This window comes from Gopherus evgoodei, chromosome 3 (assembly GCF_007399415.2).
Source record: "Gopherus evgoodei ecotype Sinaloan lineage chromosome 3, rGopEvg1_v1.p, whole genome shotgun sequence".
NCBI lineage: Eukaryota > Metazoa > Chordata > Testudines > Testudinidae > Gopherus > Gopherus evgoodei.
Window position 1 is genome coordinate 205,974,947 of NC_044324.1, and position 262,531 is coordinate 206,237,477.

Sequence of the window (262,531 nt, forward strand, 5' to 3'; positions counted from 1 at the left end):
GTCCTATACTTTCCCCCAGAAATGTATGTCTTGTAGTGCCGAGCTCTCTCCTGGAGTATACAAGCTCATATAAAGTCTGTCATTTTATTAATAGAAAATGACATGAACAAATCCTGTTATCCCAAATGGAGTTTCCCAAATACTTCAATCCAAAAACACTGGTTTAGATAAAACAGTAAAACAAGCTTATTAATTACAAAAGATAGATTTTAAGTGACTACAAGTAACGAGGCATGAAAGTCAGAACTGATTACAAGAAAATAAAAGATACAACTAATGCCTAACTTAACAAGTTAATTGAATTCAAAGAAAAAGTCTCTTTCACTACATGTTTTAGAAGTTTTACTGGCTGAATGTCTCTCAGTCAGGATCCCTCCCCCAGTCCAATGTTGCTTCCTTTGTTCGTCAAGTGTTGTTGATGCCATGGGTAGAGAGAAAATGAGCAATCAGTTGGGGCATCTGCTCTTCTTTCTTATAGGTCTTTCTTTTCTTTGAGAATCATCTCCAGCTGAGGTTCAAGAGACTGAAAGTATGTGTGGGTGGGAACCCCCAGCTCTTTCTTTGTTAAGATGTAGATTTTCGCCTCATATCTTTTCTTGCCAAAGAATGGTTACTGTCCATTTGATTTTGCTGACACCTGGCTGAGCATTGCTAGGCTTTTGTCTCTAGAGAACTGGTTTGTGACTGCTCTCCAGACATGGAATATGCCTTAGTAATATCATACAGTAGAATCTTATGACTTTACATACAATGTTGTAATGCATAGTTCACCAGGACAATAATGATCAGCAAATTATGAGTTTTCAAATGATACCTTACAAGGCATACTTTGTACAAAATTGATCATAGTCCTGTAAAAAGGATGAACATAGGGGTACAGACTGTCACACAAATAATTTGGGCAAGCCTAAACTAAGGACAAATCAAAAAGGGATATGGAAAACATGTAGGAGAGAAGGCTTTGGATTCTTTGACCATGGGATGGTGTTCCAAGAAGAAGGAGTGCTAGGTAGAAACGGGTGCCACTTAATGAAGAGAGGGAAGAGCATCTTCACAAGCAGGCTGGCTAACCTGGTGAGGAGGGCTTTAAACTAGGTTCACCGGGGGAAGGAGACCAAAGCCCTGAGGTAAATAGGGAAGTGGGATGCCAGGAGGAAGCACGAGCAGGATAGCGCAAGAGGGGAGGACTCCTGCCTCATATGGAGAAAGCAGGATGATCAGCGAGTTATCTTAAGTGCCTATACACAAATGCAAGAAGCCTGAGAAACAAGCAGGGAGAACTGGAAGTCCTGGCACAGTCAAGGAATTATGATGTGATTGGAATAACAGAGACTTGGTAGGATAACTCACATGACTGGATTACTGTCATGGATGGATATAAGCTGTTCAGGAAGGACAGGCAGGGCAGAAAAGGTGGGGGAGTTGCATTGTATGTAAGAGAGCAGTATGACTGCTCAGAGCTCTAGTATGAAACTGCAGAAAAACCTGAGAGTCTCTGGATTAAGTTTAGAAGTGTGAGCACCAAGGGTGATGTCGTAGTGGGAGTCTGCTATAGACCATCAGACCAGGGGGATGAGGTGGACGAGGCTTTCTTCCAGCAACTAGCAGAAGTTACTAGATCTCAGGCCCTGGTTCTCATGGGAGACTTTAATCACCCTGATATCAGCTGGGAGAGCAATACAGCAGTGCACAGACAATACAGAAGGTTTTTGGAAAGTGCAGGAGACAATTTCCTGGCACAAGTGCTGGAGGAACCAACTAGGAGCAGAGCTCTTCCTGACCTACTGCTCACAAACAGTGAAGAATTAGTAGGGGAAGCAAAAGTGGATGGGAACCTGGGAGGCAGTGACCGTGAGATGGTCGAGTTCAGGATCCTGACACAAGGAAGAAAGGAGAGCAGCAAAATACAGACCCTGGACTTCAGAAAAGAAGACTTTGACTCCCTCAGAGAACTGATGGGCAGGATCCCCTGATAGAATAATATGAGGTGGAAAGGAGTCCAGGAGAGCTGGCTGTATTTTAAAGAATCCTTATTGGGACTGCAGGAATAAACCATCCCGATGTGTAGAAAGAATAGTAAATATGGCAGGCGGCCAGCTTGGCTTAACAGTGAAATCCTTGCTGATCTTAAACCCAAAAAAGAAGCTTACAAGAAGTGGAAGATTGGACAAATGACCAGGGAGGAGTATAAAAATATTGCTCAGGCATGCAGGAGTGAAATCGGGAAGGCCAAATCACACTTGGAGTTGCAGATAGCAAGAGATGTTAAGAGTAACAAGAAGGGTTTCTTCAGGTATATTAGCAACAAGAAGAAAGTCAAGGAAAGTCTGGGCCCCTTACTGAATGGGAGTTGCAACCTAGTGACAGAGGATGTGGAAAAAGCTAATGTACTCAATGATTTTTTTGCCTCTGTCTTCATGAACAAGGTCAGCTTCCAGACTATTGCACTGGGCAGCACAGCATGGGGAGGAGGTGACCAGCCCTCTGTGGAGAAAGAAGTGATTCAGGACCATTTAGAAAAGCTGGACAAGCACAAGTCCATGGGGCCGGATGCACTGCATCCGATGCTGCTAAAGGAGTTAGCGGATGTGATTGCAGAGCCATTGGCCATTATCTCTGAAAACTCATGGCGATCGGGGGAGGTCCCAGATGACTGGGAAAAGGCTAATGTAGTGCCCATCTTTTAAAAAGGGAAGAAGGAGGATCCGGGGAACTACAGGCCAGTCAGCCTCACCTCAGTCCCTGGAAAAATCATGGAGCAGGTCCTCAAAGAATCAAGTCTGATGCACTTAGAAGAGAGGAAAGTGATCAGGAACAATCAGCATGGATTCACCAAGGCCAAGTCATGCTTGACTAATCTAATTGTCTTCTGTGATGAGATAACTTGCTCTGTGGATGAGGAGAAAGCAGTGGACGTGTTATTCCTTGACTTTAGCAAAGTTTTGACACGGTCTCCCACAGTATTCCTGCCGGCAAAATAAAAAAGTATGGCCTGGATGAATGGACTATAAGGTGGATAGAAAGCTGGCTAGATCATCGGGCTCAACGGGTAGTGATCAATGGCTCCATGAATAGTTGGCAGCCGGTATCAAGCGGAGTGCCCCAAGGGTTGGTCCTGAGGCTGGTTTTGTTCAATATCTTCATTAATGATCTGGAGGATGGCATGGACTGCACCTTCAGCAAGTTTGCAGATGACATTAAACTGGGAGGAGTGGTAGATACGCTGGAGGGTAGGGATAGGTTACAGAGGGACCTAGATAAATTAGAGGATTGGGCCAAAAGAAATCTGATGACAACAAGGACAAGTGCAGAGTCCTGCACTTAGGACGGAAGAATCTCATGCACTGCTACAGACTAAGGACTGAGTGGCCAGGCAGCAGTTCTGCAGAAAAGGACCTAGGGGTTACAGTGGACAAGAAGCTGGATATGAATCAACAGTGTGCCCTTGTTGCCAAGAAGGCTAATGGCATTTTGGGCTGTATAATTAGGGGCATTGCCAGCAGATCGAGGGATGTCATCATTCCCCTCTATTCAGCATTGGTGAGGCCTCATCTGGAGTACTGTGTCCAGTTTTGGGCTCCACACTACAAGAAGGATGTGGAAAAATTAGAAAGAATCCAGCGGAGGGCAACAAAAATGATTAGGGGGCTGGAGCACATGACTTATGAGGAGAGGCTGAGGGAACTGGGAATGTTTAGTCTGCAGAAGAGAAGAATGAAGGGGGATTGATAGCTGTTTTCAACTACCTGAAAGGGGGTTCCAAAGAGGATGGATCTAGACTGTTCTCAGTGGTAGCAGATGACAGAACAAGGAGTAATGGTCTCAAGTTCCAAAGAGGGCGAGGGGGTTAGACTGGATATTAGGAAAAACTTTTTCACTAGGAGGATGGTGAAGCACTGGAATGGGTTCCCTAGGGAGGTGGTGGAATCTCCTTCCTTAGAGGTTTTTAAGGCCTGACTTGACGAAGCCCTAGCTGGGATGATTTAGTTGGGGATTGGTCCTGCTTTGAGCAGAGGGTTGGACTAGATGACCTCCTGAGGTCCCTTCCAACCCTGATATTCTATTATTCTATTCTATGAAAAAAAACTTTCTTCCAATGAAGTTCTGTTAGGTAATTTATAGTTGTAAGACAACTTCTTAGTAATATACAGTCTGAATGCTGAGCTATATTGGACTACTAATCTGTACCTCTACCCTTAGGCAAGACCTCATGTGTTCCATGGGTCTGCAGCAATGAAATTTAACACAGAATCTGCCCGCTCAATGCCACAAAACTGTGCCCCAAAATCAAAGTTTTCATTTTTTTTTAAATCTTTAGTCCTTTGGGTTGTGAAAAACACCTAAAAATCACCAATTCAGTGTCTTCCTGAGTTTTCAGAGGGCCTCAACCCACCGCATTGAGACCTACTAACTGCCCTATTCATCTCAATGGCTTAACCATGAAACTTACATTTTAGTTGCCAATATCCCTGTCAGCATTTAAAAAAGAAGTCTCCAGCTAACATGCCCCACATAATCTTTAACTTCCATGTGGCAAAAGCCTCAGCTGTCCCCTCCCCATGCTACTAAAACCTCCATCTTAACCCCACTCCACCCCAAACTATTTATATGGTGTAATTCTGTCAGTACCAAAAAATCTACAGTGTACTGAAAATTTGAAGTGTGAGAGCAGCACAAAATAAATGTAAGACGCTGTTGTACTGGCAGAATTAAAATGCATGCAATAAACCCCACAAATTTAAATAGCTGATATGGAATTCACAGCCTACCACCCTTAGTGGCAGAGAATCCAGGGACTGGTCAGAAACTTTAGCTCCAGTTTGCCGTGGAGTAGATTGCCCTTAGATAACTGGAAGTGCTCCCAGGCCAGAATCCTGGGTGCATGGCAGCAAAGTAGCCCTTTACCATAATATATTCTGGCTCAACACAGCGCTGACCACTCCTGGGCATACTCAGCTACCGTATAGTGCACTAAGGGGTGAGGGAAAGGGCTCCACTCACACTCGGCCAATGGGTGATATCAGCTGCATTAAGGAGTGGAGAGCTCATGCAAATAAATCTCCTGGTCCCTTCAACAGCCCTCTGTGGTACTCATGTTCTCCCCATCTGCTTCTGGGGCACTGAAGGCACTGAGGCCCTTGGACTGCAGTACCTCCCACAGGCCTTCTCTGGACAGGCAGAGGTGAATGGGTTGGCTCTGACTGGGAAGGTGCAGATAAGATTCACTGTACTCTGTCTCCCTCTCTGCTGCTTGCCATTTAACTGTGGGGAAATTTGGCCCGATGGCCTTGCCCTATCCCTGTCTAACAGCAGACTAGTTTATGAATGTAGAAATGAAGAGCCTGCCACCTCTTCATGTCAACACGGAATAGGTGCAGAGCCTCAGCTGGTGTAAATCAACACAGCTGCACTGACTTTGGCTTTACAGAATGACTCAAAACCTAACAAGGGGAAAAATTGCTCCTGGTGAAGTAGATGCACAAATTCTGCAGCTTCCTCTCTGAGGTTATCAATTCAGTGTATCCAAGACAACTCTGATAAATGATTTTTTAAATCTTCCCCCCATAGGTCATGCTTTTTAGACCTTTAATCATTTTTATTGCTTCTCTCTGGACTTTCTCCAATTTGTCCACATATTTCCTGAAATGCGGCCCCCAGAACTGCACACAATACTCCAGCTGAGGCCTAGTCAGCATGGAGTAGAGTGGAATAAATACTTCTTGAGTCTTGCTTACAACACCCCTGTTAATACATCCCAGAATATTTGCTTTTTTTGCAAATGTTACACTGTTCACTCATATTTAGCTTGTGATCCACTATGACCCCTGCCCCCCGACTGCTGTACTCCTTCCTAGGCAATCATTTCCCATTCTGTATGTATGCAACTGATTGTTCCTTCCTAAATGGAGTACTTAGTGTTTGTCCTTATTGAATTTCATCTGATTTACTTCAGACCATTTCTCTGGTTTGTCCAGAACATTTATCCTATTCTCTAAAGCACTTGCAACCACTCCCAGCTTTATATCATCAGCAAACCTTATAAGTGAACTCTCTATGCCATCATCTAAATAATTGATGAAGATATTGAACAGAATCAAATCTAGACCTGATCCCTGTGGGATTTCACTCGATATGTCCTTCCAGCTTGACTGTGAACCACTAATACCTACTCTCTAGGAACAGTGTTCCAACCAGTTATGCACCCACCTTATAGTAGGTTCATCTGGGTTGTATTTCCCTAGTTTGTTTATGAGAAGGTCAGGTGAGACAGTATCAAAAGCCTTACTAAAGTCAAGATAGACCACATCTACTGCTTTCCCTGGCCCCTATCCATGAGGCTTCTTTCCCTGTCAAAGACAGCTATTAGGTTGGTTTGACATGATTTGTTCTTGACAAATCCAAGCTGACTGTTACTTATGCTGACTGTTACTTATGTGACATAACCCACAGCCATCTTGTGCACTTAGTCACCATAGACGGGAAGCAAGGACACCACAGAATCAGGAAAAATCTGCCTTGGCTTAGGCAGACAGAAAAAAACAGCTGAAGCGTGTTACTAACAAGCACAGATTCATGAGAAGGGTGGGGAGTGGAAAACTGACCCTGGTCTGAGTACCTGTGTTTTGTAATTTTCTTGCTGGAAGCTGCTTTGCTGATAAGTAGAAATTATGAGTTCTTTACTGTTGCTAGGGAAATCCCAGCCTCTTAGCAGTTATTTTCAGTTATGCTTTGTTTTAAGTTACCTAAGAAAAGATTAGTTAGAGAGTGTACTTTGAAGAAGTTTGGATTTTCTGCAAGCTAGGAGACTGGCATAAAACTCCCCAGCAGCTAGGAGAAAGACTGGCCACCAGAATCCTGCTGCTGAATCACTCAATACCTCCTCAAACTTTGGGTAACTATTTTTGGGATGCTCTAAGACTATTGCTATTTTAGGTGTATGCTTTGTACTCAATTAAAACAAGGACTTTTGGGTGGAAGCATTCTTGTGTATACCAATCATTTATCAGATGGAGGTGCTGTGTCTCCACACTGAATTATTTCCTGACACCACCTGGAAAACAGTTACCATAGCTTTGGGTTCAGATAACCCCAGGTAACACACTGATTTATCACTAGTCCTGATCATACTACCAATCACTTTGACATTAGTGGGTGGAACATACTACAGAAACGCAAAGTTCTGTTCATTAGTAATGTGGTCCTGATCTTTCATGGGTGCAGGTTTTTGACTCTTGGGAAGACATGCTGTGGTGTTGGTTTTGCAAGGCTCATGCATGGTTCTGTGTGTAAAAGGAGCTTTAGGAGATAGGGAGCTACATACACAATGGGAGCGTTTGTTCTTTGCCATGGGATCTGATTAGAGTCAATTCTAGAGGCAGAGTTGCTCCAGTGGGGCCAAGGTTTAGTGTTGGGCTGAAAGTCTCAGAGGAAGGGATTTACCAGCATACTGCTTGACCATCACAATTCAGGACTGGAGCATATGTGTAAACATGTCAGTGATTTTTCTTTCAGTGGGAAGCCAACATGCAGGGCCCTGGACTTCTCTTACCACTCGACAAAGGAGCGACACAGATATCAGAAGAAGAGGCAACAGTTGTAAAGTCTCCACCCCCCCAGCTAGTATAAATTATTCTGATTTCTTTGATTTAGCTGAAAGCAGCTAATCTTATTTACACCAGCTGAGGTACGTATAGTCATACATCTTTAAAACGACAGGATGCAAAGGGAAGCTGAGTGATTCCAGAACCCCACAGAATGGCAGAAAGACATCTTTCTAACAAAGACTGCTTCCCTGAAAGACAATATCATGAATATAAATGAGGCATCACTATATCCTTATTGTAACTAAAATGTTATCTGTGCACAAGTGTCTCAAAATTTTACATGCATGAAGAGGCTTGTTGCATTTTGTTAACGGCATTTGAATGACTTGTTGAGTACGTTGAAATGCCGCTACGGTATGCAATTCAAAGCTAAGTGATTTTGATCTTCTAGAATCTCTGTAAAACTGTAATTAGGGAAGAATGTTAGTGCTGTAAATGCTCATGTCTCCCACTGAGGATTTTAATGAGCATGACAGTTTTTAGAGTCATATCTAGGCCCTGATCTTGTGGACACTTATGCACATAGAATCATAGAAATGTAGGGCTAAAAGGGACCTCAAGAGATCATCTATTCCATCCTCCCACATTGAGACTGGGCCTACACCTTCCTTTACAGGTGTTTGTTTAATCTGTTCTTAAAAGTCTCCAATGATGGGGATTCCACAATCTCCCTTGGTAACCTATTTCAGTATAACTATCTTTACCGTAACGTGGGTGGACAATGGAAGCGTTATAAGGACTTGCTGAAGGACAACCTAAAAATGAAGTAATATTGACATTGATACTTGGGAGACACTTGCCCAGGATCGCTTAAAATCGAGTAAAGTCCTGCGTGCTGGTCCCCAGCATTTTGAACTTGCTTGCTGACAAGCTGAAGTGGACAAGAGGTGCAGGAGGAAGGAGAGATGGTCTCCAGTCATGGTCAACAGCCTCCTGCTGAGCCTGAAAACATCTGCCCTCATTAGAATAGAACTTTTGGTTCAAGGATTGGCCTTATTAGCCAGCTGAGGACCCATAACTCCCATGGAAGATAATCATACTCGGTAATGAGTGATTGCCCATCATCATCATCCTCCTTATAGTTAGGTTTTCTTAATATTTAACCTAAATCTCCTTTGCTGCAGATTAAGCTGATTACTTCTTTTCCTATCTTCAGTGGACATGAAGAACAACTGATCACCCTCCTCTTTGTAACAGCCCTTAAAATATTTGAAAACTTATCAGGTTCCCCCTCAGTCTTCTTTTCTCAAGATTAAAATCTGCCCAGTTGTTTTAACCTTTCCTCTAAGTCAGGTTTTCTAACCCTTCTATCATTTCATCCAGACTACATTTCCCTGGTTGCTTTATGGGGGACTATGTCAATAGCTTACTAAAATCAAGATATATCATGTCTACAGCTTCCTCGCAAACTCTAGGCCAGTAACCCTGTCAAAGAAGGAAATTAGGTCGGTTTGAAATGACTTGCTGAACTTGAAGTCAATGGGGCTCCTCACAGGGATAGATCCTTAGCTAGTATAAATTGTCATAGCTCCATAGACTTCAAAGTTTTAACTTGAAGTCAATGGTGCTATGACCATTTATACCTGCTTATATGGAGGATGTATGTTCTGTTCCATTAATAGGCTAAGTGGATAATTCCATTAATTGAGTGAATTCAGTCCAGACTCTGCACCTTGGTAGATAGAGGACTTTGAAAACACTAAGGGCCAAATTTTCAGAGTGCTCAGTACCTACCATTGAGGCTGATAAACAATAATAGAATACCATTTATTTAAATATTATTGGATGTTTTCTACATTTTCAAATATATTGATTTCAATTACAACACAGAATATGTGTACAGTGCTCACTTTCTATTATTTTTATTACAAATGTGCTCTCTGTAAAAAAGATAAACAAAAGAAATAGCATTTGCTTCAATCACCATTCTAGAGACTTCCTTGAGGATGATAGGTTCTGCTCAATAATGATCCAAAGCAGTGCAGACTGACGCATGTTTTTATCATCTGAGTCATGCCAACAACAGAAGATTGATTTTCTTTTTTGGTGGTTCGGGTTCTATAGTTTCTGCATCAGAGTGTTCCTCTTTTAAAACTTCTGACAGCATGTTCCACACTTTGTCCCTCTCAACTTTTGGAAGGCACTTCAAATTCTTAAACCTTGCGTTGAGTGCTGTGGCTAACTTTAGAAATTTCACATTGGTACTTTCTTATCATATCTGCAGTGACAGTGTTCTTAAATTGAACAATATCTGCTGGGTCATCATCCAAGACTGCCGAAACATGAAATGTATGGCAGAATGCGGGTAAAACTACAGAACAGGAGACATTCAATTCTCCCAAGGAGTTCAGTCACAAATTTAATTACACTTTTTTTTTTAACGAGCATCATCGACATGGAAGCATGTCCTCTGGAATGGTGGCTGAAGCATGAAGGGGCATACGAATGTTTAGCATATCTGGCACATAAATAGCTGGCAACACAGACCACAAAGATGTCACATTTTCAGTTTTTGGGGGCTATGTTGCAAATAAGCCAGCAGCATTATTTCCCATACATGTAAACAAACTTGTTTCTCTTAGGTATTAGCTGAACAAAAGTAGGAATGAGTGGACTTGTAGATTCTAAAGTTTTACACTGTTTTGTTTTTGAGTGCAGTTATGTAACAAAAAACCCTATGTTTGTAAGTCGCACTGTCACAATAAAGAGATTGCACTACAATTCTTATATGAGATGAATTGAAAAATACGATTTCTTTTGTTTATCTTTTTTACAGTGCAAATATTTGTAATGAAAAATAATAATAATGTAAAGTGAGCACTGTACACTTTGTATTCTGTGTTGCAATTGAAATCAGTACATTTGAAAATGTAGAAAAACATCCAAAATATTTATAACAACTTGCAACTGATATTCTACAATTAAAGTTCAATGAAAACTGCAATTAATCATGATTCATTTTGTTAATCAAGTTAATTTGTTTTGAGTTAATCACCTGAGTTAACTGCAATGAATTGACAACCCTAATTTTAAAATATATAAGCAATACCCCCATTCAAACAGATCCCACAAGCCTCTCCTAAAACTCGCCCTCTGGCAAAAACTTATGTAACAATATTATATTTATAGGTGGAGCTGGGAGCATCACCTGTATGATGTTATCCCATTACAGGAGCCTGTTTTCAGTTGTTTATAGCTTGCCAAATTTTAACTATTTGGGTTGAAATTTCCCATAGTGGCTGTCTGCCTCAGTCTGAGTTTGTTTAGGCTTTTATGAAAACGTCAGTCAAACCAGTTGAGTCATTTCCAATAATATGGATAGGAGGAAATATATTGTTTTAGCCATGTTAAAAAATTCTAGTAACCTTTTCTTTGACGTAATCCACTGCCCCCATGCTTTGGAGCAGAGTCATGAAATCTGGGAGGAGGCGGCCTCTGTGTCACAGATGTGTGTTTTGCTGTCCCTATAAGAATCCAACAAAATTTGGCCAAATTCTAAGGAGGCTCAGTAGAATTCAATTTTTATATATATTCAACAGATCATATTGTTGTTTATTTTGAAGCATTTTTTATATTTATCAGTTTACATTTTCACAGTTGTGGGAAATTGAGAGAGATCAGACAATAATTAACGATAATTATGAATAACGATTAATAATAATCATATCAAACCAATCTAATATCCTTCTCTGACAGGGTAACAAGGCTTGTGGATAGGGGAAAGCAGTAGATGTGATATATCTTGACTTTATAAATGCTTTTGATACTGTCTCACATGAGCTTCTCGTAAACAAGCTAGGGAAATATAGCCTAGGCGAATCTACTGCTAGGTGGATGCACAACTGGTTGGAAAACTATAGGCAGAGTAGTTATCAATGGTTCACGGCCAAGCTGGAAGGGCATACCAAGTGGGGTCCTACAAGGATCTGTCCTGGGTCCAGTTCTATTCAATAGCTTCATAAATTATTTGTATAATGACAGAGAGTAACTTATAAAGTTTGTGGACAATAGCAAGCTGGGAGGGGTTGCAAGTGCTTTAGAGGACAGGATTCGAATCCAAGATTATCTTAAACTGGAGAAATGGGTCTGAAATAAATAAGATGAAATTCAATACGGACAAATGCCAAGTGCTACACTTAAGAAGAAATAATCAGCTGCACAACTACAAAATGGGAAATGACTACCTAGGAAGTACTGTAGAAAAGGAACTGGGGGTTATAGTGGATCACAAACTAACTATGAGGAAGAAATGTAACACTGTTGCAAAAAAAGCAAACATCATTCTGAGATATATTATGAGTGTTGTAAGGAACACATGAGAAGTAATTCTTCCACTCTACTCTGCACAGATAAGGCATCAAATGGAGTATTGTATCTAACTCCAGTTACCATACTTTGGGAAAGATGTGGACAAACTGGAGAAAATCCACAGAAGAGCAACAAAAATAATTAAAAGTCTAGAAAATATGTCTAAGCAGAATCTGAATAAGCTCTTCCCTGACATCTAGTGGTGAGCTGTGGAAAAGGACTGCAGGAGCTGATCTCATGTGCATGGACACAGCCAACCTGCTTAGGTGTTCAGCATGATATGATTGCTTGCCCAAATGATCACTCGTGGCTGGTGTTGGATCCCCAGTCTCCTTGTTATTGAGGCAGGAGTAATAAAGGGTTGTTATCCTTGTTGTGTGAACCTGAGGGCAGCAGAACTGTACCTGGCATACCCCGATGGAGGGGCAAGGGACATGGGTTCCAAAGCCCAATGAGTAGAGAGAGGGTGGGGACAGGTATTTGTGTGAGCTGGGCCTGTCACTGTTTAAGGGTTCTAGACACCATTTGACCCTTCCTCTCTCCACGGTATTATAAAAGAGCTAGTTTAGACTCAATTTAGAGTTTTCTTACACACTACAGAACTGAAATCACTGATACCTATATCTAAGTATTAGATCTACTTTCGGACAGTGTCTCTGTTGCAAGAGACTGCCCAGCATGCACCAGCAAGAACAGCTTGTCAAAGATCTGTGTTCCTTCCATGCAGCTTCCACTTAAAAGCCAAAATGCCACCCAAACAGGGCAGCAACTAAATCTCCCAACACTCCCTACGCTGGCAGCCAGACAGCACCATCCCTTCCCTCTTCATCTGCAAGGACTTATTCACTCCTCTTTAAAGTGTGGAACTTAAATAAGTTCAGTTCCCAGATGGGAGTACCAGCAGGAGATACCTCTGAAGCCTGACTGTGAATTAACCTCAGAAGTCCCAGGTCACTCATCAGGGTCTGGTCCTAGGGACACCAGTAGGGTGGGGTGCAGCAGGCTTAGGGGGCCTGAAAGAGCAGAGCACTCCAACTCAAGGGCAGAGTGTTTTGGAGGTTTCTGTCCAGTTTCTAGAATCCTGTATGGATATGTCTACATTATAATTAGACACCCCCAGCTGGACCATGCCAGCAGACTCAGGCTAAGGGTCTGTTTAAAACTGGAAACCCCATTTTTGGGACCCCTCTACCTGTAGCCCAAGCCTGAATGTCTACACCACAATTAAACAGCCCCTTAGCTCATCCCCTCACCTCTGAGCCTGAGTCAGCTGGTATGGGTTTTTAATTGTAGTGTAGACATATCCCTAGCCTTCATCACAAAAACCACCAATTCATTTTGCAAAGGATAAATAGCCACCAGGCAGCAATACATTTCAGCTTACACACACACATACACACACACACACACACTCTCTCTCTCTCTCTCTCTCTCTGTATGCCTGCCTCTATTTCTGATCTGGAAAGAAGAAAATTAATGTAGTCTCTATAGAGAAAACTGCTGCTTATGGTAGAGAATTAACCCTTAGGCCAGAAAAGATCAGCATTCTGCACTGAGATCACACCTGTTAAATGTCTTTTCATTTTGAGAGATACCCTTCTTTTTTAGACACAAGGTCTTCTACAGCTCACTCAAACTTGGGGCCCCTTCTAATGTTGAAAATCATTTACCTCAGATATGAAGAATCGTGAAACGGGGGTTATAGAAAGAGTTACTGATGCTAGAGAGATGAATCCCACAGCATGCATGAATAATTTATTCTGCATGAATAATATCCCTCCTGCAAGAATATTATTGTGTGTGCCCCTCATTCTGAGTCTTTGTCACGCACGCCATCCCACATTCAGGCCTTGGCAGTTTGAGATACCCAAGAATATGCCTCCCGATCCCCTCCCTCGGACACACACTCCAACCACAAGGCTCACTCCCGCCTTGCTTCAGTAACCTTCATCTCCCTGCCATCACTAGAAGTAGAGTCCACCTGCACCTCCCTGAGCCCATAATAACCCAACTGCAAGCTGCAGTAGAGAAACCTACCTCCCAGTCAGCAGAGCACCTCATGCTTCATGGCTCAGCAAAGAGCGGCTATAGGGGAAAGCAGGGTGACAGAGTTTGCAGACAATAAGTTACTCAAGATAGTTAAGCCCAAAGCTTACTGTGAAGAGTTATAAAGGGAACTCATAAAACTGGGTGACTGGGTAACAAAATGGCAGATGAAATTCAATGTTGATAAGTGCAAAATAATGCACATTGCGAAAAAATCTCATTTATACCTATAAAATGATGGGGTTAAAATTAAATGTTACCACTTAAGAAAAATCTTGGTGTCATCCTGGATAGTTATCTGAAAACCTCTGCTCAATGTGCAGCATCAGTCAATAAAGCTAACTTAATGTTACGAACCACTAGGAAAGTGATAGATAATAAAACAAGAAAATATCATAAAAATGCCACTATATAAATCCATGGTACGCACACATCTTGCATATTGCATGGAGTTCTGGTCACCACATCTCAAAAAAGATAGGTTAGAAATGGAGGGAATGCTGAGAAGGGCAATGAAAATGATTAGGAGTATGGACCAGCTTCCATACGAGGAATGTAGGAATTTGTGGTCATCCCTCCCTATCAATCTTGGAGGGAGGCCATGCTCTCTCGCTCTCGGGTCCCTTTCTAGGCAAGGATTATCAGGAGATTAGCTGTTTCTAAGGCCCTGGCCTTCTAGGCAGGGCCAAGCAGCAGGTAGTCCGGGGCCTGGCTATAGGCAGGGCAGAACATCATGGGTCTAGGGGCTCAGGCCTTTGGGCAGGGTGGAGCACCAAATGGTCTGTCATTGTAGCTCTGGTGAATGACAGACAAATGCAAGCCTCTTGGTTAAGGTGGGGAGGCTGCCATCCCATGGGTGGTGTTGGCAGCAGGTGGTAGGGAGACCCAGGCCCACCCTACTCCACCAGGTCCCAGCTCAGGGACTTCACAGTGTTGGATGGTTTCACCACTGAGTCAGCAAGGCTCAAGCCAAAACACACTGATCTGGATTCAGGTAACCACACAACCGAACTATAGTCTGGTGTCCCTAGGCTACTTCCTACGCTCCCCTCATGGGGTACCTATGTCTCATGGTTGTTCTCCGTTTCCCCGAGGGGCATGGCGAGCAAGAATCCCAGCAACTCCTTGGCATCCCTGACAGCAGGCAACTCTAGCAGCTCCTTCGGGTCCTCTGCACTATAGAGGTCTCCATCAGGTTCAATCCCCAGCAGCAGGCATCTGTCTCCTCCAGCAGTTCCAGCCCAACTGAGCTGCAGGGCCTGCCTTTTATACTTCCTGTCCCACCCCTCTGCTTCCGGCAGGGTGGGTATGGGTGTCCTGGATCCGCCAACCAAGGGCTGGGCAGGAGTTCCTCCCCATCAGTCTTGGAGGGAGACCACACCCCCTCGCTAAACAAGACATTAAAAAGACTAGTATCGGTCACCTTGGGAAAAAACATGATTAAGGGGTAATGTGATAGAGGTCTATAAAGCCATGAATGGTGTGGAGAAAGTAAATAGGGAAGTTGTGTTATTTACCCGGTCACATAAACATAAGAACTAGGGATCATCCCATGAAATTAATAGGCAGCAGGTTTAAAATAAATGAAAGGAAGTATTTCTTCACACAATGCACAGCCTTTGGAATTCATTGCCAGGAGGTGTGGTGAAGGCCAAAAGTATAATTTGATTCAAAAAAGAATTAGATAAATTCATGGAAGATTAGTCCATCAATGGCTATTAGCCCAGATGATCAGGGATCTAACCCCATGCTCCAGGTGTCCCTAAGATTCCAGCTGCCAGAAGCTGGGACTGGCCAACAGGGAACAGATCACTCCAAATTGCATGGTTCTGTTCACTCCCTTTGAAGCATGTGGTACTGGCCACTCTCAGATAGTTGCAGATGTGCCCAGATGCTTCAGCAATTGATGTGTCTTTTTAAAATAGAAATATATATAAAATAAATCAATACAGGGACTTTTTTATTATGGGTTCACCAGCAAGAGCACAGAGTCAGCCAAAGCACAGGAGATCCCTATGACTTTCTACATAGTAGCAATTTATGAGACCACTGCTAGCATCTAGCATGAAAGTTTTAATATATGTTGATTTGTTCTAGGTCTAATTTACATACCATCCACTTTGCTTCCTCCTCCTCTGACTAAGCAGCAGAAAAAGGAAAAAGGAAAAAAGTAGTAAAACAAAAGGTTTCAAAAGCAACAGATGTGTCAACTCCTAGGGAATGAAGTGACTGGAGATCCCCCAGCCCAAAAGAGCCCTGGGGTGACAATCCAGTTTCTTTAGGGGTTAATTGAACAAGTAACAGGTTCTGAATGCATAACTGGATCTCTCCATAGGGAGAACATGGGATGAAATTTAAGGTCTCCTGAGAAGTCACAGTTGCTCCCTTGTATTGCAGGTGAAAGTGCATTAATCTCGTCAACCAAAAGATGTTGAAGGGAATTCACCTAATGGGCAATTTCAATAATTTGGGGACTCTCCAATCAACACTTTGTAGTGTTACAAACAATAACTAGGGCTGGTGTGGTGATCCTGGAAATTCTACTTCTCAGAAAACGGATGGAGGTGGAGGGATCCTGGATACTCCCTATAAAAAGGCCAGGTGTAAGTGGGGATAAACCACTTGTTCTTGTTCCTACTGAAAAAGGAAAATGGCATCTAGGAAAATCTGTTCTTTTAGAAGAAAGGAAACTCATTAATGTAGGGGCCATGCAATGAAAGGGGAAGTGTAGTGGGGAAGTGTAGTGACTTGCAGTGGTTCCTCTCTGTCAGCCTCAGAGGGAAGCCACTATGCCTAACTACGCCACCTAGTGACTGATAGCCAATTGACAGGGGATTAGCATGGTACGTCTAGGGCCTTGGCCCATTGGGGTGGGGCAGGTCAACTGGCAGTCTTTAGCTCAGCTCCCTGGCTGGGGAAGACAGCAAACACAGTCAGGCTCCAGTCTTCTGGGCAGGGCAGAGCAGTAGCAGTCTATACCCCAGCTTCTCTGGCTGGGGCAGACAGCAAACACAGACAGGCCATCTGGCCTAAGGCTGCCCCCAAAAGTGAGGTCAGTAGCAGGGGGATCCGGGCCACCCTACTCCATTGGGTCCATGTCCAGGGCCCTACCAGTGGCGAGTGGTCCTACCACTGGGTCAGCGGGGATAATCCCCAAATCCAGTGACTCTGGTTTCAGCAACACAACCTGATTTATGTCTGGTTCCCCTGGGCTACTTCCTACCCCTACTTGTTTGTGGGGCTCTGTTGCTCGTGGGTCCTTTGTCTCCTCGGGGTACTCAGCAGCCCCAGCAGCTCCTCGGGGTATTCGTCTAGCAGCTGTCCTGACAGTTTTTTGGGGTATTCAGCCAATGACAACCTCAGCAGCTCTCCACTTCTGAGATCCTCCTCCAGGGGAAGGGATTGGCACACTGGGTCCCTGGTCCAGGGCCCAGCAGCAAGGCCGAGGCACCTGACTCATTCTCTGGCTCCAGCCCAAATGAGCTGGAGGCTCTGCCTCTTACACTTCCTGTTCCACTCCTCTGATTCCGGCAGGAGCCCTATCTGGCTCCGCCCACCAGAAGGCGGGTTCCAGAGTCCAAACGAGTGTGGAGGACAACTAATGAAAAACAGGGACAGGAGTGAGGTCATAGGGTCAAAAGCAGGGAGCCACAGGGGGACACTGAGCAGAGAACCCTGGAGAGCATCCATTGCTCCTTGAAGGCATCTAGAGAACCAGTGGACACAACCTAGAGGAACTCTGCCCGGATATGTGACCTAAGGGAAGCGCGGAAATAGGCCCCACAGTCGCAGAGTACCTCCTATCCAGCATCATCCTCCTGGTATGATGGACGGCCCCCTGGGCCAGCACCAGGAGGAGGTTGACAAGGAGGTCTCAGAACTTTATGGGGACACAGATGGGGTGAGTGTAGATCAGGAGCAGCGCAGAAAAGTGAAGCCAGAATCTAAGGAGAAGGTTCTGGAGGAGCTGGAAAAGGGGCTGCGGCCTGGTGCACTCAGTGTAAATGTGCTCCAGGGTCTCTCTCACGCCGCAAAAGGGGCATGTGTCAGGGAGGGTGGTGAAGTACACACCCGTGCTCATGGCTCCTTGAAGGAGCCACCAACTAATATCCTCAGCAGGCCACAGGACCAGGCTGGAATATAGACTGGCCCACCGAAGCTCCTCACCCTCCAGAGGTCCTGCCACTTGGTGTCGGGGTGGGTCATGAGGATGAGGAAGTGAAGGGTATGGAGCATGAGCGTGTACAGCTGTTTCCTAGGTGTGGCTCATAAACAAACTGGTTGCAGGTCACACATCCAGCTTGAGTGAGGCGGAGGGGGTAGCTGTGGGGGCTTGCAGGGCAGGGTCCTGATGGGAAGGTCCAGAGGGCCAGGGGTATGGGTGGGCAGGGAGCACACTCCCTCAGGGCCCACTAAAGAATGGCCTAAGATGTAGGCTGTAATTCTACTCCTGGAGTACGCCCCAGGGACACCAGGAGTGTAGAGCCCTATGCACTAGCTGAGTACCAGGAGAGCCACCCAGTCCTCCCAGTTGTAGTCCAGGAGGTCTCCGATCCTGTCGCTACAGGAAGGCAGCTGCAGAAGCAGTTGATGAGAAAAGAGAAAGTCAGAGTTCAAATCAATATACTAAGGCAAAGTGTGTCAGAGTGGAAATTTTCTGTAATATTTTATATTAATACTGTGTGTGCCTCAGTTTCCTCTATATGCTGCATGTTTAACTAGGGGGTGGGCAAAGCCTCTTTACTCTAAGGCAGGCTATGAGAAAGGTGTGAATGGCACCTAGCTGGCTTGGGTTTGGGGGCCCAGGTCAATGGAGGGTCTGTGAGGACAAAGGCAAATCCAGTGACATTTACTACCTAGCAACTCATGACCGTGGAGGGCCCATCCCCTCCACAGGAAGCCAGACGTGTTTGACCAGCTGGACAATAAAGGACAGAGGAGAGGTGAGGTGGAACTGCCTGGGGAACTTGAACAAAAGGGACAGAGGGACAGAGCAGGAGCCAAGGGGGGAATACAGGTTGGCTGGGACTCTAGGCAACCAGAATGGACCATACTGTAACATTTTTTTCCCCTCCAGGCTACCCAAGAACTTTCTATGCTGTGTTCCAGACATCTAATTTATTTATTTAGCATTTGTTTATTCACTGAGGCAAGCTCTTGGACAATTAGACTAGGAGGCACTCCTCAACAATATGTATCATTGTTTGATCTGCGCTGCAGCTTGGATTGTCTCAAAGACCTCAGTGGTGCTGGCTGGCTGCAAAGAGGCCTCGCTCACTCTGAAATCGATTAAGCAGGATCCACTGATGCTGCCAGGCAGGTGAGCAGATATCTAATAAACGCCGCTGTTTTCACAATGCTGGCTGAGTCACTGCAGCTGCTGAAGGTGGGAGTGGATTGCTCCATTTGGCTGTATAAGTCTCTCTCAGGTGTCCAGCTCAGAACAACTCACTGAAGGGAGCTCACAGTCTTATGCAGGGGTGCTGAAGGCTCCAAGGTTCAGTCCAAGGAGGCAGTGAAGCCAAGTGACTGACGCTAGTGAAAGAATTAGACCCTAAGAGGAGGGTCTGGCACACTGAAGGGGTCCCCCCAGGGACTGTTCCAGAGCTGTTCCAGGGTACTGGACCTGTGGATCTGTGGTATAAGATAGAGAAAACACACCAGCCACTACAAGTAAGATTCAGGGCATCTCTGTTCTATACTACCCACTCTACTCTTCATTCAAATCCACTCTTGACATTCATTTCTTCCACGAAGCTATTAACAAACACCTAAGTAAGAAATGCTGCCAACCACCAACCAGACAAAAGAATTGGAAGAATTCTAAGGTAGAGCAGATTTTTGATCTGGTTTGTGTCCCTTAGCATGTAAGCTCTTTGGGGCAGGAACGTCCTGTGTTTTGTACAAGGCTGACCTCACTAGTGGTGCTTAGTACATTAATACAATTGCTACTACCTCTACTCCCTCTAAGAACTAACTTCCTTGAAGAATTTCTGAGACAAGAAACAGCCTAAAAGTCCTGGGTGAAAGGAGGATTGTGCTAACGTCTGTCTGATCAAGGGTGAGATCCATGAAGGGACTCCTGAGCATCACAGCACCTAACTTTTAGGCACCTTAGAAAATCACAGGCACAACACTATGATCCACAAAGCCTGATTTAGATGCTTGGACTCCTGTACAATGAATGAGAAGCGATAGGTACCTTAGACTGCAATCCACAAGGCCAACCTAAACTAGCCAAAGGGAGTCGCCGACCACATGGATGTGCGCTAAGCCCTCCCTCTCTCTTGGAGATAGGCACGTAAGTCCAGGCTGCACGGAGGCACTGCTAGTGATCCACAAACTGAGGGAAGATAAGCATTGGGCCACCCAAGTCACAGGTAGTTTGTAGCCATACCCCTCTCTTTTTCTTACTTTTTCTTGCTTAGTATCACTGAAATCTCTGTTCTTTGTGAATAAACTTAGTTTTACAAAACGCTCTCTGTTCTGTATATTAAAGTTAGAGAGAGGCTTCAGATGACAAAATAAACTATGGGGGCAGCAAACTTAATAATTTCTGTGAGTGTCCAGTGAGAGGGACTGAACACTGTGGATGTCTCTGTCAATGATTCTTATCTGCAAGGCAAAGTTAAGACCGGCAGCATTTGCTGCTGTGGTGAACAGGCTGGTATGCCAGGCAGCTGACACACATTTTAAGCCCCAGCAAATCTCATTCTTGCTGATGCAGAGCAGTAATAGTGGCTTATCATTCTGGATGTCCTGAGAAGAGTGTAATGCTGCTTTATATAAAATAATTCTTGTAAAAGTGTCTGAGCACTTCTTTGTGGAGGACCTTGCATCGTACATTTATCATCTGTAGACTGTAACAATTCCCAAACAACTAGCTTTCCTACAAAACTTTAGGAGAAGGTCAATAATTAGCAACCAATCTCTGAGATGAAATATTAATTTCCACCTCCAATGACCATTTTTTCCCTTTATTTTCACTCTTTCAGTTCTCACTAGCTCCAGTTTAAAACTATTTTTTCTAGCAGCAAAACTGCCTACACAAACTCTAGAAGCAGTGCTCTTCTACACCCCCCACCAACATTTCCTAACCCCTGCTGCTCTCTGTACTCCAAAAACAAAGTGAAAGCTCTGAACATGCTTTTGCTTATATCCAGTTTTCATCGGAAGTGTGCTAAGGAACAATTCAAAACAATGAAACAAAAATCAGAATTTATTCTGGGCCACCACTAGGTGGCGATTATAGAAGGAGAGAAATCTCAAGCCAATAGGAACCCTGTACATTATTCCAGGGTTATTCAAACTTATTCATAGTGTGGATGTAACCATGTAATAATAGAGAGAACAGAACACTGATCTGATTTAGGATTGTGGGGCTACTTCTCCTCCCACACACAATCACATAAAATCCCTGTGGCAACTACAGTAATATTACTTTTCCATGAAAGCAATTAAGAAAGTATTTGATGTCCTTGTAAGTTTCTTTTAATTCAATTCAACAGCCAGAAAGGAGAAGCCAGTACAATGTGACCAGCCAGCTCTCCCCAGACCATCAGTGAGTGCTCCATGGCCCACAAGCAGCCTGCAGGACATTTTGAGGACCAATTAATTATTGAAAGAGCTCCCTATGCAAAACTCACACATCAACAAACTTGTTAACAGAATGCTTTCTCCAGGGCTACCAACTCTCATGATTTTAGTTCCTGCTGTAGTGCTTCCAGCTATCACATGATTTCAGAAAAGAAGAGGGAGAGGGGTATCTCTTGTGGAAGGAAATATGTTAAACTTCAATGACTTCTATTGACTGCTATTAATATTTCTGTTCCCTTCACAAACCTTATTATTAAACAAGACTTCATCCCGCTATTTTAGGTGAGGTTACTATCGTTCACCCATTTCATGGATAAGTGAGAGCTTGCTAACACAGTGTGGCTCTTTCACCTTCTAGCAGTGAGAGCACATAGAAATTTCCGATTCTGCTTTGATACTGAGATCTTATTTCTTTGCTCAAGTGGCAGCAGTTCATGTTTATGCATCCAGACGTGCCTGATGACCCAAGCGGCGGTGTTGTTATATGTGACTATACCTAGACCACTGTTTGCTCCCAGAGCTAGAAAGAGAAACCAAGAATTCTGATGCCCAGCATTACATTGCTATCTGACAAATTCTTGTGTAATGCTGTTTAAAACAGATAGTTAAGGGTTAATGTCTCTTTTACCTGTAAAGGGTTAACAAACAGTGAACCTGAAACACCTGACCAGAGGACCAATCAGGAGACAAGATACTTTCAAATCTCGGTGGAGGGAAGCCTTTGTTTGTGTTTTTTGGGTTTTGCTTTGTTCTCTCTGGGTCCTGAAAGGGACCAGATATGCAACCAGGTTTCTTGCCAATCTCCCTGCTACAGTCTCTTATATATTCAGAATAGTGAGTATTAAGTAGAAAAGGTGGTTATAGTCTTTTGATTGTTTTCTGTATTTGCAAATGTGATTTTGCTGGATGGATTTGAATTGGTATTTGTGCTCGGGGGAGACTTCTTTCTAGTATTTATAAGATGAAAGACCCTGTAATATTCCATCTTGATTTTACAGAGATTTCTTACTTTTTTCCTTTCTTTTATTAAAAGCTTTTCTTTTTAAAAGACCTGATTTTTTTCCCCTTTGTTAAAGCTCAAAGGAACTTAGTCTGTACTGTAACGAGGCGGTGTGGCTCCCCTCCTCATCCGGGAGGGTCGAGCCCCATCAATCATCCAGAGGGGTGGGGCCTCTAAGAGGAAGTCCTTCCCCCCAGAGGGTCAAGCGGCGACCCGGAAGAATAAAAGCCGGCCCTCAGCCCTCAGTTGGAGCCCAGCCACCGTCAGGAACAGATCTGTCTGCGGGAGCTCCTGACTGGGAAGTCGCTGAGGCTGCAGGCCGGTGTCCGGACTGGCCAGAACCTCCCCGCGCCTGCTACGACGAGGAACTGCCGGAGCCGCCCCACGCCTGCTACGACGAGGAGCTGCGGAGCCGCCCCGCGCCTGCTACGACGAGGAGCTGCCGGAGCCGCCCCGCGCCTGCTACGACGAGGAGCTGCCGGAGCCGCCCCGCGCCTGCTATGACGAGGAGCTGCCGGAGCCGCCCCGGCCCTGTTGCGGCCCCGAGGACCCCCAGGAACAGACCTGGCTGAACTTCCCAGAAGAGCTGCCGGACCTGCCGCCCAGCCCTGGCCGGGAGGAGCCGATGTGGTGTGACGTCCCTGAAGGTGATCCCACAATCCAGGTAGGCTCTGAGGGGGATACAGAAAGTAGCCCGGGGAAGCCTGACACCAGTCAGGCTGTAGAGCGAACCTTGCCGATGTCAGTGTGTTTCGGTCAGGACTCCCTTCCCCACTGACCACTACTAGCGGCATCAGCCGCTATTAGGGCCCCGGGCTGGAACGTAGAGGAGAGAGTGGGCCTGCATTCCCCCTGCACACATGGCAGGCTCCCCCTCTTCCCGCCGATTGCCACTGCTCTGCCCTGCTCCAAAGGATCAGAGCTGTTAGAACTGTGTTTGGTGCCCTGCCCAAACCAAGGGCTGGGCCCTTTTGACTTTGCCACTGCTCTGCCCTGCTCCAAAGGGCCAGAGCTGTTAGAACTGTGTTGGGTGCCCCGCCCGAACCAAGGGCTGGGCCCCCTTTGACTTTGCCACTGCCCGGTCCTATCCACAGGGACCGACTACCCGCGCGGTGGGCGACAGTCCCGAGAACCGAGACCCGCAGAGGACAAGTCGAGGCCGGTGTGGCTCCCCTCCTCATCCAGGAGGGTCGAGCCCCGGCGAGTCTCGCTTACAGTACTCACCACAGAATTGGTGGGAGAAGGGAAGGAGGAGTGGGGGAGGAAAGGTGAATTTCCTCTGTGTTTTAGATTCACGAAGCTTGAATCTGTCTATCTCTCCAGGATAACCCAGGGAGGGAAAGCCTGGGAGGGTGAGAGAAGGGGGAGAAAAAAACTGATTTCTCTGTGTTGTGATTCAAGGAGTGATCTCCTAGTGTACCCAGAGCGGGAAAGATCTGGGAGGAAGAAAGGAGGGTGAGGGTGTCATAAACAGATAGCTAAGGGTTAATGTTCTTTTACCTGAAACACCTGACCAGAGGACCAATTAGGAAACAAGACTTTTTCATCTGGGTGTGAGTTCTTTGTTCTTTGTCTGGGGTCTGACCTGCTCGGCTCTGAGAGTGATTTTTCTATCTCCTGGCTTTCTAATCATCTGTTTCCAAGTTGTAAGTACAAGGATAGTAAGACAATAGGTTTATATTGTTTTCTTTTGTATTTACATGTGTGTAGTTGCTGGAGTGTTTTGAATTGTATTCTTTTTGGATAAGGCTGTTTATTCATTTTTTCCCTTTAAGCAATTGACCCTGTATATGGTCACCTTAATACAGAGATCCTGTTATGACCTTTTTTCACTCTTTTTATATAAAGCTTTCTTTTTAAGACCTGTTGGAGTTTTTCTTTAGTGGGGACTCCAGGGAATTGAGTCTGCAGCTCACCAGGGAATTGGTGGGAGGAAGAAGTCAGAGGAAAATCTCTGTGTTAGATTTACTAAGCCTGACTTTGCATACCCTCTGGGTGAGGGGGGAGAGAGGTTAGCTCTCTCAGTGCTTGTGTTTCAAGGACTTGAAACAGGGAGGGTGGAATCCCTCTGTTTAGATTCACGGAGCTTGCTTCTGTATATCTCTCCAGGAACCCAGTGAGGGAACATCTGGAGGGGAGGAGGGGGAAGGGAAATGGTTTATTCCCCTTTGTTGTGAGACTCAAGGAATCTGAGTCTTGGGGTCCCCCAGGGAAGGTTTTGGGGAGACCACAGAGAGCTAGGCACTGTATAATTCTTAGCTGGTGGCAGCGATACCAGGTCCAAGCTGGTACCTAAGCTTGGAGGTTTTCATGCTAACACCCATATTTTGGACGCTAAGGTCCAGATCTGGGAAGAAATGTTATGACAGAGGAGAAGTGGTTTATTCCCCTTTGTTGTGAGACTCAAAGGATTTGGGTCTTGGGGTCCCCAGGGAAGGTTTTTGGGGGGACCAGAGTGCCCCAAAACACTATTTTTGGGTGGTGGCAGCCTATCAGATCTAAGCTGGTAATTAAGTTTAGAGGAATTCATGCTGGTACCCCATCTTTTGGACTCTAAGATTCAGATTGGGGAATTATACCATGACAAATGCATACATCTAAAACAGGTGTATGTAACATGTCACTTGTGTAAAATAACTGGCACTGTGTGTGTTGTGTCTCCTTGTTTGAGTTGGTCCACAGAGATAAAAAACACTATGCTTTCCCCTTCCCTCCTAGTTATTCCTATAGCTGAGCTGGAAGAGGTCTAGGCTCTGGATCTGCTAGTATGAGTTCAAACCCTGCTAAGAATCAGGGGGGAAACACGCATGGATGAAAGCTAGTGGAAGGACTCTGGCGTAGTTGTTGGAAAATACTACATTGCAAAACATCATATTTAGAAGTGTAACTTTAGCGCCCTCGTAGCCAAGATGGAGTTTGCTCTGCAGGCAGCTCTGGCCAAGAGACGGTGCACAGGAATGCAGCAGGAGAAATCTCTTTTACACCAGGGGCACCTGTTCCAAACCCCCCAGAGTGAACACACACACACACACAGGAAAAGTACAATGGATATAAGAAAGGGAAATATTTACAGAGGGATGAGAGGAGAAATACAACAAGGGGAAATATAGGGGGAGCAGTAGAACAGGGCTGCAACCAAACCAAGACCCCACGGGCCCAGTGGTAGCACAGTCTGGAGATTTTGCCCTTTCTCCAGAGGAGAAAACTTAAGTTCCAGAAAGATCAAACTTGATTTAATAAACTTATCTTTCCAGAAAACAAGACTCGTTCTTATTATTTATGGGACTAAATGCCTCAGGATATTGCTAAGGAGCTATAGAGACTTTCATCTACAGGTCATCAATGTCTAGGGTGACCAGATGAGAGACATGAAATATCAGGATGCGGGCGGAGGGGCGGGGTGCTGGCGGAGCGGAAAAAAAACAAAAAACCCAAGAGCTGGCGGAGCATAGCAGCCACCGGCTGAGCACCCACCGGCAGCTCCACACCCCACCCCCTGCACCGGCTCACCTCCGCTGTGCCTCCACCTCCCCTGAGCTGGCTGCCAGGTCCTACTTCTCCCCCCTCCCTCCAGCACTTGCACCACTGATTAGTGCAAGCCTGGGAGGGAGGAGGGAGGAGGAGAAGGAATGCAGCGTGCTTGGGGAAGAGGCGGGGCCAGGGCAGGGATTTGGGGAGGGATCCCATGGGGCAGTGAGGAGGCAGGGCTGGGGGGGGGCAAGGGCAGGATTTGGTGAGGGATCCAATGGGGAAGGGAAAGGGTGGTGTCAGGGCGGGGCCGGGGCATGGGGGCACAAGGGCAAAATATCGGGACAATTCGCATCCCGACCGATGTTCAGTCGGGACGTGGGACAAACAAGTAAATATCGGGACAGTCCTGATAAAATCGGGACGTCTGGTCACCCTATCAATGGCAGTGACTGAGACATGTGCAGTCATGTCTAGTGACTGGATCAAGTGTCAATGCCCAGGGTCATAATCAGAGCCAAGGGTCCAAACCAGGTTACCTGGCACAAGGCAGCAGCAAATGCTTTGAACAGCTACTGACCTGCTGCTGGGCTTTAGAGCCAGTCTGGTGCCTCTTCCAGCCAATCAGGCAGTGTGGTCAATTCAGCCTACTACAGGCCAGCTGCACTGGTTTGGTTTCCTGAAGACTGGTTCTGTTGCAGGCTCTGATTCCTGACAATCGGTGTTTATCCTGTTCAGTTTAGCAGGGATGACAAATTGTTCCTATCAAATATGGAAGCTATCAAACATCCATGAGATGAGGTTAGTGAGTTCCAGTACTAGCTCCCACATCACAAATTCACCACTGTGCTTTGCTCTAGATTAGAAGCTCTTCAGGACCGGGACTGTCTCTTATTATGTTTTGTACAGTGACTAGCACAATGGAGTCTTGATCTCAGCAGGGTCCTCTTACAAGAACTTCTGCAGTTGGGGGCCAAAATCACCTTGTTATAGATTTGCAAAAGTTAACCAGACTGTAATTGTCACATACTTACACACGTTGACTGGGGGAATTTAAAAATTCAATGACAACTTAAACTCTCCTCTAAAAATCATAATTTTGGGACCAATCTTAAGGCATTTGGGGTCTGATTTATGACTTTTTAAACTTTTGGGTTTGGCAATACTGTTTCCCTACATCTCAATTAAATAAAAGCAGATGACTTTGAATCTACACAAGATATGATCTTGTCAATAAAGTACAGGGTTAGGAGTCAAGAGACTTGGGTTCTATTCTCTGCTCTGACACAGACTTTTTCTATGGCCTGGGCAAGTCATATAACCTATATTGCCTGAACTTCCCCATCTGTAAAATTAGGAATGGTACAACCAAACCTGAAGGGATATAGTGAAGCTTAATTCATTAATGCTTTAAAAGCATTTTAAGATCTCGGAGGGGAGGCACTACAGAAGACCAAAGTTTGTAGAAACTTTAAAAAAATATTTTGCTTAAACAACTCATAAAGATCTGATATTTTATATGTGAGCTTTTCAGGTTGGATAGGGCCTGTCTGTGGAATAAGCCACCTTCATTATTTAAAAAAAAAAAAAAAAGACTATAAATGTATCCACAGGATAAACATTTAAACACTGTGTTCTGCTTACGCACTTTGCCAAATAGGCTCTAGTGCCATATTAGTACCATATCACATTTTTTAAGAAAGGTTTCACTGCTGAAATCTGTGTGCTGTATTTGGAAAATTTCAACAGAGAATGTGTTTCTACTTTGAATTTTGAGATGCACAAAATGATTATTTTCTAGCTGCTTTAAAGTCACAGAAGTTATGTCTATACCAGTTAGACCTCCATGGCTGGCCCATGCCAGCTGACTCAGGCTTGTGGGGCTCAGATTAAGGGGCTGTTTAACTGCAGTGTAGATGTTTGGGCTCCAGCTGGAGCCCAAGCTCTTGGACCTTCCGATCTCCCAGGGTCCTAGAGCCCAAAATCAAGCCCGAGCCTAAATGTCTACACTGCAATTAAACGGCCCTTTAGCCAGAGCCCTGTGAGCCTGAGTCAGCTGGCATGAGCTAGCCGTGGGTTTTTAATTGTAGTATAAACGTCATCAGAGTTGGACTTACACTGCCTCAACTCATTGCAGAGGTTGTGTCTTCCACAGGAGGGAGCTTTTCTATTGCAAAAATGGCTGAAATTTTGAGAAAGTCTAAAAATTTTAGACTTTGTGATGGTCTTCTTTTAGAAATGGTCTCTGAGTTGGGAATGGCTCAGAGGTCTCTATTAGTGACAGCCTGGGTCATACAGGAGAGGCCTCAGGTTTGGAAAGCATGAAACTAAAGAACCCCAGCTCAAGGAATTTACAAGATACACTGCTGACTGTTTCTCTTTCTTTTAAAATAAAACAAAAAACCAAAGGCCCTGATCCAGTAAGGCACTTAAGCACATACTTAATATTTTGCTGGATCTAGGCCAAAATGTGGAAAATCCATGCAAAACCCCCTCCACGAATGAGTTTGTTAATAGAATGCTTTCTCCAATGTATCTGTCTAATGGGTGTTTGGTACCTGTATAACCTTTATAGAGAGGTTAAGTACTCAAAACTCAAGAAATATGAAAGTTGAGATTGAACATGCAACCTTAACTCTGTCTTCTTGCATGCACGTGTTATGCTACCCCTTTAATATTGTGATCATATACTATTGTAACACAATTGTTATGCAGGGGAAAAGCCTTTGGAATTTCAGCTCTGACACCTGATCCAGTCCAGATCCAGACAAATCTAGCACTTTCAGCTTAGTCACTTAAATCAAATTAATCTACCCAGAATCCAGATAGCTAGCTGATTTTTTTTTCTTAAAATGCTAAATCTGAATGGTAGAGCATGTCCTGAGGAGAAATTCAATTTCAAATAATGAATCAAAGAATTAATGTCTGAACTGAAAATATATTTGAAATGGAATAAAAAGAGAGGCTTTAACTAGGATCAAACATAGCTTGAAATACTTTGACAGTACAGTAATCAGCCATTTGTATTAGTTTTCATAGTAGCTACTTCCACTGCTGTCCCTTGGTGAATCTCTCTTTACAGCTCAAAAATCAGTGATGCCAAGTCAAGAGGGAATAAGACTTAAGCTGTACTGTTCTCAGCATCTATCAGCTAAGAGGGTTTACATTCCCTTTGGTCTAGGTTCAATTCTATTGGGTATATTCTCCTCTTGATGCATGTGGCTCATTCTCATGATCACTAATGGGAATAACACATGCACACAGAGGGAAGAATATACCCCTGAGGTTTGCTGTAGTGATAATTTCAAAATATCAGAGTAAACATATTTTGTTTGTGAAGTAAAGTATGCCAGGGAACTAGCTTCCCATGTTGTTTATGAATTCATCATGAGTTTAAATATTTATAACCCATTTTGGATTCAAGCTGCCAGAGCCTGCAGTTTTCAGCTTTGTAAGAATTTAAAGCATGGCTCTACTCTGAATAGAAACCATGTTGTTGTTGTTCATAATTTATATATCCCCATTCAGGGATCAAGGCCCAATTGTGCTGAGCACTGTACAGACATGAAGTAAAAAGACAGTCCCTGTTACCTGCACAAAATTTGCTGTCACTTGCACACTCTGCGGCATCCCACCTCTACCTAGTTCCTAGGGCTCAAGGCAGCATGACCTGGTTAATTTAGGCACCCCCATCCTTTCCCAGTTCCTAGGGCTCTAGGCGAAAGGCACTAACTTTACCCCTCCATGGGCTATGGGCTCTGTTCCTCCAGACTCCGGGTAAACACCCATTCCCTGTGGATTCGGAGCAAACACCCATTCTCTGTGAACTCAGGGTTTAATCTTTTGTGGGTTTATGGGGTCTTTTACCAGTGAAAGACCAGTACCGTAACCTCTATTTATTAACAATTTCCCCCAAAAAATACATACACTAAACATACAGTGCTCACCACTCCCAGTCCCAATAAGGCAGATGAACATTTCTTGATGGCCAGTCAGGATCAGGTCATCTGGGGGACTCCAGTTTCCGCACAGTATTGAGCTCTGGCAGCTCTGATCATGGGGCTGTGTCCTGGAATTGGTTCACAAAAACTTTCTTTTGGCCCCCAGTTTATATAGTGAAACTTGAGTCCTGCTTAGCCCTACCGTAACTAATCATTATACTAAAATTTTACTAACCAAGCCTAACATTTTGTAACAAAATTCTCTAACCAATCACACCCCACCACCTTAATTAATTTACACCTAGCAAAATTAATTATGTAACAGACAGAAACAATCAAAGAACCAGACAGAGATCATACAGACAAACAATAGAGAAGTGGGAATCATAAAGATAAAAAAATAAAGAAATGAGGATTTCACAACCACAGCTATTGATAAGTGATTTCTTGCCGGACAGAATGCTATCAAATCAAGTTTCCTTTAACCATCTTAAGATCTGTTTATTTATCTGGTGATAGTGGGTGCTATTAGGACAGTATCTCCTTCTTAACAGCCTATTACATTGTTTTAATGTAATTTAGATGGAATGTGAGGATGTGACTTCCTGCTTCTTAGCTAATGGCTGCAGACAAAGGCCTTAGGCCTTACAATATGGCTACAGGAAAAGGCCTTATCCTTATATCCCTGCTCCAAAGATCTTACAATCTTGATTTATTACAAGTTGTATAAAAACAGCACTTTTTTACACAACAGAGCTGTTCCCCCTGTGACAGGTTGGAGCCCTTGGGAAGTCACCTGATGTGCCGAGATACCACTGAGTCTACGTGTTCTGCCAGCATGTGCCCCCTTTTACCTTTCTGGCTGAGCCAGGCTCTTAAAACCTCCTCTAAAACACACACAGGCAGGGCCACACCCAGCTGCAGATCTGCTCTGGGAAGACTCATCTTAAGGGACTTGCTCCAGCACTCGGACATCCACCTCCCTTGGAGTAGAGACCCTAAGATTTATTATATTCATCTCTTCCCTCAATGTGGAAGAAGGTATGCATAATTCCCACCGACCCCCCCAAGTTAGAAATCACATAAACTGGGTTATATTATAAACCAGAAATAAATTTATGAACTATAACAGGTGTATTTTAAGTAGTTAAGGAGGTAGCAGACAGAACAAGGCAGATTACTAAGAAAATGAAACAGAGCATGCAAACTAAGCTTAATACACTTAAGAAACAGTTACATGTGAGTTCTCACCCTAAATGTAGTTCTAATAATCTTCTTCACAGGCCAGATGCCCTTCCAGCCTTGGCCCAGTTCTTTCCCCCGTTCAGTCTTAGTTGTTTCCAGCAGTCATCTTTGGTGGGGTAGCAGGGGAGAACTCATGACCTTGGATTACCTCACTGCTCACCCTTGAATAGGATTTGCACAAGACGGGAGTCCTTTGTTTCCTAGTCTGACCCCTCTTCCCTTACAGTGGAAAGTTATAAGAAGTCCTAGGTAATGTTTTAGTATCAGGGGACAAGACGACCTGACTCTGTAGGGCCCCTGTAGCCAGTCTTTGCAGGCTGACCCACACGTTCATAGGAAGACTAAGCTCTTTTACAATTCACTGTCCTTGCTGATGGGCCATCCACCACGTCTGGCTTTTCCATTGTTGTACCTGAAATATTGGCAGTGGGCATCACCCAAAGTAGCATAGCTGAGATACAGATACATAGTCAATATTCCTAATTTCAGATACAGAAATGATTCAGGCATACAAATTGGATAATCACATTCAGTACATCATAACCTTTCCAATTATATCTCACATGAGCCATCTTGCATAAAGTATATCTTAGTTATGTCTCATAGACTCATAGACTCTAGGACTGGAAGGGACCTTGAGAGGTCATCGAGTCCAGTCCCCTGCCCTCATGGCAGGACCAAATACTGTCTAGACCATCCCTAATAGACATTTATCTAACCTACTCTTAAATATCTCCAGAGATGGAGATTCCACAACCTCCCTAGGCAATTTATTCCAGTGTTTAACTACCCTGACAGTTAGGAACTTTTTCCTAATGTCCAACCTAAATCTCCCTTGCTGCAGTTTAAGCCCATTGCTTCTTGTTCTATCATTGGAAGCTAAGGTGAACAAGTTTTCTCCCTCCTCCTGATGACACCCTTTTAGATACCTGAAAACTGCTATCATGTCCCCTCTCAGTCTTCTCTTTTCCAAACTAAACAAACCCAATTCCTTCAGCCTTCCTTCATAGGTCATGTTCTCAAGACCTTTAATCATTCTTATTGCTCTTCTCTGGACCCTCTCCAATTTCTCCACATCTTTCTTGAAATGCGGTGCCCAGAACTGGACACAATACTCCAGCTGAGGCCTAACCAGCGCAGAGTAAAGCAGAAGAATGACTTCTCATGTCTTGTTTACAACACACCTGTTAATGCATCCCAGAATCACGTTTGCTTTTTTTGCAACAGTATCACACTGTTGACTCATATTAAGCTTGTGGTCTACTATGACCCCTAGATCTCTTTCTGCCATACTCCTTCCTAGACAGTCTCTTCCCATTCTGTATGTGTGAAACTGATTGCTCCCTCCTAGGTGGAGCACTTTGCATTTATCTTTATTGAACTTCATCCTGTTTACCTCAGACCATTTCTCCAATTTGTCCAGATCATTTTGAATTTTGACCCTGTCCTCCAAAGCAGTTGCAATCCCTCCCAGTTTGGTATCGTCCGCAAATTTAATAAGCGTACTTTCTATGCCAACATCTAAATCGTTGATGAAGATATTGAACAGAACCGGTCCCAAAACAGACCCCTGTGGAACCCCACTTGTTATACCTTTCCAGCAGGATTGGGAGCCATTAATAACTACTCTCTGAGTACGGTTATCCAGCCACTTATGCACTCACCTTATAGTAGCCCCATCTAAATTGTACTTTCCTAGTTTATCTATAAGAATATCATGCGAGACCGTATCAAATGCCTTACTAAAGTCTAGGTATATCACATCCACCGCTTCTCCCTTATCCACAAGGCTCGTTATCCTATCAAAGAACGCTATCAGATTAGTTTGACACGATTTGTTCTTTACAAATCCATGCTGGCTATTCCCTATCACCTTATCACCTTCCAAGTGTTTGCAGATTATTTCTTTGATTACCTGCTCCATTATCTTCCCTGGCACAGAAGTTAAACTAACTGGTCTGTAGTTTCCTGGGTTGTTTTTATTTCCCTTTTTATAGATGGGCACTATATTTGCCCCCTTCCAGTCTTCTGGAATCTCCCCCGTCTCCCATGATTTCCCAAAGATAATAGCTAGAGGCTCAGATACCTCTTCTATTAACTCCTTGAGTATTCTAGGATGCATTTCATCAGGCCCTGGTGACTTGCAGGCATCTAACTTTTCTAAGTGATTTTTTACTTGCTCTTTCCTTATTTTCTTTTCTAAACCTACCCTCTTCCCGTAAGCATTCACTATACTAGACATTCCTTCAGACTTCTCAGTGAAGACTGAAACAAAGAAGTCATTAAGCATCTCTGCCATTTCCAAGTCTCCCATTACTGTTTCCCCCTCCTCATTGAGCAGTGGGCCTACCCTGTCCTTAGTCTTCCTCTTGCTTCTAATGTATTGATAAAAAGTCTTGTTGTTTTCCTTTATTCCCATAGCTAGTTTGAGTTCATTTTGTGCCTTTGCTTTTCTAATCTTGCCTCTGCATTCCTGTGTTATTTGCCTATATTCATCCTTCGTGATCTGACCTAGTTTCCATTTTTTATATGACGCCTTTTTATTTTGTAGGTCACGCAAGATCTCAAGGGTAAGCCAAGGTGGTCTTTTGCCACATTTTCTATCTTTCCTAACCATCGGAATAACTTGCTTTTGGGCCCTTAATAGCGTCCCTTTGAAAAACTGCCAACTTTCCTCAGTTGTTTTTCCCCTCAGTCTTAATTCCCATGGGACCTTACCTATCAGCTCTCTGAGCTTACCAAAATCCGCCTTCCTGAAATCCATTGTCTCTATTTTGCTGTACTCCCTTCTAACCTTCCTTAGAATTGCAAATTCTATGATTTCATGATCACTTTCACCCAAGCTTCCTTCTACTTTCAAATTCTCAACAAGTTCCTCCCTATTTGTTAAAATCAAGTCTAGAACAGCTTCCCCCCTAGTAGCTTTTTCAACTTTCTGAAACAAAAAGTTGTCTGCAATGCAGTCCAGGAACTTATTGGATAGTCTGTGCCCCGCGGTGTTATTTTCCCAACATATATCTGGATAGTTGAAGTCCCCCATCAGCACCAAATCTTGGGCTTTGGATGATTTTGTTAGTTGTTTGAAAAAAGCCTCATCCACCTCTTCCGCCTGATTAGGTGGCCTGTAGTAGACTCCCAGCACGACATCACCTGTGTTTTTTACCCCTTTTAGCCTAACCCAGAGACTCTCCACACTTCCGTCTCCTATGTCCATCTCCACCTCAGTCCAAGTGTGTACATTTTTAATATATATGGCAACACCTCCTCCCTTTTTCCCCTGTCTATCCTTCCTGAGCAAACTATACCCATCCACACCAACATTCCAGTCGTGTGTATTATCCCACCAAGTTTCAGTAATGCCAATAATGTCATAGCTGTATTTATTTATTAGCACTTCCAGTTCTTCCTGCTTATTACCCATACTTCTTGCATTTGTATATAGGCATCTAAGATACTGGTTTGATCTTGCCTCCCAGCTTCGCCCTGACCCTCCTTCCTCTCTGCCATTATAGCCAGTGCTCCCTCCTGTTTCCAACCCATCTCCCAGGTCTTGTTCCCCACTTACCTGTGGGCTTTGCTCACCTGTCCCCGTCGAACCTAGTTTAAAGCCCTCCTTACTAGGTTAGCCAGTCTGTGCGCAAATAAGGCCTTTCCCCTCTTCGAAAGGTGAACGCCATCTGTTCCTAGCAGTCCTTCCTCAAATAGCGTCATATTCATATCATAAACATATTTTCAGAAAGAATATGGAATGACCCATCACACCTTGTATGCACTCAAAGTAATAATTTCAAAAGTAAAAAAGAGTTTATACTACTTTTCCCTTTTGTTATTACTTCAGAGCTGAAGCTATGAGAAAGAGCTGGATTTTATTATGTGCTTCATCAACAGAATGAGGGCAGATCTACACTATGGGGAAAAGTCGATCTATGCTACACAATTTGAGTTATGTTAGTAGTGTAACTCAAGTCAACGTAGCTTAGATCTACTTACTGTGGGGTCCACACCACGCTGGGTCAATAGGAGAAACTCTCCCATCGACTCTTCTTTCCGGTGGAGCACCAGAGTTGATGGGAGAGTGATCGGCAGTTGATTTAGGCGGGTCTTTACTAGACCCGCTAAATCAATCCCTGGTGGATCGATCACTGCAGCGTCAATCCCACCGGGTAGTGGAGACAAGCTCTTAGTTTCAACTGCAGGCCAAATGATCTCTTTGTTTACACCTGTGTAACTGAAAGCTGAATTTGAAGTCAATACTATCGCAAAGATGCAACTAAGGAAAGAATTTAGTCTGCTGAAACTGAGTGTTTATATGTGCAAATAAGAGAACAGTTTGACTTTCAGATCTCAGGTTGGGTTTGCAAGGACTAGCAATTAAGGGGAAAAAGTGCTTGTAAACGGAATAAATTTTATATAAATATAATCGAGACATATAAAACATGGAATCTCATAACACCATATTCAGAATCATTTTTCAGAGTAGAACTGTTTGTTTAATGTTTCATGTAATTTAGAAAACATGGAACTCATGGGCATCTTTCCCTAATCTCTGATGATTAACATTGCAAAATCATCATTATGTAAAATGAATTTAAACTGTGGCATGCTAAAAGGATACAAAAAACCAAACAAAGACAGCAGAGTTCCAGACAAGACCATGTGAGCCCATCATATGATGCTAAGTCAAGCTAAGCACCAAAGCAAGACTGCCTTGTTTGTATAGCTCTTAATAGGTCCCAGTGGGAAAAGGACAGCTGTGTAAAGCTGGATTGGTTATCCAATTGTTTTCCTCCATAATTACATTGGTTACTGATATTTAATAAATTGAAATATCCAGAGGGGCAAAAGAAGTTCAATTTGATTACTGATAAAGCTTGAACATCATAGTAAGCATGTACAAATTCATCTTTATTGGTGGGATTTTGGTCTGCAGCTAAGCCCCTGTCTGAAGTTTGAAATGATGCCAAGTAGAATCCAACTCCAAAAGTCCATTTTGTGAATAACATTAATTTTTTTGTAAAAAATCTATTTGAATTGACCGAATACAAGGACTTCTAAAAGAAACCCAATCAACTCAACACAGAGCTATCCATTATGGCTTGTGATTTACAAAGAGCTTGTTTTGCCAATCTACTGAACCGTGTTATACTTGGTTCAGAAGACAGAAATTAGCCAAATTGATTTTGTTTCTCAATTGAAAAACAAAAACTAGGATTTTCAAAGCTACCTAGGGGAGTCAAAATCTCTTAGGTGGCTTTGAAAATCTCAGTCTAAACCTACAAATACTTGAGTAGATATTAACCACAAAACAGAAAAAATCATGACTGAGACATGATGTAACAATGAGAATTCTTTGATTTAATCCCATCTGTAACATTGACTGGACAAGCCAATTAGGACATAATGTTCAAAATTGTTTCCTAAAATTAGGTATCTAAATATATAGCCTGATTTTTTGAGGTGCTGAGTATCTGCAGCTTCCATTGATTTGAATAGGAACTGCAGGTACTTTAATGCCTGGGAAACTCGAGTTATATCCTTAGGAGCCTAACATGAGGCACCCAAACTAGAAAATTTCAGCTTTATATTCTGTACATCAATTTCCCCACCTACACAGTGGAGATTATTCTTTTTCTCTTTATATATATATAAGGTATTTCTAAGATAGCTATTAGAGCTGGTTGAAAAATTATTTTCAAAGGAAATTTAGGGGAAAAAATCCAGAATTTCCCATGAAAATGTTTCAGATTAAAAACTGAAATAAACACCACAAATAAATAAATACATATTTTTTAAAAAAATCAGTTTTTAAAAATTGTTTTCAGTAAATAATTTTGGTTTTCTAAGACCAAAGCACAACATTTTACTGAAAACCAAATTTAAAAAATGAAATTTTAAAAACAAAAACCAGAATTTTGTACTGGAAATTTTTGGTTTCTGATTTTTCAATTAAAAATTGGAAACATTTGACCATAATGCAAATTTCAAGCAAATATTTTATTTTGGTCAAAAAGTCACTTTTCATTTAAAAAAATGATTCAGAAAAAAATCTGACAAGCTCTAATGTCTATCAACTTGATATCTAAGGGCTTGTCTACACTGGCACTTTACAGCACTGCAACTGTCTCGCTCAGGGTGTGAACCCTTCCCCCTACCGAGCGTTGCAAATTTCAGAACTGTAAAGTGCCAGTGTAGACAGTCCACCAGCGCTGGGAGCCAGCGCTATTCCCCTTGTGAGGTGGGTTTTTATAGTGCTCTCTCCCAGCGCAAGTGCCGTGACTACACGTTGCTAGTGAAGATGTGTCCTAAGAGCATATCAGTTTCATAGGGATGCCATAGAGAAAGCTAATTAATGCTGTGAAGTGCTTTGAAGAAAAATGATGTATAATTTTTAAGTATTTTTATTTAACTATATACAATTTTAGAAACATAAACACTCAATTTGGCTCCTTTTAAAACCTCTCCCTGCTCTCTACCCTTATCCAAACCCCACATTTGTAAAAACTGGTGGCTGGCAGACAGGACCCTAAACAAACTATATGTCTGTTCCTCACAAAGGATCCAGAATACAAATTAATGTATTTAATTTTGGAGAACCAGCTCCTATGCTCCAATACAGGAGGCATAGGAGGCATAATGGAGTCCTGATTCAGGGAAGAGGGTATGGCAGAGCAGTACAGTAACCCTAAATGACATGATTTAACCAGTCCCTACCAGCCCTGGTGGTGGTGTAGGGAAGAAGAGGATAAAGGTGGCGTAAACCTACTTTTGCCTCTTTCCTGACCTTCAATTCCCCCACTCAAGTCCTGCACCAAATATGATTCATTGGGTCTGAAGATGACAGCTGGATGGGGGGAGGAATTGAAGGGGAGAAATAATCCCAAAAGGTCAGGTTAATGTTATTAAATTCAAGGTACACTTGAGGATATGGAGAAATAAAACTCTACATACCGACTTCAGAACATAGAGATCTGTTCACTTTCATACATAACAAACATTCACATTATGCTTTAACATTTTTACAACATAAATTATGCTTTGCAGAAGACAGCGCTTCTTATATTTTGAAACTTCCCAGCCGCTGAAATCTTCTAGTGGTTTTATAAACCAGTGCAACTTTATTTAGGATATTTGACCAGCATGGTGAAAGAAAGTTTATACTACACTCTGTTTGATCTTCTGCCATCCCTAGTTAATTTGCATCTGTGAAATATCAGTGTAGAAGCTAAATTATTCTGTAATTACTGTACTTTAAAGTGTAACATTCACATATAAACAGAGGACAAAAAAAGACTGCGTGGACCAGAGTGAAACTTAAAAGCAGGCAGCTCTACAAATAGAAGACACTATTAAAATACAGATAGAATTAAAAAGTACAATTAAAAAAAATTAATGGAATGTTTTTAAGCTCTTGGTATGCTGTTGAATAAACTTGAAAATTATGTTAACAATCTTAAAGCACAGAGGGCAGAAAATCGATTTTTTTCCACTGTTTTCTCCCTGAGAATCCCCCCCTACACACCCCTATGGTCTGACCCAAATTTCGTAGAAGCCAATGGGAGTCTTTCCAATAACTTCTATGGGCTTTGAATCAACTCTCTGAAGAACAATATTGAAACAAAATAACCACCACAAGGTCATTCGGTAATGAAAAATGGCCTTGTCCACTACTGATGAACAGCTTCAAATCCCATTGACCTCACTGAGTACTCACAGGAGCAGGTACTTACTCTTATTATCTCTTAAATTCAGATATGCTCAGTGTGCATTTATCCCCTCACTGTAATGGGACAGAAATCTGGCACACCTCAGGTTTTTTTTTCTTCTTTGAGGCATGAAGGATTGAAGATTGTCTTATTACTGTGCCAATGGTGGTTCTTTCCCTCTCCTTTTTAAGTGCATTAAGGCTCACAATGGGTGACTTTGTGATAAAATTTGAGACTGGAACTGTCTATCCACAGAACATGTAGAGTGACAGGGCAAGGTGCGTCCCTTCCTCCTAGTCCAATAGGACTATGTAGCGCGGTGGCTACCCGCTCCTGCCCTTCGGGGCTTAAAACAGCCCAGGAAAGGGCTGCAGCTGGGGCAAGAAGCCTGGGCTGATTGGGAGAAAGCAGGCCCAGCCTTGGCCAGGTCCCAATCAGGCCCAGCTGGCTCCTATAAGAGGCAATGAGCCAGGAGCCCAGACAGTCTCCCTCTGCCTGTAGAGGGAGAAGGGCCTGGCTGCAGGGAGCTAGACAAGATACCTAGAGGGGAGCAGGGCTGGGGAAAGGCAGAGGAGCTGGGGAGCTCCTGCCTGGAAAGCCCCAGGCTGTGGCCTAGCATAAAGCCAAGAAGTACAGGAGGCAGCCCAGGGGTAGGCAAAGGCAGCAGGTCCAAACCCCTTTGCTGATGATGAGTGGCTGATACTGCAATCTGTCCCAGTGAAGGAGGGCTAGATGGAGACTGGGCAGTAGCCAATACTGAGGCAAAGTGGAGACAGTGGGGTGGGGGTTCCCCTGGGAGGGAGAGAACCAGTTAAAGGGGCATCAGGGTCCTGGGAGGGACATGGGGGCCAGTAGCTGGAAGGCAGATCACCAGCCTGCAGAGGGCATTGGATTGAGCTAATTCCCAGGGTAACCAGCAGGAGGCACGTGGTTAGTGGTTAGAGTGTAGTGCAGCCTCTATTCCATTCAGTTGTTGTTGACCAATGAGATGGCCAACAACAGCATTATTCTTGTTTGTCAAGGGTGCCAATGATTTGTGATCAGTGGTGCAAGTAGAAATAGTTTCCTGCTGGTACTGCCCTCATGGGAGGGACACAAGGACGGTGCACGTGACCTCCCCACCTGACCCTCAATGTGACTTCTCCCTACCCCGCCCCCAGTCCTAGGCCCCCATGCTCTCTCCATCCTTTCTGACACTCTTCTTTGTATATACAAACATCAATATACTTAACTACTCACTTTCGCCCCAGATATGTAGTATTCAGTCTGTTTATATGGAAGATGGGAGTTGGGTGAGGAGTGATTTCAGCATACGTATGACTTATTAAAAGACAATTTTAAACAGAACTGTATCCTAAACTGCTTTATGATATTGTACCCAAACATTACATTTCAACGGGGGATTCTACTTCCTTCATAGAAACAGACTCCTGAAACTCTTACCAGTCCACAAAAGTGGTCCATAGTCATGCAAATAGTCCCATTGTCTTCAATGAGATTGATCAAATAATTAAGGGTTTACAGGATTAGGTTCCAAGATTGTAAATTGTTCTGGATTAAATTGACAATGCCTGAGCTGTCAGATCAGAAGGAGCTTCATTCGAATAAAGGTTGTCAAATGTGTGAGAAGTCTTATCTCCATTGCTAAGATGAGGAACATACTTTCAGCAAAGTTCTTGGCAGATTCCTGAGGCAGCTGGTTTAAGGCTGCCAGTGTCAGGCATTATAATCTTCACTTATAGTTTTCTGACCCATAAAACTGGAAAATGAGGCATTTGTTTTCTTTGTTTTGCTGCTCCAGTTAACAAAATGCACGTTAGACTAGTTTGGCTGCAAAGAAGAATTATAGGTACACTAGAGACAGCACCTGATTCCTATCAGGCTGCAGAACTGGGCTGACATCAGAATGCAAACATCCTTTGGTCAGTGCAAGCAGAGGCATTCCTCTAATGATTTGGACTTGATGTGATGCAGTATGAGTGTCATGGATAATTCAGACCAGTGGGGAGACACAGAATCAAAAACACTGTTAAAACACCTTTTGTCCCTCCACCCCTTCCCTCTTGAGGATTCCTGACCAATGTAGCAGCACAATACATATGCTAACAAACTTAAAGCCTTTGTTTAAGTTTGTTAGCATATCTATTGTGCTGTTAATGCCATATAAAGAATGAATGGCCCTCCATAGCCGCATTCTGCTCCTTTAAGGAGCAGAGTGCAGCTCCATCCGCACTCCAGATGGGGAGGGGGCACTAGCCTCAAGTCTTTCCGGTACCCCGTACCCGCTAAAAATCTCTTGCCAGTACTGCGTACTTGAGGGTACCACCCTACTTGCACCCCTGTTTATGATGTACAGACTTTGCCTACTGGAGCTGGACTGAGACAACCAACTTATTTCATATTGGCTACCACAAAAACTTACAGGCACTACTAGCTTCAAACTAATAACCTAGATGAAAAAAGATCTGTAGAGCCCCATTCTCAGTACCGGTCTCTAATAGAACAACATGAGAATGACATCTGTTTTAAAATCCACACTGTACATTGTGACTTGGGACTGCAGTTTGTGGGTATAGAATAATTGTAGAGGCAGTATTTCACCTGCAATGTTAGGCAGATGCTGTGTAGGTAATTTGCACTTGACTGTGCCCATAAATCAGGTACTGGAACAGGAAAATAGGCCCATAAAGAAATGGGACTACTCACAGTGCACATACTTAAGCACAGTTATGTCTTTGCAGGACCAGGGCGTTTAATGTTAAAATTACCTGAACTGTGCCTGAAACTAACACCGCATCATAATTTCACAGGAAATAAAATTAAGCTCTTCCTATTAACATTTGAGGATAAATATGTTTTATAAGATTAATCTGTAGAGTTTTGTTCAATAAAATGTAGTTATAACTCAGTTAAATAATGTACTATATTATAGTGTTATACTCAATTTTAATACAGTAATCCAGGGATGTCTAAGGGTATGGCTACACTTACATTTGTACAGTGCTGGGAGTTACAGCTGTCTTCGTACAGCTGTGTAGGGAAAGCGCTGCAGTGTGGCCACACTGACAGCTACCAGTGCTGCAGTGTGGCCACATTTGCAGTGCTGCTGGGAGTGGTGCATTGTGGGCAGCTATCCCACAGAGCACCTCGTCCCATTTTGGCGCTGTGGGTTGTGGGAAGGGGACGGTAGGATGCGGGTCATTCCGCTTCCTGTCCCAACGTCCCATGGTGCATCGCTACACATCCCAGCAGTTTGGTGCCATTGTGAGTCTCCAGCACGATTTCTGTTAGAAATGGAGCTGCTGAGGACTTTGCTGATGAATCTTGCCAGCATATCATGTTTGGCAGTTGAGCTATTCCTTCAGTTCCAAAGTGACAGTTGGAATAGTGTTGATCCAAGTTTGCAGGGCTATTAATCGCATCCTGCTAAGAAGAACCGTGACTCTGGGGAACATGCAGGACATTGTGGATGGCTTTGCACAAATGGGTTTCTCTAACTGTGGAGGGGCGATAGATGGGATGCATATTCCTATTCTGGCACCACCCCACCTGGCATCTGAGTACATTAATCGGAAGGGGTATTTCTCTGTGGTTCTCCAAGCGCTTGTGGATCACCGTGGGTGTTTCACTGACATTTCCACATGATGGCCTGGAAAGGTGCATGATGCACGCATCTTTCAGAACAGTGCCCTGTTCAGGAAGCTGCAGGCCGGGACTTTTTTCCCAGACTGCAAGATCACAGTAGGGGACGTCGAAATGCCCATTGTGATCCTTGGAGACCCTGCTTACCCGTTAATGCCATGGCTCATGAAACTGTACACAGGGAAGCTTGACAGGAGCAAGGACCAGTTCAACTACAGGCTGAGCCGGTGCAGAATGACTGTGGAGTGTGCTTTCGGCTGTTTAAAGGGACAATGGAGGTGTCTTTATGGGAAGCTAGACTTGGGGGAAAGCAGCATCCCCGTAGTTATATTCGCGTGCTGTACCCTCCATAATATTTGTGAAGAGAAGGGTGAAACATTCAGTGAGGAATGGACCTCTGAGGTTCAACGCCTGGAGGTTGAATTTGCACAGCCAGAGAGCAGGGCTACTAGAGAGGCCCAGCACAGGGCTTCAAGGATTAGGGATGCCTTAAGAGAGCAATTTGAGGCTGAAAGCCAACAGTAATGTTTGGTGCCTTGCACGGGAGTGAAGTGCAGTGGTTACAATGATTTGCAGTGCCTGTTTTTCCCTTGGGGTACAGTATTTTTCACTTTCTGCAATAATAAAAAATGTTTTAAAAGCCAAGAAATCATTTATTCAAAATACAGTACATAAAAGGGCAGGGGGGTAGGGTGCTGAACTGTACATTCAGAGGTTTGAATATGTCCTGCCTGGATTGCTGTGCAATGCCTGCTGCACTTCAGGATTAATATGCTGCATGGTGATGGGGGTTGAGTGCATAGGGTAAGGGTCGTAGGTCTCAGGGCTGGTAGGTGAACGTACAGGTGTTGGGGGCAGCTGGTGGTGGTAAGAACCAGGATGCTGGAGAAGGGGGTTTTGAGCAAACACTGGGGCACAAGGGAGAGAGCTTTGGGAGGGGGAGGGGTTAGCACAGTAGTGATCTGCCTGCATGGCTACGAGTGACTGCATACAGTCCGTTTGGCGCGCCAGGAGGCTTATCAGCTGCTTTGTGCTTTTCTTGGTAGCCAATTCCTTTCTCCTGCTTTGTGTTTCCCTCCACTGATGCATTTTCTCTCTCCAGTCCTGCAGCCTCTTATTCTCTCTGGCATACTGATTCATAACTGCTTTCACCAAATCTTCTTTGCTTTTTCTTGGTTTCCGCCTCAAGTTCTGTAGTCTTTCAGCAGTCTGTGATAGGGCGGGAGGATTCAAGGACACTTAAAAAAAACAGAAATAGAAACATTTAATACAGAGGCTGCATTGTTTATAATCACAGTGAAGGAGTTTGTAGACTATTTGTAGCATCATTTATACATAGCAAACATAGCACAGAGAGGCCACAGCAGTGAAGACATGGTAATGGGGTGAGTGTTTCTGCCACGACTCACCTGGGAAGGGGAGCTGCTTGAGTCAGGGCTCACTGGGGTTTCTGTGCATTGGGGAAAGCAGAGAGCAGCTGGAGGGGATCTGCACTGAACACTATCCCTACATTTTCAACAGGATTTTCTACTGCCAGATATATCGCTGCTGTGGGTTACCTGGGAAGAGCAGGAGGGTCTTCTACAGCAATGTCGATTCCGTCCTGGTCCCTACGCAGCTTGTCTGTGTGCAGCAATGGTCCCCCCACCCCTCATGGCACAGTGGCGCGGATGCGTTAGCCTGACTGGGACAAGGACCACGGTGGCTCTCCCTATAAACTTGCGCAAGCGCATTGCCCACACTCTGGCTGAAACTTTTGAAGAGATTACCGAGGCCGATTACCGAGACGTGATAGACCAAATCAATGGGCTATTCCACATCTAGGCATGCATGCAGGCAGCCGTAACCCCCACTCTCCTCTCCCAAAACATTTCCATCCTTAAAATAAAAGCTGCTTACCGGGAACCCACTCCTCTGCTTCTTCTTCACCAACAAGTTCCAGCTGCTGCGACTGGCTAGCTTCCTCCTGGCTTGAGAAGAGCTCCTGGCTGCATGCCTCCTGGGACTCCGGGATGTCTCCCTCCACCCCAGTAGCCTCACTCTCGGTTTCCTCTACACCCTCCCCCTCTTCTCCCTGCTCTGAACTCTCCATCGTGGTCCTCGGATTGGCAGTGGGTCACACCCAAGTATCGCATCCAGCTCCTTGTAAAAATGGCAGGTCGTGGGGGCAGCTCCTGAGCGGTGGTTTCCCTCACGGGCTTTGCAATAGGCACTCCGCAGCTCCTTTACTTTAACCCTGCACTGCAACGCGTCCCGTTCATGGCCCCTTTGCAGCATGGACTTTGATATCTGGCCATAGGTATCATAATTTCTACGGCTGGAGCGCAGCTGTGACTGCACAGCTTCCTCGCCCCAAACACTGATGAGGCCCTGCAGCTCAGAAGTGTTCCATGCTGGGGCTCGTTTGGGGCATGGAGGCATGGTCACTGATTGATTGATTGCACTCCACACCTGGCTGAGCAAACAGGAAGGGGATTTTTAAAATTCCTGGGGCATTTAAAGGGCGGGTCACCTGAGCCCAGGGCAGTGGAGTGCGAAACGATGAGCAGAGTGGCTGAAAAGGTATGCTGGGATACCTCCTAATACCCTGGAGGCCAATAACAGTGCTTTTGGTGGTCACACTTGATGAGCAGCGCTGCATCACCAGCGCTGGAATCGCTACACCCCAAGCAGACCAGGTGTACAGCCAGCGCTGCGGCCAGGGAGTTGCAGCGCTGGCTGTGCTTTGCAAGTGTGGACACAGAGTGAGTTGCCGCGCTGTAACCCCATCAACAGCGCTGCAACTCTCCAGTGTAGCCAAGCCCTTAATCTATTACTTGCTTACAAACATGCTACAGAAATAATTAAATATTGCAAGCACCTTGTTGTAAAGGAAAGCTACATTCAAGGTTTCTCTGAAAGCAAATATTTTGGTGTGAGTACAAAAACATAAAAACACAGACAGCGTTGCAATGACTAACTGACTGGAGCAAAGGAAAACAATCTTTTGAAAGTAATGTCCTAATTTAAATATTATGTGGCCATAGTCACTGTATATAGATATCAACAAAAGATAGATCAGAGTTTGAGAAGGGACATCAGTTGATTGTACTATTAAACAAAGTTTTCCTTCACAACATGACTTCAGACTAGCTACTGAAGTTACACTGCTCAGGAATATACTCTTTGGAGTCACAGAAATTAACAATATGAAATTAACCTGTTATGATCATCTTCTAATTCTGAAACTGACTAAATACTTATCTAATGCCCACTGAAGTCAGTAGAGATTTTTCCATAGACTTTGATGAGTATAGAATCAGGCCCTAAATGATCAGTTCAGAGAGGCATTCAGGCCTTGATTCACCAAAGCACATGTTTAAGTCAATCCCTGTTCAGCAAAGTATGCTGATTCAGTTACTTCAGTGAGAAGCATAGTATAAATGCCTAATTAGATTATCTCTTCAGGAAAAGAATTGTCCCTGTTTTGGGCAGATGTTATTCATATTTTTAACTTTGTAAATGTCAAAAACTTATTACCCCTTTTAAAAATATAAATGATCTTCACTCTATTAGCAAATTAATAAACATATTAAAACCTAAGGCCAAAATTGCCAAATGTGGGTGTGTCAAGTTTGGCACTTAAGATGAAAACTGAACCATTTATTTAGGTCTCTAAATATGAATTGAGATGCCTGGCTTTATGCATCCATTTTTAAAAATGTGGGCCTAAGAGAATGTGTGAAAGAGATTATTGCAACTATGTTGAAATTTATGCTGTTTATATTTTGTTTAACAAGGTTTCTACAAAGCTAAGATAAATTCTGATACAAACAAAATCATCACACTCTTTTGCTCATGATGTCTCTCAATTGTAAACGATCACTATTTGTCATACATAAGCCAAATATTTTGCAACTGTCAGCTCTCACCTACACTAAAGAGGAAATTCTCCAAAAACCCTAAGGGAGTTAGAGAGTCAATGGGACTTAATCCTTTAAACTCATTGGGAAAATCTCGCCAGAAGTCATTAAAGATCTGAGGCCAGATTCTCAGCTGATGTAAATTGATGTAGCTCCATTGATTTCAATCAAACTATGTCAATTTACACCAAATGAAGATCTGGCCCACAAACTCATATAGTGCAAGTGACTCGTCTGTTTGCTGGGTGAACTGCCTGCCAATAAGCTTGTATCTAGTCAGTATTTTCTTCTCTTTTGGTTCTTTTACCATGCCTTTCACCATGGTATTTGTGCATGGATTGGTTTGGCTGAATTTATTTATTTTCATAAAAAGTACAAGCAAATCCAATTTGAAAACAGGACAATCTGAACCCAGGCAACCATTCACCAGAACTATCTAGAAATGCTTTAGTTTAGGGAAATATTAAATTAAGATTAGACAGGGAAATGATTTCTAGGGCTGAATGTCTGCAGAGAGGAACTGCAGTTACAGAAGTCTTATATAATAACACTAAGATTATGTCTTTAAAGCAACAACAGAAGGAATATACCTTACAAAATAAAGCTCAAATATTGCCAGCTGATGAACTGTTTTATTTTATTCCATCATGACGCTGCCTGAGAATGCTTCTGTTGCAACTTTATTTTTTGCTAGAGCATATGTAGAATTTCACCTGGGGCCAGATTTAGCCCTGGTTTCTAAAATCTTTCATGTAATGTATTGTTTTACCCTATGAATTTATGTAAACAACTAATGGATTCACTGGTAAAGATTTAAGGTGAAATCTTGGCCCTATTGGCTTGGATTTCATCCTTAGTGTGAATTCCTCAAAGCAAAGACTGTATCTTCTGTGTCTTGTGTAGCACTGAATATGCTACCGGTATGCAACAGGTAATAATAACTAGTTGTACAACTGTACACCAAGAAGTGGAATGTAATTGTGAATTTCTGCAACAGTATGTCAAACTCTGTTAAGTGTCAGCATTTATACAGAGCCACATGCTGCCACCCTTATTCAAGCTGAGTAGTACTTTCAGTCAAGTAGTCCTAGTTTTTCAGTGGGATTACACAGGAGTAGAGTGTGAAAAAGAATGGCAGTATGAGGACAATCAGAATAACGTCCACACATTTTTTCATTTTGTTTGAGCCAAAGTAAAAAAATTTTTTCAGTTTGCCAAAAAATTGTGGTTTTTGAGTAAAACCAATTCCCCCCTCCCCCATTTTTTGGAATTGCCAGCAAACTGAAAAATCAGTTATTTGCCCAGTTTGAATTGTGACTTGACCATTTTAAACTCCCATTCTATCCTACAACATGGGGCAGAATCTGTGACATAAACAGTAATACATGGAAATTTATGTATTCATCAGTCAAAATACAGGCTCCTGTGTATTTGTCAGGCCTTCAGAGAATCAGAACAAAAAATAAGGGGGCAGATTGGGTGATGAATACCTGTGCTGGGATGGGTTATTGCCCTGATTTATGATTGGTACTGCAGTAGTACCCAAAGGCTCCAAATCAGCACCAACCAAGTGCTGTAAAGATTCATATGAAAGACTCCAAGAACTGCTGTTTTGCTGATGGAGGGTTTTATTTTAATACCTCACTTGGGTCGCTTTCAGCCCAGGCTCTTCTCCTGATTATTGCTCTCCAGCACTTTCAGGCAGCTTGATGTGCTAAGTAGCATTTCCTCTTCAAAGGGCTGTTCCCCTGGCCACTCAGATCTATTCAGGAACTGGAAGGCTTTGACAATGATGCAGCTCAGTGATCTGGGAGGATTTTTAAATGCTTATTATTCTCTGCAGAGGATCCATGTCAATTTAAAATGCTCTGGCTTCCAACATGAGTTATATACAAGAAGTTCTGGACTATATTCAAAGAGCTTTGAAAGTGTTAGAAGAGAGCAGTCCAAGCTGAGAGCAGCTTCAGTAAAAAATTCAGTTAAAACAGGCTCATTCCTCTACAGCCTACAGCCAGAATGGCAGTGGCTTAAGCCACAGCCCACCCAGGACTGTGTAGCTAGAGACAAATAAAAGGGGAGAGAGGACCCTGTGTTTCAAGCTTTGGATGAATTACAATGGAACCCATTTATAGTTAACTCAGGTAAAGAGGAACTCCTCCAACAAGGAAGTGGAATGAAAGTCCCAAGTTACTTGCTACTCAAGTCCCCTCCAGACAACAGCTAGAGCCATAAATAAGTGGTTGAAGTACAACCAGCTTAATCAGTTACAAGTTACACAGTTTTGTTTGTGCCCACACAAGCAGTGTTTCTATCATCACAACCCTGTACTTGTCCACAGTACAGTAGCACTCTGGTGCCATTAGGAGTACTTCCCAGAATGCAGTCTGGCTAACAAACACATATTTACATGAGGCCTCATAATCAGACAGATTTCATGCTCAACTGTGGTTTTTGACCTGAGTTTAAGGATCATCTTAATCCTAGTTTGGAGTCTGTCTTTCCAGGACACTTCCTTATTCACTTTCTCCACACCTGTCACAATTTTAACACTTCTATCATATCCCCTCTAAGTCATCTTTTTTCCAAGCTGAACAGTCCCAGTCATTTTAATGTCGCCTCTTAAGAAAGCTGTTCCATATCCTGAATCATTTTTGTTTGCCCCTTTCTGTACTTTTTCCAATGCTAATACATCTTTTTTCAGCTGGGTGACCAGAACTGCATTCAGTATTCAAAGTGTGAGCATACCATGGATTTATATAGTGGCATTATGATATTTTCTCTCTCATCTATCTGTTTCCTAATGGTTCCTAACATTCAGTTAGCTTTTATGACTGCCACTGCACATTTAGTGGATGTTTTCAGAGAACTATCCACTATGACTCCAAAATCTCTTTCTTGAGTGGTAACAGCTAAGTTAGACTTCATCATTTTGTATGCATAGTTGAGATTATGTTTTCCAATGTGTATTACTTTGCATTGATCAACACTGAATTTTATCTGACATTTTGTTGCCCATTCACCAGTTTTGTGAGATCCCTTTGTAACTCTTTGCAGTCTGCTTTGGACTTAACAAGCTGAGTAATTTATTATCTGCAAATTTTGCCACCTCACTGTTTACCCCTTTTTCCAGATCATTTATGAATATGTTGAACAGTATGGTCCCAGTACAGACTCCTGGGGGGATACCATTATTTACCTCGCTCCATTCTGAAAACTGAGCGCTTATTTCTACCCTTATTTTTTCTTTTAACCAGTTACTGATCCATGAGACATCCATCCCTCTTATCTCATGACTGCTTACTTTTCTCAACAGTCTTTAGTGAGGGACCTTGTCAAAGGCTTTCTGAAGTCCAAGTACACTATATGCACTGGATCACCCTTGTCCACATTTGTTGACCTCCCTCAATGAATTCCAATAGATTTGTGAGGCATGATTTCCCTTTAAAAAAGCTATGTTGACTCTTGCCCAACAAGTTCATCAATCTGTCTGATAATTGTGTTCTTTACAATAGTTTCAACCAATTTGCCTGGTATTGAAGTTAGGCTTACTGGCCTGTAATTGCCAAGATCGCTTCTGTAGCCTTTTAAAAAAAATTGGTGCCACATTAGCTATCCTCCACTTGCCTGGTACAGAGGCTGATTTAAATGATAGGTTACAAATCACAATTAGTAGTTCTGTAATTTTATATTTGAGTTCCTTCAGAACTCTTGGGTGAATAAACCTGATCCTCGTGACAATTTGTTCCAAAACCACCTTTACCAACACCTCAATATGGGACAGTTCCTCAGATTTGTTACCTAAGAATGGCTCAGGTGTGGGAATCTCCCTCACATCCTCTTCAGTGAAGACCAATGCAAAGAATTCATTTATCTTCTCTGCAATGGCCTTATCTTCCTTGAGTGCTCTTTTAGCATCTTGATCATTTAGTGGCCCCACTGACTGTTTGGCAGGGTTCCTGCTTCTGATGTACTTAAAAAGAATTGCTGTTAGTTTTTGATTCTTTGGCTAGTTGCTCTTCATATATGTTTTTGGCCTGCCTAATTACAGTTTTACACTTCACTTCCCAGACTTTATGCTCCTTTCCATTTTCCTCAGTGGGATTTAACTTCCAATTTTTAAAGGATGCCTTTCTGCATCTCGCTACTTTTTACTTTGTTTAGCTATGGTGGCACTTTTTTGGTCCCCTGTTTTTTTTAAGTTGAGGAATATATTTAATTTGACTGTTCTGGTTATGCTCGTGAACTCCACTGCCCATGGGGTTACACAGACTAGATACCATCACCCCCTTTCAAGCCCCTGCATATTTTTGAAATGCTTTTTACTGATTGCCCACCTTGGCAAACCACACCAAGCAGCTCTCTCCCTTGTTGTATGCAACTGCCCAACTGACCATACCAGCTATATGCTCTAGATACACTCCTGCCTGGAGTAGACAGGTGGCATTGGATCTCCTGAGCTGATGGGGAGAAAAGGCTGTGCAAGCACAGCTATGGATCAGTCATAGAACAGTGAGGAGGAGGAGGAGGAGGAGGGAAATGTGCTGGTGGAGGTCCAGCTGTGCCACAAGCCAGGATCTTGTGGAGACTCCACCACAGTCTAGACAATCCCGTCAGCTGAACACAGACAAGCCCAATCCAAGGGAAGGAGCCTCAGGTAAGTGTGTGCAGCATTCCCCCTTACAATGTGTAAATGTAAAGATGATGCATAGCCCAACTCCAAGTTAGCAGGACACAAGTATCTACTTTTCATGGTTTTAATCATGGAAGAAGAGGTAGTGCTCCAAGATACAGAGGTAGACTTTTGTGCTCTTCATTTCCGTGTAGGATTAGGCAGTTTATGTACAGAAGGACGTCCCTCGTATCCTCCTGAGAGAACTTGATGAAATCTTCGAGGTACCCTGTAATCCTCTCCCAAAGGCTTCTAGGGATGGCACCCTTATTTCTTCCTCTATAGTAGGACACTTTCACATGCCCCTCCACAATGACTTCAGCAGGCAACATGGCAGTAAACGGGCTAATGGTTTGGGCAGCTTTGAGATGCCAGCAGCAGCTGTGTTCTCTGTGCCTTTGTAACCCTCAGGAGAGAGATACCAGCTAAAACCACCACCACCTTGGGAAAACAGTGCCAGTCCTCAGTGCTATTGTTCTCAGACCCAGGGAGACCGGGGCCTAAATGTTATCATTCTATGGAACTGAACAATCCCCCCATTTCCCTGCTCCTCAGCAGCCATACACACCATGGCTGTCAGGGCTGGTGTAAGGATATTTCGCGGCCCAGGCAAAACTTCCACCTAACACCCCCACTCCAAACCTGGGGAGCCAAGGCCATCCCTAGCTATTTTGGTGCTGTATGCAACCCCCCCTGTGTGGGCCCCCAGGCCTCCATGGGAGGGGAGGGCTGGTCACAGACCTCCATGGGGGATGGAGGGCTGGCCACTTCCTGCAGAAAATGGAGTGACCCAGCCCCAGCCTGCTCTGCTCCCCTGGCTCCCAGCTGCACTGCCAGGAAGTGCAGGGGGGCAGTTCCTCCCTCCCCCGAAGCCTGGGAGCCAGGGGAGCAGAGCGGAGCAGGCTGGGGCCGGGTCACTCCACTTCCCGCAGGAAATAGCCATCGCCCCTCCACCTGTGCCCCACCCCAGAGGTCTGGGGCCAGCCCCCCCCACTCTCCCTCCAGAGGCCTGGGGTCCCGGCCTGCTCTGCTCCCCTGGCTCCCAGGCTTGAAGGTAGGGGGGAACTGCCCCCCAGCACTCGCCCGGTGGCATGGCTGGGAGACAGGGGAGCGGATCAGGCTGGGGCCAGGTCGCTCCACTGCCCATGCGGTGAGTGTAGGGTTGGGCCTGGCTGCAGTCTTCAGGGGAGTGGGGGTGGGGCAGAGTGGGGGTGGGAAGAGGTGGGGCTGGGGCGGAGCAGGGGTGGGGGCCCTGGGGAAGAGCCAGGGAGACGTCCCTGCGGTGCCCCCCTGCGGCAGCTCCCCACCCCAGCTCACCTCCGCTCCTGATGAGGAAAAGGAAGCTGACTAGGGGGGATATGCTCACAGAGATCCTGCAAGCCAGTGCTGCATCAAACTGAACAGAGGGCCCAGGAAGGGAATATAGCAGACAGCCTAGAGAAGGAAAGAGCACACACGAGAAAGGCACAAGAGTGTCAGCAAGAAAAGGAGACGGAGATGCAGCAGAATGTAATAGGGCTCCATTTCAGCAGCTCCCTATAACCTCCACCATTGCAGGTGGTGTCATGGGTTCCATCCTTACCAATCCATGCCAGAGGACAGTAAGGAATCCATACATCAGAGTTAAAAGGGACCGAAAAGGTCATCTAGTCCTGTGGCTTTGAACCTTTCCAGACTACTATACTCCTTTCAGGAGTCTGACTTGTCTTGGGTACCCTCAATTTTCACCTCACTTAAAAAATTGCTTGCTTACAAAATCAGATATAAAAATGCCAAAGTGTCACAGCACACTATTACTGAAAGATTGCTTACTTTCTCATGTTTACCCTATAATTATAAAATAAATTTGAATATAAATATTGTATGTACATTTCAGTGTATAGTTATAAAGAAAACCATAGTCTAACGCCATGCCAAGATGCAGGATTTGCTGTGTCTAAACCATCCAAGACAGATGGCTGTCCTGCCATCAGAAAACCACAGCTTTCCATATGCTGACATGTGAGAGTTGGTATGTTTTGCAGAAATGGACATCAATGTTTTTCTACAGTTCTGTTAGTTTACTTTTTACCTTTGCACTGTACTGTTTAATTGCACGTTATTTTCCACTGTTTTTAGTATCCAATATATTTTTATTTTTAGAAATAAATTCATCTTTATTACTTCATGTCATACTACCGAATGCTTAGCCCTACTCAAAGCACACATTAATTGTAATAGAACAGGACCACACAACTCATAGGTCCAGTGAAAAACCATAACAAGTATAAATGTACAGTGAACAGTGCATAATGCATAGGTTCATTAAAAGAGTGTGATATTCATAGAGATACACCAAGTACTACACAACTTCTAACAAAACTTCAGGGCCAGGTAGAGAACTGTTCAGCACAACGAATTGCTGCGGCTGACTGCTAACGTACCCTTCGGAGGCTGCTGTCATCTGCATAACTCCACGCTGAGCTCTTCTAATGGCCCTTGTGGCTGGCTGTTCTAAGGCAGCAGACAGCTGCTCCACCTCCCGATGGCCTCACAGATATTACACAGGACCCAAAAGGCAGCTGTAACCACTGGGATATTTTTCCTCACCAAGATCTATATTTAGTGAGTACATACTGCCAGAATCCCTTCAACCTACCAAAAGTACATCCAACAGCCTTTCTGCATCTGCTAAGCAAGTAGCTGAATCTTTCCTTGGAGCTCTCAAGGTGGCTAGTGCACAGCTTCATGAGTCAGGGGAGGAAGGAGTAAGGCTGAGTCCCCCAAGATCACCACTGATACTCAACATCAGCCCTCTCTGATGGTAATCCACTTGTTGCGAAAAAAGTGTCCTTGCCTGTAGCTACCTGAACAGTCCTGTGTTCTTAAGGCTGCAAGTGTCATACACTTTCCCTGACCAGCCCACAGTGACATCAATGAAGCATCCCTAGTGATCCACCAGTGCTTGCCTGATCATAGAAAAGTAGCCCTTTCTGTTGATGTACTCTGGGGCAAGGTGTGCATGCCATCTATCACCCCACTGCTACAAATCCATCCACACTGTCCTACATACTTCCAAGAGTCACTGTCCTATTTAGCAGTATACAATTAATGGTCCTACATACTTGTATGACAAAGGCTGTTACTGTGGATTTCCCAACTCCAAAATCATTTCCCGCTGACTGGTAGCAATGTGGCACTGCAAGCTTACACACTGATCGCCACTCGCTTCTTGAATGTCAATGCAGTTCTCATTCTGGTATTCATGCGCCAGAGGGCTGGAGCCAGTTCAGCACACAGATCCAGGAATGTGGTCTTTTACATCTGAAAGTTCTGCAGTCACTGGTCGTCACCCCAAACCTCCATTATGATGCAATCCCACCAGGCAATGCTCATTCCTCAGGCCCAGAAGCAGCATTCCACCTTCTGTGGCTACTCTGTGGCCACCAACGTTGAATTATTTTTTGCTGTATCTCCTAACAATTTGTCCTCAAAGAAATAGTCATGTCTCCTGTTGTTGATATACTTCATGTGGCTCTCATCCTGTGTTTGCAACATTCATGACAATAGTGCAGAGCTGTGCAGGCTCTGTGCTTCTGTCAGGTAGCAGACAACGAAAAGTACCACAGAGATTTGTGGGAATTTTTTTTTAAAAAGCAAAAAACGTGTGGGATATGGATGGCATTATGGGAACTTGACCTCTTGCTCTCAGCCCCCATTGCATGGCTCATGTGTGCCCCACAATGCATTGTGAAAATTCCCCAAAAGTCATGTGCCAGAGTGTGGCATACTAGGATACCTACCCATAGTGTGCTGCACTCTGCATCAACACAAGCATTCCTTGTGAGTGTGTGAAGCGCTGATGCAAACAGCCAGGTATGCATGCACGTGAACCATATATTAACTGCGGAGGCTATATTGTAACATAACTTGCATCAACCAAAGTTTGTAGTGTAGACATGACCTTGACCTCTTCAGCCAACTGGTCTAACTCAATAGTAAGTTTATCTTGGATGGTATCTGAGGAGTATGATTTCTTGCCCAAAAGACTGTCTTTTAGAGCACAGCTAGAAAGACCAATCTGCCTAGATATGTAATGAATTTGAGAGATTACCACAGAACTTATGATAGGATGTGGATAAATCTAATACCTTATTTAGAACTTGATAGATATGGTCATCTCTCTTGGAAGTGGGATGGACAGATTCAGTACCAGCCTTGCTCTGGCTCCAGAATGTATTTGTTGATGATAAGAGCCACCCTATGTCGTGGCTTGAACTGGAAACAAGGCACACTGACAATTCCAGGTCAAGTGCTCCTGTCAGCCTCCACAGATTTGTGCTTATCACAGCATCCAAAAGACACACTGCTTTGTGGCTCCTCTGCCTCTGAGCCCCAGGGAAGAACCATGGTCACAGGAAGATGAGTCTTTTGAGGACTCCTTAGGTCTCCCAGCTGAGCTTGGGGCCATGGGCAGCATGGTATTCAGTGACTGAGTCTACCCCTTCTGATCTTCAGAGCCATCTTGGGAGAACAAGACTTGGGTATCAAAGAGCACCTTGAGGACAGCTTGCCTTTGGTGCCTGAAGCTGCCTTATGAGGCCTGGATGCAGAGTTCCTCCATATTGGGCTCTTCTATGCTGAATCCTCGACTAGGTACTGACATTGACCAAACAAGATTGTAATCTCAACAGAATCCACCAGATGCTCAGCACCAAAGAATGACATCCAGATTGCTCCCACAGGGTGACAAAGTTTGAGATAACTCTTAGGTCCAACTCAGCTGGACCATCTCAAGAAAGGAAGGGGACTCTGGCAAAAAATATTAAAAGTAAACTAAACTATAAAAAATAAAGAATTTCCTGTGCTGCCACCATCACCAAAAAGGGAGACTTACGGGTAGTAATAGACACCTTCTTACTGGCTATTGCAGTGAGAAATAAGTAAGTGGCATTTGGAGCAGTATTCCCTTATAATTCCCTGAGCTGGAACTGCAACAACATAATGGGTGCACATGCAGCTCCAACATACAGTTCTATCTAGAAAATTGCCAACTTGCACAACAGGCCTAGAGTTGGGATCCATACGAACAAAGTTCAAAGAACAATGTATATTATTTTTTTACCACTCATTTTGGCATCAAAAGTGAGATGCAAATATTATCTTTTAATATTTGCATGATAATCACAGAAATAAGCAAGGTCATGTTGTCTTTTCATTGTTGTAACACTTTCAAAGAAGGTGAAATACTGCATTTTTAATGGAAAAAATAAGAATGCTGGCACTGTGAATGGAGACTTCTAAACTATATGAGCACTGAGGCCTTAGCGATCAAAATTATGGGGAAATGGAAGACTAGCATAGATTCACAAAACAGGCATGCAAATCCAGGATATTTACTATTTTATATAATGGATGGCATTCGTTAATGGGCATTCTAATATATTTCAATTTTTCTAAAGAGGATTGCTACTATATTACACCAAAATGCCATTTAACATTTCTCTATTTAAGTCAATGCAGTACTTACTTTTCATTGATTTCCAATTAAGTTACCTGTTGGTATATCTTTATTGAAGTCAATGGGCTTCCATCAACTCAAATTTATTTCTACTAATTTCCATTATTTTGAATCAGTACGAATCAACTGCTATTCTATGCATCATCTACAATGGCCTCTTCTCTATTTTATATTTAGAAGCATCTTTATGAGATTGTCTATTCACTGGGTTCAGCAACTGATCACTCTGCATTAGTCCACTTCAGATGGTTTCCAACCTCTCGTCCATTCCCTATAAAGCAAAAGGAAGGTTTTCAGTTTGTTTGCAGTCTTAATTTTCCCCTTTTGGAATAGCTTTAACTCAGCTTCCATTGTGTTTCACAATAGACCAAAACTAGATGGTTGGTATTTGTCTCACTATCGCCTCCAAACTTTGGACTGTCTGGAACTTAATCGGTCAGCTGATACAAGTAGCAGTGGCCAGATCCTAAGAAACAAGATGAAAAATGCCATTTTAAAACTAAATTTTTTGGTGGGGGGGAAGAAGGGAACAGGGACACAAGACTGTTGAGGAGCATTTTTTTTTAAATTATCTATTGAAAGTCCACTAGTGGTTTGGAGTGCAAGAGGCCTACCTCTGCTATGTGGCCTGTTGTTGAAGGCTAAGATTTAGAATCTTGTGGCTTTAAACCCAAGATAAATGGTTTATCACAACCAGAGTCCAAACACAACCACAAAATAAGAAAAATAAGATAAGCCTCTGCAGGTAACACATAAAAGCCTGGCTACATTAGCCAAGCACGCTGGTGAAAAGACAAAGAGTGAACTACAATATTTGTCCTATCAATTTTAGAAAAATGCTTGTTTCCTTCCTCTGTGATAGTACTAGGGTATTGAGAGACTCCCACTGTTCTTGGCACAGCTCTCCAGAACAGGTGCTTTTTGAAAATCAGCAAATTATAACTGGCTTGGCACCAAAGATGTGCAATCAATCACCTATTATTATAAGATGACAGGCAATTGAAGTGGTCACAATATTAAGCCACTATGCCACCAACAACCCAGTCTCAAGTTTCATTGAAAAACTCAATGGTTTCTCCAAAGGATTGTTTCTACTTGTTTGTTCTGTGGAACCAGCTATATATCTTGAGGTATCTATATATACCCGCACACAGCTGCGGGGACGGGAGTGGAGGATGAGAGGAGCACTTTTCTCACCCAGTCGATTTTAGGCAATTTTGAAGCTGTGTTTAGGTTAGATACCTGAAACAGAAGCTGGCTAAAGGTTCTAAATAAAGATTCTTAAGATTAGGACAGGAAAAGGAGGAAACGGGGGGGGGGGGGGCAGGTAGAGGTAGCAGGATGGATTTAGTGAAAACCCTGTGCAGCTAAGCCAAGTAATAGTTTTGTTAATATACCCCCATATAATTGGAACACCTATGCCTCCAGCATCCACTATGGTTAAATGAATCTGGAAGGGAAACAGAATTTTCCCATCTTTAAAAAAGCCATTTTAACAATGACCCTGACAACAAAACTGGGATATGTACCAATAGTTTATTAGCAGGCAACCTGTTGTAGATTAGGGTTGTCTCATCCTTCCTCTTCCCAAACTCTGGATAGAATTTACACAACCCAAAAACATTCACAGAGCAACCAGGAAAATATTAGGACAGACTAAAATTTTATTTCTTTCTGCCAAGAAGAACAGAAAAAAGCTGATATTTGAGATAAATTTGAGCAACCTTTTATTTTCAAGTCCATTTGTGAATGCATTCCAGTCAGCATTTATACTGTATTTTTAGATTTGTTTTATAATCTATTAATTTCACTTATCCAAATTGGATTTGTATAAAAATGGCTTGTTGGTTTTGATGGCTGAATGCATGGGAGCTGCTTTTTAAATACACTGAGCTGTGCCTAACAAGCCAGCACCAATGTATACAACAATGTAACACTGGTGACATTTCTCACTTCAATTAGTAAATGCTCTTTCCCTGGAAAAATGCTGCCTTATATTTTAGTTGGTAGATAAAGAACAATTTCCTTCAAAGCCGTTTGCAGTAAGATGACTAACTGTTTCTTATACAATGGTAAAGGTGAACAGTAATGCTTACTAAAAATAACTGTAACAAGCCTTAAAAGCCAGTTACTGAGAACATGTATATTCTTTAAAATGACAGATATTTTAGAACATAACTGCAATGCCTCAAGAGTTCACCTGCTTTGCTGAGGAAAACTGCTAATAGCCCTTTAAAGTTTGGAAGAGAAAATTATTTAATTAGATGGAGTCCCAGGCCCTGGGTTAACTGACAAGTGAATGCTCCAAGAGAGGCAGTTGGTGACAGTTGTGAATGAGTGCAAAGAGACAAGGTACAGGGTAAAATAGATGCCCTATTTTTATCCTGATTTTTGGTTTTTAACTGATAATCAATAAAACACCACAAATACCCAAAAAAACACCCCAAAACAATAAATCAGAAATTGGTGTTTAACCAATAAAGACAAAACACTGGAAATATTTGTGTCTAACTGCTTGTCTACACAGAACCATAATGCACATGATTTCTAAAGTGCACTAACATATTGTGCATTAATTAGTCTGTGTAAACTTGCCTGGTGTGCACTAAATGTTCCCCTACTTCACTTTAATGTGGTGCTGTTTGAAACAGTATTACGTTAATATGCACTAGGGAACATTACAAATATTGCTCCATTACAGCAGTGTATGCTATATTGAGTAATGTATAATATACTATACATTGCTCATTACACTACAAAGAGAAAGCCCCAAAAAAACTGATTTTGAAAAGACAAAATGTAAAAATTACTAAAAAATAACCTCTCAAAAATGAAATACACATCAAAAAAATAGAAGCCCAAGATAAAAAGGATCTGCTCAGAACACAGAGGGACCGGTGTAAACAATGGATTTTATTTAAAAAAGTTCAAAATCTATATACTGAAAAAATACCCCAAAGGAAGTTTATTGAGGAAAAATTTCAGTTAGGAAAAAATTACGCTAGATTCTAGTTAGATAAGCAGTCAGAAAGATTTATAGGGTAGTCTGAATTCAAAAGGATATCCATGTTTTTCTGTTGTATAATTTATTAAGTTAAAGTTTAGCAGGCAACCTTTCTGCAAACTGCATCTTTACTATTAATGTTGCTGAGGAACCTCAATGAGCACAGAGTTAACTTTATCTGTGTGGATAGACATTTTGGTTAGAGGATAAAATACATACTTATTCTAGTTTGAACTGAAGTAATTATGCTGCAGACAAAACTTCCTCAGAGCCAAACAGAAAGTGTTAAGCAATGGAATTTTCTGAAGCTTATTCTAAAAAAATATTTAAAATAAATACATTTGCAAAAATACTACCTCAGGCTGACATTCAGGCACAAAGGAACAATGAAGTGAAAAATATTAATGAGTACTATTCAGTGTTTAGAACAGAGTGTTACAAGTACCCGAACTACCAGTAAACACTGGTATTGTATTTTTAATACCTTATAAAAGAATGGTAAGTACACCAGAGAAAAGCAAACCACTAAAAGAACTGTAGGAAATAAGCAGGTAAAAATAGCCAGTGTGGTTCAATACACAATAGAATAATAGAAAGATGGTACTTCACAATTAGTTCATTTTACTGTGTCCTCTCATTTGTCTTTGTGCTGAAGAGCTTCAGAACTATTAGCTATTGTACTATAGCAGTGTTTCCCAAACTTAGGGCACCGTTTGTGTAGGGAAAGCCCCTGCCCAATGGAAGCTGCTGGAAGTGGCGCAGGCCGGGGGACTTACTGGCTGCCGCTTCCAGCAGCCCCCATTGGCCTTGAGCAGCGAACCGCAGCCAGTGAGAGCCACGATCGGCCGGACCTGCGGATGTGGCAGGTAAACAAACCGGCCCGGCCCACCTGGGGCTTTGCCGACACAAGCGGCGCCCCAAGTTTGGGAAACACTATACTACGGGATAAAAATGATGTATTTGAGGGAAAAAAAAGTTGAGCTGTTTTGTTAGCCTTACCTGAACATAAGAACATAAGAACGGCCGTACTGGGTCAGACCAAAGGTCCATCTAGCCCAGTATCCTGTCTACCGACAGTGGCCAATGCCAGGTGCCCCAGAAGAAGTGAACCTAACAGGTAATGTTCAAGTGATCTCTCTCCTGCCATCCATCTCCACCCTCTGACAAACAGAGGCTAGGGACACCATTCCTTACCCATCCTGGCTAATAGCCATTAATAGACTTAACCTCCATGAATTTATCCAGTTCTCTTTTAAATTTGTTATAGTCCTAACCTTCACAACCTCCTCAGGCAAGGAGTTCCACAGTTGATTGTGTGCTCTGTGAAGAACTTCCTTTTATTTGTTTTAAATCTGCTGCCCATTAATTTCATTTGGTGGCCCCTAGTTCTTATATCATGGAATAAGTGAATAGCTTTTCCTTATCTACTTTCTCCACATCACTCATGATTTTATATATCTTTATCATATCCCCCCCTTAGTCTCCTCTTTTCCAAGCTGAAAAGTCCTAATTAATAACTCCTCATATGAGACCCGTTCCAAACCCCTAATCATTTTAGCTGCCCTTCTCTGAACCTTTTCTAGTGCCAGTATATCTTTTTTGAGGTGAGGAGACCACATCTGTATGCAGTATTCGAGATGTGGGCGTACCATCAATTTATATAAGGGCAATAACATATTCTCTATCTTATTCTCTATCCCCTTTTTAATGATTCCTAACATCCTGTTTCCTTTTTTGACTGCCTTTGCACACTGGTGGACATCTTCAGAGAACTATCCACGATGACTCCAAGATCTTTTTCCTGATTTGCTGTAGCTAAATTAGCCGCTATCATATTGTATGTATAGTTGGGGTTATTTTTTCCAGTGTGCATTACTTTACATTTATCCACATTAAATTTCATTTGCCATTTTGTTGCCCAATCACTTAGTTTTGTGAGATCTTTTTGAAGTTCTTCACAGTCTGCTTTGGTCTTAACTATCTTGAGTTAGTATCATCTGCAAACTTTGCCACCTTACTTTTTACCCCTTTCTCCAGATCATTGTTGAATAAATTGAATAGGATTGGTCTTAGGACTGACCCCTGGGGAACACCATTAGTTACCCCTCTCCATTCTGAGAATTTACCATTTATTCCTACGCTTTGTTCCCTGTCTTTTACCCAGTTCTCAATCCATGAAAGGACTTTCCCTTTTATCCCATGACAACTTAATTTACGTAAGAGCCTTTGGTGAGGGACCTTGTCAAAGGCTTTCTGGAAATCTAAGTACACTATGTCCACTGGATCCCCCTTGGCCACGTTTGTTGACGCCTTCAAAGAAATCTAATAGATAGTAAGACATGATTTCCCTTTACAGAAACTATGCTGATTTTTGCCCAACAATTTTATGTTCTTCTATGTGTCTGACAATTTTATTCTTTACTATTGTTTCAGCTAATTTGCCTGGTACTGACATTAGACTTACCGGTCTGTAATTGCCGGGATCACCTCTAGAGTCCTGTTTAAATATTGGTGTTACATTAGCTCTCTTCCTGTCATTGGGTACAGAAGCCAATTTAAAGAACAGGTTATAAACCACAGTTAATAGTTCCGCAACTTCACATCTGAGTTTTTTCAGAACTCTTGAGTGCATGCCATCTGGTCCCGGTGACTTATTACTGTTAAGTTTATCAATTATTTCCAAAACCTCCTCTAGTGACACTTCAATCTGTGACAGTTCCTCAGATTTGTAACCTACAAAAGCCAGCTCCGGTTTGGGAATCTCCCTAACATCCTCAGCCGTGAAGACTGAAGGAAAGAATCCATTTCGTTTCTCTGCAATGACTTGATTGTCTTTAAGCGCTCCTTTTGTATCTTGATTATCCAAGGGCCCTGTTGGTTGTTTAGTGGGCTTCCTGCTTCTGATGTACTTAAAAAACATTTTATTACCTTTTGAGTTTTTGTCTAGCCGTTCTTCAAACTCCTCTTTGGCTTTTCTTATTACATTTTTACATTTAATTTGGCAGTGTTAATGCTCCTTTCTATTTGCCTCACTAGGATTTGACTTCCACTTTTTAAAAGATGCCTTTTTATCTCTCTTTTACATGGCTGTTAAGCCATGGTGGCTCTTTTTTAGTTCTTTTACTGTGTTTCTTAATTAGGGGTATACATTTAAGTTGGGCCTCTATTATGGTGTCTTGAAAAAGCATCCATGCAGCTTGCAGGGATTTCACTTTAGTCACTGTACCTTTTAATTTCTGTTTAACTAACCCCCTCATTTTTGCATAGCTCTCCTTTTTTAAATTAAATGCCACAGTGTTGGGCTGTTGAGATGTTCTTCCCATCACAGGGATGTTAAATGTTATTATATTATTATGGTCACTATTTCCAAGCGGTCCTGTTATAGTTACCTCTTGGACCAGCTCCTGCGCTCCACTCAGGACCAAATTGAGAGTTGCCTCTCCCTTTGTGGGTTCCTATACCAGCTGCTCCAAGAAGCTTTCATTTGAAGTATTGAAAAATTTTGTCTCTGCATTTCGTCCTGAGGTGACATGTTCCCAGTCAATATGAGGATAATTGAAATCCCCCACTATTATTGAGTTCTTAATTTTAACAGCCTCTCTAATTTTCCTTAGCATTTCATCATCACTATCACTGTCCTGGTCAGGTGGTCGATGATAAATCCCTAATGTTATATTCTGATTAGAGCATAAAATTACTATCCATAGAGATTCTGTGGAACATGTGGATTCACTTAAGATTTTTTACTTCATTTGATTCTACATTTTCTTTCACATATAGTGCCAATTCTCCCTCGCATGACCTGTTCCGTCCTTCTGATATATTTTGTACCCCAGAATGATTGTGTCCCATTGATTGTCCTCTGTCCACCAGGTTTCTGTGATGCCTATTATATCAATATCCTCCTTTACCTCAAGGCACTCTAGTTCACCCATCGTATTATTTAGACTTCTAGCATTTGTGTACAAGCACTTTAAAAAATTGTCACTATTTATTTGTCTGCCCTTTTCTGATGTGTCTGATTCTTTATGTGAATGTTTCTTGTCTGATCTGGCCTTTACATTATCCTCTTCCATTTTCTACTTCTGACTATAAACTAGAGAATCTCTACAAACAGACTCTCCTCTAAGAGAAGTTTCTGTCCGATCCACATGCTCCTCGGCAGCAGTCAGCTTTCCCCCATCTCCTAGTTTAAAAACTGCTCTGCAACTTTTTTTATGTTTAATGCCAGCAGTCTGGTTCCACTTTGGTTTAGGTGAATAAGGTTAAAAATTTTAACTTTAGTGCACTTTTCCTCATTAACGCCATTTGCTTCTCTCTCATTTCATTCAGGTTGGGCAACAAAATTAGACTAGTCAGATTCATTTTCAGTTACAATCAGCATCTAGTCAATTTCACTTCCTGGTTCTCATATACTATGTAGGGTTGCAGTATTAGGGATGCAAAAACAGAAGAAAAGCTAATTTTTTCCTTTGGAATTTTAGGAGAGTCATGGAAACATGTCTATTGATCGTAGGTTTTGTAAAACAAGTTTGAGGTCTAAATTTACATGGCAATGTTGCCCCTGAGAAAGCTGTATTTTGAGTAATAGCATCACTAGTAAAATTTAAGATTGTTTTATTATCTTCTGTGTTATAGAGTTTGGATTAGTTTACAATATCACTGTTACTCAAGCATACAGTATCTATTATCATGGCACAATGAATGTGTAACAAAATATGAAGACAGAAACTCCCATACCAGATCAGACCAGCGATCCACCTAGTCTAGTACTGATCTTTGACAGTGGCAGGGCCAAGATTCTTTAGTTATTAAAGTACTTCTTGATTGTTTGCTGTTAATTTAGCATTCAGAAATGTGTGACTTTTTAAAAATTGTTTCTTTCAATGTGCATTATCTTGCATTTATCAACAGTGAATAGTGTGTGTCACCACACTGCTCATTCACCATTGTCAGATCTTTGTCAATTTCCCCACAGTCAACTCAAGCTTAGACTAACCTCCAGAACTGAATCATAAACATTTTGTCACCTCACAGTTCACCATCTTTCTCAGATATTTCTAACAAATATTAAACATCATGCCTACTATGGAACCTACAGTACTCCACTGTTCATCTTTTGCCATGTTGAAAACTGTCCATTTATTCTTACCCTGTCTTTTAGCCAGAAGTTTCTAGTTTGTGATAAAACTTCTTGTTTCACCTAGTGATCTAGTTTCCTCAAAAATGTTAAGAGCCCCTTACAAGGGATAGCTGACCCTTAGTTCCTTTTACTGTCTTTGCTCACTAACACCTGATTTCGAGATTCTAGTTACTTCTTGGAGAGTTGACAAGTTGGCCCCAGGCACAAGCAGTAAGAGTAACCATGTGGGGCCCACTGTTCTTGCACTGAGTCATCAAGTCGTAAACCAGCTCAGTCTCTCACTCAGATAGCAAGACAAGAGTGGGGGACAATTTACTCTTTTGATAACAGGCTAGAAAGGGATGAAATTCACAGTCCAGTTTGGAGACTTTGCTCTCAATTATAATCCTGGAAATGATTAGCGTAGCCCTAAATTAAATGACCCCCCCTCTCCAAAAAAGCTGTCATCCTGAATTTGGTAGGATTGATTTGCATTATCCCTGCAGGACATATGCACTGATCTGAAAGTGAGATATCATAAAAAAAATCAAATACCTGCAAAATGACATCAGTGTAACTGTTTCTGCATGACTATTCTTAAGGGATATCACTATGGTAATAGTTTATATTTATTTTCATAACTCTACCTCATTTATCAGAACTGTGTCATCTTGTACTGACAGTCAACACAAAAAGTTCTGATCTACACAGCAAATGCCATAAGGTGGCAGCTGTAACCTACAGCAGCTAAAGGAATGCAAAGTAAAGCCACTTTACTTAATATTTCACTTTACCTTTCATAAAGTCTTTCCTAATAAAGCATCAGCTGGCCTACTTAGCACCTTACAGTATAAATAGGTCATTTTCTGAGGGCCAATCTTATTCATACCAGCAGTCACTGTCCTAAAAGCTGGCCCTTAAAGGGCATTAAGGCTCCATTCCCTGTATTATTTTGCAGTTATATAGCACCACTCATTACAACTAATTTGTAAGTGCTTCAGGGCAGGGAATGTCACTTTGTAAAATGCCATATAAATGATAAGTATCAGACATGCATGCATCCGACAAGTGGGTATTCACCCACAAAAACTCATGCTCCAAAATGTCTGTTAGTCTATAAGGTGCCACAGGACTCTTTGCTGCTATATAAATGATAGTGCTATATAAGCACTTTTAGGCAGAATGCCACTAGTTAGATGATCCCTCACTCTCACATATCTTGGGAGACAGACCTGTCCTTGCTTACAGACAGCCCCCCCCAGCCTGAAGCAAATACTCATCGTCAACCACACACCACAGAACAAAAACACTAACCCAGGAACCTACCCTTGCAACAAATATCTATTCTCTGCCCACACATCTATTCAAGTGACACCATCATAGGACCTAATCACATCAGCCATACCATCAGGGGCTCGTTCACCTGCACATCTAACAATGGGATATATGCCATCATGTGCCAGCAATGCCCCTCTGCCACGTACATTGGCCAAACCGGACAGTCTCTATGCAAAAGAATAAATGGACACAAATCTGACATCAGGAATCATAACATTCAAAAAGCAGTAGGAGAACACTTCAGCCTCTCTGGTCACTCAGTAACAGACTTAAAAGTGGCAATTTTGCAATAGAAAAGCTTCAAAAACAGACTCCAACGAGAAACTGCTGAACTTGAATTAATATGCAAACTAGATACAGTCAATTTAGGCTTAAATAGAGACTGGGAATGACTGAGCCATTACACACATTGACTATTTCCCCATGTTAAGTACCCTCACACCTTCTTGTCAAACCTTCTGAAATGGGCTATCTGGATTATCACTACAAAAGTTTTTTTTTCCTCCTGCTGATAACAGCTCATCTTAATTAATTAGCCTCCCAGGGTTGGTAGGGTAACTCCCACCTTTTCATGTTCTCTGTATATATCTCCTCACTATATGTTCCATTCTATGCATCCGATGAAGTGGGCTGTAGCCCATCAAAGCTATGCTCAAATAAATGTGTTAGTCTCTAAGGTGCCACAAGTACTCCTGTTCTTATTAGTTATCCACTAACTCAGTAACATTAGTTTTGCATAATTAATTGTATTAAACATCAAAGACACACTGAAAGCACTTGGCTAGAAACAATACAGATACAGATACAATATTATTTGCTGCTTTTCAGCATGAAGACTCCATTGAAGTGTTACCATAACTGGTGGTGTGGATGGCAGCCAATAACACAGGATCAGCTATCCCACCTTATTTCAGAGTAGCAACCGTGTTAGTCTGTATCTGCAAAAAGAACAGGAGTACTTGTGGCACCTTAGAAACGAACACATTTATTTCAGCATGAGCTTTCTTCGAAGAAGTGAGCTGTAGCTCACAAGAGCGCATGCTGAAATAAATTTATTAGTCTCTAAGGTGCCACAAGTACTCCTGTTCTTATGTCACCTTATGTGCAGCTAGCGTGTGGCGGGGTAACCACCTCTGCAGCCCTCTTTGTTCATTGGGTTTGCCCAGAAAGGCAGAGGAGGCAAGATAAACCATCAAGGGGGCAAGCGGCGATAGTTGTCGAGAACATGACTCTGTGTGGCACAGGGATTAGTCCTTCCCTCCCCAACGTTAACCAGGACATAAGACAGCTCAAAAGGCAACGGCTTGAGCCCCACTGTCTCCAAAGGGTCCCAGGCGAAGATTTGGGCAGGGACCAGGAAAGCCTCCCCTCAGGCCAAGAGGGAAAAGCAGGTAAAACAGTAGCACAGACTTCCCTGCCCGCAGGGGACTCCTGTCCTCAAGTCGAGGGAGCTGAATGTGGAAGTCGGTTGGGGTCAGGCTACGTGCCCCACCACGGGCCCTAGAGCGCTGCAGCACCACGCGGGCCCAGGAAAACCGGCCCCCAGCGGAAACTCCCGCCACTAGCTGCGGGAACCAGCGGCTGAGACGACCCACTTCCCCCTCCGCCCAAGGGCTAACCCAGATCCCGCCCTCAGCCTCCATTTTATACACCCCCACGTGACCCACCTCAAACCTCCTCCGGCTGAAAATAAATGACGTTCCGCGCAGTCCCCCCCCTCCCCGCACGTATGCAAATTAGCCCCTGGTGGAGGGGGTGCCCGGATGTTGGCTGCTCCGCCCTGTGCTGCCGCTCGTCGCTCGCTCTTCTTCCCTCCCTCTCGGTGAGGCTGCGGGTCAGCGCGAGCCACTGCAGCGAAACGGTCGGCGGCAGCGCGAGCGGCGAGACTGAGCGGGCGCGGCGCAGGCGGCCACTGAGACCGGCACTCGGCGGATCCAGCTGCGCGGAGACTCCCAACACCCACCCGCCACCATGGTGAGCAGCCCCCGCTTCCCCTCCCCCGCCCGAGCCCCCTGCACCGGGCCCGGCAGAAAATTCCAGACCCAGCCTCGTCCTGCGGCTCTGGGGCAGAGATCGAGAGGGAACGGGGACAGCAACGGCCCTTCGGAGCCCCCCCGTCCTGCTTCCCGCGGGACCGGGCCCTCCCCCGCCGCTTATCCCCCCCACCCCAGCTACCTCCGTGCCTGGGCCGCCTCCAGATCCCCCCCGGTCCTCTCCCCGCGTTCCCCGGGCAGCCTCCAGGTCCCGTGTTCGCCATACCGCCGTGCCCAGGCCAACCCCCGATACCCCCCCGTCCGCCTCCGGATTGTCCCTCCCTCCAGGCCCGCGCCGCCTCCAGCTACCCCCGTTGCTTCCCCCCCCCCCCCGCCCAGGCCGCCTGCAAATGCCTCCTCCCACATGACCCCCCCACTGTCTTTTCCTGCCACCCTGTCAGTAACAGCCCAACCCCCCCGTCCTAATACCCCTGTCACCCCCCTCCACTCTCCTTCCCTTCTCAGCCCCCGTCCCCTTGTTATCCTGCATCCGCACTCCGCTGCTCATCTGCCTTTGTGCCCTCCCCTCCACTACCCCCAACCTCAGTGTCCTCAGGCCCTCTCCCATCTCTGCAACAGGATTGAATCCTAGACCGCTCTTCATCTGTGTCCCAGATGTGGACCTGCGTTTCTCTGCCATTGCTCAGTGGTGCTGTTCCGTGGTGGTGATTTTGCAGCCTTGCAGGTTTTTTTTTTTTTTTTTTTTTTTTTTTTTTTTTTTTTGCTTTGGTGCAGCAGCGTTTGCTTTTCATGTGCAGGCTCGGAAGGCTACGATGTACGTCGCCCATGGCAGGAGGCTTTCTAGATTATACAGACTTGATTGCTCAGAGTTGGAAATCTTACAGTAACTGTAATCTACATGTATGTTTTCGGATGTTGTAAGACTGTTCACAATATATCACGGTGTGCATGAAGGGGTTTTCTTTTTAAAATCATAGCGATTTAAATTTCCCTTTTACTGCTGTAAAATTAATCCAGGCATATGGTATCCTGTGCTGTAGTATTTTACGTCGACACTAGGGGTGTCTCCTACTTACCACTGGTGCCAAGAAATCAACGCCCTTTTTAATAAACATTTATTTTATCTTAAAATATCCTATATCCCTGGCTGCAGGGTGACTTCTGTCAAAGTTTCAGGTTTGATATTGGGAAATGTATGCAATTAGAGCTATTCATTCCCAGTTCTTCTTCCCTTATGTGCAAAACCAGCTGGTTTTCACCATTGCATGTTAAATCTAGCAGTACACATGAACCAAAAATGGATTTCCTTTTGTTTTTATTTTTAAAAACACAATTGCCAACTTTCCTGGATACAGCAAAGCTATGGTAGAAAATTATGCTGCATATTTTGACTGATCTTTTAATTGCGCCTTTACCTTCTGTTAGAAATATTTTGTTAGGGAAACATTTTGAAATATTTAGAGGCTTGCTTTGTTTAGCAGTAGCTTTCCAGAACTACAATTCAAAACATTTGAAATATCAAATGGTTATCCCTTTTGTATTCTGAAAAAGTGGTAGTAAAATCAGTGCTTAAAAACGAAACAAACTTTTACTACTTGAAGCCATGTTCCCACTGCAGTGCTTCCAGTTGTACGTACATCTAATAACTGAACTATACATAGCTTTCGTTACATTATAATTACGTTGATACGTTAAAGCCAAGGTTATATGAGAAGAATTTCTTGAAGGTTTCTCTGATGCTTATTAATGTGCACAAATTGCAAGAAAGAGTTCATGAATGGTGAGATCCATTTTAGTGCGTCTGTGAAAGGTCTTTATACTCACCCAGAGGCCTCGTCCAGACTAGGGGAGGAAAATCGATCTTAGATACGCAACTTCAGCTACGTGAATAACGTAGCTGAAGTTGAATATCTAAGATCGAATTACTCACCCGTCCAGACGGCGCGGGATCGATGTCCGCGGCTCTCCGTGTCGATTCCGGAACTCCGTTCGGGTTGATGGAGTTCCGGAATCGATGTAAGCGCGCTCGGGGATCGATATATTGCGTCTAGTCTAGACGCGATATATCGATTCCCGAGCAATCGATTTTAACCCGCCGATATGGCGGGGTAGTCTGGACGTGGGCTAAGTGTCACTGCCTTGCTAGAAACTTGTGCCAGCATAGTCATATTGGGTGAGAGTGTCTTTTTTATGACACTTTTATAGCAGCAAAAACCTTAGTGTATATACAGCTATGCTGTTAAAAATACTTTTTGCTGGTATAGTTTATTTTGCTGGGGGAATTAATATAATACACTGTACTGGGCAAAAGCACTTTATAATTTTTATTTATTTATTTATTGCCAGGATAAGCTGCATCTACACTAGCAGTCCATGCAAACCTTTTGTGGTGTAGACTTGACTTTTAAGTTTGAAATTTGGATAAAATTTAAGAATAGATTAATTTGAGAAATCAAGATCAGCATAATTTAAACTGCCTTTCATTTTTAGTAGGAAAATGAATATACTTTGTGGTAATTTAGATGCGTTCACTCCAAGAGACCAAAGTCTTAATTTATATAAACTAAGATCATGTCTTATTTTTCAGTTCTAACTTTTTTTTTTTTTTTTTTTTGGTAATAGGATGATGGTTTTTGGAGTTTGAAGTAACATTTCTCTTGTGTTCCTGTAGGACCAAAGTACTGGCACTTATAGTAAACAAGCTGAGGTGAATGTATTGTTGTGTGTATGATAGGTAGATTTATTCTAAGATTTCATAGATAGTAAGGCCAGAAAGGACTGCTGTGATCATTTGGTCTGATATCCTGCATAACACAGGCCATCGGACTTCCTTTCAGGTTTGAACTAGACTCTATCTTTTAGGGGAAAAAAATCCAGTTGTGTTTTGAGATATATTCTGAATATAAACATTAATGAGAGTGAAAGTAGAACCACAATTCTGAGGTATATTGAACTTGTTAGTATAGCAGCTTATTTAAATATTTTTCTAATGGGCACCAAAATACTACGGTGATGGGTGTATTACAGATTGCTTGAAGCAGTGTACACACTTTATTTAACAGAGTTTGAGCTAGACAATATGGTCTAAGAGAAAAATTACTTTAATCGCAGGGAAACTTACTGGGGAATTCTATAAAAGTAAACTATCTTTGTTTTGGGCAAACATGTTGTTGGGACAAGTTATTTCTGATAGCTCCTTGCCCACAGGGACATGGTTTTTCTAGCTAGTTTTGAGCTTTATACCTGGAGAACGGGAAAATAAGAATCATCCAGAAGTCTTTTAACTGGATGTAACATAATATGTACATGCTTCTAGTGAGGGAAGAAAAATTCAGGACATTGCAGCAGATCGTTAATTTAACTCTTGCATTCTGTAAAATCTGGACCTCATGATTGTCTACTCAGAGATTATGCCTAACTTTCCTCTGGAGGTGATGTGTCTACCATAGACCATCACTTGAATATGCTGGCTAGCAGTAGAAGAGAATCAATCAATTAGGGGGTGGAGGGTCTAGAGTTCATGCAGTGAAAAATGGTAAGTTTAAGTTATTAAGTAAAATAACCTTAGACTTGTGTGAAGGCATTTGCACTTTTTATCAAAGGTTTCTTATTTTGAAGATTACTTTTAAAGGGCATATTTTCTGAGTTTTGTGACTAGAAAGTAAATTTTGCAAAGGAAAGAAAATGAGGATTATGCTCTTTACATCATGATGTCCAGAGAAGGAATGAAGACTTGATATTAAAATAAAAAAAAAGTCAACTTGTTTTTTATATTAGAAATACGGGTCCTTATCTAGGCCAGAACATTTTAATGACTGTAGAGCTAACTGAATGGTAACATCACAAAACTCCAGAGAGTAAAAGCTGAGCAATTGAGGGAGAGGGATTTTAAGTCAGTGTTTGAAACTCTTAACTTTTAACACTTATTTAACTTCCATGGCTGATAAACATTTGGATAAAGAAAGTCTTTGTGATTTAAAACCCTCCTTCAGTTAAGGTGTTAGCAGGCACAGTAAGCATCAGACTTCCCATAGATTTGGCACCAAAATCAGGAAAGGACAGACTTGACCAGGGGTTCTCAAACTGGGGGTCAGACCCCTCAGGGTTGCACAGTTATTACATGGGGGGTCACGAGCTATCCGCCTTCACCCTGAACCCTGCTTTGCCTCCAACATTTATAATGGTGTTAAATATATAAAAAAGTGTTTTTAATATAAAAGGGGTGGGGGCCGCACTCAGAGGCTTGCTATGTGAAAGGAGTCACCAGTACAAAAGTTTGAGAACTACTGGACTTGACACTCCAGATATTTCTAAGGCTCAGTGGGGAGCTATTGAAATCAGGGAGGCTTTAAAGGAGTATTTTAACAATGAACCACAGTAATATATGTTTCTGTAATCCATTGAGCCAGGCAGTGTTTTCTTGCACTGTAATATGAACTTTCTCATGATCGTTGTGTATGCACTAATGTAACAGTGCAAATGCACCTATTGGCACTGTCGACTTACATTACATCACTGCTCATCCACTATTGTAATTAAACTGCAGTTGCACGTCCACACAATGCTCTTTGTGACGGTGAAGCGTGTCCACAGTAGGTACTCTTGCATTGACAGAGAGAGCAGTGTGCCATGGGTAGCTATCCCACTGTGCAACTTGCAGCCATCTGATACTGCATGTTCTGGGAAGGTTTTGCAGTGTCTCACGGGGATGGGCTAAGCGTTCCATTATGCAGTTTTCTCTGTCCCATCAATCCATGGGCTTCCTAGTAGATTTCATGGCACTTGTCAACAGATCCTGTAAACACATGGCTGCCATCTATCAGAAAGCATGGATCCTGCAGTGCTCTCCAGTATTTTGGTGAGTGTTATGAACGCAATGCACCTGATCCTGCAGGATTTAATGAGCTGTGAATCTGATGATGACATCGTGGTGTCTGCCCTGCTGTGTGCACCATGGACAGAAACCATTCAAGATTGCCGTTGCCATTCATGGAGCAGCTGCACACAGTGGACCATCAGTTCTAGGCTCAAGAAACAAACATTGAGTGATAAGATCACACTGTTACACAGGTATGGGATGATGAGCAGTGGCTACAGAACTTTTGGATGCGCAAAGCCACCTTTCTGGAAGTGTGTGCAGAGCTCATCCCTACTCTCTGGCACAGTGACACCAAAATGAGAGCTGCCCTAGTGGTGGAGAAGCGAGTGGCAATTGCAGTGTGGAAGCTGGCAATGCCAGACTGCTACTGATCAGTTCCGAATCAGTTTGGAGTTGAGAAGTCCACCATGGGCTTTGTAGGGATGCAAGTTTGCTTGGCCATTAATCGTTTCCTGCTATGAAGGACTGACACTCTGGGCAGTGTGCATGAAGTAGTGGATGGGTCTGAGGCAATAGGATTCTCTAACTGCACGAGGCAGTAGATAACATGCATATCCCCATTTTGGCCCCAGACCATGTTATGATGGAGTACATCAACAGGAGGGGCTACTTTTTTATAGTACTGCAAGTGCTTTTGAGCATCAGATACTGGGGCTATTAGAGGGGCTCAATGGGGAGCTGGTCGAATCGGGGAGGCTCTGAAGGAGTATTTTGATAATGAGCAAAAGTTGCTTATGTTTCTGTAATGCATTGAGCCAGGCATTGTTTTCTTGCACTGTAGTATGAACCTTGTAATGATCGCTGTGCGTGCAGGAATGCAACAATGCAAATGCACCTTTTGACACTGTCTTTGAATTTTAGCAGCAATCTCCATATGTAAGAAACAAACAAAGATTCATTCACTTTCTATAAGTACATTTTTATTCAACAGTCATGCAAACATTTCTATCTTCTGGAAGGAACAGGAAAATTGAGCACATTTCCCAATGAGGCTTTCACAGCTGGGTGTATGTCCAGCTGTCATTGTGAAACATCTCCCTTGGGTGGAGTGCCTGGGGTACTGCAACGACCCTGGAATGTGTGGGGAGCACTTGGAAGGCAGGTCTGTATGGGCTGCAGGAGGAGGTGAGCATGGACGTGTTCCGCCTGAAGTTCAGTCAAGGACCTCAGTATGTCAGCTCCCTGAGCCACTTTATCATCTGCTTCTGCTCGTGTTTTCTGTCCTGACTATCCATCCGCAGTTTATCATTGATAGCATCTCTCCATGCTCTCTACTCGCAATACGAAGCACCAGAGGATTGCAGCACATCCCGGAACACATCTTCCTTACTTCTCTTGTTTCATCTCCTTATCAGCCTGAGCCACTCAGCTAGTGTGCAGGAGGAGACCCTCAAGGGCACATTGACAGATGGTAAAGAAACAACAGACAGAGGCACTATTGTGAGTGCAGTTACACTCTTGATCCAAACAAGTTAGAAATACAACTTTTTCACTTTCCCTTGGCAGGCATTCAGCATGGTGGGAGCCCCCGCCCTGTTGAGGTAGCCTGGAGGGTAGGGAGTTTCAGTGGGGTATCACTACAAGCACAAAGGGCTGCTATTCTGAATACTGGCACTGTTTTCCACAGGCGAGAGTGATAGCTGGTATCTCACTCCTGAGGGTAACCGAGGATGCAGGGGGGCAGCTTCTGCATGTATGTGGCAGTAGACTGGGTCTGTATGCTGCTCACATATGTGCTTATATGGTGCCTGCCAAAGTAGTTGCCGATTGGCACAGCAAAATTTCCTACAGTGACGGCAAAAACAAAACAGCCCTCCCAATAAACCTTCGGTAGAGGATTGCAGATTACTTCCAGGAAAGTTTCCTAGAGATCTGTGTGAAGGATTCCCAGAACATGCCGGTGTACATAAAGAAACTTTTCCGCAGGGCTCCTTCTGCCTAACTGCACAGGGAATGGGAAGCAGAAACAAACTTTACCTATGTTGGTTATTTCAGTCTCTCTCCTACCCTGATTGAAAAGCAGAGCATTACCTCATGTGTCCCTGTAGTATTGAAGCACAATGAGAACTTATCGGAGCTTCCCTATCCTGCATCAGGCGTGCCCAAGCCAAAGTGCTGGGACTAGGTATATCCCTCTGGAGTAAAAAAGAGGTCCTGGCTTGCCACGCCACTGGATATCCCTGTTACCTGTCCCCCATCCTCCTCCAGTTCCACATCCTCATCCACCATGTTCTGGGGTTCACTCCTCTGGCCACAATCTCCAGACTCCCCCCCAAACTATCCACAGGACTTGTGGAGGTGGGGGTCACTGCCGAGGATGGTGTGAAGCTTTGTATAGAAGCAGCATGTCTTTTGTACCACACAAGAGTGACTGTTGGCCTGCCTTGTCTTTTGGTATGCCTGCCTCAGCAACTTGATTTTTTTGCAAGCACTGCTGCATGTCCCTATCGTACCCCTTCTCCTCCGTGCCTCAAACAGTCTGCCTGTATATACCAAAGTTCCTGCAGCTGGAGCAGAGTTGTGACTGAACAGCCTCCTCTCCTCCACAGACCCAACAGATCTGCCACCTCTGGTGTATTCCAGGCAGGAGCACATTTGCTGTGGGGAGCTGGCATTGTCAGCTGGGCAGATGATATGTGAGCTCTCCATGCTGAGCAAACAGAGTAATTTCAAAAATTCCTACGGTTTTAAAAAGGGAGGAGTGCATACCTGTGTACCAGGCTGCAAGGCAGCAGAGTTCAAACCAATGACCAGAGCAGTTACGATTGGCATTTTGGGACACCACCTTGAGGCCACTTAAGGCAACATAATGCAGTGTCTACGCTGACACTGTATCGCTCTAACTACAGTGCCCTAAGCACTGTGCCTCTAGTTGAGGTGGTTTTATTACGTTGGTGTGGCAGGAGAGTTAAACTGGTGGGAGGAGCATTGCAGTGTGTACACTTCCATAGTTAGGTCAATGTAAGCTGGCTTATGTTGACTTAACTTTGTAGTGTAGACAAGCCCTTAGAGTAAAAAAATTAGCAGAAGAGTAACTACTTGTAATTCTTCCCCCTCACTCCTGCTTTTCTAGTCTTTATATATCATTAAAAAATCCTACAAAAAAGGTGTGCGGGGCAAGATGTCCAGTTTATTTAAAAATCCTTTGCAAGTCACCTTCAATTTATGTACTGCAAATTTTAAAAGGAACTAACTTGTAAAGATTGAAAGCTTTGTATCATCTAACTTCATACGTTAATTGGATGTCTGAGCAACACTTGTCTGGAAGGATTGTAGAAATGAGAGGGTTTTTTGGTTTGCTTTTTATTCAAGGGCTTATTTATATTATGGTGACTAGCATCCATGAAGCACAGAATTTTGTAACTCTCTTTTACTTCTAGTAAAAAATTTTCTGTAGTTTCCTCCTATGATTTTTTGAGTGTTACTAAAGAAAATAGCAAGAGAATAGTGAGTTAATGCAGATATTAAGTGTAGGTGATAAGCAAACTTTTGATCCATTAATCAAAGTGCTTACAGGTTTCCTTTCCAGTGAAATAAAGCAAAACTTTTATCCATAGTTAAATTTTAAAAAAATAATTAAAAGCACTGTCCACAATTCTGATTTCAGTTTGGGGAGTCCTGCATCTTGATTCTCCTGACCTCTTTCTCTCCTTGACCCTACTTCTTGTGATCTCTTTCTGTGAATTTCTCATGTAGGAGAGTTAGCCTAATTGCTCTCTATGATCACGCTGTTCTTTGTTGTTTAGCAACCAGTTCACTTAGTGGTATGTTCCCCCATTTTTCCACCCTTTCTCTTGTTGGTTTATATGCATTTTTTCCCCCATGCCTATTTATTTCTGTGCATTAGCTCTCCCCACAGAAAGACCCCAGAAGCAGAGGTGGTTGATTGTGCTTTGCTTCCTACACACTAGTCCTTCCTCAAAAGCATCAGCAGGAGCAGGGAAAGCACTACTTTGCGTGAAGCACAGCCATGATCAAACTCCTTTGCTTCTGGAGGCGTTCTGGGGGTGGGAGAAAAGATTGAAATGAAGGTTGAGGAATACACTGAGGTAGAGATCTATATGTTAACTAAAAGAGAGGGAAATAGAAGTGCTGCTGCTCATTGGATGTATAGTTGAAAAAGTTTAAGCAAACTTTCTTGATGAAACAAATGGACTGTATTAAATGCGGATTCTTGATGATTAAGGTGAAAGGATGGAGAATAAGTATTTTAGTAAATATCACAAAGATTTGTATGGAGTATAGTTTTAGCTGTGTTGGTCCCAGGAGATATTACTTCATCTACCTTGTCTCTCAAAAAGATTTGACATATCCAATGGAATTTGAGAGATCTAATGCACTAGATTTAACAGCTCTATTTCTCTTCCAACTACCGTACAAGCTAATCTCATAACACTCTTTTCATTTTGTAAAAATTGTCCTCATTTTATAAATGAGGAAACTGAGACAGAGAGGCTAAGTGACTTCTCCAAGTACATAGAAATTACTGTTGTTCTTTAGATGTTAACATTGTTATGTGATCCTGGTGCTGAGATGCATTCCTAGCTCTGGAGAAAAATAACAATGCTAAACCAAATGGCCCAGTAAGAATTTGAGGTCTCAGAATTTACAAATCATGAGGGCTGAAAATGCAACTTTTGTGCCATTGGAAACCTCTTGTTTTCTGCTTTCCAGTGGCATAAGACACGTGACAGGCTGTTAAACTTTAAAATAATACATTTCATACTACCATCTTTTTTCATTTTACATCCAACATGGCTAACCCGTAAAGTGACCACTTTCTTTGAAGACAAGATCTAGAAACTAGTGTTTTACATTGTGTGAAAACAATTTTGTATCCAAGTTGTCAGTAACCTAAAGAAATGATAACTCTGACAGTTTGAGGTCTGTTTTAAAAAACAACAACAAAAAAACAAAAATACCTTACTGAAGTGGGGAAGAAGCAGAGCTAGATGAAAGCCAAAGTATGTAAACTTAAGGTCTGATGTTTTGTGACCACTCATAGCTAGATAGACTTCAGTTGGACCTGGAACAATGACTAGAGAATTTAAGTTCTTTCTGTTCTAACAGGATTAGATTTCATGATGTCATGGCTTCCAGTCTTGTGCTTGGATCACTGGGTCACACCATATATCGTAGAGAATTTATGGATTATTTTGGTCACCAGAAGAAATAGATATGCATGATAGCAATAGAAATATTGTACCTTTTTGTTTTTACCAAAGTCTGTTAACATACATAATTTCCTAATGGGACTAAATTTACTTTATTCTGTGCGATGGAGTGAAAACAAGCATTTTTCTAGATTACAGCCAAAAGTGTCTTCATGAACAGATCAATATTACATTCTAGGCATGGGTTGTCTGTGAGTTCTTGATGAAGATATAGGGCTAAAATACGTTTCATAGGAATGAAAAAAGCTACCAAAAAAAAAAAGAGGAAAATATCTGTGCACCTCAATATTAGTGAATTAAAAATACTTTAAAAGTGTTAGCTGCCTAGTGTCTAAGATGACAAAAAATTTCAAAACAAGCAAATGTTATGCATAAGAGAAGACAATATTTGCAGATTTGAGATATTGCTGTTTTCCTCTTTCATTCACGCTAACTTTAAGACCATAGAAATTCTCCTATGCAGTTTCCCAGCTTTTTGTCCAGGTTAGCTCGACAGCAGTTTCTCATATCAATTTGCTTCACACAGTTCCTGTTCCTTCAGATAAGGAACATTTAAAATGGTCACCATGTTCTTAACTGATCTGGAAATGGTGATATGTATGGCATAAGTATTCTTTCGCTTCTTCTGAACCTCATTTTCAACCATGTGTTTTCTAAAACTTTCACGTATGGTTCATTTTTTCTGGTTCTTAGTGTTTTGTGTGCATGCAAAGTTTAATAAAAATGGTTAATCTGTTTCTGAGTAAGAATGGAAAAAATATTCCTCCTAGTTAAAATGATCATTTTTGTAACAACTGGACAGCCAAAATGGTTGGAGGGTAGAAAGCTAATTTTTGGTGTTTATGCATTTCGCAACAAAGATAATTTTTTTATTTTTCTTTCGACAGTTATAACCATTAAATTTTATACCATGGATGCACAGTAAAGATCGCACTGGACTTTTAATTGCACTTTTAGACTATGCAGCTAAGGAAGGCAGTGCTGTGGGTTAACATGGCTAATTTAACTGTGGGTTATTGAAAGTTGTTTGACTGTATGGTTAGTTAAGGCTCTGCATCATGAATAGAGAAGAATCTTCACAATTATAAATAATGCTTAGTAACCAATAAAGAAATCTTGGAAACCCTTTGAATGCCTTGGATAACAGGTCAGTATTGCTCCTTAACAGCCAGCAAAAATCTTAGCTCCCAGGCTGCAAACAGGTTGAGCTAATTAGTAAATCAAATTTGTGAAGGATTTTGTGTGGATGGTTGATTTTAAGCCAAAATATTAAATGTAGCTAAACAGCCAGAGACTAAAAACACAAGTTAAGTAGGCATCGTGAGCATTTTAAAAACTTTGGGCACGGCCAATTGGAAATTTTGACCTATGTAAGCATTACAGTATTTTGGCAGATAAGTAAATCAGGAATTGAAAAACTCCAATTCCTATAAGCCACTGCCATAGAATGATAAAGTTAGCTAAAAATACAGTGGTGAAAGGCCCACTAGCAAGATCCATGGGCAAATGTCCTGCTGAAGAGCCCAGCTACTGGAGAGGGGATTTTACTGGGATTGCTTCCAGAATATAGTCTTGGGACCCAGTGACCCAGATGAGGACGTTCATCTTATACTCATATTTAACCAAAGGCAGATGTAAATCTCATTTAAATTTAAAATTCCACTTCTTCCCCCTCACCCATGCTGGATAGGAGGAGACCCTTATCTCTTCTCCCTGCTTTCAGAACTTCCTGCCTGCTATGAGTGGGGCAGGCCTCTGTTACTGTATCCACTTTCCATTCTCTCCACTTCCCAATTAATAATACCACTGCGCACAACTGGTGTTTCTCCTGGCCTTTTCAGATAGTTGTGGCAGCAAAAGACTGACACAACTCTTGACTGTTTCAGTGGTGACTGAACAGCAGCATTGAAACTGTTTGAGTCTAGTCAGTTGTGTTTTTTCTGCTCAGCGAAGTTATGAGCAGCCTCAGCAATGCTGAAGTTGTCTTTCTAAGTCTTGCAGCATTCATTCTGATGGGATATATGGGCCCAAAGAGTCAAATATATTAACGTGACCCAGTCATTGTCCAACATTAAACAATGTTAAACAAGGTTTTGGGTTTGGTATACAGAGTGGTGGGGCTCGGGCTGTCAGGGGCTGTCAGCCAGAACAGTCAACACAGTGTCTACATTGACACTGCATTGACCTAACTACACCGACCTAAGCACTACACTTCTCACAGAGGTGGAGTTATTAAGTCTGTGTAATGGGTCACTTACATTGGCGAGAGCAACATTATAGGGTAGATGCTTACCAAGTTGGGTCAGCCTAATTCTGTTGTATAGACCAGGTCAAAGGGACAGATATAGAGAGGAAACCAAGATGGTTAATATAGCAGCATAGCTTAAGGGAGCCCTGGGTTGGTCAGTATTGGGCTATTCTTAACCTTTGCTTCTCTGTGCTAACCTAAGGACTTCCCAATGCTTACTTAAGTGGTACCGTTTGACTAGGGCCAGGTATGTACTTCAGTATTAGATTGACCTAGTGATGTTGTTCGAGACTTCAAAAAATTTTGTACATTGTCTGAAGTAGTTAGGTTGTCCTAACTCTCGTTATAGACAATGGTAGGTAGACATAGTAACTGCCTTTTGGAGATATGGATTAACTACATTGACAGCAAAACGTGTGCTGCTATAGTGTAATATAGACATACTCTAATAAACCCTACTCTGTTTTGAAAATGCTGTTTGCTGTCACTGCAAATACTTGCTGAAGTGCATTGATTCCTGAAGGGGACAAAAAGTCTCTGAACAGGTATCTATTTCAGTTGGACTCAGTGGGCAGAGGTCACAGTGAAACAGGATTGTTGGAGCCTAGAGGCTCAGTCTTGGAGATATTGAGGCCTCATGGCCCATCCTTGTCGAAGAGTGGGACCCCTTGAAGGTTTTTCACACTGAAAGGGTTCTTCCAAGCTACTGTTTTAGAGCTGGTGGGTAGCTTTTTAATAGCCCTGTTCTACAGAGCCACTGAATCAGTGTTGTATATAAAATGATACTCTTGAGCAGTTTAATTTAATATTTAGGAGCTATTTAAGGTGCTTATCACTTTGGTATCTCAGTGTTTGTGGGACAGGCTTCACTGATTAAAAAAAAAAATGAAGGGCCACCCATGTGGTTCCTCTGGGATTTCAGAGATGAAAACAAGCTTTTGCGGATCTGCTACTGAATCTAATGTCTTCCATGATCAGTTCAGTATCTAGTGGAAACTAGAAAAATTATTAGAGTTTGAGTCTGTGTGAATAAATTTGAGGATATTTCATCAAAAGGAAAATACACAGAGATGAATTACTAGTGTTTTCCGTAGAAAGACTTAAGTACAACCCGCAAAACTTTTGAAATGTATAATTTTGAATGCTGCTTTTCTTTTTGACTCAAGAAAGGAAAAGGCATCATCTTACTTTCTATGACAGCCTCTTATTTGAAGTGGGTCTGTTTAAAATGTCTTATCAGGACTTGTTTATAAATTTCCAATTGGATCTCAAACAAATGGCTGAAGGAATGTAAGAAGTTATTTTACCAATTTATTTTGAAACATAGATGTTCCAGATAATAGTTACAGAAGTTTGGACCTCTCAAATACTGAAGTGTATCTGAACACTTAATTCTTGGTACCATTTGGAGTAGTCTTAGAATGTGGACAGAGTATTGAAAATTAAATAGGATTAAGTATATGATTTCAGATGGAAGGAAAATAATCTTGTAGTAGTCTGGTACATTGAAGTTCTGCTGAAACCAGGCACTCATTAGGGTTTCAATAAAAGTTCTAGATAAAGCATTTACATTTGATTTTCAGTATTAAATATTTAGACCATTGCACCCATGGACAAAAAATAAGTTATAGTAAACTTAGGTTGTAAATTCTTTGGAGCAGGGACCATCTTCCTGTTTGAGGTCCTGATCCTTGTTTACAGAAACAAACACAAGCTGAATTTGTTTTAATGATACAGATTAACTGAGAAAAAATACTGTTTCAAGTCTCAAGGATGCATATCCTTCAGTAGGAAATTTTCATATGAAAGCAATCTATTTTTGTGTTATTTGTCTTTATTTAGTTCTTTGAATTTTAAGACTCTGGTAATTATAGTAACTGGAGCCTTTTAGAACTCTGCAACAAACTCTTTTTCAGTACATTTAAAAGTAAATTTAAAACATTGGCTTGCTTAGGTACAGTTACTGTTAAAAATTCAGTCCAAGAGTTTCTTCAAAACTGAAGATCCTGTTGCCTTGAAAAGGCTCTTGTAGCATTTTATTGGTTCCATAAAAGGTCGCAAAGCACTTGTTTGAAATTTTAGGCCATGTCTACATCTAAAATTTTGCAGCGCTGGTTGTTACAGCTGTATTAGTACAGCTGTATAGGGCCAGCGCTGCAGAGTGGCCACACTTACAGCAACCAGCGCTGCAAGTGGTGTTAGATGTGGCCACACTGCAGCGCTGTTGGGCGGCTTCAAGGGGGGTTCCGGGACGAGAGAGCAAACCGGGAAAGGAAACCAGCTTCGCCGCGGTTTGCTCTCTCGGTCCCGGAGCCAGCCAGCAAACCGCAGGGAAGGAGACCTGCTTGCTCGGGGTTCCGGGACCGAGAGAGCAAACCGGGAACGCCGCGGTTTGCTCTCTCGGTCCCGGAGCCAGCCAGCAAACCGCAGGGAAGGAGACCTGCTTGCTCGGGGTTCCGGGACCGAGAGAGCAAACCGGGAACGCCGCGGTTTGCTCTCTCGGTCCCGGAGCCAGCCAGCAAACCGCAGGGAAGGAGACCTGCTTGCTCGGGGTTCCGGGACCGAGAGAGCAAACCGCGGCGAAGCTGGTTTCCTTTCCCGGTTTGCTCTCTCGGTCCCGGAACCCCGAGCAAGCAGGTCTCCTTCCCTGCGGTTTGCTGGCTGGCTCCGGGACCGAGAGAGCAAACCGCGGCGTTCCCGGTTTGCTCTCTCGGTCCCGGAACCCCGAGCAAGCAGGTCTCCTTCCCTGCGGTTTGCTGGCTGGCTCCGGGACCGAGAGAGCAAACCGGGAAAGGAAACCAGCTTGATTACCAGAGGCTTCCTCCTTCCACGGAGGTCAAGAAAAGCGCTGGTAACTGTCTACATTGGATTACCAGCGCTGGATCACCAGCGCTGGATCCTCTACACCCGAGACAAAACGGGAGTACGGCCAGCGCTGCAAACAGGGAGTTGCAGCGCTGGTGGTGCCCTGCAGATGTGTACACCTTCAAAGTTGCAGCGCTGTAACTCCCTCACCAGCGCTGCAACTTTCTGATGTAGACAAGCCCTTAGATTTCTATAATCTTAATCCATTTAAACTATCTCACTTAATGTCAAGAACATATTTTCATATCTTGTGACTCATCTTTATCCTTTGCAGACTTGATTCTTCTTGCATCTTCAACCCGCATTAACTAATCTACAACTTGTTACAGTGACTCAGCCCATGAAAGCTTAAGTCCAAATAAATTTATTGGTCTCTAAGGTGCCACAAGGACTCCTCATTGTTTTTGCTGAAATGCCTAACATGGCTACCGTTCTGAAACTTGAAATGGCTAAAGCTTTAGTTCTGATGAATTTATTTTCTCTTTGCAGAAAGGAACTAAGCCCTGGTCAACACCCTAAAACTTGTAGCTAGATCAGCCTAACTCAGGGCTGTGAAAAATTTCATACCCTGTGCTATGACCTAACTCCCACTGTAGATGCAGCTAGGTAAGTGGTCTTCTGTCAACCTAGCTACTGCCTCTCAAGAGGGTGGATATACTACAGCAATGGAAAAACTGTTTCTGTCACTGTAGTACCCTGAAATGAGGCCTAGTCTACACTACGCGTTTAAACCGAATTTAGCAGTGTTAAACCGAATTAACCCTGCACCCGTCCACACAGCGAAGCCCTTTATATTGATATAAAGGGCTCTTTAAACCGATTTCTGTACTCCTCCCCGACGAGGGGAGTAGCATTGAAATCGGTATTGCCATGTCAGATTAGGGTTAGTGTGGCAGCAATTCAACGGTATTGGCCTCCGGGCAGTATCCCACAGTGCACCACTGTGACCGCTTTGGAAAGCAGTCTGAACTCAGATGCAGTGGTTAGGTTGACAGGAAAAGTTTCGCAAACTTTTGAATTTCATTTCCTGTTTGTCCAGCGTGGAGCTCTGATCAGCACGGGTGGCGATGCAGTCCCAAATCCAAAAAGAGCTCCAGCATGGACCATATGGGAGATACTGGATCTGATCGCTGTATGGGGAGACAAAGCTGTTCTATCGGAGCTCCGTTACAGAAGACGAAATGACAAAGCATTTGAAAAAATCTCCAGACTGTGGTAGACAGAGGCCACAGCACAGTGCTGTGTGACAAGCGTAACGGAAAGCCAAAGAATCAAATTGACGCTCATGGAGGGAGGGGGTACTGAGGACTCCAGCTATCCCACAGTCCCTGCAGTCTCCGAAAAGCATTTGCATTCTTGGCTGAGCTTCCAATGCCTGAAGGGTCAAAAACATTATCCCGGGTGTTTCAGGGTATATCTCGTCAATTCTCCCCCCCCCCCCCCCCGGTGAAAGAAAAGGGGGAAAAAATCATTTCTTGCCTTTTTTCAATGTCACTGTATGTCTACTGCATGCTGCTGGTAGACGCGGCGCTGAACAGCAGCATCCCCTCCCCTTCCTTTCCTGATGGCAGACGGTGCAAAATGGTGGAAAACCATCCTTAGCATCCTGTGAGTGCTCCTGGCTGGCCTCAGTAGAAATGGGAATGACTCCTGGTCATTCCCAGCAGATAGTACAAAAGGTTCGGTAACCGTCCTCATTATAGCAGCTGGAGGCTGAGCTCAATCAGCCCTCTCCTCCCCCCTTCATGTCTAAAGAAAAGATTCTGTACTCCCTGGACTATCATAGCAGCGGGAGGCTGTGCTCCTCTCCCCCCGCACCCTTTAATGTCCTGCCTGGACTATCATAGCAGTTGGAGGCTGCCTCCCCCTCATTTTATCTCGCTAAAAAGTCAGTGTTTCTTATTCCTGCATTCTTTATTACTTCATCACACAAATGGGGGGGACACTGCAACGGTAGCCCAGGGGGGTTGGGGGTGGAGGGAAGCAATGGGTGGGGTTGTTGCAGGAGCACCCCCTAGAATGGCATGCAGCTCATCATTTCTGTGGGATCTCTGGGGCTCTGACATGGAGCGGCTGTACTCTCTGGTTCTTTAGGACACTTGCCTCATATTCTAGGCAGGACTGACTCTATTTTTAGACAAAACATAAAGAAGGGAATGACCCGGGGAGTCATTCCCATTTTTGTCCATGCGCCCCTGGCTGACCTCAGCGAGGCCAACCAGGAGCACCCATGACAGCAGCAGACGGTGCAAAAGGATTGATAACCGTCATCGCCAATTTCCAATTGCAAACAGTGCAAAATGAGTGATAACCATCATCTCATTGCCAATTTACAGTGGCATGGCAGATGGTGCAATAGGGATGGTAACCATCTCTGCTACCTTGCAAAGGCAAATGAATGCTGCTGTGTAGCACTGCAGTACTGCCTCTGTCAGCAGCATCCAGTACACATACGGTGACAATGACAAAGGGCAAAACAGGCTCCATGGTTGCCATGCTATGGCGTCTGCCAGGGCAATCCAGGGGAAAAAGGGCGCGAAATGATTGTCTGCCATTGCTTTCGTGGAGGAAGGATTGAGTGACGACATTTACCCAGAATCACCCGCAACACTGTTTTTGCCCCATCATGCATTGGGATCTCAACCCAGAATTCCAATGGGTGGGAGAGACTGCAGGAACTATGGGATAGCTACAGGATAACTACCCACAGTGCAACGCTCCGGAAATCGACACTAACCTCGGAACATGGACGCGCACCGCCAAATTAACGTGCTTAGTGTGGCCGCGTGCACTTGACTTTATACAATCTGTTTTAAAAATCTGGTTTCTGTAAAATCGGAATAATCCCGTAGTGTAGACATACCCTGATGTAGCTGCAGCTCTGCCTCTAATGCTTGTAATCTAGACATACTCTGGGTATCAAGATCTATGTTAGCTATTATGGAGAGCTTTAGTTAAATAAATGTTAGAATACACTCTCAAGCTCTTCGTTGCGCCTTACATAGCTTCACCGTGCATATCAGCCATTCACCTTTAGGATAACCCACTTCTTTCTGATTTGCTAAGTCACATCATGCTCGTGTCTACTCATGTGACCTCCTAAAGTCTTCCTTGAACTTGTCTATACTGAAATCTTGCCTCTGTGCTGACAGACCTCTGCTGGCTTCCTGTCCACATAGTTACCCTTTGCAAAATTCTTTGACATTTTCGGTAGGGCCTTAGTGCCAATGTTTCTCAACTATCTCATTGATTTTCTCCCTATATAACCCTGTGTTGTTTTTTGTGATCTGCCTTTTTTGACTGATTTGTGTACCCATTTTGTACCTTCCAGGCATAAGACACTCTAGAACTTCCTTTTTCAAAAAGAGCTCAAAATCCACCTTTTCTCTGCCTAATATTAGTAAGCAGTCAATGATTTCCTTAAACAGGTACTCTCCATTATCAGCCCTTCACAACTCTTTCAGTTATTCTCTTCTTATAATGCTTTAATTGTGTTAACTACTGCGCATTGAAATATATGAATTCCTGAATCTTAATTGTACCATGAATCTTGGGAAACAGCCTATATCAGAGATGGGCAAACTATAGCCCGCGGGCCACCTGTGGCATGCGGGACCATCCTGCCTGGCCTCTGAGCTCCTGGCCCAGGAGGCTAGCCCTCAGCCCCTGTCCTGCTATTCCCTCTCCCACACAGCCTCAGCTCACTGCGCCGCCGGCACAATGCTTGGGGCAGCAGGCTGTGAGATCTTGCGGGTCAGAGCAGCTGCAGAGCCGCAGCCTGACCTGGTGCTCTGTGCTATGCGGTGGCATGGCTGGCTCCATCCAGGCAGCGCAGCTGCCTGTCCTGGTGCTCTGGGCAGTGCGGCTGTAGCACCACCAGCCACTGGTGCTCCAGGCAGCACAGTAAGGGGGCGCAGAGCAGGAGGGTTGGACAGAGGGCAGGAGAATTCGAGGTGGTGGTGGTCATTGGGCGGGGGTGTGGATAGGGGCAGGTCAGTCAGAGGGTGGAGAACAGGGATTGAATGGGGTTGGGGGACAGTCAGGAAGGAGAGTGGGGTTGGATGGTGCAGCAGTGGGCAGTCAGGGTTAGGGATTCCGGGGGTAGTCAGAGAGAAGAGGTGGCTGGATGGGGCACGGGGTGAGAAGCAGAGGAGGCTGGTTAGCGGGCGGAGGCCGGGCCAGGCCACGCCTGGCTGCTTGTGGAGGTACAGTCTCCCCTAACCAACCTCCATACAATTTTGGAAACCCTATGTGGTTCTCATGCCAAAAAGTTTGCCCGCCTCTGCCCTATATGAACTGGCAACAGTAGGCACTTGACTCAAATGCCTGTAGGAGCTGAAAAAATCATATTTGCTTTAGATTATTGTCTGACTATTGTGTAATAGCACTGCATCAATTTCATCTCTTTTCTCTCAGTAGTACTATTTAAGGTCTGTGAGATACATTGGAAAACATCTATGCTGCCATGCCCAGGAAAGCCACAACCCTTGCAATTTAAAGGGATGAAAACTTCATACTGTATTTAATACTTTGTCAGTCAACTGATTTAATACACTTCTAAAAAATGTAACTACTAGAACTTATCAATTAGCAGAAAGACCAAATTGGATATATTTGATTAATTTCACTAATGTTGTTTAAATATATTTGTCAAATAGTATTTTACAAAGTATTCAGTTTTTAAATATCAATCAGATGTACACATTGATGAATTTCACAAGTATTCAGAAATAATATAATAAGAGAATAATTGAATGCTGTGCAACCACACCTACTTAGTAGTAGTCTTACTTTTTTATACCTTCTTTCCGTTCTTGTCTTCACTCGACTTTTTCTTTCCTAGATCTGGTTGTCCTCAATTGTCTGTTTTTTCTCTCTCCGTCCTCCCCTTATATCTAGCTAATGAGCTGTCGTCTTCTCCCACTGCTGTTCCTCTCGCCCCAAAAACAGTTCTACCATACTTGTTTCCAAACTTATCAAATCAACCTTCCTTTCTCTACTGCACCAGTCAATGCAGTACTCTCTTTCTGCTTGGAAACTTTAACAAATACTAGACAGGATTAAACATACTTGATTAAGATTCATTTGAAAGATTGGGGAATCGCTGTCCAAAGATAACACCTTTGGTGATTAGCCTCACTCCTCTTCAAGCATCTGGAAAAGCATGGAGAGTTTGGTAGAGTTCCATCTAGCCTCTGGCTAGTAGGTATCTGATCAGTGTGGAACCATCTCCCATCCCTCTGAGGCTGCAAGAAAGGAAATTTTTGTTTTGTTCTCCCCACCCAGAGCCCCATGGCTGCCATGAGTATGATTAATGCTGATTAGGAGAGATCTACCCTTCCTTCTTCAAGTAGTGTCCCTATGGCTGCTCCACTGTAGGTGCGCTTGCATCCCTATACTGCTGATTGGAGAACTTTGGTAGCAGTGTCCGTTTAGCCTGCACATGTGCTGTCATCCCTTGTTCCCTGCCATGAGGCTAGCGGCACCCGCAGGTGAAACCCCCCTCCCCACCAAGTTCCTTCTCAACTGCCACTGGCTAGAGATGGAGCCATTAGCAGTCCACTTGTGATTGTTATCTTCATTAGCATTTTAGTCCCTAGTTAATCTTCCTCCTTCGTAGTTGTAGATTTTCTTTTATTTTCTTTCTCTTCAAAAATCAAACAAAAAAACCCTTTCAGGGACCCCTTTCCCCAGCAGGGTATGCCTGGTACCAGGCTTCAAGAAGTGCCTCTCCTGTAAGGAGGCCATCCTTGTGGCAAATAAACATTCTTGCTGCATACACTGTTTTGAGGAAGGCCACGTTCCTCAGAAGTGAGGTCTCATTCGACAACTTAAACCCATGTCTCAGAAGGACAGGGAACTGAGACAGAAAATCATCCTGATGGAGGCAGCCCTTCAGCCTTCTCTGGATCTGCATTAAGAGTCACCCAGGACGCACAAATCTTCCCAACAACCCTTGACATCCTGGGACTGTGGGTCAAAGAAATCAGCCAGAGACCCCTCATGTAAGGCATCAGAAAAGAGAGCTGAATCCTCGGAGGTAGCCCCGAAAAAGATTGCCAGCATGCTCGTATTGTCAGTGCAGAGACAGTCCAAGTATGGTACCCATAGCTTACGAGAGTCTGCAGTGGAAAGGCACAGTTGGTGCGCCTAAAGACCTGATGGGCCCAGGCACCAAGCCAACAGTACTTGGGGATAAGGACAGGAGCAGGGAGCATATTGTTAAAATAATGCTGCCGGTATGAGCGGGACCTTCGGCACTGTCAACTGAGAGCCACCCTTTACCAGAGTGCTCGGTACCGGTGAGATCCCAGACTCCCTTTGTACCGCCATTGACACTGGATTGGCCAGCATCAAAGGAGTTCTGGCACTCGAGAACTCAGGATATCAGATATACCAGAGTCTCCTCTTCTTGGTACCGGCGCTCTGGTACCGAGTCTTCTCCAGTGCTGTGCCATGCACCTCCACTTTCTAGTGATGACTCGGACAGTGAGCCAGAGGAGGTTGTCTCTCACCACTCTTCTCGTGCTCCCTATAGTGCCAGTTATTAAGGGGCTCCTCAGTCATACCCTCAGCCTGATTCTCCACCACCCTAGTATGGCTGGCCATGGACACAACCATCAGGCTGTATTCCAGTGCCCCAGAGGCCCTATTGAGATTCCTGGGCAGCATAAAGACTTCACCCCTCTCAGGCTTGCAGCCTGAGATGTTCTCCCTCAGTCATGATATACAGAACCTTTGAACCTCCAGAGATCATGAAGGAACAGGAGAGCAGATTAGAGGAGGAAGTGACACCAAGAACCAATATCTCTTCTTCCTTTCCAGACAAGACAGTGATGCCCCCTCCCACACCCCCCCCCCCCACATCCTTGGTTGATTTTTGGCTTTTCCAGGACTTGGCTAAAAGCGTAGCAAACGGAGGAGGTAAGATACCAATTACAAGAACCTCAACATATTACACTCTTCCTCATCCTCCAGAATAGCCTTTCCCATCATTGAGGCCCTTCTGGACCTGACCAAGACTATATGGCAAACACTTGCAAATGGGCCAATAAAAATATTATGTCCTGGTTAGGGAGATTGAATTCCTTTTTTTCGCCCTCCCTCTTACTCTATTGTCATGGACAAGGTAAACACCCAGGACCAGCACCAAATGAGATGCATCCCATATGATAGGGATTGGAAATGCCTGGACCTCTTTGGGGAATAAAGGCTTAATCCTCTGCCACACTGCAGTTTAGAATTTGAAATGATCAAGTATTAATGGTGAAATATGACTGTATCAATTATACAAAGCTATTGATCAGCTCCCAGAGTCCCACTATGACCAGTTCCAAGCTGTTATCCATGCGGGACGATAAGTGGCCAAAACTGCTTTTTAATCAGCCCTTTACGCAGCTGACATAGCAGCCTGGTCCATTGCCAGTGTGGTGGTTATGTGATGAGCATCTTGGTTGCACCTATCTAGCTTCCCTAAGGAAGTGCAGATGACCATAGAAGACCTTCCCTTTTGAAGGCACCAAATTGTTCCCCCAAAAGACTGGCTCATCCCTCCATACACTTAAAGATTCTAGGGCCACTTTCCACTCCTTAGGGATCTCTACTCGTGGACTGAAAAGAAAGTTTAGTCCACAACCTCAACACAAAATCCATACTTCACAATTCCCAACCCAGCATTTCTGTAAGCCTCAGAGAAAGAAATCCAGATTCTCCAAATGTAAACCATCAGGCCCACAGCCTTCGACGTCGCAACCATCTTTGGTTGAGGTGTCGACAGAACCTTCCCCTCAACCACTTCAGCTGACCAACCCATTACACTTATTTGGTTACTGACTTGCCCCATTCTGCAGCTCCTGGGAACATATAACATCAGACTGATGGATTCTGGAAATCATCCGCATTGGGTACGCCATTCACTTCCCCTCTCTCCCCGACAATATGCTTATCACAAGAGTCTATTATGACAAAAATAGTTGTTCTCCTCTGGTTAGGAGCCATAGAAGCAGTTCCTCAACATCTGCAAGGCAAAGGATTTTATTATTTCCTGATACCCAAGAAGAAGGGAGTTTGGAGACCCATACTGGACCTTGGAACTCTGAGCAAATTTGTCAAAACGTGAAAGTTCAGGATGGTCACACTAGCAGTGATTATTCCATCTCTGGAACAGAGAGATTTGTTTTCAGCCCTCGACCTACTGGATACCTATTTCCACATATCGATCATACCTTCACACAGATGTTTTCTCAGAAATACCTGGAGTCAGGACCACTACCAATACAGAGTATACCCTTTGGCCTTTCATTGGCCCAGAGAGTATTCTCCAAGGTCCTCTCCATAATGGTGGCTCACCTATGCTCTCGGGATCATGATTTACTTTCACCTGGACAGTTGTCTCTTCAGAGCCTGCTCCTTCAGTGAGGCCCACTGGGTTACCAAAACCACAGTGGACTCGTTCATGGAACTGGGTTTACAAATCAACATCCAAAAATTAGCCTTTGCCCTTGTACAGCACTACAGTTCATAGGGGCAGACATAGACTCCTTACAGGCCAACGTACTCCTTCCACAGCACAGGTTCCACGCCTTGAGCCATGCTCATAGAGACAATACAAAACAGTCCTTAAATATCCCTCCAACTCCTGAGGCATGTGGCAGTACGCACAGCTGTGATACCTCATGCCAGACTTCGCATGCAGTGCTTCCAGATGTGATTCAGCTCAGTCTACAAACCAGACAGGCAGATTAGACAAAGCTCTGTCAAATCCACTAAGCTCAAAGGCTCCCTGGACTGATGGGAAAAATCCAACCACTATTTGCAAGGGGAGTCCCTTTTTGCCAACTTCTCTATTGTTACTTCTCACCACCAGCACATCCCTTCTAGGATGGGGCACACATTTAAATGACCTTAGAGCATTTGTCCTGGGGAGGCCAGTGGCCAACCATAGAGAATGTCCCACCACATCAGCCTCCTCAAGCTCAGGGTGATCAGGAATGTCTGCACCCGGTTCCTCCCACTGATCATGGGAACATACACAAGAGTCTTAAACAGACAACATGCCACGAATGTACTACGTAAATTGGCAAGGGAGTAGCCAGGTTCCCCTTTCTTTGCACACAAGCACTAAAGCACTGGTGCATTTTCAACAACATCACGCTGTCAGTGACCTACCTTCCAGGAGTACAAAACTCAATAGTGAACAGTCTGTCACAAGTTCCCACATGAACACACATGGGAGTAAAATCCAGCAGTGCTTCTTGACCTATTCAGGTGATGAGGAACAACGACCACAGATCTGTTTGCTACTTACCTGAACAAGAAATGTCCACACCATTGCTCCAGGGTAGGCATAAGCAATACTTCTAGGGCAATGCTTCCTTTCTTCTGTGGGACAGGGATCTTCTCTGTGCCTTTCCCTGTTCCACTACTATCGAAAGTCCTGATAAAGATAAAAAGAGAGAGAGAGTGAGCACAGATGTCATACTCATTGCTCCCACCTGGCTGAGACAGACGTTGGTGCCCTTCTCTGGCACAACTGCCGACTTGCTAGTTGATCTCTCTCCAACCCACTACATTCCTCCTATCCCAGAACAAAAGGGACACTCTCCATCCCAACTTGTGGATATTTTGCCTCAAGACCTGACTCCTTTGTAGTTCCACCACATAGAAAGATCCTATGCTCAGGAGGTGTACAGAAAGTGCTACTGCACAGTAGAAGATCCACTACATGTTGTACTTACCTACAAAAGTGGTCCAGGTTTCAGATTTGGTGTGATTCCCTACAAATTTTGCCAATACCTGCTATTCTCTGAATGGTCTAGATTACATACTGCCTCTCAAAAAAAAAAATCAGTTCACTCAAGGTTCACCTAGCGCAGTGGTTCTCAAACTTTTATACTGGTGACCCCTTTCACATAACAAGTGCATCTGAGTGCCACCCCCCTCCTTATGAATTAAAAACACTTTTTTATATATTTAACACCATTATAAATGCTGGAGGCAAAGCGGGGTTTGAGGTGGAGGCTGATAGCTCGTGACCCCCCCATGTAATAACCTTGCGACCTCCTGAGGGGTCCCAACCCTCAGTTTGAGAACCCCTGACCTAGCAACTATCTCAGCGTTCTATTGACAAGTAGAGGGATACTCAGTGCTTTCACACCCAACCACAAAACAATTCCTCAGGGGTATAATAAACCTTTCCCCCCAACCCAGACACCCCACCCCCTTATGGGACTTAAGCCTTGTGCTAAAGAGCCTGACTAGACCTCCCTTTGAATCCATAGCCACTAGTTTGCTCATACAACTGTCAGTGAAGAGAGTCTTCCTGGTGGCTATCACTTCAGCGAGGAGAAGAGGGGAAATAGTGGCACTGATGTCACACACTCCTATACAATATTCTTTCAGGACAAGATCACCCTCATACCACACGTGAAACTCTTCCCCTTTCACATAAATCAGCTGATTGACCACCTAATTTTTTTACCCTCACCGTGACAACAGAGAGGCTATACTACACACACTAGATGTTAGGAGAGCTCTGACCTTTTATCTGGATAGGATGAAGCCTTTCAGGAAGTCCGCTAGCATGTTCCTTTCTTTTGCAGAGAGATCCAAAGGCTCAGCTGTTTAGCCCAGAGACTCCAAATGGGTCTCGAACTGCGTTAAATAATGGTATCAGACTTGCAGCAACACCTCCATCTGGTATTCACATTCACTCCACGAGGTCAGTTTCCTCCTTTGTTGCTGTCCTCAAGAATGTCCCCATCTCAGAAACCTGTAGAACAGGATCCTGGGCATCTCTGCATATTATCGCAGAGCATTATGCAATTACCGGAGACTCTGCTTCTGATGCTTTCTTTGGCTCCACAGTATTGTCAACTGTAACTGACTCGACTCCAAAGCCCCAGCCATCCAGAGGGGATACTGCTTGGGAGTCACCTACAGTGGAGCACCCATAGTGATACAACTTGAAGAAGAGGATGTTACCTTGTGCAGTAACAATGGTTCTTTGAGACGTATCCCCCTATGGGTGCTCCACAGCTCATCCTCTTCCCCTCTATTTGGGAGTTCTTGTCAGGGGTTCTGCGGTAGAGAAGGAACTGAGGACGGTTTGCGTTCCCATGTTGGTTAGCCTCACGTGCAGGCATAATGGATGCTGCTGCTGAAGTTCTCTGATCAGCAGTTCAGGGACGCAAGCATGCTTACAGTGGAGCAACCATAGGGGGACACATCTCGAAGAACCATCATTATTGCTCAAGATTACTTCTTACCATCTCTTGGAAAAATCCCAGATTATTAGACAGGCAGGGAAAAAGGATCAATATGTTTATATAATGAAAGTGCTTTTCCTTATAATACAATTTCTCCTACATTGGATCTGCTACTCTGAACAAAAATTGTAATTAGAATTTCTAGAGGAGTGGAGGAGAGTTTTTTTTTTTTTCCTTTTGAAATTGAAAGTTCTTCCTGCTATTACCTTTGCAGAATTTACCACATCCTCCGACTGTGTCTATTTTCACAGAGGAGAGCATATGCTTTCTCTCTTGCTCTTTTAGAGCCCTTTGCTAGAGGTTTCTTTCCCCTGTGAAACAGTTCCCTCCCCCCTCAGGAGTTCTGTATTTGCAATGAAGTGCAGGGTTTGGGTAGGCTCTTGCCACCAGAGGTTTTATCCTCCACCGTCAGTATTCAGTGTCTTCTTTCCTGTTCAGACAGCCAAAAGATTGGTGTCACTCCAAGGAGTATAACAAGACATTTAACACAGACTTTTCTCTGCTTCATTGACATCAGCCCTGCGTTAGTCTTCAGCACTGCCAAACTGCTCCCCATGAAGTTGTATAATTCCACAAAGCCTGCAAGCAGGTTCCTTGGGTGAGTTCCTACCCAACCACCATAGACTTCTATTTGTTCTGAGGTCTTTATTTTCATAGGTGCTCAGCATCCCAATTGGGGTCAAGTTTTTAGGAGAGCTAAGATCCTGTTTATGCAGTAAGTGAAGTGGACAGATTTTCAAAAGTGCCAAGCCCCTGGTAACCCTCATTGAGCTACTTGGTGCTGAGCACTTCTGAAAATCTGGTGCAAAGATTTTAGAATATCATGGTTACGCTAATTGGAGTGATGCATATAATTTGCAAACTGTCATGGCCAGAGTGTGCTGTCATGCTGTCAGATATAACTATTTGTTATAAACTCAAGTGAAGTGCTAGTCTGAATACTAGTACACTTGCCTCAATAAACAGAATTCATGTCATCCATTGAGATTAATAGAGAAACTTGTCAGTTCCCTGCTCAAACTTGAGTTATCCTGCTGAGTTCGGTAAAAATCTTGAATGTTTTTTTGAGAAGGCAGCAGTTGCTTGCATTTAAATTAGTGCTTTAGCACAGCTGTTTTTTCCCCTCCACCTACTGTTTAGCACTGTTTTTTTGGATTGGGATAAAGAAATGTACCAAATAACTATTCTGTGATTTTGTGTACTGCAAAGAATTGGGTACTGTATGTAGACTAAAGATGAATAAACTAGTTCAGGGAATATTTCAAAAAGCTACCAAAACTGTTGTTAGGATCCGTTCAGATAATTAATCAGCATTTTTATACCATTTTTCATGTGAAGATTTCTTAGATCTCTACAAACACTAAGCCTTAGCACTCCAGTAACTCTCCTCTTACTCCTTTATCCCTTCTCTCTCTAAGGCCTTGTCTATACTACGTAAGTCGACCTAAGTATTCCAGCTATGTGAATAATGTAACTGGAGTCAACATAGCTTAGGTCAGCTTACTGTGGTGTCTTCACTGCATTGTGTCGACAGGAGACTCCATAGGCGCCAACTCCATGGGTGCTGCGGGGCTGGAGCACCCACGAGGAAAAATTAGTGGGTGATCCGCACCCACCAGCAGCCAAGCTCCCTCCACCCCCTTCTCACCACCTCCTCCCCTGAGTGTGCCACGTCCCTGCCCCTCCCTCACCCTGTGCTTTCTGCCCCTCCCCCCCACCACCTAACAGCTGTTTGGTGGCACTTAAGACTTTCCAGGAGGGATGGGGAGGAGTGGTGACGCGGCACGCTCCGAGGAGAGGCAGGGTAGAGGCGGAGACTTGGGGGAAAGGGGTGGAACTGGGGTCAAGCACCCACGGGGCAGAGGGGAAATCGACGCCTATGGGAGACGCTCTCTGGTCAACTTATCTAACTCTTCTCGGGGAGCTGGAGTACCAGAGTCGACTGGAGAGCGCTCTATTGTCGATTTGGTGGGTCTTCACTAGACCCACTAAATCCACACCTGCTGCTTTTATTGCAGCAGCGTCTATATCCCTGTTAGTGAAGAGAAGCCCCAATTCTGAAGGTTGAGGGTACAGCAGAAATGATTACCTCTAAGTTGAGCTCAGGTCATACTTGGCTGCTTTGGGGCTTTCCTACAGCTTCTTAGAATAGCTACTTGACTCAGATGGCCCAAAGCCATTCACATTTCACTTCTGAGTGCAAGTAGTTGAGTGGTGGAAGAGACCCCTGAGCAATGTAGGATGTAAATAGAGCAGGGCAGAGACTACTGGCCAGCTGCCAGCCAGAGGGACATTCAGCTTCTCCCTTATGTTGGATGCTAAAGCCTAAGCACAGCTATGACTGAACTATGGATAATGACCAGGGAGAGAACTGAAGCCTTTATTTTTGGAGAAATGTTAGAGGAGGAACAGTCCCTGTAGTAGTGCCAGTAGGAGTGAGGAAACTCTAGAGCAGTGGTTCTCAAACTTTTGTACTGGTGACCCCTTTCACATAGCAAGCTTCTGAGTGCGACCCCTCCCCTTATAAATTAAAAACACCTTTTTATATATTTAACACCATTATAAATGCTGGAAGCAAAGTGGGGTTTGGGGTGGAGGCTGGAAGCTCGTGTCCCCCATGTAATAACCTTGAAACCCCTTGAGGGGTCCTGACCCCCAGTTTGAGAACCCCTGCCTTAGAGCTTAATAGGTATTCAGAAGGCTAGATGCCTGTCAGAACTGCCAACTATTTTGGCACATGCCAATCACTCTTAATAGATACATAAAAGCTAATAGTCTAGTGGAGGAAGCTAATAGATAGTCTTGTTCTGTGAAATGTGCTAAAACAGTTGTAGCATTTTTAGTGCACTTGCAAAGAGCAACAGTGCCAGAGTGCTGTAAAAGCTTTAACCTGACTTGATCCTGACTATAATCCTAAATCCTGCAATCTCCTTTGCCTTAGTTCATTATCTCTGATGTCTGCAGTCTAAATGCGCTGTTCAAGAGGTATTAATCTTCAGTTGAATTCCTTCAGTACTGAAGGTCACTATTAGGGGTTTCATATATAGAGAGCATAACAAACAAATTTAGGGTACTTTGAGGATGGTGACCCATAGTAATAAAAGATTTCAGCTGTAAAAGGATCAGTTAAAAACAAGCTTGTCTTTCCTGACAATGGTTTCCTTTTTGCCCCCAAAATGTTTTGTAAGCCTCCTTGATTTTTGCTTCAGATTGGTAGCGGTTATTAGGCTGTATCAGCAAAAAGAACAAGGCGTACTTGTGGCACCTTAGAAACGAACAAATTTATTTGAGCATAAGCTTTCGTGGGCTACAGCCCACTTCATCAGATGCATGCAGTGGAAAGTACAGTAGGAAGATATATAGATATAGATATAGATATATATACACACACAGAGAACATGTAAAAATGGATGTTGCCATACTAACTATAACGAGAGTAATCAGTTAAAGTGGGCTATTATCAACAGGAGAAGAAAAAGCTTTTGTAGTGATAATAAGGATGGTCCATTTCCAACAGTTGACAAGAAGGTATGAGTAACAGCAGGGGAAAAAAAATTACAGTTTGCAAATTAATTCCAATTCTCTGACTGGTTTTTGAACACTTTAACCTCCCTGGTCACTCGATTACAGAGCTCAAAGTCATGATACTCCAACAAAAAGCTTCAAAAACAAACTCCAACAAGAAACTGCAGAATTGGAATTAATTTGCAAACTGGACACCATTAAATTAGGCTTGAATAAAGACTGGGAGTGGATGGGTCATTATACAAAGTAACACCTATTTCCCCATGCTAATTTCCCCCCCCTACTTTTACTCTTACCTTGTCAACTGCTGGAAATAGGCCATCTTGATTATCACTACAAAAGTTTTTTTTTCTCCTGCTGATAATAGCCCACCTTAATTGATTACTCTTGTTATAGGCCTTGGCTACACTGGCGCTTTACAGCGCTGCAACTTTCTCACTCAGAGGTGTGAAAAAACACACCCCTGAGCACAGCAAGTTACAGCGTTGCAAAGCGCCAGTGTAAACAGTGCCCCAGCGCTGGGAGCGCGGTTCCCAGCGCTGCAAGCTAATCTCCACAGGGAGGTGGAGTACCTGCAGCGCTGGGACCACACTCACACTTCAAAGCACTGCCACGGGAGCGCTCCCGCAGTAGCGCTTTGGAGTTTCGAGTGTAGCCAAGCCCATAGTTAGTGTGGCTACCCCCATTTTTTCATGTCCTCTGTGTATATACATCTTTCTACTGTATTTTCCACTGCATGCATCCGATGAAGTGGATTTTAGCCCACAAAAGCTTATGCTCAAATAAGTTTGTTAGTCTCTAAGGTGCCCCAAGTACTCCTTTTTAAAATTTTTGCTGTTACTCAATATTAAGAGTTGAGATCCACATTGTCTCATGTGAGAGACCCTTGAAAACAAGTGATGTCTCCAAAAGAGGGAAGAAGTGACTGTTTATATGGAATGCTATCACGAACAAAACTGTATTTTAACCCATTCCTTGTAACTTTTTAGTTGTTAGCTTGCAGCTTTGAGATAAGATTGCAGATAAAAGCTATTCAAGGAATGAGAAAACAGCTTAATTTAGATTTGGGTGCTAAGAAGAAACTCAAAGGAAACTAGATTTACAAATATTACAGAAAATGTTGTTATGGCAACAAGAATGTAGGATCAAATCTTCATCAGCTCCATGCATGCGTAGAGGAATCTACATTTTCATGCCTTTCTATGCCCCAGAATGGGGTCTGTTATCAGAAGTTCTGTGGTTATGTGGGCTGGCTGATGTTGCAGTCTGTTTTTGGCTCATACGCAAATTTTGAATGTGGTCACAGCAGAGGTTAAGAGCCTTGGGTGTGCCGTGCTAGTCTGTTTCATCTTCTAGAAAGCCCTGGCTGGCCAGATGTCAGCAAAGGCATCCCTTAGCTCTGTTGAAATGAACCGTATATAGGTTGGATAGCCAGACATCTTAACTAAAAAAAGTGGTTAGTAGAGATTTATTCAAACAATTCACAAACCAAACTACCCATTTTCCCCCATCTCCTCAAAAAAACCCAACAAAGAAGCAACATCTTGGGTCTTGCAACTGAAAAAGTAAACAAGGGAAAGAACCTTAGTGAATGTTTAGACTTGTAGCTAAATAGATACTGTGATAGACCCAGGCTAGTTGGGTACAGCAGAATAGCAGAAGGCAGATATACTGGCCACTGGATTAACAGTTTTCTGTTCCCTGACTGACCAGAGCAGGGGCTGCTCCAGGCTAATGAGAACACCTGACTCTAATTAACCTGCAAAGAGTCAGGTGAGGCCAGTTAATGTGACCACCTGACTCTAATTAAGGCCCTGTTGATACTGTAAAAAGGGCTTACTCCAGTCAGACAGGGAGGAGCCAGAGGCAAGGAAGTGCAGTTGAAGGGCTGGTTACTAAAGACAACCTCAGACCATGGTTAAAGGAGCCCTAAGGTAAGGGTGAAGAAGGGAGAAGCAGGAGAGCTGTGGGGAAGTGGCCCAGGGAAATGTAGCAACTCTGGCAGTGAAAGGTTGGCGGCCAACAACTGCTACCATTAGGGTCCTTGGGCCGGAACCCGGAGTAGAGGGTGGGCCCGGGTTCCCCCCAACCCATCACTACAGGAACATCTTCTGAGAGAGGAAGTCAGGCCCCTGTCAGGACAGGAGGCTGAACAGAGACTGTGGGAGTTCTCTCACCAACCTCCTTGCAGGCCTATGGTGAAAAGGGCTTAGTAGTCTGTAACCCTGGCCCTAGAGAGAGAAGGGCTACGTGAAGGGTCACAGTGAGCCACTGAGGCTAGCATAAACCACCTAGAAGCACAGGACCCACGAGAGTAAGGTCAGAGCTCTACTACAATACATTTCATTATGTTAAACTTCCACCTTCCTACCCCCACTGAAGAAAAAATCCAGTTTATGCTTCTGTGGAGCTTTAAGTACCACTCATCCTACCTTCTCTGTTTTCTCCAAGGACCTATATTGTCCTTTAGAAATTCCTACTACATAAGGAACAGAGAGGATGGGGAAAGTGGCTAGGCAACCTCCATTCTCTTCACAGTTTGGCTCTAGTCACACCCATGTCTGGATCCTAGAAGGAAGCAAGAAAAATGTTAATGGTGAGAAAATTCTGACAATATCCAGCAGCTTCAGACATCCTTCACCTTTTTTTCTGGGTATCGATCTGGTTTGGTAAAAAGACCCCTTTCGTTTGTTGATCATCTCCTAGTGATGGCCAACAAACAAATGTCCGTTATGATATTACTAAATCTGGTAATTGCTTTCAGTACTGTTGATCACAGTGTGTTGTTTACTCCTTTGTGGTCACAAGCAAGAGTGGGTTGAGCTGTTTTTGAGTGGTTTTGCTCTTTCATAGCTGAATAGTCCCAAAGAATTGTATTGGGCCATTGCTTATAAATATCAATCCTGTGGAGTACTGCGGGGTTCCAGTTTATTGTCCTTCTTGTTTCAAGTGTATGTGAGGCTTGGGAGTAGGATTCAGTGATGAAACTTGGGCTGCAGTGCTTTCAGAATGCTGAGCTCAGCTTTGTCACCATCTTGACTGACCCAGAAGGAGCAGCTGAAAGTTTGTCCTAGAGTCTGATGGAGATTGGGTGCTGGCTGAAGCTTAATCCAGACAAGACAGGTGATTTTGGTAAATGGGAGAAAACAACCAGAAAATTTGGCAGAAGTTATATTTGCTCCTAAATTTGATGACATTCAGCTGCTATTGATAATCCAAATTTATACTTTGGAGGGTCTGGCTCGACAAACTGCTGCCTTTAGGAGATCAGGTAGTGGCCATGGTGGAGAATGTATTTTACCATCTATGCCTGTCCAGAAGGATACAGCCTTGTCTTTTGAATGCAGATCTTGCTACTATAATCTGTGCCTTTGTGACTTCAAGATTAGACTATTGTGACATCGTCTACTTGGAGCTACATCATGTAGGTTTAGAAGGTAGAACTAATCCAGAAGGTGGTTGGTAAGCAGAGGAATCATGTATAGAGCAAATGATACCTATTTTCTGATATCTGTATTGGTTACCTGAGAGCTTCTGAATAGATTTTAAATTATTTTATGTAACTATAAAGCACTAAATTGTCTGGATTATCTGAAACTCCTCTTTTTCTGTGATTATACCACCACATTTTCAGTCAGAGGGGGCATGAAGCTAGATCCTGCTTTAGATAATAGAGAGGAGGCAACTGTTCTTCAGAAGGCTCTCGGGTCTGGTGTGTCTTACCGTGGTCCCTGCTTCAAGATAGTGGATGGAAGGCTAATCTAGGCTGTCTCGAGCTGTTTACAAAACAGTGTATTCCCCAACTTCTCTATGAATTAGGGAAATATAGTTGTCTTTTCTTGATGAGAAAATTGAAGTGTGTAATAATGACTTGCCTGTATCGCACAGGAAATAATCTGCAATGCTGGGAATAAAGCTAGGGTCTCCTGATGCCAGCGGTGCTTCAACTGCTCTTAGAGCAAATCTGTCACACTGCCAGTAGCCAGTCTACCCTATCTTCAACCTCAGTGTGAAGATCTTTCAGGAGTCATTCTGAAGCCATGAGTCTGAAGAATAGGCTCTAGTGTGAAGAGAAGATAGTGTGGCTAGGATTAATTTGTGGTCAGACCTTTTCAATGCCATGGTCCAGATGTTGTGTGGCACTCTCAATGTGCCACATACAGAAATACATGCTGTATAAAATTGCATCCTCAGCAATCCTGTCGAGATTGTCCATACTGTAGATGGATGATTGCCCGATTTCAGCCCCAGACTTCAATTTTATGCACTCATGGTATCATCCTGTTCACTCGCTTCTAGAGTCTAACTCTGAAGTTACAGCTGTATGAGCATTTACTGCACAGCAAGCTAGGGAGTAAACCTAGAACACTGTGTGCTTTGCACTCTGTCCATGTGGACCCTGCCGCTATGCACTAAAAATGAGTCACTGACATTCTGTTAAAGTAATGTGCAAAGTGTTTGCTTTTAGTGAACAGCAGCAGAGTCCACATGGACACTTAGTGTGTGTCACGCTGGAGTGCTCCAGATTTATACCCCAGCTTGCTGTGCTCTGAGTTCTCATATAGAGAAAAAATATAGTATTAGAATATAGAGTACTCTCACTAAGTTGGTTACATAATACTGGACAGGAAATGGGATACAATCTTACTCCAAGGATGATCTCCCGATCATTCTTCACAATTGATAGAAAAGGAAGAAGCAATGTCTTATTAAATCCTTCAAAACCATAAAGTTATAAGACTTTGTCAGAGAAGTATACAAACATTTTTTCAAGGTTTTTGATGGAAAATTGGAATCATGGTAACAAGTTATTCTGCCTTTTGGTGACAGGATATTAAAAGTAATACCAATTTTAAAAATACACCTTCAAACTTTTGTAAAATCCTTTTGTAAAATATGTGGCACATACAGTATAGTGTGGCAGGAATATTTTATTAGCACTCAGCTGGAGTGACTTCACATGTGGCTTCTTCATCCTGAAATGGTGCGTACACACCATGGGGCAGATCTTCAGCCAATGTATAAATTGTCTAGGTCCATTGAAATCAATTAGCAACTTACATCAACGGGGGATCTACTCCCCTATGCTTTCTCACTCTGTCATGAGACTATGGACATTTTGTGCTGATGGTCTATATGCCCCCACATACACTGTACTTGTAATGGTAAGCAGCACTAAGTGAAATGTTCTTTAGGGAACATGCAAGTAGTTTATTCATTTAATAATCATTTAAGATTTTTACATTCTTGGATATGAAATGTACTGCTAGGGTGTCTAGAAGAGTGGGGTTTTTAAGTTGAAGGTCCAGCTATATCCCTAGGTTCGCTGTTAGATTTGCCATGATGGCTAGCCACATCTTGAATTTTGGTGTGTCTATGCCTGTAAATAGCCTATCACAAGTAATTGCTGTTCAAGTTAAATGCCTCACTCAGCTGTGCAGCTCACTTTCTGCTCATTGCTCCTGCTGGATTTTGACACAAACTACATAAATACAATAAATTTCTTTATTTTAGCAGGCTGCTGGGACACTTTACTGGCAATACTGTCTTTGCCTCAGCAATCTACCAGAGCACCAGAAGAGAGAGTGGCATTAAGACAGGTTAATTTTGCATTTTCTGGGGCCTGCAACCCAGAGGCTTCAGGAAGGTTTTCAGTTTTGTTTAATGTGGTTGTTCTTGCCTGTCAAGAGAGGTCAGTCAAAAAACTGAAAGGCTGGGTTTTTTAATTGGTTTATAAAACTGACTTGACTTCCTACAAAGAGCCTTTCAGAAGTTGGGATGTCTGAGGAAACTACAAGACACAAATACTTATGTAAAACAATATTTTTTTTATTAATATGTAAACCAAATTTTTTAGTGCAGGGCTCCTCTTAGGCACTATAGTGGGGTCTTTTTACAAAAACTGCCCATCTTTCTGGGTCACTGGTGAATTCCTCCTTATTTTAGGGAGACTCAACTAATTTTGGCCTCACATGCAGATTTTGTAAGATCTGGTTTTTGCAAAACATACCTTCGTTAGATGATATTTCTCTCAGGCAGTTTTCCTGTGTTCTATTTGGTAATGTATCTTTCACATTCTAACCTGAAAAGTGGCTCTAAAAACAGCATCACTATGAGTGTCATGTTTCAGTGATTTTTCAGCTCCAATTTAAAAATAAAAATATTTTTTCAGCTGACACTGTAAATTTAACATAGGATCTGAAATTCAAGCTGTTTTTGTTACTTCACACACACAATACAAATTGTGCAGGCCAAATTATGCCTTTGTTTATATCCATGTCACACCATTACTCTTCAGTGCAGCTGTACACTGTACTACTGATTTAATTTGAAGGCAGTTCAGCTGGGCTATACAGATGTTACTAAGGGCATAATTTGGCCTTTGAATATTTTTATGGAAAAGAGAGAGAACACAATTTGGCCTTCAATTCCCCATGGTGAGTTTGCAAAACTAGCAGTATAATGAAAACAAGTGTACTTAAACGTAGAACACCAACTGATGGTCAGCATGCTTACACCAGCCCTTTTTCTTCATTCTCTCAATCTTTACCCTCTCCAATATGTCTGAATATTCAAACTATAGAAAGGGGCTTTTGAGTCGCAGGAGGATTTTTCTTCCTCATTAAACTGACTTGAGACAGCCTGCTTTCAAGAAGTATACATAGCATTGAGAATTAAGAAAATTAATTCCAAACTGGGGACTCCAATAGGGATCCCTCTTTTGTTTGTTTGTTTGTTTGTTTGTTGTTTTTTAAATGAAAAATCTTAAGGGGGAATAATGTCCGAGAATACCATTGAATGTTAATAGGTTCACTCTGTGAACCTGTAAACGAGTCATATTGCAGTTTTTTTGTAAAGATTCGGTAAGCATCAGGGTTTCAGTTCACTGAAATTATATCAGTGTTCTTTTAAAAACAAAACAAAACCAAACATAATCATCTATTACTTTCCATGTCGTCTCTGTGGTAGCAGGATTAATTTAATGGATTAATGATTTAGCTTCCAGTGGCAAATCCACATCCAAAGATCACAAATGTACCCACACTACTCTAAGATGCCACATATAATAAATCAAACATTCCTTTCCTATGTATTAATCATATGACACAACTGGTTTAGCATCTCTTCTCTAGGCCCTGTCATGTAAAGTTCTTCAGTAACCTTTTGATGATTTTGAACCTTTAAGGGAAACCCTTGAATGAAACTATTACAGCCCCCTTTCATTCTTTTTGTAACTTTAAGCTTAGGAACTGCTTCTCCTCCTAGTCCCATCGAATTGAGTTTGAAGATTTAATTTCTCCAACCAGTAGGAATAGTTAATTGGTTAATCTGCTGGTTAATGCATCCTAACAATCGTAGGTGAAAAACCTGAGACTAATTTCAAAGGTATAGACTGATGGAATTCAAAACAAATTTTCCTTCCAGATTATTTTCAAATGTGCCTGATAGTTTACAGAGTGTCTCTTAAATCCACTCCTTATCTCTGGGTACATTAGAAACTTGTTTCTTGATGCTGCCTTGGAACTGTGGACCATAAATACCATTACTACAGTGCTTAATATATGGTGCAACTTCATCTAAGTATAGGAGTACATTTATTATCTGTCTAGGTGTTCATGCTACACACATCACCATGGCATCCACACACATTTCTTTGGTGGACTAATGAAACAGAGGAGGGAGAAACCTCTGTAGTTAAAAAATGCTTGAGTCTGACCACTTCCTAACACAGAGCTGTCAAACTTACTTAGAGAGGGCCAAGTTTTGTATTTACTCATGATCCATGGTCTGGAATGTAAACTCAAGACTTTGTATTCCCTTCAGTCTGCAGCATTTTCAGCCACTGCTGTTAATGGGAGAGCACAAAGAACAAGGGGAAAATACAGTCTTTCGGTAGTAACTAAAGGCTTGTTACTTGAGTCCTTTATTGTCACGTTCAACATTGTTACTTCTCCCCTTAGGCCACCGCTAGCTACCTCTGTCCTCTCTTTGTTCCCCACTGTCTTTTCATTATCTCCCTCTTCCCTGATTGTTATAAGGGCATGTCTACACTACCCACGTTACAGCACAGCCATGGCAGTGCTGAGATGTGGGCAGTGTAGTCATGCTTTATTATTGGGGGAGAGCTCTCCCAGCAATAAAAAATAACCACCTCAAGTGAGGGCTAGTAGCTTTATCGCCGGGAGTGATAGAATGACTAAAGTTTTAGCACTGAAAGTGGCAGTGTAGACACAGCCTAAGTCGTCTTTGTTCTCTCCTCTGCATTTCCTTCACTGCAGCAATTCTCACCACTCTAAGGGCTTCACATCTCTTCCATCATTTCATCTGCTAAAATGATTAAATAGTTAATACTGACATTATCATCGAGCTTCCTAGTTGGCACTTTAGGTAGTTCTCCATCTTCAGTGGTACTATATTGGGCTGTCTGCAGACTCAGGCAGACATCCATATATTGGTTTACGCTAACTTTCACATTTGGAAGACTTTCTTCACAACCATGAAAGCTAAACACTTCAACAAAATCAAAGCTGAGATTTGGGAAAATATGGAAGTCATGTGAATCACATAAATATCCATCATGTAAGCTGGATCCAGATGATAGGTCATATATTTGACAGCCTTGTACTAACATCTTGGTTTTAGGGCTAGAGAGGAAGGGAAACATTTTTGGAAATGTACTTTACAAGAAAAGGATCAGGATTTGCTGAAGGTGCATATATAAATGAGAAATATGAGAGGACACCAAAATTGTGAGGCTGGGTAAAAGGAAGGTTAGGGTAGGTATACTGGTAGAGAGGTCGTATGAGAGAATTTCTAAATCAGTGAGCTTATTGAGTTTGAGGGGATGGTAGGGTGATATTAAAGATGACTTTATTGATTGTTTACAAGTCTAAGATGTAACTTGTCAAGCAGTTTGTTAGCATTTCCCTTAATTCTCTCCCACACTAATTTTGGAAGCAAGATTCAGGGCTTGGAGCCTTTCTTCTGCTTCTACAGATTAGCAGGATAGCAGAAAAAATAAGCTACTGGGACAGTCTGTGTTTCATAGACCTATATTGACTATGCAGACTATAGTTCTCACTTCATTGATGTCAACACTTAGGGCTAGAAAAATTCACTGTCCAGTCTGGGGTGTGGGTAACTTTTCTGAGAGAGCCTGGAGAGCCTGAGCCATCAATTTCTGCAGGATTTTTTTTTTTTTTTTAAAGGTGAAGTCTGTAGCCTTTATGGCTGCAAAGTTAATCTTCCAATGTGAACTGAAATTAATTGATGCAGTGTTCTCTTCCAGAATCTGCAGACAGCTCCAGTGCTGCTTAAACTTTGCAAAGCAGCAACAGACCAAAACCAAGAATACTACTACTATTCAGAACCTTGTAGTCAAGTAGGAAAACTTTCAATGTCAGTCTGATGCTTCTGCAGCTGCTTTAGAAAGACAGTGAGACACAGCAGAAGCAGGCACTAGTTATTGTGAGGGAGGAGGACCCTAGACAGCCTGGAGGAGATGCGGAATAGTGAAGATCCACCCTTCATAGCAAAAGGAAGACTTTTAATATTAAGAGAGCAGGCAAAGCTTTTCTCTATTCCAGTAGCTAGAGTGTATGAGGCTTCTCATTTATCAGGCATCTGCTAGCTAGAAGTTGGTACAAAAGATGGAGTTCTTAAGTAGAATCAAGGGTAGAGCGCTCTAGTGGAATTCCCTGTCGCTGTGTGTAGCAAGGTGACTGTGCTTCTTACAAAGGTGTAGCTTCTGGGTCTCATTAACGAAGGGGTCTTCCTGTGTAAATCCTCCCACCCAAAAGATTTCATGTTTTATTTCTGACTAATACGTGTCCTACCTTTTTGATCCATGTCTTATTCAGTATTCTAACTCTGGATGTGTAATACATGCTCTGAAGACTCTCATTTCTCCTTTGTGTAATAACCAGAAATTAATAGCTGTTCCCATTTTAAATTCCCATGTGACTTCAGAAGGACTGGGATGGCCAAGCTTGATTAGCTTTGTTTGATTTCGCACCTGGGGAGACTTTCAGAGATCCCGATGCGGTTGAGGTTCATAACATATTGGACTCAGTGTAAAATAGTCAAAATGGTTTGGTATATATTTTCCCAGAATCAGGAACCTAATTTCCTCAGTAGTGTCTACAGGATAATAAAGAATATGCGAAAGTTAAATCATACACATTGCAAAGCAACACAACACAAAATGTGTGGTAGGAAGGATGGCTTTGTTAATGCATTGGGCTAGGAGGTTCTGCTTCATCCTCTGTTACACAACTTCTGATGTCATTGGCTAATTATATTTAATCTCTCCATGTCTCAGTTACATCATATGAACGTTGTGTGTTTAAATGTATTAACACTGGTATGGTTGAAGAGTGTCGCAAGTGACTGTTACACTAAAATTAATTTACAATTAACATTGGTTTCTTTAAAACTTGTGCTGTGGAATGTCTCTCAAAAATCTGGCTCTGCCCAGATCTGTGTTTAGAATATACAAAAACCTTTAACAACCTCCTGATCTGGATATTGCAAACAGCGGATTAAGCACAGATGATCTTTACATAGACATAATTATAAACATGGAATGGATGTTTTCAGATATATACAGCTGTGTCTTCTAAGCATTTGTGTAAAACTGTCTTGTGGATCTGATGTCTACTATGTACCTTATGAGAGCCATGATAACATCAGTATACCAATTGTAACAGCAGAAATTGAGGACAAACCTAAACTAATTTTGAGCAGATTTTGTTGAATACATTTGTGATACAAATAAAATATATGTGTATGTGTGTGTGTGTGTGTGTGTGTGTATATATATATATATATATATATATATATATATATATATATATATATATAATATGTATGTATGTAGCTAGGTGTAGCAGTATTGCCGAATGCATGTTGAGAGCATAACTCTTTATCAACTATGGAGTACAGTTATCAAACTGGAACAGAAAGCCGTGACTCGAGAGAGTGTGTGTGTGTATGTGTGTATATATATATGTATATATATATGTATATGTATATGTATATATATATGTATATTAGAAAGACCTAATGTTCAACACACAAACTGAGATGACTTACAAACCGGGGAGTGGATGAGGAGGGAGGAAAATGCCCTATACGCTGCCTGTTTCTCCCCAAGTTACAGAAAATACACTCCCACTGAATCACCAACAGAAAACTCTACAATAAAGCTTTTATGATTAGTGATAAGAAACAGGGAATGTCTCTGCATAAATCAAATGGATTTGTCAGCCTTCCCTTAATTGTACTGAGAGAAAATGCAGAAGGAGATAGCATTTGGGGCAGCTTCATTTTTTCCCACATTTGGAACACTCTTTATGGGCAGTAAGTATTTATAGCCTTTTTTCTTGGAAAGCATAGATACTCTGCCAAAACTCATCACCAAATAAAACTGACTGAATATACAGTTAAACTTTTTTCTCTGATTCAAACAGTTGGTAATCGGCTCGTTCCAAAAATGTGTGGTGGTTTTTTAAATTTTGTGAAGTTCCAGCTCCTGGAATAGAGTGATTAGGTGAGAATCATAACTTTTTTATTTTTTTGTCTTTTCTTTTCAAGAAGCTAAGTTTCTAGCCCTTATGGTTGCAGTGGAAAACTTGAAATGTAACCCTAAGGTTTGGAAACTAGAGGACAAATAAAATGAAACCATTTATTTTTGAAAAGTCTCAAGATTTTTCGATGCTTTGGCTTGGCAATACTAAAACTGTTGTATTGGGACTTTCTCTATACAAATGCATTAGCACCCTAGTCACTCCATCTCCAATACAAGTCTGGTATATCATGGTATAAATTATACATCCATATTGGTATCCAATATGCCTCTTACATGGTTTGTATTAGGAATAACAGATATCAGATAGATCACTGGAAGCATGGATATTTCTAGGAATTGTATTCTTATGGATTATTGATGTTCATATTGATATCATGTCTCCAACTTTCCTCAGGTCAGTGTGGCTTCTCTGTACTGAACAGTTTGTAGGTGTTGGAAACCATATGATCAGTTTTACCTGTGCTATTTCTGGGTTGGGTGAACAGAAGATGTTGCCTAAAGACTTTCATTTCTTTCTTCCTGCAACCTCTTAAGTGCAGATATCTTTACATCTGATGATCCAAATTCACTGTGTACCTTCTACTCCTAGTGGCCAGGTATCCACATGACAATGTGTAGTAGTTGTTGGTAGTCTTAGCATGAATAATTCAATTTTGTATTAAAATATAGAGAATTATACTTCTAACAATAACAATTCATTCATTAAGAATACTGAGAATATGGATTTCTAGTTTGACGGTTAAAAATACCAGACAGTAAAAGTAGACCTAGCAAATTTGCAGAAGGGACATGGATGCCCATTAGAATCATAAACCTGTGAATTAACAAATGAAGAAAAGAACGCTTGCCACATTTTATTTAGATTTTATAGTTCCGAATATTCTAGTAGTGCAGTATAGTTCATAAAAATAGAAGTCATAGTAATATTAAATCTTACTCTAGCATCTGCCATTAACTCTTTGAGATGGAGGGAGCGCCTTTTTTTATACAACGTATACAGTATGTAGATTAGCAAGGTTCCAGTGAAACTGTTTCCTCAAGAAGAAAATATAATACCACGTGAAAAAAGCTCTACATAAATCTAATTTTCCTCTTGTCAAAGGTGCTCAGTAGTATAGTATCTGGTTCCAGTTGTGAGGATGCCTTGCCTGATGCCAATAGCATCACACTTGAAAATTAGTCACAGCAGAGATTGAGAGAGAGCTTATACCCTCCATTCATGGATTAAAAAGCATCAACTCCATAATTCACTTTGCACTATCTGTGACTCTGCAATGCTGAGTCTTACCTCACCTGCACCTCTGCATAATATTGCTGTGTTGTTGGATGGATAAAACAGAACTTTATATTATTGGCAGGCCACTTAATAAAAATATATTTTAAAACCATTTCCTTTTGCATTTCAGTATCAAAACAAGCAGCTATATTTGTCTTCCTTTTTTGGTTGGGGGAGAGAAGGTTAAAAAGTTTTGTCTTGTTTCAGCCCTAAAAGTCAGATTTAATATTTAGATTCTTGTAAGCACTTGTAATAAACCCTGAAATCATATCATATCTTATGGACCTAAATCCCCTCTCCCCCCGCCCTCAAGTCATGAAGGAAGAAGTATGCACCTCAGCATCTGTTACACACAAGTTGATTTGAAGGCTTCCCCCACCCCTTTCCCCAAAGAAGAGGGTATAAGGGAATACAGCGACCAAATACCAAATGTAGCAGACCATTTTACTAGACCTGGTCAAAAAAATCCCAATTTTTCATAGGAAATTTTGTGAATATATGACTTGAATGGTGTTTGTGCATCAGATATTAGCAACAATTAATTTTTAAATGATTACTAATCAGAATTAAACAATTAATTTTGCTGTATGGTTAAAATCAGATTGATTAAAAAGGCCTGCTCCCAAGAGGAGAGAATGAGTTTTCATTGTTTAGGCATCAAGTATTCTGGATTGGGGACCCCCCCACACACCTTTTGTATTTGTCCAAGTCACAGGTTTATTGGCAAGAATATGAACTTTGGTATGAATAGCTTTTGCACTTACTCCTGAAAACCAAGATGAAGGTTTGAGATCTTTTTAAGAATGCACTAGACTTTTGGATTCTCTCAGGGAATGAACACTCAACACAGCATTAACAGATAAGTAATTAATTTTTAACTACCATATATTTTATGATGATTAGCAAATATTAGAGATAAACTTTATATTGTGATTTACAATGTCTCTTGTCTTTTTCTAGGGACAAACGTTCCAGTTCAGGATAGGTAAGCACTCTTCTCTTTTCTCAATAGCAGTACACCTCTACTCCGATATTAATGCTGTCCTAAGGAGCCAAAAAATCTTACTGCGTTATAGGTGAAACCGTGTTATATCGAACTTGCTTTGATCTGCTGGAGTGCACAGCCCTCCCCCCTTCCCCCCCCAAGCACTGCTTTACTGCATTATACCCGAATTTGTGTTATCTCAGGTCGCATTATATCGGGATAGAGGTGTACCAGTTTCATAGAACATAACTTTGCTTAGTTGAAGCTCGTCTTTTTCTTTTTTCTACAGTCCCTCCAAAGTTTACCATACTCTTCATGCAAATCATTAGTACATATTTTTCATTGCAATTAGAATATGCACTTATATTATATTTACTCAATTTATGAATTCAAATATCTCAGCGTATTATGTTCCTTTATATTATTTCCCTCTCATGTCTCAGAAATGTTTTATGTTTCTGTTGCCAGACTGATTTCTGTTGTAGATACCAGGAATGAATTTTATCCTAATCTATAACAGGTTCAGAACAGTCTTTTAATGCATAGATATATTATACCTAAAAGTCCACTGGTTTTTAATGCAACTTTCTCCTTTAATTTGCAGCGTTCTGGTCTGATGTTTTCTTACCACTTCGTGCCTCATCCTTTAAGAGTGGCCTATCCGGATCCTCTGGTTCCTGTTTCTGCCTGTGTCAAGATTTTCTTTGGTTCTGTTTCCCCACATTCCCAGAGATCTCTTCTGCATCTTTTAGGCTTTGACTACTTATATTTTGCTCTTCACTTGTTTTCCCAAGTTTTATTGTGGTTCCATCAGTGGTCTCCCATGTAGCACTGACAGTTCTGATGTTCCTGTGTGGTCCTTGCTAGTGAAAAATTTTTCCTTCATGGAAGCTTACCTGGAGTACGAGTCGCCCTTCTTAAATTGTTTTCCTGGACCTAACTACCCCTATTTAAATTTTTATTACGGTTCCTTACAGTATAAGCTTTAAATAGACATTTAGGGAGAAAATGAAAGATACATGTTCAACTATTCTGTTAAAAATTAGATGGGCACAGAGTGCTTTCTAAGAAGACAGAGTGGGGAAAAATGGCAAATATATTGCTACAAAAAGGAATTATCTTAAAGGAGGACACTCAGTATTTGTGAGATGTTTGATCCACCCCTTCCTTATTATTGACATGCCATCACATTCCCAAGCCACTTGTAGGATTTCTTTTTGGGTGTGTCTGCACTACAGGATTATTCCGATTTTACAAAAACCGGTTTTGTAAAACAGGTTGTATAATGTCGAGTGCACGCGGCCACACTGAGCACGTTAATTTGGAGGTGTGCGTCCATGTACCGAGGCTAGTGTCGATTGCCGGAGCGTTGCACTGTGAGTAGCTGTCCCATAGTTCCTGCAGTCTCCCCCGACCATTGGAATTCTGGGTTGAGATCCCAATGCAAAAACAGTGTCACGGGTGATTCTGGGTAAATTTTGTCACTCAGTCCTTCCTCCGTGAAAGCAACAGCAGACAATCATTTCACATCCTTTTTCCCTGGATTGCCCTGGCAGACGCCATAGCATGGCAACCATGGAGCCCGTTTTGCCTTTTGTTACTGTCATCGTATGTGTCCTGGATGCTGCTGATAGACGCGGTACTGCAGTGCTACAAAACAGCATTCATTTGCCTTTGCAAGGTAGCAGAGACGATTACCATCCCTATTGCACCGTTTGCCATGCCATTGTAAATTGGTGATGAGATGACAGTTATCAGTCGTTCTGTACTGTCTGCTGCTGTCATGGGTGCTCCTGGCTGGCCTCGCTGAGGTTGGCCAGGGGTGCATGGACAAAAATGAGAATGACTCCCCGGGTCATTCCCTTCTTTGTTTTGTCTAAAAATAGTGTCAGTCCTGCCTAGAATATGGGGCAAGTGTTCTAGAGAACCAGAGAGCACAGCCGCTCCATGTCAGAGCCCCAGAGATCCTGCAGAAATGATGAGCTGCATGCCATTCACGGGGAGTCCCCCTGCAACAACCCCACCCGTTGCTTCCCTCCTCCCCCAACCCTCCTGGGCTACCATGGCAGTGTCCTCCCCCCCCCCCCCATTTGTGTGATGAAGTAATAAAGAATGTAGAAATAAGAAACACTGACTTTTTAGTGAGAGAAAATGAGGAGGAGGAAGCCTCCAGCTGCTATGATAGTCCAGGCAGTACAGAATCTTTTCTTTGGACATGAAAGGAGGGGGGGGGGGCTGATGGACCTCAGCCTCCAGTTGCTATGATGAAGGCGGTTACCAGCCGTTCTATACCATCTGCCGGGAATGACCAAGAGTCATTCCCACTTTTACCCAGGCACCCCTGGCTGACCTCACCAAGGCCAGCCAGGAGCACTCACGGGCTGATGATGACGATGGATAGCAGTCATATTGTACCGTCTGCTACTGGGAAGGGGATGCTGGTGTTCAGTGCTGCAGCACCCTGTCTACCAGCAACATGCAGTAGACATAGGGTGACATTGAAAAAAGGCGAGAAACGTTTTTTTTCCCTTTTCTTTCGCGGGGGGGGAGGGTGTAAATTGACGAGATATACCCTGAAACACCCGGGAAAATGTTTTTGACCCTGCAGGCATTGGGAGCTCAGCCAAGAATGCAAATGCTTTTCGGAGACTGCAGGGACTGTGGGATAGCTGGAGTCCTCAGTACCCCCTCCCTCCATGAGGGTCCATTTGATTCTTTGGCTTTCCATTATGCTTGTCACACAGCACTGTGCTGTGGCCTCTGTCTATCATAGCCTGGAGATTTTTTCAAATGCTTTGTCATTTCATCTTCTGTAACGGAGCTGTGATAGAACAGATTGGTCTCCCCATACAGTGATCAGATCCATTATCTCCTATATGGTCCATGCTGGAGCTCTTTTTGGATTTGGGACTGCATCATCACCCGTGCTGATCAGAGCTCCACGCTGGACAAACAGAAAATGAAATACAAAAGTTTGCGGGGCTTTTCCTGTCTACTTGGCCAGTGCATCCGAGTTCAGATTGGTTTCCAGAGCAGTCACAATGGTGCACTGTGGTATACCGCGCGTAGGCCAATACCGTCGATTTGCAGCCACACTAACCCTAATCCGACATGGCAATATTGATTTCAGCGCTACTCCTCTTGTCGGGGAGGAGTACAGAAATCGGTTTAAAGAGCCCTTTATATTGATATAAAGGGCCTCATTGTGTGGACGGTTGCAGAGTTAAATTGGTTTAACGCTGCTAAATTCGGTTTAAATGCGTAGTGTAGAGCAGGCCGTACATGAAGCAATTTTTCTGGCCTATGAGTGATCTTAAGTAGCCATTCTCTGCCAGAGTGCTGAACTGGTTGACCCTTCCCAATCTATAGTTTTAAAGAAGACTAAGTAGACTAACTTTAAATGTATTCCATTTTCTGATAGAGAGCTCTTTAAAAACGCTGTCCTGAATTTTTTTTTTTACAAATCCCTTATATTTTTGTATAGGTTTTTTCATTTGTTTGTTTGTTTATTAAAGCTCTTTACAGTTATCCAGTTTCTCTCCTGCTAACTTACTGCTGACAAACATTGCACACAAGAGTGCTCAAATGCACGAAGTATACAAACTGGGGGAGGGGACCCTTTTGATTAGTGATCTTTGGTGTTCTTGTTACAGTGACTACACAATTTGTAAATATTTTAAAGTTGAACATTTCTAAGATTGTTATAGCGCTAAGAATTTAAAAAAAATTAAATGTTTTGTATTCCAGTCTCTCACTCTGGTGTTACATATGTAATAATACTTTGATGTGTTTAAATCCCAGTATTTTAAGACATTTCCAGACTTCTAGGGAAGAGAATAACAGTTTGTGTGCTTTATTTCTCCTATGAATGGTGTGTGTGTGTGTGTGTGTGTGTGTGTGTGTAGGATGTGGGTGGGGCCTGTTCTGGTACTATGTCATCGTTCAGCAATTGTAAGGTTCTCCATGTTAATACATTATAAGGACATGTATTCCTTTTGTGAATCTAAAATAAAATTATAAAGCACCTATTGTGTGAAATTTGAATCATTTTAATTTATTTTAATGTAACCTGTCATAAGCACTTGCACAATTAGCACGTAAAATGTGCCTTAATGTTTAGGATATAGGTTTGGTGTTACTAGTCACTACAAACCTCTTCTTGATTGCTGATATTTTCCTGGAAATAATGTTACTATCCTTAACTGTTAGAAGTTCTTTTCTGCTGCATGGAAAACTTAACTTTTGTACCTGTCGGTAATGCAGAATTATGTATATAATAGTACACTGACAGTAATCTGTAATTAAAAAAAAAAAACAGCAAAACACACTATATTGTTTATGGCCTCATATTTAAACTTAAACGTTGTTAAAATTAGCTTTTGCTAAGCTTACTTTATCACTAATAAAACTTCTTTGTATTTCAGGGAAATGAGGCAAGCTATCCTTTGGAAATGTGCTCGCACTGTAAGTGGATTCTTTTTTAAAGTTATATTGTTGCAGCTAGGGGTGTGTGTGTGTGAGAGAGAGAGTGTGTCTGAGTGAAGTATAGTTGTGTCAGTCCCGGGATATTAGAGAGACAAGGGAGTGAGGTAATAATCTTTTATGCTCCTTTTCTCATCAACAGAATTTGGTGCAATAAAAAATATTACCTCACCCACCTTGACTGACTGACTTTTCCCTTGTGTGAAAGGCTTGATAAAACCTTTCCTTCGGTTTCTTTGTTGTTCGCTCATATTTTGTCTTAATCAGGGCGGGGACTCTGCTTGTACAATGCCTATCGTAATAGAACTCCAGTCGTGACCATAGTATGCATGCTAAATAATAATAATTTGGCTGGTCAAGATAACCAAACATAGAGAAATTATTTTCCAATTATATTTCTCACTAAGTGAAAAGTGATTTTAAAAAAGGACCTCTATGCTAGTGTCTTTAACATATTACAAGACATTCTTCTTTTTCGAGTGGTAGTACTCATGTTTCCACTCAGGTGTGTGTGTGCCGTGCCTAGCTATACCTATAGGGGCTGTGCTCACACTCTGGCCTCTTAGCCACACCCTTGCTTATTTAAGGGCAGTGCTGCCCAACTCCATCAGTTGCTTCTCATTGCCCATGGCTTGAGTTGGAGTGCTCAGTGCAGTTTTTATGTAAGGTTTTGTTTCGCAGTGTCATCTGTGATTGATATATAAAATATTTTTGGGGTGTAGAGGAGTTAGTTGCAGTTGATTTAGGTTTAGTTAGTTAGGATTTGCCTGGTGTCGTGCCCCCACTGGTGTTTAAACACTGCCCGTCGTGTGGAGTAATTATCCCCAATAGTGATCCCCACACTCTCACTGTTTGTTGTCCATTTGGGAAGGGCACATTAAAGAAAGGTGCTTCATCTGCAAGAAGAGAATGTTGGTGGCCAGAGACTTGTGCTTGAAGCAGTATCTTCTGAAGCAGACCATGAGGTCATCTGTTGGCACTGGACACCTCCATAGATAATCAGGTCTTCCAGAAGGCATCTAAGCACGCAAGGGTGGTGGTTTGGCCAGTTTTGGATTCCTCTTCTGGGAGGAAGAGAGACAGTTCTCCTTCCGCTGGTCCTTCTAGAAAAAGATCTACAGTGGACTGGGACCATTCCAAAGCTAAGAGAGATTCCTCCTCCTAAGGTGCATGCTGACCAGCACTGTGATTGATCTTATACATGAGCTAGAGCAGGGCCATTTACCTGCTTTCTGCTAGTGAGGTGAGTAAGCGGGCTCAGTATCCATCACTCTGGTACCATTTGTGGGACTTCTTTTGAGTTTGGCACTGATCACATGGGTGTGAGCACCAACTGTTTCCATGCAAGTGGCATATCAGGCAGCATTGGACTTGCTTCCCTATTTGTTCCTGACTCTGCACTAGTTCAGAAATGTTCAGTTGTGGTGGTTTCTTCTGTGTCCTTGGCACTGTTAGGATTGGTTGCAGACTTGTTGTTATTGTTGGCACTATCTTCTGTGCCTTTACCAATTCAGGGTGCTGAGCTGATATCTCATGCCCTTTTGGTACTGAGGGGCTTGTCAGTGCAGGTGCTGTCTTTGGTGCTGTGATGGCTGGTGCACTCTCCATCTGTGGGACTGATGCTAGCTTTTATTTCAGTACCAACATCTGCTCTGGTACCGAGTGTGAGTGTGAGGCCCTATAAGTGCTTGACTGCTTTACTTTTGTTGGTACTGATGCATCCTGTGTTCTGGACTTCAGATGAGGCTGGATACTTACTGACCCTTCCAGGGGGAGGCTCCTCTATTGCCTATGGACTACTTGGAATGTTCTTCAGGGTTTGGCTCAGAGGTGTCTTCCTCCTCTCCCTCACCTTCTCGGTATCATTTTTGAAAGTTATCAAGACCTTGTGGGGATGACCATTAGCACTGAGATCAATACTGCTCCCATAGCAGGGATAGCTTGGAACCCCTGGGGTGTTGTATAATAGGCGAGGTCTTGATCCTATCCTTACTCCAGAAAGAGGTCACTACTTACTCTGCTGATAGCCTCCCCTCCTGAACCCTCCAACACTGCAGCCACAGATGTGGGTTGTTGCTCCTGCTGAACTGGTTCAGCCTGAACCATTGTTACAGGCACCACAGGAGATGCAGTTGGCTCAGCTTCCTTCCTCCTCTTCATCACCAGACAACTCTGTGGTGCCAGATTTCTTCCTCCCCTGTACCTGAGGATTTTATAAGGTGTCAGGACCTCCTAAAGTGCATGGCTTCAGCCTTGAGTGTATAAGGTGTTTGTTCAGGTTGCTGGATATTCTCCAGTACTCAGCTTTAGGGAGAGTGGTTCTCTCCATAAATGAAGCGATCTTGGAACCTGGAATCTTGGAAGATGCTATGGAACACCCAGTGTCCTTACCATCTGCAGCGAGGCATACTCATAAAACAGTGCATAAGTAGGTACACAGTATGTCTTGAGTGCTTGTCCTTGCATCCACTGCCTTACTCTTGCCATAAAGGCAACTAATGACAGGTTAAGACAAGGGAGATAAGGTCACCAAAGGACAAGAACTCTAAAAGATGGTACTTCTGGGGAGGAAAAATTATTCTAACTCATCCTTACAAATCCGCATTGCTGAAGTATGACTCTATAACTTGAGAAGCTATGGCAAAAATTACAGGTCACTTGCCAGAATCTTCCAGGGAAGAGTTGAAGGTTTTTGTTGCAGAAGGCCATCTAGTGGTAAAGACGTCACAACAGTCAACTTTGGACATGGTGGATGCTTCTAGAGTTATGGTCTCTGCAATCATGAAGACTTGTACAGCGGAACTCTGATATAGCTCCTGATGTCCAACAGACGGTTGAGGACTGACTTACCTGTTGATGGTAGATTTTTGTTTTTGGACGAAACTTACAAAACGTTGCATTCCTTTAAGGACTTTTGAGCTACATTGCGTTCATTTGATGTTTTTAACCTGGCAATGAAGAGGCATCACTTCACGGGGCAACAGTAGCAATATCACTTCAACAGCTCTTTAAATTGAATTATCCCTCTATTAACAGCAGGATTTCTCCAGAAAGGGAGACGAGTCATGTAGGAGAAGGTCTTGTGGTCCCAATTTCAACCAGTCAGCCTGTCCTTCATTAGTGTTGTGCAAGCAGTGAACTGGACAGGCTCTCCGTGGTAGACATTCCAGTCGTCAAGCTTTAAGTCATTTTTCTCTTGTTTGGGGACAGACTATCCCACCTCTGCAGGTTAGAGTCATTAACGACGGACAAGTGTTAATCACTGTTGGACTGGGTTATGTTGTTCAGTTCCTGTTTGGTCCCCCTTTCCAGAGCCCCCCATATGAGTCTCAGCGCCTGCAGCAGGTTCAGGCTCTCTGGGCTTCGGGAGCCATAGAGGAGGTTCCCCTTCAGAACAGAGGAAAGGACTCTACTCTTTGTAATTCCTCATCCCCAAGCCCAAGGGAAGGATGAGACCTATCCTCAATCTCCATTGTCTTAACAAGTACATCAAAAACAAGATTCTGCATGGTTACCCTAGCTCAGTGGTACTCAGACCTCAATGGTTCAGGAGCTAAATTAGCAATCAACATTACCCAAAAGAGCCACAGTAGTGTAAATTCATTGTTTCATTTACTATATGACTATATTATTCTCACAGCAAATAAGTTAATAACTTTGTGCAAGTTGATAATTTAGTTGGTTAATAACATAGCAAAAGTATCCTGATAGGTTAATAACGTAGATGGTTTAATAAATCACAAAGTGTTTTAATATCATGTGCTGCAAAGAGCCACTTGCGGCTCACAAGCTTTAGTCCCTATCACTGCTCTAGCAACTGTTCTCCTTGCATTGAATCACGACTTGTTTGCCACCAACCATCTTCAGGATGCTTACTTCTGCGTGTCGATTTTACCAAGGCACAGGAGGTTTCTGAGGTTTGTGGTGACAGGTCAGTATTATCAATACACAATGCTTCCCTTTGCCTTGTCCTTTGGCTATTTACCAAATGCATAATGGTAATAGCAGTGTGCCTCAGAAAAAGAGGACTTCATGTCTTTCCATATCTGAACGATTTGTTAGTGAGGGGCAAGTACAGAGACCAAGTAATCGATCATGTTCAGTACACATTGCATCTTTTGATTGTCTGGATCTGATTTTTGAACAAAGGGAGATCACCATTAATACTAACATGTAAAATCAAGCTCATTGGGACCTTACTAATCTCTACAAGTTTGAGGCTGTTTCTGCTGAACAAACTCTTTCAAGCAGTTCGTCGCCTGTGCCTGTCTCCATTCCCACCCTACACATATTGTAGTTGGATGTCTGAGATTGCTAGACCACATGGGGGCGTGCATTTTATGTAGTCCAGCACATGACTGGTTTGTCTCCCTCGATCTTCAGGACTCTTACTTCCATGTGGTGATTTTTCCCAAGGCACAACAGGTTTTTGGGCTGCTTGAAGTTGGTTTATCATCTGAATTGCTAGTCACTGGATGGCCTAGTGGGAATGCTGCCACTGCCCATCTTTGAGTCCTTAGAGAGGTAGACAGATCAGATCAATATGAGTGAGGGTATCCCTTTCCCCATCCTTCTCCAGTCAGGACTATAGGTACAGATGCCTCCATGCTAGTTGGGAAGTGCATCAGAGGACATTGGAGGTTCAAGGTTTGTGGACAGAACAGGAAGCTTCTTTTCATATCAATATCCTGAAGCTTTTTTAGTCATTTATAATGTGTGCAGAACTTTTCAAGCACAGATAAATGATACAGTGGTATATATAATCATCATCAACATCTCCATAATGTATTATATGTACGGCCCTAACAAAATGTGTCCTGGACTGTGAAATCTGGTCTTTTGTGTGCTTTTACCCTATACTATACAGATTTCACAGTGGAGACCAGCATTTCTCAAATTGGGGATCCTGATCCAAAAGGGAGTTACATGGGGGTCACAAGGTTATTTTAAGTAGGTTGCCACCCTGACTTTTGCGCTGCCGTCAGAGCTGGGTGGCTGGAGAGTGGTGGCTGCTGACTGGGGGCCCAGCTCCTCAGACAGCAGCGCACATGTAAAGGTGGCTGTACCATACTATGCCATCCTTCCTTCTGAGCTACTGCTGGCAGCGGCTCTGCCTTCAGAGCTGGGCTCCCAGTCAGCAACAGCCGCTCTCCACCTGCCCAGCTCTGAAGGCAGCTAACGCAAGCAGCAGCACAGAAGTAAGGGTAGCAGTGCTGCAACCCCCACCCCCGACCCTCCCACAACTCCTTTTTGGGTCAGGATCCCTACAATTGCAACACCATGGAATTTCAGATTTAAATAGTCAAAATCATGAAATTTATTATTTTAAAATTCCTATGACCGTGAAATTGACCAAAATGGACCATAAGGTCCTAATTATATGAACAAGCAGGGAGGAGCCTGCTTCAACTAGCTTTGTCAGGAGGCAATATGATTTTGGCCGTTTGGCATCAAGAAGAGCATCATTCCCACAACCGTTGACTTATCAGTGGTCCAGAATCACTTGGATGATCACCTCAACAGGAATTTCTCCCAGAATCACAAATTGTCTCTGAAAACCAGTGTGCTGATGTCTGTCTTTGTCAGCTATCGACCTGTTCGTAATGAAAGATAAGAAGTGCCATCAGTTTTGCTCTCAAGTGGATCTCAGTCCAGGCTCCTCGTCCAACACCTTCTAGCTGACTTGGGAATGGGCACTGATGTGTATCTTTCCCCCCGATCCTACATATTCCTCAGCTTATTCTCAAACTAATGCCAAACTAATTTTCTTTGCCCCAGCATGGCCAAGACAGTGTTGGTTCTCCAACCTCTTCAGTCTGTTGGTTGGACGCTCCCTCACAAATATCTGTTCCTCTTTATCCTGGCCTACGAACTGAGCACCAGTGTCAAGTTTGGGATCCAGTGCTGAGCAGTCTGCACTTCACAGCTGCATGGCTAGATGTGGAGAAATACTGTTAGACAAGTGCTACTCTACAGTAGAAAAAACTCCAGTAGAGTGACCAATTTAAGCTCTTTTAAATTTAATCACTTGCTCAGTGGCTTCAACTGATGCTAACCTGCATTCAGGACATTTTGGAGTATCTGTTGCACCTTCAGTCCTCTGATCTATGCTTCAGCTCCTTGAGGGTCCACTTTGCTTTGATCTCCGTGTTCCATCTTCCTATCCAAGGGAAGTCAGTTTTCTCAAACTCCATGGTATTAATATTTCTAAGATGAATCATTCATCTTTTTCCACTGGTGAACACTATGTTCCTTTATGTGACATTATTACTGCCTTGGCCGCCCTCATTGGTCCTGTGTTTGAGCCCCTGGCAATTTATTCTGTTTCTCCTGTGCCAAGATAGCTTTTCTTGTTGCTATCGCATCTGCAAGAAGAGTAAATGAGCTGCAGCTTTAATGGCAGAACCCCAGTATACTCAGTTTTTAAAAGACCAAGGGGCCCTAAGACCTTATCCAAAATTTTTGACTAAACTAGTTTCATGGTTTCACCTTCACCAAATAATATATTTAGCAGTATTCTTTCCTGAGCCAGATTCAAATGAAGATGAGCAGTGGCTTCATGAGTTGAATGTGAGACAGTGCTTGGTGTTTTATTTGGAGAGGCCTAAATCATTTCATTTATCACCTAACCCTTTTATCTCCTGTGCAGATCGGGCGAAGGGTCAGGCAATCTCTGCATAGACAATTTCCAGATGGATAACTTCCTATTTCACAGTGGCATTTGGAGTAGTTCAGGTCACACCTCGACAAAAGCTATGGACTCATTCAGGGCCCAAGCAACATTGATCTCATTTCTCAACAATGTTTCAATATTGAACATTTGAAAGGTGGCCACTTGGTCTTCCATACATACTTTTACCAATGTTATGCTACTATAGCAGTGTCTAGATCAGATGCAAACTTTGGGAATGCAGTTCTGCGGTCATTCCTTATGTGGACTCCGAGCCTACCTCCCACTGAGCCACCGGAGTTAAATACACATCTGCAACCGCTGGAAGAAAAAACTGTTACCTACCTGCATGGTAATTGTTGTTCTTCAAGATGTGGGTGCAGATATGTGTTCCGCAGTCCACCTTTTTGTCCCCTCTGTATTGGAGTCTCAACTCTCGACGTTTGCTGTGAAGGAACTGAGGGGGATTGGGGTGGCAGTACCCTTAAATAAGCTGGGGAGGGGCTAATGTGGCCCAAAAGGGCACAAGTGCTGCCCTTACTGGTACTGCTAGACAAAGTTCTCCAGTTTCCGTGCACTGGGCACTCACACACCTGAGTGTAATACGCATCTGCATCCACATCTCGAAGAACAATAGTTATCGTATGGTGTAGTTGTAGCCTTGTCAGTCCCCAGAGATTAGAAAGACAGAGTGGGTGAGATAATCTTTTGTTGGACTAACTTCTGTTGATGAGGGCTTGTCTTCACATATAGCGCTACAGTGGTGCAGCTGCACAGCTGTAATGCTTTAGTGAAGACACTCCTATGCCAACAGAAGAGCTTCTCCCATCAGCATAGTTAATCCACCTACTTGCCTGAGAAGTTGTAGCTATCTTGACGGGAGAAGCTCTCCCGTCAGCACAGCACTGTCCACTCAGGAGTTTAGGTCGGTACAATTGTCGGTTAGGGGTGTTGATTTTTCACCAGTGATCTCTGACCCCTTTCTGACAAATGATCAGGTGCTGCTTTAATTCCTTTTGTGAAACTTCCAGTTCTTGTTTTGGATCTTGTTTTAAATCTACCTGTCCATTTTTGTTTATTGCAAGCACCTCAATTATTTGTTCCACTTTGGGTCATTAAGAGTACCAGCTCCCAATCTGTCCTTGGGAATGGGATCCAGTTCCAACCTCAGTGTTGCCTCTTTTCAACCTGAGCAGCTAGTAAGTTTTTGGAGCCCTGGAGCCGTTCCAGTTGGAAGCAGAAACTGATGGAGTCTTGTATTCACTTCGAAGCAGTCTTCATTATATTCAAGGCATGTACGAAGTCCGTCTCCAAACACAGGAGGCACCAAGAACAAAAGGAGCAGTTTCTTAGCTTGCAGCCCCAAGTCTCTTTAGCCAATACCAAACCCAAAAGTGCTCTCTGTAGCTTTCCTGACGGTCACACTGTGCTCACAGGGCTCCTGTTTGGCTTTCTTGTATTTTGCCTCTGCCTTTCTGTTCTTGTTTGTTCTTTGTGTTCCCACCCCAGTCCTATACAAAGCACAAACATCAGCAAAAGCTCCTGGGCAAGTTTACCAATCTCCTTTTGTCTTTGTTGGGGGGCTTCTAATTAACTCACCTTGACAGTTACGTTAACTGAAGGTGTGTTCCTACCCAGTCTCGGATACTTGTGAACCAAGCAGTCCCCGGTACTTTCAGCCTAACAGCATGTGTGAAAGGATGGCAAGCATTAACTAGTCACAAAGGATTCATTTAATTCTTCCTTCCATTTTGAAATATTGGTATTTTCACTTGGTAAATGAGCATAGGGTATAACCAGGTTCCTAATATTTGGCGTTTATTCAAAATTGAGATTTTTCTGCCTGAGAAGAAGCTACTGAAACTTAATACTAGCTTATACTTTGTGAAAATTTTATTTGAATCGGGATATATCAGGATATCAACATGAGGAAAACCTAATTTTGTACAGTGCACGTTATTTCAGTATCTGAGACTAACATCTATATTTAAAAATTGTAAATGGCACATCTGAAACCATGAAAAGGATTAAACCAGCTGTATGTAAGCATCTGCAAGACAAGTGGTTGAATGCATTCTCCGGGGCATCGGTTTTTTTGACATTTGACCTCAGACTGAAATAGAGGCTGTCTTGGTTGCTCACTCTGAAACATTGTGTTTGTGCATCAGACAAGACTTTGTAGAGGTGAGAGCGTTGGTTGAAGGTCTCCTTTATTTTGAGATCTCTGCAGTCCATTCTAATGAGAAAATTCTGTCTTAAATAGTTTATTTTTAAAATGAATTTCAGGATATATTCTGTTCTCAGCAAAGCTGTTTTCTAGCAGTGTTTTTGGTAAGACCCATGTTCATGTTGACAGATTTGAAAACTACATAAATCAAGATTTTTTGCAAAACTGCCACCTTATAGACCATTTACTGTCATTATCTTTATGCTGATATTTAAGAATTGTGTGAAATTTAGGCTTCTAAATCCTTATTTAGGCACTTTAAGTGTCTGGATTTTCAAGTGTGGAGCACTCTTCAGTGAAGAAGTGCAGGGTGTTCAGCATGTTTGAAAATCCAGATGCTCATTTAAGGTGCCTACATAAAGACTTATTTCATGATCCAAAGCTCATTAAAGTTAGTGGAGACTTTCTGAAACCTGATTTCAGTTAGATTTGGATCAAATCCTTAGTAACCCCACTTTAGGGCACACTTTTTTAACATTGGCCTTATCTCTTATTGCCGCTTAATTACTGGTGACATTGATCTGTAGCAAAATATCAACACAAGTTTTTTGAGAGACTTTTTTTTTATTTTTAAAAATATACAGATGTAAAGTTCTTTATGTGTCTGCATTTCTGAGGCACCTATCACTGATTGGCATATGTGGACAGACTGCCAGCAATAAAATTGCATCTTTAAAAACATCATGAATTGGAGTATTGATTTTTTCCTCTCGCCCTGATGTTAAGGCCAGTCTACATGCCAAGGTACGCATGGCAGGCCAAAATGTGAATCTGTATCACAGTAGCTCACCATGCAATACTGTCCTATGTGGACACTGTTACGGCGCCCGGAGAGCACCAGAGTGCAGTGTGCCATAGCAGTGTCCACACAGGACAGTACTGCGTGGCAAGCTGGTGTGCTGTAGATTCACACCATGGTTTGCCATGCAGTAACTTGCAGTCTAGAAAAGCATTTAGTTGTAAGTGTTTTTGAACTACTATTCAGGATGGCCACTATGGGGTATATAGTAAGGAGAGTAAGAGCCCACAGTGTCCTAGGCCTCTGTAATCTATACACTCCCTGTCATCATTTTAGAGGGGGAACCCATGTATTCTGCAATACTTGCCAAGTATCTGAAAAAAGTATCAACCCCAAGTGTCTACTATACTTACATGGAACTAGATAATTCAAATGTTTTTGAAAAAAAATCTTTAGCTGTTTATGGTATTCATTCTTGGGCTATCTTTAATATCAATCCAAGAACATGCATTCCAGTGCATTTCCATGGATTTATGTAAGAGCTTAGAATTCCCTGCAGCATTACATGTTACTAGTAAGACCTGTTTAATAGTTGCCTCTGGAATTTAATAAAGCTGCTTAGATGAATTAGGAAGCATTTAGTAGTAATGTCTTTCTGTTAAGAAATACTTGAAATTGGAACTCTTATTAAAAAAAAAAATCTAGATGGTATCCTCAATGGCATATGAAAATAGAAATGAATTGTTAATTTTTTTCTTTACCAGCAGACTGCCTTTTCAAGATATCCATTTAAAATGCCAATATCTCTATGTGGAAATGCATCTCCTGCAACCTCAGAGTAGCAATTTGCAAATGATGGATGGTACCCTTTCTGTGATGACTAGTAGTTAATGGAGTCAGTTGAAGTTCATAGGGTTGGCATTGGCTGCACCGCCTCTCTTCACATGACATTCCTACTCTTCACCAGTTCTCGATGCCTCTTGATGACAGTTGTATCAGAAAATGGATTTTACGTAGTCCAGATTATTTCAAAAGAAAAACATTTGATTCTGCTGTTAAACCTAAAAAGCAGAAAATGTGGGTTATGTAGATCTTCACTTCAGCTATCTAAGGAAATCTGGAACAACAAAGGTTATCTCTTCAGTGTGTGAGGTGAGAAGAATGCTGGCTCCAACCAGTGCTCAAGGATACTCAAATCAATCCACCGAGGCACAGGCAGACTCTGCTTCAACTAATGTAAATAAAGTTAATTTCTCCCTTACTGTTTCAGTTAGCTGTGGCCCAGCTTCCCATTGTGGACCTTGGGCCTACCTGCAATAGCAGTGCTTGGAGCTGGATATTGCTCGCTTGTCCTTAGTTCAGTCAGCAGGCTGACTGGCAGCTTCTGCCCCCAGGAATCTTCATAGCTCCGAGTATCTTTTCCTCTGTCTCTGAATGGCCTATGATTTATACTTTATCTGCAGATTTATGTTCTGTGTGGTTGAAATGGATGACCTTTCTGAGTTAACGTCTAGGGATCTAGAAAACAGCTGGCAAAGATTCCATTCAGAATCCCCCACTTAAAGGAAGTCAAATATGAACCTTACAGGAGGGGGCAGATATCTACCAGGTATATAGAGAGGACTTTTTTTATAGGAAGGAGCAGAATGGTGATAGGTGAGAACCAGAAATATCTGTATATCTGTGGAGGAAGTCCAGGTGAACGAATCTAGCCACATGGTTTCAAGAAGAATGGAGAAGAATATGCCTTCATTGAAAGAATGAATAAGAATAGCATCTCAACTTTGGAAAGAATGGTTTCATTTCTGCTGCTTGTGCAAAACAGGGTACACCACTTAAAATTTGATATGAAATCTATTTGATACCTAGTTCTATGACATAAAAGAAAATGTAAATAGTACAAATATGAAGTTAAACTGCTGGGCAGAGAATACTGTAACAAGCAGGTGGCACCAAGAATTAAAGACAGACAGACATGAAAATAGACAAAAATACACTTGATCTAGGACAGGTCTTACACTCTCTGCATTTTTTTACCCTTCTCTTTATTTTTAAAAAAGAGGCTTTGTTTAAAAATATTTTTTAGAATGTGAAAACCTTTCCTAGACAAGAACAAATGGATGTAAGCTGGCCATCAGGAAGTTTAGACTTGAAATTAGATGAAGGTTTCTAACCATCAGAGGAGTGAAGTTCTGGAACAGCCTTTCAAGGGGAGTAGTGGGGGCAAAAGACACATCTGGCTTCAAGACTAAGCTTGATAAGTTTATGGAGGGGATGGTATGATAGGATAGCCCAATTTTGACAATTAATTGATCTTTGACTATTAGTGGTAAATATGCCCAATGGCCTGTGATGGGATGTTAGATGGGGTGGGATCAGAGTTACTACAGAGAATTCTTTCCTGGCTGTCTGGCTGGTGAGTATTGCTCACATGCTCAGGGTTTAGCTGATGGCCATATTTGAGGTGGGGAAGAAATTTTTCTCCAGGGCAGATTGGCAGAGGTCCTGGGGTTTTTTCGCCTTCCTCTGCAACGTGGGGCACGGGTCACTTACTGGAGGATTCTCTGCACCGTGAGGTCTTTAAACCATGATTCGAGGACTTCAGTAGCTCAGACATAGGTTAGGGATTTATTACAGGAGTGGGTGGGTGAGATTCTATGGCCTGCATTGTGCAGGAGGTCAGACTAGACTGTCATAATGGTCCCTTCTGACCTTAAAGTCTGTGACTATCAGTGATAATTCATGAAGATTAAATATACCATTGGAATTTTCTATCACAATGTTTAGAACACTGTTGCTGAATTTTCTGTATGCAGTATTGTATCTGTGTTGGTCCCAAGATAGAGACAGGGTGAGAGGGAATATCTTTTTTTTGGTCCAACTTCTTTTGGTGAAAGAAACAAACTTTCAAGCTTACACAGAGCTCTTCTTCCAGTCTGGGAAATGTACTAAGGGCTTGTCTACAGTTAAAACGCAGCAGTGGCAGCTTACACCGCTGTTGTACTTCAGTGAAGATACTACCTATACCAACAGGAGGAATTCTCCCATAGGTGTAGTTACTCTACCTCCCCAAGATATCTGTCTGCATGAGGGTTAGGTCAGTTTAACTGCATTGCTCAGGTGTGGATTTTTCATGTCTAATTTCCTAGTGTAGACCAGGCCTCAGTGTCACAGCTAAATACAGGTTATTTAGCATAAGTAGTTAACACACATTTCAAGGCACCATTCATATTTCAAGTGGCCTGTTAACACTTCTCCAGGCATAGTTGGCCTGTGGTGGTGGAAATACATTAGAGTTATGGCTTATTACGACAAACCTATAACCCACTAACTTCACCCCATCCCCTTCTTTCCCCCCCACCCACCCCGCCTATGCTTGGAGAGATATCAACAGGCCAGTTCACCTTGAATGGTCCCCTGAAATGTATTAGCTACTTATGCTAAACAATCTGTTCCACCTTCTATTTAGCTGTGAAGAGTACATTTCCCAGACCTGAAGAAGAGCTCTGTGTAAGCTGGATAGCTTGTCTCGCTCATCAACAGAAGTTGGTCCAATAAAAGCTATTACCTCACCCACCTTTTGAATTTTCTGGCAGTTTAAGCATTTTTTGTTAAATACGAGCATATGAAACAGAATTTTTTTATTTTTAATAAACACTTGCTGAGACGTGCAGTGTATAATTAACCTATGAACTTGCTGCAGGATATTTATTGATGCAAATAGCTTAGTAATTAAAATGATTAGACACTTATATGAATAAGAATAGCATGTGCAGTTACGCTAACTGGGAATGGCAGTTAAGAGTTTTATGCTTGAGGGCATAGGCTGATCAACAGTTAGGATAATGAAGAAATTTCTCCACTCATATGGTTTATTATTGCTCGTTTGCCATGAACAAGTATGTCATCCTCCCCATGCTTTCCTCTGAAGAATCCAGTATAAGCTGCTGCTAAACTAGACTGAATGCTGGTTTGGTTCTGATATACCAATTAATGTATTCAACATGGCACTTTAATCTCTCTGCTTTTATTAATCAAATTTTTCAAAATATAGCTTGAAAAGTTTTTCAGTTTAGGTTATAACTGCATTTGCTTCACAACTTAAGATAATTGTTTTGGAACTGAGATTGTAGTAGCTATTTCTGGTACTAGCCCTATTGGCCCAGCATCTGTAATTTAACCTGAATCCCAACTGAGCTGAAATTTACCATACAAACAACCAACCCATATAGAAAAGGAAGTTGTATTGAACCTATATAGAAAAGGGCTCTACACTCAGTAATAATAAAAATCTTTTTCAGAATGCTTCCAGGAAGGATGTTCCTGCTACTCCAGGGATCAGCAACCTTTGGCACGCGGCCCGTCAGGGCAAGCCCCTAGCGGGCTGGGCCAGTTTGTTTACCTGCCATGTCTGCAGGTTCATTCAATCACAGCTCCCACTGGCCACGGTTTGCTGTATCAGGCCAATGGGGGTTGTGGGATGCAGTTGCCAGCACATCCTTTGGCCTGCGCCGCTTCCCGCAGCCCTCATTGACCAGTGAGAGCTGTGATTGGCCGAACCTGTGGACACCGCAGGTAAACAAACGAGCGTGGCCCACCAGGGGCTTTCTCTGACGGGCTGTGCACCAAAGGTTGTCGATCCCTGTGCTACTCATTTTTTTTTCATCACAGGTTCATGGTATGTATAAACTGTCCACTCTCAGAAAATTTTTGGATCATATTTCCTTTGACAGTAAGTTCAATCTCTTTATTTTATTATGGAATGCAGACATCTTTTTTTTATGCAGGATGTCCCAAGGTACCCGTCAGACATCTTGCTGGCTGAAGTTGTTTAGCTGTTTCACGCAACTGTTGTAAATTGGGTGACGTGCTTCGTTTAGCATCATCTGATAGAATTTCTTTTAGTTTTTTTCCTCTTCCCGTTTAAAAAAATATATATATTTTTTGCTTTACCATTTTTATCTCCTAAACTGGGGATTTCCCTCAGTAAAGGGCATACCCATTTCACCCGGGTTTAAGAAGTGCCTCGCCTGCAAAGAGTCCATTTTGATAATGGGCAGGCATTCCCGCTGTGTCCATTCCACAGAAGTATACCTTCTGTCATGAGCTCAACACTAGATCCTGAAAAAAAGGGAACTGAAACTAAAACCGCTTCTCATGGAAGGAGCTCTGCAGCATATGTCTGACCCGGAACATGAGTCTTCTCCGCAGCATTCCGTCTCCAGGCCAGTGTACCAAGGAAGAAATCCTCAGACTTTCCATGCAAGACCTCTAAAAAGAGAGCTTCAGGCCCTCGTGGTGGTTCCTGAATCAGCCAGAGGAGGTTAGGTCTCTTCGATAGCAATTGCACCGAAGGCATCTAAGCATAGTACCCACAGATTGCCAGATACCACTGGTATGACCAAGGACCTGCTGGGCACAGGTATCGAAACAGTGGTACTGCCAGTCAGGGACAGGTCTGGAGACTGTGCTACGTCTGAGAAGACAGTGTGAGTATGGATACCCTCAGTATGGATACCCTCAGTACCAACGACTGTGAGGCAACCAACATGGGACCACTTAGTGCTGGGAACGTTGCCAGCTCCCTTTGTATCACCGACTCAGTACCAGCAACCAGTGACATTACCGATTACTGCGGCACCAGAGGAATTTAGGATCTGTAAGAACCTGTGTCTGAGGTACCAGTCTCTCCTCTAATTGGTACCAGGGCTCATCATCGGTACTTGGGTACATCTCAAGCCCTGGAATCACCACCAACACCGAGCCATGTACCTCCAGTCTCCATGTTGGCTCCACGTTTTCCAGTGAAGAGTCGGACAGTGACCAGGAGGAGGACCTCTCCCATCACTCTCACTATGTTTCCTCCTGCTACCAACCTGGGCCTTCCCAGTCAAACCCTCAGTCTGGACTTCAGCCCACCTAGTGTGACCAACCATGGGTTCAGCCCACCCATGCCTTTTCTACTACCCCAGTGGTCGTCTTGTTCCATTTGCCACAATGTTCTATAGCAGCAGCCTGTCTACCAGGAATGCAGAACACAACAGCAGACAGTCTCAGTTGCAAGTTCTCACAAGACCATGAGTGGGAACTGAACCCAGCAGTACTTCACAATACTCCACGTTCGGTCAATGGGAGACACAGACAATAGATTTGTTCGCTACTTACCTGAACAGGAAATGCCCACGCTGCTGCTCCAGGGCAGGCCTCAGACAGCACTTATTAGGTAACGCTCTCTTTCTTCCATGGGACAAGGGCCTTCTTTACGCCTTTCCCCCATTCCATCTGTTGTTGAAGGTCCTGTTAAATAAAAAAGAGAAAAAGCAAACATCGTACTGAGTTCTCTTACCTGGCCAAGACAAGTGTGGTACCTGTGCTTGTCAGAGCTGGCAGTATGTCCATCAATCCCTCTCCAACCCACTTCTTACCTCTTCTTGCAGAACAAAGGACACACTCTCCATCCTAACATGCAGATACTCTGACTCAAGGTTTGGCTACTTCATGGGTCCAACACAGAGAGAGCACCTGCTCCGAGGAGGTACAGGAAGTGTTACTATACAGTAGGAAATTGGCTGCCCATCGTACTTACCTACAAAAGTGGACCAGGTTTTAGGTTTGATGCAATTTCAGGCACATTATCCAGACATCTGCTACTCTCCCTTTGATGTTAGCTCTCAAGAAAACAGGGCTATCCTTCAGTTTGCTTCAAGTACAACTGGCGGCCATAGCAACTTTCCCATCAACAAGTAGACGGATACTCAGTTTTCTTACACCCGACTACAAAGAAATTCCTCAAGGGTATAATGAACCTCTTTCCCCAACCTAGATGCCCCCTGTCAAGGTTTCTTCCCCACTCTGAACTTTAGGGTACAGATGTTGGGGACCTACATGGACACTTCTAAGCTTAATTACCAGCTTAGATCTCGTATCGCTGCCACCACTCCCAAGCACTACTTTTCTTCCCTGGGTAGTCTTGAGAGACATCACCAATTTCCTGGTGAACACAGATCCAAACCCCTTGGATCTTAAAACAAGGAGAAATTAACCATCCCTGCTCCTTTATCGCACCAGCTCCTGGTGGATCCAGATCCAACCCCCCTGGATCTAAAAAGAAGGAAAAAACCAACCAGGTATTAAGAAAAAGGCTTTTAATTAAAGAAAAGAAAGGTAAAAGAAAACGCTTTGGGAGAGATTAGCATACTAGCTACTCTCACAGACAACAGATTGCAAACACAGATCTGTTCCCCTGGGCAAAAACTTAGTTACACAAAAAAATACCCAAATACCCAATTTTGATGATTCCCTTAATGGTACCAAGACAAGTTACAAAGAAAATAAACATAAACCTATTTATCCCTTTCTAAAACTTACTAGTCTGATAAGAGACTGGTTCCTTGATCTTTTTTACTCCGGCTGAAACTGAAACTCTAAACAAAGAAAACTTCCCTCCTTTCTTTTGAAACATCTTGTTTCCCCATTGGTTCCTCTGCTCAAGTGTCAGCTAGGCTGGGTGAACTTCTTAACCCTTTACAGGTAAAAGAGGCATTAACTCTTAAGTATCTGTTTATGACACGCCCCCCCCAAATCTCAGACAGTGTTGAACCACACTGGTGGTGATTTCTTCCTAGAACTTTAGAATAAACAGTTTAATAAAACACATGCACCTTTACATATACTACTAATTATGTAAAACTACAAGATTTTTCACATTTTAAGGACAATTTTAACCAGTCAACTCTGGGAAACTTTCACGGGAGAGTGCATCAGCTACTTTGTTAGAAGCTCCTGAAATGTGTTGAATTTCAAAATCAGAATCTTAGAGAACTAAACTCCATCGAAGAAGTTTTCTGTTGTTTCCCTTGACAGAATGAAGCCACTTTAGGGCAGCATGGTCAGTTTGTAGCTGGAAACACCGTCCCCGAATGTATGGGCGTAGCTTTTCTAGGGCATACACAATGGCGTAGCATTCTTTTTCACTGATTGACCAGTGGCTTTCCCTCTCAGACATTTTCTTGCTGAGAAACACGACAGGATGGAAGTCTTGATCGGGTGGTTCTTGCATTAAAACTGCTCCTACACCACGCTCAGATGCATCTGTGGTTACTAGGAATGGTTTGTCAAAGTCTGGGGCCCTTAGCACAGGGTCAGACATGAGTGTCGCCTTAAGCTGGTTAAAGGCCTTCTGACACTCATCAGTCCACTGAACTGCATTTGGCTGTGTCTTTCTGGTCAGATCTGTTAGTGGGGCAGCGATTTGGCTGTAGTGTGGTACAAATCACCTGTAATATCCGGCCAAGCCTAAGAAGGATTGGACCTGTTTCTTTGACTTTGGGACAGGCCACTTTTGGATAGCATCCACCTTGGCCTGTAGGGGATTTATCGTTCCTTGACCCACCTGGTGTCCAAGGTAAGTCACTCTGTTTTGGTCTATTTGACACTTTTTAGCCTTAACAGTTAGTCCTGCATGCCTGATGCGCTCAAAGACTTTTTCCAGGTGCTCCAGGTGTTCTGCCCATGAATCAGAAAAAATGGCCACATCATCGAGATAGACAACTGCATATTCTCCCATTCTTGCTAGGAGACCATCTACAAGTCGTTGGAAGGTGGTGGGTGCATTTCGCAGCCCGAAAGGAAGCACATTAAATTCATACACCCCTGCATGGGTGATGAAGGCTGACCTTTCCTTGACGGGTTCGTCTAGCGGTACTTGCCAGTACCCCTTGGTTAAGTCTAATGCAGAGATGAACTGGGCACGTCCCAATTTCTCCAATAGCTCATCGGTGCGTGGCATTGGATATTGTCGGGACGAGTTACAGCATTTAGGTTACGGTAGTCCATGCAAAAGCATATTTCCCCATCTGATTTGGGAACTAGAACCACTGGAGATGCCCATGCACTGGTAGATGAGCGTATTATACAAATCTGTAGCATGCTTTGGATCTTCTGTTCTATAGCAGCCTGGGCATGAGGAGACACTCTGTAGGGTGGGGTTCTAATTGGGTGAGCATTAACTGTGTCAATGGAGTGGTATGCCCGTTCGGTCTGTCCTAGAGTGGCTGAGAACATTGGTGCAAAGCTAGTGCACAGCTCCTTGATCTGCTGTCGCTGCAGACATCCAAGGGTTGTGGAGAGGTTCACCTCTTCTACGATGGAAAAAGTGACGGTGGCGTGGTAGACACCTTCAGGCCACTCCCCCTTCATCTCCTCCCTGGGCTGTAAACTGACAAACCTTTAATTCTCTGGAATAAAAGGGCTGTAGAGCATTAACGTGGTACACTTTAGGCTTTAGGCTTGATGTGGGGAATGCTATGAGATAGTTAACAGCTCCCAGGCGTTTTTGGACCATGAATGACCCTTCCTATGACACTTCCATCTTATGGGCCTGCAGCGCCTTTAAGACCATAACCTGGTTCCCTACTTTGAAGGAATGCTCTCTGGTATGTTTATCATACCGGGCCTTTTGCTCTTCCTGAGCACCCTTTAGTTTTTCTTTAGCAAGGGCTAAAGAGTGTCGGAGGGTGTTTTTGTAGGTTGCTTACAAAGTCTAGAATGTTAGTTCCTGGAGAAGGCTGCTCACATTGCTCCTATCCCTCCCATTGCTGCTGCTTCAACTGTAATGGCCCCTTAATCTAGTGGCCATACACAAGTTTGAATGGTGAAACCCCTAAACTCGGATGTGGTACAGCCCTGTAGGCAAAAAGCAACTGCTGCAACACTAGATCCCAATCATTGGAGTGTTCATTTACGAATTTACGTATCATGGCCCCCAAAGTTCATTAAACCTCTCCACCAGGCCATTGGTTTGATGGTGGTAAGGGGTGGCAACTAAGTGATTCACCCCATGAGCTTCCCACAGGTTTTTCATGATCTGTGCCAGGAAATTAGTTCCCAAATCTGTAAGGATGTTGGAGGGTCAACCTACCCTGGCAAAAATGTCTGCTAAGGCCTGGCACACACTTTTAGTGTCTTTGCCCATTCCCTCCCAATGGAAGGACTTCCCCAACCTGTCTTTGGTTCTGTTCACCCCAGAATGGCCGCTGGGATGATCGTGGACTAAGCTTAAGAGCTTTAGCCAGTACTTAGATGGAACTACCAACTGTCTTTGAGGACGCCAGTCTTCCTGGTGTCCACCAGAAGGAGTCTCCTTGTATAAAAGTCCTTGTTCTACAACAAACCGGGATCGGTTAGAAGAGCTGAGAGGCGGTGGAGTGCTCCGTGCCACCACCTAAGCTTTCTGAAGGCTGTCATCTGCTTCCTGCTCAGCCTGGAACTGTTCCCTTGATGCTGGAGACATCAGTTTCTCCTTAAACTGTGGACTTGGGCTTGGTCCCTCTGGAAGCTATGTAGGTGATGGGGTTGTTTTCGTTGATTGTGAACTGCTCTCCACTGGTGCACTATGTGATATTTTAGGCTCTGGCTGAGCCTCTTGGGTAGGGTTGTCTGCTGCTTCTGCCAGTTCAGGCCCTCTGGTGTTGGAGTTGTAGATGGGTTTGGAAGCGCTGGAGTCAGTGCTGGTTGTTTTGCTAGTTCCGGTTCTGGGATTCACTACGGCTGTAGCATTCATGGGTAGAAGATCCGGTTCCACCACCTCTGTCTGGGTCTCTGGTAACACAGACGGCGCCCTGGTGGACAGCTCAGGAACAGGGATGTGTGTGGAAACTTGCTTGGCCTGGCAGCGTGTGACCATTCCCACCCTCTTGGCCAGCTTCACATGGTTGGCCAAGTCTTCCCCCAGTAGCATGGGGATGGGATAATTGTCATAGACTGCGAAAGTCCACATTCCTGACCAGCCCTTGTACTGGACAGGCAACTCAGCTGTAGGCAAGTTGAACAATTTTGACATGAATGGGTGAATTGTCACTTGGGCTTCTGAGTTGATGAATTTGGTGTCCACTAAGGATTGGTGTATAGCTGACACTTGTGCCCCAGTGTCTCTCCATGTGATAACCTTCTTTCCACCCACTCTCAAGGTTTCCCTTCACTCCGAGGGTATTTGAGAGGCATCTGGGCCTGGGGATCTTTGGTGTGATTATGGTGTAATGAACTGTAATCGGTTGGGGTTCTTGGGGCAGTTGGCCTTTATATGTCCCAGTTCATTACATTTAAAACATCGCCCAGCTGACTGGTCACTGGGCCAAGGTGGGTTGCTGGAGACTGGTGAGGTGGGACAATAAGGTGTCTGGGGCTTTCCTTGGGTTGTAGGTGGGGCCTTGGGTTGCCCCCGGTGATAGGGTTTAGTTTCGGTTTGCCCCCTCTGATATTCGCTCCAACTGCTAGTAGTTTTTTTTCTTTTCCGCCACTTCCACCCATTTGACTCCAATCTCCCCGCCTCAGTTACAGTTTTGGGCTTCCCATCTAGGATGTACCTTTCTATTTCCTCAGGAACATCCTCTAAGAACTGCTCCATTTGCATTAGGAAGGACAGAGATTCCACAGATTCAGCACTTGCTCCTGATATCCAGGCATCCCAATTCTTTCCAGTGTGGTAGGCGTGTCGGGTAAACGACACATCTGGTTTCCACCTTAGGGCTCTGAACTGCTGATGGGCATGCTCAGGTGTTAGCCCCATTTTGATTCTGGCCTTGGTTTGAAAAAGTTTATAATCGTTCATGCATTCCTTAGGCATTTCAGCCACCACCTCTGCTAAGGGTCCACTGAGCTGTGGCCTCAGCTCTATCATGTACTGGTCTGTAGAGATGCTATACCCAAGGCAGGCCCTTTCAAAATTTTCTAAGAAGGCCTCAGTATCATCACCTGCCTTGTAGGTGGGGAATTTTCTGGGATGGGAAACAGTACCTGGAGAAGGGTTGTTACGGTTGGCTGGTACATCCTGCTTAGCCCTTGCTAAATCCAGTTCGTGCTTTCTCTCTCTCTCTTTCCCTCTCCTCCATCTCTTTTTGTTTTTCCTCCATAGCTCTTTTGTGGGCAGCTTCTTTGGCTTTCTCTTCTCTCTGGTGGGCAGCCTCACCTCTGGCCATCTGTCTGTCATGTTCCTTTTGGCTCTCCTCAGCCTGGAGTTTGGCTAATTCCAGCTCCTGTTGTATGTTGTTTTTTTTTTTCTTTGCTTGACATGTTTCCCTGCTCTGCCTGAACTATCTTGGTTTGTGAGGTAAAAAACAAACCCATAGCTTTTAACTGGACTTCTCAGAATGAGAAGAGACCAGAAAAACTGGTTTGTAACTTGTCTTTTGCAAACTGTTAATTACCCTCCAACTAAGCCCAGCTGGAATCCTTTCTAACAAAGCCTTGTTAGAAACACCTTTTATCTGTGTGCCTTCGGGGTATTTCTCCTTCACTGCTTTCCCAGCATCTCAAAGGAGGGGAAAAAAATCTGGCTTTTGGTTCCTAAAAAATCCCTCACCACTGCTCACCATGTCAAGGTTCCTTCCCCACTCTGAACTTTAGGGTACAGATGTCGGGACCTGCATGGACAGATCTAAGCTGGTAATTAAGCTTAGAAGTATCCATGCAGGTCCTCACATCTGTACCCTAAAGTTCAGAGTGGGGAAGGAACCTTGACACCCTCCTTCAACATGGGACCTAAAGCTAGTGTTAAAGAGCCTGGCTAGACTACTGTTTGAACCTATGGGCACTTGTTCACTTACACATCTGTCAATTAAGACATTTCTGGTGGCTATGACCTTGGTGAGGAGAATTTAGCACTTATGGCACACACACTCCTTTTATAGTCTTCTTTCACAACAGGTTACTCTCAGGCCACTCCCAAAGTTTATTCCTAAAGTGTACTCATCTTTTCACATGAACCAACCAATTCACCTCCCAACCTTTTATCCTAAGCCTCATCATAACAGCTAGGCCATCTTGCACATGCTAGACGCCAGGAGAGCCCTGGCCTTCTACCTGGACAGGACAAGGACATTTTAGAAAATATCCTAAGCTCTTTCTTTCCATTATTGAAATATCTAAAGGCACGGCAGTATCGTCCCAGACTCTTCGTATAGGTCTCAAACTGTATTAAGCGCTGTTATCATGTTTGCAATGCAGTGCTTTCATCTGGAATTCACACACACTCCACGAGGTCTATTTCGTTCTCTGTCACTTTCGTCAGGAATGGTCTCATCTCAGAAACCTGCAGGGCAGCCACCTGGGCATCTTTACATAGCTTCACAGAACACTATGTGATTAATGGGGACTCTACTTCCGATGCTAGTATCGGCTCTGCAGTATTATTATCCATAAGACTCAACTCCGAAGCCCCAACCTTTCATTAGGGATACTGCTCAGGAGTCATCTACAGTGGAGCAACCCTAGGGACACTACTCAAAGAAGAGGAGGAAGTTACTCACCTTGTACAGTAACAATGGTTCTTTGATATTTGCGTCTCTATGGGTGTTCCACAATCCGCCCTCCTTCCCTCTACTTCAGAGTTCTTGTCAGGGAGTCTGTGGTAGAGAAGTAACAGGGTGGTTTGCCCGCGCCGTGCTAATTAGCCTCGAGACGGAGCATGAGAAGAAGTGCATGTGTGGACTGAACGGACAAGGCTACTGAAGATCTCCAATCAGAAGCACAGAGATGCACATACATTTACAGTGGAGCACCCATAGGAGGACACATCTTGATGAACCATCGTTACTGCACGAGGTAACTTCGTCTTCTTCTTTCTAGGCCCTCTTAGAGGATGAGTACACTGAAACCACAATTTCAAAGAAACTAAACTGTTTGGAGTGATTTTACCTTTTAGTACATCTCCTGTCAGAAGATCTTGGGATGCTTCACTGGAACAAGGCATACTGGTGGAATGACGATTCCTGTCTTTCTTCATTTGTGACTTAGTTCTACACTTGATTGGTTGTCATTATAACTATCCTGCTATAGTAACCGATGACTATCCCATCTCCAGAATTATACTGATATTCTGGATCAGACTATTTGCAATTTTGCCCTACATCCTTGGGGGGAGATGGGGTAATTGTTGTGTAGACTCAACTTTCTGTCTTGAGATTTCAGTATATGTTCAAGTTAAATATATAAATTTCTCTCACCAATTACAGTACACATTTTAGGGAGCATGCGATATGACACTAGTTAGTTGTGTTGCATTCAATATTTTCCTGCAATTATAAAATAATTATGCTATTGTAATAATTGTTGCTTGTGGTAGTTGGTTCACTGATGTTCACACACCTATTTGCAGCCTGGCTTGGCAGTCCTTTTCCTTATTTTTCACTTCTGTCTTAGACTTGCTCTTTGAAGGAGAACTCACGCAAGCATTTAACTTTCCAAGAAGGGGGATTTATTGCAACTATTACAGATAAGTAATTGCCTTTTCTCCAGAAAGAAACTGTTCTCTCAAGATACAGGTTGCAGTAGATTCACACTTTCCAGTCTTTCACAGAGTTTGGGTAACGTGTGTATTGGTTAATACTTCGCAGTTTTCAATTGAAAAAGAAACTGAAAATTATGGACCCTAGAGGTTGTTGCAGCCATTTTTTAGAAGTGAAATGTGCCACTTCCTGGGCTTGGAAAACTCCATAAAAACCCTTGGAGAGTTCTGGCTTGGTTTAGGCTGGGAGCACAGATTTAAGCATGGGGATTTACTACCACTTACGCCTCTGGCGGGCAATTATATGCAAGTAATTACCTTTTTTCCGTTGACTGTACTTTTTAATTTGTGTTATACAGGAGGTCATATTAGTTAATCATTATGGTCTCTTTTTGGCTCTAAAATCTGTGAATTTCTCTTCCATTGAAATACAGTATATTGTATTTCATTGGTGCGCTGCCCATTTTTCCTTACAAAAGCTCCATGATAATCTTCTCTGTTAAGAAATTTTGAAACAAGTCACAAGCATGAATGATGATTTTTTACTTTTAAAATAGTTTTTCCTTCAGTCTTAGAAGGTCTATCTTGATGCTACAGTAGTTAAATGCTTATAAAGTATGATTTTGTGGATGGGAGAGAAATGGTTAGGTGGTGTGTTTATCTGCCAGAATTTTAAGAAAGTAAATGTGATCAGATAGACTAAGTATTTCTTTGCACATTATCTTCCCATCTTTAAGTGGACTTTTATAATACAACTGTTTTACTTTCACCACTTCCTGTCTCTAAAAACTGTGCCTAACCTCTGTCACTTTAAGGTAAGTTTTTTGTTTTTGTTTTTTTTTGGTTAGTTTTTTAAAGAAAAGTAAAAGGCATTAGTTGTTTCTCTGACATTTTTTCTTTAACTTGTCTTATTCAAATATTTTTAATTTAAAATTTCTTATCACCCTTTCTGTCTGTATATTTGTTCTGGAGTTTCGAGGTTGTATTTACATTTTCCACAGTTTCTTTTTCTGTACTTTTTTCCCCCCATTGATTTAAAATCCCAGTTCTTGTAGTTAGCTCTTTACCTGTAGGTCAGCATATTTTAGTGTTGCCAGTCTTCATATACAGTGGTTTCTCACGGGATTTTCTCTTGTGCTTGTCAAGTATTTTATTTGGCTTTGAGGAATCTTACAGTTTGAGTCAAGAACAGAGTGTGCGCTTGTATGCTCATGTACTTTTTGTTATGAGTCAGTTTGTGTACAATGTTTAAATGGATGTTCTTTCATAGTTATTTTTTCGTTCTGGGGTGCCCCTTTCAGCACTTCAGATAAGGTTGAGCCGAGCTTTCTGTTTGGAGTCAATTTTTCAAAGTGCTGTAGATACATTCTCAGAGTGGCCAGAAAGTTGCTATGCCAGTTGAAGTCCTGGGTTAGAGTTAGTGTTACAAATTTAGAGTCAGTTGGTCAAGGGGTTCCCAAAATACAGCGCCCTCTCCTCCCCCCCTCGGCTTATTTTTAAACTGTGCTGGTTCTTATAACATGTTATTGCCTGTAGATGATGGGGAGGGGTGTGTGGTTGGAACTATAGGCAAAAGCTAAATAAAATATATATTGCTGTCTGCCCCGAGCTCAACTAGTGACTGACATTCCAAATAATATATATTGGTATATACAACATAGTTATTGTTTTCTCTGAAAACCTAGCGGAACTTCTGTTGCTAGAAGCAAAAAGTTAGGACTAATCTACGCTACCGCGCTCCATAAGTGCAGCTGCACCGCAGTAATGCATCTGGTGAAAATGCGCTATGCTGACGCTCTCCCATTGGCATAATTACTCCACTTCAATGAGAGGTGAAAGCTATGTCAGCAGGAAAGTATCTCCCGCCAACATAGCACAATGCAGACAGCGCTTTAAGTCTATATAGATTGCATCATTCAGGGGGTGGCTTTTCACACCCCTGAGCAACATAAGTGGCAATGTAGACAAGCCCACTGTGAACAAAATCTTTGATATACTGATATGGAGTGAGAACATACAGACATACCTTATCTGTGTATTTTATCAGAGGAATTGTTTTCTGTAACTTGGCCAGTTGCCAGGAGTATTTTGCTTCCCCTTCCTAATCTGTTAAGCACTTTCTGCATAAGGGTTAGCATAAAGTGATCCAGGCTATTTGTGAGGTCCAGAAAGGTTTCAGTGTAGCTCTGCCAGAGTTGTTTGCACTGTAGAGCTGATGAATAACGTGGTCTTGGCATTACTGTGAGGTCTTTACTGTGCACGCACACACCCTAGATAGTATTCATTCTAAGCAGAAGATCATGGGCAAGGGGGAATGCAGCATGTTAGCAATCCAAAGTGTAATTAAATGAACTGGTGCTCAGAGCTGCTTTATTTACCTTGTATCTCTTGCCAACTCCATGTGCAGGCCGCTGAGGAAGCAATATTCAGCATAGACAAATACATAAATGCTACAGTGGGTGTTTAGCATGCTTTGGCAGCCCTGGAGGCAGAATCAGAACTTTAACTGACAGCAGGGGGGAAATTCTGTTCTTGAAGAGCCTGCCTTTTTCTCCTATCTCCATAATTGCAAGCAGTTATCCAGATTTACTGCTGCAGAACTTCACAATAAACTGTTAAACAAAGACAAAAATCTTCGGTAAAATTTGATCTGGCCAAGTTGGTAGGGACACCAGGTTGCCTCTCTGGACCTTGTTCTTCCCCCCGCACCTTGGCTCAGAGATGCGGCAGCTATGTCTGCCCCAGCTACTACTTTCCTCTTCCAGGACTTGTATTGCTGCTGATGTAGTGACGCCCCTAGCTAAGTTGTCTGTGAAGATTTAAACTGAGATCCCTGGCTCTAAGAATGTGGGTCTTTACTCCCTGAGCGAAAGGACCATATCTCTTGGGTTGGAGGTAATAGTAGACTCAAATCTCTACAGCTGGTCCAACCAATCAGGACACAGAGCTACAGTCCTGGTCGGAGAAGCATGTCCTGAGTTTCATATGTGCACAGCATTCAAATCCCCGTACAGCCGTCCACTTGTAATGATGATGCTGGTTGGATTGTCTCCATGGATTAAACCCAAGACCTCAATCTAAAAGCATGAGCTTGTGCTAAAGGAAACCAGAAATTAGTAGACTCACAAGTCCTTTATATGGTCCAGCCTCTAGATGGGACAAAGAGCCATATTTATTGTGAGTTACGCTGACAGGCTGGTAGATTGAAAGTTTTGCCTATTCTGCACACAGGGAGAAACTATATCTGTATGGCTTCAGAAGGAAGCTGTAGTGTGCCTAACTTGGGGAAAAGGAAATCATACATCTCAAAACTCTGCATAAAAAAAGAAGAGCTCAGTAAGGTAGGTAGATCATTTTGGCAGAACGAAGCATTTTGCATTATGACAACACTGTGAGATCCCTGAGCTCTTTGCCAAGAGACAAGAACAAGGCACGCTAGTGACAGATGCGCTATCACAGAAGCAGCCAAAGACCCTTTTCTCTCCATTTCCACTCCTGTCCAAAGAAGGGAAGATATGTGGATGTCCTTTGGAGCTCTCTACTGGTTGAGAAAGCAGTTATCTTTGAGACTGGGCAACATGACAGTAGACACATTCTGCCCCTACCAAATAGAGCAGATACCGCCTTTGAGGTACCACCATTGATATAAAAGTGATCACTTTAAGAGGAAAATATCAGGCATACCACTATCCTACAATCAGCTTGGAAGAATAGGATTTCAAGGCATTTAGATATAAAAAGTATTGAGGACAGCATCACTAGTGCAGCCATCTTTGATTCATAGTGCTCCTCCACTAAGACCTCAGTCTGCGTCTGGTCACTTTTATTTGCCCTATTTTGATTAATTACTGAAGAAAGATCAATTTTTTTTCTCCATCAAGGTACCCTTCTTTAAACAATGACTGGACAGACAAGTCGCAGAACTGGATGTTTGCTCTGCAAGCCACTGTTCTATATTTTCTACAACAGAGCAACATTGATCACAAATTAATCTTTTGTTTCCAAAGACAACCCCAATTTTCTGTCAGTCTCAGGAGATCATATTCTCATCATTCAGTCCTAAAGCTTTTCCCTGTAAGGAAAGGACATGCCATGCAATGGGTGTCAGAAAGGCACTTACAGTTTTTGGATGTTTTAAATTAATGCACTTAGAGATTAATAATAAGAACTTTAGATATAGATTGGGGATGCATCAGTTGGAAGCAACAGAGGAGGAGAAGGACCTTGGGGTATTGGTAGATCACAGGATGACTATGAGCCGCCAATGTGATATGGCCGTGAAAAAAGCTAATGAGGTTTTAGGATGCATCAGGCGAGGTATTTCCAGCAAAGATAAGGAGGTGTTAGTACTGTTATATAAGGCGCTGGTGAGACCCCACCTGGAATACTGTGTGCAGTTCTGGTCTCCCATGTTTAAGAAGGATGAATTCAAACTGGAACAGGTTCAGAGGCAGGCTACTAGGATGATCTGAGGAATGGAAAACCTGTCATATGAAAGGAGACTCAAAGAGCTTGGCTTGTTTAGTCTAGCCAAAAGAAGGCTGAGGGGGGATATGCTTGCTCTTTATAAATATATCAGAGGGATTAATATTAGAGAGGGAGAGGAATTATTTAAGCTTAGTACCAATGTAGATACAAGAACGAATGGGTATAAACTGGACACTAGGAAGTTTAGACTTGAAATTAGATGAAGGTTTCTAACCATTAGAGGAGTGAAGTTCTGGAACAGCCTTCCAAGGGGAGTAGTGGGGGCAAAAGACATATCTGGCTTTAAGATTAAGCTTGATAAGTTTGTGGAAGGGATGGTATGATGGAAGAGTCTAATTTTGGCAATTGATCTTTGATTATCGCCAGATAAGTATGCTCAGTGGTTGGTGATGGGATGTTGGATGGGATGGGATCTGAGTTACTGCAGAGAATTCTTTTCTGAGTGCTGGCTGGTGAGTCTTGCCCACATGCTCAGGGTTTAGCTGATCGCCATATTTGGGGTCGGGAGGGAATTTTCCTCCAGGGCAGATTGGCAGAGGCCCTGGAGGTTTTTCGCCTTCCCCTGCAGCATGGGGCATGGGTCACTTGCTGGTGGATTCTCTGCAGCTTGAGGTCTTCAAACCACAATTTGAAGACGTCAATAACTCAGGCATAGGTTAGGGGTTTGTTATAGAAGTGGATGGGTAGGGTTCTGTGGCCTGCTTTGTGCAGGGGGTCGGACTAGATGATCACATTGGTCCCTTCTGACCCTAGAATCTATGAATTTGTCTGTTCCATGAGTCTGAAGTGCTCTTTGTTTTAAGTCATTCTGTTCTTAAAGACAAGAAGGTATCAAAATCTATGACAGTGGTCCCCAACCTTTTTGGCTTGCGGGCGCCAGCTGAAGGACCATTGTGGTGGTGGAGCATCTGCAGAAATGCCTCCGAATTTCGGCGGCATTTTGGCAGCGGCGCCTCTTGATGACGCTGCTTGCTGTCGGCAAGCGATGTCATTGAGAGGCGTCCACGCCAAAATTCGGGAGTGACGCCTCTCAATGACGTCACTTGTCGACAGCAAGCATCGTCATCGAGAGGCATCCCTGCCAAAATGCTGCTGAAATTCGGCGGCATTTCGGTGGGTGCTCTCCCGGGGGCCAGGACGCGGGCACATTAAGATGCCCCCGCGGGCGCCATGGCACCGCATTGGGGAACACTGATCTGTGATCTCAGAATGGGTCAGATGGAGCAAATCTGAGGTACAGAAAGCAAGGAGAATGCCATCTCCTGCTATTGTATGTTTGCTGAACACAGCCATGATATGGGGATTGGTCCTGCTTTGAGCAGGGAGTTGGTCTAGATGACCTCCTGAGGTCCCTTCCAACCCTGATATTCTATGAAGAAATATATAGGGTAACCTACACATTTTAATGAAATTCTGTAGGTTGTGTCTACACTACAGCCTAGGTTGGCATAACTTAAGTTGCACAGGGATGTTAAAAAACCACCCCTCTGAGCAACATTAAGTTACACCGACATAAGCACCTGTGTGCACAGTGCTATGTTGGCAGGAGAGCATCTCCTGTTGACATCACCTCCGGAAGCAGCAGAAGCTGTTTTATTATGTCAGCAGGAGAGCTCTCTCCCATCGGCATAGAACATCTTCACTAGACACACTGCAGTAGTGCAGCTGCATTAGTACACCTGCACCGTTGCAGCACTGTACATATAGACATTGCCTAAGATACATGTGCAGTTATGATGTTCTAGTGTGCAATCCAAAATGGTGAGTGTCTTTGTCATCCCTGCTCTTCAACCTGTGGAGCCTCACCATGCTTTGCTGCGGTAGCTCACAGCATGCAGGTCTCGCCCTGAGTGTCTGTGTATAGCCACGCCCCTGGTCCAGCAACTCGACCACAGCATCCAGTTAGCAAACACCAGCCACACTCTGGCTTCTAGCAGCTTTGGTTACTACTTGCAGGGTGACCCCAACACACTTCCAGCCTGGCTTACCCCCCCACCCCTAAAATAAGTGTGTTCCGCACTGTCCACCCCTCTCCAGATATATTAGATCTGTATGCAACAGTTTGCAGCCATAAATTGAGCTACCAACATAATTCAGTTTAAAGACAACACTGGATTAGTTTTAATTAAAGAATAAAATAAGTTTATTTAACTACAAAGAGATTTTAAGTGAGTACAAGTATAAGGCATTACAGGCAGAAATGGTTAAAAGAAAAATAAAGATAAAGCACTTTCTAAACTTAACAAACTAGGCTTGTTTCAAGGTGCAGTTGTTGCCGCATGCTTCCAGCAACAGGGCTGACCAAATTTCAGTCTGGGTCTGCTCCCCAAGTTCATAGGCTTTCTTTTGTTGTCATAGATGGGAAAGGGAGAGAGAATTTGTGTTTTTGCCTCTCACTTTTGTAGTTCAGTCACCCTTTGAAATTGCATTTTTCTGAAGGTTACCCCGTGATAAATTTCATTCCCACTTCGAGCAGGGAGACAGTCATTGTGAAAGAGGTTTCATGCTGTGCTTTGCTAAAATGCAGGTTTGCCTTGTTTCTCTCTCTTGCTGTCTCAAGGACCTTGTTTACTACTTATATGTCAATTGATGTAAACACACATTCCTTTTAGACCTGCTTGACTTGTCCTGCCTAATAGGGGCTACATGGGTTTGACTGTGTGCTACCAACATCATTCAGGAGGAATTCATAACTTTACATATAAGGTTGCTACACACATTTCATCATGATATTATTGACCAGCGAGTTATTAGCTTTCAAATGATACTTGACAAGGCATATGTTGTACAAACATTATTACAGTAGTATATAGGGTGTGAATACAGAGAGCGTTGGCCTGTTAAACCCAGGGTTGTGAGTTCAATCCTTGAAGGGGCCGCTTAGGGATCTGGCACAAAAATCTGTCTGGGGATTGGTCCTGCTTTGAGCAGGGGGTTGGACCAGATGACCTCCTGAGCTCCCTTCCAAGCCTGATAGTCTATCATTCTAGATACAGTGGTACATTCAATCACAGTAATTTTCTGCCAATTTTCCACCAGCTACCTGCACAATGAGCAGAGCACTTGGTGGTATTTCCAATAAACTAACTTTTTAAAGGAAGAACACATAACTGTTCCTGTTATAGTAACATGATGGCATTTAAAAAAAAGTTCAGATCGACAACTCTTGTGAGGAATATTTATGCAGAATATATTGAAAAATCTCAGCTAGCATCAAATGTCAAATACTGCATAAAGTGAGTTTTTAAATTTTGGATGTAGCTAATTTAATCAAAGGAAATATTTGTACAAAAGGTCTGTTGTTTATTTTATTAAAGCTATTTCTATGACAATCACCATAGTATCTGAAGAGCTGTTACCAAAGTCTGTCTGTCTCTCTCTAATAACATTGTTTTAAATTTGATCATGATTGTGATAAAGTGGGCTCTGTACCTATGTAGGTTACTCTGTTCTTCCACTGACAGACTGCTGGGTGGGTGGATGGGAGAGGTTCTGGTTTTGAGGTTGATAAAGACATTTTACTCTGAGTCTCTTAAAAGTCTATTGCAAGATTTTAGGTGGCAAAATTGCAGTGGCTTTCCTGTGACCGTCAATCTTTTTAACTTTCTGTGGTGAAAACGCCACTCAGATTTCCAGTATGGTAGTAAAATATAACCAGTATGTGTTTTGGCATAACAAAGTAGCACTACTACTTTCTGTTTTACATAAACTAATAAAAGCATAATTGCCTTTTTTTAAATATTACCATTAATGCTTAGTTTAATGGTAAGTCTAATAGTTTACTACTACTTATTAAAAATCATTCATGATTTTTTCAGCTGTTTAAGCTGTTTAAGGATTAACTATAAATGAAAGAAATGACTGTGCTTTCAGATGGAACCAATGAACACCCTGCTGAAATGCCCTCCTCAAAGGTTCCTTGGTGTCAAATGCTGATTGGGAATGTGTCAGGCAGGCCGAGGCTGGGGGTTTCAGAGCTAGGAAGCTGCACAGGCAGCTGCAGTCATTGGTGCCAGAACACACCATGTGACCATAAATAAGAATTAGCTTAACATTATCAATCCTTTAAAATCTTGAGTCAGCATACAGTAGTTATAGTTAGTCACAAGGTTGTACGCTATGGCTGGTGCAGGGGAAAAAATTGGTAAGTGGCTTTGGGTAGCTTACCATAAAATTACTTTTTTGAAAAGCTTTTATGGTAAGCTTTTCAATATAAAAAGTGTCTGCAATCATGGCTGTAGTATATAAGCTTTGCAGAGATGTGTAACAATTGTGATACTGGAAGAGAAATATTGAATTAAATACATCAGAGCAAACATAATTAAGTAGCAAATTTGTATAGTGAAATCTTTCTGAAAGCAGTTTTTTTATTCCCCTTTAGTTGACGCAGATGAGATTAAACGGCTAGGAAAGAGATTTAAGAAGCTTGATTTAGACAACTCTGGTTCTTTGAGTGTGGAAGAGTTCATGTCTTTGCCTGAGTTACAACAGAACCCATTAGTACAGCGAGTAATAGATATATTTGACACAGATGGGAATGGAGAAGTGGACTTCAAAGGTAAGATACAGTATAATACATGATGTTGGCATTTTCTTAGAAGATCTAACTCTTGGAAACTGTTAATTTCAGCTCTGATGTAAAAAAAAGAAATTAGAATAAATTGTAAGAACCAAATAAAGTGTGAAATCCACTTAGAGGTTTAAGGGTGAAACACGCTTATAAAGATACTTTTATATATTAGAAATATATAATAATTCCTGTGAATGCATATATAAAACAGACTTAAATTTATTTATTCCCTAATGTATAACCCAATATAACAATTTCTGTTGATTTAACTCTTTTGTTTAGTAATCTTTCTTACTATTCATATTCTTAACTTCGCTTTCATCCTTGATATCCATTTTAGAGTGTATTAGTGAAATAATATTAATCTAGGCATTATAAAAACTATTTTCCTCATTAACATGAAAAAGACATGATGGGTGGGAGAGAATTGCAAATATGTGAGTTCAGATTTACTTAACTAAACTTTTAAGAGACACATGGAACTAGCTGTAGCAATCTCGGAACCATTAGCAAGAGTCATGGAAGAGGGCATGATCCCAGAGGACTGGACAGGGGCAAACAAAGAGGACTCGAGCAATTATAGACCAGCAAACGAGGGAAATAGCCTTGATGAAATTACTATAAAGTGATTGCAGATCTGGTTGAAAAAACATACTCAACAGGTGGTTATCAATGGTTTGCTGTCAAAGTAGGAGGGAGTATGTAGTGGGATTTCTGAAGGAGGTCAGTCCAGGATTTGGAACTATTCCCTATTTTCATTAATAACTTAGATAATGGAGTGGAGAATATGCTTATAAGCCTTTCAGATTACACCAATCCCGGAGGGGTTGCAAGTACTTTTGGAGGACTGGATTGGAATTCAAGAAGACCATGACAAGTTGGAGAAGTGTCTGAATTCAACAAGACAAAATTCAATAAAGATCAAGTGCAAAGTACTTCACTTAGGAAGCAAAAATCAAATGCACATGTTCAAATGGGAAATAACTGGGTAGGTGGTACTACTGCTGAAAAGGATCTGGGCTTTATAGTGCATCACAAATTGAAAGATAGTTATCAAGGTGATGCTGTTGCAAAAAAAGGCTAATAGCATTCTGGGGTGTATTAACAGGAGTGTTGTATGTAAGACATGGTAGGTAATTGTCTCAGTCTACTCAGCACTGGTGAGGCCTCAGCTGGAGTCCTGTGTCCAGTTCTGGGCTCCACACTTTAGGAACAATGTGGGCAAATTGGAGAGAGTCCAGAGGAGAGCATGAAAAATGAAGAAAGGCTTAGAAAACCTGACCTATGAGGAAAGGTTACAAAACTAGGGACATTGAGTCTTGAGAAAAGACTGAGGAAGGACCTGATAAGTCTTCGGATACATTAAGGGTTGTTATAAGGAGGAATACGATCAATTGCTGTCCATGTCCACTGAAGGTAGGACAAGAAGTCATGGGCTGAAACCTGTGGCAAGGGAGATTTAGGTTAGATACTAGAAAAAACTAGTAAAACTGTAAGGGTAGTTTAGTTCTGGAATAGGCTTCTAAGGAGTTGTGGAATCCCCATCATTGGAGGTTTTTAAGAACATGTTGGACAAACACCTGTCGTGCATGATTGAGGTCCTGCCTCAGTGCAGGTGGCTGGACTTGATGACTTCTCATGGTCCCTTCCAGCCCTACGTTCATTTCTGTGATTCTATAAATATTTGAATCTAAATAGTTCATTTTTAATGAGAAATAAGTTCCAATTTTTATAGCCTCTTAATAGGATTTTTATCTTGGAATATTTCCTCGAGATTAAGATAATACACAATTACTAAGATTAAGACTCTGTCATGGGTATTTTTAGTAGAAGTCAGGGACAGGTTGTGGGCAATAAACAAAAATTCACAGAAGCTGCAACCTCTCTCTGACTTTTACTAAAAAATACCCTTTGAGGGGACAAACAGCACTGCTGGGGCTTGCAGCTGCTCCAGCCCTGCCACTGTTCCAGCCTCCAGGGGGCTGACCTGGACTAGGATCAGGGCCATCACTCTGGCAGGCCTGGAACCACTGGCAAGCTGTTTCAGGGGCCCCTGCTCTGGGGCTGGATGCTGCTCCGGCAGCCCCGGGCTGATGTCCTGGCCAGCTGCTTCGGTCCTGTCCCCAAAGAAGTCACAAGTTCCATAAAATAATAGAATCTGTGATCTTTGTGACAGAATCGTATCGTGTGGGTACGTTACATCAGTACTAGACCAGGTTTCTTCGACTGGTGTGGGAATCTTTCCAGAATAATTTGCAACACTTTGGGGTTCCATGCAACATTCTCTTCTGTGACTAAAATACTTTGTATGTGATATTTTTCTATGACAGTTAGTTTAGACTGAAAATAGTTTTTCTCTGTAAATTACAGAAATTACAGAAGTATTGTATTTCTATTTAATAGTCCTCTTACCTGTAGTTTGCCACTTCTTCAAACAAAAAAGAGACTGCTGATATAACTCAATTGAAACTTATTTTGCTTTTAATTCTAAAGTAAGTGTTAGAGAGCTACATCATTTAAAATGTTGCTCATTTAGAGGGTCAGGAGCTGAGTTATTCCAATGCCCAAAATATCAAATTTAATATTTCTTTAATTTAGGGTCCAATCCTTAGAGTGGCAAGTTTTCTTTTAACTCCCTTTGAAATTAATGTAGGATTTTTTCAGGATTAGACTAAAGTCTTTTTCTAATTTTTCCTATCTGATTAGAATTTACCAAATTTCAATTATATAGATATTTTGATCAATAAAATTTGAAGAAAACAGTAAACATGAAGTACATTCAAGCTGTTATAGCACAACAGCAAAAAACAAAACCCAACTAAATTGGAATGTTTGAATTTTAAGACTGTGTTTTTTCCTTAGTGTCATCCTCTAAAACTATTTAAATATTACCCATAATAATCATCAAAATATACTTGTTAAAGTGAGGGTACTATATTGTTCATGAGATTATGAACTCAAATAATGTGATTATGAAAAGCTGTAGCGGACGATTTAGCACTAGTCTGATTTTGTATCATATAATGTGTTTTGTGGCAGTGAATCTAATGTTGCCATCTGGCCATGTTTGGTGACTTAGTAATTGAACGGTAGTCTCAATCCAGTTTTTGCTGAACAGGTGGCCACCTCACACAAAATATCACTGCTGACACGTTTATAGACACTGCAGGGAAGTGTGAGGAAACTTGCATTGCTTCTCCTGTTTTCTACCTACCTTTTTTCTAGAGAAACTCATTTTCTGATATCCATCTAACATCTTTCTCAAACACAGGAAAAAAGTCACTTAAATCACATTAGTATAGCTGTATTAGATCTTCGGTTCACTCTGCCTATACATTTACAAAAATATTTTATTAAACCAGTTTGGTGATTTTATTGTTATAATGGAAACTGTTCGGGATTTTTGCAAATAAAGGGTAGTCAGTATTTCCATTCTAATGGTAGCCTTTGTACTTTACTGTATTTTAACTACAGAATTCTTATTAGGTCAGCATCTTACCTTCCAGGACTTCAGAAAGTCCTGCTCTGGAGTCTGATCCTATGTACCTTATATCAGTAGTTCTTTTGATTCTTTGCTGTTACACATGTGAGTAAAGGCTGCAAGATCTGGCTCTGGGAATTGCGTCGTTTTGGAATTTGTTATAGTTGAGTGTCACTTTGTTAATATTCACATTTATTTATAACACCCTTCTAAAAATACTAATTGTGTCTGTTTTATTAAAAATATGGTCACGTTAATGTAATCCAAGCTATAATTTAGGGCTTGATTTGAGATGAACTGACTACACCACAACTCCAATTGAAGTCAATACAGTAGGCATTTCAAGTCCTTATTTATATAAACTGTATTTCCTGGAAAGTCCAAGCTTTTGATTATTTTAAGTAAATTTTGATATATATAAGTACATTGGGCATGTTGTTTGGTTTGAGATGCTTCCTGCTGAAAGGAGCTAGAAATGCCTTCATAAGGATGTGGCAACACTATTCCTTCTTGAGGTAAGCTGTGTTCTAAGGACATTCTCAATAATACAGACTTTAAAAAAAACAAAAAAAAACGACCTTTTTTTTCCTGAATATTCTGGTTTCTGTTTGCAGTAAACAGGACTTTAAAAATATATATACACTACTGATTTGTAAATGCTTTTCCTGCCCTATATTCTTCAGAATTTATAGAAGGAGTCTCCCAGTTCAGTGTCAAAGGGGATAAGGAACAGAAGTTGAGGTGTAAGTACTCTGATTTTTATGACTGCTTTTCTGATAATTTTCAAATGTAATTTGTTTTTAACAAAACATTGGGAAATCACTTTTTCCTCCTGGGGTGCATTTTCTCTGACAGAAGTCTACATCTGTCAGGTCAGGTGGAGACTATCTTGAAGGAGTTGGATTCCGTACCTCTTGAGGAGGTCACTGGCACCTTCACAAAAAGGCCTGAGCATGCTGCCTCTGCAGCATTGTTGCATTTCCTACTGAATGAGCAAAACAAAGTCCACATCCTTTTTAGATTAAAGGAATTATGAGCAATGCACATCATTTTGCCTTTGACAGTATGGAAATCATTTGATTTTTTTGCTTACGCAATGAAACAAAGAGATACTACACTGTTCCTGCAAAATTTTGACAATGTATCTTTCAGAAGCATAATATGGTCAAACTGTTGCTTTTTCTTTTAATCCTTATTGCCATAATTAAAGATATAATATGGATGTAGGAAGGAAAGTTGTTACCACGAAATATTAAAAAACAACACTCCCCCACCCCAGATTTCGACCATGTCTAAACGGCTTGCTGTAAACTGACCAATTGGGGTGTTGATTAGCTGTGCCACAGAAAGCCGTGGTTTTGTCTCTAATGTGAGTGGCCCAGCTTATGATGCACTTCTTGTTTGCTGAATTTTTTTTTGTTTGCTTAATGTCAGTGTTAATGGAATACTTTTACACTCAGGGCTTGTCTACACTTCAAACATCACAGCGGTGCAGCCGTGCTGCTGTAGGACTTCAGTGTAGACACTACGTATCCTGACAGGAGGGATGCTCCCATCGGCTTAGAGAATCCACCTCCCTGAGAGACGATAGCTAGGTCGACAGGTGAATTCTTCTGTTGACCTATCACCGTCTACATGGGGATTTAGGTTGGCTTAGCCACACCTGTCAGAAGAGTGACTTTTTCACATCCCTTACCAGTGTAGTTAAACCAACCTAATTTTTTAGTATAGACCAGGTCTGAGTGTTAAAAATCTCCCATACTAAAGGGTTAAATAAATTATAGTAGAATTGTTCACTGTTCTGTGTCTGATATAGTAGGATCCTTGTCTGCCAGGATTCATAAATTCATGACTTACATTGATTTTTAACTACAGAAAACGATGCAAAACCTTTCTTTCTCAGTTGTACATATAAAATACATAGTTACATATCTGCGTTCTGAGAAGTGTTCAGTCTAGTGGAAATATTTTTTGGCAGGTCATATTTACGATTGAATTTTCCTTTAACTCATTTTCTGCAGTTGCTTTCCGGATTTATGATATGGACAAGGATGGCTATATCTCCAATGGGGAGCTCTTCCAAGTGCTGAAGATGATGGTTGGGAACAATCTCAAAGACACTCAGTTACAGCAAATTGTAGACAAAACCATAATTAATGCAGATAAGGATGGTGATGGAAGAATATCCTTTGAAGAGTTCTGTGCTGTAAGTGTTCTCTAGGGGAAATGTTGATATTTAGATTTACTAAAATTATATCTAAAATACAGTTTGACCTAAAGAGACTGGTTTTACCACAATTACAGTAACTCCTCACTTAACATTGTAGTTATGTTCCTGAAAAATGCAACTTTAAGTGAAACGATGTTAAGCGAAGCCAATTTCCCCATAAGAATTAATGTAAATGAGGGAGTTATATTCCAGGAAAACCTTTTTTCACCAAACAAAAGATTATAATTTTTTTATTTTTTTTTTTTGTGCACGCCCCTTCTTTACCAAGGATGCCAGTGGGCTTCCCTGAGCTCCTGGTTCCTCATGTTGACTTCCACAGGTTCAATTTTCAGTGATTTGTTTTTCTTATTCAAGGAGGCTTGTGTGTATGAAAATCATAGCTGACAGATAAATTCAGAGGTCAGTCTAAGTGGATCTAAGAGAGAATAAAGCTAGTATGATTTATTCTTCTGGCTCCCTCAGTATGTGAGTTGCACTAACATAGATTCTGTTACACGTAACCTACTTGCCATAACTTACACCCCCTTATATGTTACTTGTGAATTTGGCCTCCTCAGTCTGTGGGAGTGTAAGCTGATGTGGAAAGGCCAGAAAAGAGGGGCGCAGCAGAAAAAGCAACTGCCTGGAGGTAGCAAGTTGTTAAGAGGATGCAAGTAGAAGTATGTTTATGTGGTGTGCTGTTTAATATATTTTTTTCTAATTCTCAGTTCTCTTAACTTTAAATGTTTTTCATTGCCATTGCAGGTTGTAGGGGGCCTAGATATCCACAAAAAGATGGTGGTAGATGTGTGACTCTTTTTAGGGCACCACCCAACACTTTTGCTTTCTTCTCCATCTCTGAAGATCTGCTCAAGACGTCCAGCAACGCTCTCTGTGTATTTAAATGGAAGTATTTTTCTCTGTGAAGCCACATTTTCCAACATGAGCCTCATGAAGCCAACTAAGTGTTATTGAACTTTATTCTCTCAATAACTCAGTGTAGCACTTTAAAGTCTGAAGGACAGCAAGATGGAAAGAGCATATCAGTGTGGTGGAGAAAGGGAAGGGGTTGGCTTTTTAATTTATTTTTCTTCATCTTTTATAACAAGGAAATATCTATCTATATATATATGTGTGTCTATTTATATATAGATATATATGTAGCTTTCTATATGTAGTAGTTAGGTGGGCTTTAATTTAATATACTTGATTCAGAAACAAAACTAGAGTACAAAGTGCCAAGCAGAACATTAACAGTTCAATATATGGATATACATCCTTACTTTTATTTCACACAGTTTTTTATATATATATATATATAATAGAAGAATGTAAAAATTTAACAGGGTGTTAGGTCAACTGTTTTCCTTTTCCTGTGACTGTTCAGATGTTTCTATATATTGACTGGCCGACAAAGCATTGCTTCCTGTTAATTAACCTTAATTACATTTTTGTAACACAGGAGACTGTTTATTTATACCTGTTAATATATTACCAGGGACTGTCTCTCCTTGCTAAATAACTTGTAGTACAGCTCTGCTTAATAGTGTAAGAAAATATAATTTAATGTTAATGCAAAGAACTAGTCCTTGTATGCCTATAGTAACTGCAGCATGCTTATATGGTCACTTCATTCTGTCATCTCCTAACTGGGAGCAGTTGCATCTATTAAATAGCCCTTAGGATATATAAATCAGCTGTGAGGTTCATTTCAGATACAACAGCTGAAGATGTTTGATGCATTCATGATTTCTCTTGCACTTAGCTTAATGAAATTTAGGATTGATATAGTTGTGCAGGATTCCCACTTACTCATTTTATACATTGCTTAGTGAGATTATAAAGTATTTCTTGCCACTAAATTTGTTTCAACCATAACAGTTTCCCCTCTGCATTTAAAAAAGTACTACAGATAGCATAAATAACTGATAATATTTTATATCTATATCTATAGAGAGAGAGATGTATATAGGATTCATACAGAGGGGAAATCTTGTTAACCTATGCCATAGAGAAGGAGGAAAACTTCACGTTGTTTAAATTTATACCTGTTCCTCTTCTCCAGTCCTTCAATTGGAGAATTTTTTTTTCTTTCCTAGATTTGTCCATATCATGATTTCTAATGGATGGTAACTTGATATATTTGTGTGATATAAAAGTAGCGAGCCATGTTTTACAACTTTATATCATCCCTTCCCTTTTCTGCAATGGTACTATTGGCTGGAAGAAAAACATATTTACTAGATTTTTAGGATAGTACAGCTTTGCTGTATAGCAGTTTTTCTATTAAAAAATGTTTTGTAATCAACAGTGGAAAGGACAGGTTGTATGAACCTACTTAAATGGAGCATCTGTCTGCCATAGCTGTTCCTTCAACTGAGTGCTGCACATCATGGGCTCTGTCTGTGAGAGAGAAATCCAGGTGCTTGGTGTCCTTGCATGACATGAAGTTTTGCATGTAGATCGAATTGAAATGTTCCTCTTGTTTACATAATTTGCATAATTTAAAAAGATAATGTTGCCAAACTTTGGTAAATGTTAATGTTCAAACCGAAAATCTCCACTACATGTAACTTTCTTCCTCTGGATCAGTACGTGGCTTATAATCCCAGCCAGTGGTTGTATCTGTTCCATTGTCAACTGCCATGTGCTCTGCTTCAAGGGGGAACTAGTCTTTTGTGAATTTTTTGTACATAAGTATTTGTTATAAACATTTTAGCAAATGCTTTCTATTTCTCTTACTTGTGCATATCTTGGCTGGCGTTACAGAAAATAGTGCTGTTGTTATTTCCTTATCGGGGGGATAAGGGTTTTTTTTAGTTTGTGTGGGGAAAATGGTTTATGTTGAATGTTTAGTTTTTCCTCTGCATGCTACATCATATGTTGTGGGAACTATAGAACCTTCATACTATATGAATAAAAAAATAAAATATTTGAACCTTGCCATAGTGTTTAAATGTTTTTGTTGAGCTTCATGTCAGGTGGCTTTACTTTACATTTTTTAAAATTAATGTTGCAGAACTAATTCCATAGTTGCTGCTGTTCTAAAGAAGTTGGTTACTAGCACTATAAAATTCCTGTTGAAAGTGTTTTGAGTGTTAGAAGATGCAAGCTGTAAGTGGGAACATTGTCAGTCTTCCATTTGCAGTGTTTCAAAGCCACCTGCTTTTTTTTTTACTGGGGCACATGACTTTATAAAGGTTATTTTTCTCCTATATGTTCATTTGCCAATCTAGAGGACCTTAGGGAGACAAGGTGGGTGAGGTAATATCTTTTATTGGACCAACTTCTGTTGTGGAGAGAGAAGCTTTTGAGCCACACAGAACTCTACCTCATAGGACCCACCTACCTTCTTGGACACAGCTCAACTAGCTCAAATGGTTTTTGGTGGTAAAAGGAAGCTCTAACTTAAATGCAAGGATGACAGGCATTTTGGAATGGTATTTGTCCTCAGAGGCAGGTGCACTGTCCTCTGAAGAAAGCAGAGAGAAAACACAACTGTCTAGTTTCTCAGTACTGAAAAACACTCCCTTAGTGTGGAAGCCTTTTATTTCAACCAAAACCTGTTTGTCACTGCTTTTGATGTCCCACTTCAGAAGAAGCTTCTTTTGGGGGCTAGCCCAGTACAGGAGGGGGAGGAGTGTTTTGTCCTTCAGTGTAGCACCCAATGCTAGCTTTACAGTAGCTTCCATTCATTGCACGCTTACCTCAGGAAAACTTCTGTGCAACAGCGCTATTCTTTCTACTACTCGCAAAGTTAATGGTGTGTAAAATGGCAGGACTAAATTAGTCTAGCATAATGCTTTCTTCCCACTTAACTAGCCCTCACTGGTTTGGGGCAAAGGTGTCTGAGCCCTCCCCCAAAAAAGCAGTACAAGTACCAATGTGTATAAAAGACAGTTGCCGGACAGACAGGATTGGGATGATGTTTGACTATACAAGCCAATCTTCCGACTGCAACTTTAAATCACAACTCACCTAGATATTCAAACTTACTAGAGAAGGGGAAAACCCTTAGTACAAGCTGGGTAGTGTTTTGGGCATGTGATGAATGGGAGCAGGTGCCTGAAGTACAAGGATCTGCTTTTACAGAGGTGCACACACATGCTACTAACTATTCAACAGGTTACAACTGTTCATTTCTCTAAACATGCAGCAGTATTAACATCCCCAGCAGACAAGGCTTCACATGATTGAAAACTGCCCCTCTAGTTGAAATTTTTGAGGGGAAATCTGCTGTATAGATGTTGCTCCAGCAACTCTGCGTACACTCAATATCACTTCAAGCAGCATTTATTGAACTAAACCTTGTACAGTAGATAGGTTCACTGCTCTAGTTAAATTGAGCTGCTTCAATAGTACAACGTTCACATACACAAGATTCAGGCAGGTACATGTCTCGCTCTGTTTGTACATTCAGAAGGAAGGTATAGGCCTGAAATCCTATTTTAAAATGTGTAAATTTGAACATGGAAGTGGTGTCTTTTTAGGATCCTCCATTTAATAAAAATCTCTCTTCAAAACAGTTTATCATAATGAGTGACCTCTTGACACTGGGAAAGTATTTAGTAGTAGTTGGCTGGTTCACTGTAGGTATGAAATTCCAAGTTCTTCATTACAGGTAGGACTGGTACAGCTCCATTTGAAGTTTGCCTCACAATTCCCCATATAAGACCTTAGCATCAGTTGTTAATCGTTTCAGCCCAAGCAGCTGAAGTTTGGCAAACTCCAATGGAATCGTTTTGGAAGGTTTCATGCAAAATGGTTCAGCAGGTTTTGAGACCAGTGTTAGGGGAAAATACACTTTTCCCATATTTAAAATTTTTAGAATTTCTTTGAGAAGCCCTTGTACCCCCATACTTTGAGAATGGAACTGAAATTTGACCCAGTTATAAGCCTCTGAAAAATCTGTTTTCACATGGTCAGAGTGAAATAGCTAAAAATCTTATCTGCACTCAGCATGCTCTATTTCCCCTGCTCCTACTGCTGACTACACTAGACTGCAGGGGGAAAGCCACTTTCATGGCAACTGTGCACGAGGGGTATGGCTACACTTGCAGCTGCGGGAGGGCTCCCGTGGCAGCACTTTGAAGTGCGAGGGTGGTCGTGGCACCAGCGCTGGGAGAGAGGTCTCCCAGCGCTGCAGGTACTCCACCTCCCCATGGGGATTAGCTTACAGCACTAGGAGCCGAGTTCCCAGCGCTGGGGCACTGTTTACACTGGCGCTTTACAGCGCTGTAACTTGCTGCGCTCGGGGGTGTTTTTTCACACCCCTGAGCAAGAAAGTTGCAGAGCTGTAAAGCGCCAGTGTAGCCAAGGCCTAGGGTTAAGCTAGGGCAGTGGTGCTCAAACTTTTTGTATGGGTGACCCCTTTCAGACACCTCCCTATCTGAATTAAAACCAGTATTTTATATTTAACACTTTTAAATGCTAAATTTATAACCCTATTTAAAATTAATGTACCTTTTCACACCACTTTTAAATTAAACATTGAATTGTTAAAAGCAGAAAAGTTATTTTTAATTAGTTACTGTTTAATACTAGGAGGTGTGCGAAGAAATGGTCAATATTACTTCACAGCAGATTTGCTAGCTAGCTGAGAGGCTGTGAAAAGTGATATCTACATACAAATATCATTTCACAGTAGACTTACTAGCAGCCCATTGCCACTTTTACTTCTGTGGTGATGCTGGCAGTATGTGCCACCTTCAGAGCTGAGTGACCAGAGTGGTGGCTGTGGGCCAGGCACCCAGCTCCGAAGGCAGTGCTGCTGCCAGCAGCAGCACAAAACTGCAGAAGGTACACCTCTACCCTGATAGAACGCAACCCAATATAACCTGAATTTGGATATAATGTGATAAAGCAGCGAGGAGCCCCAGGCCCTCTAAATCCCCACCCAAGCCCTGCTGCTAGAGTTCCGGCAGTGATTTAAAGGGCCTGGGGCTTCCCACAGCAGCTGGAGCACTGGGCCCTTTAAATCCTCGCTGGGGAAGCCAGTCCAGTTCAGCACAGTGTACCGGCCCAAACCCAATACAATGTGCAATGTGGTCTCACCTATAAGGCAGTGAGATTTTTTGGCTCCCGGGGACTGCGCTATATCAGGGTAGAGGTGTATATAGATTTCAATTATATATTTTATAGCAGTTGCTTTGTTTCATGCATGTACTTGCAACCCATGTAAAGACTCATGACCCCTGAGCTAGGGAATGTGAGAGCAGGGAACCCCTCTGTCCTATGCTCTCAGTGATGCCCCTTCTGGTGTCCAGGTAGGGCAGCCGAGGAAGCCATCTTATGCAAATAGAGAAAGGACAAATCAAGCAAGGGGGAAGGAAAGGAGTGGAGTGGGTGATCCATCTAAAGCAGAGGTGGGTAAACTACAGGCCACATTGAGCCAGTGGGACTGTGCTGCCTGGCCCCTCCCCTGCTGTTCCCCCACACTTGCAGCCTAAGCTCGCTCCTCTGCTGGTGCAATGCTCTGGGCAACAAGGCTGTGAGCTCCTGGAGCAGTGCAGCTGCAGAGCCTGGCCTGACCCAGTGCTCTGTGTGGCGTGGCTGTAGCACTGCCAGCCACTGGTGCTCCAGGCAGCATAGTAAGGGGGTATGGGGTGGATAGAGGGCAGGGGGGTGTGGGGTGTTTGGGGGAGTGGGGGGTTGAATGAGGGCAGAGGTCTCGGGGAGGCAGTCAGGAAGGAGGGGGGGTGGATGGGATGGCAGGGGACAATTAGGAGACAGAGAGAAGGGATAGCTGGATGGGGCAGTCAGGAATGAGAGGAGGGGTTGGATGTGGCAATGAGGGTCCAGAGGTGATCAGGCAACTGGGAGGGTGTGTGTGTGGATGGGGCAGGAGTCCCTGGGGGGCTGTCAGGGAATGCAGGGGGGAAAGCAGATAGGAGGTGGGGGCTGGGCTACGGCCCCCTCCCTAACCAGCCCTCCATACAATTTATGAAACCTGATGCAGCCCTCAGGCCAAAAAGTTTGCCCACCCCATAAAAGGTTCCAACCCTGCTGATGTCTTGTGTGAGGCCTGGTGTGGGAGTTAATATACCACCACTAGAAAAATCAAATTTGCTTTAAAAAAAATTAAAATATTAAACATGAGTTAAAGCCAAGCACTCAAATTAGGAAATTCAGTAATGAAGCTTGCTACCATATATGTCCTGGTGGTCCCAGGGCTGGGGATCTTTCCTGCACTGTGGGGCTCAGGAGTGTGGTGGGCTCAACTATGCCCCATGTTACCCCACTGCCTTCATTGTAGTAGCTGGAATTTTCCCCCACATCTTAAACCAAGCTCTCAAAGTTTATCATCAGAAGGGTCTAGTCTCTGCCTCAATCTGCATTATGGGGCTAGAGCCCCCTCACCCCACAGAGGGGTTGTAAAAATAAGTTGTCCATGAAGCACTCAAAGAGCCCATGAGGAAATTATCTTTGGAGCCAGGTTTGAATGGCATGCAGCAAATAGGGCTGCAGCGAACAATGAGGAAGCAAGTTTTGAAAGCTGCTCCATCAGACCCATCCAGCATGTGCAGAGGAAGGAGTTCTGTGAAAAAAAGTTGTGATGTAATTGAAGGCATCATGCACTCACACAAGGGGCAGGAGGGCAAATAAAGGTAAGTAAACAATCCCCTTTTCAATCATGAGTTTGTGCCTTTTATTTTAATTCTTCCCTAAACACATCCCAGTTCTGCCATATTCCTCCTTCAGGGGAGGTCTCCAGTACTGTACAGGTGTATTTTCCATCCTCTTCCTTAAATCACATTTTCTTTGACTGCAACGGCACACTGATGTTTTTATTAAGATGCCTACATTATCTGGGCCACTTTCCTGCAGTGATTGACACTTTAGCATTCTGGACGATTCATGAGTAGTTTGTTTTCCCTGCAATGTATATTACTTTGCATTTACTGATAACTGAACTTCATCCATCGTTACACCTCTAGGGTGACCAGATGTCCCGATTTTATAGGGACAGTCCCAATATTTGGGGCTTTTTTTTATATGGGCTCCTATTACCCCCCTACCCATCCCGATTTTTCACACTTGCTGTCTGGTCACCCTATTCACCTCGCTTGGTCAAATGTCTCAAGTTCTGGTCCTGACTAATTTAAATAACTCATCTAAATTTTGCTTCCTCACTACTTATCTGTTTCCAAGCAATTATTTATACAGTGAACATAAGTACATAGAGAACCTTGGGCCACCCACCTGTTGTACTTTCACTTTAAAAGCAGATTAAATGATCACTTTTGTTATCTTCTAAAGAGTTTTTGATCCCTGGCACTATTTTGTCTTTCATCTTATGAGAAACTTATCGTGGGTAGCCCCTTTGAGGAATCTGATCAAAAGCTATTTTTTTTCCTTTGTACACACCACACTGGTTAATCATATTTGCCAGATAGCACTATTTTACTTGTCATTATTTCAATCAAATTTGACAAGTACATACAGAAGACTTACTAGTCTCTGATTTCCCACATATTGACGGAGCGTTTTTTAAATACAGATACAACATGGTTAAGTTCCAAGCTTCTGGAATAACAGCTGTCTTTAAATAAGGTTTTTACTAACAGCTCAGCCATTTCATACCTAAGCTCCTTCAGAAATCTCAGTGTATACCATGTGGGCCTGGTGACTGCTTTTTAATGCATCAATTTGCTCCAATACCTGACACATTACAAGAAAGAAATTGGCCCTGGCCATCAACAGCTGCAGTATATACTTGAGTCAAAGAAAGACTAACCACTAGACTCAAGGTGGATGACACTATCCAGCACGGTGTGTCTGTGGAGAACTGTACTTTTCCTGTTCTAAAATGTAACTAGGGACACTAAACACTTGAGCTATTGCCATTTCTGTACAGTATGATCTCTATCATGTTCTGTTCTCTGATCATGTATACTATACTAAGTATCCTGACAAGATTTTAGTCTGAAGCAGATATGCACAGCCCCTGCTTTCCCCTCCTCTCGGAATTATTTATAAATAAATCAGTGAAGGTGATGTACAATCAAATGAGTCAGACTGTTGCCACTGGTCCAAGAACTAAGTTAACACAATTTAAGAAATCTGAATGCATGAGTTTACGATGCTTCCTAACCAGTCACTTTCTTCAGAAACCAATGGTCCTGTTCATCAGTATTCTTGCTTTAAGTGAAAGATTCAATCAAATTAACCGTACCTTTGATTAGTGATAAAGCATTAATCTTTAATGAACATACAAGGGTTTACGTTAAATTACTTAAATATTGTGTCAAAAGATCAGACATTACGCCTGAACGAAAACAGACTGCAAAAGCAGCCCTACTTTCTTCTAAGCTTCCCAATCAAGTTGAAGGAGGCTGAGCACCTGCTTCATGCAGAACTGGTGTTACTCTATACACATTAGCTGTGTATTAAGATCTCCAGCCACAATATCTGTATATTGGATACAGAGTCCGAAATTAGAGTCCTGGGTCTTAGAATCTTTCAGCTGCTCTGCTCGCCACAGCTCTAATATTGCCATAGACTTTTGATGGAGGACTTCCTGCAGAGAAGACAGACATTATTATAAAATGGTATTGACAGATAACACTAGAACAAACTCTGCTGTAAGACTGAGGCTGCTTTTGAAACCTTAAGGTGTCTGCATTACTGCCAAGATAATTTGCAATGACTGACAAGAGGCTCCAAAAGAAATCATCAGCTTGTCAACAGATTATTAAGGAAACGTCTAGGGTAAAATGTGTCAGATTCCAATATAAAGGAGGAGATAGCCGCTATGCTTTGGTAAAGCTTTGCAATTAGTTGCAAGAAGTATAAATTTGCTGTTTACAAGTGATTTTTCTGCAGAAGTCATTCCTAGCTGGAGATGATGTAATTTGCCAAAGCTTGTGCTAACTTTTAGCTTTTATTTGATAACCCAGTATTGTAAGAGTTTCAACTCCTCTGTTCTAAGTGTCACTAGTGCGTGCAGCCCTCTGTGGACGTTCAATACTCCATTCCCTGCTCTGCTCAAAGCACAAAGTTGGGAGGTACACACGCAGGGAGCGATTCTGCTATCTTTACTGTGCAACAATTGGAGTACCTAGGAGCAGAAGATCTTTCCCAAGAGCAGCAGTCAAGAACAAGGTGAGTAAATCTATGAGTTCATATTTAGAATAATCCTCTGGCAAAAAAAAATTTAAGCCCTATTCAAAGTAGCAATGATTGCAGTTTCCTCTTAAATACAAATCTTATAACAAATCAGTTTTTTTTCACAATGGACTGAGGTTAGTTAACAGGGCTTACCTAAAATGAGATTGCAAATTGCTGTTCGTGCCATCTTAATATTCTGAAAAGATCCTAAAATATGAATTTTCCTGTAACAAGCAACCAAAACAGTGTTATTTGGGAAAGCACATAATTAATGTTACAGTATTCAAGTGAATTTGAGATTCAAGAATTAATGCACTAGATCTTTGGAGTCCACTTGTACTTTGTTGCCAGTCTTGCATTATTAGTTAAACGCTTGTAACAAGTATGACTGAGTTGGTGTTTTTCTTTCACTTCATGCTACCAACAACGGGTGGAATCTCTGTCCTATAGTCTTTTCTGATACATAATTTATTTCCGAAGATGTTACGATTAGCTCACTTGATGGTGCCAAGTTTGGAGAGGTCAGATTTTGAGGAGTTGTGTGATGAGCAGTTGTAACCAAGTTTAATAGTAGTGACTGGAGGAGAAACTGATCTGGAAGTCCAAGATCCCACTTCCCATTTAAAGACAGTAAGCATTCCAAACAATGAATAACCCATTGCTATCCTCTACACTTTTGAATGCAACCTGTGCATATTCACATTTGTAGATGCAAACTATATATCTCCACTCCAGGTATCACATGAAGATGCACCTTAATACTCAGACCTTCCCCTGCACTTTATTTAGTGGGTACAACTTGCATCTACAAAAGAGAGAAGAGGCTGAGCTGCACTCCCTCTGGAAGCTTATCCTTTAAAATCACCTCAAACATGGAAGCATCCCCATCCACTTCCCTTCACCAGATCATTCCATTGGATAGCTCAAATTCAGTCAGAGCGGGACTAATTTGTCCTTCACTTTAAACATGTACTTTCATATTTTGAGCACCTTCCATCTTTATAACCAGAACATGGCTACCTGTCATGTGTACATTCTTTCAAATTTCGTACCTCTTCACTGATTCTGTTTGAGCTTCCTGCAATTCAGGAAACCTACAATTCTGGGGGACACCATTCAGCTACCATTGGAACATATCTCCCCAACCCATTCAGCTTCCAACCTCCAGTGATGTTGCCTCAGATGCTGATCCTACTGTTGCCTCCTAAGAAGCATCCCCCTGTAGGCCAAGAAATTAATCACTTTGAAGATGTCAGCATTCATTGGTTTGGAGAGCAAGGATCTTGAACGGTCCCCATCATGTACAACTGTCCCTTCACTTACATGCACAACATGACATTCTGGGTTATTGCACAGAAGGGAAGAATCGATAAAGGATCAAATACAAGTTTTAGGAACCACACATTGCCTAGAAAGTAATTGCGAGAAAGAGCCTACTTACGAGTCAGCAAGAACTATTCGTGTCCTGGTTACATTTTCTATAGTGAATTTGGTTTTTCCACCTGTTCCTGCTATTCTTCCTATTGCTCTAGAAAGGTGATCTCCTTTCAAAGGCTTGACTAAAGCAGAAGGGAAAAAACTGCATTTCATTAGCCAATAGCAATATGTATTTCTATAGCAGCTTTTAGGGTCTTTCAAATCACTTTACAAACAGGAAACAGTTTCAAAATACCTCTGTGGTGATAGGGAAACACTACACAGGGATTATTTTATTCACTACAGTGGGACAGCAGCTCACTCCAGAGGTAGCAGTGTTTCAGAGAGGAGTAATAAAGTGATCTCTGTGTAGGGCTAACAGGAATCACTCCTCAAGTGGTTGGGGAACAAGGACCAATTCCTGGGTGAGTTAGGAGAGGATCAAAACAATTAACATGCTCATGTAGAACAGAACTGAAATTAGAACCATCTAGGGTCTTATACCATCCTGATTCCTTTGCATCTGTGCACCCTCCATTAGTGCATTCAGCAATGTAGCTAACATCTGTCAGTTGTGGGTCATGTTCTCTCATCCTCTCCCCAGGGGGAGAACTACACATGCAGCACAGTGTTTTGTAGTGGTAGGATTTATCTTGTTTTTTGTTTGCTGCTCCAATCAGCATTTGATGAGTGGAGTCAGATGTGCCAAAACACCATTCCACTCCTCAGTCTAAAACCCACAGCTATGGTATTCCCTAACACCCAGAATGTCACTTTTCAAATTCACTACACACTTCCTCAACTCTTCTTTTGGCAAGGAGAAGGGTACCTACATCACTATTTGTCAGAAGTAAACAGCAGAGATTAGGAATACAGGCTTTCATGAGCCAAATGAGAACTAACCTGACAAATCTGATACACTGCTTTTAACACTGAACAAAAGTGTTGATATTTTAGGAGAAAGACAACTGTGCTACCACCACACCCCTAGCCAATTTTGTACTGCTGTATGTAGGAGTAAAAGTTCTTTCCTGACCCACAGGGTGAGCAATGTACATCCCCGAGGAGAACTACATCCTTTTTCAAGATTGTGCAGATTGTTACTGATCACGTTATCCCAGGGCCGCCCGGGGGGGGGGGGGGGGGAGGCAAGAGGGGCAATTTGCCCCAGGCCCCGGGCTCCGCAGGGGCCCCCACGAGAGTTTTTTGGGGCCCCTGCAGCAGGGTCCTTCACTTGCTCCAGGGGGCCCGGAAATCTCTTGCGGGGCCGGGCCCCAGAACTTCCGCTCCTGGTCTTTGCCGGCGGGGGGGACCTTCCGCTCCGGGGGGAAGGACCCCCCCCGCCAGCGAATTACCGCCGAAACGGGACCTGCCGCCGAAGTGCAACCCGGTCTTCAGCGGTAATTCAGCGGTGGGGGGCCCTTCTGTTCCGGGACCCGCCGCCAAAGTGCCCCAAAGACCTGTGGCATGGGTCCCCCGCCACCGAATTACTGCCGAAGAGCGGGCTGCACTTTGGCGGCGGGTCCCGCTTTGGCGGTAATTCACCGGCGGAGGGCCCCCACCACGGGTCTTCGGGGCACTTCGGTGGTGGGTCCTGGAATGGAAGGGTCCCCCGCCGCCGAACAGGGCCGGCTCTAGACATTTCACCGCGCGGGGGGCGCTCTGCCGCTTGCCGGTCCCGTGGCTCCGGTGGACCTCCCGCATGCACGCCTGCGGATGCTCCACTGGAGCCGCGGGACCAGCGGACCTCCCGCAGGCACGCCTGCGGATGCTCCACTGGAGCCGCGGGACCAGCGGACCCTCCACAGGCACGCCTGCGGGAGGTCCACCGGAGCCACCTGCCGCCGACGGCCCCAGGTCCCCGGAATCCTCTGGGCGGCCCTATGTTATCCAACCCTAAAAAAAAAAACAAAAAAATACAACAGATTGACCTCCCACAGCAGTGAACTACACTGGCTGATTACTTACTACCGAAAGCAGTATATCCACTAAATGATTTTACCTGTCCTAAATACAAATGAAAGGTGTCAATGTGCCTTTGAATTCAGAATCAGTTTTGCAATGCTGCTTATTTTTGCTAATTACATCCTAGCAGATGTCTATTAACCCACACAATCTTTAAAAAATTGCAGCACAGGTTTGCTGATTCCGACATTCCTATTTAGACTCTGAACTCCTTGGGACAAGATCTGTCTCATTTTGTCCAGTATCAGGCATAGTGCAACCGCTCAAACACGACATGAGCCCAATAATCCTCATGACAAACTAGTATCATCCTACTTTTCAGCTAAGATGTAACAGGGAGTGCTGTACTGAGGTCTCATTACTAAGACGGCTGCTTTTGCAAAATACACTATAGTAGTGTATCATCATAAATACGTGACATTCAGTTATATATTACTGACCAGTATCTCTGTGATTTATGCTGTTTGCTTATATACTAAGCTGCAAAACAATTCACAATGGATCTCAAGTTCTACTGAATATTAAAAGCAATTTTCTTTTGGGCACAGAACACGACACCTGATGCACTATTGAAAGACACTTACCATCTGTAACTTCAAAAGATTCTAGAAAAAGGTCATCTAACCTGACGAGAGCAAGAGCATCCTAAAATATTACAAAGATTGTGTTATAACACTGTAGAATACAGATAGGAAAACATGTTTAAGGAGCTGCATCATATTTTTTTTTTAAAAAGACGTAAATAATAGAACAGATTCCCAGAATGACCTCATGTAATGTATCAAACAGCACCCAGGCTAATCCACTGAAGCATTAGTTGGTTGCAGCCTATGTTCCCGTATAGGGAACGCGGCAGGAGCTTTAAATACCCATCGCTCTCTCTACACCCAATACACCTCCCACTGGAACGTGCACATGCAGATCAAGGATAGTGTCTAACCAGAAAAATTGAAATGATGAAGCTGGCCTACTACCCTGAATCTACTCATGACTTACTTGGTATTCTGGTGCTTAAAGTATTTAAAAAAAAAAAAAAAGACACCTCTAAAACTTAGTTTAAAATGCATCAAATGGTCTGATATTTCTTCAAAGAGTTAATCTTACTAAGAGTACATGAATACAAGGAAAATAGCAAATCCAAACAAACAAACAAACAAACATCTATGCAAAAATATATATAAAAAACATTCAATGTATCCCTCCGGAGTGGTTTTGAAATGAAATGTTAACACAGCACACACCCCTCCAGCTTTACAAAGACAAGCTTACTGTACCATTGTGTTGGGAAACTATAGAAAAGCTATGCCTCATAACCAGCATCCCCGTAGCAAGCCTGCACAGAAGCCAAGGATTTTAAGCCGGCAGGTTTCTATTATCCCTACTTATACCACAATTTAGACTAGGTGACCAGGACCACCTGGCTGCTGAAGACTCACCTCAACTTGAAATCCAAGAATAAATGCTTTCACAAAGTCAGCTGCTTTCGTCAGAGCACTTACATCTTTTGTCTCTTTACAAGTCTACATAATAAACAAATTAAGTTGCATGTGAGAGAGAGATCGGGACTTGAGAAATTCACCTAATATCTTCTAGTCCAAGAACTAAGTCTACTCACCAGGCTGAAATACACCAGTTCCCCAAGCCAACTCCCTCCTGTCGGATCTATTGCTTGGGTCCAAACACCCTGCAGTTTTGCTGAATTAACACTGCCTTCAATTAATGCTGGCCCTCCACCATGAGAATTTAGGTTGCTCCCCAGACCACTCAGTCAGTGCTGGGCAGCCTCTCTCCCCACTAAGCCAAGTTTTCCTTCTCCTGGAACAAACCCCATGCCATTCTAAAACAGAGAGCAGCAAAATGAGAAGCAGGGAGGCACTAGTTAGTTTGACTACCACCAGCAGCAGGCCCCATCTACTAGAGTATTGAGAACTTGCTTGAATGGAATCTTTGCCAGCATCTCCTTCCAACACAGGAATGTGTGTGTTTGGATTCCTGCCAACAGCCAAGGACTCTGTGTGTCGGGGGGAAGTCCACAATTTTGGCCAGATTGAGATTAAAGTTAATGATTGGACAACTATGAGATTTTACCTAAGGATGTGGTGGATTTTCCATAATTTGAAGTCCTTAGATCAAACTGGATCTCTCTCTAAAGATATGCCCGAGATCAAATAGACATTATGAGCTTGATACAAATGTTGCTGAGTATGCTATCCAGGAGGTCAGACTAGATCACAGTGATTCCTTGGGGTCTTATCTACAAATTTATGAGACGTCACAATGATACGCAAAAATGCAGGTCTGGAAAAGGAGATAGGACAAGGAGAGGCAGTTTTGTGAGTCAGCAGCATAAAGGAGATAGTTATAGTCATAAAATATCTAACTAAAAAAAGGTGACCAACAAGGAAGCCTTCTGTGACCTCCACGAAAATTTGGAGAGGAGACTAAGAGGCAGAGTAACATAGGAGAATAACCACAAAAGTCAAGAGTGAACAACATTTCAAGAGCAATAAATTAGACAGCAATGAAGTCAGACAACTGGTTGAGAAAAATGAGTGAGGAGAACCTTGACAAATCTCATGGCTTGAAGTGCATCACTAAAGACTTTGGTGAGAATGGGAGCTCTGTATTCTGGAGGCTTTTTTCCAAATCTCCTCTCTCTGAAGCATCAGGGATGGTCATGGCTGGAGATGGGCCAGTGGACAGGGTGGGCTGTGTTCTGAGGTGTACCAAACATTCTCTCAGGTAATTAGCTGGATGGTTCTTGCTCGCTTGATCAGGATCAAACAGTTGACCATATGAAGGAATTCTCTCTCAGGTGAGACTGGCAATGGCCTTGCAGGTTTTGCCACCTTCCTCAGCAGCACGTGGATGTGGGTCACTTGCCAGGATTATCTGACCATCTCATTTAATCATTTCCCTGCCACTGTAGGGGCCTCAGACATTAGGACGGACTAAGACACAGCTCTCTGTAGTACATAGTAGTCTAGGCTCCTATGGGCTGTAATCACAGAATATCAGGGTTGGAAGGGACCTCAGGAGGTCAACTAGTCCAACCCCCTGCTCAAAGCAGGACCAACCCCCAACTATTTTGGTGTAACTTCGATTGTTGGGGTTAGTGGGTGTACGCAGGGAGGTGTTAATGGCCTGTGACATGAAGGTCAGACTACATAATCTGGTGGTCCCGTCAGGTATTAAACTCTATATTAAGAGTTTAGTGAGCAGAAGCATGACTGGAGAGGGTCTACGATGGAAACAGAAGAAAAGAACCCCACACAGTGACTGCAAGGGAGAGTGAGTTCAGAGATGTTGGGGGAGAGATTGGACAATCATTTGAAGGGGATATGGGATTAAGGTGGGCTTTTTTCCAATTTATATTTTAAGATTGAGGAGACCAACTCATGCTTGTCCTGAGCATGGAAAGAACCAAAGTACGTGTTGGGGTGGAGTAAGGTCAGATTATAAAACAAAAAGGGCTGGGGATGCTGGAGCAGGTGGAGGAGGAAAGCAAACAGTCTCAGTGAGAAGCAGAATGTGCTAGGGACTGAGGGAGGAGATCATGCCGGATTTTAATCAGTGTTTCCTTTGTCGGTGGGAGATAGCCAATTTTTTAAAAAAGAAAAACTGACTATACATTTTGTGCAACATTTCAGTATTGTTATCCTCAAGAGGTGATATCAAAAAAAGTTAGTAATGCCTTCCTCTAATTGTTCAAACACATTCTAGAGTTTCAAAAAACAGCAATTTATAAATCTCCAATTTTCCAAATTAGATATTATGTATATTACATATAAAATCTATGAACAAGTCACAACTGTCAAAAAACAAGACACTGTATAATAAACTCATTTGTGCAGGCTTATCTACTGTAAGTTTTGTACCGACTACTGTACTCAGAATAAGATTTACTGATTAGGGAAAAGTTACCAGTAGCTTCCACATTTCAACCCCTAAATTTGAAAATGTGGCTTTTAAAAATTAATGTGGAACACAGCTTAATAAAAGTATTACAACATGCTATAAATATAGTTACCCACATGTCAGAGGCTTAACACAAGCTTTAGACATGCTCTTAAAAGTTGTTAAGCTGTGGAGGCAGTCAATAAGAATGTTAGTTATGGCCGCAACTATCACTTTCTATATCCCAAGTGACTTGAGCGTAGTCCATTAGACAGGAGGAATGCATGAACTAAGTAACTATGATCGCTTGTCTGCTATGATGAATAAAAGTCATTATGAGATTTGGCAGCCCAAAAAAACATAACTCAAACCATTTACATAAGTGTTATACAGTCTTAACTATTTACAAAGCATTGCATTCTGCAAATCAAATGTAGTGGTTGGATCTGTTCAAAAACTGATTTTTTTCCTCCCTTACAGTGATGTCAAACTAGAGAAATAAACAGCCTCTGGGTCAGTGTTGCCAAAGGGTTAATGTCTTGCTCTAAATTTTATTTATTGCTTTATGAGTAAAGTGCTTGAGGACACAACTGTCAAGTTTTAGTTTGAACCCATATGTTTTGCAGGGCTCCCCTTTAGTTTCCTATCACTAGTAACTGGGATCTAGATAATTAACAAGTTTTCGTGCTGCAAACAAATACAAGAGATAAGTTTTCTGACTCAGCTGACTGAGGTGCTGCATGAAAATGCCAGGAAAGAGCTTTCTCCTTACCTTGATTTCTACATTTCTTGTTTTTAAATTAAATCTGATTTGAAGTTGCAGGTGTTCTACAATAGGTGTAAATATTTTCATCCAGTTTTCTTTCAAAGGAGTATATCTGTGTGCTGGTACAGGAATTTTCCTCATTTCATCTTTTCCGCTCTAGAAACAAAAAAAAGTTTAAGTAGCACTAACCACCACTACCATCATTCTTGCCAAAAGACAGCCTATCAGAGTGCTCAATCACCAAATCATGCTTTTGCCTTGAAGTCACTACACCAATGAAAGAAAAAAGTGGTAGAGAAAAATATCAGGGAATCCAAAATTTAGAAGGCACAGACTGCCAGAGCACTGAAAGACATTTTAAACCAATATTTTACTTAAGACAGAGGAGATTAAATATTAATATTTACTGGGAACAGGCAATGCCAAGGAACTGGAGAGTTATTATCAAGTACTTCAACTTTTAAAAAGCTGAAACTTCTTGCTGCAAATGTTTCCTCATCTACTCCTGCTTAGTTTCCAAACAGCGTTCTTCAGCTCCAACTTAACAAGCTCATCTTCACTGGAGAAAAAAATGTGTCTGTGGAGATTATAATAAAACAGTAAACCTACGCTATAGCTAAAGGGGGACAGTTCACTGAAAAGTCACACTTCTACCTAAAAATGTTAACCTATCGTTCCTAATATTACTTTGGCTAAATGATGATAAAATGTTTGCTTTTTTCTAGTTTGTTTCTTTTTGCATCAGACAGCACCCTACTTACTGGTCTCATTGTTTCCCCTGCATAGTCAAATGTCTCGTGTTTGTGAGTAGAAATAAAGGAGAAAAACCATTACAAACTTATGTAGCCGCAAAACCACAGGCGTTTGCGGATGGACTCAAAACCAGATCTAGCACCTAGAACTACTTTTTTTTGCCTTTTTTAAAGCTGACGGGCTTTCAAGTTAACAACGCCCCTTTAACACGACAGCTTGTGCCGGCAGGGAGGTGACATCTAACGAGGTCTCAACCATTCCCCCCCCCCGCACAGGGGAGCTCTGTCCCCCCTCAGCAGCCGGCGCGCTGACAGCGCACGGGAACTCGGAACGGGCAGCGCCGAGGCTCCGGGCAGCGGCTGATTCTACCTAGTTCAAGCCCAACGGGCAGGGCCTGTCCCCGCACAGCGACCCCGGAGACCAGCCCGGGGCCCGGCTCACCATGAGCGCGTCCCCGGAGACGGGCGGGAAGTCGGGCCTCTTGCTGGGCCAGGGCTGCCCCGTGTCCATGCGGCTCCCGCCGCCCCCATCCAGCTCGGCCGCCCGCCGCTTCCGTTTGCTCCGCTTGGAGACCCTGGTGAAGCCCCCGGCCTCCATCGCGCTCTGGGTCTCCGGGGCCGCGGCGGGGCAGCCCCCCCCGGTCCCTTCCTCCGCAGGCCCCTCCATGCAGCACTTCACACGTGCGGGCGGAGCCGGGTCAGGGCTGACGCAGTCCGGAACCACAGAGACGTCACTTCCGTCCTCAGGCCCCCTACGCGGAACTCCTAGGAGCCCTTCGTGATGCCTGACCAGGAGGGTGGGCTGAGCCCCGGATGTGACCGTTGGGCCTGCGCACCTGGCACGCGCGTAGTCGCCGCAGGCGGTTGGGGCGGCGGCGGCGCGCGGTATGTCGGGCGCGGGGCTGGAGAAGCCGCAGCTGATCACGCACGTGCAGCAGCCGCTGAACTACACCGTGTTCGAGTGCAAATGGGTCCCGTGCAGCGCGCGCCTGCTCTGCCTCGGCAGCGTCCCGCGCGGCACCGGCGTCATCCAGCTCTACGAGCTGCAGAGCGGCCGCCTCAGCCTGCTGCGCGAGGTGAGCGGCCGGCCGGCGCGGGGCCGCCCCCTGGGCGCTGCCGGGGCGGGGGGTCCTGCTCACACGCTGACACCCCCCGCCCCGCGGTAACCGCTATACCCGCTCCCTCCTGCCCCGCGTCTGCTGGGCTCAGGCCCGGGGCGCTCCCCTGGGCCCTTCTTTGTGCCCGCGCCCCGGTGAGCTGGTCTCTGTCCCCGTGGTGCCAGCGGGCCCCAGGCCAATCCTGCTCCTCCGGGGCACACCGCCCCGGCTCCGCGAGGGCTGGTTGCTGTAGCAACGCCGGGGCACCCTGCGCGGAGTCAGCTGCGGAGCACAAGCCCGAGCCAGCCCATCCTGGCCCCCTGCCGTGTGGAAGCACAAAACGATCCTCTGACACTTTGAAATGGCCCCACCGCCATGCTGTCAGCATCTGTGCTCTAGTGTGTAAACGTGGATCCTGGAAAACTGCAGGGACGGGTCCCGCTTTTCTCTCACATCCGGACAACTGAAAGATGGAAGAGATTTGTCAGACCATTTAGTCCTTCCCCCTGCAGTCATCAACAAGGTGCACGAATTTCACTTCATATGCTACGTTTTAATGGCACCTTTTAGGCTTTTCTACACTGGCACTTTACAGCGCTGCAGCTTGCTCAGGGGTGTGAAAAAACACCCCGGTGAGTGCTGCAAGGTGCCAGTGTAGACAGTACACCAGTGCTCGTGGAGGTGTGGTTTTTTGGTTTTGTTTTAATAGTGCTGGGAGAGTTCTCTCCTAGTACTGTGCCACCACTACACAGCATGTTAAAGCGCTGCTGCGGCCAGCGCTTTCATGTTACTGGTGAAGACACGCTCTCACTCTCAAATGACCCTAAAGTCATCTGGTAAAACATGTAGCAATGAAATGCAGTCACCACTAGAGTGAAGAGTGGTAATCAAATTGCTCACAGGATGTTTCTAAATGTGGATGGGAGAGGAAGGAGACTGTTGCCAAGGTAAAAAATGTAAACAATAACCTTTCAGGCCAACTTTATGTATCATAAAAAAGAACATAAACCCAATTAAAACAAAATTTAAGGGTATCTTTAAAATGCATCTACTTCAGTGACAAGTATTACATTGATATTTCCTAGAAACTGGTTAGCTTCATTTCTCACTTTGTGCTGCTGCCACAACAGCATACAAGCTATATGCTGCGTGCATTGTGGGAGGGTGTGAAGAGATGGAGTGGTTTCACTGAGGCTCTTTTAAAATAGGATTAAAATTTTCTTCCAAGCAACTTCAATGGCATTTAAATATCCTAGCTGTATTGTATAGAGTTCTTTTCTCTCTTCCCCCCATTAAAAGTAATACATTAGAAATGTGAAAGGAACATTTTAATTTTTCTCATCTTTTAAAAATTAGTCTGACTTCTTTCTGTTCAGCTCAGGATGGCAAAAACCTTCTGTCTGTAACATATTTTTTTCTTGATTTGAGGCGAAATATTTTTTGCTCTTGTAATTAGAGTAGTACCTGCTTGCTGCATTTGGGGATTTCAATAATTTTAGCACACATTGCAGTAATGTTGGCTGCTAATTTGCTTCCTAGAATCAGCTTAGGTAGCTTTTTCTGCTGTATGTCTATATGAATGTGTTATCCAGTGCACTGTTCCTAATCAAGTTTTTACAAATCAGACTGTACTCTATTTGGTTTTTAGACCAGGATGTGCTGCGAAAATTTTAACAAGAGCTCATATATTTCCGCCTCAGCCATGTCACCAGCTCCATACAAGAAAAAACAATCCATACTCCTCCCTTATCCCCAAACTATAATATGCATCCTCCAGCCCAGTACCCCTTGACCTTAAGTGCTTCTCACTAACTTGCTGAGGTTCCTCTAGCTCAGGAGTCAGCAGCCTTTCAGAAGTGGTGTGCCGAGTCTTCATTTATTCACTCTAATTTAAGGTTTTGTGATACATTTTAATGTTTTTAGAAGGTCTCTTTCTATAAGTCTATAATATAAACTAAACTATTGTATGTAAAATAAATAAGGTTTTTAAAATATTTAAAGCTTAATTTAAAATTAAATTAAAATGCAGAGCCTCCTGGACTGATGGCCAGGACCTGGGCAGTGTGACTGCCACTGAAAATCAGCTTATGTGCCACCTTCGGCACACATGTCATAGGTTGCCTACCCCTGCTCTAGCTGGATCCTCTAGCTGGCATCTTTTCTGTTCATCGGTTGTGGGGATGAGGGGGAAATGCTACCTCCCTTCTAAATCAATTTCTCTCAATTACTATCTCACAACTGTGCACATAGGCAGACTAATGATTTTGGGAATGTTATTGGGACAGCCCCAAATGTATCTGCTCCTTGTTAAAAGGGTTTGGGGTGGCTGGGCATCATTAGGTTTCAACAGCCTCCTGTTGTAGATCTGTAGCCTAGTTACACTGTTGCCTGCTCTCACATTGGGAAGGTGCGGTTTAAAGCTCCAGCTCCTGGATTCATGAGAGTGTGGGAATCTCATCTTTAATTTGAAAAAAAAAAATCCTAGTGCTCTCAACTGTGGAGAAAAGTTGGAAAATGTGACCCTGAGTGCTTAAAACCCAGAGGGCAAATAAAAAGAAATTCAGTTTTGTTTAAATCTCATCATTTTGGGAGTCTGATTTATGATTTTTGATCCAATGAGCTTTAATAATGTTTTTGCATCAGTTTGTTGGTTAGACTTGAAAATGAGATCTTTTCAAGTAAAATTCTCAAAACTGACGATTTGTTTTAAATGAATGCCAGAATTCTCCTTCATAAGGTCCACTGTTTGGCCATATAACTAGGGACTTCCATGAGTCCTTGCCACGTTGAGTAGTTATAGGTATTCAGTCAGTAGCTACATGTGTACATAGTTGATGACACTAGTTATACAAAGTTTCATCAATTTTAGGCACCGTGATGGCTTTTTTAGGTGCACAGAATACTACGTGGAGCAGCTGTTTTTTTAAATTGAAGTAACCTTTGAGGATTTACTAATCTGCAGTAACAATAGTGCCTCAGTTGTATAAAGAGAGTTTAAGATCTACAGGGACAATAGTACATAAACTTTCTCAATTTGTAGAGTTCTGTAGGGATGCAACATAGAAAGCACACAAACAGTGTTGCTCCAGACTAATAGAAAGAATAGCTTAATTATCTCTTATGTTCATGCTAGCAGATCTCTGAGAAGAACTAAAATTCCCTCTGCTATATATTTGTAAATCAGTAGAGACAGCAGCCTTTGAGTATCATTAGTGAGGGGGTAGAGGGAAGGACAATGAGTGATTATTTTTTTAAAAGCTCATTAAAATCAAATCCACACCATGCAGTGATATGAAATTTTAAAACCATAGAATAAACTAAAATGTGGTATACCTTTGCCAAAGAATATTTCATTTGCATTTCATACTAAATATCTTATTGAAAGTTCACTGAAGCCTGCTAGTAGTGTGGCTTTCAAGCAGCTGCTTATCCATTGTGTGGTTTTGTGGAGATTTTTTTAATATGCTGACAAAACATTTACCCTTTTTAGATTGAAAAGGCCAAACCTATTAAATGTGGAACTTTTGGTGCTACATCTCTACAGCAGAGATATCTAGCTACTGGGGACTTTGGTGGAAACCTTAATATATGGTAAGAATACTAGCTCCTCTCAGGATACCCCTTACTGTACATGATATACTTGAACTCACTGTTCAGGCCTATTGTATTTGCCCTATTTTTGTGTGTTTGTCTGTATTATAGTTGTGCCTAGGGACTCCAGTCATGGATCAGATCCCCTTGAGTGCTAGGCACTGCATATACACTCAAACAGAGACAGTCTCTGTCTGAAGAGTTTACATCCTAAGTAAAACTATTGAACAAAATTAAGACAAAACAAAATATTGTTGATTCATTTAAATCTTCTGTCTCCAGGTAGCAGAAAGCTGTTCCTATTCCTAAAGGTTCCTCTTGTGGAAAAGAGCCTTTTGGGTTAAAAAACAAAACAGCCATATATGTTCTAGCAGTTTCTAAAATGAGGTTTATTTTTAACATTTAATTTACACTTCAGATTATGAACACTTTTTTCTTAATGCTTTGGATATTGTCACCAACAGCCCGATTCAGAGAACATGTTCAGATTAATACAAGTAGGTAATTTTTTTGAAAATATAAAAGGAAACCTTTACAGACTTTCAAAATAGACTTTATTTATCTGATACAATTTATTTGCATTCCACCAAGAGGCAAGTGACAGATTCCATTTCACTGGAATATTAAGAATGGTATTGATAGAGAGTGACTGTTAGTTTGTATGGTTGCTTTTTAAATGACAAGGAATTGAGGAGAGACAAAGCAGAATTGGAAAATTAGAAGAAAAATACGAACCTGGGAGGATTCCAAATAGACGACCAGTATTAAAGCACAAATGATGGACTTTCCTTTAAAGATGAATCGCTTCAGGCAAAGAATTGGTTAAAATGGATCCAAAGGGTCGTCTTAAATCGCCACTGAAAATACAGTTAGCTACAACATTTTGTCCAAGTTCATCTTAATAAGCAAGATTAAACATTTGTAATGTGGGGATTCTAATTTTTTGGAGTTGTCCTAGACTAAAATACTATTCTAAAATGTTTATACCAAATATAAATTTGAGTAGTACAATGTCACGCAACTTTTAGGACAGTGAGGAGTTTAACATAGACAAATGAATTGAATAGTAAAGCAGATATTCTCAATAGCGTGTTATGTGGTTCTTCATGTTTGTGTGTGGACTGAGATCTGTATGCACTGTTCCTTTTAATCTGTATTGATGTAAGCTTCCAGCTGCTTGACTTCAACATGCTTTTTCGTAAATGACATTCAGTACCTACATGTAGCAATCAGGGAAATAACCCACTTCCTTCCCTGATGAACCCCACCCATGTATTTATTCGCTACACTGATACTGACTTGGACTCTTAATACATTCCGTGAGTGGCGTTCCCAAGCCCACTTATCCACTGATGCTTTAAAAACTCCCGCACCCCAATCTGGGTCTATGCTGGTTATATGACATGTATGTATCTCATGATCCTTGTAATCGATTCCTGTAATCCCTCATAACTCAAGCCTGACCCCAGATGTACAGTACCTTCTCTCTTAATTTCTGTATATTTAATTTTAAACATTAACTTTAATAAAAATTTTAAATCTGTTCTCTCAAATAAATTTCTGCTTCACAGAACTTAGCCAGCTTTAGTTGCATGCTGATCCCTAATTGAGGGAGATTTTCTTTCTCATTCTGACCAGTGATTTGTGTAGTACTGACTGAGACTAGCTGATTTTAAATGATTGACTAGTTAAGGCACATAGCTGCCAGGGCAGATTCATTTGCATGGTAAGTGTGAATAGTCAGATGACTATTAGAGATCCATACTTTTTTTTTTCTTTTTGAGGTAATGGAGCAATTCTGAACAGCCTCAAAAGCAGATGAAATCATACACATGAGTGGGGAAACAGTTTCACCCTTTTCCATTTTAGACCTTTCTAGAAGAAAGCCTCATGGTTGTAACTTTGCAGTTTTGTTCTCAGCGCAAGTCAAGCCATCATGTTGCATTTGTAACCTACATTCGGATACAGCATTTCGTCCCTTTTGTACAGTAAAGTAGAGCACCTTGGAACACGTATACAATATACTGTCTGTTCTTTTCTATTGTCTAGGAACTTGGAAGCTCCAGAGATTCCAGTGTACTCTGTGAAGGGCCATAAAGAAATCATAAATAGTATAGATGGCGTAGGTGGCTTAGGGATTGGAGAAGGAGCACCAGAAATTGTGACTGGGAGCCGAGATGGTGAGTTAGCAAGCCTTAACATTCCTTAATCTTTGCCAAGAAAATACTATTTAGAAGATTTGATTGGTGTTTATGGGCCCAGTCCGCATTGACTTTATAAGAAACTTTAAAAACTGGCCTAATCCTGTTGTGAACTTGGTTATAGCCAAACAAGATAAAATACAGTTTAGCCAACTCAGATGGGGCCTAGAAGGAATTGGTTATCAGCAGCTTATCCGGTTGGGAACATCCGTTGCCTTAATTTACCTTCTTCCATGTCAATCATAGTGCCACATTACTGGTGCTTTTGAACTAACTCTCCCCTTCTAGAGTCTGGCTTATCAATCTAAATAACAATTAAACTCAAAGCAAGTCTTCTAGCTCACTCTCCAAGACTTCACAGTCCTTTCAAGCTCTCCCCAGATTCAAACAGTTTCTTTTCCCTGATGGAGCAGGGCCAGTGAATGGGCTTCCTCCCACACTCTTCTTGACTGTTACTCCAGATCCAAGGCCTCCAGTGTGGCCTTTCTTATAGACCCTCCTAACTGAGGATCCCTTGTCCAGCAGGCTTAGCCTCCTACAGGGGTCTCTCTCTTTAATAACTGACTGAGCCATAGGTGTTTCCTATACTGTAGCCATGTCACAGGACTTACTTTAGCTTGGCATGTCCTTCCTACAAGTCCCAGAATGCCACTTCTTAAAGCAGCCAAGCCTTGGAACAGGCTACTGACTCAAGGTCACAGCTGCCCTTAAAGGGATAGAGGCCCTGTTACACATTGTCATGCCTTTTCGTGTTCATGTGTAAGGTGGAACGTTTTAAAGCCGTTTGCAAATGTTTTTAAGCAGCTGCTGATAGCTATAACAGAGGCAGCCTCTGTATCTACAGGTGGCTCCTGTGGCTGCTGCTGTTAGCCCTATGATATGTCGAAAATGGCTCAGTGAGGACAGAACTTTGTTTCAAAAAAAAAATCATGGTTTTGAAAACCAATGCAATTAAATGTGGGGGTGGGGAGGAGATGGCAGTTTACACTTGAGTCCCAGTGGGGAAGCTGGTTTGCTACTTAAAAGTTTTGTTGATTGCTGGAGTTAATTGATTGCTCCAATCCGTTACCACACCTTGGCAATTATTTTTCTTCACCTAGTGAATTTGGCAGTGTTGAGGTTGGTCCTTTCAACTATGGGAACCCCTGGTTGCCATCAGATAAGGTTACAATTATATTGCAACCGGATCTATATGCTGTTTGTTCAATTTTGAGTCCAACATGGGACAAAGTTTTCGTTCATTTAGAGACTGTAGCAAAAAAAACCCCAACATCAACATAATGGAAAGTGGGAGGGAAAGAATATGAAACAAGGTAAATACAAAGTATGGCAAATGAGCTGTGCAAACTGTACCGCTTCCATGGAATGATGGTAGGGTTAGAAAGAAGGAAGAAGGCTAGAACTTAAAGCAAACTATATACAATTCTGTTTATCAATGTGAATCATACTATTCCTTAGTTGAAATTGGATAGACAGTGTATCAGCGAACTTTTAAAGTATTGAAACAAATCCTTTTCCTTATTTCTGCTCTGTTTTTCTTTCCGTAAATGCAGTCAGCTTTGTTAGAGATCAGTCATGCAAATGTTTGTAATGTCTTCCCTAAAGCAAGTTGAAGAGTGAAGAATGCATACGATATGTGACTGTATCAGTAATCTAAAATCTAGTATAATTATTATTACAGGAACCGTGAAGGTGTGGGACCCAAGACAAAAAGATACACCTGTTGCTAATATGGAACCAGTACAAGGCGAGAGCAAGAGAGACTGCTGGACAGTAGCATTTGGTAAATTGATAAGCTTTATAGTCTGTAACTCGCAAGCAGCAAAATATCTATACATCTGGTCTGCCACTGGAAGCAGGGGTGCAATAATTAAGACAAATCAAACAAATCGTGACTCTTTCTGTTAAACTTTCTGAGGCAAGAAATGTGATAATGTCCAACTTATACTACTTTCTGTAGTTTTTAACCCATGCCATTCTTGTAGTGCCTTTTGGTTATGGGAAATGGCCAATTACTGTTTTTCCTTCCTCTCATATGGCTCTTCTATGTTCAGCTGTGTGGGGGGGAAATAAACTGGGATTTACACTGAAGATATTTAGTGCATCTTTCCCTTTAGTTGTGCATTTTCATTCAGAAATAATCTGATCCTTCTGCCTTTCCTGTTGTGAAGACTTTACATGTGCAGAATGGAACTTAAGTGGGATAACTTGCATAAGTAAAGACTCTATAACTACCTTAGTATCTCATACAGTAATTAAGTTTTGTATGGAGATCACCATAGCAGATGCTGCTTTTCACTGCTCTGTGTTCGTTAGCTTTTGCTTACTACGCAGCTTTGTTATTCATTGCCTTTTTTCAAAAACTTTCCCACAATCATCAAAGACAAGTCTTGCAACATACTCTGAAAGCAATCAGGTTTCGACTTAATTTACGGAAAGACATAAGGCTATTCCACAGACAATGGCCTTCTGCAGTGAAGGTTTTATCTTTGACGCTGGAAAGGTTAATCCCAGTACTTCTAGCTGCATTGTCCAGGAAGAATTTAGCTGACTCAGTGGGTTGAGCGCTGTCTCTGTAGCACAGCTCCAACTTAAGTGCTTTAAATATTAAGAGCAGAGTCTTGAACTGGGAGCTAATGGAGTGAGCAGAGTATCTGTCTGTCTTTTCAGCCTTTTTCTTACTAAGGAGACCAGTTGTGTTCTGTACAAGCTGGTATTTTTGGGTTCCTCCATTAGCCAGAGATTCAGTGGGTTAAATTGATCATCCTAGCGATAAAGTTGGATTACTGCTGTTAAATCCATAGTAAAAGCTGTAGTTTTTTTGGTAAAATAATGGAAGACATTGCTTATTACTGTTGCTATCTAAATGTTCAGAATTAGTGATGACTCCACTAAGGTCTTGTCTGCATATACAGTGCTGCTGCACCTCTGTAACACTTAATGAAGACACTGCCTATGCTGATGGAAGAGCGTCTCCATTTGGTGTAGGTACTCCACCTCCCCGAGAGTTAGCAGTTACGTTAACGAGAGAAGACCTTCTGTTGATATACAGCTGTCTACATCGGGAGTTAGATTGATATAACTGCATCGCTCGGGATTATGGATTTTCCATACTCTTTACAAAAGCTTGTAGTGTAAACCAGGGCTAAGACCCAGAGACTGTGTACTACCTTGACAAGTGATGTGCAGAGCCTTCACTAGCTTCTCATTATTTCCCTTTCCCTTCAGCATTGCTTAAATCTTGCCTGAATTCAGTCTGAGCCATCTGCTCGTCACCCTGCTGCTAATTTCCTTCAGACAGTGATGCATAGGTGATTGTGTCAGCTGAGAAGGTATTACAGAGCTCGGTGTCATCAATATATTTTTGGCAACAGCTCCCATATCTCTCAGATCCTTTCCATGAGCTCTACAGATACTGAAAATGAGGGAGACAGTTTTGATCTCTGTGGAACTCCATATGTGAGGGTTCTTAGAGAGGAGCTGCTTTCTGTCATAATTTCTTGGGTCCTGTTTGAGAGAAATGATTCATAATAGTGTTGCATCATCCCCTACAGCTAGGTCTTGTAAGCAGGTCAGTAGGGCTCTATGATGTAATGTGTTGAAGACTGCAGAGAGAAGGTCCACTAAAGCTGTCTCTGTGCCGTGTTGTACTGCAAAGTCTGTGTATGGTTCAGAGGATAGTCAAATGCCGGGTGCTTTTGGATTACTTATGTGAGTAGGAGTATCAGGATCAGGCACATCATCTGCTGTTTAGAAAATTGTATTTTTAAATTGCATGAATTAAATATATTAGAATATTTTCTGAAAATTTATGTTATATAGAAACAGAGAGAAGTTGTCTGCAGTTTTCCAGGCGCCAACATCTATTTGAATTGATATGCAGAAGTTGGTTATTAGACCCAGGAACATATTGGTAAGAAGACACAACCATTTCTGGAGGAGATGAATACATGTATGAGGTGGTGTATGCAATTTAGGCAGGAATCGCGGATGAGCAGTTGAATACTTTTGTTTTAAAGGGTAGAACTAGCTATTTTGAAGACTACTTGAAAATCAGATCCTTCACCTAACACATTAATTACAAACATTCCAATTACTTTTCTAGTACAAATACAGGTTAAAATTGCAGACTTCAGTTCATGACTGTTTTACAGTGTGATGGGAATAATTTTTTATACATCTAAATAGTTGTTTCTGTATTTCCAGGCAATGCCTACAATCAAGAGGAGCGTGTTGTGTGTGCTGGCTATGACAATGGTGACATTAAATTATTTGACCTAAAAAACATGTCATTGCGATGGGAGACCAACATTAAGAATGGGGTAATGTGTCATAAAGGCATGTTTTAATTTATATTTGTTTGTAATGTGGAAGAATTAAAGGGTCACTATCTATTTGAAACTTACTTCTAGATTTTAACCTAGATTCTCACTAGGATAAAATCTACGGAGGATTTTTTCTCCACTCGGCCAACAAATCCTAGTTCATGGATTCTTAGGTTGGGGATCATTCTTTTCTTTATGGCTAGATGGACAGGGCCCTGAAAGTTATTTCTTTTGTAACTTGGGCTCACAGCAGGGAAGAGGTTGAGAACTATTGTCCTATTTTTTTGTTTTCAGAGTATGCTGCAGGTCCTATCAATTTATGCAGGTATTTTGAGAGCATGCTGTTTGAGTGGGTTCAGGTGTTTTTAGATGATCTTGTTGAATCTGGTTATGTCTTAAGTCAGTTGCATTCTTATTACCATTGTAAATGAACCTAGAGATTATGATGTCCCATATTTTACAAATCTAAAATAAATGCTTCTTTGGTGATAAGCGGACTTTCAGAGTGAATGTGTGTGTGTTTGTATTTCCAGGTTTGCAGCGTGGAGTTTGACAGGAAAGATATAAATATGAATAAACTAGTGGCCACATCGCTTGAAGGAAAGTTTCATGTTTTTGATATGAGAACTCAGCATCCAACCAAAGGTTTTGCTTCCATTTCAGAGAAGGTACGGTGTAAGGGAAGGCTGTCCTTTTAAGGGAGAAATTTCATACTTACTCTTGCAAAGCTGCTCTGGAAACATTGCAAGCTTAAAGTTATTACATAGAAGATGTGAGGATGGGCTGATTGAATGTTCATTGGCAGTCATATGATGTGATGAGCACCCTGTCATCCAACTGACTTCAGTGGGATTTGTGAGTGCTATGTACCTGTTAGCATCAGACCTTAACTTCAGAAAACATGAATGAACCATATGAAAGGTAACATAAATCACTTCAAGAGGTGGAAAGTGGGGAAGGCTTTCTGTATGTTGCTGTGGGGGGGACTCAGGCTCAGCTTCTGCTCCTGATCTACTCACTGAGGAGGAAGGAGTGTTGTCATTCAGCCAAGTTTCCTTTTGTCCATTTAAGGCCATGGTTTTGGTGGGTGGACTTGGCCAGAAGGATGCTCACCACAATATGAGACACTAAGGAGGATGTAAAAGCAGAGAAATGAGATATGTGGAGGATGTCCTCTGCTTGTAGGCAAGGGGGACATAGGCCAATATTGAGTTCTCTCTAGATGTTATAGCCTAGCCTAGAGCACACCACTTATTAGCTATCAGAGATGACGGTCTTTTCCAGTGCTTCTGTATTCTTCTTTATTGGTTTAATAAGTAGATGTGTACCCTGGAAGTTTAATGTAAAAGTGATTGCAATCTAAAATGATGGGATTTGAATCTTCATTGTATCCCAAGATAAAATGAGTTATTCTGAGTCTAGTGCAATGGTGTTTCTCATTCTGGGAACCACTAAGGGTCCACAGATAAACAAGCAGTTTGTGACTGGGGATATAGGGAGTGGAGGTAGGTCCAGAGAGAAGATCTTCTATACAGTGGTCTACAGGATGCAAAAGATGGCGAATCTTTGCCCTCGTGGTCTCCCCCTTCCTCCCTCAATATCTCTTACTTACCATATTATTTGGTAGAGGTCCTGTATGAGTAGTAGTCTTGACAGAGTAAAATTCACTAGCAGGACCAGGCATTTTAATGATAAAATTACTCATGTGACTGTTTTAAATAAATAATAGGTCAGTGTCAATATATTACCTTTAATTTGCTTCTTTTTGACATCGAAGCTTGTAATAGATGAAACGTATTAATGAGCGTACTAGTTTGACCATTTAACACTTAAAAATATTAATTTAGTTGGTGTTCATGGCAATCAAAACATTAAAATGAAAATCCTATCATAATTTGTGTTAAACAGTTCCTTTTGGGACATATGCAGCAACTCGCTTACTAGCAGAGATTTATAATTGTCTGAAGCCTTTTTTGGTTTGTTCTGCTTCTTGCTACATGCTCTGCTTACATGAGTAAATATAAAATTCAAATCTAAATCATTTTTTCATGGCTTTTGTAATACGTTTGATAGCAAATTCTGGCAATTGTTGAAAAGAGTCATAGGCTAGCATTAATAATTCTCTTTATAATGATTACTTCATATCTGAGTACGAAAATCCAGTAGTTACGTGATTTGTGCCTTGCAAACACATATGCACATGTTTAACTTTACATACCTTACTAGTCATTCTGAAGGTGAATACTCCCTTGAAAGCAACTACTAATATGCTTAAAGTTACTGTAATCACTCACAGGTATATCTATCAGGGCTTAAGTCCTTACTTACAAGACTAATCTGTAACTAATTTTTGTCTTACTCTGGTATTTATTAGGCTCACAAATCCACCATGTGGCAAGTTCGGCACCTGCCACAGAACAGGGATATCTTTATCACTAGTGGAGGAGCTGGGAGCCTTCATCTCTGGAAATAGTAAGTGTTCACTATCCAAGCTAAATTAGGTGAAAAAAATTAACAAATCTACCATGTGTTGTAAAAAGTCTTCCTGGAAAATGAGTATGGGGCCCATGTTCAGACCAAAGATGTATTTAAATTAATTAAATTACAGACAATAGGTAATTTCTCACATCATGGCAGGACTGGATAATAGAGACTGAAAAAGTCCCTACTGTAACTTGATTGGCATTGTGGGTTTACAACTAGGATGAATTTGGCCCTTGATCTTTAACCTAATATAATCAAGATCTAAATTATATTGTCAGTTAATGAGATGTTAAACTGAATAATAGATTCCTTAAAATTCTTGTTGTAGCAGGTATTGCTGAGAAGTGTATAAAAAGGCTTTGGACTTAAATTATTTAATAACACTTAGCATTTTATGTACACCTCTACCCTGATATAACGCGACCCAATATAACACAAATTCGGATATAATATGGTAAAGCAGTGCTGCGGGGGCGTGGGGCGGGGCTGCGCACTCCGGCAGATCAAAGGAAGTTCAGTATAACGTGGTTTCACCTATAACGTGGTAAGATTTTTTGGCTCCTGAGGACAGCATTATATCGGTGTAGACGTGTATTAGAAGCTCTGTGCAAACATAAGTTAGTCATCGTAGCAACTCTGTGAGGTAAGTTAATATTATCCTTATAGTTATATATAGAAAGCTGAGACACAAAAGTTCAGTCGCTTGCCCAAGGGTAAAAACTGAACAGCTAACAAGTAACAAAGGGTATGTTAGAATTCGAGTGTTCCCGTCTCACTGCTTCATGCTCATTTCACTAGACAGTGCTGCTTTTAACATTTAGGATCTAATCCTGAGAGTCAAGGGAAATTCATTGAGCATCCCTAGTCAGTTCCCTTGTGCAGAATGAGCTGGATCCAGAGGACTGTACTTGGGGTGTATATTCCCTATATGGCAAAGAGTACTGCTCTGCGGTAACACTTCACATGGTAACAGGGAGTGGACAGAGCCAATGGATCCTTCAGTTTCATCCCCTGGCCACCCCCTCTTACTTCTGTGTGTGGACTTTGTAAGAACCAATGGAGCCTACTTCAGATGGAGTGGCTCCATAGCCTGGAAATGAGAGCTGTCTGGCTTGGTTACTGGCGTGTGGATGTTGGGGTCTGAATTTGTTCCTTAACGCAGGGTTCAAATGGTTCTGATGGCCATGTATGGATTCCCTGAACTTGGCGTGAATTTTATTATGTAGCATTATATCCCTTATTCACTTTAAATTGACTTAGCTGGATTAACTATGATTCAGTGTATTTAGCACAGATATTTTCAGTGTCTCTAGCAAACCCGATACCTTCGAACTGGACTTGTGAAAAACAACAAATGTGTGTTTGTGGGCGGGTATTTCTTGTAGTGTTTGTCTCTGATACATATTCTAAAACCATGCTTGTTTGGTTTTATTTCTTTCTTATTGGCAGTGAGTACCCCGCTCAGCGCTCAAAGAAGGATTCTGAAGGAGTTGAGATGGGGGTTGCAGGTTCAGTCAGTCTCTTACAGAATGTGACTTTGTCAACACAGCCCATTTCTAGCCTTGACTGGAGCCCTGACAAAAGGGGTCTGTGTGTCTGCAGTGCTTTTGACCAGACTGTGAGGGTGCTGATAGTTACGAAGCTCAACAAGATTTGACAAAAAGCTGATTTTCAGGACAAAAGCGACATAGTCTGAGGAGTGTATATAAAAGAGACTTTCTTATTTATAACTTGAATGTCTCCTTTAACAAAGCTAGTTTAAAGAATTAAAAGACAGATCTTTCTATTGAAAGTTCAGATAAATTGAGTTACAGTTAGTTGTTTGACTACATACTGTGCTGCTGTTAGTTGGAAAAAGTTGCCTAACTTTTTTACCTTCGAATGTAAATTTACCTTTAAAATAAAATGTGCCTTCTGCTTAGTGTGTTTAAAATATCTGCAAGTTCAGAAGTTATTTTAAACTGTATCTTCTCAATGTAAATTGCTTTTTTCTTCAGTAACACTAATCTGTTCACTCTTGTTAAATTGTTTGCTTTGTATATTTTTATCATATATTTTTCCATTCTTAGTTAAGAGGGAAACTGTCCTATGATCCATCCTAGAAAATATATTGAAGGGACAGTAAATTTCTCTGACCTTACCTGACCATATTTGGCAGAGTGTGTTTGTTACAGTGACTCAGATTGCTTCAATATATTTAAACACTTATTTAAAAACTGAGGATTTTTAAACTGAGGATTTCAGGTTTTAAGCATGTTTAATGAATGACCCTTTTCATGGAGATGGTATTGTAATTAAGATGTTCAGCAAAATGAGCAGTTTTTGTTATGGATCACTTTATATTTTTCTGTTCATTTTTAATTAATTTGTTACACACTATCCTACAATAAAAATGTGTCGTATGTTATTGTAATGTGAAGTATATTACCCAAGAAACAGAGATGCAGTGGAAGAATACATTTAATTAGGTTTGCAACAAAGGAAACAGTTTGTAGCAAGAAACTGGATTTGCTGCAGAATGATGCATTTCTTCCTGGTTTCTTCATTTTTGTTTCCACCTTTAAAAGCTTTGTACAGCAGCCAAAATAGTGGGATTTTTGATCAAATTAACCATAATATCCATGAAATAGAAATCAAGTCAAAATCCAAAAAAAGAATTAAGTAATTTCAAATACTATATCTTCTCCGAGTCTCTGCCAGTTTGTCCTTATGTTGTAAGTTTTTTTTTCTCCCCTTTTGTAGTTGTGTGAAAGCATAAAATACTAGGTGAAACTGACTGCCGGGGAAACAGAGAAACATGAATATACACAATCCAGGCAAATTCAGAATGAAAAAACTGGGAATAAGACCAATATTATGGACATGTGTGCATGTATAGTAATATTTTAGATGTTCCGAATTGCTGCAAGTACAAAACTTTCACAGAAGTGGGAGGTGTAGTTGGTGTCCTTCTTTTTAATCTAAACTTTCAAAAAAAAAAAAAGATGTTTTTTCAGTGAACTGCTCCCTGTCTTCCCATTACTTGGAAATGTGCAGCAGTAATACCTTCGAGCCACTTGTGACTCCACGCACGTTTGCACTTCTAGTGAATCCCAGCGGTCGCAGCTTACTACAGAAGATGGAGCTGTGTCAGTGTAAAGTCTCCTGTAAGATCTAAGGTTCCAATTCACTATCAAATGAAACCAGGGTCTGGTGACATTTACATTGCAAATTGGCCATAGAAGTTCTCGGCGGAGCTGGTATTGATGCTTATAGTTAAGGTTGCCCAACACTTCCCATTATTAGTCCCTGTTTTCAATTGCTTTTAACTTTTCCAAACTTAAACCATGTGGTCTTTAATTTTCCATGTCGGGTGTTTGCATCAATTTGTTTTGGAAAGTTTCAAGTAAAACTATTCAGCTATTTCTGAGAAAGAGATTAGAGGAAAAAATAACACTTTTTTGCTCACGTTAAAAAAAAAAAAAAAATCTTACAGCTCTTCTGAGAAGCTAAGCTCCAGGACCTCCTTGCTTTGGAGCAGGGATTTGGACTTTGACAAGGAAGTTGCACTGGTGTCAGGGATGTGCCTTTTGTCATGCTGAGTAGGACTTTCCCTGTTTTTGCAACTTTCCTCAATGTGACTGCTTCCTCCTCTTCTTCCATGATGCTTAGATGGCAGGAGGGGGCCATTAAGAACACAGGAGAGCCAGTCTCCCTGCCCTCTGTTCCTGTGCCTGGTACCAGAGCAGCTCCTTCCTATGTAATCTGAATTCAGCCTCCCTGTGTATATGTGTAATGAAACAGTCTTTAATTACATGATCACACAGTATTATTTCCACAGTACCCAAGACATATTCACCATCCATTCTATGCACTGCTTTGGGAATGCCCCAGTGGTTCCCTGTCACTTTCTTCTTGCCCCATTCAGCCCTGAGATGGGTGTCAGAGATACTCCCCTACCCACAGCAGGATGGAAGAGGAGCATAAATGAGCCCCGACTTCCTTGTTGAGCATTGGCTGCATGCTGCAATAGCTTAGCACCTCTTCTTTTTCCCTCTGATTAGTGCCAGGCTCAACCTCAGTTCTGTTCCCACTGCATAACTGGTCCATAGGTGTGGCTGCGAGGAGGAGGAGCTGCTACTTCCAACTTCACAGGGTTAAGTGCTGCCAGATCTCCAGTTGCAGGCCTGGGCCACAGCTCCTGGTTATTGCTGCCTGACGGTAACTTTTTTTTTTTTTAATGGATTCTAAACACAATGCTGATAGCGCTTCTCTAGTTCTTCCTTGCAGAGAATCTCAAAGCCCTTTGCAAGCAGGGAATTCTAGTCCTATGACCTAGGTAAGTGTCCCCATTTTACAGAGAGAGAAGTTGAGGCACAGCCAAAGGTCGAAGCTTACCCCCAGGTCAGATACTGAACTTCAGCAGCACTGAGGCAGTGTCAGAAAATAAAAACTTCTACACTAGTAGAGATTTTTGACTGTTCCAAAGTTTGTGGATAACAACAACACAGAGAGACTCTGTTCCTTCCATACATACCTTACCTGAGCTGACTTGTATCAGCCCAGGACTGTTACGGCAAGAGCTCCATTGTACATCCCTAGATCTTTTTTGTATTGCGTAAATAGTCCTGTACCAACTACAGTGCTTCTGCAGTGTTTTTGCATTATGTAAATGTATTTAGTGATAACAGGTCTGCAAATATCACATAAGCCACATGGTTTCTCAAAACAAGACCTAGCGTTAAGAATTTTATTGAGGTGGGCCTGACTCCACATCTAGTGGAAAGTCAATGGAGTTTCACTAGCAGGAGAGGAAAATTGGGCCCTGATTATGGATTAACCCTTTCTGAATGCTCTTAACATCTTTTAGATCAGGGGTCGGCAACCTCTGGCAGGTAATTGCCCTGGCAGGCCGGGCCAGTTTGTTTACCTGCTGCATCCACAGGTTCGGCCGATCATGGGTCCTACTGGCCACAGTTCGCTGCTCCAGGCCAATGGGGGCTGTGGGAAGCGGCGTGGGCGGAGGGATGTGCAGGCCACGGCTTCCCGCCGCCGCCTCCATTGGCCTGGAGTGGCAAACCACGGCCAGTGGGAGCCACGATTGGCCAAACCTTCGGATGCAGCAAGGAAACAAACCAGCCCAGCCCAGCCCACCAGAGTGCTTACCCTGGCCAGCCGCGTGCCGGAGGTTGCCGACCCCTGTTTTAGATACTGTTTAAAAATGGGAAAATAATCCCTTCCTACCATATTTCAAAAAGTGTTATGACTTATTGGGTTTTGAATGTAAAGTTGACTCATTTTTGCAAGACAAAGCCAGGGTTTTTCCAATTTTATGCAATAACAAACAATTAGCCTTATTTGTGAGTCATCCCTCTCACCCATGCAGAGACAGCCTGAGGGCTTGTTTGTGCAGCAAGGATGTACCATTTATTCTAAACGAGCTGGCAGAAAAAATATCTTTTCACTTGTAAAGTGAGCACATTTGATCCAGAAGCCATTGAGAGACAGTATTCATAGAATTGCCCGAATTACTAGCACAGATCCAGGAGGCATGGATCCCTCCTCTGGTCTGGCACAGCGTTTTGTTGTGACCTTGGCCAGCAAAGGCGCACACTCGAAAACAGCCTTTACTTTTGGCCACCAAAAATGGGGGCAACCAAATGTTAGATTTGGTTTTTCACAGTACAAAACGCTGACAACTCCAGTTCACTGGGAGCTGCACATTCTCAATTTCTCTGAAAAATCAGGCTCTGGGTGGCTAAAATTGGACTCCTACAGTCAAGGCACCCCATGTTACAGATCACTTTTTAAAATGTGTCCAGAACCTCCTTGTGCCTCAGTTCCTTCTTCTGGGGATAATGCTGCCTACCTGGCAACAGTGTTACGAGGCTAAATTCATTAGTGTTTGTAAATCACTTTAAGGTGCTCTGATGGAAGGTGCTATAAAAGCTGCAATATGTTCTGCTGTAACTAGTGTAACACTAAATGTGACTCCAAGCAACAGGAAAGGAGTAATCAAAATGTATTTGGTGCTCTGATGCTTAGCAAATGCAGCCTGTATTTTGTAAATCATCATCTTTTATATGTTTGCATTAATACAGAAATTCAGGAGAGCTGCTTTACGTTCAAAAGCATTATGGATATATTTTGTGTGTTTCAGTGCTTGTCACAGGATGACTAATGAGATTCATAGCAGTGTAAATATATTTGATAGTTGTAAATGGTGAAGCAAATTGCCTGGAACTATAACAGAATTTTAATTCTTCTAGGGCAGCTGCAGGTTTTACTCATGCAAATTCCTTCCTCGTTAAGGAGAAGTCATTGTGACTTTACAGTTAGAAAGCATACTGCCTATGTGGTGGTTGTTGCTGAAGACCCTGGACAGCCCTGTCCCCTGGTGGAGAAGCATGTGCACTGCAGATATTTATGCCAGACATTTTTTTTAGCAAGTCATAAAAGATGGATGTATTCACAGACTATTAATTCTAAGTTTGAGTCAAGAATTTAAAAGTTTAGTAGAGATTATGTATAAAATGTGCCATGTTAACCTTTTGTGTGCCATCAGGGTAGGTCCAATTATTTCACTCTAGTTATACCGTAGCACAGTGGTTTTCAACCTTTTTTCATTTGTAAGCCCCTACAAAATTTCGAATGGAGGCACGGACCCCTTTAGAAATTCAACCTGTGGCCCACAGACCCCTACCATAGATGTCTTAGACTAAAAACCGACTGAACAGAATTCAACTATAAATGTTAGGGCATTTGATGCAGCATAAGAAAGGGCGCTAAACTGTGGACTTCTATGGTAAACTTCTGGGTTTTGATCTGTAGATGGGTCTGATTTTGGATCAGAAAAATGAAATGCGTTTTCTGGGATCTGAAACTTTATTTTCATAGTCACTTTTTGCGGACCCCTTAGACATAGTCTGTGGACCTCAAGGGTCCACAGACCACCGGTTGAAAACCACTGGTGTAGCACATAGTGCAGTGGCCAGCAACCTGCAGCCCTTGGACCACACGTGGCCCATCAGGGTAATCCACTGGTGGACCACAAGACAGATTGTTTACATTGACCGTCCGTGGGAATGGCAAACCGCGGCCACTGGAACTGCCAGCGGATTACCCTGATGGGTCACAGGTTGCCCACCACTGACATAGTGGATACATATAGTCTTGTAAGTGCTTCTTCAAAGTATGCAAATTACACATCGGGGAAAAGTAAAGGCTAATGAGAGCAAACTGTCTTCCTAAGGTATGAAGGATTTTTGTGCAAGGATAATATTAGGTGTTTGATGTCTCTTAGACCCAAATAATCCCCTCCACTTGCACAAGTAGTATGACACTGAAGAGCACATGCCCTTAAGTTATTTTAGAAGAGGACTTCCTTCTACTTGTAAATCCTGGATGTAGCCCTGCTGTTGAAGCTGAGAGCATGGAGATTAAAAGAACAAGCTAATCCGATTCTAAAATCTGCTATTAGAGATATTAATACTCACAACATATGATTATAAGCGAAATGTAATAATTGAAAAAGTCACAGAGGGGTTTGCCTATGTCATTAACCTGTGGAAATTTGATCTATTTCTAATCTAAAATGCTTTGTATCAATTAGGCACATTGTGAAACAGCTCAGAGCAGAGAGACATGGAAAAATAAGTAAGGTGAGTTACAATGAGCTGGTTTATTTTTCTGCTGGACTAGCTGTTGGTCATGTTTTCATATATGTGTCCCCCAGCATCAAAGACAATACTTTATCCACAATATAAACAACTCTAGGCAAAGCCTCCTGTGAATTCAGGTTATTACAGTCATGATTAGAGCAAGAGCTGGTACTTTTTAACATCTGCAGCTGAGCCCTAGACTCCTGCATAAACTTCCTGGGCTTTATGGGGACAAGAACTTATCTTTCTTCTTTGTCCTTACCTCCTTGTCTATTTCTGGATTATATTCAGAGAAGTCACTTGTTTCATAAGAGCTCCCTGGATATAGGGAATCCTCCTCTCAGGGGCAACAGAATGATAATTTTTTATTAAGGTTTCCTGGATGGCTTTACTTGCGTATTTAAGAAGTTACTTACTGGCTGGAATGGAGAGGAGTTGCTGCCAGTGCATATGCAGCCTGGTGTCTCCTCCTGATTGGATTCCCCTCTCCCCCTCCCGCTGCCTTGCTAAACAAGGAACTCAAGCAGACCAAAAGTGGACTTTAGCAGCTCAGTCTGCTCTATTTATAGTCACAGCCCCTCTTGCTAGAGACTGGCTCTGAGCCTTTGCAGCCATGAGTCTGTAACATTCAAGCACGTTCTAAATAAAATCGTCACTGGTATCAGAGATGAAAGGCACAGGGCCAAATTCTCTCTGGCATAGCACAGAAAACCTCCACCCAGCCCCAGATCATGGAGCAGAAGTTAGCCACCTGCTTTCTGGCCCTTCTGAAATGCTATGGCTCTACAGCAGAGGGCTTCATTTACTAAATGTATCTGGTCACTATCCATGGTTCCCTGTGAAAATTATTCCTACTCTTAGTGGGATCACATCACAGGAGGGGGAACTTTTTCTAGGTGTGATCTCAGCCATATCCAGTTGACTTTGCCTGCGTCTGGATGACATTCTCATTTGGCCTACATCAGCATAGGTTCACTGATCTCAATGGAATTAGCTTGTTTTACATCATCTGAGGATCTAGCCCTATACGTGGAGGATGTATCCTGCCTATTTCTGTGCACTAGTCAGAACTTGGTCCACAATGTATATTTTTCTTCATTGAAAAATGTTATTTAGTACTTAATCATGATTTAATTTTTTAAACAAAACAGACTATATTCAAGCTATTAACTATAACAACACCCTCTGTCTCATCTGTCCAGCTACAATAGAAAGGCCACATAAGCCAAGAAAAATAGCAGCCACACAAGACCACCCAAAAAGAGAGAAGACAATACTACGGAAAAAGCAGAGTGGTATGCCAGGCTCAGAGGACTTGCATTGCAATTTCAGAATTGCTTGCTGAAGAACACTATTTATTATTTGCATGGTGGTAGCACTCGAAGAACCCAATCCAGGAACAAGATGCTACTCCATTAGGTGCTGTATAAGCACATAACGAAGTCATTTCTTGCTCCAAGGAGCTTACACTCTGAGATGAGAGTCAACAAGTAGATAGCAGAAAGGTAACTAGGATTACTACCAGTAGTGTTATGTTTAGTGGTCACAGCACGCCATCTAGCTAGTGAGATGAGTGATTGCAAGAGATGGCCTAGGCTGTAGGCAACAAGTATTGCAGCTATCTGGTACATAAGGCATAACATACATTAGCTGGCATGCCTGTGATTTGAAGAGGTGTGTTCTGCTGTAGCATAAAAGCAGCAGTGGCATGCAGGGTGGAAAGGACAGTGTTGACGGGCCCCCACCCTGCTCTTTGGTTGTATGAATAATGACTGTAACTCAGAGCCTCAGCGACAGAGGGACTGGGGAAAGCAGGGCATAAACAAGGGGATCCTGAAAGTGCAGTGAGCATAAGAACCTTGGGGGCAGCTATTCCACTACCTCCCACCACACTTAGCATTTCCCAGGTTGACTAATAAAAAGGGGATGATGAGAAACAAAGTGAAGAGAGGCACTTCTGCTCCGTTGGTACTAAATACAAGCATTGTGGGTACAGTCCACCAAAAATGCTCCATTCATCAGCTATAAGCGATGGCCATCATATTTATTCAATAACAGATATGGATTGTTTGGCTAAACCGACTTTATTTCAGAAAACATGGTGCCCGAGGTATTCATCATTGTAAGGAAATTGTCTCATTGAAAAAGTCCATATTGACAAACTGACAGGAAGTTCATTGACCTAATAATTGTTTTTGAATTATTTAGCCTGCAGTTTCTTACCCCTCATGCTGTAGCTGTTATATTTTTAATATATTCTCTGAAAGAAGATGTGTGCTTCTTAGACCTGTGTTTCTCAACTAGGGGTCCGGGGCCCCCTGGGGGACTGTGAGCAGGTTTCTGGGGGTCCTCCAAGCAGGGCCAGCATTAGACTCACTGAGGCCCAGCGCAGAAAGCCGAAGGCCCACCGCATGGGGCTGAAGCATGAGGCCCTGAGCCCCACCACCTGGGGCTGAAGCCAAAGCCTGAGCAACTTAGCTTTGCGGGGCCTGCTGTGGCAGGGGGCTCCAGGCAAAAGCCCTGTTTGTCCTTAACGCCAGCCCTGGCTTTTATATGCAGAAAACTGATTATTGTGGCACGGGGGGCCGTGGAGTTTTTATATCATGTTTGGGGCAGGGGCTCAGAAAGAAAAAGGTTGAGAACCCCTGACTTAGACAATCTCGAAGTTGATGTTGCTTCCCACTCTGTTTTTTGGGCAGCCGTATCTGGAATCTTTGTATGACCTGGATATTTTGTAGTATCAAACACAGACCCTAAGAGCTTGTGCAAGAGCCAGCCTTGTTTTTCCGGCCAGGCACCTAATTTGGCTAATCAAGGAAGCTGGGAGATGGTGTTATGTGTGATGTAAAGAAGATGCAGAGCTGGGTGTGTCATCTGCATGCTGCTGGCTTTTCAGCCTGTGTTGTTTCATCTGCACTTCCAGTGCCTTCATGTATAGGGAGGTGCTGAATAATATGTGGTAGAGGATTGAGCCTTGTGTTGGATTCCGTGTGAAAACTTTGGCGGTGGAGAAGTTGTCTATAATGACTGTCTGGGTTAGGTCTGAGAGGAAGGGTTTCCACTCACCCCTGCAGCTTTGCAGAGGGAGGACAGAACTATTTGGTGATCAGTAGTATCTAGCATCACAAACTGGCCAGCAGGATGAGTATGGATGTACTTCTCTTTCCTTTAGGCGTGAAGAGCTCATCCATCAGAACAAATGCTGTCTCTACCATGTCCTGGCCTTGTTCCCACTTCCTTTACCCAGAGGCCTCCCTGCCCTTGAGGACTCCCCTTCCACTCTCCTGTCTGGCAGAGTCCTCGTTACCCCAACAAGGCTGGGCCCAGGATTCCCAGGCTCGACCCCCAACCCTGCTGTGGTCATCTAGGACAGGGGCTAGGGTGTCCCCACTCTGGGGTACTCGTCTTTGCACTGCGCACCTCCCTGACCCACTGATCACATCATACAATTTAAAGCAAATACAAGTTATTTAATTACCAATTAATTTAAAAAATGAATAAGGAAAAATGGGAAAGGTTAAAGGAAAACACATCACCGTGCTCTGTGGCAGGGAACATCACAAACAGTGTCTCTGGAATGTCAGGGCAATTCACAGTCTGTTCCTCGTAGGTCCCAGGCCTCCTTCTCAGGCCCTGGCTGTGCTGCAGGGATGCTGTGGGTTGGGCACTTGCTCTGGCGGTGGCCACACACTCTCAGGCTCTGGGTGGCAGGACCCTTCTTCCCAGCATCACCCCTGCCCTGTCAGGGTTACGATCCCCCTCCAAGTCTGGCCTGCAGGTCCTCTTGGCTGAGGCGTCTCCCTGCGCTGGGCCCACTGCCCAGGGTCCCTCTCGCTCTCCCCAGCTGCTCACCGCACACAGCTCCGGACTGCTCCAGCCCCAGCTCCACACTGCCTCAGCACGGCGGCTGCTGCTGCTGCTCTGCCTTCAGCTCCCTGGGCTGCTTCTCTGGCCTCTCTGGCTCTGGTTGCTGCAGCTCTGCTCCCAGGGCAGGTCTGCTCTCGCTGGGCTGTGCTCTGGCATTTTGGGCTGCAGCTCCGCTCCTATCAACTTAGCTTGGGCCCCTGCTCTCTCCTTAGCTTGGCCTCACTCCATCTGACTCAGACAATTCCAGCTCACATGGAGGACAGGACCCCCGTGCCCTCCTGACTCCTTGATTAGCCTGCTCGTCCTGTCAGTAAGGCTGACCTGGAGCATTGGCCTCTCCACATTGTTCCTGGAGACTGTCAGTCTCAGGCTCTTGATTTCCCATCGACCCCTCCCTTTTTAGTGCTGGAAGCTAGCAACCCCCCCCCCCCGCCGCATGTTAGTAAGGGGGCAACAGTCCCCTTACACTAGCACTTTTGTCTGTCAGGGATCTGAAAAAACCACCCCCCTCAATTCATAGCCTCCATTCATTTTCAGGGATACCTCCAGGGTAAGACCGCCCTTCTCTGTGACCTTCCAGATGCACCTCCCCAACTGCTGTGTAACCAAAGGGCTCTGTGGAGATTTGAGGGGGAGGAGCCCCTCTCCACTGCATCATCCCCTGAAGACTTAACTGATTTCCAAATAGAAAGCAGACAAGGAGTTAGTACAGCTGGAAGCTGCTACCACAACTCCTGTAGGAACCACACTGCTAGAGGAAGGTGAGCATTGTGGAGGTAGCTCCTTTGTACCTGTATCTGGAGGTGGGAAGATATCATTCCTCATGGGCCACAAAAATCCATAGGGTTGGGAGGCTTCTTCTTATCCAAACTCTGCAGCCACTCGAGTGCATTTGTGCAAAGAATTCCAAGAGTTTTCCTGCCCCTCTGGACCTTGGTCAGAGTATTCTGCCCTGAACCTCCCAAATGTTCAGTTCCTCTGGAAATGAAGCTGCATATGTTTCTAATCACCACGAATAGCCCAGCAGCAAGATATAAAACACAAACTCAGGCAAGCACTCCTGTACTACTTGGGTTTTCTAGGCATGTGAAACATTTAACAGGTATTTTCTGCACATAGACTGCGTCGGGTTCCAAAGCATTACATACACTACGTGGATAGGGTGGGTGGAGCATTTTGTTGTTTTAATAACTGTAGCGCTTCAGGACACAGTAACTCTGTTTATAGCATTGAGCTATTGCTGTTACAAGGATGAGTCAGTCAATAATGGGACAAGGGTATTCCCAGCTGAGAAACTAAGTAGTTTTTACCAAATTCTGATCTTTTCATCTCAGTTGCTTGGTTAAATCTGAAAAGTTCTAGCTGTTTCCAGCGCTTCTCTCAGTAGGCAGAGATTGCCCATTCTCATGGATAATTTCTGTGTTCAAGACATTTTTAAGTCAGAGGGCCTGGTTCTCCTCTGCCTTGCTCTGTGTGCAGGCATTTACAGCAGTGCAAAGTGAATGTAAGAGACTCCTAGATCAGAACTCTTCCCTCAGAATCAGGCCCAGAGCCCTCATAATTCTACCTGTGTCCCCGACCTCTGTGTCTCTTCTCCACCAAAAACAATTCAATATTAACAATGTCCTCCACATAGTAGATCATTTCCCTCTCTCTGTCTGCATCCACCTTTCGTCTCACACCTAGACTATAAGCTGGTGGGGTAAGAACCATCGTCTTGTTCTGTGTATGTACAGCACATCGCGCAACGGGGTCCTGGTCCATGACAGGCAGCTTCATAATATAAATAACCATAATAATTTAGATGCAGCTGATAAAAAGTATTCAGCTCAACTGCATCCTATGCTGGGCTCTCTGTTCAGGCAGGCAAGTGACTCATGCATTTGTATTTTGGCAAAGTTCTACAGAGCATGACTTTACAGCTTCTATGGTGGGGAGTGGGGAGAAGGAGGCTCTCTGCCTCCCTTCGTGCAGTGCATAGATTTAGGTTTGCAGAAATTCCTTGAGTCTGACTGTCTCACACCATGTTTTCTGTTGTCTGAGAACCACAGCAATCTCTGATGGGAGGGAAGGGATACTCTGGTGCAAGAGTAGTAGACAGAGTGATCAGCTGCTTCATTAATACTCCCACATTTCAACTTCTTGGATAGGGAGAGTTATCTGTAGGGCTCCATGTCTGTCAGGGAGGTCACTGAAGTCTCGGATTCAGTGACTTTCTGCAACCTCCGTGACTTCTGCAGTGGCCAGTATGGCCGACCCCAGGGCCAGCCACACCAGCTGCTGCTGAAGCAGCTCCACAGCCAAGGACCAATAGCACGGGCGACCCTGCTGCCAGCCACACCGGCCACTTCTGGAGCTGCCCCGGGGCCAGTCAAACCAGCAGCTGCTTGGGCAGCCCCGGGCAGCAGCCAGTGCAGCTCGCCCCTTGGACTGCCTGAGCGGTAGTCATGGGGACAGTGGGAGCAGCTTCAGCTCAGTGGGCCCTGGCAGCTGGTGCTATTGGCCCTTGTTCTCCCCCCCCCTTCCCAGAGCAGCAGCTCCCCAGTTAAAATTTAGTTGGGGGTATTTATAGTGCAAGTAATGGATAGGTCATGGACCATGACGACAGGCAAAAGCCTTGTAAGGTGACCCATATAGAAAAGATATGCCGTCCAAGCTAAGGGATGCCGGAATGTAGGCTGGGCCCCGCCCCTGCCCCTCCTCGCCCCTGCCCAAGGCAGATGGAGGGTCCACAGCTCCTCACAGCTGCTAGGTTGGGGTAAGAGCCCCGTGGGCAGTTGTGGAGGTGCAAACCCTCCTTTTTCCATTGGATGCAGGGGCAGCAGAGCGTTCCCAAAAGTGGGGATGCCAGAAGCCCTGCCCCCTCTGTGGCCCCCACCTCACCTCTTCCGCCTGAGGCCCCAGGCCACCCAAGCTGGAGCAGGCTGGGAGCCATAGCCCCTCCATCTGTCCAGGGTGGGGAAGTCAAGAACAGCTCGGGACGGGGAGGGGCCCGGGAGGGGACACATGCCGGGGACATGGGCTGGGGGTAGGGTTGCCAACTTTCTAATTCCAGAAAACCAAACATCCTTGCCCTGGCCACTGTCCCTTTCTTGAGGCCCTGCCCCTTCCCCCTCCCTCCATCGCTTGCTCTCTCCCACCCTCTCTCACATGCTCATTTTTACTGCAAGGCCCAAACAGGCACATTTATTGTTTTGACAGCTGTATTATGCCAAGTTCAGGTTTTATGACAGGATGCTAGAGCTGGCAGCAAAATAGTCAAAAAGGGTCATTTTAAACAAAATGAAATTTCACAAAGGTTTTCGTGATTCTTTCCCTCCCCTTGTCCCTTTTGTTGTAACCAGCTCCATGTTTTTTGTTCACTAACGTTATTGTAATTTTATGTGTGGAATTAGAATCACACATTATCACAGCTGCAATGGATCCAGGCCCGCTCCTGAAGCCCTAATGCAAATCCATAGAGCACAACCACAGAAAAGCACCTGTCCAGATACCTGTATAAATAAATGGATAGAAACTGACTCCCACACCTACATGCAGATACACGCGTATTCCTGTGCACACATCTAGCATGCGCTAACACACATACCTCCACATGATTTAATATTACAATTGTTGTTTAGTGCCCAGAGACCCCAACTAAGATCAGGGCTTCGGGGTGGTAGGTGCTGGAGATACACATAAAAAGAGAGAGTCTGCAACAAAGAGTTTATAATGTAGCTACAAAGGTGGGGAGAAATGTACAGTATGATAGATTGGCTCTTCTGCAATTACTAGTCAACAACATTCACTGTGTAAGGAATAGTGCATTTCTTGTAGAGTTCCTTTCCCTTTTAAAGGAGAGAGGCCGAGGAGGGAAAGAGGCCAAGGAGAAGAGTGGGGTAGGGGGGTGAGGGCAGTGAAGGAGAGAGGAGGGGATGAGGGGGGTATGTGGGGTGGATGGTGATGCAGGGGGAGGCAGAAGGCTAAAGGTTTATGAGGATGTTGGGGGCACAGGGGTGTATAGGGACATAATGGGAGTGCAGTGCAGTGTATGGAGGTGAATGGGGTGCAGGGCTGTGGGGGGCTGAGGGACATGGGAGTGGCGTCTCTGGGAGGTGGAGAGGATGGTTAGAGAGCACTATAAGGGGTACAGGTCTGGGATGGGTAGATGTGGGGGGCAGGATAGGATGGGATGGGGGATAGGGGGTGGGACGGGGAGGGATGCAGTGAGGGGCATGGGGACATGGGGGAGTTGGGATGGGGAGGGATGCAGAGAGAGGGATGGGGACATGAGGGGATTGGGATGGGGAGGGATGCAGTGAGGGGGATGGGGTGGGGGGAGTGGGACGGGGAGCGATGCAGTGAGGGGGATGGGGGTGTGGCGGTGGGATGGGGAGGGATGCAGTGAAGGAGATGGGGACATGGGGGGATTGGGATGAGGAGGGATGCAGTGAGGGGGATGGGGGTGTAGGGAGGTTGGGATGAGGAGGGATGCAGTGAGGGGGGTGGGGGTGGGACAGGGAGGGATGCAGTGAGGGGGATGGGGTGTGGGGGGTGGGATGGGAGCGATGCAGTGAGGGGGATAGGGGTGCGGGGGGTGGGATGGGGAGGGATGCAGTGAGGGAGATGGGAGTGTGGAGGTGGGACAGGGAGGGATGCAGTGGTGCAGCCCCATTCCTAGCACTCGGAGACAGGGATACACACCTCAAACTCCTGGGTGACGGCGCTGGGGTGATAGACAGACTGCAGTTCGCTGCAGGGCACATGCCACAGCCACAGGAGTGCGAGGAGAAGAGGGCCGGGCAGCAGCGGGAGAGGCACATACCACACAACCCCTCAACAGCTGCAGGCTGAGAGCTCGTGAGTTGCACTTGCGCTAGCTCCTCCGCTGCCCTGGCCCAGCCAACAGGAGCTGTGCTTGCGGGCGTGGTTAGGGCAGCATGCAGACCCCCTGGTCTCCCCTAAGGCTAGGAGCCAGACATGCCAGCTGCTTCCCGACCCGGGAGCTGTGCAGTGCGGTGGCTAGCAGGAAGCCTGCCAGCCCCACAGCGCAGCAGCACCGCCAACTGGACAGTCAATGGCCCAGAGCCACCAGGATCCCTTTTTGACTGGACACCTGGTCACCCTAGCCGGGGGCTGCTCTCTGCCACCACATCATGGGCAGGTGGAGGGTCCGTGGCTCCCCAGAGCTGCCCATGCAGCTCTTACCACCAACAGGGCCCTGGATTGGGACCTGGTGGAGAGGGCAGGCCTGGGTCCCCCTATGCTGGCCACTGCCCACCCCAGGGTGGTGGCCCAGCTCACCTATATTATAGACTCTGGCCACTGGGACGCACTGCCCTGAGAGCAAGGGTCAGGCTATTGACTCTGGCCACAGGGCCACTGAGCCCCAAGTCTGGGGGCAGCCCCACAGACTCATCCATGGGGCTGTAATGCACCATTCCCCCGCCCTCAAAGGGTAATGGGGTATATTAGCCCTGCAACAGTCCCCTGTCCCCCCGCAACACTTTTGGGAAGGGTCCGCCGCCCCTGTGTCCAATGGAAAAAATGAAAAATCACAAGAAAGGCCGAGAGTTTCAAACCCTCTGCTGAAAGGATGAGAAACTCCATTGTGCAGGAGACTGGATCATTTTTATTTCCAACATGGTGTTTATATTGGAATGTCCAAGCATGTTCTTTACTCTGTGTCTTGAATGATTTGGGACCATTACTGGTGGGGAAAACAAGACCCCCTGTCTCCACTGATGATCTCTGTTCCCACTTCCACAAGTTTTCTTGTGTCACCACAACCCTAAGCCACTATGCCTGTAGACATCGTTGGTGAAATCCTGGCCCCAATGAAGGCCATGGGAGCTTTGCCATTGACTTTAGTGGGAACAGGAGTTCATCCCAAACATGTCACTAAATTCTCAGATAAAATGATGCCAAGAAGATATTGTCAGTGAAGCTGGGGAATCTCAGTGTTCGGTTATGTGACACATCCTATCACCTATTGCACATCAGCTAAGGATGATATGACATTATATAGTACCATAAGGCCCACATTTGGAAAGAAATGTTACTAGTTAAAAATCAAGTACCAAAGTGCTTTAAAACAATGTAAAAAGACGTTTAAAAGGTCCAGAATAGGAGATATCTGCACTCCAGGCCATTTAAATCTACCCCAATCTTATCCTGGGCTTCATGTTAAAAGGAGCCTGGGAGCAGAGTCAGAGAATGAAACATACTACACTACCCAAATTTATCCACAGGAGGTAGTGAGTACCTAGAACGCTAACTCACTTGGAAAAACAACTCGGGGTTTTGAATGTAATTTACTACCACAAGTTTAGTAAAACAGCCAGCTATCGAAAATTACAGCGATGCACTAATTAGAAGAAATATGGTCTTGGAACAATATCAGAACAAACACTAACCATTATAGATTGCTTTCAATTTATTTCTCTTGTTCCCATATATGTGCATATAATCTATCAGAAGTATCTGCATTCAACAAATAAGCTCTTGTACATAAAGTTACCGGATACCATGCCCAGCACTTCACCACATCCTGTCATTTAATCTAGCTGACATGTGTTCGAGTCTTTTTGATCTATACTAACTACCTTTATCTCAATGGAGATCTCAGCTGCCCTATCTGCTATTTCAAAAAAAGCTTTAATCAGAGGGCATGAGCTAGTCTTATTGAATTATATTATTCCTCCTCCCCCTAAAACAAAGCGATGTCATGCTTGGTCTCCTTCTTTTTGTTTACTTTTGCATCTACATTTTGATTAGAAATGTTATGTTTGTAAAAGGAACAAGAGGTTACGTAAGTAGATTTAGAATCATTCTAATTTAATTTGAGTGCAGAAAAAAAGCAGAGGTTTCCAGAGCATTTTAACTGAAAGGTGAGTGTAAGTTCATGTAGGCCTGGGGCTGCACACAGTCAAGAGGGCTGACACACAGTTATCACTACTCTACAGACTAAGAAACGTCTCGAAGGTAGCACTTTTAACTTCCACTACGCAGAGTGCCACTGTTACGATGCCTTTAGCTCTTGATGATGTGGGAGAGCCCGTAGGTTAGCTTCTACTTTAAGGGTCTGTCTATACTTAAATGCTACAGCATAGATATTCACTCGTAGGTTAGCTTCTACTTTAAGGGTCTGTCTATACTTAAATGCTACAGCATAGATATTCACTACAACGACGGGAGATGTTCTCCCATCACTGTAGATAATCCACCTAACCGAGAGGTGGTAGCTAAGTTGTCCTTTTCCGTTGACCTAGTGCTGTCTACCCCAAGGGTTAGGTCTGCATAGCTACATCTCCTGGGGTGTAGATTTTTCACACCCTTGAGAAAGGAAGCTATGCTGATGTAATTTTTCACTGTAGACCAGCCCTGACCCTCCTTTCCAAATGCGTGGTATGGTCTAGTGGCTAGGGTACTAGGCTGAGAACCAGCAATCCTGGATTCTATTTCTGACCTGCCATGTGATTTTGGGCAAGTCACTTCCACTTCTGCTTCCCTTGCCACCGCTTGTCTATTTAGATTGCAACTTCTTTGGCATAGGAAGTGGCTCTCACTATGTGTTAATGCTTAGCACAGCAACGGGCTGATCTGGTATGGGGCTGTAGGTGCTACTGAAATACAAATAATACTATCTGCCAATCTAGTTTACCAGTTCCTTCCCAACATTTGAATATGTATTTGTAGATATTTAGGCTTATCAGTGCCTTTGCCTATAACCTGAAGAGAACACATTGAAACAAATCAGATATTTCTTAAAATGGTTTAAAGCCCAACTTTACTCCAACTCAGACTAAGGGTAAGTCTACGCTAAAAACTTAAGTCAATCTACATTAGGTCGACCTACAGCCTCTGCAGTGATTCCTGTGGTTGTGCATGTCCATACTACCCTCCTTGGGTCAGTGGTGCGCCTCCTCACCAGGAGCACTTCCACTGACCTCAGAGGGGTAGTGTGGGAAGCAGAGCCTCATCTCTCAGCTCCAACGGCAGCTCCCTGCTGAGAGCCTGGCTGCCTCATAGGCTCCTCCCTGTTCCCCGCCAAGAGCAGTGGGGAAGCCACTCAGGGCTTCTTGGCCCCCACCCCACCTGCTCCCCGCCGGGCACCACTCCTTGCCGGGTCCAGCTACCCAGGCTTCTTGCTCTGGCCTCCAGCTGGAAGTGGGGGCCAGCGCCCAGCTCTCCAAGGGAGCAGCTGGACTCTAGCTGCCTGGATTTCTTGTCAGTTTCACAGCTTGGAGAGCTTAGAGCAGATGTAAGTAACACAGCGTCTATGCAAACACTGTGTCGCCCTAACTACCCTGACACAAGCCTTTCGCCTCTGGTGGAGATGGAGGTGGAGTTATGATATTGGTGTAGTGGGGCACTTACATCAGCAGGACGAGGTGGTAGTGTAGACACAGACATAATTATATCAACATAAGCTGCCTTACATCAGCCTAAATGTGCAGTGTAGACCAGGCCTCACTCAATTCAATTTAAAGGTGGGGGGACAATCAGACCTAGGCTAAAACACAGTTTCTAAACTTAGCTCTGTCCACGCTGTTCTGCCAAACCTTATTTAAGTTTGAATTGGTTTGAAGTGATTCAGCACAATTTGCTGACTCTTGTGAGGTTTAGAACCGAGACTGTTAGAAGTAGAGGAAATGTTCTCCCAGATCAATCGTATTTGTTTGTCCACTGATTTATATTCAGGCTTCACACTGGACATCCCATAAAGGTATTTACTTAGGTTGAATTATTTAATAGAGTTTCTGCTGCTGTTGCTAAAACATACATTAAAAGGCCAGAAAGAACAAGTGGTGCCAGAAGAAGCTGGACCCGGAGACTAAATATTACATTGTTGTTTACTTCATTAAAATGAATACAGCTGCCTATTATGAATACCCTTGGGTTTCTGCCAACTCGTTCTAGCAGGAGTTAACCAGCAGCTAACAACAGAACAATACAGCCTCCCTTTTAGCATTAATAAATCCATATTCCTATCTTGCCTACATCTCAAATATTTAGTTTGACACATTAATGACTATACAGATATATCATTTTCTCACTGATACCTCTCATGTACCTAATTTGCAGGATGCTGCAATCCATCCATCAGTGAAAACCAGCCAAAGAAAAGCTGAAATAAAGGCAACAGAACATGTGGCAGAACCAGCACATTGGTAGGATTCTCTCTTTGTCTACCCAGTTTCTTTCACCACTAACTTATTGCAATTCTGGATGCACTGTGGGAGATGTGAAGTCTACATTTTCAGTCTAGTGAAATCATAGAAACAGGTATGGTGGTGGTGCTGGGGGGGGTCTGTTGTTGATTGAGATTATTGTTTCCTTCTGGGAAGGCAGGGTGCCAGCAACCCCTAAAAGAGCCATCATTAGGGCCATGCTCAAGAAATTGGGCCAAATTCTCCAATTGCACTGGAGGTGAAGGAACTCTGAGTTCTTAGATTTCCTTCATCTCTATCCATCAAGGGTTTGGTCTCATTACAACTATTGTACTAATGTCATTTGTTGAAGATCTCATCCTAGTAATGGACAATGGGAAGGCCATGTGTGTCCATGCTGATTCTTCTATATCTGTAAGCAGACTTTGATAATGTTGACTATGAGATTTTAGTGAATGGACTTGCAGGGGTGGATGGTTTGTTGACTCAGCTGTGAACCTTGGCATGGGTGGTCAGGATCCCACATGATGGTTCCATTCTTTCCTTCCTGCCCAGAGGATTAGATTATGTAACTACTGCACACTACTGTGGTGTGGAGTTCTACAAGGCGCTGTTTTGTCCCTCCATCCTAGTCTATGTGCTTGTGAAGCTGGTGGGAGAGATAATAAGGTGATCTGGGCTGTGATGCCACCACTTTTTCATTGAACAAAAACTGCTAGTGTCTTTGCTTTCCATGGGCCTGGCTGAGGCAGGGATATGGATAGAGTGGGACGAAGGAAAATCCAGATTAGTAAGAAGTGATGAGAACAATGGCAGTTCTTATGATAGAGGGGATGCATGCCCATTTGTCCATGAGGTTCACATTTTCAGGTGCCTCTTGGCTACCAATTCTTTCAGATGGCATCAGTGACCAAAAGTGCCCTTTCCCCATCGGTTTGGGGTGACACTGTCATTGTTTTTCTCTGATGTGGACTTCCCACAGCTATCCGTGTCTTTGTGATCTCTAGCCTGGGTTATTGTAATGCACTCCAGGAGGGCTACCCTTAAAAACCACTGACAAACTGCAGCTGGTGCAGAATGCTGTGTCTCACTTTCTTAGCAGTGAACATACTTCAATGGTGTTCCAAAGGCTACACTGACTCCCTAGCAGCTTCCCCGTGCATTTCAAAATATTTATATTGGTCTGTAAAGCGCTGCATGATTTGAATCCTAACTACCTGCATATCCACTTCTCTCCTATGCACAAACATGGCGCTTGGGATCAGCTGATTCTCTCTTGCTTCTGATCCCTAGTATTGAATGTCTAGGGGCTAGATGAAAATTTTCCATGGAGGGCTCTGAAACTCATTTATCCTTTTTGGACTGAGAAGAGAGACTACTCATCCTGTGCAGTAGGGGAGGTGCGCATGTGCTGTCCAACGGGCCCTGTTGATGAAGATCCTAGGTGCAGGGGGTGCTGCCACACCTACAGTGGCGCACCGCTCAGGACATCATTTAAAGAAGAATTGTTGATTATCCAGGTCTATTTACTGAGGCTTTCGGCTGAGCAGGTGATCTAAAGGGTATGGTTGTGTTTGCAGCTCATTTCCAGGTTTTGATGATTTATATTTAAAGTGACACCATTCACTTCATTTTGCATGCTTTTAAAGAGATTCTATGAAATTGTGCCAGGGAAAGGTCTGACAAGTGCAATTTTTTAAAAATAAAAGAAGTGTCCAGTTAACATACATGGGGAGAACCCCATTTGGCATGAGTCCACTTCACAACCACCATGGCTGGCAGTCTCAGCAGAGGGGTTACATCTTCACTGGGCATGGAGAATGACCTTATTCTCTCAGAAAACAGATCTTTTTCATAAGGTGACATTTTTTCAATAATCACTCTTCTGAATATAGCCAAACTTAAATGGGGATGGGAAGAGCTAGTTTGTATTTGTACAGAGCCAGCGGAATAGGGTCCTAGGCCATGATTAAGATCCCTAGCACTCCTGCAATACAAAGCATCATAGACTGGCTCCTTGTAGCCTGGAAAGTGGGGTCATTCTGCCAATATTTTAACTGCATGTATATGAAAGGATGGGAGGAGGGACAGGGCACCTTTCTTCAGCCAACACACCATACCCACCTCTACTCCTGTAATTCAAACACTGAAACAGCCCGAATTAATGTAATTTTCATGCTACCAGTGTAATTCAGCTTTGGACAGATGAATCCCGCATCACTTTACGCTTTCTGTTCCATTATATCCTATTGTTTTCTTTACTTTGAGCATTTGTCGGATACTTTTAAAGGCCAGTGTCATATTTAGGCCAGAGCAGGTTGAGAGCTATGCGCTGAACATTTTTGCATACAAAACACTAACCAAGATGTAAGTGCAACTTGTGATAATAATCGATGTCAGAGAAAGGGGATGATTCTACTACTGTTACATGAACCAAGAGAAACCATTTACCAATGCTCAAAAATTAACCCACAATAAAATTATAGAGAGTAAGCAAAAGGCTTCATGGTTTACATTTGCTTTCTAAAAGGATGGTCAATTGTGTTTTCAAAGGCTTGCTTTTCCGAGGATGGCAAATGTCCCCTGCAGCCAGAATGCATAGAACTTCAGAGAGAATGAAGTTTAAAGTAGACCATCTATTTCTTGTAGTTATTTCTACATCAACTATCACAATAATATCTATGACTAGATTTCCTAGTGTCTACCTAGGGGCTGTCTTGGTACAACTGGCTGTGTGTCATTGTAGCTCAAACCTATATACAGTAAAAACATGCCAGTTTTTCAGCTTACCCTTCTCTCCTAAGCGTTTATATGGACACGTTAATATATGGCCCAATCCTGTTCTTACAGAAGTCAATAGCAAAGCTCTCGATGACTTCAAAGGGAACACAATTAGCCTATAAATCCCAGCAGAAGTATACTTATTCCTTTTCAGTTACAATATTACAGTTACATTCCAAACCAGCCACACAATCCAAGTCACATTTTCTATATAATTCAGCTTCTAGCCAGCTTGTTACTAACACCCACAAAAACAGAAATCCGAGTGATTTAAATTCCTTGCGTGAAATCTTGACTCCACTGAAGTCAATGGCAAAACTCTCATTGACCTATATAAAGCCAGGATTTTACCTCTCTTGAATCCACTATTCTTAGACTTCTCTAGTGGGAACACCTGAGGGTAGGTATGATACATATAGTGGATGAAATTCACCTTTGTGCCAAAGGCTCACTACAACGGCTATGCAACACACAAGTCCCACTTAAACTGTATTTTAAATTGGGCTTAAGTGGTCCAAAATCCTCCTGCTGGCATAAGAGTGAATTTCACCCAGCAAGAACAATGGGCCTATTGCTGAGCACCCTCAGCATCCATTGATGATGGGAGTTGAGGGCATGCAGGATCTTCTAGGCCAGGGGTGGCCAACCTGAGCCTAAGAAGGAGCCAGAATTTACCATTGTATGTTGCAAAAGAACCACAGTAATACGTCAGCAGCCCCCCATCAACTCCCTGCCCCCCACCCACTGGCAGCCTTGCCAATCAGTGCCTGTCCCTCCCTCCCCACACCTCCTGATCAGCTGTTTCGTGGTGTGCAGGAGGCTCGGGGGTGGGGGAGGGAAGACGGAGGAGCGAGGGCACGGCAGGTTCAGGGGAGGGGGTGGGAAGTGGTGGAGTGGGGCAGGGCCTGTGGCAGAGCCAGGGGTTGAGCAGTGAGCATCCCCTGGCACATTGGAAAGTTGGCGCCTGTAGCTCCAGCCCCGGAGTCGGTGCCTATACAAGTAACCACATATTAACGTCTGAAGAATCGCATGTGGCTCCGGAGCCATAAGTTGACCACCCGTGTTCTAGGCCCTATATTTGGGAAGTTTGGGGTACAGCAGCTACCATTTATTTACAGGAAGAGAGGGAGAAATAGATTGTGCAATTTTAAAAATAGATTATCTAATTACTTTTATTAGAAGCCCCTCTTGACTTCTTTCTGGGTGAACTCTGACCACATTGAAGTCAGGGGCAAAAGTCCCATTGACTACAGTGTGGCCAAGATGTAAACCTCTGTATTCAATCAGGGGAACCCTTTAATTTTTGTAAGCCTGAAAACAAAATAAGTTCTAGCACAGAGAGGAGTCAGCTGATAAATCTGAATAGTGCTCAATGAGTTAGAAATGAAATTATGAACATACAGTGCAGACATTTGAAAAACAATAGTTCCCAAACAGAGGGACTGACAAATTTGCATGAGTTCCTGCATGGAAATCACATTCTGCAGGTAGAACAATGAATTTTAAGGCCCACAGAAACACCCCAGACCTTTTCAGTAGTCAGCACTATACAAAACGGTTTGAAAGAGATTAAAAATAAATCAGAATGCAAACATACCACAAATAAAACCTTGGACTTTGTATTTGATACCAGAAACATTTTTCTTTATTCCAAATCTCAATTAGAGTTTAATCTAACTAGCATGTCAGATTGGATTCACTGCGGAGCTGGTTACCTCAAAACCCCATCAATTTCACAACCCTTGATATACTGTTTAGAGTCCTTGTCTCATTTTTTAATATGATGAAAATACTCACAATAGCTCTTTGTAAGCATACCTACCAAACTTGCTCTGTTCATTTAGTTATGGTATAATTCCTTATCCTTTGTTAAATAAGGAAACAGGAGACTTTCCTGATAACAAAAATCTTTAGGCCCAGTCCTGCAAGGTGATGAGTTGAGGATGTGGAACACTTCATTGGATCAGGCCTTTTAATAGCGTACTGCTAAACTGTTAAAAGAAAATCTTGTATAAAATAAGCCTGCCTATCATATGAATATAAAAACAGCCAAGTCCTTCTGTCTGTGTATGGGCAAAACTATTGGAGTTAGGACTACAGGGCCAAATATACTGTTGTGCTAAGAAGTGAGTTAATATACAATACCCACGATGAATGGAATCTATGGAAAGTGTTAATTTTTCAGTATGCTTGTTACATTGAATGTTTCATATGAAATATTTAGGAAAGTTTTCCAATCATTCTGGAAATTATAAGAGAAAAAATCAATAATTATTGATAATCCTCTCAAATAAAACAGCTTTCATTTAGCTTTGATGTGCATACTGGCTTTTTCACTGATAGACTTCAGGCAGACATACACATAAAATAAAATCATAAAATATAATTTTAAGGAAGTGTGAGAGGCATAAAAGTTACATCATATGAACTTTGCACCACTCAATCTAGGGTAAAACCTTATCTTTTCATTTTGTAATCTTGGAAGCAAAATGTGCAAAAATTGCCATTGCAAGCAGGGAATAAATGCTTTCATAGACAGGTAACAATGCCTCTGGACGGGTTACCTGCAGGGACGGAATCCAGGACCTTAGGATCTAAAAATCACAAGCCTCTTTTGCTGGAACTATAGGACCAAGGCCTTAGCTCAGAGGCAATAGCAAACTCATAAACATCTATAAACATCTGAGCCACCAAAAGGGACAAAGAGCCACACGGTCAGCATGGATTACACATAGCTGAAAGGCACTACGTTAATGCTAAGTCTTCTTATAATTTTATAAATAAAAATTAGTTAAACCTGAACATTCAAAAGAGCTTGTAACATTTTCCTTTGTTCTTATAGTTAAAACATCACTAGAACCAGGAGATCTGGCTCTGACATAGTTTTCTGTGCGACCTTAAACAAATCAATCAGTCTCTCTGTGCTTAATTTTTCTTATCTGTAATATGAGGCTAATAAAGTGAGGATTAATTAACTGTTTGTAAAGTGTTCAGATATCTTTGTTTGAAGGCAGTCTGAAAGAGCAAAATATTATTATATTTAAGGATACTGATTTCAGTTTCTGTTTTTACTTTTTGGCCAATAAACTGCATTTTCACTTATCAGTCTCTATACATTCATTTTTAGCTTTGACTGCACAATTCTGCAATGGTTCCAGTAGGAATGCATGAGAGACAATCATGAGCCTAAGTCTTTTAAAAAGCAAAGAAATGCTCATGAAAGCTTCAATGAGACAAAACTACTTAATACTACTATTAAACATTAGCTACTGCTGTGCTCTGCTAACGGACACCACTTCGTATCCCAGTGCCCATGCTGCTGCTATGTGCAACCAGGATACTATTGTCGTTTTAAAATAAAAATCAAAGGAACCTTGTATTTTTTTATTTTGATCATTCTGTTATAAAATTTGGATTGGTATTAGTCTATCAGTTATTTTTAGTTGAAATGAAGACCAGAACCCCAATTCTACTGAAAATAAATGACTACTTGATCAGAAAATCTCTTTGCTTCATAGCAAACTGGAGGTAGGAGGCATGACGGGTTTGGTCAGAGACCCCTTTGGGACTGTCATTTGATGTGCTGGAATTATCTTTGAGCCTGTTTTCCCTGCCAGCTTGGCACTCCAGAACCCTGCCTTGTTGAGCCAGACATGATAGCCTGCTGCAACCCAGACCCAGGTCTAGTCCCCCACCAGCCCCCACCCAAGCTGCGAACTTTAACCAAAAATGGTTCAGCAGGTCTCCTATCTCCAGCACCCAAACACCCAGCTCCCAGTGAGATCCAAACCCCAAATAAATCCATTACATTATGTATAAAGCTTATACAGGGTAAATTCATATATTGACTGCCCTCTATAACAGTGATAGAGAGATATGCACAGCTGTTTGCCCCCTCCACCCAGGTATTAATCACTTACTCTGGGTTAATTAATAAACAACAGTGATTTTATTAAGTATAAAAAGTAGGATTTAAGTGGTTTCAAGTAATAACAGACAGAACAAAGTAAGTCACCAAGCAAAATAAAGCAAAAACACGCAAGTCTAAGCCTAATACATTAAGAAACTGATACAGGTAATATCTCACCCTCAAAGATGTTCCAATAAGCTTCTTTCACAGACTAGACTTCTTCCTAGTCTAGGCCCAATCCTTTCCCCTGGTACAGTCCCTGTGAGTTCCAGCAGACATCTTAGGTGGAAACTAGGGCTCTTCTGATGATTGGCCCTCTTTTTGTTCTGTTCCACCCCCTTTTATAGCTTTGGCACTAGGCAGGAATCATTTGTCTCTCTGAGTCCCCACCCCTTCTCCTAAATGGAAGAGCACCAGGTTTAAGATGGATTCCAGTTCAGATGACATGATCACATGTCACTGTGAGACTTCCTTCTTCATTACCTAGGAACTGGCTGACATACATACACAGGAAGACTTGCAGGTAAAACAAACCCATTCACAGTTTATTGATTCTGAAGCCCGAATGGCTTCCACTTAATATGTTTACATCAGTAATACAAGTTTATATCTTATTTTCCTAACTCGAGACATAGAAATAATACGTGCAAGCAAATAGGATGAACACACTCAGTAGATCATAAGCTTTGTAATGATACCTTACAGGAGACCTTTTGCATGAAGCATATTCCAGTTCCATCATATTTATACTCATAAGCATATTTCCATAAAACATTATGGAGTGCAACCTCCCATTTACCACCTGATATTGGCTTAATTTGAATCTGATATTTTCTTATTTAGAACTCTGTCAGCTACCTTTCAGGAAGCTTATTAACTCTTTTAATGCAACACTTTAAATTACACTAAAAGATGGCATTGATGGATTAAGGTTAAAACAGGACCCAGATGCATCCCAAAATAGGTGTGCCTTTCCCCATCCCAATGAGACTTGCTCTCAACTTACTTTCCCCCAGACACTTCTTCCCAACCTAGTCCACTGTAGAGATGTGTTTATGTAAGATTGTGATTTGGAGATGTTCCCTCATAAGGGACAGTATTATGAACAGAGGAATTTGGAGATGTGCCCTGGAAGCAGAGGTTGGAACACTGCATGGCTGCGTGCAGCAGCTCACCAGCGACACTCTCCCATTTCTTTTATTAAAGCGTTATTCCTTTCTCATTCACTGGTTTGTTAGTTAATGAACCCTCCAATCGTTACACTCCCCATATCCCTAAGCAGACTTGTCCTGACTCCTCCCTTCTTCAGGCTGGACTTGTCTTTCTCTTGCTCCAGAGACCTTGACCCCACATGAAGCAAGGCAAGCATATCCCACCAGGCAGCTAGCACTAATAGGCTGAGTGCTCTTTTGTCTCTGACCAGTGGGTGAGACCAAGCTGCCTCCATCTAGAGATTGAATTCAGTGATCCTATCTGAATTTGCCTCTGAAGAGCAAGGCTGCAGTTTTTATATACAGTAAGTTTCAAAGGAACATGTGAGAATAGGGTATGCCAATGAGGCTGCAAGTATTTTCAAGGACTTCTCATGTGGTACTGCATTGGTGACTTTCTTAATTAGGGTTGCCAGGCGTCTGGCTTTTGACAGAAATGCCCATTTGAAAAGGGACTCTGGTGGCTCCAGTTGGCACTGCTGACCGAGTCGTTAAAAGTCTGGTTGGTGGCACAGCAGAGGTCTGGGCTAAGGCAGGCTCCCTACCTGCTCTGACTCTGTATGGCTCCCGGAAGTGGCTGCCAGGTCCCTGTGGCCCCTAGGAGCTGGGGCTGTCAGGGACTGGGAGGTGCCGCGTGCTGTCCCCACCCTGAATACTGGCTTTGCAGCTCCCATTGGCTGGGAACTATGACCAATGGGAGCTGTGGAGGGGGGTGCCTGCAGGAGCAAAGGCAGCATGCACCGCTCAGAGCTGCCTGGCCACCCATCCGCCTAGAGGCCACAGGGATCTGGTGACCGCTTCTGCGGAGCCACAGTAAGTGGTCCAAACAGGTTTACCCAATACTTTTTTTCTTGCCTATAGGAACAGGGAGAGGCATGACCTTGTTTCGGCCAGGAATGGAGGTTAAAATATGGGTTCCTAGCATGTCCTTTATGTCCACAAAGAAAGGGAGGCAGGGAGGAGCCTCTTATAACATGGTTAGGCACAAACTAGATACTGCAACTGTTTAAAACTTATACTGTAGCTAGGAGGGCCTTTGGGTTTGTAGACAAACAATAATTCTGAAAAAGCTAGTGTGAAAACACAGGTACATGCCTCACACTGGGATCTGAAAAAGTTTTGAAGCAAGGTTGATCAGAGCACTACAGAACTTTTAGTACACAGTAGCAGGGTCCACACGAACACTTACTGTAGGGCAAGCTAGTAGCGCAATGCAGATTTATACCCCAGCCTGCCATGAGCTAGGTCTCCACTACAGAGCTACAGCTCCAGTACTGAAGCTGTGATGCCGTAGTGTAGGCCCTTCCTACATCAGTGGAAGGGGTTTTCCCATCAATGTAGATAATGCACTTCTCTGAGAGACAGTAGCTAGGTTGATGGAAGAATTCCTCCATCAAACTAGTGTGGGTTAGGTCACCCTAACTATATTGCACGAGGTGTGAAATATTTCATAGTCCTCCTAAGCACTGTAGTAGGTAAACCTGAGTTTTAGGTGTAGACCAGGCTTACGTATTCCTATAGATAAGCCATCAAATACTGCAACAATGGGAATGGTATTAAAATCCCATCACTTTCTGACCCTAAAAGACCAGCAATACATCACATTCCTCTTGACATGGGTTACACTGAGAGAGAATGTGGTAGTAAACTGTTGAAATTTTGTGTCCACACACAAGGCTAGTCCAGTTGGTTTCCACGCATTCTAAAAACTGTTTTGGTAGTAGGTCTTAGAACCTCATCAGTCTGAACTATTTCAATCTGAATTGTTTTAGTGCCAGTTTGGAAGTGGACTAGCTGAAACAGTTCAAGTAGTCCTCTCACATGTCCCACAGCATATGGGTCACAGAGCAGGTATACCCTATCACCCCTTTAGGGGTATTATACCCCTGCAGTCAAGTTCAAATGACTGCCTCTTCTCAGGGTGGTACAATCTAATGGTCTGAGTTGTGGCGGGAGCTGCTCTTAGATTCCAGGCAGCACGGCCTACTGGCCTAATTCTATGAGGAGGGCCCTGTAGCTCAGGGACGTCTGGCAAAATGTCCAGCACCAGTGGGCTGTCCCTAGAGTCAGGGCACTCTGGCCTAGTGGCCAGAGACCATCAGACCTCCCTTCAGTGCAGGTCTGTATGGCCTAGCCCCATGGTCTGTGGGGCTGCCCTCCCGTGCAAGGCATATAATTTAAATAAATTTGGAATTTTCAACGTATTCTTATTTTAATGACACACTTGATATTTTTCATAACAGTATGTAAATAGCATGAGAAATTTAAATAAATTTGCAATGTATATTAATTATATATAGTAGGGCTGTCAATTAATCGCAGTTAGCTCACATGATTAACTCTAAAAAATTAATCGTGATTTAAAAAATTGTGATAAAAATTAATCATAATTAATCACAGTTTTAATTGCACTGTTAAACAATAGAATGCCAATTGAAATTTATTAAATATTTTTGGATGTTTTTCTACTTTTTCAAATACATGGATTTCAATTACAACACAGAATACAAAATGTACAGTGCTCATTTTATATTACTTTTAATTACAAATATTTGCACTGTGACAAAATGACAAACAAAAGAAATAGTATTTTTCAATTCACCTCATACAAGTACTGTAGTGTAATCTCTTTACCGTGAAAGTGCAATTTACAAATGTAGATTTTTTTTTTACATAACTGCACTCAAAACCAAAACAATGTAAAACTTTAGACCCTACATGTCCACTCAGTCCTACTTCTTGTTCAGCTAATCTCTAAGACAAACAAGTCTGTTTACATTTACGGGAGATAATGCTGCCTGCTTCTTATTTATGTCACCTTAAAGTGAGAAAAGGCATTTGCATGGCACTTTTGTAGCTGGCTTTGCAAGATATTTATGTGCCAGATATGCTAAATATGAATATGCCTCTTCATGGTTTGACCACCATTCCAAAGGACATGCTTTCATGCTGATGATGCTTGTTAAAAATAAATGCATTCATTAAATTTGTGACTGAACTCCTTGAATGTCTCCCACTCCATTGTTTTACCAGCATTCTGCCATATATTTTGCATTATGGTAGTCTCGGATGATGACCCAGCATATGTTTGATTTAAGAACACTTTCACTGCAGATTTGACAATACACAAAGAAGATTCCAATATCAGATTTCTAAAAATAGCTACAACACTCAACCAAAGGTTTAAGAATCTGAATTGCCTTCCAAAATCTGAGAGGGATGAGGTATAGAGCATGCTTTCAGAAGTCTTAAAAGAACATTCTGATGCAGAAACTACTGAACCCGAACCACCAAAAAATAAAATCAACCTTCTGTTGGTGGCATTTGACTCAGATGATGAAAATGAACATGTGTTGGTCTGCACTGCTTTGGATTGTTATCGAGCAGAACCTGTCATCAGCATGGATGCATGTCCTCTGGAATGGTGGTTGAAGCATGAAGAGACATGTGATTCTTTAGCGCATCTGGCACGTAAATATCTTGCGACACCGACTACAACAATGCCATGCAAACACCTGTTCTCACTTGCAGGTGACATTGTAAACAAGAAGCGGGAAGCATTATCTTCTGCAAATGTAAACAAACTTGTTTGTCTAAACAATTGGCTGAACAAGAAGCAGGACTGAGTGGGACTTGTAGGCTTTAAAGTTTTACATTGTTTTATTTTTGAATGGAGGTTTTTTTGTATATAATTCTACATTTGTAAGTTTATCATGAAAGTTAAAGAGATTGCACTACAGTATTTGTATTAGGTGAAATGAAAAATACTATTTCTTTTGTTATTTGCACTGTGAAATTTTGTAATAAAAATAAATATAAAGTGAGCACTGTACAGTTTTTATTGTGTTGTAACTGAAATCAATATGTTTGAAAACGTAGAAAACATCCAAAAATATCAACAGTATGATTAATCATGATTAATTTTTTAATCGCTTGACAGTCTTATTATATATTTTTCTTCAAAGTGCATAAATATCATTTTTAGGAATTTCACAAACATATCCAGTATTTGTTATATTATTTAATCATGCACTGCCTGTTGGATTTTAACAGCATGTCAATGTTGCACCAATATCGTAATTAGAAAGTTAGCATTCAAATAGATTTGCAGTGCATGCTTATCATGATTAGCAAAAGCATGAATTGCATATTTCTCTTAACAGCACACCAATATCACCATTAGAAAATCAGCAGTCAAACCAATCTGAAGCTGGTGCATATGTTAAACATATAACATAGAACCCAGAAAGATTTTCTTTAGCATAAGTTTATATTTGCTCGTAATTACAAGAGCTATCTTGATACCATCTTTTACAGGAAAACCTTTAAAATACTATTGCTGTAACACAATATGATATAAAACTTTTCCATAAACTCTAGTAATAGTGCATTGGGATTCATGAAGGTATCATAAAACCATTTGTGTTAACACTTCTAGTGTACTGCCTTTAACTTCACAGCAAACAGCTTGGATTTTGGGGGAAATCTTAGTACTGAGTATACATATGCAATTACTTATTACTTGTTCCTCTTTTTGGTTTAAATTATATACAAGGTTTTTAAATGCTGTCTCTGTTTATCTTATAAAGTTGTGGTTGTCTGCTGTTTTTAAAATGAGATATGGTATAAGAATGTCAGCTTGATAAAATGTATTTATTTCAATAGTGTATAGAAAATGTAACTATAACAGTATTAATAAGATTCTAACTGGATGAAAGTGTGCATAGCAGTAGAGAATTGCTAGAGAATGAATGGTCCTATCCCTCTCACTGTAAACTAGCAAGCAGTTAAAGATTCTTCCAAATGCAGGTACAGATTTTCTATTTTGGTATTGGTCTAATGTGCTGATTCCTGGTTAAAAAGAATGTATATAGAAGTTAATATTTTTTCTCCCTGATTTCCTGTTGTTTCTGAAAATGTTTGAAACAAATCAAGCCAATATGCAAAGAATGAAGTGGGTGACCTATGAGGAAAAAATATAGCATGTATCATAGAATATTAGAGTTGGAAGAGACCTCAGGAGGTCATCTAGTTCAACCCCCTGCTCAAAGCAGGACCAATCCCCAACTAACTCATCCCAGCCAGGGCTTTGTCAAGCCAGGCCTTAAAAACATCTAAGGATGGAGATTCCACCACCTTCCTAGGTAACCCATTCCAGTGCTTCACCACCCTCCTAGTGAAATAGGTTTTCCTAATATCCAACCTAGATCTCCCCCACTGTAACTGGAGACCATTGTTCTTTGTTCTGTCATCTGCCACCACTGAGGACAGCCTAGCTCCATCCTCTTTGGATCCCACTTGTAGGTAGTTGAAAGCTGCTATTAAATCCCCCCAGCTCTTCTTTTCTGTAGACTAAATAAGGCCAGTTCTCCTAGCCTCTTCTTGTAAATCATGTGCCCCAGCCCCCTAATCATTTTCATTGCCCTCCGCTGGACTCTTTCCAATTTATCCACATCCCTTCTGTAGTGGGGGGACCAAAACTGGACACAATACTCCAGATGTGGCTTCACGAGTGCCAAACAGAGGGGAATAATCACTTCCCTAGACCTGCTGACAATGCTCTTACTAATGCGACCCAATATGCCGTTAGCCTTCCTGGTAACAAGGGCACACTGCTAACTCATATCCAGCTTCTTGGCCACTGTAACCCCTAGGTCCTTTTCTGCAGAACTGCTGCTTAGCCAGTCGGTCCCCAGCCTGTAGTGGTGCATGGGATTCTTCCTTTCGAAGTGCAGGACTCTGCACTTGTCCTTGTTGAACCTCATCAGATTTCTTTCGGCCCAATCCTCCAATTTGTCTAGGTCACTCTGGATTCTATCCCAAACCCCTCCATCCTATCTACCTCTCTCCACAGCTTAGTGTCCCATTTGTGAACTTGCTGAGGGTGCAATCCATCCCATCATCCAGATCATTAATGAAGATGTTGAACAAAACGGGCCCCAGGACTCGCCCCTGGGGCAGCACTCTGCCAACGAGACATCGAGCCGTTGATCACTACCCATTGACCCTGACACTCTAGCCAGCTTTCCATCCACCTTATGGTCCATTCAGCCCATCCACACTGGCCGTACAGTTAAAGAGAGCATCGTACTGGTCATGGCCAAAGAGCATGAATTAGCTTGCAGGCCTCAAAATAAGCAGTCAGCTAAGGACCCCAAATTGTATTTATTTAAGCAATTTTGTTTTTAAATGGCCTGACCCCTGACTTTCAAAGGGCTCAGCTTAGCAACGCTAAAGCTCAGGGTCCGTTGGGGGACACACACCAACGAACACCCCTGTGTATGGGAGCGAGTCGTGCCTCCTCCTGACCTGTGAGGGGTGTTCTCACCATCACCCCCTGCCTGGGGGGGGGGGCGGAGTCACCTTAAGGCCCCTCTGCATGGACTGAAGGGGGACACCCTCTCAGCCCCCTCAGACCCCGCCCCTACTGCGCGCGGCCTCACGCGCAAGACTGCACTGCGGCTGCGCGACTGCGCCAGGTGGGTCGGGCCAACAACTCCCAACCGCGCGGGCCTCACTCCTCCTCAGCCCGGTCGCGGTACACCCCTCCCACCCGCAAGCCCCGCCCTCTCCGATTATGATTGGCCAGAGCGCCAAGGCCCACCTCCTGACTAGGGGACGCTATACCCAACCTCAAGGCCCCGCCTCTTCCGTATCTCCCTTTCCGGATTAGCTCGCGTCACTTTGGCACCGCCTCATAAAGCTAGCTTCTTCCTCGGATTGGCTCTGGCTCTCCTCGGCTATACGGATTGGTCACGCCCCAATAGCAGACCTGCCATTGGCTTCTCTCCCAGTCACTCAGGCTGGACTCAGCACCCATCACCCCGACCCCGGAGAGAGTATTGAGTGTCCCTAACTGCTGCGGAGTTCCGCCCGGGCCTTCGCGTACGTCATCTCCCTGCGCCCATGTTCCAGCCGGACCCCAGGGCCCCCTTTTTGGCGCGAGCTCCACCCTAGCGCCCTCGCGGTAACCGTTTTATTTTCCGTGCGAGCCCAGAGTAGCGACGCTTGGCGCCTTGGAAGCTCGTCAGTCACTCCTGCGAGGCACAGCTTGACTGGCGTTTAGGACAGGACGTAAAGCTGGCAAGTATGGGCCACCCTTACTTCATTGTGATCGTACCCGAAAGGAGAGCGGTGCTTCAGCTGCGCAACCGGGCACGAGTCGGCTTCCCAGTAAAGTGGATTACAGCCAGACTAGCTCCCGGCGCTGTAAAACGCAGTCTGACCAGTCTGTGACAGAAAAACAGCGCTACCATGTTCCAGTTCTGAACTGCAACATGGCTAGTGTGAGGCAGTTTAATTGGCAAATCAGTCCTCAGTTTGCACACTGTTTTGAGTGTGTTTGTATAAAGAGCACATATTAATGGTTTGTTTGTTTGTTTGTTTGTTTGAAAGGAACACTTTTTGGTTAAAAAATAAAATCGGCCTGAATCAGCAAAGAGGCTGGATGCTATGCAGTCCCTTGGTCACGAAAACATGAAGTATGTAGCCCAGAAGACTGTGCTTGGGATTATGAGAAATTTAGGGCTAGTCTACACTGGCAATGCTAAAGCACTGCTGCACTTTAACATGCCTTGTGTGGTTAAAAACCCACCTCAGCAAGGGGCGTAGTTACCAGTGCTCGGAGCTGTCTACACTGGCGCTTTACAGCGCTGAAACTTGCTGCGCTCAGGGGGATGTTTTTGCTTACCAGAACTCACAGGTATTATATCCGAAATGTGACCTGTTTGGGGTACTTTGAAGAAAGCATGCATAGCTTTCTCATAAAGGTCTTCCTCTTTTCAGTGATTGTAAGATGTTTAGAATTTGTTTCCTGCACATGCAGGACTGTTTTGCGGCTCATATAAAATGAAGGCTTCTGCCCAATGTGCAGTTGCAGTCAAAAATGCTAACAGTGTTAGGATGCATAAAGAATAGGGTGGTGAATAATACAAAGAATATTATAATTCTTTTATATAAATCAATGGTGTGGCCACATCTGGAATTCTTTGGGAAGTACTAGTTGCCCTATCTCAAAAATGATATGGCAAAACTAGAAGAGGACGTTCAGAGAAGGGCAATGAGGTTGATGATGGGTATAGAAAAACTCAGATGAAAGAGAAGGTTGGGATTTCTTACCTTAGAAGTGTGATAAATAAGAGAGGGTATAAGAGTATATAAAACTAGGGGGTCACACACTTTGTAACTTGTGTAGGCCGAGCTCATTGCATGCATGAAGAGCTTTTTGCATCACTCCCTTCCACAAGCTCCTAGTGTGCCACCCTCCCATCTCCCTCATTCCACAGCTCCTCCATCCTTTCCTCATACCAGGGTCTCTGTGTCCCCCGTGCCCTGTAAGAGCCCTTGGCATGGGGAACAATGTGCTCCCTTTCCCTGTGTGCCCCGGTCCACCATCCTCCCCATCAGGGTTCTTGTGTGCCCCCAGTGCCTAGGTTCCCCATTCTCCCAACAGTGCCAAGGGCTACGCCACCTCCCCCCCCCAATTTCTCCTTTCCTAGCCCTCTCCCAGTCCTCCTTCCACCTATGCCAGGGTCTGTGTGTGCTCCCAGTTTCTCCCTCCCCCCCATTCCTACCTTCTCCCCATGCCAGGGGCTTGTGTGCGCCCTCTTCCCCTACCTTTATAATTTCTCTTCTTTCTGTCTGGGAGATAAATCATTCAGGGTGTCAGCATGTTAAATTGCATTGGGAGGATGGGCAGAGATGGGGGAGTATTGTTACGGTTTGATTTGCAGAGGTGTGCTTCAAAGTGTGGCTCTATTAAACAGATGACAGGAGCTCTGTGTTCCCTTGTACCTATGTGGAAGGAGGAAATGTCATTTTGTGCACAAGAAGCTCTTGTAACTAGAATGTTCTCTAAAATGCAAATGCTCTTTAGGAAACATTCCAGATATGCATAAAGAAAGCTATCGCTGTGACTGCTGGTGGATCCATTGGCAGGTCCGTAGCTGAGCAAGAGTCAGTGTGTGTCAGATTTGTCCAGGAGGGGAAACATTATGTAAGCAAAAAGAGCACAACATGTGGAATCTAGGCCAGGTAATATCATCACACAAGGCATAAAAACAGTTTTACGAGTCATAGGGATCAGGTTGAAGAGCTCAGCTGAAAGCCGGTTGCATTGAATGTAGATGGTGCAGCAATGACTGGGCTGTCAAGCCAAGTTTAGACACGCTTTTTTGTGTTATGCATTGTGTCAACCACAAGATTGAGATTTTCTGGGTCTCAGATAAAAATCATTTATAGTTTGTACTTAGTTTGAAAAAATCCTTAAGTTTTACTACTTAGTGCCAAAAGACTGCGGCAGCTTCTGTTTCATTGGCATCAGCAGGATCTTGCTGACCATGAGCTCTTTTGGAAGTATGCATTATCTGTGCTGGGCTGCTAGTTGGGCCAGAGCTCTGAATGCAATGATGAAAAATGATCACTTGCCTATTGCCCAACTTTGCAGAAAATAAGTCAGGAGCCATTGCATCTTTTGGGGGATATTCTTAAGGAGATCAGGACAGGCAAATATGTGGAAATATTGTATTTTGTGGTGATCTAATTATTATTGTGATGGAAATCGTTCTCTTGGAAAGGGTCTCTGGTTTGTGGAGGCTCTGCAAAAGCTGAAAAGTGCTATGCTGGAACTCGCAACAGTTGTATGTGCTTTCCAGCTCTGCCATGTTTTCTCTTCTGGTCTGACAGGGATTAGGTGCAAAACGTTTGTGGACATGGTGACAGTGAGCTATTAACTGCTAGCAGCTATGATTATTATTTGATTTATTTTTATATTACCATAATGTCTAGGAGTCCTGGTCATGGGGCCCCATTGTATTAGATACTGAATACACGTGTAGGAAAAAGATAGTCTCTGCCCCCGGGAGTTGACACTCAAAGTAGAGGATTAGGTTAATAGCATTCTGCATGATCAGATCTACTTTTCAAACCAGATGTTATGCATGATATTATGTAGGTATTAAAATTATACTCAAATTTGAGATAATTGTTCAACCTACTACGTTTTTTACATACACCTCTTCCTCACTATAACGCGACCCGATATAACACAGGTTTGCATATAGCGTGGTAGCAGCGGGGCTCTGATGGCGAATTAAAGGGCCTGAGGCTCCCCGCAGCAGCTGGAGCCCAGAGCTGTTTAAATCACTGCCCGAACCCTGCTGCCCCTACCCCAATATAACAGGGTTTCAGCTATAACGCAGTAGGGATTTTTGGCTCCCTACAACCGTGTTTTAGCTGGGTAGAGGGGTATCAGTGTTATATTAAATATTTGACTTGTAAGGAGGTTAATCCTCCATTTATTAGGAAATTCATTTGGCAAAAGTGAAATCTCATTTGAGAAGGCAGTGGAAATGTCTAACCTGAGAGCTGGTAGCGCTCAGAAATATAGATAAACATTGAAGTGAACAGTGAAATATACTAAAATATTGAAGCAGCTGAGTAAAGAATATTAAGTGCTTTTTTCTCTTCTGTTTGAATATTACGTAGAATCCAATTACACTTCTCTTTGACCCAAGTCTGTGGTTTTAATTCAGCAAAGAAGAGGCGACCAAAAGTGTAAACTACTGAATTTCTCTTTTTTTGGTGTAATGTTGGGTGGAAATGTTCAGTATTCCAACTTTGAACAAGGATGGATTGATTTAATTGGAAATGTTTTAAATCGCCAATTTTAATCAAGATTAAATAAACAAGCAGGAAACCTTGATTTAAGGCATCAGTTTTAATCGTGTTTTGCATTTGTACTTTTCACTTAACATTTAGTTTATTTTCCTAAAGAAAAGTTAATTCCATTGTTTAGAGACCATTCAAACATGTTGATTTGCAGCTAAATACAACCTTCATACTACATTTTGTACTTCTTTTTGCTAACTAGGCAGATAAGCTATATGTACACATTTATTTAAGCAGTTATGTCGTTTCACATATATTTATTTAGATTCTTATTGTTTACATTTTTTGTTAGAAAATGGTGACATGCAGTTCTTATTAACTAGGTGATTATCTTTTTATTCATGATTTACGTCATGAGTAAGGAAGAACATTTTGGAAGGAAAGTGAAATGCCTTTTTTGTTCATTTTTAATGGAATTACACATTGTTTTTTATTAGTTAATTAAAGCTACCTTATTTGCTGGACACAAGGGAAAAAGTAAGTTTATCAAAACATGTTTGCATTTAAAACTAAGTGATTTATTAAACAAATGAAGTATTATATATAGTTAATGAATAGAAACGATTGTTTCTGGTCACCATATCCTTCAAGATTTTAGAACTAGTAAATTTCATCCTCCCACCTCATTTTTATTCCTGGACTGGAAAAGAAAAACGATCTTTATTGCTTTTTCATCTCCCAGTTGTTTTTTCAACTTTGAATTAACTTGTCATTAAAATTAATTAGTTGAATAAACTGAATTGAAGGATTTATTCCCTCTGCACTTGCAGAAGAAGCTGTTGCTGTCAAAAACTGGTTTAACACTTGTTAAGCCTGCATCTAACATGTTTATTAAAGTTGTTAAAGCACTGTGTATTTTCAGAGATTATTCTTAAAACATCTGTTTGTATCTTCCCTTCCCTTTACCTTTTTATGTCTATCACCTGAACTTCTTCAATTCATTTAAAAAACTGTGTGTACAAAGTTACACTTGCTCCCCAGGAGAATCATAACATTGCTGGCAGATAAATTAGTATTTGTTAAATTAGTTACAGAATCATGTAATTTTAACTCCTTTTATAATACAATTTAAATCACAGGTCACTGGATGATTTAATGTAGAAAACTAATGTTTGGTAGCATTTTAAACTTCTACAAATGGTTGCTGATTGTGAGCCACTTCTTTTTCTGTGTGGTCTTCAGATGATGAAATCTTCTCTGTCCCTCCTTGAGTTTTTCTCTTCTGTGTGGCCCCTTATATTTTCCTCATCTTCTCCTTAAGAATGAATGTGTTCCTTGATATGCATATGTTCTACATTGATCTGGAGATCAAGCGGCACATACCTGTTTGTATAGTTGAAGTTCCGATATCTGCGTTGGTATTCTTGAATAAATGAGAATCATCATCAGGCAAATGCATTTTTGTTGATCAGCCTAAGTATTATAACACCTTCATTGTTTCCATGCCAGACTGACTGTGCCTCAATTTTGTGATTAAATATATTTGGAGAATGGGAGAGCTTTTTCAGCTACATTTGCTCATATCAGCATGTTGGGTTAGTTACTGCAGGGCAACCTTTCAACTGAGATTTGAAAGCTAGGATCCTGTCTACTGTATGTTGACATTAAAGCTCTTATGTCACATTTTTCATGAATAGTTTGCCTCTGTGTCCTTAGCCAAAATACCCCTGCTCCTCTTTACTGTGCTGAGTACCATGTGTGGGATGCAAACTTTCCTCTATCCCAGAAGTGGCCGTATTCACTGTTGGATTTTTCAGTGCTTCTATTCTGTTGAGATTTAAAGGTGGTATAATGATCAAGTATTATCAGCCACAAGTTATCCTTCCAGCAATATTTCAGCCCCATTTATCCAACACTCATTTGCCTGAAATGCTGTTTTATTCAAATCTCTTATTCTCCTCATCTTCTCCTAAACTACCCTGAACTCTTCTTATGAATTGTTTACCCAATAGTTTATTCTCCAGACTATGCAGATCCTCATTTAACTGAATGTTTTATTGGAAAAATGGATTTGCTGTGCTTAACTAACAAACAAAAAAACCTACTGAAAGTTGGCAAATCCAACAGACAAACCTATACAGCAAAAATCCAGGACAGGAACTAATCAAGTCTGTGGTAAGTTTCTGCTTGTTCTAAAAGTGGTTGTCTGTGTATTTTGAACTTTGAGGTAATTGTGTTTGTGGCTTAATAACTGAAATTTAAGAGTTGAGGAGGACAGGGTTGCCCCTATGTATATGGAGTAATCTATGTAGTCTTATTTCCCCTTCATTGTGACATATCCTGTAGGTGTGAACATGCAGCCTGCATGTTGATTTGGCCAAGACCTCCCTTAACCCCCAGCTCCCCATCCAAAAAATACAAACGCCAGTTTTGTGATGATGCATGTTTTCTAAAGTAGTGTGGGTTTTTTCTTGTGTATTTAATGTTATCAAAACCCGTTAAGCTAACTGCTGCCTTATTGTTGGCATGTGCAAGCACTGTAACATATCCTGTGTAGAGATTAGTTACACTGAAATAACAGTCTAGTGAAAAGAGAGAGGTCCCCAAACAGCAGGAGTAGGAACTTGTAAGTGCCCATTGCAACAAACAGAAAACTTGTAAGTTCAGCAAATCCATTCCCATGCTGAGGAGGAGGAGCACCTTCTGCTGTCAGTGCAGGGTATCGTGTTGGTGTTAATATGCAGCTTTGTTCTAATGTGTGGTTAATTTTCATTGTACGCAGTTCCCCTGTACATGCTGCATGACAAGGTCAACTAAATCATTAACTTCATTCTTGGTATGTGTGATACCAGAGTTAGCAAAAAATATTTTTGATCTGTCCCTCTTCCCCATTTTTTCTCCATTTTTCTGTCTTCTGATCTTTTGGTCCAGATTGGGTTATGGAAAAGTATGCATCTGTGCTCCTTTAATAGAGGTATTTAACCAATGGCAATTGCAATCATGTGATCCTAACCAGTTCTAATCAGCAGTAGAATGCCCCCACCCCTGTACATCTGTCTCTGAACAGGTCCAGCGCGCCTTCGAGGGGGAAGACTTGGTAGGGCTCAGCGAAAACTCCAAAGGAGAAGTGCTCAGTCTCTCACTGGAAGGAGCCAACTCCCAAAAGGCAGTGATCTCCTGCTAAGTCTGCAGTATCAGAGGCCTCAACCTCTTGACTCAGTACTGTGAGGGCAAAGGACTCTTCCTTTGGTACCAGTGGGGTCGGCAGATCCCAGAGTGCTTCTCTGAAGCATGGCTCCAGCAGGCCCCCCAATACTATCTAGGAAGGACAGGGAGGCCCAGGACATATACACTCCTTTAGAACGGCACCATCTATACCACACTTACCATTGATGCCTTCTCATTCAGCAATGTAGGTACTGGCAAAATCGAAGCATCGGACACCTTTGGCCCCGTTGCCTATGTATTTCAAATTCACAGTACCATCCACCTCAACTGCTGCACTGATAACATCCCACTCAGTACCACAGGAATTCTTCTAAGGACTTGTCAATTTTCGATGAGCTGGAGTCCCCACTGTTTGTGAGTACCAAATGACTTTCAGTACCAAGACCCTAATCTCTGGATTACCATTGTTTCCTCGTACTACAGGATTCTCTGCCTTTGTCTACTGGGGCCACCTCTTTGGAGGACATTGAGGCAGATGAAGGAAGCATTCAGTCAGTCTCCTCTTTATCAGTATAAGGTTCCCCCTCCACATAGGTATAAGAACCCCTGCTTTGACAAGGATCCTTGTCTACTACAGGAATGGTTGGATCAGTCCTGGGTACCACTCGCTCTCGCATATGGCCCCCCCTCCCCAATGGCCATGCTGGGATGCTTGGGTGGTGTATCAGCAGCAATTTGCCAGACCTCTGGCTCCATTGCACCAAGAGGCTAGAGCTACACAATCTCCTCCTACCAATTCCCCAACATGAGGAGATCTTTGAAGAATAGGAGACTAGGGCAGGTAAGGAGGCCATCCCTCAAACTTCTGTTTCATCCTCATCTCCGGATAAGGCAGTCATGCATCCACCACCATCAATGACCGATAGAATTGGCAAAAACCAGGACCTGCATGTACCTTTTGAAGAAGTTACTCACAAAGCTTACTTGTTCGTGAACCTCCAATTTCAGATCACACACTGGCAGGTGATCATGGCCAAGTATGACTTCGTGAATTACAAGTTTGCAGCCCTTTATGGAACATCTTCCACAGGAGCACAGGGAACTCTTTCAGATCATCATCATGAAAGTTCAGGTATAAGCCAGAACATCTCTCCAAGTCTCATTCAATACCATGGACACCTCCCATATCCATCTCCACAGCAGTTATGTGTAGGGCATGTCAGTTCCAGCTGTTGGGGTTTCTGAGAGTTTCAGAATACTTTTGAGGACATCTCATTTGGTGGTCAGAAGCTCTTCTCAGGGACTATGGGGCCTATTGAGGTCTCTGCATATATATACTCATACAAACAAGGAGATTTAGCACATCTCAGACTGTCCAGAGATTGCACCCTGCCCAGTTCTCTGGATTTCACAGAACCACCAAACCTGCTGGAAAGAGACAAAGATTCCAGAGGAAGAAAGCTTCTCACTCTCTCCTTCAGACAGGATCAAGTCATCATCAAAACAACAGTTCTGATGGGTTTGTTGAGGGTTCAATACCTTTCTCACCTCTAGCTTGCAGGCTAACTTTTGCCCACCTTCCCATTTTTGGAGACAGCCTTCCCCATTTCCAATATGGTTGGCATCATATTACCACAGAAAAGTGGGTCATGGAGGTTATAACATTGGGCTACAACATCCACTTTACATCCCATGCTCTCTCCCATCTTCCTTACCCATTCCTCTTTAGGGACCTCTCTTATGAGACTACACTGAGTCAAGAAAGGGAACACTCTCTCCTTCATTTAGGAGTGAGAGAATGATCCCATCTCCTCAGGGGGAATGGGTTTTACAAAAGTGGTTTCTCATGCCAAAGAAGGACAGCAGGCGGAGACCAATCTTAGATTTGAGATGACTGAACAAAATGTATAAAATCTCAAAAGTTCAGGATGGTGACTGTGGCAGCTGTAATTCCTTTTCTAGAGGCAGTACATTGGTTTTCGGCTGTCAACCTACAGGATACCTATTTTCATATAGAAATACATCCCCCACACAGGAAAAAAACAATTCTATGTTTTACCATGAGCCGGGATCGTTTTCAATAGCAAGTCCTTACCTTCAGTCTCTCTTCATCCCCATGGATATTCTCAAAGATTTTATAGGTAGTAGCTGCTTACTTTAATCAATAAGTGAATTTAGTCTTCAGATGCAGATCTCAGACTCTTACATTCCTGGAGTCCAAAACATTACAGCTGATATGCTTAGCAGGCACTTTTCCCATGACTATGAATTGGAGTTGGACTCAAATTCTTCAAGGAATATTCTAAAAGTAGACTTCCACAAGTGGACTTATTCAGCAACAAGAAGTTCCCCCTGTTCTGTTCAACAGGAGCCCTAAGTCTCCACTCTTTGGGGGATGCCTTTCTCTTTCTTTGGATGAAGGGCCTTCTCTATGCATTCTTTTCAACACTGCTAATACTAAGAGAGATGAACAAAATCAAATAGGACAGGGCCAGGGTTATCCTTTATAGTACTGACCTAGCTGAGACCGACTTGATATCCTTACCTGCTTCACCTATGTGTCCAACCAGCATTCAGTCTTCTGACCATTCCTCATCTCTTCTCCCAGGATGCAGGTCGCATCTTCACCCCAAACTATGGTCCTCTGCCTCTGAACATGGTTCCTGGATGGTTCAGGGGATTAGAATATACTGCTCAACAGGGGTATAACAGGTATTACTAAACGGTAGAAGGAAGTAAACGCGAATTACTTATATTCAGAAATGGAAAAGCTTCAGCCACTGGTGTACACTGTCAGTATCTTGTGCCTGAATCATCTTTGCTCTCAGCCATCTTGGATTACCTGCTGAATTTGAAGAAATCAGAGTTATGGATTACCTCTTTTAAGGTTTATGTGGCCACAAGATCAGCATTTTGTTCCACACTAGAAGGGTTTTCTGTATTTGCTCACTCTGTGTCTCAAGATTTAATAAGGGTGTGGGGACTCTCTACTCCTAGGTTTAGGATCTTACTCATTCTTGGGATCTCAACCTGGTGCTAGATACCTCATGGGACTTCTTTTTGAACCTATGGCGACCTGCTCCTTGTTTCATTTATCTGTGAAGATGGCTTTTCTAGTAGCTACCACATCAGCCCGCAGGGTTGGGAAGAGTAGGGCCTTGATGACTGACCCCCCATTTATGGTGTGTGTGTGTGTGTGTGAGTGAGATTTTTTAGGACAAGGTCTCTTTATGGCCATACCCTAAATTCTTATGTGAAGTGCTTTTGGATTTTCCTCTCAACCAGACCATCCATCCACCGGTATTGGTCACTAAACCACATAAATCTCAACATGAGACCTCCTTTCATACTTTAGGTGGGAGACAGGCACTGGCCTTTTATCTAGCTATGACCAAGCAATTTCAGAAATAATCTAGACTGTTTTTCTCCATTGCAGAATGATCCAAGGAGTTCACAGTCTCTCCACGGAGACTTTCAAGGTGGACCTCTGGGTATGTTGTTGCTTGCTACAACACAGCTAGTGTTCTGCCTTCCCAAAGGATAACAGCACACTCTATCAGATCACAGGCAACTTCTAGAGTGTTACTCAAGAACATTCCAGTGTCTGAGATATGCGGAGTTGCTACATGGGCTGCAGTGCATACATTTCTAAACTATGTGTTGGTACACATGTACAGTCTTCAGTCTTGAACTCAATTCCGAAGCTGCAGGGAAACTGCTGAGGAGTGACCTGAAGTGGAGTCTCATAAGGACTACTCAAAGATGAAAAGAAGGTTACTCACCTTGTGCAGTACCTGTGATTCTTTGAGATGTCACACTCTGGGTGCTCCACCACCTACCCTACTTCTCCTCTGCTTTGGATGGTTCTTTGATGGACATTTCGATAGAGAAGGAGCTGAAGGCAGTTCACCTGCACAGCTCTATAGGTCCTATGCACACAGCATGAAGTTGTATAGAGCTCACGTGCAGGCCAAATGGACCCTGCTAAAAGTAAATCTCCGATAAGGGCTCAAGAGGCATACATACCTGAAGTGGAGCCGTCACAGGGGGACACATCTCAAAGAACCACAGTTACTGCACAGGGTGAATAATCTCCTCTTCCTTTGCTGGTTGTCAACCTTGTTCTGTAACTTTAATTAGGAGAGGCCAGGACAAAATAAACACACAAATATAAAATTGTACTGCATACAGATATTTGATACTTTGCCTTTCTGTGAACAACATCCTGTGCATGCAGCTCTGTTCTCTCCCAGGAGTCTTGCAGTTGACCTAAATGCTCTGTAAACATGTGGTATCGTACACAGGGGAGCTTGAACATTTTAGGGTTAGCTCAGTATGTAGAATGTGATCTGATGCAGACCTGAGAGGTGTGAATGGCCATCATTCATCTCAATGGGGTTGTAATTCTGAAGACTACAGATGACAGTTCCACTGTTAGCTTTAACTATTTCATGGTTGATCATTTTATCAGAAACATACTGCTACGGTAACTGGAATTGTGGATAGAATTTGAGTAGAGTACCACCCAACCTTCCTTCCATGTGAACCCAGCAGGACTTAATGAATAAAAAGAAACCTCTCTCTCATAAACCACACTCTTGCCAGGAAAAGGGGGAGATCAGATCTTTCCTCTGAAACCAACTCCAGGGACTTCACAGCTGTTTGCTGTTACCTTGGCTTTTCCTCTGGCTTTGCGGGTTGTTATTGTTCATAGATTACATCTACAGAATAAAGTTTCTGAAACTTATGTAGCCAGTACCATTTTCAAAATGTGGTAAAGAGTTTTTCTAAAATATTTCTCTCTCTTCCCTAACTCCCCCACCCCATCCTCCTCCTCTTATCTTGTTTGCCTAACTGTATCTCTTGTTTATAATTGCTGAATCCATTTTGCGCTGTTACTTTTTCCCCCTGATAGTCTTTATTTCTGCTACTCCATTACTATTTTCAGGACACCTAGTTTCAAGTACAGTCCTATAAACAAACATGGGAGCAGCAAAAAGACTTTCCCTGACAGTGGCTGAGCTGCCTCAGTAGGTAGTGAGGAGATGCCGAGGACAGATTTCAGGGTTCCACAGTATGTCAATTGGTAATCCCAGCTATCACCAGAGAGGAATTAATGGTATAAATTTAGGCTTGTCTACACTATGCAGCTTTTAGCAACACAGCTGTGCAACTAAAAGGTGGGCAGCGTAGCTGCTGTTTGTCAGGAGGAGAAAGCTCTCCTGCCAACAAAAAAACTTCCACCCCACATGAGCGGCATTAGTGCTGTCGGCAGGAGAGTGCTTCTGCTGACAAAGCGCTGTTCATACCAGAGCTTTTCCTTGACACTCTTTTGTCGTTTGGGTGTGTTTTGTCGTTCACCTGCCAGCGTAGACAAAGCCTTAATGCCCAATCATGTTCATAGTACAACAGGGGCATAGTGTACTCCCAAGTTCTTGCAAAACAGAATCCTATGGGTCCAAGACGCGATCCTTCAAAATGCAGTCTGACGTCCTTTTAAGGTAGAACAAGGCAACAGCTTGTTAGGAAGTTGCTCTGGGGATGACTCAGGGTTGTGTAGTGAACTAAATTGTTGTCTGGAGGACCCCTGCTTCGTCCAGTTGAAAGGCGTGTAATGAATGAGGCAGGAGATTGAAGGAAGAGAAGCGGTGGTGTCATGGTTAACACAGTTGAATGCTGACCTGCAGAATTGGGTTCTATCCCTGCCTTAATCAGAGTTCCTATAAATCAGACTTGCTTATGGTTTTAGGTTTCACAGCTCCTAATTGTATGTTCCTCATTTTCTGGGTGACTAACTTGAGCCCTTGAGTTCTGATAAGATCTCTGAAAAAATGAGGTTCTTGGCATCTCAGATTGGGCATCCAGACTTAATGAAAACTTTGAGCTTAATCTCTGTGTGCCTAAGTCCCCATCTGTAATATTACCTCTCATCTCACAGGCGTTGTGAAAACACATTAATAAATATTTGTGAAGCGCTTGAATACTAGAGTGATGAGCATGACAGAAAAAGCCAAGAGGAAATTAGTAATTGCATATTCAGAGCACGGTTTGAATAGTGTGCAGTAAGTAAGGGATAGGGCCACCCATTGAAAACACTGAGCAGAAAACAAAACATTGAGTAACTGCTCATTACATGAGCACCATCCAGTCTGTGAACTGAATGAAAAAATACGTGATCCTGTAAAGACTATCATAATGCACGTACACAAGGGGACTGAATTAAGGTGCACAGACAAGCTTATCTGGGCCTAGTGCATTGGAACACTTGTTCGTGAAGAATTCATCTTGTGAAAACGTGGTTTCAGTAATGATTACAACTGGTCAACACTTGGAATTTCTATTTGGTGGGAAATTTTGACATTTCAAAATTTTTCATTTGAAATTGGAAAAATATATATATTTCAAAAATTTTTGATTTAGGATTTTGACTTCAAATTTTACATACTATGCATTACTACTAAAAAATGGGGGGAAAAACTTGACAGAATAAAATTCAAACAAAATTCTGAAACAAAACTTCAACATTTTCCAAAATACAAAATTTCCAAAATGCAATTTTTTTTCCTTCAGTTTTTCTTTTTTCAGGAAATTTTGTTGAAAACAATACAGTTTAGTGAAAAATTTCAGTTTAGTCGAAATAGCTTTTTCTGACAAAAGACTGGATGAAAATTTTCTGACCAGCTGTAGTAATAATTCCATGGGTCTCCATGCTCCTCCTCCTCCTGTTCTGAGCAGGCGGGAGCAGAAATGCCACAGAGGGCCCACGTGTAAAGGAACTGCAGCTACATGGGACGCTCCTGCTTTCCTTATGCAAAATAGTTGATGCAGCCCAGCAACTGTGCAGGAAAGGGATGTTGTTGATGTAGCTCTTTAATCTCTACCTACAAAATAATTAACAGGATACCTTTTTTTTTTTTTTTTTTTTTTTTTTTTTTTTTTTTTTAAACAGGCAAATATTTCTTTCCATTATTGTTACACAGACCATGGAGTCAAATATTTGGTGTGGTGTAAAGATGTGATATTAAAATAGTGATGTTCATGATGGGCCTTCATGCTGTATTGCATTTAGGGCAGATACTTGAAACTGCCATATGATTAGCTATATAACTGTTGACATTACTTCTGCAATGAACCAATTGGCTACACACCTGTTAATTGAATATTTCATGAATTCCCTTGCCTTCTCCCCATATTTTAAAATACAGTCCTGCTACCCCTAAATATCTGGTGAAAATGGTAATTGTTTCTTTGTAGATGGAGATGGCAGAGGAAGATAATATTGGGGAAGAATACCCAAATGAAATTCATGATTATCTGTCAGCATTTGAAAAGTCTCTTGGTTCTGTAGATGACATGCTGAAGACAATGATGTCTGTTTCTAGGAGTGAGCTTCTTGAAAAGGTAAAGAACAACCCCCACCAGCAACCTTTATTATTATTGTTTTGTTGTTAATTTGTATTACAGTAGCACTTAGGAACCCAGTCAAGGCTTGGGTCCTAACTGTGCTGGGCACTGTACAGACACATAATAGACAGTCCGTGCCCCAGAGACCTAGTATTTTAAATAAATCTTTTCACATTTATAGAACAGTTCTTATTTCAAAGTGCTTCACAAGCTATATACATACAAAATAACACTGAAATGTAGCCAATGCATTAGCCAACTAGCACAGAGTAGTGGGTCAGTAGGGTCATTTAGGCCAAGGATGTGAGGGCATATCCCCACCCCTATGAAAAAGGCTATAGGATCTTTAATGTCCCCCAAGAGTACAGAGACGAGCCATTTTTCAATAGTTTTATGTGAAAGACCTTCACGCAGTAAACTTCCTTGTTCTCAATTTATATATTTAGGAAGAATGAGTTGATTCTGGGATTTGAACTTTTGGTTCCAAGGAGTGCAGAACTTGATGCTTAGTCCACTGTACTACCCTTTCCAGCACTATTAAGAGCAGATCTAAGGGAGTCTGTAAAACATATTTTTTTTCTGCATGTAGATTCAGTGCAGGGTGTACTGCCAGAGGACTTCTTACAATCAGCTATATATTTTTAACATTTAAAACTCAATTTGTAATTTCTTTCTTTGGGGCAAAAAAGCTCATCCATTAAGGATTCTTAACATGAATATATTATGAAGAAATCAGTCCTGACAACACCAGTCTTTCGACAGTATTCATGTTAGAGCTGGTGGTCTGTATGATGTTATCAGAGTTCCTGGAAATCCTATAGGACTAAAACAATAAATTGACTTTGACAGTCAAAAAAAAATTTCATTACCCATTTCTTCTTCCTTCGGTGTATAGCCTAAAGTGTTCCAACATGCCTAGAACACATCATCTAATGTGTACAGTGTTCATTTTTGTTAATTGTGTGTGGCATAATAACCTTCTATTATAACTTTAAATAGATTTCAGTAACTTTTTCTTGCATTCTAAATTTCTGTACTGTTTTATTTTGGGGATAGGGAGAGTTATTTTGAGGAAAAATCTTGGTGATGAAATGTGAGCTTTATTCCGAGAGGCTGGCATAGCAGGTGCTCAGCACCTCTCAGCAACCAGTCCCATCACCTTTTTATTAGCCTGTGGCATTTAATGTTAAGACTGGATAAAAAGCGAACAAATATACAGCAAGGAACAATCCTGCAGAGATAGACTTTGATGATTTAGGCATGGTCTACACAGTTTTTGTCTGATGTCACTATTTCCGTTGTGGGTATGCATTTCTCTACCGAAATTAAATCTGTACGATCCCTAGTTATATCAGAATAAAGGTGCTTTATACCACTATAGCTTATTCCCCTTCCCTTATGGGAATAAGTCATCCTGGTTAAAATACATTGTTACTTTAAATATCCCAGTAAATTTAAAGCAGTACAATTCTTGTGTGTAGGCAGGCCCCTGAAAAACATTTTCCATCTCTAGTTTCTATGATAAAAGTTCTCCTGGTAGCTAAATTGCCTGTATTAACAGCATATTTAAGGACAATTGATTGCAAAACCATGTACCATTTGGTTTTTTGTCACAAATATATTCATATGGAATTATACTGTGTATATTACTGAAAGCTACTATACATCTTAGTTAAAAACAGTGCAGAAGTAAATGATCACCTTTGTTTGTTTTTTAAGTTGGACCCTCTTGAGCAAGCAAAATTGGATTTGGTTTCTGCATACACATTAAATTCGATGTTTTGGGGTAAGTATGCTGGAGGAGAGCTATAAGAGGAAGCAGAGTTTATGGTGGCCATTTTAACTCTCTTTTTTGATGGCTGCAAATTTTAAATCAAATTCTGTAGTCAAATATCTGTCCAATATTCTTTCAGTTATTCTAAGAACTCAAGTTTGCTATTGTCCTTCAATCAGGGTAAGTGATGCTGAAATTTTAAATTAAAATTGGTAATTACATAGGCTAGCAACAGATATGTAAATAAGGATGTTGGGCTTTTTTGGCAGCCTCTTCTGTCCTTTTTGGTTGACAGTATCAGATTGGTACTGGAGTATTTGATTAGAATATTTTTAAATTAGATATTTTAACAGAGCAGCTAGGCTCTAATCCTGCAAACGATCACATGTGGACACATCAATTCATCTGTGTATTGTCAGCTACAGGATTGGGACCTTAATCATTCCTGCCCTTATGTTCAACAGAGCACATTTTCTTCTTGCAGTATACCTGGCCACTCAAGGAATCAATCCCAAGGACCATCCAGTGAAACAAGAGCTGGTAAGATTCCAGTATAGAATGCATTGCAAAATCAGACTTGCCTAGGGCAAGTAATTATTAAATAATTTTAAATCTGCAATTAAAAATGTAATTGCAGTCTCCATGCACTGGTGTAGTGTATGCATGGCATTGTATAACTGTTGATATAAGCTGCCTAGCTCTCCAAATTAAGGAACTCATGATATTTTTAGTTCAAAACAGTATCATCTGTGGAAAGCAAAGTTGTCAAGCTTGGTAAAAATTGGAAAAGCAGAATAAGATTAATGGTGTCATCCTGCCTTCCCTTTCCCTCCACCTTTTTGATTGAGAATTGGATTCTGAGCAGACCAGCTTTTCACTGTATCTGTTGAACAGAAAAATGTTACGTCTAATAGTAATTTATAGTTTCCAGTATGGTGTTTTTTCCTATAAATACTTGGAATCATGTTAATCTCCGAGACTGCCTTTTCTGACTCTTGTATGACTAAAAGAATAGTGTGGTTGATTTACTAGCAAAGACGGGAAAGATGCCCCCCCTTTCTTTCCAGTTCCTCCATTAATTCATTTTCTCAGCAGTAAAGAATCCAGTTCAGCAACAAAGCTAAAAGCTTTTTTGGCATCGGTTGTATGTGTACTGTCCAGTAATTCTGAATTAGTGACATATTTACAACCTATAATAAATCTTTTAGGTTTGTCTTTATATTCCATTTAGATACATGAGTACAGTATATAAGGTCTGCTATCTTAGAAATTCTGCTGACTTCAAAAATCAAATCATTTAGTTTGAAGAAAATAATAGAAATATTATACTAATACCAATATTAAAAATAGAAATAATTATGCCCATTAGAAATGCTTATGTAAATAATGTGCTGTATGAATATATTTTATTTGAGTACACATAAAGGTAATTCTACATAATCAAGGTAATAGTGCTTATGGTTGAAGAATTCAGAAAACTACTCTGAATATCAAAAGAACGTGTTCTATTTATAATTTGGATTTTGCAATCTAGTGGATCATGGAACCAAAAGTGGATTGCTAACTTTTCATGGTGATTCAGTTTCTGCTCCCTCTTATGCTATATTGGTACAAATGCATTGCACTATTTTAATTTATTATTTAAAAATATACAGCATAAAAATCTAAAGCAAGTGATATACTGGTATTTACTTGTCAGTTGCTGATGGTTTTAGTCGAAAGTAGATTATCTTCTAGTTTTTCATCCAATTTCTTTTTACAAGTAGCAATGTGAATGAATAAACGTTTCTTTCATCCATGAGTAATGTGATGTTCTTATCACTCATGTGGAAAGGGCAATCAGAAACAGTTACTCTCCCACGATTTGTTTTGTTTTCAGAACTCTGTTCAACATGTACCTAATAGGTAATACTTGGGGTTTCAAATGATATTAATAAAACTCTCCTTCCGGCTGTCAGAATTCGTTTTTTCTGTAACCTTGTTGCAATGTTTCTGTCAACTCCTTTTTTCCCTTGCTGATGTCTGTCGGGTTGCCATCTGTTCTGATTAGCAATCTCAATCATACTAGAGAAATATTACAGCATACCATAAATTCATACCCTGTAAAGCTTAACGACTTAAAACTACACCTTGTACATTGGAACATTGGCCAACCTTTTCAGAGATCGGTTTGAGATGTGGGTTCTGATTATCCTTGAATAACAGGTAAATGATTTAGGTGTCTGACTTTAGAAACCCAAGGTAGAAAATGTTGGGCATGTGTGTATATGAACACATGCTGTATGTTGATATATGTATTATCTGTGTACATGAAATGTATATATTTTATTTATTGTCTATAATTCAGGGAATATGTAAAGTGCTACATAATGGCTGTTCATTAACTCTTCATCTAAGGTCTCATGGGATGTCTGTGGCAGAGCTGACAGTTGAACTAGATCTCCTGAGTCCCACAGGATCATCCTTCCTCTGTGTGTGTTTGTATAAAATACACATCACAGAATAATCGAGTTTCTTAAAAAAAAAAGAAAAAAAAAAAGGCATGCTTTCTTGGTTTTAGTAGGGCAGATTAATATTTTGGAAATAGTGAGTTTTTGAATTTCAGCAGATATATATTTTATATTTATATAATGCACATATGAGTTAATTTTGCGGGCCTTACTTATGCAAAATTCCTATTGAGTTCAGTGGGTGTGTGACCTTTTTAAGGATTGGAAGAGTAGGTTCCTAGGTTGTAATAGCGTTAGACAAAATACTACGGGAATGAGGACCATAGGTATGCCTAGAAATATAGAGATGTTTGAAGTTGTACCACTAATGGCCTCCTACACTTATTGGTACAATCACCATGTGTTGCAGAAAATCTGCTAAAAGGGCAGTCTTGAGTTTGCAAAGAATCCACTGGAGTTTGAACAGAGATTAAATATTATATTCTGCTGTATATTATGGAATGCGTCACGTTCTGTATGCTTTGTTCTTACCAATCTCTATTTTAATAGTACATGTCTTCAGAGAATATCAGGTGTGCTTTTTATTTAATATCTTGCAGGAGAGAATAAGAACGTACATGAACAGAGTCAAAGAAATAACTGACAAGAAAATGGCGTCCAAACTGGATAAAGGAGCTGCAGCAAGATTTGTAAGGAACGCATTATGGGAACCAAAACCTGAAACTAATCCTAAAGTGAAAGCTTCTGCTAAGGCAAAAAAGAAAAAAAAAACTAGCTTTTATTTTCCTTGTGGTTGTATTTTTGTTTATCAAGTAGGGAGATAACTAGAAAATTATTCTTTAAATTGTGTTTTGTATATATTTTTGCATTACATAAATTAAGTAAAACAACAATTCAATGACTATATCTTTAGCAAAGATCTAAACTGTCGGGTCATGTTGCACAGCTTCTACTGAGATCACACCCTTATATACACGTATATCTGAAAGTGAAAGTTGGTCCTTGAAGATTAGCTTTAAAGCTTGGCTCTTTACATGGGAACGAACTAATCATTTTTGCCAACTCTTTGTAATAATGTGCTATTTCATGATTTGCTTCTAATTCTCTAATTATTTTTTGGGGTAATTCTGGCTGGTTGGAACTGTATTTTCTTAGTTATTGCTAAATTCAATCTCTGAACATTCAGACAGTCACGAGCGATGGACATCTAGTCTGTGTGAATTGTTTACGTAGGAGCCACTGGTTTCAAGTACATCTGTGTATGTAATGCTAAATTTGTAGAGCATACTATCCTTTGTACTGCTTGTATTAAATATACATGATGCCTCTCTTTTTTTTCAGTCTCTCAACTTGAATTAAGAGCTGTTCGTGGTCTTTAATGTTTCCATGGCCTTTAAGTATGGATAAGCTTAGTGCTGGCATTGTGAGATGGACAGTTTAGCAGGGATTTGCTCTGGGAGTGGTGTGTTTTTGCTGTTCCCTTTGATACTGAGTCTGGAAAGTATTCTCTAGTAGGGTAAAAAAGTATTGAAATACTGGGCAAATACCCTGCTTTATATATAATCAATTTGTACTCATTTAAGGAGTGTATGCATTCTTAATCTGTTGGGAATTTGTTAAGGAGAACCTGTTAGTTCATTTTCAGTACACTGCAAGCTCACAAATTAATAATACAAATTTGGGTTTTTTTGGTAGAGGAGGTCTGCTGTTGGTGGAGAAAGTCTGCTATGTTGAGGGTGGCGAGTAAATGTCTGTGATCAGGGCTGCCTTGAGGGGGGCAAGTGAGGCAATTTGCCCCAGGCCCTGCAGGGGCCCCCACGAGAGTTTTTCGGGGCCCCTGGAGCAGGGTCCTTCACTCGCTTCAGGGGCCCCAGAAAACTCTCGCGGGGCCTGGGCCCCTGGAGTTTCTTCCGCTCTGGGTTGTCGTCGGCAATTCGGCAGCGGGGGATCCTTCCGCTCCGGGACCCACCGCCGAAGTGCCCCGAAGACCTGCAGCGGGGGGTCCTTCTGCCCCGGAACCCGCTGCCGAAGACCCCAGGCCCCTTAATCCTCTGGACGGCCCTGCCTGTGATTAGGCATGTTCTGATTTGAAAGGTGGAAGTGCTGGCGTTAGTGATGAGATGAATATAAGTGAAGTGTCACTAGCTGCTTGCAAATAGAGAACCCAGTATCAGACATACTGGGTTAAATTTACTGTTGCCCTGCATCTTGTATAATTAAGACCTCAATCTTGCAATTTACAGTGTACAGGCATTAGGGGCATTCCTGCACAGAGTCCATTGATTTAAGTGGGGGCTTCTTGGGCATATAGGAGTCTGCACTTATATTGTAAATTGCAGGATTGAGGCCTCGAACTGGGGCAAAGTGAGTGTAAAATGCTATCAAATCAGAGTGGGTAGCATTTTACACTTGCTTTTTACCAGTGTAAATGACAGTGCAAGGTACAGTGCAGTGGTGAATTGGGCTCACTGAACCAATCCTAACAATTGGAGATTCACCTGTAATTTGCATTAGGTCTTTCAGCTGTTAATGTGAATGAGCAGGATTCTACTGAATTGTTAATTTGGAGTAGAGATGCGTTGAATTTCTCTGTTACACATACTTGAAAGCTATTGGACATGATATGGAAAGTTATTGTTCACATAGTTATTCTGAAGAATTACACCACCATGCGCTTGCTTATAGTCTAGACTGAGTAGAATGAGATGCTGTAACTGAAGCTATATCACCATTGACCATTCAGAAATGTATTTTTAAAGAGAAGTGTTTTGATAAACTGCCAAGTTGTGTTTATTAAGCACAAATGTTAATAGTTTTGTATTTTTAGAAATGGCTCTGTGAACGTTATGATGGAGAATAAACAAGCCTAAGCTAATATGTAAATATGTTTTACGCTGGTTTCTGGAATAATTGCTACTATTTGCTCTAACAAAGGATTTTCCTCCTCCAGATGCTCATTCGCAGGCATAACTTGACTGCCACAAGTAGTCTCATCGATTTTTCCATGAGGCCACTCACATGAGTTAAGTATGTTAAAGGTGCATAAGTGTTTGTTTGCTGGATCAGGGCCAAAATAAGGACACTCAATTCCCTGTGAAAACAGGTATATTTATGTATAATTGAAGAACTCAAAGTCATAGGACTCATCTTTGGGCTTAGCTTTATTTTTAACCTTAAAATATTTTCACAATTATTTAAGCTAACATACAATAAAAATCAATGGTGTAAATCAGTACAGTTTGTGATCGGTGTGGGGAGAACTTACTCCCTTTAGAAGGCTGTTTGTCCCTTTGACGGCCTCTTAGGTCCTGGTCCTGCAATGTCCTCCATGTGGGTGGACCACTCTGCAGGGACCCATTGACTTCAGTGGGGTTCTGTGTGGGTGCAGAGCTCGGCATGTACAGAATTTATTGCAGGATCAAGTGTGAGTCTAAAAACATAAGTTCTAAAGCTGGCCTGAGGTGTTGACCAATATATATTCTGTGCTTATAAAATATGCTTAACATATTGATATTGTGTGCTTAATGCATATTAATATATGTGGTATCAATAACACATACTGATAGGATTTTTAAATGTGTATATATGAAAATCACTCTCAGTACGTATTATTGATACCACACATTAATATGCATTAAGCACACCATAGCAAAATAACAGTACGTTGTACCTATATTTTTAGCAGTTACATGACTAATTTAGGCCATAGTTAATTGAGACCATTCAGCAGTTACATAACTAATTCAGGCCACTCACGCCTAATACTGTGGGCTTAATGTAGATTAATATAAGTGGTGTCATTAATACACACTGATGTGATTTTATATGCATTTAAAATCACATTACTATATGTATGTACATAAAATCACATCAGCAATATGTATTATTGATACCACATTAATATGCTTTAAGTGCACAATAACAAAATAACATGTGCATACATTTTTCTAGCTGTTACATGGCCTGGCTTAGCCTGTGTCTTTTTAGAACCCTGTTCACTTATGCTAAGTATCCCATGATACTTCACAAAGCTGAAGTTCAGCTCTGGCATTAGAAAATAAAAAAACTTGTCAAAAGGCAAAATAGCTTAATGTTCTACCCGGATACAAGCTGAGGAGGAACCTTCATGGACTATACCTCAATGTTAGTATCCAAAACAAAGATAAGGAAGAAGCAGAACAAGAAATTAAGGAACTGGGACGAACTGGTGGATTGGATTTAGTGACAGGTAAAGGCGTTTCATAATTTGTAAAATCGTCCGTCCTATAAATACTCTTAGCTGAAATGTGTAACTTTGGGAGCATACTTTTTATTTAAGGTGAATATACCAATGTGTACAAGACAGTTTCCTGGAAATCAGTATCCTATAGCACCCTTCCTCCTGTACTATATTATTATTATTTATTATTGACTTTAGCAATAATCCTGACATTGGTTTTTAGGCTCTTGAATATATTTCATACGAAACCAAAGTGTGGTCAAGCAACTGACTATACAGTTTATCAACAGAGACATGAATAGTGATGCAGGAGATCAGATTTCTGGGCCAGACCAATAGTCCTAAGCACAGAAACTAGGCTTATGGTACAGTGCACACAGCCTTCAAAGGGGATGATCATTAATGATTTGTTTACTCAATTTTCACCTCTAGTCAGCCTGTGTGCGGTAGTACTCCTGGGGGAATTCTGTGCCATTGTGCATGCGCAGAGTTCATGTCTGGCACAGAATTTTTTTTTTCCTGCAGAAAATACATTCTGCCCAAGAAGTGCTTGCGTGGTGATGCAGAATTCCCCCAGGAGTGGAAGTTCATCACAGCACAGTTGAGCCAAGATAGAACAGGCAGAGTAGGGCACACAGGGCTGCTGGGGATGTGTGTGCCCCAGACTGGGGTTCAGAATGGTTAGTGCAGAGGACAGATGGGTGCAGGCTCAGGAGCTAGTGGGGTAACACCATTGAGCCAGAGGTGGAATGGGGGTGCAAGGTCACATGAGTGGGAGGGCTGCAGGGACACATGGGGATGGGACAGGGGGCATACAGACAGGGGCAGATGTGCCTGACTCAATGGGAGAGGCTTGGGATCAGCCAGGGTCTGCATGGGGGAGGCTCCCAAACTTCCTAACAATCTCTTCTCTGTTCTCCTCCCTCTCCCCCTCCCCGAAACAAAAGAAACTTCCATACTTCTCCCACCCACACCCAACAATCCTCCAAGTTCACTCCAGCTCCTTCCCTCTCCCTCAGCTTCTCTGTTGCCCCTCACTCCCCCAAGCTTTTGCATTGTTTCTGATGGGTGCAGGAAATATATTTCTGTATTGTAACCTAAATGAATTACTCAAAGTTCTGTATTAATATGCTTAGTAAGGAATCTATTAGTAAAAATAAATAATATATAAATTACTAGAATCTTTTTTAGTCTGTATTGTTGCTGACAAGTATTTTGAAATAAATTACCAAAATTGAAACTCGCTTGATTATATTGTTTTGCCAAGTATGTAGAATTTTGCTGAATTTTTAATTGTTGTGTGCAGAATCCCCCAGGAGTACAGTAGGGAGCCAGGTGTTCTTTTCAGTCACAGGGAAAATGGCAGGGTAGCAGCAATTTGAATGGGGGTGGGGGTGAGCACGGGAAGAATTTTGCTAGGGAAAGTTCTGAGAAGAAGCCTCCTGAAGTTTCAGCTATCTAGTAAAAGCAAGACAGGAATAGCCTTGGGAAAACAGGATTGGTTAGCTAAGCACTTGGCTGCAATTGCTTACTTATGGCTTAGAACCATAGAAGTATAGGATTGGAAGTGACCCCGAGAGGTCCTCTAGTCCATTCTCCTGCCCTGAGACCAGAGTCCCTGAAGAGTGTCTAACCTGTTCTTATAAACCTCCGATGACGGAGATTTCAACCCCTCTTAGTAATTTGTACCAGTGCTTAATTACCCTTGCAGTAGGAAGTTTTTTCTAATGTGTAATCTAAGTCTCCTTTGCTGCAGTTTAAGCCCACTACATCTTGTTCCATCCACTGTGGTTAAGGAGAACAATTTTTATCGTCTTCTTTATAATACATAGAAGGTTATTTGAAGACTGCTATCATGACCCTCTCTCTGGCTTCTCTTCTCCAAACTAAACAAACCCATTATGTCAATATTTGCTCATAGGTCATATATTCTAGATCTCTATTAATTTTTGTTGCTCTGCTCTCCTCTGGACTTTCTCCAATTTGTCCACATCTTTCCTGAAGTGTGGTGCCCAAAACTGGACAGACTACTACAGACGAGGCTTTAACACTGCTGAGTAGAGTGGAAGAATTACTCTTCGTGGCTTGTTTACAACACTGCTAAAACATCCCAGAATGGTGTTCACTTTTTTTTGCAACAGTGTTACATTGTTGACTCTCACTTGGTTTGTGATACGCTATAACCCCCAGGCCTTTTTCTCTTTCTAGTGCTCCTTCTTATGTTATTTGCCATTTTGTGTTTGTGTAATTGATTATTCCTTCCTAAGTGGAGTACTTTGCATTTGTCCTTATTGAATTTCATCCTATTTATTCCAGATGATTTTCCTAATTTATCAAGATCATTTTGAAATCTAGTCCTGGCCTCCAAAGCGATTGCAACCCTTCCTAGCTTGGTATTGTCTGCAAACTTTATAAATGTACTCTCCGTGTCATTACCCAGATCATTTGTGAATATATTGAATAGAACTGAGGCCAATACTACCTGTAGGCCCTGGTAATCACAGTCAGGTTATAGTTTCAATATGCAAGTTTAGCAGGGGTGATTCACTTGGATATGAGTATTAAAAAATATCCCAGTGAAGTATTAATCACTACTGAACATTCCTGAAGGTTAAATATCTCCACAGATAAAATGTAGCTCTGTCCTTCCCAGGCAATAGATGGCTGTAATGAATCTCACTATCAAGAAACTCGCAATTATCTTTAGAAAGAACAGAACAGGCATTTTAAATGAACTTTTCTGTGTAAAAGCTTAGTAACTGCATTAAAACTGAAGGACATTTCATTCCTCTAACGTTATATTGTGGTAAGTTTCTTTTCAACTCTCTTACATCATGATTTTCTGACTTTTCCTTTAACCCTTTTATTATAACTTTGTTATAAAGGGATAATTACAGGTAGGGCCCATAATTCAACCTTCAGCTAGGTGCACAGAGTGTACAGATAAATGTTCAGTAGGAAGTACCAGGACTACTAACTACCAACTGCTGCATGGGTATCAGATAGGTAAATTCTTGGTGCAATAAATCACCTTGTAGATAAGTAGTTGGCAGTCAAGCACATGTGCCATGGTAAGTGATGTCACCTTATTTTATATGGGTAGGAACCTACGAAGTTTTGTGTAGGTCTGTAATACTTCCCCCTGGAGGCTGGGATTGGTTTGTGTATTGGACCTGCAGAAGTGCATCTTTCTTCACATTTTCTGTAAGTAGGACGTAAGGAGTAGTGTTGCAGTGTACATTTCAGTATAGCTCCCTCTTGTGATATAGGCTGTGACATGCAAGACAAAAAGACTGCACTCGTGGCACCAAGGATCTCAAAGCACTTTACATACAGTTGAGCCTCAAAATAGGTAGTTAAATTTACTGGAGGGTAAACCTGCGGCACTAAGTGTAAAATGACTTGCCCACATTCATCTATTCTGTTAATGATGGAGACAGAAGAGAAACTGAGAATTCTGGGTTCTGTCCACGATAATCGGGTATTCTGATCCTCCTCGCACAGCCCAGTTAAAGGGGTCTTTCATGGGAAAATTACAGGGGTGCTGGAGGTAAGAGACTCTTCACTCTTCTCCCTTCCCAAAACAGGAGGCAGGGCTAGAAGAACATGCAGACTCGCTGTAGCTGAAATAGCCCCTACAGTGTAGTTCAGGGGTTGGCAACCTTTCAGAAGCGGTGTGCTGAGTCTTCATTTATTCACTCTAATTTAAGGTTTCGTGTGCCAGTAATACATTTTAACGGTTTTAGAAGGTCTCTTTCTATAAGTCTATAATATGTAACTAAACTACTGTTGTGTGTAAAGTAAATAAGGTTTTTAAAATGTTTAAGAAGCTTCATTTAAAATTAAAAGGCAGAGCTTCTTGGCCAGAACCCAGGCAGTGTGAGTGCCACTGAAAATCAGCTTGCGTGCTGCCTTTGGCATCTGTGCCATAGGTTGCCTACCCTGGTGTAGTTGAAAATAGTGTGTTTGTGGACCCAGTAGTCATTCAGCTGGAACTGCCCACAAATCATCTCTTCCTGCCCCACAGGCTCCTTTTGGAGTGAGCATGTCTAGGAGGCTGCACAGTTTCAAGAAGGCTGCTAAGTTCCACTGCATCTCCTCTCAGAAACCCCCGTCCTGCATGTACAGTAGAAATACAGCACTTACATGGCAGGTAAATGGCTGCCAGATTTTGCTCTCTGATTTCACTGGTGTAACTCTAGAGTAATATCTTTGACTCAGTGGAATTCCTCTAGATTTATGCCCGTGTAATGCAGAGAGAACTGGCCTTCTGTCTCAGGTTTGGTCCTTTTGTCTCCCCATGACCTGCTAATAACAGGCAATAACTACTATCTCAATTATCATATTGGGCAATCCAAACAAGTAAACTGCTGCCAGTTTAAAAATCTTCTTGTAATACTTATTAGTGGACTGCAGTGTTTAATTATCTGTTTTTTAAACTATTAACATTAAATACTGGAAACATTGTGGTGCACTGACTTTTGAGCATCCTGAGAGGTTAATAAATACCAGTAACTTACAGTTAACCTGTTCCTAGATGCTGAAAATGTAGGATGAGTTTAACTTTAAGTGGGAATAGAGATGTTTCCTCTCTCAATTTACTGTGCTGTAATTACTTGCCTTGCACGCAATCTGCTGTGATTGGCAGAGTCTACACCCAGGAATGTTAGCAGTTAACAGAGTTAGACTTGGTCTGTCAGAATAGGTCTACCCTGAGAGTCTGAATGATTGTAGAATTTAAAAAGACACCAGACACCCAAACCTGCCTCTTGTTACTGTCCAAGGCAAAGAAAGGGGTTAGTTTCAGTAAGTAGTATACAGAATTGATCCTAGGTTTAAAATCAAACACTAAGACTTTGTTACATTAATTGTATTGAAATGCTTTTGTTTCCTCTGCTGCACAGGATAAGGAATTGCCGTTCATAGTGACTACAAATGAAATGGTTTTATTTTTGATACACACAGGTTTCTTGTTCATTCCGAACAGGAAAATTGTCAGGTATTAATTATGCTTATTTATTTAAGCAAAATTAAATATTTAAATTAGAGTGGGTTCCACTGAAATCAATGGCAACTCACCCTTTAGTATGTATTCCAAAACCCGAAATGGTTTATTTCTGAAACCAATTAGGAATGCTAAATGGCAAACCATATACTTAACCATCGTGTTATCTACAAAGACAAGCACTTACCAGCCAGGACATTGCTAATTAAGGTATCATAAAGCTTATACTGCCCACATAATAAACACACATTTACGCAGTATAAAGAAATGCATGTTTTAGCTCAATACAACAATCTTAACTATGGTGCATGAGTGTTTTTTGTTTGTGTTATTTTGTGGAGTGTTTTTTTTTTTCTTGATTTTTGCTATTCAAATATTTACTTTTTAGGGGTAGTATTAAGTATAAGTGTAAGTTTACTTAGATGTTAAGTATGAGCACTTTTTAGGGGTAGTGTTAAGTATATAGTTCCCAACAAGTTCTATTATCAGTTGATAAAGTACTTATAACTGCTCTTTCTTGATATTTTTTATGTAGTGTAATAGGAAAAGTGTGTAACTGTTGATTTATGGTAAAATTATGTATATTTATGGACTTGTCATTAACATGCATATATATTCTTTCATATATTCTAGTACTATTCTTATTTATTTTGTGTCAGTTAAGATTGTGTTGTGATAAAAGATGTATTTAATGTATCCTTGTTAAGAATGTGTGTGTTTTATTATGTGGGCAGTGTAAGATTTAGGATCCTTCATTAGGCATGTCTATGCTTTTTAAGTGTGTGTTTGTATTATGAAGATTATGTGATAGTTTAGTATATGCTAGGTTAGCAACTATAACTTGTTTTGAAATAAAGTTGTTTGGAATTTTAAAAAAACCCCAAACCTTTCCTTTTTCATTTGTGTAGATAAATGAAAATGCAGCTTTTAAATTAATGGAGTGGATGAGCCACTAGATTATTAAAGGAGTGAGTGGTAGTAGACAGGCTCTTGTAGAACCTGCTTTTTCACCATGTGCCTGACATAATACCATGTCCAGTACATATCTAAGGGCCTGATTCAAAGCTCATTGAAATCTATGGGAAACTTTCCATTGACATTAGTGTTCTTGGGATTGGGCCCAATATTAGCCAGGCACAGTACAACCTTCTTTCTCTCAAACTTTGGTTAAAAGAACTAACTATTCAAGTATTAGATCCAAGTCTGAAAGCTCGGTCTCTTGATATCACAGTGATGGGTTCCTCCCAGAGTGCCACCTGGAACTAAGGTACCACTGATCCCCCTGACCCAACAGCCTGGGCTCCCTCTCACACTGTACTGCTGTGACAGGCTGCACTTCCACCAGCATTCACACAGGTAGGGGCACACCCAGCTGCAGTTACAAGCAGGCTCTCTGACCAGCCCCTGCATGGGAAGACTCCTCCCAGCTCCTCAGACATGCACCCCATCTGGAGTAGAAACCCAAAATTATGCTGTCTTGCACTGCACAGGGAACTGTACAGCGTAAGCTCATAAAATTTGCCCCCTCCCTCAATGTGAAGAGGAATATGCAACAGCCTTTTGCCCCTGAGTTATGATTCCCACACACTTCACTCCAACTCACTGGTTTAGATAAAGCAAAACCAAGTTTATTGACTACAAAAGATAGATTTTAAGTTGTTGTAAGGGATAGCAAACAGATCAAAGCAGCTTACTTAGCAAATAAGCTTAGTTTGGGTTTTTTGTTTAACATACTAAATAGATTGGATGTGAATAGCAGACTCTCACCTTAAGAGATGATACAAGCAGGCTGCAGATTCTTAAGGGGCAAGCTGCACATGCTTTACAGCTTGGAATCCTCAGGTGTTTCATTTCACATGCTAAAAATCCCCTCCCCCCAGCACTTCCCCCAGTTCAGTCTTTGTTCCTCAGGTGTTTCCAGGAGTCTTCTTGTGTGGGGAGCAGAGAACACCAGATGATACTCCCTGCCTTGTATAGCTTTTGCATATGGTGGGAATCCTTTGTTCCCAAAGTTTGATTCCCAGACCAGTCTGTGGAAAAATACTGGTATGCCAAGACGGAGCCTAGAGACATGTGGTCTCATCACATGTCTTTGTAGAGTCAAAGCAGCTATTTCTTACAGGCTGTCTGTAGCATTCTCAGGAAGATTTCCCAGGTGTGGGATAAGCTGCTCCTAAGGCCTATTGTATTAGGGTCTTCCTTACCCACTATCTAGACTGAAAGCATCTTGTCTAGTGGGCATTATCCAGGTGTAAATACATTGGAAGTGTAGACAAATTCTGAATATTTATAACTTCAGAAAGAAAAAGGATACATGCATACGAATAGGATAATCATTCAGTAAATCATAACCCTTCCAATGAAACCTCACATGACTTACCTTGCATAAAAGGCATCATAATCAGGTGTTGATCATATAATATCACTATGAAGAAAATGGAGTACAGTGTCCCAGTGACTAGCCCACTAGCCTAGAGTGTATTTCAGCCAAGTCAGTACCTTTCTGTCTCTTAGATATCCCACCTGAAAAGATGTATTTAATAAAGATTTTTATTATCTGTAGCTCTCAAAGCACTTTACAAGAGTGGACAGCCCAGTTTCATAACGGGTTTAGCTAACTAAAGAGATTTGGATCAACTAGAGATAAGATGCAGATCTAGGACCTCATATGAGGGCTCTGTTTCCAGCTGTACCACAAACTTGCTATATAACTTTTGGCAAGATACCTGAAGTCAGTTCCTGGAAAATGGACCTGTGTGCAAATCCTGAAGGCCAAGAGAAATGGAGGAGGAATAAATTGATCAGCACCTGGAATTTCCCTTCTCTTTTAAACAGTAGCCCTGACTGCTTGGGAGGCCAACCTAGAAAATCATCTTCTATCAACATGGGTTTTCTTTCTTTCTATTGGCTTCAGTGTCAGAAAATACCTATAGTTTACACCAATAGGAATTTTCATAGGGCTTGTCTTCACTACTGTGCTACATCTGTGCCTCTGCATCAATGCAATGATCCTGATGTAATGCGTCTGGTGAAAACACGCTATGTCAGCAGAGAGAGCTCTCCTGTTGACATAATTACTTCACTTCAACGAGAGGTGGAAGCTACGTCAGTGGGAGAGTAGCGCAGTGTAGACACCACTTTAAGTTGATGTAACTTGCGTCACTCGGTGTTTGTGTGTGTGTGTCTTTTTCACAACCCTGAGTGACATAAGTTGCATCAACATAAGCTGTAGTGTATACAAGCCTTTACGTTCTTTTTATTCTTCCTGACCTTGAACGCTGCCTTTTTCATGTGTCAAAGTCAAAAATCTACTCACATTACATATTTTCTTGCTGTAGTGTAACTACATTAGATGCTCAAAGCATTAGACACCAATCTCAAAAATACTTAGCCAATTTAATCAAAATTCTCAAAAAATGTTCTAATTGTCCATGAGACTTACCCTCAAAAAAGGCAAAGATTTTCCTTTTTTTGGAATTACGAAGGGGATCAAAGTCAGTTTCATAATGGGACTCTGGCAGTTTTAACGACGGAGAAGCTACCCATTTTCCATAGTAAACTACCTCCACTGCAGAAGTAGAAGGCAAACCCTGGTTCTACAGCTCCAGCAACAAAGGCTTCTGCCACTTGGCCAGACGTAGGTGCTTTATTAGCTATAGAAGGACTTCGCAGTCATTGTAAGTTGCATGCAGTCACTAGAGGACAGCAGACTCACCTCAGCCCCTATCCTGCAATTGGATAAGCATGCACAAACTCTATTGATTGAAGTGGTGCTCTTTGTGGGCACAAGAGGCTCTCTGTACACATCTGCTTACAGAATCTGGCCCATAGTTTCTGCTCCCACTGAAGCCAATGGCAAAAATAAAAACCAAACTTTCTATTGACATCAGTGGGAGCTGGATTGGGCCCCAAAATATCCATAGCAAAAGTAATTTGTAACTTTGCTTAATTACAATATTTTTTCCAATATGGCTGGTGCACAAATATTCAGAGATTTAACATTATGGGAAGTTTGAAGGGGCAGTAAAAAGACATTTTTGAGATCGGTGCTAACATTAAACACAATTGTAATTTCAGATCAGCTTAATTATTTTTAGTGGCCTGCAGCTTGAATAGAGCTTGACCGTTTATTTCACACTTTGCAGAAACATTCTTCTTTCCCTGCAGAGTAAATCTTCAGGCCAAGTAAACTTTCCAAGGCAGGGTGCTAAAATGGGGCTTTATAATTGAAATTGGTTGCAACCTAAAGCACTACTGGGTCACGGAATATAAGGCACTGGGTCGCAGTGGCTCTGGTCAGCACCACCGACCAGGCCGTTAAAAGTCCCATTGGCAGTGCTGCCTGGCTAACGCAGGCTAGTCCCTACCTGTTCCAACACTGTGCTGTGCCCCAGAAGCACCAGCTCCGCACTCCTATTGGCTGAGAACCAATGAATGGGAGCGGGGGCGGGGGGTGCCTGCGGGCAAGAGCCACGCAGAGCCACTTGCGCACCTCCGCCTAAGAGCCAGACCTGCTGCTGGTCGCTTCCAGGGCGCAATGCTGCCTGCGGTGCCAGGACAGGCGGGAAGCCTGCCTCTGCACTCTGGCTGCGCTGCTGACTGGGAGCCGCCGGAGGTAAGCCTATGCCCCAACCCTGTGCCCCAATCCCCTGCCTCAGCCCTGAGATCCCCCTTCAAACCTGGAGCCCCCAGCTGCACTCCAAACCCCTCATACCCAGCCCACAGCCTGCACCCCCAGCCCAGAACCCTGACTCCCTCCTGTACCCCGACCCCCTGTCCAAGCCCTGAGCTCCCTCAAACCTGGAGTCCCCTTCTGCACCCCAAACCCCTCATCCCTGGTCCCTTCCCAGAGCCTGCACCTCCAACCCAGAACCCTGACCCCCTCCTGCATCCTGACCCCCTGTCCCAACCCTGAGCCCCCTCTAACCTGGAGTCCCCTTCTACACCCCAAACTCCTTATCCCTGGTCCCAACGCAGAGCCCCGAACCCCTCCTGCACCCCAACCCGCTACCCCAGCCCAGAGCCCCCTCCCACACCCTGAACCCCTCATTCCCAGCCCCACCCCAACTCTGAGCCCCTCCCATGCCCCAAACCCCTCATCCCCAGCTCTGTTGGGTCATGGGCATCAACAATTTTCTTCAACTGGGTTGCCAGAAAAAAAGTTTGAAAACCACTGACCTAAAGTATGGAAGTACTATACCCACTGCATAACAGAGATGCTGAAATAGGTCATTTGCAAAAAAGATACCTTATGGCATCACACACCCTTGGTTACTCTGAAGTTTACCTGCTATTCTAAGCCTTTTTCTAAAACAAAAATTATTCTTGTTCAGACTTTAGCAGCTTAGGGGACAAAAGTCTTGTTTGCTTTTTATATTCTCATTTTATAGTCATCAATGATAAGTGTAGTAGAAAAAAAACACATTAGGCTTCTGCAATTTCACATTGTAGGTTTTCTTCTTTTTGCTTAATTTGCTCTGACTGAATTTGCTTACAAGTGAGTTCCAATGTAAGAGTCTGCCTGAGTGCTTCTCCTTCACAGAGCACTTTCAGTCCCTCTGCCAGGGGAAGAACAGTGTACAGCACTCATTTTTTGGTTTCATTTCTGCTTTTCAACTGGACACACTTGTAGAGAATGCTTCAAGCTACCACTAAAATGATTCCTTCCTGCTGAATTACATCCCCTCTGTAGGGGTGGGTCACAGAGACGTGTAATAGTTATTGCTGGTGATGTAAAAAGCAGAGCTTATTTGCTTGGTTTTCATTACCTGTACTGAAGAAGAAAGAGCAAAGGCTTATGTTTACTACTAAGAGCATGAATGTGTCATGAAAATCTTGGAGAATAACTGCTATATGCAATGGCAAGGCCTCAATTTTGTTAAGTGATATATTTCAGAGTCTAAGATACTAAATATTTGACTTTGGATAAAAAGCTTTATAAATGGAACATTTAAGAGGTTATCTTTTACTTTTCCGTGTAGTGTTGCCTTGTCATGCTTCATTTCAATTTGGCAGCCTCCTGTGAATGGAGGAAGAGATTTCAGTATGATGATTCAGCGCTCCAAGAGGCTTCTCTTCAATCTAGAGTGGACAGATTCTGTGGTAGACTTTGAAGCCTGTATTAAACTCTAGCAAGTCAGCCTGGTTCACCTTTCTGTTTCTCCAGTTTTACACCAACAGAACAGCCTTGATTTCTAGGGAATCATGTAAATATGCAAGAGTGAAAAATCTTGGTTCTGATGCAATCTATGAACCTCCTCAAATCTGAAATTATGTGCTTCAGAAGAGAGAGAAACGTGAATAATGTTCACCTGTGGACACTTGCAAACAAACAATATCAAATACATAAAACTGACAGGGCCAGATCCTCAGCTGATGTTAATTGGTGCAACTCCATTGATTTCAAAGGAGATATACTGACTTACACCAGCTGAAGATCTGGCCCATAATGAAATGAATTTGGCTGGTGGCCATTGTGGTATTAATTACATTTTTCCTGAACATGTTTAAGCTTGCGTTTTCTCCCCACTTGTTTCTTTATCAAGTTTCTGTCCCCTTAAGAACAAATTAGTCATTGTTTAAAACCACACAGTTACCTCCCCCTTATTAAAGCTGAAAGATACACTGAACAGTGTTTATACTATCTCACTTGACGATCTGTTTAATTTGTTGCCTTGAGCTGATGAAACCTACTCCCCAAGCACATGCAAGAGAGAAAACATGTAATGTTTCCATGGAGAGAGGTTTTCATGAAAGCTGTTAGCATCATAAGGCGCTCTCTGCATATGAAACATATATCCTGGTAATATATTGCGGTAAACTCCTCCCTCAACGTAGATCGAAATCAGAGAGTGTATTAATGAAATGCTTGTTTGGGACATAGTTTGGATAGGACCAGTTCTCCCCTCCTTTATACCAGTTTAACTCCTTTGATTTCAGTGTAGGTACATTGGAAAAAACAGAGTATAACAGAGTGGAGAAGCAGGCCCAATGTATGTATGTACCTACATATGTAAGCAGGTCATATTTGTTGGCCTTTGGTGGTGTTTAAATCAGATTTCCTTTTTATTATAGGTAGAACCAGTGGCAACACCTATATTAAGGTTGCCTAACAATTTGCATTGTAACACTCTGTTTTCAGTTGCTTATACCTTTGTCAAACTTTAACTACTCGGACTGAAATTGTCCGTGCTTGATCTCTACCACAGGCTGATTTTTTTTTTCCGGAAAAGTGTGAGTAAAAATAGTATAGTTCTCAAGAACAAGGCTAATAAAACATAAGTTCTTCTGTCAATGTGAGGAAACGTTGGTGGCCATGTTTTTGTAAGCGCTCTAGCACCCCCACAGTTTGGCATGGGAAGTTGAGGGTAGGGGTATAGTCTTGAGGATAGAGAGGCGCCTTCCCCTCTCCTTGTGAAAATCTGTCTAGATTTGGGCCACACATAATCCCTGAAAATTGCCATCTGCCCATGCACAGTAGAAATTGTCCCTTATTTCACTGAACATTCCAATTGCACTGTGCATGCTCTCAAGCCCCACTGAGCCTCCTGCATAGTTTTGAAAAGCCACATACAAATGTGTGTGTGTGTGTGTGTGTGTGTGTGTGTGTGGGCGGGCAGGGAGGGGGGATCAGTTTCATAGATACCAACGCCAGACGGGACCATTGTGATCATCTAATTTGATCTCCTGTATAACACAGGCTATAGAACTTACCCAGAATAATTCCTAGAGCAGATCTTTTAGAAAAACATCCAATCTTAATGTAAAAATGTCAGTGATGGAGGAATGCACCCACAACTCTTGGAAATTGTTCCAATGGTTAATTCCCCTCTCTGTCAAAAATGTACACCTTATTTCCAGTCTGAATTTGTCTAGCTTCAGCCTCTAGCCTTGGGTCGTGCTATACCTTTCTCTGTTAGAGTGAAGAGCCCATTATTAAATATTTGTTCCCCAAAATAGTGTGGGATCTAGTAATTGTGGACAGAGTTATGATCTGCTCTTTTTGTATATGCATATGGCACAGGGCCAGATCTACAGCTGGTGTAAATCAGTGTAAACATCAATTGAACTACAGTGATTTATACAGGCAAGTCTCATCTTACATGGGGGTTCTGTTCTGCGGTTAGCGCATAAAGCAAAAACTGCGTATAGTGAAACACTCATTGAGTTGAATGGCGAGTGGAATTGCCTGCACTACAGATGCAGTTTTTATTTTGTTTTTTCTTTTTTCCCCATGTTTTTGCAAAGTTGAAGCCGTACATGTTAAATGCACCTAAGATGCGACTTGCTTGTACTTGCTGAGGATCTGGCCCTGTATCATATGCATGAAGAGCAGAGCCATAAATCTGGCATTATCCAACTTTGGATGCTTGACTTTGCACTCTTAATAGTCTCTTTTACCATATTATTTTGGAATATAATTGTTTATACTTGTTACTTTTAAAATTTGCTGGACTGCTTTATGCCCTTAGATGCAATGTGCAGCTTGCACTGGTCTCATTTACACTGGTGTCAGGCTGGAATAACTTTTATATCAAATTTACACTGGCCTCACTAAAATCTAAATCTACCCTACTATAGCCCCTTTGTGGTAATTGCAACTGAAGCCTAATGATTGCCACGGGTTGGTCTTTTGCATACATTAAAGAGATTCAAAATCTTTTAAGTATTTTTCCACAGCTCAAAACATAGAAAGGAGCTCCTACGCATGCCAGAGTCTAATGCTCCCTACTCCAGTAAGCTGAGTGGTGCTCACCAATACATAAAGAAGTGATCTTAAATTCTATAAACATAGAGTATGCCCAACCCATTAACAAAGAGCCCGAACTCAACTTCCTAATTCAAATAGGATTAAATCAAAGATCATGGTAGATAAGTGAGTCACTTCTGGGAAGAATTTAGCATTTCTAGATATACCTGTTCCCTATAGTGTAATTTTTTAAAGATCATGGCAAACTTCCCAGATCCAGACCCACTTATTTTGTTCTTCTTAAACATTTTAAGCATGAAAAACCCTTTTCTTCTTTGCCTTATGCCCCCAAATCTCAGGAAAAAATGTACTGTCAGCAAATTACAGATCAAATCCTACCTTCAGATATGCATACACTGACTGTAATGCAGTGAGAGTTGAACCCAGATGGTCACACAGTGAGAGTGGGGAACAGAATCTTGCAATGTCCACTTCCCGCTGCTTGCTCTAACCATGAAACCACGCTGATCCAAGCAAGGTTGTGGACCACCCAGACATGTTTTTCCTTCCAATGTATCCCACTATGGGCTCAGTCCTGGCATCCTTACAAAGGCAAAAAGTCCCATTCACTTCCATGGGAGTTTATGTACAAAAGGAAAGCAAGATCAGGTCTTACATTATCCACCATGGGCTTGTCTCTGCAATCCATAGGATGGGAGCATGACAAGAATTTAAATGGGAACCTCTGTATTTAGATTTGCTACAGCGTATGCTACAAAAATAAATATTAATACAAGAACAAATGCTTAATGAAGCACTTCCCCAATCAAAGGTACCCTGTGGTAATGTTGGATGCTTTGTTATTCAGGACCTCATGTTGTGTCTTTTTCCAATACAATTTCCCACCAGTACAAATCTATCATTTGTAGCATCACTGGGAGCTATAATGTAGACAGGCTTCTGGCATTTATAACCATGTTTGGTCTCCCCTTGCTCAGAACAGGTGTAGACCATACCATGGTTAAAATGGCAGCTAGCTGCCAATGCCTCATCTACACCAGGGCTGCCCAGAGGATTCAGGGAGCCTGGGGAAAAGCAATTTCAGGGGACCCTTCCATAAAAAAATTGCAATATTATAGAATACTATATTCTCATGGGGGCCCCTATGGGGCCAGAGCCTGGGGCAAATTGCCCCACTTCCTCTCCCCCTCCCGGGCAGCCCTGATCTACACTAGAACTCCCACAAGAGGTAGCACTAGTTGGACCTTTTCAGGAAGGAAGGCTATGTTAGACAAGGCCTATAGTTCCATCTTGGATCAGGTCTCCTTATTTCTGGCTCTGTTAGACATTCTATTTCCAAGCCTCAGTCTATTTATATTTATATTTCCTTACCACTGGGTGGCAGCAAAGGAGCACTGAAAATTCAGTAGCCAACTGTGAGGCCTTATGCATTTTTAAAGCATTAAAAGAGATCCTCTTGAGTTTTGGGGGTGGAGGGGAGTTAAAAATATAAAACTATTACATACATAGGTAGGTGAGATCCCTACCGCTACCTTTTCCACCTACCTACCAGGTAGTCATAGTTGCAAATCCAACTTCTTTACAAAATTCTTTCATTTTAACAAGGCCACGGTTATTGTAGCAGACTACTATGGCTGGTAAACTTCAGCCGATTTTAGCAGCTTTTATGAGCAAACAGTTATATTTCTGTATGCTCTGCTTACTTTCTCTCCAATGTCTGAGAGAGGCTTTAAAAATGTGTGTGTGTTGGTAGCTAATCAGCGCATAGTTCGAAGGTAATACATTGATTGTGAATTTGTCGGAGATCATGGGTCTGTTTCTTCCCTCACCTTCACCAATTTTATGCCACTTCAATGCTATTGACTGGATTTGCTCTTAACCTGCATTGGTGTAAGTAAGAAGAGGATCAGGCCCTAGCTGTTCATTCATTTTTACGCCTTCACTTGGTATTCTATTTGACCAGATGTAAACACTAGCAAAAATGCAGAATTTCCCTGCTACAGACTTTGAGACCTTAGATCGTCAGGTGGTGTAAATTGGCATAGGTCCATTGACTTCATGGAGTTGTGCTGAGTAACATCAGCTGAGGATCTTGCCCTGTTTGTGAGGGTGTATGAGAGGAAAACAGTCAAGCACCAAATCCTGAGCTAGTATAAATTGTTATAGCTCTGCTAAAGTCAGCGGAGAGACACTGATTTATAACAGCTGAGGATCTGGCCCCAAATGTCTCCAGGCCTCTATTTCTCTTCCCACCTCTGCCCTGAGTATGTAGATGGCAAGATCTTCAGAACAGGCGCTGTCTCTTACTCTGCGTTTGAACAGTGCCTAGTGCAACGGGGCCCACTCATGGCGAGAACCTCTAGGCGCTGATATATTAATTATTATTATTTTTATTATTACTCGTATAGGACCATGGGTGCACTTGGCATTTAACAAACAAACAGATAGTCCTGACCTGAGGAACTTACATTCTAAGTTTCAAATTCTGCTTTCATGTATATCACTGTAAATCTAAAATAGCTCCCTTGTGCCCAGTGGATTTATTCCAGGTTTACACTGGCATAAATGTGAATAGACTCTTGGCCTCAGTTAAACTCTGTTTTAAGGGCTTCTCTGGAACAAAGGCCTGAGAGTCTGATTCTGCTCTCAGCTACCCTGGTGTAAATTAGGAGTGACTCCACTGAAATCAGTGGAATTATGCTATTGTGAAACCTGTGTGGGGAGCAGAATCAGGCCCTATTTTGTGTCCTACCCTGCGTTCCTTGTGCACCCAAAACTCCCAGTGACTTCAGTGGGTGCGGAAGGAATGCAGGGTCAAGCCCTTTATTTTTCAGAGGCACAGTCCATTGACAAATGTTGTCAGATGACTATCGGTGATTTTATCCCCTCAGATTTTCGGTAGAATGAGTCATTTATATAACGTTACAGAGGCTTAGTTCCAAGCCAAGTACCCTATTATAATGCAGCTCCTCAAAGTGAAAATGCAA

At 42.5% G+C, this 262,531-nt stretch overlaps 3 protein-coding genes across 8 annotated transcripts; 2 read left to right on the top strand and 1 right to left on the bottom strand.

Moving 5' to 3' along the window:
* The first annotated feature begins 67,834 nt into the window (after window positions 1–67,834).
* Window positions 67,835–190,054, top strand: WDR92 (WD repeat domain 92). The gene is made up of 13 exons (XM_030558374.1): window positions 67,835–68,062; window positions 116,316–116,355; window positions 149,160–149,336; window positions 153,513–153,572; window positions 154,851–155,035; window positions 174,796–175,020; window positions 178,532–178,632; window positions 180,682–180,812; window positions 182,515–182,616; window positions 185,040–185,155; window positions 185,692–185,826; window positions 187,533–187,630; window positions 189,092–190,054. The coding sequence occupies exons 1-13, from the start codon at window positions 68,060–68,062 to the stop codon at window positions 189,297–189,299; spliced, it is 1,581 nt and encodes a 526-aa protein (XP_030414234.1). The 5' UTR covers window positions 67,835–68,059; the 3' UTR covers window positions 189,300–190,054.
* Window positions 164,220–174,703, bottom strand: PNO1 (partner of NOB1 homolog). The gene is made up of 7 exons (XM_030557872.1): window positions 174,387–174,703; window positions 173,199–173,348; window positions 169,966–170,049; window positions 169,114–169,174; window positions 166,590–166,707; window positions 165,302–165,372; window positions 164,220–164,558 (listed from the first exon to the last, which is right to left on the bottom strand). The coding sequence occupies exons 1-7, from the start codon at window positions 174,609–174,611 to the stop codon at window positions 164,491–164,493; spliced, it is 777 nt and encodes a 258-aa protein (XP_030413732.1). The 5' UTR covers window positions 174,612–174,703; the 3' UTR covers window positions 164,220–164,490.
* Window positions 190,055–222,989: 32,935 nt separating the features above from the next.
* C1D (C1D nuclear receptor corepressor) lies at window positions 222,990–242,982 on the top strand. 6 transcript variants are annotated; one of them, XM_030557874.1, is made up of 6 exons: window positions 222,991–223,293; window positions 233,419–233,473; window positions 237,237–237,383; window positions 239,106–239,172; window positions 239,645–239,700; window positions 242,210–242,982. In XM_030557874.1, exons 2-6 carry the CDS (start codon window positions 233,420–233,422, stop codon window positions 242,432–242,434), a joined length of 549 nt encoding a protein of 182 aa, XP_030413734.1. In that variant the 5' UTR covers window positions 222,991–223,293; window position 233,419; the 3' UTR covers window positions 242,435–242,982. The 6 variants fall into 6 exon arrangements, with proteins under 6 accessions (XP_030413737.1, XP_030413734.1, XP_030413733.1 ...); XM_030557873.1 differs by having other exon boundaries at window positions 222,991–223,289; XM_030557877.1 differs by lacking the exon at window positions 233,419–233,473 and having other exon boundaries at window positions 222,990–223,091.
* Window positions 242,983–262,531: the final 19,549 nt, after the last annotated feature.

Bases quoted from the DNA above. Each gene is read 5' to 3' on its own strand.
- PNO1 (XM_030557872.1), bottom strand. From the start codon at position 174,611: ATGGAGGGGCCTGCGGAGGAAGGGACCGGGGGGGGCTGCCCCGCCGCG. The intron at 166,708-169,113 runs GTAAGTGTCTTT...CTTCTGCTTTAG, and splicing joins ATCTTTTGAAGTTACAGATG to TCAAGCCTTTGAAAGGAGAT. The intron at 165,373-166,589 runs GTAAGTAGGCTC...TGCTTGTTACAG, and splicing joins CGAATAGTTCTTGCTGACTC to GAAAATTCATATTTTAGGAT.
- C1D (XM_030557874.1), top strand. From the start codon at position 233,420: ATGATCCAAGGAGTTCACAGTCTCTCCACGGAGACTTTCAAGGTGGAC. The intron at 237,384-239,105 runs GTAAAGAACAAC...TTGTTTTTTAAG, and splicing joins GGAGTGAGCTTCTTGAAAAG to TTGGACCCTCTTGAGCAAGC. The intron at 239,701-242,209 runs GTAAGATTCCAG...AATATCTTGCAG, and splicing joins ATCCAGTGAAACAAGAGCTG to GAGAGAATAAGAACGTACAT.
- WDR92 (XM_030558374.1), top strand. The intron at 155,036-174,795 runs GTAAGTGTTCTC...GCACGCGCGTAG, and splicing joins CCTTTGAAGAGTTCTGTGCT to TCGCCGCAGGCGGTTGGGGC. The intron at 187,631-189,091 runs GTAAGTGTTCAC...TCTTATTGGCAG, and splicing joins AGCCTTCATCTCTGGAAATA to TGAGTACCCCGCTCAGCGCT.